Consider the following 288,358-nt stretch of genomic DNA (forward strand, 5'->3'; position numbering starts at 1 on the left):
TCCATTGATCTATATGTCTCTTTTTGTGCCAGTAGCATAGTGTTTTGATTACTGTAGCTTTGTAGTATAGTCTGAAGTCTGGGAGCCTGATTCCTCCATCTCCATTTTTCTTTCTCAAGATTGCTTTGGCTATTTTGGGTCTTTTGTGTTTCCATACAAAATTGTGAAATTTTTTGTTCTAGTTCTGTGAAAAATGCCATTGGTAGTTTGATAGGGATTACATTGAATCTGTAGATTGCTTTGGGTAGCATAGTCATTTTCACAATGTTGATTCTTCCAATCCAAGAACATGGTATATCTCTCCATCTATCTGTGTCATCTTTAATTTCTTTCATCAGTGTCTTATAGTTTTCTGCATACAGGTCTTTTGTCTCCTTAGGTAGGTTTATTCCTAGATATTTTTTTCTTTTTGTTGCAGTGGTAAATGGGAGTGTTTCCTTAATTTCTCTTTCAGATTTTTCATCATTAGTGTATAGGAATGCCAGAGATTTCTGTGTATTAATTTTGTATCCTGCTACTTTACCACATTCATTGATTAGCTCTAGTAGTTTTCTGGTAGGATCTTTAGGATTCTCTAGTACCATGTCATCTGCAAACAGTGACAGCTTTACTTCTTCTTTTCTGATTTCGATTCCTTTTATTTCTTTTTCTTCTCTGATTGCTGTGGCTAAAACTTCCAAAACTATGTTGAATAATATTCGTGAGAGTGGAACACCTTGTCTTTTTCCTGATCTTAGAGAGAATGGTTTTAGTTTTTCACCATTGAGAGTGATGTTTGCTGTGGGTTTGTCATACATGGCCTTTATTATGTTGAGGAAAGTTCCCTCTATGCCTACTTTCTGGTGGGTTATTATGATAATTGGTGTTGAATTTGGTCAAAAGCTTTTTCTGCATCTATTGAGATGATCATATGGTTTTTCCCCTTCAGTTTGTAAATGTGGTGTATCACATTGATTGATTTGTGTATACTGAAGAATCCTTGCATTCCTGGGATAAACTCCACTTGATCATGGTGTATGATTCTTTTAATGTGCTGTTGGATTCTGTTTGCTAGTATTTTGTTGAGGAGTTTTTCATCTGTGTTCATCAGTGATATTGGCCTGTAAGTTTCTTTCTTTGTGACAACTTTGTCTGGCTTTGGTTATCAGGTTGATGGTGGCCTCGTAGAATGTGTTTGGGAGTGTTTCTCCCTCTGCTACATTTTGGAAGAGTTTGTGAAGGATAGGTGTTAGCTCTTCTCTAAATGTTTGATAGAATTCGCCTGTAAAGCCATCTGCTGCTGGGCTTTTGTTTGTTGGAAGATTTTTAATCACAGTCTCAATTTCAGTGCTTGTGATTGGTCTGTTTATATTTTCTATTTCTTCCTTGTTCAGTCTCAGAAGGTTGTGCATTTCTAAGAATTTGTCCATTTCTTCCAGGTTGCCCATTTTATTGGCATATAGTTGCTTGTAGTAATCTCTCATGATCTTTTGTATTTCTGCAGTGTCAGTTTTTTTAATTGTTCTCATTAACACAACTTTTAAATATAAAAATAGTATATTTCTTCAGAGTATACTTAACATTTCTTAATATGATAATTTTGCTATATCAAATGTGAAAACCTCACCAGCATAAAATTAATATTAAGATCTAAGCTGAAATTTGTAATTGAATACACTAATTTATCTCCCAATTGTTTTAAATATTCAAATTAATTCAATAAATATTAACTGATACCTTGTATATGTTCATGATTTTAAGGATTAAAAAAATATAATACATGATCCTTCCATTCAGGGAATTAATTTTAGTAAGTTTACTTTGAGTCATCATTCATCAGTATGATCAGTAGATCATAAGGAAAAGGAAAGTTGTAGAAGTTTCCATGATGGGGAAAGAGATTGAGGTAGGACTTTAAAACACAGGGATTCAAATCGATGGCAAAAGAAGAAATACAACTCCAGAAAAAGTGAAGAGTATGAGCAAAAATTAATCAGGGAGATGTAGAGACACAGAGATATAAAGAACTTTCTTACAGCATCCTTCAATCACATCCTCCATCTCCAGTTTTTAATCAATGCTTTTCCTTTTCAAGAAAAATACCTAGGGTTAAGTGGGAGAAAAGTGAGTAGGGTCAAGAGTCAGAAAATCAGGGCTTAATTATGATTATGCTATGTACTGGATTACTATTTGCCAAACTACTAACCCCTATAAACCTCATTGTTCTTATTTGCAAAAGGGACCTTATAATAACACCTGATTTATAAGGCTGCCATTATAGAGTTTTCACCCAGTAGGAAAGTAGAAACAATGAAAAAAATGAACAAATACATATAAATCATGCTAAATGATGATAAGGCCTGCCAGACAAAGGAGAGCAAAGGTGGTTTGGCTGGACAGAGCAGTAGAAGGGGTGTGATCAGAGAGGGCCTCTGATAAAAATGGCATTTGAGCAAAGACTTGAATGAAATGATAGACCAAGCCATGCAGTTTTCTAGGGGAAGAATGTTTCAGGCAAAGGAATAGCAAATACAAAGATACTGAAGTGGGTGAACACTTGGTGTAATTGAATATTACTGTAAGGAAAGCCAGAGTAGCTGAAGTAGAAAGACCAAAGATTGAAAATAGTACCAGAAAGGAAGTTGACCTGAGGATGGGTGGGCAGATAAAGGGGGGGTCTTATCAGCTGTGGCAAGAATTTTGCATTTTACCATGAAAAATATGAAAAACCATTGGAAGGTTTTAAGAAGTGACTTAAAATGACTTATTTCTATGGAGACTAGATGGCAAGGGGTCATGAGTAGAAGTGAGGAAACCCATTTAAAGGTTATTGCTAGAGTTTAGGTGAAATACAGTACTGCTCTATAAATTGTACTTGTAAACTGTAATATAAATATTTACTATTATATTTTCCATTTCCTCCATTCCAACCCAAGAAACTCATCTTAACTCTGAATACTTCCCCCTATTTCTTGCTACATCCAAGAAGAAAAGGGGAAGTGAAGGTTGGCTGACAAAATGTAATTCACATTAAAATGAACTTTTATGATCTACTTCTCATAATTATCCAGGCTCTGGTCTGTCTTACTTGATAATGAGGCATAGTTGTCACTGCTTGTAAATAACTGAGGTGTCAGAAATCACAAGGAGGTATTTTGAAATTTGCCTTTTTCTTCACAAATGCAAAGTTTTCTTTACCGTATAGAGGCAAGTAAGAAACATAATTTCTCCTGGCCCAGATTTCTTTTATGCATGCATCTGTAATGAAAAGAACCTTGCTTAGGGAGGGCTGTTACCTCAGGAAACTAGAAAAAAAGCTGGATTAAAGAACATTTTATTACAGACTTTATGAAAACATTACCAGTTTAATAAAAATATAATATAAGCCAATAATTTTAAAGTAGCATATTAGTACTTGCACTATATGGTCTTGATAGGTTATTCTTGTCGACACAATCATAAGTACATAGTAGCCATAAGCTATTGTGCTGAGGCTGATTAATGTATTCAAATTTCAAAGTATGACAACCTTTATAAAACTTTGCTCCTTCTTCTTGACTTTAAATACTTATTTTACCGCTCAGTGTTTTGCAAAAGTGAACAATGAAAGGATTCTTTAGTTGTTTCTCTTTCTACCCTCAACATAAATCTGATTTAGTGCAAAAGCTTTGATGCAGGAGTGGCTTAAATGCCACATATACCCAAACTCAGGATCATCTAAAGTCCCTGGTTTAGAGAATGCAGCAGTGAGGAATATTATTTCAGACACAGTTGAAAAAAAAAAACTGCACATAGTTCTGTTGTGACAAAGCAAACAGTCACCTTATTTGCCCTTCATTTTAAAAGAAGCTGGTGATGACTTTAGAAGTGTTATTTTCCATAGCCACTCACCGTTCATTGGCATTCCTCCTGCCACCTCATCTTACAATATTCACCATCACCATACAGACGTCTATGTTACAGGAACCACACTTCCATAAAAATGGCCATTTCCCAAATCTCAGTAAAATGACTCAGATACTGCCTGGTTTTCTGATTTTGTTGCCAAAATACTCTCATATTTCTATAAATTCCCTTTTGAAAAAAGTTTAGAGCTGCATGTATTCCATTTCTAGCTGTATTTCTTGTCTAACAATTTTTTTTGAATAGACAATTATCACTCCAGGTGCTCCACAGTATTTACAGTAAATAAAACTATAGATTATATAAGAGTAGCTTTGGGTATGGGAGGAAGTAAGGTTATAGAAATAGGAATCAAGATAGAGATAGAGGGGCTTCCTTGGTGACGCAGTGGTTGAGAGTCCGCCTGCCGATGCAGGGGACACGGGTTTGTGCCCCAGTCCGGGAAGATCCCACATGCCGTGGAGCGGCTGGGCCCGTGAGCCATGGCCACTGAGCCTGTGTGTCCTGAGCCTGTGCTCCACAACGGGAGAGGCCACAACAGTGAGAGGCCCGCGTACCGCAAAAAAAAAAAAAAAAGAAAAAAAAAAACAGGTAGAGATAGAGATCAGTAGAAGAATCAGTATAGGTGTGCAAATTTCTATTTCTCTATTTCTTGAGAAAAATTACCCTAGAAAACTAATCTGGTTTCCAATAAACGAAGCACCCAAAACATGATGAAAAACACAACTGAAAATGCAGAATATATTTTCCATTCTTTGGAAGGCTTTATGAGTAACAAAGGCCAATGCTATGTTAAATTATCTTCATGTGTATAACTTATCCATGTCATTGGATCTATTTGCTTGTCTTAAAGATTTTTGGGTAGGAAAAAAGTATAGGAATAGAGTGCAAAGATATGAGTTTATGTTTAGTTGTATGATTTTGGTCAGTCATTTAAATTTTTATGGCTTCTTGGTTTTCTTTTATTTTTAAACATATATAAATTTAATACCATATATGTATATTATATGATATAATACATATCATACATATTGTACATTATGTATTATTATATACATGTGATATATATATGTATATATATATATATATATATATATCTCATAGCATTGATATAAGTATTAAATGGATTACAAATGTAAATGCCGTTGGAAACCAGCATTTATTATTTATTTATTTTTACCTTTTAAGAAAACTAACAAATGACCTCCAGAAAGGAAGAGCAGAATTATCAGCATTTAGGAGAACAAAAATGTTATACAAAGTCTTCTGGATTCAATTGTGTACTCTGTCTACAATTTATTTTACTTCTATCTAGCATTTTTCACTTAAAGTAAGCTTTCTTTAACTAAGGCACTTTTTAAAAAAGAGCTCTATACATTGGTTGTGGACGGAAGAGGAAGGGTAAAAGGTAAGCCTCTTGGTGAACTCTTCTTCACATTAGCTGAATCAGAAGCTGTGACATAGCTTGATATTTCCGGGTGTCATATATTATTGTTTGACCACTACTTCTTCCCCATACCCAAGACCTTTATGGGGGTAGAGGAAAGTACTTCCTTGACCCCCAGATGTTGCCCTAGCCATGGTACTTGTTTTGTCCAATAGGTAAGAGTGAGAGGGTGCAGTTCCAAACTTAGTCCTTAATAGACAACAGCGCTCCCATTGGCATTTCTGGGAGCTTCTGTTCTTCAGTATGAGAAGGATATGCCCCAGGTATTTACTGCGCCTCCTGTCTGGGCCCCAGAATGTGACATGGAAAGTACCGTACCTTCCCCAGCCTATCTGCAGATCTGTGAGCAAGACACTAAATGGCTGTTGTTTCATGTTACTGATTTTGAGGGTGTTTGTTAGGTTGTGTTATTATGATAAGAGCTAGTTGTCCTTACTACTAAGACTTACTGATAAAGCTTTTGGAGAATATGAGACCCAAATGTCTCTGCTACTCCTTCTCCCCAATCTAGTCTTTGGAAGAGCCCGCCTGAGGGAAATGCTGTTTCCAGAGCAGGACACTAGTACCCAGATCATTTATCCAGTGGGGGTGGGAGTGGGGCAAGAGGCAGAGGGAACAAAGACCAAAAGATCTCAGTTTAGAATTTAAGATAGCTGAAATCTACCAAATTGAGAAAAAAATACCAGTCAACTCAGTTTAACCTTTGTGGGGAGGAATCAAGGGGTTGAAGCAAGAGGCTATTAGGGTTTAGGGACAATCCTTTTTCCTTAACTAGAAAATTAGAGATGAAAGATACCCCCGACACACACACACACACACACACACACACACACACCGGACTTAACTGTTAAGTAGGGAAGTCAGCAGCTTATCAGGAAGTCTTGCTTCTAACGGGGCTCAGGATTGCTACCCCAACATATGGCACCTCGGCATATCGAATACTTCAAGCTGAAGAAATTTGAGAAATGGCAGGTGCAGGGAGAAGTTTTTTACTTTTTCCTGAAGCAAGTCATAAGATCCTCATGTGAGAGGTGTCCTTCCTATGACCAGAGGAAAGGAGTATCCTCATCTCTAGAGACGGAGGGATGCAGAGGGGAATTTGAAGGAACAGGACTTGCTCAGTTTTCTCATTTACTGATACCTCTTTTTGTCCTATCCCATTTTTCCACGACTCTCCAATCTTCATCAAAGCTAGCAGAAAAATTCTTAGGTTTCTTCATTTCCTTATGAAGTCCTTCCTGTTGCATAAAACTTATGTTAAATAAATTTGTATACTTTTCTCTTGCCAAGAACTTAGAAGGGTAGAGAGAAAAAATATTTCTCCTCCCTTACACATCCATCTTTATAAAGCCAACCCGCTTCAAATTAAAATGAAGACCCTCTCCAGATCCTTCTAGTAGGCAGCAGAGATTTTACCCAGGAAGACTCTGAAATGAGTCATTACTGGATATTCATTAAACTGAATCCAAGTTAATCCTGTGCTCAAAGCCAAAAGTTTATTCTTTATTTCTGTACTACTTCAAATTATGACTATCTTTTTGGTCCAATGTAGCAACAAAATTATGATATTCCAATAATGACTAAAAACATCCTAGAGAGGCTGCAAAATTTCTGTTATGAACCTGGTCAAATTACCAAATTCCCAGGGAGAAATTTTAAATCTCCTTCTAAGTCCAAAGTTAAAGTCTAAACATGAATCCAAGGCTGATATCAAATTCTCTTGTCTAATGAATAAAATGTTCGAAGAAATAAAAACCTCAGATCCATCCTCAAAAATGTCTTATTCTGCTCAGGATCAGCTGGGAAAGTTTTCCATGTTGGGTGAAATTGTGGTTCCCACAGCAGAAGCATCCTAGGACAGTCCCTTAATGGAATGGGTGATTAAGTAACTAAAGAGATACTGATATTACTCTAAAGAAGCCCAAAGATTTTCTAGCTGTGCTAATATATCCTCAAGATTTAAAAGTGAGTGAGTGTCCAGTCCCTGAAGAAGCTCTTCAGGGCAGCATTATGACACAGGAGCCCTTCTGTACTCAGCTTTGATCACAGCAATAGCAGAGTCTCAATGAGATCTGGATAAAGTGGGGGAGGGTGGATGAACAAAAATCTTGATTTTAGCCTTATTCTACACTAGTGGGCCAGAATCAATGACAGGTGAACTAAAAGTCATTTGGGAGAAATCTCCTAGAAAGTGGTTAATTTTGGCAGTTCTTGTCTCCAGGAAAATAAAAAATTTTCCTATGTGTAAAATCTTTTAATTTCCATTTTTCCTTTGAACACTGAGCTTCTGGCACCCTCATGATGAATTGAGTGTGAGTTCTATCTACACACTGTATTTGCAGTCCTTTATCATCTGGCTGTGGCTGCTGACTTTTGCCATGGACTTTCTTAGACATACGAAATTATCTCTTAGGAGGGTTTTCTCTTCATCTTTGCATTTGGTCAAATGGAGAAATCCCCTCTACAGATCTTTGAATTACAGCTGCTGTGGATGTTTTTGAAACACGTGACCCTGAGCGCTGAGAAGGGCCAATATCTCTGGCATATGCCTCACTAGATTATATAAAAATTAGGTTGGGGAAAACTAAGCTGTGGATAGAGCTTGCATAATTACAATTTGGGACCAATCAGGGGCCACATGGCAGGATTGTGACTCTGGAGCCTCTGGACCAGTCACACTAATCTAAAATTCATCCATGCACAGGGTCATGGATGTAGAATGGGATTTGGAGCAATTTTCGAATGCTACCTCTCTAGGCCTAGCACTGGCAGTAACAGCCAAAAATTCACTAGTTCACAGGGACATCAGCTGTTTTGTAATTAAAAGTAGCAAATATAATGTTGCCTACCAATGCCTCAAAACTGTTGAATCCCACATCAGCCTCCCCTGTGATGCCAGGCCAAGCTGTTGCCAGGAACCTCAGGATCAAGCTGCAGCAGCCAAGGGCCTAAGAGCCCTCCCTGCTTTTTTGGTTAAGATCACTTGCCTGCAATCCCTCTTATAAGAGAAGCTACTCATTTATGGACAAACCTGATATAACTTCCAGTGAGCCAGCAAGGTCAGAATCCTGCCTGGTTTAGCTGCTTAACGTCTCCAGCTCAGGGCTATTGGCTCAGATTGCAGCGATTAATAGCCATGGATACACTGGAAGAATATGGTGTGATATACACCAGCATCATCTGCTTGGGTCAAAACCCCACGTGGTCAGCATTGAGTCAAGCATGAGCAAAGCTTGAAGATCCCCACTCTACCTACACTAGAAGTTTAAATTTTTTAAAGCTAAATGCCAGACCCTTTTGCTCTTTCAGATTGTTGTCCGTGCATCAAAACACTGCTTATCTATGAGACCACAGGTTTTCTACCTCTAAACACCAACCCCCCCATCACCCCAAATTTGAAAGCCTCACCCCTCCAGTCACAAGGTCCAACCCAGACAACAGATGCCTGCTGGAGGGACTTAGTAATTACAAGTTTACTGCACGCTTGCTTGAGAGTAAACCAGGGACATGCTTCCTACAGACACGCCAATTCCAAGAAGAAAGGAGAGAGAAACAGGCAGAGCTAAACCCTGTTGTTCCCACCAGCCCACTACTGATGGAGAGAAGGCGCTGAGAGGCTAGAGCCTCAGGGAACATTCAGAAGGATGGAGGAGATGTATTACTCATCCTCAGAGTAAGAGTAGAAGGCTATTAACTTTTTGCCAAGCATCTTTTATTTAAAAAACCACCTTCTCCTACTGACTTGAAGTGTCATTTCTTCAATTACTAAATTTACATTTATTCATGGGCCTGCAATTATCTATTCAATCACTACTCTCCAGCTAGTTAAATTACAAAAGTGTTAAATATTGGATTTTTAAATATTTAGTAGGGTTATTCTCCTCTCTTGTTCTCTTCCCCACATTGATTTAATAGATATTAATATGTTAATTTTCCCAGATTAAAAAAATAATTTTGTGGTATTCTTTTTGAGATTACATTATAGATTTGGCATAGAATTCTAATACAATAATCAAACATTTTATACCATTTACTTATTTGTACTTTTTTCTTCAACTTCTAGATTTTGAGCTCCAATAGGACAAGGACCACTTATTTTTACTTCTGCATTTCATACAATAGTTTCTACATATGTTAAGTGATAGAAGCAAAGACATTTTCCAAATGTATTGGGTTTTTTTTACATCAATGCCTTTTTCCTTAAAAAAAATCATATCTTTTACTTAGATTCTCTTTCCCCACCTTCTCTGTCTGCCATATTCTGTTTATTCTTCCATACTCACCTTAAATGTAACCTCCTCTGGGAAGCCTGCCCATATACCTGCCCAGGTAGAGTCTTAGTCTCTCCTCTGTGCTGCTGTATTACTACCTATAGGTCTATGTCCCTCATTACATTTTACTGTATATGTATTTATCTCTGTTCCTAGAAACACCAAGTTAGGCTTCTTAACAGAGGGACTGTGATATTCTTTGCTTTTTCACCTTGTACATTTCCTGATATATAACCGGGTTTTCAACATGTGCTATAAATGAATAAATGCAATAAATGCAAATTGCTTGTGCTTAATATTTATCACAATGGAAAGTAAATAAATACTTTTTTGTGTACTTCATTACATACTCCATCTAAAAAAATTTATTGGAGTATAGGTGATTTACAATGTTAGTTTCTGCTGTACAGCAAAATGAATCAGTTATACGTATACATATATACACTTTTTAAAGATTCTTTTCCTATATAAGTCATTACAGAGTATTGAGTAGAGTTCCCTATGCTCTACAGCAGGTCCTTATTAGTTATCAATTTTATATATAGCAGTGTGTATATGTGTCTTCCCCATTAGATAGTAAGCTTCATGGTCAGAAACCATGTCAGTCTTGTTTAACATTGTCTCCTTAGGGTGTGGCACAGAATAGCTCATTAATAAGTATCTATTGAATACATTGATATTATTTCCTATTGTAAGTTAATAATATTATTATTAATATTGTGATGAGACCATAGCAAATGTTCATATTGAAGTTTTGCATACAGAAATTGCATAGAGAAATACAAAATATCAATAGACACTTCAGGAAAAGGAATAATATTGTCTTATGATGTTTTCAAGATTTAAATTCCATATTTTAAAAGTCATGAAAAGACTGTGACCACAGGAGATGTCCTTCAGCGAAGTAATATCTTTATTTTGCTCTAAGTCAAAATATGATGAGTAATCTACCCATAAAGCATTTATATGGTGCACATAAATAGGCTGTTAGCAATAGAAACAGCAGCCAACTGGTCTACCCTGTCAACAGCAACTTATTAACATGACAAATAGATAAAATAACATGTAAAATGAGCCACAATCCTGCTGCATTTTCATTTCAATGGTCACTCCAGAAGAAATTTTATTATCATTGCATTTAAATGTTTCCTTATTGAATATTTACAGTTGTTTTTAATAAAGAAGGCTCTGCAGAGTCATCAAGAATTTTTTTAAATGACAGTGGAATACATCTAGAGTGGCACCCTTTTGAAGGGAAAATAATTCTGAAAATATAGAAATTACAGGCTTTCCATGAACATGACAGAAAAGATAAAGATGCCATTACTGAATAATGGACTCACCATGAATCATTAGTAAGTCGCTGTTGTTAATATATTATGTATTCTACTTAATATACGATCATACACATTATGCTTGTGTGAATAACTGCAAGCATAGATCTTAATAGTAACCTCGCAGCAAACATTTAATTTAAAATAAATCTTTATAGATCCCATTACAAATCAATTTTAAAGCTTAATTGTATACCCTCTTTGGAAAACTTGGTTAAGATTTTTAGTTCTAATACTAGCTAATATTTATTGAGAATTCACTATGCATCAGGCACTGTTCAAAGCAATCTATACATATCACCTCATTATTTGATCTTTATAATGACCTATGAAGTAGGTACCGTTGTTATTACCATTTGATTAAAAAGGGATCTAAGGCTAACAGTGGTCAGTGACAAGGCCTATGTTAGCAAAGTCAGCAGTGACAGAGCTGGGACTTGAAATCCAGTCACAAATCCACAGTTTTGTCTGTGCAGTGGATTTTAACCACTGTGCTCTATTCTGTACAGCAAACTGGCAGTATAAAGAACAGATCTGGCTAAAATCTTGGTCAGGAGACTATTACAAATACATTTGAATTTGAATATATTTTGGCATGGCATCACTTTACAGCTCTTTGCATTTCTGCATTTCTCATTACTTTCTATTGCCTGATTACCCCTCTTGGTGCAGTTAGTTGATCTCTCAGAAGACATTCGTTTTTGTTGTTGTTGTTGTTGTTGTTTTTGTGGTACGTGGGCCTCTCACTGTTGTGGCCTCTCCCGTTGCGGAGCACAGGCTCCGGACGCACAGGCTCAGTGGCCATGGCTCACAGGCCCAGCCACTCCCCAGCATGTGGGATCTTCCCGGACCGGGGCACGAACCCATGTCCCTTGCATTGGCAGGCGGACTCTCAACCACTGCGCCACCAGGGAAGCCCGACATTCGGTTTTGAGATACTTGTTTAATCATATCAAAGACATAGAATAGAATGGTAAATATTGAAGTCTGGGGGCAAAAATGAAAGGGCGTAGGATCAATAAGAGTAGTTGAAGATCCAGCTAAAGTGTACCTCTAAGGCTCTAAATAACACCTGTGTCTGTGTCAGCATCTTTCTATCAACCTCTCCATCTGAATTGGATTTTAGTGCAGACTAAAATCATTTAGCTTTGACATCAGGTATGTAGCAATGTTTATATGCAGATACTTCAATTTGGGATTACAGAAGATGGAACTGATTTAGAGGACACAGATCTTGCCCACAGGCATTTTATTATCTAGATTAGGAGACATCTGGTAGGAAGTAACTGAATAAAAGCATTCTAATAAGAAATGTGAGTATAATTTGAGATACAGAGATTTATAATAGAAAGAGCCCAGGCTTTGGTGTCAGAATGACCTGAATAAAAATCTCAGAGTTTCTATTTAATAACTCTCACCTCTGGAAAACACATTAACCATTCTGTTTTACTTTTGGCCTATCTAGGATGAGAGTGCAGTGCATTCCTCCCTTTCTAGGAAGAGCTTTTGGAGCTCTGAAATTAGTTCATTTAACTTTTTTGTACCTTAACTTTCTGATGGGTATAAAAACCATGATATTTCTACAGTTCACAGGTCTTTTGTTTTGAATTGTCCTTTCAGCTTTTAGGAACATGAAATGACTTTCATTTTTAATATTGTATTTTTCAGTTCTAGAATTGTCATTTGTATTTTTACACTGTTAATTTTTTGCTAAAATTTCCTATCTGTTCATGTTCATTATCCACCTTTTCTGCTAAACATGTTAACATGTTTATAACAGTTATTTTAAAATTCTTGTCTGTTAATTCTAATCTCTGGAATACTTTTGGGTCTCTTTTTATTGACCATCTTTTCTTTTTCAAAAAATTTTTTTTAAAAAATATTTTTGGTCATGCCATGGTAGCATGTGTGATCTTAGTTCCCCAACCAGGGATTGAACCCACACCCCCTGCAGTGGAAGTATAGAGTCTTAATCACTGGACTACCAGGGAAGTCCCTGACCAGCCTTTCTTTTGAGGATAAGTCATGTTTTTGTGCTTCTTTGCCTGTCTTGTAATTTGTATTCTGGATATTGGTGTAAAAGAATAATGGATATTGAAGTAAATGATATTTATTCCTATTAAAGGTCATGATCCTTCCTATAATTTATAGTTGAACTGATTCTAGAAGGGGTTGAAGTTTGGTTTAATTTCAGAACACCACTGGTTCCAAATAATTTGAGAGTCCAGTTAGGACTCTACTTTAAGCAGTACTTGGGATTTAAGCACCAATAAAAATCTTGAGAAGTCTCATTGCTTTACAGTCCTGCTTTTTAGGTCACCAGAAAGCTTTCACTGCACTCCAGCCCTACTCCCAGCTTTCATAATTTCAGCGATCTCTATCTATCCTCTTTCTCTGCTCTTAGCCCTTAGTGAGCTCTGCCATGCACACACTAAAGCCTCCATGAACTTTGTGGGATTTCTTTCAGCTCTCCTGCTATTTTCCCAGCCTTTGCCCTGTGTGCTGGTGAATATCCCATAAAAGAATTGGCAGATGGGTGCAGACTTGTTCTACACCTGGAAGTCCTCAAGATTCTAATCTGCCTTATCCACCTCTGTGAGACCTTTAAAAGTTCACCTGGTTTCTCCTTACTTTGCAACCTCACGATTTATGTTGGGCATGCATTGTCTTCCACCATGTTTCCAAAGGTGAACACAGCTGGCAACATAGGAGGACATTGTAAAGCTCTGAAATTTAATTCCATTAACTTTTTTGTGTACCTCACCTCTCTGTGGGGTATTATAAACTCTAATTTTTGCAGTCTATCCACCTTTTTAGTTGGTCCACTGAGATCAATAATCTCTTGTGATTTTCTACATTCTAACGGAGTGAGAAAATCTTACCTTAACCATTCTCAGTCACTATTTTGTCATCTCTGAAAAGGTAAAATTCGATTTAGGATAAACTAAGATTTAGGATAGCATGTGAAAATTACTTAGCATGATGCCTGACATTGGTAGGTGCTTGATAAATACTAATGTATCCTTTCTCCATTAGGTTGGCTATCAAGGGATGTCCAGTAAAAAAAATAAACAGCTGTGTGAATTTTGCCAGAATAGCATTTGGAAGGGGTTAAGTTTTGAAGACAGAGCACAGATGGGCAGAAAGGAATAAGAAAAGCAAGTCTTTGTATGTCTTGTTTATTTCTTTCAACTAATATTTACAGAATGTTTACTTATTGACTGTGCTTATAGGGATTGCTCTGAAGGAGACTTCTAAATCAAAGGTCATGTGCTCACCTATTAATTTTTTTTAACCCTATTGATGTATCCACTACATTCTACAGACACAAACATGGTTATTTGCACTTAGGGATTTGTTTAAAAGGGAATGGGAGATGAAGTGGAAGTTTTGGAAACATAATGGATTCTGATAAAAGGAAAACTAAATTAAGGGGCAGAAGAAGCACAATGGGTAACAAATTAAAAGAGGAGGAAAACTCTTCCCAATCAAGGACAGCAGACAATGACTGAGAGTGTTTATGTCTCAAGGAAGGAAATTAATTTATAAACACCTCCTTGTTATATATTGGAAAAGAGCTATAGATCATTGCTAGGATTCACACCTGGAAGAATGAATTGGATTACTGGGGGGGTGGGGAAAAGATCAAAAAGGGAAGCTGCACTGTCAGTTACATTTAACCCTGCTAGAGTTTTCTCTTGATGGTTTGCATTTACTCAGACCAAAAAGAGTCTTTTTGCTCAAACTGCTTTTCCCTCACCAGGAGAACCAGATGGGTTACCCCAATAGGAAAATGAAGTAAACCTTTATGTATTAAGAGATTGTTATTGAACAGAATAATTACGTTTTGGGAGATGTGAATTTTCATATCTTCCAATTTCATCGTGAATGCATGATTCATAGAAACAGAAGAAAGACAGGAAATTAAGGCCAAAAAATCAAAGGAAAGAAAAGAGTCTCTTGCACATTTTATTTGGGTCAGTAACAGATTAAAACCTCAGTGAATTGAAATCCTGTGGGAGTGGAAGCAGGAGTGAATTTCTCCATTTGTGATCTTGACCTATCAGCTATTACATGAAGTTTCCCAGATGCTGGCAAAATCGGTCCTTGTTCTCTGGAAGCAGCAGCTGGGCTCTCATCATCCCCTCTACAGTTTCCTGCTTAATCTGGGAGAATTTGAAAAAAAAAAAAATCTAACAAACCTTAAAGTCTCTATACTGACCAGACTAAGAACTATACTGTGTCATCAGGCACAGCAGTCATTTTATATCCTTTCTCTCTTCCTTCATTTCCTCTATCTCTGTGGAGGGAAACATTCCATCAGAAGTCTCTATCTTTATGCAACTCTCTAAAATTGGGCATTAAGAGCCTCTTGATTATATGATTTTTGCTGAATATCACACCATATATATATATATATTTTATTATTACACATATTATTCTTGCCTTTCTGTTTATGACAGTCAGTAGTACTCTAGGAAACAAAAATACTTTGAGTGTTTAACTTATAAGTCACTGACCTTGCTAACTATTTCATAACTTACCCTCCTCAGTCTATTTGAAACCAAAACCACAGTACTGTGGACTCATCCTAACACTTAGCACATTATATTTTAATTAGGAGATGTGATGGTATAGTAAAGTGTACACGGACCTTGTTATCAGCATACTAGCTCTAATACTAGTTGTTTGACAGTGGGTGAGTTACTCTAAAATTCACTCCCTTTACTTGTGAAATGGGCATAATAATTAGAAGCTTTTTGTTGTACATTTTCAGCTCTTGTACATTTTCATGCAGTTAGTGCCAAGCAGAAGTAGATGGCACTAGACTGGCTACTTGACGATTTTTTTTCCTGTTTTTCTTGATTTAGATTCTTTTCCATATCAATTCATCGATTTCTAAGGCTTTGGGGTCAAACAGAGGACGATAGTTGCACTAACCTTTCAGGATTCATGTGGTGTATCCACTGTCTCTCTGATGTACACCTTTCTTATTTCTCAGATTGATTCTGGTTTAAACACTTCAAAAGTCCCAATCTCTGGAATTTAGCAGGACAAAAGAGGCAATCTCTGTGGCCTGTGAAGCTTGACTGAGAGACATCTGAGAGGACATTCTGCTTTATTTCCCAATTTAGGGTCTTTGGTGGATATTAAATAATCCCTGATGATAACTGTGACTATTAGAAACCCAGAGGGAAGAAATGGTAAAATTTATCAATTTCCAAATGAACATGTAAAGGAGAACAAAACTCTTGCTACCTAAGGAATATATAGTTTTCTTAAACAAAGTTAAGTTGAAGGGAAAACTAAATAAAATAATCACAAATTCAAAAGCCCCCAAACTCTACACCTATAGAATTTGGTCTACCATTTCAGTGAAAAGTCTCTGAAAATCTGCCCTCTTCCCAGAGAATCTCAGTCTCTCTAGTGAAAATTTATCATTCAAATATCACATCCTGTTCATGCCAATATGGTCTGTTCTATTCAGTCCATCTTTAAATAGCACTTAAAAAGGAAATGATAGGTGCTAACTAAGAGAGAAAGAGTTCTTAAAGGAAATCAGGACCCTGAAGAAACACAATTGGGCTTAAACAGCCACTACACCATACAAGTTTCAGTTTCACGGAGAGATACAGTGTTCATAGGAACGATCTTGACAAAGAAACACTTTAAAACATTCTCCTACTGTCTTAAATTTGGGCCCCTCACTCCTATGTAGTTCTAGTTTTCTAAAGAGTTAATCTTTTTGCCTTTGAGAGTGTAGATCCCCAACAAGTCAATGGTCTCCTCTGCCTTCCTTAAGTCTTGCATCCTACCACTCCAATAGCAAGGAAAAAGGAATCCAGGACACACACACCAGAGGGAAAAGAAAGAACATTGACCCCTATATCTAAGATGAGCTGTCCTAAACTGTCCTTCCCAGGCCTTCTTATACTGGGCAGCTGCAGTGACCCCAGTCCTGCATCACCTCACCAATTGTGAGTTTGAAAAACATCCTGTAAGTAAGCAATGGAAGGAAGCATAAAGAAAGAGTAATGGTTGGCTAGACTTTTTTTCAAAAAGTAGCAACACTGACCTTACTTCTATACCAGCTCCAGGGAATACCTACATCTAAAAAGGGTTTTGGGGCCTCACGTTTAATCTATTTCTCCTTTAAAAAAATCTATAATATGTAGTAGATCTCCATTTTCTATTCCACATTATCTATTTTATCTCCAATCTTTGTTATTTCTGTATTCCAGAGAAGCATATCAAAATTTCCTCTTAATCAATGAGCTGCCTTCCTGGAGCTTCAGTTCTGCAGTTTATAACCTCAACTGTGAACTTAAGTTGTTCATATTTCATCTTAAGTTTTCTAGTACTTTAAAGTTATTTCAGTTTATCTACATTTACTTAGAAATCATTAATGAAATTCTCAATTATTTTTCAGCACTGATAGTGGTCCTTGACCAATTCTAATTGTGAGACTAAATGGTTGTGGTAGGCAATTACTTAAAATTTGTTGATGACAAATTGATGTTATTCATGGAAGTTACAATATATAATTTTAAGCATTTATGTGGACAAAAAGGGATATTGTAACTTATGTATCTTGTTGCCTCAATATGATGTTTTTACAGTACAAAAATACTAAATGACATGATAAAATCTCCCAGAATGTAAAGCACAAAGACAAAAGTATAAAAAATATAAAAGAGAGTGCTGAGACATGGAAAATCAAATAAGGTCAAATATACATTAAAAAGTATTTCCAGGGAAAGATAGGAGAGACATTAGTCAAAGAAATAATATGAATTTTTACCAAAGTTAAGGAAAAAATAAGTCTTAAGATTAAGTGTCGAGCAATATAAGTGAAAAAGGCCCACACTTAGGCATACACTCCTAAAGTTTTTCAAACCAGGAATAGAGAGAAGATTCTAAAAGTTTACAAGAAGAAAAAATAATAAAATTGACTAAATACACAGAAGTGAGAAATGAAATTACACCATGTTTTTCAATAACAAAGGCTGATAAAAGGCAACAGGATATACTTCATTGAAAAAGTTTCATAATATTAGAGAAATGAAACTTACACAAGAGTGAGCATAAAATCATAACACTAACTTAGCTAAGCATCAGCTTCAGGACAATGTTTTCAACTGAGTTCCTAATGAACAATTGACTTTACTGTTAATAGGCAAGAAATAAAGTTCCGCTCATTTACTTGAGTATACCAGAGAGAATGTAGCTACACAGATAATATATGGACTGTAGCTCAGCCAGAAGATGAACACCCCCTCACCAAGAGCTCAGATCAAAAGGGAAAAGATCAAGAGTTGCTACGTCAAAAGACCTATTCTCAGTTATGTAAAAATCAGAATGTTGGAGGAAAGCAAAGCTTTTCACAGATTTTCTGTATGGAATTCATCACAAATGTGTAAGCAAAATTACAAAAGTTTTAATCGTCCCAAACCAAGGTGACATCCACCATATGATGGTTAGGGATGAGACTGATAGAGCACATAAGAAGAAGAGAAACAAGAAAGCCAGAGCACCTCCAAGTTTTGAGGATCCCAAGTAATCTGGGTAGAGTTTCCCTTAGAACTCTGAGTAATTTCATAGATGCCAAATAATTCATGCTTAAGATAATGTGTGATAAACTTATTAGTTCATAGTCTGTATGCATTGAAGAAGCCTGGAAGAATATATACCAAAATGCTAATAAGAATTATCTTTAAACTGTAAGATTATGAATTATTTTCACTTTCCTCTTTACCTGTATTTATAAAGAGAAGTAAATACTTTTATATTCAGAAAAATAAAGCAAATTTTCAACTGATAAAATAGAAATTAGAACCATTCTAATAATGGCAAAACTATGCTGTATAAATTCAGGCTGCTATGATTAGTATACTGCTTAAAATAGCTAGAAGAGCTAAGACTTGTCCAGTTTAGTTCAAAAGATAGCTGAAGTGATCAGTAACAACGTACAGTGCTTTTTGTTTATCTTTACAAAGTGACGTAGCTAAGTTTATCTTGTAGTTTCTGTTCCTATTGAGAAAAATAATGCTGTGGCAGCACGTATAAGACCACAGCTCTGAAATGTACAGTAAGACTCTCTGAGTCACTGTAAAGTGCCCATTGTATACTGCTGGACATTACCAACACTATTCCACTTTTTAGGTTGGGCTATTGAATTTATGCAAAGCCTAAAGACATGGCTAGAGTTTCCAACATGGTATTTGCTGAAAACCCAGGTTCACAGATTCTGAATTAAGTTCTGCAAAGAAAACAAACAAAAAAAACCATCCATCTATTTATTCAGACAGGGATGACTGGTCCCCCAACTTCTTCCATATGTAAATAGAACTTTCAGAAGGGCACATTTCCCAGACTCCTAGGCACCTAGGTGAGGCCTTTTTATTGTGTTCTAGTCAATAGTGAATTGATATGCACATTTCCTCTGTGGGAGAGGACACCTCCTTCTACTCCTTTCCTCCTTCCTGTTTCCTAGAAAGCAGACATAGTGAAAATGAGCCATACTGGACTATGTAGATGAGGAAAATGCCTGGATGGAAGAGCAACGTGATAGAAGGAGCCTGGATCTTCAACACCATGCAGCTGCCTTATCTGCCCCACACCATGTATGCCTGGACTATTACTTAAGTGGGAAATTAATTATTGTTTGTTTTTTTCAGCTACTGTGATTTTAGTCCTCTATTATACATTTGAAAAGTATCTTAAATAAAGCAATTTCAAAACTGATGGGGTAACAAAGGAATTGCCTATTCATAGGATGGTCAGTTTAAACACACATTCAAGGACTCACTACGAAATCAGTAGCTTTTATTTTTTTACATGCTGCTTCCTCATCTGCCAGAAAGCTGCCATATTCACTCATTATTTTAAAGTCTCACAAACCTCAATATTTAAAAGTAAAGATTAGAGCTTGACAAAGAGGAGATTTTTTTATATTCATATGTTATTTTTTCCTCTCACTCTCTTTCTTCAAGAAAATGCATATAAGCTACCAGTTAAATTACTGTGTGTTGGTGAAAAGATAACCAAATATTACCTGAAATTATACACAACCCATTATGACAGTACCCTAGGGCACACAAGGTTATTGGCGTTATGGAAGATTTTAATATCATTTTATGAAATTCTTCAGTAGAAGCTGCAATTGATAATCAATGAAGTTATTTTCTTGTAGAGGGTGAGTTCATATATATGCACTGCTTGAGAAACAAGGGGACAATTAATGTAAATCATTTAATACAGGATAAGGTATTAAAACAATATATAAATGGTAATAAAATGTAGAATCATTGTGGGGATCTCTGGCAATAATAGAACAGCATTGGTGAAACTTAATTATATTAATTTTGCTTTAAAAAAATTTGAATTTTTCTGCAGATATTTACATACTTTAAGAACACAATAATATTACAAAAGTAGCAATAATGTCCAGTCCTCTCTTAATTTTTGCACTAATGATGAGTGATGTAGCAAAGTTAAGCAAAATTTTTGATTATCTTTAAATCATTTCTAATGGAATGTGTTATGTGGTTTCAGGGATAGAAAATACAACAGATTTACCTTCCTAATTATGTTTTTCTGAGACTAATATTAACATTAATTAGCATTCCATTTGCACCCACCAGGAAAATTATTCTAGAATTTAAATTTGCTATAGTTAAGTCATATTCAAATTGAGTAGATTTTTCCATGTATATTAAAATGTTTAAATTTTCCCTGAGTGGGGAAAAATCTTCCAAAATATATTACATTTGAATAATTCTTTCAAGTTTTCAACCTCTTTTATAGCAATATAAAAAAATTTCCAAGATTATAAAGCTAGTAACAGTTCTTAAGATCCCCTCCGAAAAAGTCTAATTATCTTTTCTTATCCCAAAACTGCTACTTAGATACCAGTTAGTCCCAAATATATATAGCTAAATAATGATTGAATTTAAAGTAGCATATGAGACCCCACTCTAATACCTTGGTAGCTATTACCTAGTATATTAGCTTGCTAGAGCTGGGTGGCTCATATGACAGAAATTTATTTTCTCACACCTCTGGAGCCTAGAAGTCTGAGATTAAGGTGTTGGCAGCGATTCTTCTCCCTGTGTCTTCACATGTTCTTTCTGTGTGTGTCTGTGTCCTAATCTCCTTTTCTTATAAGGATACCAGCCATATTGGATGAGGTCCTACCCTAATGACATTATTTTAACTTAATTACCTCCTTAAAGGACCTATCTCCAAATAGTCACATTCTGAGATACTGGGAGATTAGGACTTCAATATAGGAATTTGGAGAAATACTGCTCATAACACCTAGAAAATATAGTCTCCTCTTTTTCCTATCACAAAGATCCCAATTATAGTTCCACAGACAGAGGTTACTATCCATGTGTTTGATTGGGAGGTGAGCTCTGTAGTACCAGGTCCCATATCCTGAGACTGTTTTGAGTGGACAGTACTTATTAAGTCTTCTTCATACACAATATTTCACATGATATTTCATTTGATCCTCAAAACAAACTTGTGTGGTAGGTATTATTACTACAATCATAAAATAGATGAAAAACTGAGGATCAACAGGACTAAATGGCTTGCACAATGTTACACAGTGATTGACAAATCCAGGACTCAAGCACAGTCCTCAGACCACACCACCTGCAAGGAATTAACTAACCAAATTCTTTCCCTCCCCCTTCCCTCCTTTCTCCCTTCTTGTCTTTTTTTTTTAATATAAATTTATTTATTTATTTATTTATTTATTTATTTATTTATTTATTTATTTATTTATTTATTTTAGGCTGTGTTGGGTTCTCATTTCTGCGCGAGGGCTTTCTCCAGTTGCGGCGAGCGGGGGCCACTCTTCATTGCGGTGCACCGGCCTCTCATTATCGCAGCCTCTCCCACTGCGGAGCACAGGCTCCAAACGCACAGGCTCAGTAGTTGTAGCTCACGGGCCCAGTTGCTCCGCGGCATGTGGGATCTTCCCAGATGAGGGCTTGAACCCATGTCCCCTACATTGGCAGGTGGATTCTTAACCACTGTGTCACCAGGGAAGCCCTCCCTTCTTGTCTTTTAATTTATTTCCTTGCTTTTTGTTTTGGATGCTCTATTTAATTTTTTTTCAAATGCTATAAAATCAATGAGGATTGGTTTTTAAGATACATATGTAAATTTATATATATAATATTTATATATTTTAATATTATGTATAAAACCCCAAATACATAGAAGATATATTAAACCAAAAGAAATTGCTATATTCAACGAGCTTTGACGTACAAAAGTGGCAATTTCCTATGATTCAATCAAGAAAAAACACACCATGAACTTCCAGTTTCCTATATGCATCTCCCTTGAATTATTTCCCTTGAGATTTACTCCCCCTTCCATCTCTCATTGGACCCCATCCCAAACCCAGCTGTTTGTCAGCCAGTTGTTCCCTTCATGATACCAATCTGGGAACAAAGTGGAAAGGTCAGGGCAGAAGACATGGTGATGTGTCTGTTGAAAAGTGAATAAGTGAGTGGATCATGAGCAAAAACTAAAACAAAATAACCATTTCCGAGAACAGCTTCTTATAATTCTATTCCACTGAGAAGTTAAAATGAGTTGACATTTACTGTTAGGTATTCCCTTCTCCAGGATAGATAATATTTCTTTACAAAGAAACTAACCTCCAATCCCCCCCCAAAAAAACAAACAACATACCACTCATGATCACTGTTGTTATCTAATACACACATGAATCACTGTTAATACTTGTGGTAATTATCTATTAGTGTATAAAAAATTACCCCAAAGTTTGGTGGCTCAAGACAACACACGGTTATTATGTTACATCTTTTGGGGACAGGGAATCCAGAAGTGGTTGAGTTGGGCAGCTCTGGCTCAAGATCACTCTCATTGCTGCTGTCAGCACATGGCAGGAGCTGCAGTTACATGAAGGTTTGGCTGAGGATGGAAGATCCATTTCCAAGATGCCTTACTCACATGGCTATTGGCAGAAGGCCTCAGTTCCCTACTGACTTTTGGCAGGAGGCTAATGTTCCTGCCACGTGGGCCTCTCCTCACAGTATGGAGCTAACTGGCTCCAGACCCAGCAACCTAAGAGCAAGCCAGCCAACAGGAGGACATAGTGCTTTTTATGACCAAATTTCTGAAGTCACATGTCATCACTTCTGCTCTATTCCATTCACTAGAGGCAAGTCACTAAGTCCAGGGGAGGGAAATTAAGCTCCACCTATTGCAAGGAGGAGCCTCAAAGAATTTGTGGACATGTTCTAAGCCTGCTACACTACATCTATGTCGTGTGTGCCAAGAAGCACTCAAGTTAAGAAAGAGTCCGTGGCTCTCAAACAGTAATTCGAGATCGAACAGGAAATTTTGGGCCTTAGTCTTTTACATATATAATAGAATACGTTAAGCACTTCTGAAAAATAGTTTAACATAACTGAACATACCAGCAGAAAAGTTGTCTTGGCTTATTTAAAAGATCAAAACATTGATTCTAAAGCATTGTGTTCATGTGTACAAAGGCCATTCCTTCATGGTTAGCTTACCTGTTGCTTCATATTACAGTTCTACTCAGTGTCTGACTTTATTTAAATCCCAAATAATTGATAACTTGCACAGACTTCAAATAAATTTAACCGACATGTATTAGTTTTATGATGAGTATGACAAATTAGCATATAAAAGTTATAAAAAGTTTGTCCTTACCTTTGCTCCTGGTTTCCAAGAGAGGGCATCAAGAGCTGAAGAATAACAACTTCATTTTGGAAGGAAGATTCTGGCAACTTATACCAAGATGGAAAAGGTTGAAAATGATGCTGGCAATATGCCATTGCAGAATTAATCATTATTTTCCCTCTAGTTTAATAAAGACCACATTTCCTTTTTCATCACTCAGTCACTGTACATATTAAATTTCATGAAAGGTTACATTATTTTATATTTAACATCTTTTTTTTTTTTTTTTTTGCGGTTCGTGGGCCTCTTACCGCTGTGGCCTCTCCCATTGCGGAGCACAGGCTCCGGACGCGCAGGCTCAGCGGCCATGGCTCACGGGCCAAGCCGCCCCGCGGCATGTGGGATCTTCCCGGACCGGGGCAGGAGCCCGTATCCCCTGCATCGGTAGGCGGACTCTCAACCACTGCGCCACGAGGGAAGCCCCATTATTTTATATTTAGAGAGGGAAGGGATAATGCTTGCAGCGTGCAGACATCTAAGGGCTACGTGACCCACAACTGAAGCAAGACCATGGCATCTAGCCATCCGCTTCTCTTTTCTGCATCTCTCTCTGTCTCTCTCTCTCTCTCTCATTCTCATCCTAAATTTTGGGGATCTCATATAATTCGTTTTTCATCATTGTCAATTTGGATTAGTCTTTTGTAGCAGAATTAATTCACAGACTTTTCTCCCAGGGCTTCTTTGCAGGTTCTTTGCAAGGAAGCTCAGAACCCCCTCCTCCCTCTTCCACATGCCTTCAGCTCCCCCTCAAAGGTGTCCCTCCCTGCACTGTCTTGCTGCTTGGATTTCCTAGCCTGACAAGGTGCTTTTCTTGAGTGTGGTGCTGGCAAGAAAGCCCAAAGCCCAGGTCCCTTCTCTCATGTCAGCTCCACCCATGGGAAAATGAAACATCCTTTCCCTGTCAAACAGTGGGTGTGCAGGCTACTTTTCAGTGACCCCTTGTCCCCAACCTTACCATTTCTTGCCTAGTCTGTGCTGAAGGTGTAGAGTAAAATTGAAAAACATGTGCACATAAAAAATAAATAAATAATTAGAATATATAATTGTTATCACATAGATTTCTTACCATTATCTTCAAAATTAAACTATGTAATTTATCTATCTATATAGAGAGATGGATGATAGATAGATGGAAGTAAAATAAAATATTTTAAAATAAATTATATTAATGAAATTCAATAAGATCACTGCATGTCATGAATCTCCAGTAATTTAATCCATACAATGAAAACCTTATAAGCTAATTGTAGCAGGAAACAATATTTGGTGAACAGGATGCTGCATGTAAGTAAAATTTTTGTAATTGTGAAACAATGCCTTTATTCCATGTAAGCTTCCCTATCCATAATCATCTTCTCTTAAATTGTCGCACAACTTCTTGTATTTGTTACCATCACAGCTAAGCTACTACTGACATTTTAAATGAGTGTAAGCCAGTGGGACATTAGAAAGTGGGGCAGGATTCAGGAACAATTCTTCATTATGTAGAGAACTGTCCTGGGTACTGAAGAACATGTAGCATCCCTGGTCCTTTCCTTTAAAGGTCAAGAGAGGGTCCAACTCATTATGATGACTTAATTCCCATCTACAATTTCCAAATATCTCCTGAAGTAAGGCATTCTACTGAAAACTACTGAACTATGGGGACAGAGGGGAAGAGGTTGGAATGGTTTGTCTCCTTCAATAGGAGGTAGACCCCAACTGCTAACAGCATCTGAACTTAGAATATGGGACATCACCTTTTGGGCCTGGTCATGATAGCACAACACAGGGGAAAAAGTCACACTTTATCACCACTTCAGCTTCATCTACAGATGAACATAGAAATTTAGATATTTCTTCTGTCTTTAATGAGTTGTTTACACACACATATTTTTGTATGTCATTCTCTGATAGTAATTCTAAATAAATATTTAATTTAGACTCTAAGGTTTTGACTCCATAAGATTTTGCCTCCTTGACTATCTGAAGGAACTCAAACTATTTACTTATACCTTTTCATAAGGATCATAAATAAAATACATTAGTTAATAATTCTGTATACACATTTTCACTGTTTGACTCATGTTTACCTAATCAGGTGGTTTTCACATTGAGAATATTTTATTTTGTAAATTTTCCAAGCCAAGTGGTGAGGATAATAGGGAACGTTCTTGGAATTTGAGCTCCTGATCAAAGTTCAGGACCTCTTCCTCCTTCATCATGTTCCTTGGGTCAGGGGTACCTTGTCATGTTATTGACAAGTGTTTACTGACAAGAGGTCATCTAAATAAATGTCTAATATTATGGTAGGATTGGGTAGGGGGGTATCTTTCAGGCATAGAGCTGCAGTAGGAGGTGTGGTCATGGTTCCCAGTGAACTTCAATGCACTATTTCCATAGCCATAATGCCTATCTCTGGGACAGATATAATCCAACATTAGATACCTGATTATGCCTGCATCAGGGTGGAAGTGGCAATGTTTGATGATCTCTCTCAAGCCAGAGGTAGCATTTAAAAAAGAAGGATCCCGGGCTTCCCTGGTGGCGCAGTGGTTGAGAGTCCGCCTGCCGATGCAGGGGATGCGGGTTCGTGCCCCGGTCTGGGAGGATCCCACATGCCGCAGAGAGGCTGGACCCGTGAGCCATGATTGCTTGGCCTGCGCATCCGGAGCCTGTGCTCCTTAGCGGGAGAGGCCACAGCGGTGAGAGGCCCGCGTACCACAAAAAAAAAAAAAAAAAAAAAAAGAAGGATCCCCATGGATGCTATGTGCAATACAAGTGAAAAAATACTGATGTTTCTGACATTCCAAACAATAACTCAGGATGCAAGATGTCAGTTCCTGTTAAAGACAAAGTTAGCTTTGTAATGAGAATTTATGGAGCTTCCACAGAGCATATAGCCGTGAACAAGCTGATTTCAAAATCATTTTTTCTTTCTCCTTATCCCAACAGACAAACATGTTTCCAAATCATCAAAGCCAAGAGTTTAGGAGCTACACAATTTTCCCCTGCTTCATCTTTGTAGAGGTAAGATTATTCTGAAAATTTGACCTTAGAATATGTATTAATCAAAAGAAATATGTTACCCCTTAAAAGTTACTCTATGTATCCTCCTCTGTAGACACTGAAGCTTTAACTATAGAAATCTGTAATGTCACAGGTGTATTTTCATCTGAAATGTTTCATGGTCATGGTGATTATGAACATGTGTGCCACATTTGTGTCATGTGCAAATGCCTTTCTAGATCTAGACTTATAGTTTCATTACCTCATCAATGCATTTCCTTCTCTCTACCTCCACTTTCTGATATCTACCCCTCCCTCCACAAGCTATTCCTTATCCCAGGACCTGTCAGCTTTGTTCTGTAACTCCATGTGTTGACTTCACTTAGTTGATTAATATAGCTATAGCTGACGCTAAATTAGCCAGCAAGCCTGGAGGCTAATGTCATGCAGTTCAGGATCTTCTGTCTCACTTTCTGCATCATCACCACTTACTTATTTTGGCTTCCTCCACCTCATTTTTCTTTTCTCACCTTCTTTTCCATCTCATGCTCTTCTTTCATTATATTTATCAAGGATTATAAGGAAGTTGGGCTGATGGGAAGTTAGGGTACATCTCCAAGATTTTCGCATTGCACAGCCAATAGAGTACTCCCATGAAAGAGTTCATGGAGATTTAATGTGCATATGGATGAACTATTACTCACATTGGCCTTTTTAGATTGTGCGTGCATAAAAAACATACTCATAATGCATCAACTACGATGGAAAAGAGACACCCAACTGAAACCTGTTTGGCCAGCCCAAATTACTGCTATATATTTACTTTTTTATTAAGTACATGTACAACATTAGAGATATCACAAATACATTTTACAGTGACCTCATCTTTATTATATGTATATTATTTCCATGTTATAATGAATAAAAGTAATACTTTAATTAAGCCAGAAACAATAAATGATAAGTACTCTTGCAATGATGGCTTTAATAAGATTATAGCTTAGTGTTCAGACATGATAATTGCTTCCTTGGAGTCAACATCCTATTTTTATGACTGCAATGCAGTTTTCTCTTATCCTTCTAAAACTGAGTCATGCCAATCGTATGTCTTGGGAGGCAAAGGTATAAAGATATTAGAGGAAGGAAAATGATGAAATAAACTGGCAAACGGGTTTTCAATGTTTCAAACTTTCCAATTATTTAAAAATATGCTTTAAAGCTCTAGAACTACAAGAGGTAAAGCTCCTTTAAGAAACTAGGTTTTGTAAAAAAAATCCAGTAAATACACAAAGTAAGCTGAAGTAACTATGTTTAGAATTTATGACAGAGAACTTTAGCCTTAGTGTCAGCAATATTTACATAAAGATAAATAAACTGATGAATAATGGATGAGAGACAATGCTTTCTTTACAGTTGGGTAAAAGATATACAACATGCTATTTCTACCAATTTTTCTTTCATGACCTGGAAAAGAAATAGCATGGACGGCAATAGGAAGAATTTAACTCAGTCAGACTACAAGTTAAACAAGTAGAAGTTCCTGGGTAGCCAAATAAGGCTGGCAATGGCAGGCACAGACCGTAGTTTTTCTCTATTTAAAGTTCTCCAGATTAGGTGGAGCATGAGAAATGGAGCACAGAAGGATAAATGACAACTTCTAATGTCTAATCACATTGTTCCTGAAACTGAAACAGTACTGGTGTTTGGGGAGCAATGGATGTTCTTTAGAAGGATTCTAAGAACTGAAAAAATGCTTTAGGGTGAGTTGGGGACAGTTGCTAAATTACCTGTGGAGTCAGTCCAGGAAAATAGACAGCTAATAGTTGAGACGGAAGGAGTAAGGCAGGAATGGTGACTAGGTGTTTTAAGTTAATTTTAAATACTATTTTAACTGATGTGAATATATGAACAGAGATTGTTAGTCTATCAATTTACTTTAAGTGATGTTAACTTGTGCCTCAGTTGAGTAAACTAGACATTAGATTAAAAAACGTTTGGAGGGGTTTCCCTGGTGGTGCAGTGGTTGAGAGTCCGCCTTCCGATGAAGGGGATGTGGGTTCGTGCCCTGGTCCGGGAAGATCCCACATGCCACGGAGCGGTTGGGCCCGTGAGCCATGGCCGCTGAGCCTGCGCGTCCGGAGCCTGTGCTCCACAACGGGAGAGGCCACAACAGTGAGAGGCCCGCGTACCGCAAACAACAAAAAAGAAAAAAACGTTTGGAATAGCATCCATTAGTCTACTTAACTATTCATAGCTAAGGAAGAAAAAGTCAGGCATGGTCCTCCTTCTCCACTATTTCAGCAACTCCATCCACCCAATATTTAATTGGACAGTCAGAATATAAAAAGATACTCTGATCTGGTTTCTTTACCCTCCTTTGGATAGCTCCACTCCCATGTTTTCACAGACATGGACGCAGTTTTCATGCTCCACGTGCTTTGTTTCTCCTACCTTGATGTCTCTCAAAGTAGTGAGACCAAACCACCTCTACCTGCTTGACCAACCACTTCACTCCCCTATTTTCTTCCCAGACAGCATTTAAAATTTTTCTTTAATGTAGAAATTACTTTCATTTTCTCTCTGATTTTAAATTAAGAAATATGAAGTTTTAAAAAATGGATATTATAGTAAAGTTTTAAAAATTCCATTTATTAATTTCTGTTTACTGAATGCCTTATATGAAGCAAGCATTGTTTTCAGCTCTGGGGATACAGAGGTGGTAAAAATAGATAATATGTCTTTCCTCATGGGTGTCACATTCCAATGAGCTGGGAAAACAAGTAACACATAAGTGAGTAGAATATTTAGAGAATCAGTTGCGGATAAGTGCTCTGAGGGAAAAGAAAGCAGAGAATGAGGATGGGGTCAGCTGATGCCAGGCAGCCTCAATTTTCCTTATACTGTTGCCACTCATAAATAATCCTGTTAATATTTTAGCATATAACTTACCATAAAGTTTCTTTTTTAAATTCATTTTATTTTTTATCTATAAACTATTCACATAGTTTAAAAGGTTAAAAAGCATTAAATAGTTATAACAAAAAATCGCAGTATACTAATTCTGTGTCTCCCTCTCCCGCAAAGTAACTTCTTAATCTGTTTCACCAAATAATATGTGTATACTGCTGTCTTGACTCATAAATTTTAAACATCATCTATTGACTTGCCTTTAAGGGAATGAAGACTTTATATCTTTTACATTCCCTACTCCTTTCTCTCCATTGCATTCTACTTTAAATGATGTATCAGAGTTTCTGGCACAAATCTGTACACAACATTTTCATGATGATTATGGCTTTCTAGATTGTATTCAAGTAATGGACTATTGGTTCATTTCCTTTCTTTTATAACTTCGCTTTCCTTGGAGTTAATAATGGCTTCGTTATCTTATTTGCTTAGTTTTCCTTAAATCTCTGATTACACACAATTTAATCTCTCTATTACAAATGTCTTACTACAATTTTCTGCATGATCGAAGCTATCAGATAATCTACTAGTTACTGTTCCCTCTTAATGCCTCTAGGTACCTTTCATTCTCTTGTTTGAAACTGGTCTATTTGCTCTCTAGGCCTCATCCACAACAGTTGTCTTGAGGTTTCCTTTGCCACCATCTTGGGGATTATCTTTCTTTCCATCTCCTGTGTTGTATTGCCTGTTCACTGCATCCTAGGTCTCCTGTTCTTAGTTTTTTCTCCTGTTTTAGTGGAGAAAATCTTCCAATAGATTCTCAAAAAAGTTAGTTTTCTACTGCTTCTGTAACAAATCACTACAAACGTAGTGGCTTAAAACAATACAAATGTATTACCTTGCAGTCTGTATATTAGAGTCTAACGTAGATGGTACTGGGCTAAAACCAGGTATGGTCAGGGTTGCATCCCTTTCTAGAGGTCTGAGGGTGAATCTTTGTTCTAGTTTCTAGCAGTTGCCTGCACTCCTTGGCTTGTGACCCTCTCCATTTTAAAGCCAGCAATGGTGGGTTAAGTCCTTCTCACACTGCATCACTCTGACCTCCTCTTCTGCCTCCCTCTTCTACTTTTAAGGACCTCTGTGATTACACTGGGCCCATCTGGATAATCTCCCTATTTTAAGGTTAGCTGATTAGTCAACTTTACTTCATCTGCAACCTTAGTTTCCCTTTGCTATGTAAGGTAACACATTAACAGGTTCCAGGGATTAGGACATGAACATCTTTGGGGGATCTATTGTTCTGCCTACCTCAGGATAGGTAGGAAACCCATATTAAAGTCTTTGTTGTACACGGACATCTGATGTAAAGATCGGTTGGATACAGGATTCTATGTTTAAAATGATTCCATTCATAATTTATGAAGTATTATTTCACTTTCTTGTAGCTTGCAAATTTCTCTTCAATTCAGATGACATTCTGAATCTCAAGAAGCCTTAAGGAACTTGTTATTACTGGTATTACAAAATTATATAATCATGTACCTTAGTTTGTATTTTTTATTTACTGTTTGGGCATTTGAGCAGGATCCTTCCACTTTAAAGACAAATATCCTTCAGTTCATATATTTTTTTCTAATTACTTGCATTTATTGATTTCCTCCACATCATTTTTTCTATTTTCTGTATCAGGAGCTCCTGTGGTTTGGTTATTGGACTTGAATAACATACATATATGAGATAGAAGAGGTATCATACACACATGTAGATAAAAGAAGAAAAAGTTATGTTTATATTAAATTATGTAAAAATTAAATAAAATATATATATATATATATATATATATATATATATATAGAGAGAGAGAGAGAGAGAGAGAGAGAGAGAGAGAGAGAGAGAGAGAGAGAGAGGGAGGATTCAACCAACCAGGACCATGTAGTACTGCAATACTCTTGAAAAATATTTGCATATAAGTGGACCCATGTAGTTCAAGTCCGCACTATATATACATACTGTATATATACATATATATATATATAATTTCTGTGGTTTTTTTATTCACCTTTTATCTTATTTTCTGAAAGATTTCCTTGATATTATCTTTGAACATTCTCACAGAATTTGTAAAAAAAAAAAACTATAAAATATTTAATTTATAAGAACTGAACTCTGTCTTAGTCATCCTTTTTTGTCTCATTTTCTTCATACATTATTTCTTTGTAAAGAATGATTTATTTGAAGTTGTCTTCTGCTTCCTGCATTGCCTTTGCTTGCTCTTAATTCCTTTTCTTTCTTGGTGTTTTTTTCTGGCCTCTCTCTTCCATATTCTTCTCAATAGTTAGTAATAATCAAATTTCCATTCCTTATCAGAGTAAGACATGAAGTTGATTGGAAATTTTGCATGTAGAGGTCAGCTTTATTGATAATTGTGTTAGGGCACAAGTACTACTCAAACCCTACCCAAGCCAATGTGATGAAAAATTTTGAGATGCCCAAAATATAGAAGTCACTGTATTTCTTACACATAGAAGTCTCTAGTGAGCAGGTTGTTTATAATTATAATATGATACTTTAAGTATGATCAGATACATGTGAAAATTGTGTGAAAGTGGACTGTGAGGCCTTTATGAAAAGGTCTTCCTTAAAGGTGCATAGTAACTATAGTAACTATTTTCTCTGGAAAGAGAAGAAAGATCATTCTAGCTTAACAAACAACAATCCAAGTGGTTTATTACAGCCACTATGGAGAACAGTATGGAGGTTCCTTAAAAAACTAAAAATAGAGCTACCACATGATCTTGCAATCCCACTCCTGGGTATATATCCAGAGAAAACCATAATTCAAAAAGATACATGCACCCTAATGATGTTCATAACAGCACTATTTACAATAGCCAAGACATGGAAGTAACATAAGTATCCATCAACAAATGAATGGATGGATAAAGAAGATGTGGTATACACACACACACACACACACACACACACACACACACACACACACAATGGAATATTACTCAGCCATAAAAAAGAATGAATTAATGCCATTTGCAGCAACATGGATGGACCTAGAGATTATCATACTAAGTGAAGTAAGCCAGACAGAGAAAGACAAATATCATATTTCTCTTATATGTGGAATCTAAAAAAATATGATACAAATGAACTTACATACAAAACAGAAATAGACCCATAGACATAGAAAACAAACTTATGGTTATTAAAGGGGAAAGGAGGGAGGGATAAATTAGGAATTGAGGATTAACATATACATACTACTATATATAAAATAGATAAACATCAAGGACCTACTATATAGCACAGAGAACTGTATGTATAGTGATATATATATATATATATATGCATATATCTATCATTTTGCTATATACCTGAAACTAACTATAACTGTAAATAAACTATACTTCAAAAAAAATCCTGTTAGGGAAGAGTGGATCTTAAAATTTGATAAATTATGCAACTCCAGCTTTAATGGATATTCATTTCCAGTCTGAAAGAAAACAGGAATGAATATGGATTTTTTTAATGAAAGAAACTTTATGAGTAAGTGAGTTTTAAAAAATTAAACTGGTGGTGGTTTTCCAAATGGCTTTCTTTTTAAAAAACGAAGTCTTGGAGAAGGAAAGGAGACCACACTGGAAGATATTTTATTAATCAGGCTTTTGTGGTGATAAAATTCTGAACTATTAACTGACATTGAGTATGAAGAGGAAGTGACAATCTAAGATGTTGTTTCTAAGAGAAGCATCAATATTTACTCAATGATTAAATATGAAAAGGGAAGAGAGAAGTTAAACATAACTCAAAAAGTTCAGGCCTAGGGGACAAGCTTTAAGTAATTTGTATGGTGAGAAATATTTTCAGTATAAGCCCTGAGTGTTTTCTGCTTAAAATTTTACTCATTCTCTATTTTGAGTGCTATCTCTTTATTTTCTTCATTTTTATAACCAAGCCTCTGGCTCTTTCTGGAAAAGCATCATCTTTCAAAAACAACTTTTAAATTAATTACTTAACACTTTGTACGTCCTTATGAATGAAATGCCCATGTGTTTTTTTTTTTTCCTTTTCTGGAATTTAGAATTTATCATGAGGTAGTGATCTGAATATTACTGCACAGACTAATAAGAATTGAGAAATGTATTTTTTATAAGTTTTTTACTTGATAAACATCCATCTTTTTTTCTGTTTCAACATGGATAAAGTTGATAAATAATATTAATTTTTTGAACCTGACAAAGTTTCTCTCCTTGACCAAACTCTACTCAGGTTACCTTGAGCTCTTTTTCAGCTAGGCTTGACTTTTGACTTGGTGTTCTTCTCTGCACTGTTCAGTTTTAACCAGTTTCCCCCATCCTCCATATCTGATCACCCTCGATATACAAGCAGGTTCCTCATCCTCTACTGTCTCTCAAGTGGTCTCTGATCACCCTGGTTTGCTTTCAGCAAGAATCCTATTGGATGGGTTCAGCCAGAAACTCCCATTGCAGTGATTCCTATACCTATTGTGATACAACCCCATTGAATAAAAAGTTCTCCTTACCCTCTTCAACAAGTATCATGAATAATTTTTTTCTTTAACAAGTCTTATGCCCAAGTTTCATCAGCTTCACATAATTTATATCTGTGGAATGAGCAAATGACTATAGCTAAATGTCATGGAGACTGTAGATTCATGGATGATCATCACATCCACAATCACCCAACAGCAATAGTGAACATGACCAGGACAGCTACTAATGCCTGGTACTGTGCTTGGTTCTAGGGGTACAGGCAGATATAAGACCTTTCCATGGCAAGTCAAAGATTACAATTATTTGGAAGGAAAAATATATGCCAAAATGGCAAATAACTACTTAAAGCTGCTTTAGGTCAATATTTCATTTCATGGCTTATATTAAATCCCAATCTTCTCTTTAAAATTAGCTTTAGGACTTCCCTGGTGGCGCAGTGGTTGAGAGTCCGCCTGCCGATGCAGGGGACACGGGTTCATGCCCCGGTCTGGGAGGATCCCACATGCCATGGAGTGGCTGTGCCCATGAGCCATGGCCGCTGGGCCTGCACGTCCGGAGCCTGTGCTCCACAACGGGAGAGGCCACAACAGTGAGAGGCCCGCGTACTGCAAAAAAATAAAAAATAAAAAATTAAATTAAATTAAATTAAATTAAACTTTAACTAAAAATTGTCCCCATAAGTCTACCAGGGAAACCTTTTATATCTTTAATCCTTCAAAACTGTCAGGACAGAAGAATGTGAAAGCAAAATAAACAAGGAAATGGGGCAACATTGCCAATAGACTACTTTTATGTATTTGAATTTGTCTTATATTTACACAACTTACTAGGAAACAAGAATGAATACTACCTCAAAAATTCATCATGAAAAGTAGATAATGTTTTCTATTCTAATTTACCATAGAATAACAAGATATTTATATCATTCATATTCCATCTGACGCATTTAAACTCAGTTGGCTCTCAAAAATTTTTGTAACTCCTGCTGATTCTTCACTTCTCCCTTTCATGTTTCCTTTTATCTTTTGAGAAGCACCTTTTTAAAAAGTTACTTCTAGGGCTTCCCTGGTGGTGCAGTGGATGAGTCCGCCTGCCGATGCAGGGGACATGGGTTCGTGCCCCAGTCCGGGAAGATGCCGCAGAGCGGCTGGGCCCGTGAGCCATGGCCGCTGAGCCTGTGTGTCCGGAGCCTGTGCTCTGCAACAGGAGAGGCCACAACAGTGAGAGGCCCGCGTACAGCAAAAAAAAAATTAAAAAATTAAAAATTAAAAGTTACTTCTAAAGGAATAAAGAGCAGTGTTGTTGCTGTACACACTACTCTTCTCATCAGACTATTTCAGTTGCTTTGGTAATCTGGTAATTTGCATTCACTCCCTTCAGGTCTCATTCGGACCCCACAAAACATCTTTCCCAGCAGGCTTATTGCTTTTTCATTCCTATGGAGTCTTGTGCTGAGACAACTTCAGACACAGGCCTTCCATCCAGTCACAACTCCTCACTCAGTAACACTCTGCTGTGATTCTTACATCCATCGCAAGATGGTTTGATGGTGGAGACTGCCATATTTCTACAGAAATAATAAGAAAGGTTTAGAGGAGTTGGCCTTTTAAGTCTCTATAAGAATTGGTCAATTAAAAGCAACTATAAGAAACACCTTCCAGGGCTTCCCTGGTGGTGCAGTGGTTGAGGGTCCGCCTGCCGATGCAGGGGACACGGGTTCATGCCCCCGTCCAGGAGGGTCCCACGTGCCGCAGAGCGGCTGGGCCCGTGGGCCACGGCTGCTGACCCTGCGCGTCTGGAGCCTGTGCCCCGCAGCGGGAGAGGCCACACAGTGAGAGGCCCGCGTACGGCAAAAAAAAAAAAAAAAAAGAAACACCTTCCAAACAAAAGCTTTTCTTCATACTGTGAAAGGCATTATGGTGTACCTTATAAAATCTACTTCACCAAAAAAAGGCAATCTGTCAAGCCCTGTATAAGTAGCTGTAGGTATACATTCTCATGGATGCTTCTTTTTTCTCACTTGGCTCATTTTTAAGCAGACAAAAAAATAACTGTACTTTAACTGAGGCTACTAAATACTGATAAAAATGATGATGAACCGGCAGTGTGATAGAGAGAAAGTCCACTCAGCTGAGATGCTCATGATTCCTGCGAAACCTAGGAGTACTTTGTGCAGAATGTTTTGTTTAGCAAATAATCATATTTTGGAGTCAGATCCTTGGATTCAAATTCATCTCTTAATAAAAATGAAAGTTTTGGAAGTTACTTTTTTTCTCTGAGACTCAGTTGCCACATCTGTAAAACGGAAATAATTCAAGTGGATTGTTCACAGGATCGTTGCTAGGAATAAATAAATCATTTACATAATGTATTTAGTACTATACCTAGTACATACTTGTTCTCAATAATACAAGTTGTTAATGTGTACCTATTCTACAAGGGTCTATTGTGCTGTTTATACATCCTAGTCCTTTTTGAATATCCCAAACTGAGTATTCCTGCACTCAAGGACTGTGCAATTTAATATAAGGGATAACCTCACAGTCAAGTCATTTAAACTAGCAGAACCTATAGTGACGAGCCTAGGAAGCCATACTTTCTTTCTGTAATTTCCTCTTTTGACCAGTTGATTTTTGATTCAAGGTGATTCTGTCAGTTCATGACATTGGAGATTTGGAGTTGATTTTAAGAGATACAAATTAGTCTCTGAAAATTGCCTGAATCGAGGACAAGCATATCCAGGACTTATGGAAATCGTGGTCAAGTATTTCCAAAGCAAATCACAGAAATTTGATATGCCAGGAAAGAAAGACTGAGAGTATCTTGGTCTTGCTTTCTGGTAGTTTTCCAATTTCTGATTCCATTTCTTTGTGAAAGCAAGCTGCACTTTCTGCTTATTGGTTACATTTAAAAATCTATATCTTAATAATTAATTTTCCTTTTGGCTTAAGTTTGTATGATTTGAGTTCTGTTACTTAAAACCAAAGTGCTTTACCTAAGACCTAGGATTTGATAGGAGGAAGTGAACTGATATTTAAAGATCTGGAAACAAAGTCACATCTGATGAAGGATTTGTTGTCAGTTATAACAACAAGAGGAGCAATAAAAAGAAAAGACTGAAAGCTGAATGAAAACTGAGCAGGAGTGGTGCATACCCAGGTCCAAACCTAATTGTGTTGAATGTGTTATTGCTTCCTCAGCAGACTTTTATTCTCAGCCATTCCTCTGTGAAAATCTGAGCCCAGAGTACCTTTAAGAAAGTCACTGTAGGACTTCTAACAATAGTAATTGTCAAAACCCATGGATACTATAATTTGCAAATAATATTTAGAATTACTTTGCTAATGATAGAAACACCTGCCCCAATATTGTGTGTCCTAGCAATGCCTAGAATAGCGTTCTAATGTATTTTTTGCATGAAATACAGTAGTGAATACATATTAATTACTTAATAAAACATGTACTTTGCATAATTAATAAATACTGAGTTTCAATGAAATGTTTGATTCAATATACGGTAATAGTTAATAATAATGATATACACTAATTAACCAAGTTAAAATATGTAAATTATCTTCTGGTATTCTGTAGTTGTCAGTTCACATCATGGATTTGAGACTAATTTTTGTTAATTAAAAAATAATAAACCTAAATAATCTATAGGTTATTTTCAGATTTAGCAAGGAAATTTCTTCAGTAATAAAGCCAATTTTATAGAAACATATCTTTTATTCTGACTCATGTGTTGTTTGAGTATCAGAAGTACTCACTCCTCATACTGCAACTTAATTTCTGGTAAGCACTGGCTCCAAAGGAACAGAAATCCCAGTTTAGTTCTCTAGACATGAGTTGAATGAGAACCCCCAAATTTGTACCTGGAACCTTAAAAATTAGGAAAATATGTCAAAGGCTTTACCATGTAACAATTTCTTTTCCAAAACAAGATTTTGTCCATTTAGAAGTATTTGGGGATGTATTTACTACCTTAAAAATACATATTCTATTTCTTTTAAAATGCTTGCTCAGGGTTTTGCATCAGATTAAGATGGAAGGACAAGAACTGTATTTACACTCCCACCAGAAAAAACTTAAGAAGTAGACATAATATATCAAACAACAGTTTGCAGATATTAGATATCAGGCAGTGCAGGGAACTGATCATGAGACAGGGGAACAATTAAAGTAGTCCTGTGACTGCTGGAGAGAGTTTCCAGGCCACAGATCAGGGAGGAGGAGAGGAGCCCAGGATTTTCCCTGAGTTGAGGTTATAAAGTTGGGGGTCTAGGAGCAGAGTATTGGTAAGAAAAGAGCGGAAGAGAGAGAGAGAGGGAGAGAGAAAGTGAATGATAAGCAAGTAGTTGCATATCCATATAACCTAAGTTTCCTCAGCAATAATAAACTATAAACGCAGCAACACAGATGAATCTCAGTTATGAGAAGTGGAAGAAGTTACACCTCCCCAAAAAGGCTATATTCTTTATGATTTTATTTATATATATATATATATTTCTAGAATATGAAAAATAATATATAGTGAAATAATATATAGGAGATCAGTCCTTGCCTAAGCATGGGAGAGAGAAGTGGCAAGGGGAAGAAGTGATGCATAAAGGGCATGAGAAAACTTTGAGCTCATGGATTTGTTCATTATCTTGATTATGGTGATGGTTTCATGGGTAATAAACTCACCAAATTATATATTAAAATATGTGCAGTATATGGTAGATATTTATGTATATGCAATACATTGTATATGTGCAGTCAAATTGTATCAATTTTACCTAATAAAACTGAAAAATGACTTTAAAAAGCACAAAAAGCCTTTTAAAATATGAGTATTTTAGCATTTTAAAATTTTCAAGTAAAGAAAATAAATCTAGGCCAATTTACATGAAAACACCTATACACAGTCTTGAATGTCCTTAGATGGAATGAAAATGAGTTATGTCATTAATTACATATGAATATTGTTTCAGGATAATAATTATCTCTAGGCCTAAATTATCATAATGTTCATCACTTAAATCTGTGTTCCTTGCTTCTTTACTCATTTTTCTTTTTTTTTGTTTGTTTGTTTGGTTTTTTTGCGGTACGTGGGCCTCTCACTGTTGTGGCCTCTCCCGTTGCGGAGCACAGGCTCCAGATGCGCAGGCTCAGCGGCCATGGCTCACGGGCCCAGCCACTCCATGGCATGTGGGATCTTCCCGGACCGGGGCACGAACCCGTGTCCCCTGCATTGGCAGGCGGACTCCCAACCACTGCGCCACCAGGGAAGCCCCTCATTTTTCTATAAAATACATTATTTTTAATTAAAAACTGATCCAAATAGCTGATTGGATAAAGGCAAAAATATATTTTATTAATATGCCACTTATTGATGAGATTATCCTCTTATATATTAGCTATTATAGGCAAAATCTTCCTTTGTCTTTTTTTAATCAGAAAAATTTAAATAAGTTACTTAATTTTATGAATATTGATGAATGAAGAAACAAAACATAGTCCATCTCCTTATCATTTCCCATTAAAAAACTTTTGTAGGAACTACATAGCACTCAGCTTGATACTGTGAACAGGGCCATCAACATGGGGGATAGTTCTGTTTCAGATCTTTAATTGATAAAGTGTCCTGAATCCATACAGTGGAATACTACTGAGCCATAAAAACTATTGACATATACAATAACATAGATAAGTCTCAAAGACATTGTGTTAAGTGAGTAAGTCAGTCTCAGTAGATACCATACAGTATGTTTCCATTTATATGGCATTCAAAAAAAGGCTGGGTACCAGACCTTGAGGGAGGTAGGATGAGGGAGGGTCAGACTACAAAGGGTCAGCAGGTGGGAAATCTTTGGGATGTTGGAATTGTTCTGTATCTTATTTGTGTTTTCAGAAAGCTTTCTTTTAAAGTTCTCATGTTCTCCTTTAATTTATTTTTGGGTGGCACTGTGCCAACTAAAATCTCAACTTCTTAGCCTTGGTGTCCTTGAAGCTATGGATAGCCATGTAACATAGATATGGTTAATGATGTGGAAATATGGTACCAGGTGGGAGGCGTAGAAAACTATTCTCACATAATAAAATATTAACTAGCCTAATCTTGTGTGCACTTTTTTGCCCATCACTTTTCCCCATTACTCTTGCCCTCAATGCAGATGACATGAATGAAGGTGTGGCAGCCATCTTGTGACCAAGGGTTATACACTATAAAATTAAAAAAAGAAGATAAATAAAGTTCTACTGTTATCAATCAATGAGTTTGAAAAAATGCTGACTTTTTATTGCTCAATTTATGATTTAAGATAACCATTTTTCAAGTTAATAAACTGTATTTAGTTAACAAACAACCTTGCCTTCATATTGGTAGCATGAAAATTCTAGTGATCTGTTATAAAAAGGTTCCCCCTTGAATTCCTCTGCAACTTTTCATAGTGATCATTAAATCTACTGTGACATTTTATCAACACGTTCAGAGTTTGCCTTTTGTGGATAATACAAACTTTGCACTCTATCAGTCTGTCAATGTATTTGGCTTTCGGAGCTCTTACTCAAAGAGATTCATTCCATGTTATCTTGAGGTGGTAGCAGCTTATAAATGGTTATCTGTGGGGAAAGATTTTTCTCCTAATGCTAATCTCTTACAATGAAGTAGTTATCAAAAAGATGGAGTAAAAGGAAAGCTCATAGTCGATAAATAACAAAATGTGAAATATGATGTAAACACACATACACATATAATATGTGTATAGTCTATATCTATATCTGTATCATACAGATAAATGTAGGACACTGTATAGAGGATGGAGGTATTCCCTACAGACATTAAGAATTTAAGACTTCCTGTTCTTATATTTGGGACAGTACTATGATTTCAAATAATTAATAAAAATACAATGAAGCATTTGCTAGTGTAAAAGAAAGCTCAATCTCTTCAACAAGGAGAGAAATAAATCTTGTTAAATAAAATTATCTAAAGAGTGCTACATAGCTACTTCTGCACACTGTTGAAAGCAATAAGAATCTCGATGGTAGTTATCAGCTGAGGTCACCCCAATGTATATCTATGACATCAAACCCACTTTTCTTGGGGAAAAATAAGCATTTTACTAAATAGATACTTTAACATAGAATGGAAAATGAATTTCGACCACCTCACCACCAGTCTATTGGTAGTGGCTGCCTGAAGCATTGTGGTGAGAAGAAAGCTGAAGTAAAAATTGGATTCAACATGAAAGAACAAGATTCTTGATTACCAATGTCTGCACTGGTTCGCAGGTGAATTGAAGTCTCAAGTACCATGCACATGCCAGCCCTGGACTGGATTTTAAAAGATAAAGGGATTCATATACAAATATCTGATTCCTCCTTAAGGAACTGATCAAAATCCTCAATTAAAGGAATTATTTTTAGTCTGAATTTCTTTTCTTTTAGGTTCTCTTTATGCTTTTTTTGTGTGTAACCCCTGTCACCATTTTCTTATGTAGACTTGCACTGGAATAAAATATTCTGGCATAAGATACCTTACTACTTCTGGCAGACAATTTTTGTTCCTAGCTTCTGTATTTGCTGCTTCTTATAATAGAATTTTTTTCCATATTTTTGTCTTCCTAGTATCCTATCTCCTTTCCTGTGCAGTATGAATTTCCCACTTCCTATGCTGTGTGAACTCCTTAGGCTGTGTGTACAAGTCTTGGTCTTTATGGGAGATGGAGCCTGTTTCCCATTTTAGAAGGCTAAAAGGCTAGATGCTCATTACGCCAGACTCTTGTAGCATGGGTATATATAATTGACCTAGGCTCAGACAATCAGGTACTATAGGCATTCAGACAGGAGCTAGTGACTGATAGAAGTGGATATAAAGATTGTGATAGAAGCAGATATGGAGATTGTGATAGTGGCAGCAGTAGAACTAGTATGTTTCCAAGAGCAGCTATGTCAGTAGTTCCAGTGACAGCATCCAGTGTCCACTGCAGGTCTTCAGGGCAGTGGTGGCTGTAATGCATGCTGTAGCACCTAGCGACCAGGGGCAGCAGCAGTGGTGTCTTTACTAGACCTGCTCTGTGATAGGATTCAGGCTAGGGTTCTTGCTACTGCCTAGCTTCCTTTGCTTCTGCACAAGTCTATTTCTCCAGCCTTACCAAAAATTCTGTGGAAAATCCAATATATTTTCAATAAGTACTTTTTCTGTGTAAATGAATCAGAATAGGTTTCTCTTGGTTGCAGCTAAGATCACTGACTAACAGATTTGTGAGAGCCTTTATGAGTGATAAAACTATGTAAGTTTTGCTTCTCCCCACTTTGCTCTGTAGATGCTAGCTAGCTTTGTTACTTGATAAACCTCAAAAAGGGTTTTTCTGTCTCCCTGTTGAAATTTGCTCCTTTATATAAGCTCTCTATATAGGTTATATGCTGTGGTTTCTGCTGCACTGAAGCAATGGGGCTGATAAATTTTGTACCTTTTGACAAAAGTAGTAACTTCACTTAAGTCGGAGCCAAAAGTAGAAAATTCATCTTCAGAAACATGGATACCATAAATATTTTGTCATTGTTTCTAATGATGACAACAATATATTCCAAATTCAACCAATTCTCACATCTCCACTCCAACACTGTCACCATCATTTCTCCACAGATGACTCAAGAGCTGAATAACTGGTCCATTGTTTGTCTCCTGCCCATCTTACCCATCTCCCACATGCACAGGTTATCTTCCAGATAAAACTTTTAATGGCATCTCAGTATGACTTAGGGGAAAAAATCCAAAATATTCACCATGGTTTACAAAGATCTACATTCTTTTGCTTTTGGCTACATCTCTGACTTCATTTCCTATTGCTTTCCATCTTGCCACACTGGCCTTTTTGCTCTTCCTTTACCAAGCCAGCAGTGTTCCTATTTCAGGGCCTTTGCACTTGCTGTTCTCTCTGACTTGAGGATTCCTTTCCCAGATACACAAATCATCCACTCACTTAGTTCGGATCTCTGTTACAACACCATCTCCACAGAAAGGACTTTACTCGCTATTCTTTCTAAATGACCACACTTGTCACTCTTTGACCCCTATTCTACTTTATTTTCTCCTCATAATTCTTATTACTATCTGACATTATACAATCTTGTTGTTTGTTTTTCTGTTCTACTCCCCACCCTCATTAAAGTGAGCTTCATGGGAGGCAGAGAATCTAACATACTTTTTTTCATGGCTATATGACAAGTGCCTGACACACAGTATTAAATAGAAGGATGAACCAGAACAGTTCAGAGCTGGGTGTTGGGTAAGTGTAGAAAAGTGTTGTATAGACTCTGACTTCTTTCCTACTATTGCAACAACTTGTTTCATTGGAGTTGGACTCAAGCATAAAATCTCTGAGAGAAGTGTAAGCCTAGCACCTAACAAACTCTAAAATGTCTGTGTATGAGTTTGACTACATAAATTAATTGGTGACAAAACCACTCAATAAACATAATATATTTAAATAATGATCAAATGATTAAATAAGTGAGTGATCAAATATAACTGGACAGTCAACTTGGAATCCTTGCAAACATTAGGAAATGTCTTGGGTGGCCTCATTCCTAAATTCTATATTTTTTTCCAAAAGTTTTTATTTCATATTTGTACCACTGGCTTAATACATTTTCTTGAGCCTTTATGTTAAATTGGAGCAGCATGCACAATTTAAATTATCTGTTAAGTTATAGTTATTATTTCGTTGGTATTTGTGGCTTTTACGGAAATTCAGCTAAGCAATTCTTTTGTCATCATTTATCATGAGCGTCCAGGTAAATGTTATTTACTCCATTCCGAGAATATGGTGTTATCTAGTGCTTGCTTCAAGTCAATTAAATTCAGAGCACGGTGCTAGGAAATGTGGAGATTCTCTAAAGAAAATGACATATTTCCTGCCTCCAAAGTGTCTGACAGTTCTAAAACTAGTACAAACTGGGAATCTTTCTGGGTATGACACTTGGTCTGTTTCCAGCTGAGTCAGTCTTCGTCTTAGTTTCCCCAACTGAAAAATAAAGCTATTAATATCACTGACAGGAAAAAAACTAGTGGAGAACAGCGAGGTAAAGTTTAGAGTTTGAACTTACTAGTAAGGTACAAGTTAGGTCAATACATTCTAGAATGTTTTAGTTGTGTGAAACAACAAAAAAAGAAATCAGATTCTCTTCTAATATCTATTAGCGCTAGATGACCTATTAGAGCTGGAATTCTAACAATTCTAACAAAATAACAAATCTAGTGTTTTCAAACTTTAAAAAATTGGAATTATTTTGCAATGAAATCTTAAGCTGAGCCATAAGTGCTTAAAGTTGTTAAAAGTGGAACTATATAGGTGTACACTGCTTAATTAGAATTTGACATCTCTGAGACCAACCTCCTGGGAAGCTGTCACACAGATACAACAGTCTGACAGTTTTATGGCCACCTGCACTAATTCAGATACAGTCTTCCCTTTGGCACCATTAGACAGAGATTACCTATTTCCAGGGCAGCAATATAAGCTGTCCCAGCACAAAGAGATAAGAGGAGGGAATCGAGCCGCCTTAGATATAAGAGATTGACTCTTCATCTCAGCAATATCCTCTTGATATTTTGAACTTATCACCAGCCTTCCTTAATTCATGGTGTCTCATCCCTTTATCTGGCTGCCTCCTGAAAAATTAGGAACCTAACTTTTGCCCCAGATATGATTTTCTGTCCCCACAGTGTGTGTGCATGAACACACACACACACACACACGCATGCACACACACACACAATCTGATCCCATTCAAGTTGGTTGTCACAACCCAAAGCTGACTTGCTCCTTTCTGTTCTACCAGGACAGTGTTGGCAGAGAACTTGCAGATCTTGTTCACCATTGTATCCCAAACACCTATCACAGTGCCTGTATTCATATATGCCTGCAGTTATTTATTCACCATTTAGTTAAACACTTGTATGCTTTCTCTACATCTGACACTGTCCTTAACACAGAGAAACAATGTTGAGAGAATTTGCTCCTGCCTTCCTGGATCTTGTCATCCTATGTACGGTTGGTAATCTATAAATAATTTTTCAATTAATGAAAACAGTTTCCTTCTGGCAAATAAAGAAGCAGTCATGATTGGACAATAAACAAACAAAGAAACAAACAAGTTTTTAGAGCAGGTTTAGGTTCACAGCCAAATCGAGCAGAAAGTAGGAGAGTTCCCATGTACTCCTTTCTCCTCCAACCCCACAGCTTCACCCACTAGCAACATCTGGTGCTAGAGTGGTACAGGTGTTAACAATTGATGAGTCTGCATTGCCACATAATTACCACCCCAAGTCCACAGCCTACATCAGGGTTCACTCTTAATGTTGTACATTCTATGGGTGTGGACAAATGCCTAATGACATGTATCTGCCATTTTCGTATCTTACAGCATAATTTAACTGCTCTCAGAATCTGGCTAGACTTTTAAAATTCTCTTTTAGGATTTACAGAAATTAGATTGAGTAGCATCTCCCTTCAGATTTTCTGATCAAAAGTTCTGGCTTAGATGATATTTGATTTTCTGAGGAACTAGCCCATTCTGGCTAAAACATGTTCAGATCAGGTGATCTCACAAACATGTAAAGGATCTGGCTTCTCATCCTCTCATAGCAAAGTAGTTTCTAGAGAAGTTTCCCAAATGAGGCAGTATATTGAATGACAGAAAAAAGTCTCTGCCTTTATCATCACTAGGCATGGACATCACTTTGATAGTCTTTTGTTTAACCTTTCTTTTTTTCCTTCTGGAAAAGGAGCTTCAGTTGGCTGATTTCATTTTCAGAAACCCACACCATCTAGAGGGACTTCTTTATAAATTAGGAATTGTCTGGCATGGACTGCTCTCCAGTCATGACCCAGCCATTAGGCCGAATGGGATTGCCACTCAGACTTGCCTTTGCACTTGACCACTCACAGGTGGGCTCTAGACCCAGAGCTTAGAGAGTCTCAGACGTCAGAAAACAGGATCAGTTGAGCACCACGTGGTCCCTGAGGCATCAAACACAATTTGAAAGTCAAATTTCGAATTCCCTCATTTTCAGAGAATGAAACAGAGACTCACAGGGGTGAAGTTACCTACTTGCTTCAGATCAAATAGCTGAGTAGAGGCAAAGGTTATGCTAGAACAGAGGGATGTGGAACATTTATTCCAAAATTATTTCCACTGCTCTATATTAGTGATGTATTTTCTGATGTACTGACTTTCATCAGTCAAAACCAACTAATCGTAAACCAAGATTTAATAGAATTGCATAAAGATGATATTCCTGATTTAGTAAAACATTTTGTAGTGAGATGAATCAAAATATTCCCATTGAGGAAACAGTTCTCTGAAAGCAGACATGATATTTGTGTACCTGGGAATATTTCCTTGTCTTAGAAATGCTCAAGACTTTTTTTTTTTTTTTTTTTTTTTGGGATGACACTACTCTTTCCTTTCTGAATTCCATGCATGGGGCACAAGCAGCCATTTACAGGGCCTTGGATTTCTTTAAGCTATTATTTTCCTCATCATTTAAGCTTAAGTATAAATCTGACCAACACAACTCTGCAACTACTGAAATCAGAAAGGAAGAATGTCTTAAGCAGGTGAAATCCCCAGGAATCTCAGGCAAGTCAGATAAAATTATTCCATTGGAAGCTGGCCCTGGTATGAGAATAGCCACCAACACCCCAGGGAGAATTGCATGGCATCTTTAGTGAGAAGACACGATAAAACATTAGTTTCTTCCTTCAAAAAAATTATCACATTTAACTCCTTTGAGAATAGTGCAAGAATTCACCACTACTTCCATCTGATTATAGAAGTCTAGAATTTTTTTTGAAATATACAGAAGCTGACAAATTCATTGAGCCAAGGACTATAGCATCCCTCAGGGTTTCACTTGAGTACTCATAACAGGTGGCTGTCTAGACTGTTTTTGAATACCCCAAGGACAAAATTCCAGTTTTAATTATGAAAATATTTATATAATATATTAATATGCTTGCACATGATTTTCCTACTTTACATAGCACTAGTGAGGATGAAATGAGATAATGCATGCAAAATGTTAAACACAGAGGCTGGAATATTATAGGGTTTAATACAATTTATTTTCATTTCCTTTTCTGTCACCAAATATAAACAAAATATAAATTCCATACACCTGAAACTAGCACAACATTGTAAATCAACTTTACTTCAATAAAAGTTTTTAAGCTAACAGTAATCTAACTGCAAATGCATTTTTTTTTTCTAATAGACTATAAGCCCTTAGAGCAGACGCCATCCTATTTCTGTACTCTCCCTGTCTAGTTCTGTGCATTGCTGAAGAGTAGGAAGTGAAGGAAGAAGGGTGGGGAGGAAGGAAGGAAGGAAAATAAACAGGAAGGGAGAGGGTAGGAGATAGGAATCATCAAACAGGCTTATATTTCTCCAGTAATTCCCTACCACTTTCAGGATAGAAAGACATGCAACTCCTTAGCTTGGTTTACAAGACAGTTCTGGTTTGGCCCTGGCAGCCTCTGTAACCTCTATAAATACAGTTCATGTTCAGCTCCAGTCAAGCCCAGATAGTAGCATTTCCTCAAATACACGCTACACTCACAGCCCCCAACTTTTGCATATGCTACACTTCTAACTTGAACATGTCCTCTTTTGATTTCTGTCCACTTAGAGCCTAGCTAACTTCTCCTCACCTTTTAAGCCTCAGCTAATGCATTTCATATAATCACAGTAAGTACATTTTTTTCATCCTTTTCCTTTCTATTGCCTCCCATTTCAAAAGACACTTTGTCATTTTTTCTTTTTCAAATGTTCATACATGATAGCATATTTGCTTTCTCAGAATGTACCCCAAATATTTTTTTGCTTCCCATCCTGTCCATTTTATGTGTACCAAGTCCACATACAAATTTCTTTATCTATAACATGTGCAATTCTCTTCCCCTCTAAATGTCACTGGTTCCCACTTATTCTTTCCCTGCTATGCACTCAGGAACCAGTGCTACACCTTAAGTAGATGATCTCTCTTGGACTCTGGGACTCTGGAACATTCTGTAGGAGAGTTTGGTATTTTTTTTACACCAGTCCTACTTTAAAACATTAAACTTTTTGTTTTATAGAATTGGAGGTTTATATCCAATTGTCAGAAACAGTACTGAGAGACGCCTAATACCCTTTACCTAGTTTCCTCCAAAGGTAACGTCTTTGAAAGCTCCAGTACAACATCACAACCAGGATTTTACTATCAAATATAGTCAAGATACAGAACAGTTCCATCACCACAATGATTCCCCGAGTTTCCTTTTATATTACAAGCACCTCCATTTTCCCAACACTATCTTTGACAGGTGGCAATCACTAACCTGTTCTTCATTTCTTTAATTTTGTCATTTCAAGAATGTCATAGAAATGAGATCATACAGTATGTGACTTATTAGTATTGGTTTTTTTCACCCAGCCTAATTCCCTGGAGAGTCATCCAGGTTGTTTTATGTATCAATAGTTCATTCCTTTATGTCACTGGTATTCCATGATATGGGCATACTACAGTTTGTTTATCTGGTCACCCATTGAAGGACATCTAGGGTATAGTTTTTGGAATTGTAAGTTTGGTTCATGTTTGTTCAGTACCCATTTCTTCAACAAGGACATAAGGACCATGAGGACAGAGGTTATTTCTCCATTATTTATACTGAAATGTACACTTAGCAGTATTACAGTGCTTGGCACACAGTACATACTTAATATATATTTTTGAATAAATAAGAGGCAGAATCTTGTCTTCAATTTATGATCCAATTGAGGATAGTTATACACAAAAAACTAGGTATTCTGAGTAGTTTATGATCCCCCTTTTCTACCATATAAGGTTGTATCTTGCAAATATATCAAAGATGGGAAGGCAGCAATCAAGTCACTCAGTTCCACCGTTCCTTGGGCCTGGTGAGCACAGTTGCACCATGTCTCCTCTGGGTGTCTCTGCTCTAACTGCAGCTGACAACCTCTGAGAGCTCTACCCCTTCAGCCCCATCTCCCTGAAGCCCCTCAAGGCTTTCAGTTATTTACTGAGCGCCTCCTTTGTGTCAGGCACTGTGTTTAGAGCTTGAGGAAAAGCAGTAGACAAGATGAAAAGACAGAGTCTTAGCTTTTATGGACTCCATATTTTATTAATGAAGACAGGCAATAAATATGAAAAACAGAAATTAACAACATTTCAGATAGTGATAAATACTGTGAAAAATATAAGACAAAGTGACATGGTAAAAATATGCTGGTGGACAGGGGCAGGATGGAGCTGCATTTAACCAATGGATTAGAGATGGTCTTTCCACAGAGGTAAGATTTGCATTGAGGTATGAATCCATAAAGGAACCAAGCATATGAAGGTCCAGGAAGAAAGGGCATTTCAGTCAGAGCAAATAACTAGTGAAAAGATAGGAAAAAAGTAGGTATGTTTAGGGAGCAGATGGAAGGCCATTTTGATGATAAACAATGAAGATGAGGAAGCAGGCAGAGACCAGATCATTCAAGACCATTCAGTACTTGCTGGATATTAGGAATTTATTCTGAGGATGAGGAGAAGCCACAGGAGGGCGTTGAAACAAGAGAGTGATGTAATTAGATTTTTATTTAAAAAGATCACTCTGCCCATGACGTGGAGAATAATTTAAAGGAAAGCAGGAACAGAAGGAAACCAGTTATAATGCTGTCTTCATAGTCTAGGCAAAAGGTTATGGCAACGTGGTAAAGAGGAAAGAATAGAAGAGGTTTATTATAGTTTGGAGGTCATGCTGGTGTTCCTAGACCCCCTCATTCCTCCTCCTGTCATTACCACCCTCTCTCCTATAAGGGCACCACTATGCTGACTTTTAACAGCATAGATAATTAAGTGTTTTTTGTTTTGTTTTGTAATCTACATACTCTTTTGTGTCTTTTCACTCTCATTTTTCCTATTGTTGCATACCGTTGTAGTTTAATTTTCACTGCTGCATATTATTCCATTATGTGACCCTAACAAAATTAATTATTTTCCTGTCGATGAACATGTGAGTAATTTCCCACATTTGGGAATATTACTAGTAGTGCTACTATGAGCATTCTAGTGTGTGATATTTGGAGACGTGGAGTAGAATTGCTAAGTTATGAGACATGCGTATGTTTGGTTTTAGAGGATAGTACCAGTTTTCCAAAGTAATTACACAGATTTACACTCCCATTAGCACTTAATGGCAATTCCTTTACTTGGTATTTTATGTATTTTCATTTGAACCACTTTGGTGAGAGTAAGAGGTATCAATTTCTATTTGATATATTTTTTTGTATACTCATTTTCTAAATCTCTTCTTAAATATTTGACTTGTACTCTCTTTTCATTTCTTTTACGTTCAGATACCACATTCCAAATTCGAATACCTTTCCTTTCGTTGATAATGCTGCCAAGTGGAAGAGAGCACTTGCTTTCACACTTATGCCTTCATATGCCTTCTTATCATTGAAATACAAAAATATTTAATTTTCAACAATCTCACATTGTCTGACAGTAACCATAGACCCTAATCATTATTTTGCAGATTGATGAGAGGAATTTCATCAATAGATGGTTTCAAAGTCCCCTGTAGCTTCAATTGTTATTTTATTTAAATAATTTTCATCTTCCATTCTCTTTGTGATCCTCTTTTTCCCTTGGACCAAACTTTACTTGTTTCTCCCTCAGTGGTGTTTGTTTCCCCTTTTGCCATCCATTTTCACCTAGTTTAGGATCCCAAAGCAACACTTAAGTATTTATTCCACTTTGATAAGAAGTTATATTTTATATATGAACTTAATTTCCCAGAAAATTTAAAAGTTATTTTACTTAGAAAAAGGTTATGGAAAGACATTATTTTTTCCTAGAAGCTACTTTTTAAAAATTTTATTATTTTTTTTTATTGAGGTATGGTTGATTTACAATAATATATGTTTCAGGTGTACAACATAATAATTCACAATTTTTAAAGATTATACTTTATTTATAGTTATTATAAAACATTGGCTATATTCCTTATGCTGTACAATATATTCTTGTAGCTTATTTATTTTATACATAGCAGTTTGTACCTCTTAATATCCTACCCCTTATCTGACCCCTACCCCTTGCCCTCTCCTCACTGGTAACCACTAATTTTTTCTCTATATCTGTGTTTGTTTCTTGCTTTGTTATATTCACTAGTTTGTTTTATTTTTTAGATTCCATATATAAGTGATAACATACAATATTTTTCTTTCTGTCTGGCTTATTTCAGTAAGCATAATGTCCTCTAAGTCCATGACAGTTATTTTTAAATGGTTTGAAAAAGAGAAGTCTTCAATACCCAAAGAAACTCAAGACTATTTTCATACATATGGTAGAATTATGACCAACGTTTTCCTAAAGCAACTTAAGAATTAAACCAGTCTTTATATACAGTAGCTAATCAAAGTGATTAATGTTTCTGAGACTGCTAATCATGGCACTATGTCAAAAGGCTAATTAGTTCAGCTGACAGTTATGCTTTTGGACCTGCAACTGTACTTGTGGGAATAGCCATTGACTCAGCAAATAAAGAGCAATAAGAATTTCCTAGTAAACCAATTTAACTCCCATGTATATGTGTCTATATAAAAACATGTTTCATGTGATATTGCTAGCAGTTAAAGAGGCACTGAGGAGATGTCTCCTGAGTCCCTTTAAGCTACATGACTCTATGTTCTGTTTCTATAGAATTATAAACCATGTAGCAGGAAGCTCACGTTAAGCTACTACCTTTGTACTGCCCAATGCTGGGATTCAGGCATAGTTAGATAAGTTGTAGAATAGATCTGCCAGAGTTTCTTAGTGACTGAGAAGGTTTCTGGAAAAGAATATAAACTGTGTTCATTGCTGAACTTCAAGCATATCTGATCATGCCTGATGAATTGATGAGTTGGCTTCAAAGAAGCCTAACTGTGAGTAAGAGATTAAAAACTATATATAGAGAGTTGATTCCAAAGAAGAAGAAACCAGGCAAATGGCTTAGATCCAGTAACAAAGATTTTAGTCATCAGAGGAGGAGGGACTCAGTACAAGTCTTGGTTGATGCATGATTTCATTCTAGGCTTAGCTTCAAGGACCTATAAATTAAAATAAAAAGACTTCTTTTGCTAAATGCTGTAAGACTTCGTGACACAGGCAACATTAATTTCCACCATTGTAGTAAAAATGTGCTTAAAAATATTCAGAGGGAAATAAGACTGCTCCCACATCCTTTCATGGACCACACAGACCTTTGTTGTAACTAAGGATTCAGAGTGGACACTCAGAGGTCTTGGGCACCCAGGAAAGCAGCAGGAAAGGCTCTTACAACCACTATAGCTGTGTGGTTGTCATCCGCCTCTGCATTCTTGAGAATGGCGACTTTTGTGTTAGTGGAGTATTATATAGAGCACACAGCATCAACAGAGCAGCATGGATGCTGTATGTTAGGTCTTCTTTCTGACAATTTGTAAGACACTTCCTGGGGAATCTCTGACTTATTTGTGGCCAGGTGTGTGGAGTTGGAAGTAGGGAAGGACATGGTGCAATGCTAGGAGAAGAAATTTTGCCAAGGTTGGATTTTCCTATATTGAGTAAGTCAAGGCCAGAGCGAGGATAATTTAATAATTTACAATAGCATAAAATTTTTTAAATTTTCTTTTAAATTGAGATTTTTCCCCTGCAAAACTCTAACCACCCATCCATATAGGCACCCATTTATACATTTTAAACATATTCAGTGACTGCCTTTATTTCTCCCCTCTGAAACCAGAAATGGAAAAAATTATTTGTCAGTTTTGTTGGATTTATTATAAAATTTCTGTCAGTTTTCAGTTCTTTATCTTGTCTTAATCTTAGTTTCTTTATTCTTTCTTAGTTCCCTATCTCTCTTTGATTAAGTTTTGAAAACTGTTCTTAGAGCCATGAAGTAGCTATATCAATAAAATTATATCAATAAAAATGGACATATTTTTGTTGTAAAAATTGTTGGTTATTAATTGCTCACCTTCCTTTCCTCCTGGTTCTAGCTGAGAAACAGTATTGAGGGGATAAATAAGGAACACAATTGAGTATTGATACCAATTTTATTGATAGAGTGGGATTGAGAACCCAGTCTGGATCTGAGGCCAGAATGGCACTTCCTATGGCCCTTCCTGAATGGAGTCTCCTCGGTCCCACGGAAGTATTCACTCATTCACAGGCAGAGATGCTAGGTTAGAGAGAACAGAGGGCAAGCTGGGCTCACCAGGACACTTTTCAGTTTGGTGACCACACGGGTGGGAGTGCAAGGGTGGTCAGGCCCTCAGCACTTGAGAATTGGTGGATGATTGGGATTGCGGGGTAGTGATTACTTAGCAATGCAGCAGCATTTCAACAAAGTGACACTGCCTCACAGTAAGTGCGGCTCACAGATGTTAAGCTCCCCTATATCTCACCAATCAGATATTTTACCTCTGCTCCTATGTGTGGAATATGTAGCATACCATCTTCTCTCCAAGGAGAAAAGGAGAAGGAAGTCAGGGAATGAGTTCTCTTCCCCAATACTCCCAAACTTTGTGCTTATTTAATTGTGTGTGTTTAATAACCACGCCGATGGTCGTCCAGGGTTGTGACTATTCCTCTTCAGAGGAGGAATTAGCAGAGTATTAGAGGTGCCCCATGTCCCACCACTGCCCCTCTGGGCCTCCTTCTGGGCTGATAGTGAATAGTTCAGCTTTTGCACTCAGAAAGTTCTGACAAAGCTTAGAATAAGCCATTGATTGATGTAACTCACAGGGTACAATGTACTCATGGCCAAAAACTCATTCCCTGTTCAATTTCTAAACTCAAATTATGCTCCACTACATTGTCAAATGCTTTTTATTAGAAACTATACAAAAAGTCCATATAAAAGCAAAAGTAGTGCCAATAATACAGTTTAACTTCAAACTATATCACACACTTGCACAACATGAAATTCTTCTCAGTATTGTATTCCTAGAGAGAAATGAAAGACCAGAAGCAAAATCTGATTCAAGTTAATGAAACTTCCAGGAAATCAGAAGTCCCAAATCTTGCCTATTCAATGTTTTTCTATTTTCAGCAAGAAGGATTTCAATCACATGCAATCAGGGTCCTTTTAGGAGCAGGCTGTCCTTTACCTATGGGAATAGGTGTAGCCTCTCCAACAACTTCAAAATTTAATGACTCCAATTTTAATTCACACTCACATGTGATATGTTATCAGACAAAGAATCTGGAGTCTATAGGACATGTAAGATGATTTCAGCTGCAGCCTTCACTCATACAATTTGAAAGAGACAAAATAATTTCAATCCTCCCACAGCAGTTATCCCCATACATAATATCATGTCACAGTGCAAATGTCAGCACTGAACCATAGCAGAAAAAAAAAATAGAGTAGATTTGATTTGTCTTGCCAGAATGCCTGATAGTCTAGGCCAGTTTATTTTGAGTCCTTACACCATGAACTTAAATTCAGTTATGAGAATGCTTCCATTAAGAAGTTAATGATGACACTGTTTCTCACATTTGATATATTCCTACATTTTCCAAAAATTACAAATTTGCTGTGATAGCCTCTTCAGCCTCCAGGCCTTATTTGAAGCTCTCATCTTTCACTTTATGTTCATTTCACAACTTCTCACTTCCATATCTCCCTTGAGTCGTACTCTTCCAGCATGATTCTGGCATGTGGATGCTGAGGAATGAGCATGCCGCCTGGGGATACAACCTCCCCTCCTCCTTGAGAGCTGGGTAACCTACATTTTAAAAGAGCCAACACTCCAGAGTTCATTGCATCACATTCTCCACAATGTCAATCTTCTGCTCTTTTTTTTGGATTTCTTCAACCTCAGAAATATCGAAAGGCATTTTTAGCAGCGTGTCATTTTCTGTTGCAGCCTCTTCTTTTGGAATTCCTTGGGCCTAAGAATCCTGTGTCTTAGTGGGATCTTTCCCTCATCTTCATATTTGCCTCGGCTGGAGATTTTCCTTCAGTATATTATTGACTGAAAGTTGCCATTGATTTTTCCAATGTTTGTGCCCTTTGTGGATTATTAGAGGATAAATATATCCTTCCTGTGTGCACTTTGTCCAATTCTGCATTCCCAGAGTGTTAGAGTTGGTAGAAGTTGAATCCCTTATGTTTCTTCCAAGCATCCCAAACACTGCTTCCTGCTGTTTCTTTTTCCCACAGGTTTCCATTTGCCTTCAGAGTTCTGTTTCTCTCTGTTGTTCCCCTGCTCTTTCAGTGAGGTCCAGCTGAACTTTTAAAATTTTACTCACTTCTTAAATGACTCTCTTTCCTTCTCTAAAGCAACAACCATAATATTAATTATAGCAACCTAACCTTTATTGAGTACTTATGGGGGGCCAGATCCTAAGCCAAGAGTTTAAAGGTAGGCATGTTTATTTCCTAGTTACCAATGACTATTTTAAGGATTCATGAGGTGAAGATATCTTCTGAAGTTTGCAAAATTAGGGTTAAACTAAAAGAGAGAGAGAAAGTGAGAGAGAGAGATGAATTACCTATTATCCACATTTAAATAGGACACATCTATCCATAAAAAGTTCCTCACTTCACCAGCCAGTTAAATCACTTCTCCTCCAATAGAGAAGAACAAATGAAGGGTTAGAGATAGTATCAGAAAATATGTACTGCCGTGCTGGAGAAAGACAATGTTTTCTTGTGGTCAAGGGTCCAAAGTCCCTAACTGAGTTGCTGTAGAGACTAAGTGATTTCATATAAGTTACTCTCATTAATAAAATCAGTAAGTGCTGCTCCTTTCTCAAGAGTGTTACAAAATCTTCTTCCTTCTACAGAGTTAAGGAAAAAGGGAATAACTGTGTTCTCCAGTAATGTCCAGCTCAGGACACTCAGCCAAGGATGTGATTCCTCACACAGTGGAAGGAGAACTTGTTGATTCATTCACATCATATTTCTCTCTGTCTTACAGCATGGAAGAAGAGCATGCCGATTAGTATGTAACTTGTGGTGATTATGCCCCTTGTATGGTTTATAATAATGGTGTTTGATCATTTACTCACAGTGTTATATATAAACTTTAAGGATTTTTTCCTAGAAAATAGCTTGGTTGGTTTTTTAAAAGTATAAATATAAAGCACATCATTGCAAATATTTTATACAATACTTATACAGGGAAAAGAAAATGAAGATCACTGGTTACTCCACTTCCAAGAGACATTACTGTTAACATTGTCATGGGAACCTCTCAGGGATTTTTCTATTCATGTGAACACACATACCTTAAAATTATAAAGTGGAGCATCCATTATACTAGTGCCCACTAATGTGTAAGAATGTATTTTTTCCCTCAATAATATATCATTGGTGGAGGGGGATCAAGATGGCAGAGTAGGAAGACCCTGAGCTCAACTCAGGGAACCCACAAACACATCAAAGCTACAATTACATATATGGCAACTCTCACTGAGAATTACCTGAAGACTAGCAGAACAGCTCTTCTACAACCAAGGCTATAAGGAAAGAACCACACAGAGTCTGGTAGGATGGAAGGAGGATTAATCTAGTTGGGACCCACACCCGTAAGTGATGACCCAGAAGAGAAGGGGGATTTCACAGGCTTGGGGATCCTCCTTAAGAAGTGAGAGAGATACGAGCCCCATATTAGGCATCCCAGCCATGGGGTCTGGCACTGGGAAGATGAGCCCCCTTGACTAGTTTGAAAACTAGTGGGCTTACCTGAGGGCTGTAAGAAATGGAGCCTTCACTCTTGAAGAGCACATGCATGGACTAGCTTGTTCCCAGTCCCAGTGCAGAGGCAGCAGATTGAAAGCTGCCTGATGCTCCAGCTGGCCTGCCAAAACCTCCCCAGTACACCCTCCAAAGCCACACCAGCTTCCTGCTCATCCATCTTGCTCCGACACTGCTCCCTGTTAAGGTGGAGACCACCATCGTTTGCACCAAGGAAAAGTGAAGCCAACTCAGAAGAGCTACTCCAGCACCTTGGGCCCCACACATGCCCCCAACCAAAGAGAGACTGCCATGGCTACCAGGAGAAGCTCAACTCCTTCAGGGCTCCTGCTCCAGACCCTTGGGCTCCAGCTTTACCCCCTGAGAGCAAGGCAACAGCCATTGATCCTGGGAGAAGCCCCAGAATTCACAGGGCTTTGGCTCTAGTCCCTCCAACTTGCCAGGCTTACCTCTCACCAAGGCAGCAGCCACCAGTGCATCCCAGGAGAAGACACAGCCCATGCTCACTTCAGATTCAGCTCTCCCACCAAAGCCATGGGACACAGGCAGACTGCATAGGGACACTCCCAAACAAGGACTCCTGACCGTCCTAATATGGCCAAAGTCCACCATAGCAATTGGTAACAAAGGTATGACTACTTAATTGTGCACTCAGTGTAGATATTTGCAAATGAGTCCTAAGTTTACACCCATATATGCCTTATGTCCAAAAACTGATGTAATCTTTCTTTAAAACCACCTTCCTGCCACCCTCTCCAACAATGTTGGGGAGTAGGGAAAATATAATTTAGTTTAATCCAGTAACTTACATCGATCCAATAACTTAAACTTTTTTTTACATAATAGTCTTACTCAAGCAAATTCTCCATCTTCCAGATTCTCCGTCCTTGGCCTGTTATGTCCAAGATGGTCTCAAGTTGTGAGATGTAAAGGGCTACATAACCCAGGGTGACTGAGAGGATGGGAGGGACAGGTCTGCACACAGGTCTCTGTATGCCCTGCTGGCATACTGTGCTGATGTCTGTGATTGGGGAATTTGTTGCATCTTCTTTGGTTTGATCAGGACCCAGAGATCCTCTGCTCCTGACTCAATCTTTCCTTGGCTTACAAGCGCTAAAAGGTCCTATGTGTGGCTGCAGAGTTCTGTACTTGGTTGTGCTCAACTATAGTACATTTAATCCCTGCCAGACCTCTATGGAACCTCTGGGAGGTACCATAGCTGGATGCCCAACTACTTCTACATCTCCACATCAACTTCACTCTGAGGACATGTGGTACCTTCCAGGTCTTTTTCATGGCACATAAGAGTTAAGCACCTTAGGAGATTCATCTAAGACTCTCATTCTGCCTAAAGACTCCAGAAGGAGAGCAGGAGGGATGCTCTCTGTAGTTGTGTTCTCTTCAAGGTAGACTTATTTAGACAGTTCTTGATCCAGGGCTCAGTGCCAGCTGATACATCTTTCCATCTTACTTTTAATGTTTCCTGTTTAGTGTGGCAGACACATATGTATAATATCAAGTATAATACAAACCTTATATTCCCAGCTTGTGTCAAAAATATTTTTGATAGTCATTGGTAACTTTCCATTTAAAAATTGACCTAGCTTAGTGAGGCATGTAGGATAGATGATCTTAAGTCACAGCTCATAAAGCAGATCTACCACCAACAAGTAGCTATAAAAACATTTGATTGAGGCTGATGGGGAGGTTGATACAAACAAGAGTAATAAAGACATATCCTTTGGCAGGTGTCTGGGTCAGCATTATAATGTAAATTAGTTGCAAGTACTTTTTATTTTCTCAAGTCATTTGTGATTTTAGAGATGCCCAGTTTGCACTAAGGCATAATGAACCCTATGAGATTTTAACGTTGTTGGCCCAGTTTTAAAATGTGGTTAACTGAGTGGTTAATGTAGGATGAGTTCTTAGGACTGCATTAGGCCCATCAGTCTAATTAGGTTGCATGCCCGTTGGGCATGGACTGTGAGTGCTTGACTAAGGTTTTCGTTAAGATTTAGCACATTTTTTCTCAATAAATTTCTTTTGCTCTAAACCTCAAAAAGTGGTTTGCAAATCACCACTTAAATATTATAAAAATAAAGACACATGATCTATAGAACTAATACTTTCACTCAGTTTGAAAGCTGGCCTCTGATTTTATGAAAGTACTTTAGTACTGTTACATAATGTTTTTCCCAAAACAGTAAAGGGAAAAATCTGGTGATACATGTGTACATTAGATACATGTTAGGCTACTGGACTCCTGTAGGATTCTATAATTTTATGTCAATATAAAGGAATATTAAAAAACTACTCTGTCTTATTTCCACCCAAAATTTCTAGATTGATTTATTAGTTGTTCAGTTATTTAATCAGTAGCTCAAGATATCTTAGGAGTTTCCACTTTTTCAATAGGCTGAACTGATATTAACACTGGTCTATGTAAACATGACTTTTTACTTCACTGGTAGCTAATTTTAAAGACGTTATGAGAATCAACCTTCTTCTACTGTCCACAGCTGTATGTATTATATATGTATGTACACAGAGCTAAAATATTTTCAAGAGAAACTTTCTAATCATATGCCCATATCATGGTATTTAGACTATAAGATTCATGAGGGCACATCCAAGTCTTTTTCATCTTTGTTTTACAACAGTCTGGCACACGGTAAGGACACGACCAAATATGAATAAATAAGTACCTTATTGAAACCTCCTGGCAATAAGAGACACCCAGTCGTATGTTCATGGTATACCACCCTGGGAAAGAGAAAGAACGGTGACTCTAGGGAACTCTGCTTATGAAGATTCAGGAGATTCATAAAAATTTCAGTAAGGAAGAAACTCATTCAAGATGGTAAGATCCATGTAGGCAAATATTTCCCTACAAATAACATACCTGTATCTTACTTTGGTTTCATAGAGTCCATAAGATCCATATGAGGTGCACAAAAGAGAAAATAAGTTCAACATCTTATGAACATTTTATAGTATCAAAGATTCCTAGAGTTGAGAAGAATCTTAGAGGTCATCCGTCTAAGTTTCCACCAAAAATTAGAGATTCTCTTCTCAGCCATAATAATCATCCAGCTCAAATCCTTCCACTAATAGAAAACATGTGCTTTGTAATTATATACTTACGTGCTTGTAATCCAAACTAAATAGATCTAGATCCTAAGGAAATGAGTGGGCTTGAAGAAAATAACCATACATGTAGGACAGAAGAGTCCAGATATAATGAAGAAAATTTACCTAATTAGAAATAAAGCCTATATCTAGATCAAAGGGAAACATTATACTTCAAAAGCCAGGATTAATGAAAGAGACCAAACCTATAAATATATTGGAGAAATTGTGATTTCAAGGATAAAGCATCTTTCGGGCTATACTAGAACTGCTAATTGACACCCCTGACCCAATAGCATTTCTCATCTTCTTTTGTAATATGGGTATTTTAACAGAGCTACTTAAAATAAGCATTCCTTTTCCCAGACTCCCTTGCATCTCAGTATGGCTATGTACCACATTCTGATCCAGAGGATGTGAACAGAATTTGTGTATGTAACTTCTAAGTCATGTCCTTAGTGGGAAGAGGTATATCTGACCCTATGCCCCCATTCCCTTTCCAGCTGGCTGAGATGTGAACATGGTGATGAGCCATCTTCCATGTGGATGAGAACAACTTCCTAGAAATGGCAGAACGGCAGGATGAAAGGACCTGCATGTTTGCCTTGATTGCTTATGCTTGGACTATTACAAAGGAGAGAAATAAAGTTACTTCTAACTTATCTGAGCTCCTTTTATTTTAGGTCCTTACTTAATACACATCCTTCCAGGTGGACAAATTGCAAAGTATCAGGATCTAAGTAATACAGATATAAGTGTGTTTAAGTGATATATAATACACTTAAGCATCATACAAAAGATACAATACTTTCTCTTCTGGAGCTGATGAAATATTTTCAAATATTATGTTAGGTCAACAAAAACTCATTAAACTATAAAAAGCAAAATTTGTGCAGATGATTTTCTTTGATCAAGAAAATAATAACACAAAGGGTAAGGAGATAATTATCAAAAACATTTGACTACTTAGAAATTTTTAAAATGTATCCCTTAGGTCAAAGAAGAAATTAAAGTTTCAATTATAGCTATTTAGAAAATAATGACAAGAAGTTTCTGTTAATGCTTATGAGCTATGACCTCAGAGCTGTGATTGTGGTCTCTGGATGTTATTTTCTGCCAAAAGGAACCAGAACTCACTGAAGAAAGCTGATTTCAGTTCTGGGTCAGGAAATGTACAAAAGTACAATATGAGTCCAGAATATTTTTCATAATAGAAAGTAAGAAAGTTTTCATGGTATAGTGGGTTCATGTCAAAATGACTCCAGAACAAACATGAAAAGATTTCCACTGGACAAAGGTGAGTATCTTGAAAAACAATAATATGTGCTCTGGGTTGAAATACATCAAATATGTTTAAATCTATGAGTTCATAAGGGTAAGAGCTTTCCCCACTCCACCCAAGCAAATTAAAAAAAAAAAATCCTTGGATAACTATGAAGGTACTAGGAAACAAACTCACTGTTTTGAAAAATGTAAAAAAGAAAGTAATCAATTATTTATCTTGTCCTTCACATAAGATCTACAGCTCAGAAAAAAACAAATAATTGATGAGTGAATATTTCTCCTTATGGAAAATTTGAAGCTAATAAATGTAAAAGTAATGATAAAAGTGAAAATCACTATTCTGCAACCCTAGAGCAAATCTAATGTAAACAATCCAGGCAATGATCAACAATGGCTGCTAATATGATAAAAAGACAATCAACATTATATGTTTCTTGATGGAAGTATTATACATAATTCCACCTTTGATTGAAATCAAACCTGCTCTGATAAGGACCAGTTTACAGGGAAATAAGGGACAAAAAATATGATAAATGATACCTAAGGAAAATAATCAGCAAAATCCAGTCTTGGGAAACTATAGAATAATAGAAGAAAAAGTCAGGTTTCTTTAATAAAAAGATGGAGAGAGAGAGAGAGAGAGAGAGAGAGATTTGTAGAGTATAGGATACTTAAAAGATGTATCAAGTTATATAAGAATGTTTATATTTTAGAGGTACTTATAGATGAAACGATATGATGTCTAAGATTTTCTTCAAAATAATCCAATGGTGAAAGATCTAGCTGAAGACCTATAAATGAAAGAAGACTGGTCATCAGTTGATATATTTGCAGCTGGGTAATAGACCCACATGGGAGTTTATTACACTGTCTTACTTCTGTATACATTTAAAATTTTCTAAAATTAATAAATTAAAAAATGGTGGAGAAAAGCATTTCTCAGAGAAAGTATCATTTTAGTCTTGGATCTTTTCATTATTAAAGAAGATATAAACTAGCAATTCAGTTCAAGAACTTTAAAAAGAATAACAAAGCAAACTCAAGGAATATAAAGTAAATTAAAAAATTAAAACATATTAAAAATTTCAGAAGCATAATGTCTTCTATGTCATAAATATTCTTCAGTACAGCAATTGATTCCTAATTTCCTGTGTGGGGGCATTTAAATCAAGCAGTCTTAAAATCTAGCTTAATAACAAAAAGTTCTTCTAATGGAATTCCATCAGAATAGCCTCCCTTGTCTTCATCTAACAGATGTAGAATATGTAGACTTCTTATGAGTCCTGGTGTCACAGAATCAATAAAAGTGATGGAAATGATTTCTTTTAAAACAGTATTAGAATACTGGTCTGTTTCTGGGACCTCATATGTATAATCTTAGGACTGTTGACTCTCCTTTGACTTGAACTCTTGCCAATATTCCAAGTGATAAACCCTTAAATAGTCCCAAATCACTATCAACACATCAAATTCCATAAGAAAGAGATTTCTAGTCATGCCATATATAGTTGACTATATTGTCTTCCTCCTACAGATTGCTGTCACCCTGGTGCCTCCCTTTACTACTTCTATAGAGGGCACAAATGTCTGGAAGACAAGCTTTTCATATGATAATTTCTTCTACTCAGTCAAGATAGATTCTAAAATCAAAATCATTATACAAACATCAGAGATGGTAGACTCTTCCATTTAAAAGGGATGCTGGCATTGAGCTGGTTAAGTTTCTGATGTTGAAAGTCATTTTATAACACACTCCATAAGTAAACAGTAAATATCTAGCCACAGTTTTTGATATATATTTTCAATATGTGTAATCATTTCTTTTTCTCTAAAATATTCTCCCTAAATTTGCAATAGGTCTTGTAGACATTATGAGCTGCATAATTGTCAATAGGCATAATTGTCATGTAGGCATTATTTTACCTATCTATGTAACTATTTGCTTAAGAATCTATGCAATATTGGGAAAATATTTTATTTCTCTGAGGCTGAATTTCTTCATACATAATACTGAATAGTAACACCTTATATTGATGTTGTACAAATTAAATAACAATGTAAACATTCAACATAGTGCCTGACTTATGAAATATACATTGTATAGCTTAGATTTCTCTGGACAAATACAAAAGGACAAACATTTAAGCACCAAAGTATATTCCTTATGAGTTGTATATTACTATGCTGTTACAGTGGTGACACTATGATATTTGAGCAATAATTCTTGTGTGTTTTAGTCATGACACTCTTTCCACACCATTTAGAAGAAATTTTTAGAGAAAATCATTTATAAGGAAATACAATTTACATTTTTTCTCACAACTTAATGGCAAAAAATTATGAACTACAAGCACCTAATAGAAAAAAAGTCATGCAAAGAACATTAAAATGAAGCTATTGATGGTGGCTTATTCATGAGCTATTGATTATGCTGATTTAATTACCCACGGTTATAAGATTTTAGAATGAAAAAAGAATTGAGGACATCCAGTACAATACTGGTCATCTCATCTTCTGTACTTGGGAGCATTATTCATCTTTTTAAGGGAAATATAGATCCTAATAAATTAAAACCAAATGTATTCTTTCTATGTTAAATCTTTTAGGGATATAAATTTGACAAGTTTTGAAAATTTAAGAGGGAACATTTTGCTTTCTATATCCCTTTAATTCCTTTAATGGAAAAGGGTGAGGATAGAGAGGTGGGAAAAGGAGAGATGAATAATGATATAATTTTGATTTATTATAAGGCATAAGCTAATATTATTTCTGTCCTCCACAGTATCAGATAAAGTAAAGAAATCACTTATTTTCAAAAATGAAGTAGAAGAAAAATAAACCCACTGAAATTTATTTTTGATTATATGGTTGCTAAATCAATCTTATTTTCCATTGATTTATTTTGTTTCCTTCAGAGAAATCTAAATATTAAAATCTTGCCCAAACAGATAAAGATTTTTTTTTGCCTTTGTTAATTTCAGTTTAGTTCTTAAATTTGGTGCAGGTTTTTCAATCCCATAAAAATGTTTGTGTTATAGGTGCATAAGAGGTACAACCAAAAAAGTTTCTGTCATCAAAGTTCATGATTTTTTCGTGTGTTACATAAGACAGCAGGCAAAGGTCACCAAAACCTGGTCCCTTCTGAAGGTATAGTTTTCTCCCCTTTCCCTCCTTTTCACTACCACTCATCCCTCCCCACTCCATTAAAATAGCTCTACATAATATACAGACTAATAAGACACCATTATTTGATAATCTCTGTTATTCTTTACCCACTTAAGACTTATTTTTCTATAATTTTCTTCTATTTGGAGAGACCGTTCAAACATTTTGGCTATTCAAGGCCTATATAAACTCAGGATCCACCTCAAACCCATTTCCTGCCAAGAAACCATCTTTGATTTCTCTAGTACCTGGAATTATTATCTCTCCAGTGTAATTACTTGTGAACCCCCCAACCCTGATTAAATTCAATTAACGGATTTTTATCTTGCTCCAAGCATCTGAACTTGGTCAGAAGAAAGACAGCAATGCTGATCAATATAATTTTAAATTCATCTACACTTACCTCAAGTTACAAGCAATTCTATCACATTTCCTCACTTCATTAACTTTCTTAGTCTCTTAGGTAAAGGTTTCACATTTTCTTTCTCTCTTAAAACTCCAATACCCCATCCTTCTCCCATTTGATTTCCTTGATTCTTTTGTCATTGAGAAAATATGGGCAACACATGCTCTTCTTACCAAATTTACCAATTTACTTTCACCTGTTCTCATACCACCAGTCTTTATTTCCATGACAATGGTAAACTAATGGTACCTCTATATCTGAACAAACTCTTCCTTTGTGCACAAAATTCCATTCCTCTCACTCACCCTAGGGCATTATTCCTGCAGTTGATCCTTTCTCTCCTGCATTGCCATTTTTATCCTCTTTTATTGGATAATTTTTATCAGCATAAAAGCAGTTACAATATCTTCCATGTTAAGAAAAAAAACCTTTCTTTACCCCTCTTCCCCTTCCAGCTACTACTCTAATTTTCTGTCCCTCTTTACAGCAAAAGTCCTCAAATGAGTTTTCCATCCTCACACTCTCCATTTGTCCTTTTGTTCTCTCTTGAATCCAAGAGATTCATCAGAAAATCTGTTGGCTTTACCTTCCAAAGGCATCCAAATTCCAACAACTTTTCACCACCTTCACCCTCTTCTAAAGAACCATCATTTCTCACCTGAACTAGTGCTTCAGCCTCCCAACTAGCTTTCCTGCTCCCATAAGTGTCCCCACCCATGCACTCTGAGTGATAATTTAAAACATAAGTTAGTTAGATCATGATACTCTTCTGCCCAAAACCCACTAAGGATTTTGCATCAAACTCAGAATTAAATTCAAATCTGCAGCATGGTCGGCAAAGCTCCCATGATCTTGCCCTCCACTAACTCTATGATGTCATTTTCTGCTAATTTCTCATTCTGACCTCACCTCATCTCAATTATTCTGCTCCAGCCACAGTGTCCTACTTGGAGATCCTTGAGCGCACCGAGCACACTCCTGTCTCAGACCTTGGTACTTGCTATTCCCTCGCCTGAGAAGCTTTCCTCCCCCCACATACCCACACATTTGCCTCTCACTTCCTTTAGTCTCTGCTCCAATGCCACTTCTTAACAGAGAGGCCTCACTTAAACACTCTGTATTATGTCTCTACCTTTCTCACTCTGCATTTTCGGTATAGCGTTTATCAGTACCTAAATATTACATAGGTATTTGTTGAGCAACAGCTTTTCCTGCTAGAATATAATCTATATGAGAGATTTTTTTTTCCACTTTTCTATTTCCAGCATCCTGACTGTATCTTTCAAGTAACTGCTCTCAATAAATATTTGTTGGCTAAATAGTAATATCACATGTTTTATCTTCCTTTATGTAATTTTATAACTTGTTTGCATTGTATGTAGTACATAGGTATCTTCTGGTCCATATACATAATATATCTTCTTCAGAGCAACCAATGATGCCCAACAATACATCTGTGTTTTGTGGACATTATCTGTTTTAACTCTTATAACAATTCTGAGATTAGGGTTACATTATCCTCATTTTACAGATTTGGAAATGAATCTAAAGAGATGAAAACTGTTGAACATAGTTACCATTCACAAACCTCATTCCTGACCACCCCCAAATAAAGGCTTTCCCTGTTACTTTACATTTGAATTTGCTTTTCTAACATTTAGTCCAAACTATGTTATTTGTTGGAAATTTAATTAACAGCTCAAACCTAAGCATCATTTATACACTTTTGAAACTTGGATCTATAGAAATGGCAGTTGAATTAACTACTTGACAAGCACTATTTTCCCATTTGCCTTTATTTTCCTCTATGTTCATTAATGAAAGCACACTTAAAGACCATGAAATAATGGAGTTGCCTAAATGATTGGGCATGAAAAGCTGGAAAAACACACTGTTTTGGCTCAGTGAGATATTGAAATTTTTATTTTTAGAAATATTTCTGGAGAGAGTAAAGTTTGATGAAGTATATGAAAACTTGAACTGAAATGTTTTATTTATTGATGTAAATTTTTTAAACAATCCAACCTTTAAATTTTTTTCATATTTAATTATTTTTATGCCACTAATTTTCTATGACTTTCTACTCATGCACCCATATTCCCTCCCCGAGGCCTTTATATTTCTAATTCTTACACATATAATAAAGGTTGGAACAAACTGATGAGGAAAAAAAGTAGAATTTTGCCTTACAAGATCTTTTAAATAATTTTCTAGATGTGCATCCCTTGCTTTCAAATTAGCTACAGTTCAGGAAGTGATGCTGCTAAAGCTCCAACGTGAATGCATGAAGATCCAGACATGAAAGAAGCTGGACTTTACATAGAGAATCTTTCCTCACTGGCGTCCCTCTCCCTGCCTTGTTCATCTCTGCGTGGGGTTATGCCATCCACCCAGGGGCACAATGTCTATTTCCACAATGCATGGGAATCACCCTGGGCATCTCTTTTCCCTCTCTATGCTTTCTGTCCCCATATTAAATCCATCACTGAATCTTATTGACTTTACTTCTAAATAACTCTCTAATCTATGAACTTCTCTCCCTACTTATTGTCACAACCCTGGTCTAATTCTCTGGCTTATGGCAACAGGTTTCATATGGTCTTCCAGCTTTCAAACATTTTTTGATAAACAGCCACTGTGATTTATTTTAAACAGAAATCAATTCATATCTGTGTAAAACCTTTCAATATCTTCCCATTGCATTTAGGAAAAAATTCATCTCCTTCCCATAAATTATAATGTTCTTTATGCTTTAGCCCAGCTAATACCATTCTCTCTCTCATTACCTACCATCCAGTGTTTATAACTTCACTGGAACTTTTTCTGGTGGGCATCCAACCACCTAGAATGCTCTTTTCCAGACCATGCAAGGCTGGATTCTTCTCACTTTCAGGTCTCAGTTTAAATGACTCTTCTTCAGAGAGGATCTCCCTGACCACCCAAAATAAAGTAATTGTTCTCATTGTATTCTCTGTCAAACAATTTTATTCATTTTCTCTGTAATACTTTTTGCATTCACAATGATATATTTACTTGTTGATTGTATGTGTCTCTCATTACACTGTAGACTTCATGGGAATAGAAACAACGTCTATATTGCTCTCCAGTATACACCCAGGGCCTTGCACAGTGCCCAGCATGTGGTAGCTGCTCAATAGATAACTGATGACTGACTGACTGACTGAATGAATGAATGAATTGATGAAAAACTGAATAAATTGTTTGATTAACTTGGTAAACCAAAATTATTGGGTTCAGATTCTATCACGAGATGTTCAAGCCAGATAAACTTAATTATAGATAAAATTAAAACATATGTATATATATAACTTTTGAAAATTGTAAAGCACAATAGAATTGAAAGAATCATTCAACAAAAGTATATACTCTTTGTTCAAGCTGATATTTATAATTATAGACTAAATACTGGCTCCTTAATAAAGCATAAATAAAAGCATTATTGCATAAAAATTATACAGTAGTGCTTTACATTTTTAATAGTATAGGAGTAAATTTGCCTCTGTGGAAACATCAATTTTATCAACAAAGCATTAATTAGCAATCAAACTATAAATGTTGGGCTCCTGAATTAAAAGTGAAGGTGTATCTGACTCAACACTGCGAGTGCTTTATTCTCACAATGTCGTTCAGGAAAGCATCTCCTTGTGTCTGTGCCTCGTTCCTCTCCACAGGGCTAGGATTTATTTATGTTGTAGCATTGCTCTGGGAAAAGGACACCGCACTGCCCACTTCCATTGCCTCAAACTCTGCCTCATTCAAATCAATTTATGCAAATATATGTCTGAGAGCAGCCTTCTCTGTCTCCACCAACACAGCAGGCATATGTGGATCTTTGTTTAGGTCAATGCATGCCATATATACATCCACATGGCATGAAAAATATATTTCTTAAAGGAAAATTCTTAGTATAAAAATTTAAGCTAAAAGCACAGAATATAAAATGATGTGGGAAAGAAAGCATGGTAAATTTGACTACAGGCGTGATATATGAAGTTATATTATAATCCAAGAAAATTCATTACAGCAGAGATGAGAAAACATTGCCTTATCATCTATTCACTTTCCCAGAATACTGCTGAATTCTGGGAAGAACAACTGGAAAATAATAATAGTTAAATATTCTGAAGCCTTAATTTTTCTAAGCACTTTATGTACATCAAGTAGTTCATGCCCCACAAAAATTCAGTGAGGTAGTTAGTATTATTCATTGTGTTTGACAGATAAGTAAACATGACACGTAAATATTAGGTAACTTATACAAAGTCATGCAGCTAGTCAGTGGTATGGATAAGGTTTGAGTCTAAAGCCCACATTCTTTTTTTTTTTTTCTTTTTTTTGCGGTACACGGGCCTCTCACCATTGTGGCCTCTCCCGTTGCGGAGCACAGGCTCCGGACGCACAAGCTCAGTGGCCATGGCTCACGGGCCCAGCCACTCCGTGGCATGTGGGATCTTCCCGGACCGGGGCACGAACACGTGTCCCCTGCATCGGCAGGTGGACTCTCAACTACTGCGCCACCAGGGAAGCCCTAAAGCCCACATTCTTAAATACTGTTCAATACTGCCTCTGATAAATAAGTTACATTCCAATACATTCTTAACCTACAGATCAGTAAAAGAGGAAGACATGTGCCCGAACAAAGGATTAATCCTTTTACATAATTAATATTTATAATTTCCAGAATATTTTTACTATATTATTACATTAATTCATATAGGTAAACAATTAGCATAATACTTGGCATATAGTATATGCTTGAAAAGTGTTCTTCTTCACTGGATCCTCACCTCTACTCTGTGAGGTAGCAGAGAGTAGATGTCAACATGAGGAAAGCTATTCATGATTATGAATTAACCATGAAATTCTGGTGACATATTCAGCCAGAGTTTATTTCTCTCTCACGCAAAGTGCCATGTTGATCAGCAAGGGCTCTCCTTCAAGCATGGATCAGAGGCAGTAAAATTTTTGACCACGGTTACCAGTCCTAAACCTCAACCCAACTCCCTCCACCTTAACACACGGCTACTTGGGAAGGCACAAAATGAGGTCAAATGTTGATAACTCCCTCTGTCTCAACACGTCATTTATTTTCTTTTTTGTTTTTTTATTGTGGTATAGTTGCCATACAATATTAAGCAAGTTTCAGATGTACTACATAGTGATTCACAAATTTCAAAGGCTGTACTCCGTTTATAGTTATTATAAGACATTGGCTATATTCCCTGTGCTGTACAATATATCCTTGTATTGACAACTTATTTATTTCATATGTAGTAGTTTGTACCTATTAATCCCCTACCTCTGTCTTGCCTCTACTCCTTCCCTCTCCCCACTGGTAACCAATAGTTTGTTCTCTATATCTGTGAGTCTGTTTCTTTTAGGTTATTCAATAGTTTGTTTTATTTTTTCAACACAAGTCATTTCTGCTGCTTACATTTTTCCTAATCAGAACCAGTTATATGACCTGAATGCAAATCCAAAAGAAGTTGGGAAATGTTGTTTTTCTATGGGCCCATAAAAAGAAAATCATGTAATAAACAAAAAGAATTGTATCTGCTACAAGTACTAGTATTCCTCTTTGTTAAATCAGTATAGTGAGGTACATGAAGGTATAGTGACCTACTCTTGACCATTCAGTCAGTACACATTGAAATGAAACAGGCTTTCTGCATTTTAAATTAGTGGTCATTATGCTAAGTATCATAACCAAATAGTTAAATCTTATGAAGAAAACAGTTATTTCAGTTGAGAGTTATTGAAAGCCTTCATAGAAGAAATGCCATTGAAACTGTTATTAAAGGTAGATAGGATTTGTGTACAGAGAGATGGGATAAGGGAATCCTAGGCAAAGCTACATAAGCATAGTAGAAGTAAAGTAGTAGAAAGTATATATAGAAACTAACTCAATTTGACCAAATCGGGATAATTATTTTAATGGGCATAAAATTATCCTGCTAAGTGAAAAATTTCACCTTGGTCTGATTGATACAAAAATCTAAGTGCTAAGTTGATATGAACATTAAGGCAACTTATTATTTCATGGTTTGATCACCTTTGCTCCTTTTACTGTTAACCCAGACATAGCCTTGGGTTCTAAAATGTACATATGTTACCTGAAAACTCATAATTTATTTAAAGTTTGCTAGTGGTAAAATGCTTCAAAATATTCCCCCGATTTCAAATATGGTCATTAATGACTGGTATATACTTGAAAAAACAATCTAAAAAGCCATTAATATAGAAACATTAAATTTAAACAAAACTAGCACTCATTCATTCATTTATTATTCATTTGGCATTTACCTTTCAAGATTTATGTTCTAGGCAAATTACTAGGCAATACTAGGCAAAATAGGTTAGACATGATTAAGATAGGTCACTCACATTCTTTTTATTAGTATAGACCAATGCACTTCACATAGAATTAGAATAAACAGGATTTGCAATAACAAAGATATGCTTTGTAAGTATGTGTATTTTTTTCCCTTTTTGAAACTCAAATGCAATAAAATTAAGTTGGGCACAAATACTGACATTCAAAATGGAAGAATTTTTTTAATCATGCCTGGCAGGATTTAACCTAAGTAAAGCAGAGGATCAGTTTTTTCTCTCTTTCTGTGTATATTACCCAGAACAAAGGGGAGATTCTGAAGCTTTGGCAGTGGACCTGGAAAAGAAGCATACAACAACTCCCTAGGCAAAGCCCTAACAAGATTTAAACTGTGTGCTTCTGTGAAACATGCTATATGTGATATTATTAGGCTGAAGTAGTAGAAAACAATAAAAATAATACAGCTTTTCATTTGTGTTCATCTTGAAAATTAGGCAAAGAGGATTCACTTAAGACCAGATTAGTTACATAAAACATGACACATGTACCCAGTTAGAGGGCACCTCCCTGTTTAGATTCTTTGGTCTCTGTGGTTACAGAAGGCTGGGCCAGATGAAGATGGACTTGCCTCATCTTTCTCATAAAGTGAAGGGGTGACAGGCAGATAGAGTGGCTAACAGTCTTACCACATGCTGGGGTGTCAGGAAAGAATAGATTGAGTATCAAGGATGACAAAATATCATCAAAATGTTCCATACAAAATTAAAAATAATTATTTCAGGATTTTTGGCATAAGAAGGTAATGGATGGATTTTGATACAAACTATAGTGTGTCATAATTTAAAACCAACTATATATTCTAGAAGGCACTCTAGGATTAAAGGAAGTACCCACAGCAAATAAAAATAAATAATGTAAATGTTCTCTGGGGTTACATTTTTGCAGCTTCATTATTTCGTGGAAACTTCTGATGTGGGAAACCATATTATTCACTGGAGATAGATAGTGATATATGTAATCGACACAGGATAGAATATTTCAAGTAGGGCTTCAAGGTTTAATTAGAAAAGGCAGTTTAGTGACTAATAAACCTAAGAAAGAGATTCCAGTATTTCTGTCTTAAAAAAAAAATCAACAAACATACAATCAATAGACTGTTCTTATGGAGCCTTTGTTGTAAACAATGAGGGATATATAAAAGAGCATGAGAAAACTTTATGCCTGATTTGAGAGGACAAAATACCCCACGATGAGCACTGTTATTTGTCAATTTTAAGAACCCTATGAGCAGAGGAGGACTGGAGACTAATATGCAATAATCAGAGAGTGATATAAGTTGGGATAGAATGAAGAACTAAATTGTTGGTTTTCACTAATCTTATTATAGAATTTTGGAGAAAAGGGCTATCTGCAAATACTAGGTTAGACAGAAAAATGTCCAGAGAAAAGTGAGCCTTGAGTTGAAGCTTAAGTGAAGGGAAGAAAAGATATTGAAAAGAAGAGGGTAGAGAATGCCATGACAGGGAACTGTATGAACCTAGGATTTAGAAAGATGATAAAACTTGGAAGTTGACATCAGGGCAGAGTTGGAAGTTGCTTGAGATAACTTAAGAAGGATCAGACAATGATAAAAATCATGGAATTGATATGTTCAGCAGAGAATTCATTGAAAGTCATTTTTTTTTAAAGTGTGATGTGATAATTACGCTCAGTGTCTTCTGAAGAATAGCCTGGAAAGATTAAAAAAGATGAACAGAAAGTTGAGATGTGATGTCAGGGAGACCACAGATTGTACTAATTAAGCATGAGATGATAAAGGGCCAGGAATACTCTATGTTATATAAAGAGCAACAGATGATCTTCCTTGATTACTAAAATTAACCCATCCACAGTGATACTCCCTAATCCTCTTCTTAGCTTTTTCTTAGCTTTCCTAACCATTTTATTTTTATTTATTGTCTATCTCATCTCTACAACAAGTAATCTTTTTTGTTTTGTTTTGTTTTTTCAGTGTTGTATTTCCACAGCCTAGAACAGTGCTTGACACATGATACGTGCTCAATAAATTTTTTTGATAAATCAATGAGTAAATATTGCAAAAATCCTGAAGAAAGTGATCCTTAGGAGCAGAATGAATATAAAGAATGCCTACTCCTGGGCATATATCTGGAGAAAACTATAATTTGAAAAGGTACATGCACTGCAGTGTTCACTGCAGCACTATTTACAATAGCTAAGACCCAAGTGTCCCTCAACAGATGAATGTATAAAGAAGATATGGTGTGTGTGTGTATATATATATATATATATATATATATATATATATATATATATGGCAGACAGAGAAAGACAAATATCATATGATATTGCTTATATGTGGAATCTAAAAAAATGATACAAATGAACTTATTTACAAAACAGAAATAGACCTACACATATAGAATACAAATTTATGGTTACCAAAGGGGAAAAGGGGGGAGGGATAAATTAGTTTGGATTGACCTATATTCACTACTATATATAAAATAGATAACCAACAAGGACCTAATGTACAGTACAGGGAACTGTATGCAATATTTTGCAATAACCTGCAAGGGAAAAGAATCTGAAAAAAATATATATATATATAACTGAATCACTTTTCTGTACACTTGAAACTAACAACATTGTAAATCAACTATACTTCAATTATAAATGAATAAATAAATAAATAAATAAAATAATGAGGAGTAAGAAAAAACTAAAGTAATGATTCCAGAGAATACAACCTAGAATATTTTTTAAGTGATGGGAACAATTGAAGAGTTTTTATCCAATGGGGGTAGTTTGGAATTAGTTTTAGATTGGAACCTAAATAATATTAGTAAAGTTTTATTTGATTAGTACTGTCATCCCACACTTAACACAGTACCTACAAAGTTGGTGTTCCATAAATTGGTTTTGAAAGAATACATTCTATACTGAGTTTAAGGATTAGTGAATGTGTTCTGTTTGGAGATGGAAAGGTAGGTCTGAAGAGCAGGGAAAAATAGGAAAGGTAGATATGCGAGGTTTCAGCATAGAAGCTGGACAACCTGGTGTGGCAACGGAATTTTCAGAGGTTGAAAATGCATAAGTGTTTTCATGTGTTCATGCAACTAATTTTGTGAAAGAAAGGTTACTCTCATTTGACTAAAAACGTGTTTTAGCAAATTTAGAAATTAATTTGAGAAATTTGCAACCTGGAGGCAGAGCATACAAGTGCTATACTTTGGAATTAATTTTACACATATGTGTCTTTTATTCATTAGGTAAATTTCTGAAGAATTATATGCAAATCAAATAAGGGCAAATCTAATTACATTGACTTACATTAGAAGAGCTATTTTATATGCATTTCTGATTGATTTGCAATCGGCAGTCCTTCATAACACCTTCATCCTTTCTTTGCCCTTCAAGATTCTGTCAATTAGTTGATGAACTGTCAGCATTTAAATTCTTCAGGAGTTTACTGTTTAAAGGATGCCTGTAGTGAATGCTTTAGTTGTATGAGAAAATCATACTGGGATATATTGAGTTTTATAGAGAGTAAGGAACATGTACCATGACATCTCAGAAAAGTTTTAGTATCATAAGTACACACAAAGCATGGAATGAAATAATAGTTGTTTAAAACACAACAAATGTTGATGCAAGTTAGTTTGTTGTTTGTCCCCTTTAAGGGAAGATATATAATGCTTTTTTTTTTGCGATACGCGGGCCTCTCACTGTTGTGGCCTCTCCGGTTGCGGAGCACAGGCTCCGGACGCGCCATGGCTCACGGGCCCAGCCGCTCCGCGGCATGTGGGGTCTTCCCGGACCGGGGCACGAACCCGTGTCCGCTGCATCGGCAGGCAGACTCTCAACCACTGTGCCACCAGGGAAGCCCTATAATGCTTTTAATCAGTGTGAGAATTTGACCAGCTATTAAGGTCTCTGAATCCAAATTTTCCAAGACTGGGGACTTGATATGAAAACTCGAAAATGCCATTGATTTTCTTCTATTTCATTCTCTTTTGTCTTAAGACAAGCTTAATATTTTTACTTTGGGGATATTTTAATTATGTGTGTCTGTGTGGATAAGTGTGCCTCCAGTATATAATCTGTATATACACATAAATAGTCAACTTACTTTTTTCCCCTTCTCCTTGGAACATCTATTTGTGAATAATTTGAGTCCACTTGAACCAATTAACATCTTCAAGAAAATATTTTTTACACCAATTACATGCAAATGTTGGGGAAACAAATTTGAATAAATTTTGAACCTGACTCAAAGAGCTCTGAAATCCATGATCCAAAGATCTCCCAAGGAACCCAGAGAGCAGGGGTCCTCGTCCAATGGTCCCTTTTGGACCCCATGGCACTAATGAAAGTTGTGCAGTCCGTACTTGAAAATAACGTTTCCTCTGATGTGAAGATAGTCAGATTTATTGCATTACATATTGATATAGCTACTCCTTCTCCCTATCTTCTGATAAAGATACAACAGTATGAGTAACAAGCCAGTGAGGCCTTAGGCATCAACTCTTTTCTGATGTAAACCTCTTCCAAACCAAACACACTTATCTTCTTCCTCGCCACTCTCAGCTATTCTCCTTTTCTCACCAAAATGTATGATTTTGATGCTGATGGTCTAAATTTCCTTCCTTAGGCATTCCTGCTAAAGATACAGGCAGAACCAGCATGATCATCACACTATAATACTGTTCTTAATCTTTCCAAAGATTAAATAATGACTGGGAATGAGAGTAAATTATATAGGAAAATACCATTGTGTAATTCTCATATGTGAACATACTCTGAGTATTATTGAAGATAGACTAAAATATGTTGTGGTTACCCCCCCGCCCCCCCAATAAATCCTTTAAAATCTCAGTGGCATTCAACGACAAAAGGTTTGGATTTTTTTGTTTGTTTTGTCTTCCTTATTCCTGCAACATATTCATCTCAGGTCAGTGGTGAGCTCTGTTCCTTTTTGTCTTTGTGGGGTGGGGCGTACAAGCCAATATGGTTTCATGTCGATAGCAAACAACTGTGTCTTCCAAAGACTTCCAGCTGGAAGCGGCTCGCTCAACTTACCTTCACAATGCTTTGACAAAAGCATGTCACACGTCTATGCCCAACCTCAAGGGGATGGAGAGTGCTGTCCCATCAGGTGCCTGGAAGGAGGAAAATTACAAATCACAAGTGCTCTTAAAACTAGCTCACCATGAACTGAATAAGCAATGTGTGTATACACTTTCTTTTTAAATATAAATTTTCAGTTTAAACCAGTTCAAAAGCATTTTGGAAAGAATAAAGCACTATATAAATATACGTACTATTATTATTAACATATTTTAGGCAACATATGATCATTAGAATGGAGAATTTGGTAATTATAATAAATGACTAGTTTTAAAGCGTCCTTTGCTTTTTTCCCCCCATTCATAGAGAATTTATTGTGTACCTCCGATTTTCCTGGTACTGAGCACATAGGGATAAGTGAGACATATAGCCTCCTATCAAGGAAATTACAATCCAGTAGAAAAGAGTCACTAGTAAATCAACAATAATGACAGATTACATTAAATGTGATGACAGAAACAAATAAGTGATGCAAAGAGAAATTTCATAAAGCGAGGTCAGGATGACTCTGCTTGCTCAGGTAGATTGCCAAGAGTAGGTGACTTTGAGATGAGTCTTAAATACTGAATAGAGATTATTATAGAATGGATAAGAATGGTCTGGACAAGCACAAACATGAGAGTTTATATGATGGTGAGAAATTGCAAGGACTTCCGAGGCTAGAGAATAGATTTATGAGGGCAAGGGGTCCACAAAGCAAAATATAAGTTGAGAGATGTAGGCAGATACATTTGTGTCATGCTAAAAATTTTTCAACGTTTCTGAAAGATAGTGGTGAAACATAGTAGACTTTGCCTTAGAAAGAACATTCTCTTGGTAGGTGAAGAACAGATCTTCATTACCTTGTATAATACCTAGTATATAATTGGCAGTCAACAAACAATGCTGACAGAATGAGTGAGTGAATGGTGGCATGTAGGCCTCGCTGCAATACATTAACCAGTTTTTCTGAAATTTGGAAATATACATTCAAAATGTTGGTAATGTTTATTACAAGTATTTCTGAATAAAGATTCAGAAATGCAACTATTAAATTATTCATTCAAGTATTCATTTCCAGAGTTTCTAAATTCATTCATGTAACAGATTTTGCTTCTATGCAAAACACTATATTAAGTGCTCTGAGAAGCGAAGGTACTGACATATAGATTTATTTTTTCCTGCAAGGACTATAGAGTCCAACAACAAAAAGAATAAGACCCATCCTCAAATAATTGCTTCAATGTGGTATATGGTGAAAGGAGTAAAAGAAAAACAGATTGGTGCTTACTCTAGGCCAGTGGTTGTACATGCTTTCTGGAAGAGGTTATCATTCAGGCTGGCCTTTGAAAGATTTATTTTAGACTTTTAGAGATAGTCAAGTTAGAAGTAAATAAACAGCAATGCCTATTTCGAACAATCTGATCCATTTTGGTTTTTATTGTCGTTGTTTATGTTAATCCGTCGAAATTATGAGTCAGACTAATTTTTAACTGCGCAGCTGATTCAAGTCAGTGAGATAACCCTGAATTTATCTTGCATACAAGTTAGCTCTCAATGCACCAGCTACTCATATTTAGTTACCTTCTCTGACTTGTAGAACAAATATTGACAGTTTGTTTTTGTCACCAGTATTTCCAGAAAATTAAAGTTTATCAGCCTTTTAAACCGCTTTCCAATTTTATCCTTTGGGAAAAAAGTGGTAATGGAATGATTAAGTACATATGCAGATTTTACAGGAAATATATTACATTTTATAACCTGATAAAATGCTTGTTGATAAAATGCTTTCATTATATTATTGTATTTCATAAATTTATTAACCATTAGAGTATTTGTTATGTTCCAGAAAATGTACCAAATGATTAATAATACCAGATTCATTAAGCCTGTTGATTTGCCAAGCATTCAACTACTTGCTTTGCACACCTTATTCATTTAATCCTCAAAATGATGATATAAGCATTGTTATTCTCATTTTACAAATGAGAAAATTTAAGTGTAGAGAGTAACCTGCCAAATGTACATAAACAATATGTGGGGATCCAAGATTCAAACCCAGATCTGTCTTTTCCAAATCATACTCTTAATTTCTATACAGATTGAGGAAATAGTGAAAAAAAATCTGACTCATCCTAATGTCCACCCAGGATAACTGACATATACAGAAATCACAATACTGTAACAGAAGTGCTGAAATGGGGACTGGAAGTTCTAAAAGGCAGAGTCTGTCTTTTCCCTTTTGGAATCCCAATGCCTCACCTTGTTCATTGGTGTATAGTGGTTGCTTAGGATACATTTGTTGAATGAACAAATGAATAAATAAATACAAAGAGATAAAAGGAGAAATTGGAGCATCAGGAGACTTTTTTTGCATAAGAAGAAATTGAGAGGTTAAATATCTGCCCCAAACAAAACATCTATTCTAATCAAAATTAGGCTTGAGCCCAGACCATCTAACTCTATTCTTTTCCATGGTACCACAGCTGCAGGAAGATGGCATACAGACACAGATGACACTTGTCCTTTATTAAGATGACAGTACCCTTGAACTCAGGTGTCGCTCTGTATTTACTGTAAAGCTCCAGTGTGTTATTGTATGCATGGGGTGGAGGGTTATGTAGTGATGAGAGCATGAGCTCTCAGGCAGGTATGAGCAGGTTCAAATTTAGGCTCTGCCCTTTATCTCAGGTAAGTTGCTTAACCTCACAAAACCTCAGTGTGATCATTTATAAAATGGACATGTTGTGCCTCATCCATAGAACCGTGAGGATTGAATGTGAAAATTCGTGAAAAGTGCTTAGCATAGTGTCTAATGCACAGTTCAAAAGAGCTGGCTGTTATTTCATATCATCAGATGTATTTGCTTAGTAGAACTGCTGCAGCAAAGCACCCAAAACTAGGTAACTTAAAACAATAGAAATTTATTGTCTTACAGTTTTGGAGCCTACAGCTCTGAAGTCAAGGTGTTGGTAAGGCCATGCTGTCTCTGATGGATCTAGGGGAGAATGCTTCCTTGCCTCTTCTAGCACCTGGTGTTTGATGGCAAGCCTTTGGTATTCCTTGAGGAATGTATTATTCATTATTTAGCTTGAGGATGTATTACTCCAGTTACATGGCTGTCTTCTCCTCGGGTGTCTTTACATCATCTTCCCCCTGCACATGTCTGTCTCTGTGTCCAAATTTTCCCTTTTTATAAGGATACCAGTCATACTGGATTAAAGCCCACTCTAATGACTTCACCTTAACTTGATTACCTCTGTAAAGATGCTATTTCTAAATTAGGTACTTGGGATTAGGATGTCAACATATCATTTTGGGGAGACAAAACTCTACCTTTAATACCAGGCATCTACTTTTAACACCGCTCTTTAAAGGAGCCATGTAACTTCAAATCTCCCAACCCAGAAGAGTTGTATAGAAAGCACTTTTCTGAGAATGGTCTCTTGTGCGTCCTACTTTTCTGTACCTAGCTTCTCAGCCATCTCCTGACAGCCTCAATTGAGAGTTGCCTCTTGGGTCTAGTTTAGATGTCACTCCTGGTCTAATTAGGGGAGTCTCTTGCTGACCTGCAGCCTCTGTCCCCAGTGGCCCCTGAGTTCTGTTCTTCTCACATCAGTACTGCCTTTGGTGGTAAGACTGCCTCCCTTGGAGGCCGACCTTGTCCTCATTTTACCTTCATCCATCCTCTATTGACATAGATGATAGTAGTAACTGCTCATATTTATTGAAAGCTCTAATGAGCTAGGAGTTATATCAAACCCTCGACAGGCATTGCCTCATTTAATCCCCACAACAGCCACATAAAGTTTATAGATCAGGAATCCAAGGTTCAGAGAGGAGGTTAACTTGCCCCAAATTGTACAGCTAGGAAAAGACAAAGCTAGAATGTAAGCTGAAATGTGTTTAACACAAAAGATTGGTTCTTAACTATAGTCTCTGCCCTAAAGGAGCACAGAATATAGTAGAAAAATGAGACCACAACATCAGTAACTATAGAAAGTAAAATGAATGGAATAAGAGATAAACATAAAAAAACTATGTGGACACCCATCAAGGGTCTTAATCCCCATGGCAATTATCAGGGAAGGCTGCTGAAGGATTATAATTCAGTAGGCATACATGGAAGTATGTGTCGTGGGCAGAAACAGGTAAAAGAAGAGGGACCAGGAAGGGCTTGTATAGCGTATAGAAGTCTGCAGTCTTAAAGATGGTAGAGGGATGGAGAGCATACCAAGAGGAGATGGCATTAAAGATTCTTATTTAAGCAAGGAAGTGACATGATTTGTTCACATGTTGGGAGATTCGTTCTGAAAGGAATGTGGAGAAGAGATCTGACGGGCACACATTGAGAGGTAGGGCATGTCTATTGCACGAAACAGGTAAGAAACCATGAGGCTTGAACTAAGATGGTGGCTGAGGGAATGGAAGAGAGAGAGGATTTCAGAGAGAGCAGGTCTAATCTATTGCACTTGGACCTGACTTAATGTGTGCAAGAGACAGTAAACAATGAAATAACTTCCAAGGTTCCAGTGTGATACCCGATGGGTGCAAAACATTGCTTTTCACTGGAATAGGGAATGAGAAGGGAAATCAGGTGTGAAGATGGGAGGCAGTCATGGCTTTAATTCTGAATTTGTTGAGTGTGAGGTACACGAGGTTATGTAAGTGAAGGAACTTCAGAACTGGAAAAAGAAGTACAGATATGAGACCAAAGAGGTTAAGTACAAATCTTGTATTCCTGACTTTGAATTGAAATGTCAGTATGAGCTCATGGTGTATCTTCTCTAAAAGAAAAAAAATTAGCTCTATCCATTGAAAAGACCTAGAAATGAAGACCAACCTGGTGGCAATAGACAAGCCCTTACTGATCAGATTTTGGTCTGTAAATACCATTTTCCCCTAACAGGAACCAAAGTATTTTGGAAAAATAGCTGGTTCTAGATCTGGGGCAAAACATGTACAAGTTGATTCTGGAACACCTTATCATACCAAAAGCAAGCAAACTACCTATCAAAAAAAACTCAGGAAATCATTTTGAAGACACTCTCTGGCCAAAAATAGGATAACTGGATTATACATCAGATTAACAACCTAATGGTTTGAAACACATCAAACACATTTAAATCCGTAAGTTTGTAATTTTATATATATAAACTTTTCTGAATGTTTGAAATGTTTCTTAATAATAATGCAAAAAAATTAGGCTGCTAGTACAATGTCTTGCACATAAAAGACATAAGTTGGACTTCTTATGTTTTTATTATCACAGCCTGAAAGTAGCTAGCACATTTCTATAACTCATTTTATTCATGCTTTCATGTTAAAAAGTTTATTTTCCATTGATAAAAACTTGCTGATTCAAGGGAAACTGTTGAATTATCTTATTCCTCTTAGTTCTCATTTTTAAAAAGGGAACAAATGAAAATCGATAATTAATAAACTTGTTTTTCTCAGCTTCAAGTTACCTGAAGAAAATCATTGCAACATAATGATTTTATATGTAACCAATCTTGCCATCGACCACATTGCTTTTGTCTTTAATACAAAACTGCTTTACTCCACATTTTGAAATGTTTTCATCTTTCTCATAAAAAGAGGGAGGCACATAACATATTACTGATTTTCACTGACAAGGGCTAGACCATGTGAAAAACCTCATGGGATTAATTTTCTGTTTTTTGTTTTTCCCATGTTAGGCTGATTGAATGTGTCCTATGACTTAGTTCAGCCTCAAAACATGGCACTGGATCAATCAGTAGGTTTGACACAACTTCAGCTGCTCTGATATAGGATTCATTAAAAAGGAGTCATATTCATGAGATATTTTAGCTGATAAAAGAGAAAAATAAAAGTGTTGTGTCCTTGCTACTTTTTCCCAAGGGGAAAGGGAAGAAAGGGGTGTTGGTGGGATAAAAAGAGTCAAAGGAGTGGGGGCCATGTTTCTTGGATGCAGGAATCTTAAGGTCTGCCTTTTGACTTCAAGATTAAGTTTTGTTCCCATGGTAGTATGGGTTTCCAGATTGGGACGCCCAGGTCCGTTGATATAAATATATTCTTCTAAACCTCTGCTTTTTTCAATTGGGTTACTGTGTTCTATTTTAGTACACTTCTCACTTACTCTATAATCTAAAAGAGAGACTTTGATACCAGAGCTAAATTAAAGAAGAGACCTTGCTTGTTTTTAGATAAAGTGAGAGCCATCAGCCTTCTTGAGAACATGATGTTTTGATTGATAGATTTTCTCACTGGCTCTTTTCTCTCAATTTCCCCTTGGTAGAGGACCTCATCAACTTCCCTATTCTGTTTTGTTTTCCAACCATCTCAGTGAAGGAAGATGGCTCCATGAAGGCTGACCCTATTGCCCATCTCACCTTCTCACTCTTATCTGTCTCTTTCAAAATCAAAAACATGTTCTTCCCCTCCGGCTTCCCTATTCACTCATACTTCTATTGGTTCTCAGTCATCAAATGTGTGCATTGATTGTTCCTTTCTTGGGAAAACAGAACAAAAAGTTTTTATCTTGTGACCTCCTCCAGCCACTATTCTATTCCCCTCACATTACTGATTCTTAAACTACAAGAACAAATAATCTGGACCCAATGCCTCTGTTTCCTTACTGCCTTCTGAATCCTGGCTTCCTCTTGACCATTTCATGTCGAATAAAATTGTACAGGTGACCAGGTACCTAATCACTGCATTTAGTGGCTCATACTCTGTCCTCGTGCCCCACGTCTGCGTGACAAATTTGATCTGTGTTCCTCACACATCCTTTGTGAACTCTCCCTCCAAGATCTACTTGACACTGGGAAATCCTTGATATCTTCAAACATTTTCAACCATTAATTCTCTGTTGCACTGGCTGCTCTATTTTTCTTTACTCGTATACTTTTCTTTCTAAAACTTTCCAGAATATTGGGGCTGTAGGAGGCTAATATATAGTAGCACTTGATTCTTCTGCATAATTTTGAACCAAGTGAAAAACTGAACATGGGAAATCAGCAATTGGATATTAACTGTTTCTATAGATCCATGGCCAAAAAGGGATGCTAATATTGTCTCTCCACTTATCCTAAGCTCAGAGCTTGAAGGAATCTATTCAAGGAAACAAATTGGCTTTGTAGGGCAGACATACTTACCCAGAATTGTTGCTTCCCACAAAAAAGGGGAAATGAATCTCCAGATCTTTCAGGCTTTAAATAGATAAGATTTACCCAGTGGAAAAATGTGAACCAGTGAATGTCACTGCACTCCCAGTCAGATAAATCACTGCTCCCTCTTGGAGAGAAATGATTAAGACACATCATGAGTGTTACTCTAGTGCAGGTTTTTCCATAAGGAAATACGGAACTATATATACACACAGTGTGAGGTATTCTTCATTCTTATGTTAATCATCATCTTTATGTAGATAATGCTGTCTCTGAGTTTGATGTATGCCTAACTTTACAATGTGAAACTTACTCACCTGCCTCTACCCCATGTTCTTCTCCATTATAGCCAATGGCAATACCACTCCCAGTCATCCAGACAAAAATCTTTGGCATCATCTTTAATTCATCAGTCTCCTTTCTTCCTATTGCTTTTCTTTCAAAATGTCTCTCGTACTCATCCTTTCTCTTCAATTTGTACATCTACCACTCTCTTCTATTCCTTATTTATCATCCATGCATTCAACAACTATTTATTAAGTACATACCAGGTGCTAGGAAATGTTTTAGGCAGTGGAGATATAAAAGAAAGGTAAACCATTGATTCAGCCCTCATGGGGCTGAGAAGAGCACACAAAGGTTTTTATCCATCTTCTTTTGATTCAGCTATCAGAACATACAACATCTGCTAAAGCTGAAGCCCACAGTCTTAGAAATTTTTCTTTCATTGCACTCCCAGTCTGCACATCATTAGTACAATTCAGATGGAAATCCTGTAGAGATGCGATATTGCTAACAGACTGCACTTTCCCAGAAAATTTGACCTCCCAAATTTGATTTATTTAACATATTTGCATTTTAATGGATTTTTCTGAAAGGGTAATCTCATCAAGATGGGCTGCTGTGGTTTTACTGAGTAATTCACAATTTTCAGCTCATTTATATGTATTTATTAATGTGCAGTATGAATATTTGCACAATGCACAGGCACAAATGGATTATGTCCACCAGAAATGTACATTTAAAAATTTCAAAGGCTGAGCCTTTGGTATCTTGGTTACCTTACAGATGTTCCTCCTCTAGTTTAATATACTCCATTGAGTCAGTCTCCCAGTTTTAAGGTTAATAATAAGTAACACTTCTGTGGTACCCTACAATTTATAGCACACACTTTTCTCATACATTAACTCATTTAATAACATGTCTGACATCTTGGGAAAGCTCAATAACCTCTTGAAGCTACAGAAGAACCATTTAAAGGGCCAGTTCTCCTCCAGCCTCTGTCACTAACCTTCAGTGATGCAAGTTCCTAAGTCAATCCTGACTAAGCTGTTACATTTAGGTATGGCACATGGACATGGTCAGTGGATGTGGCCAGAGAAATTCTGATATGACCAGATTAAATTCTGGCACTCTCTCCTTCCACCAGCCCCAGCCTCCTTTCAACTCCATTTTCTAGGCTCAGTTGGCACAGATGTGTTTTTTCTAATGTCTCTTTCCTAGTTCTCTAGTTCTTCATGGGAATTGGTATGCTTTTCCTTAATCATTGGGACAGGGTGCCTATTTCTGCCAGCTGCTACCATGAGAAGGAGCTCTGGCAGAAGAACCCTACCTACATTCTTCTCAGATATTAGATGGGATGTGTACATTAATACACTGAATTCTTGTCTGAAATGTTCACAATATTCCTTAGGACATATATATGTATATATATATATATATATATATATATGAATATATATTCCAAAAGACTGTTGCAGGTACATATCTGTCTTCGTTATTTCTAAACATCATATTTTATCATCTTTCAAATACAGCTAAGTCATTATTTATACCTTTCTGTATGGAATTAAAAACTCTCACAAAACATGTCACCTTTATGTGTAAGAACAAAAGTATAAAGATATCAAAAGTTTTATTAGTATGATGATGTCTTTCTTATAATTTTCCACACTTCAAATATTTCCTTTTTAATTTTTGATTGATGTTTTGTGTACAGTTCAATGAATTATAACCTATGTATATTTCAGATCATTGTCACAACAATTGGGATGCAGAAGAGCTCCATCACCCAAAGAACTCCCTTGTGCTATTTCTTTATAGTCACCCACACACCCACTCCTAGCCTGTGGCAACCACTGATCAGTACTCTATCACTGTAGATATGTCTTTTCCAGAATGACATAAAAATCGAATTGTACAGTATATAACCTTTTGAAACTGGCTTCCTTCACTCAGCATAAAGCCTCTGAGGTTCACCCAAGTTATGGAGTTTTATTCCTTTCTATTGTTGTGTAGTATTCCTTAATATGGATATACCACAGCTTGTTTATATATTCAAGTATATCCTTTAATATATTTATATTAAATATAAATGGTATTTGTAGAATTGGTACAACATATTAAAAACTGTCAATATGATGCAATAGAAATTTCTTAGGAACCAGCCAGATCTAGGTTCAAACACCAGTTCTGCTACTTATTAATCGTGGGCCAGTAGGAAAGTATCTCTGAGATTCAGATTTGGCAAAGTGGGAGGTAATGGTACTTCATATTGCAGGGTTCTAGAATTAACTACATACAATTGAAACATGTGAAGTGTCTGGCACATAGTAAATAGTCAAACGTGTCTGTATTACCTCCCATCTGCCACTAAGTTAAGGTAGCATAGTATATATTTTTAGAAATTTTTGTCTTCCTGATTTTCAGGTGTGGAAACTCATAATATTGACCTTATTGTAATGTTTTGTGAGCAGATGGGAGGTAATCTATTCTTACTATGCCTGTACAGACCTTTGCAGAGCATAAATTCTTAATAAACATGTCTCTAAACAAGCACAAACCACTAGTTTGCATGCTTTTCTAGTACAAGGTTATATTATGGAATAATTTTCTAGAGGACCGGAATCTGGTAAACTTGTTTTGAGCAGCAGCAGCAGAACTGGGGGTCCATGTAGTCTGATGAGATATATAACAGATGCATATTTTATCTGCTCCTCATCATGCAGTCATACATAGCCAGCTGGAGAGAAGGGGGCAATATTTAAATACAAAGGAGGCTTGGGTGATCCAGACAGCATTGGTAAAGCCCTCTGATGAAGCTGATTTCTAAGCACTCTTATCTCACTTGATACTGGACTCCATTACCTGTCAGTAATTGATTTGTTGCAATTCCTGGAGCGTAGCATCTGGCTTCCTTATCAATATGAGCAAGAAGCAGCAATTAAATTTATGACCCAAAGGTAAAAAAAATATGTGTGTGCTTAGCCCAAACTCCCCATATTTTATTCATTTTATACTTCTGGCTGTACAACTGAGTAAGACTGTCCTTCAGATACCAACATTTATCATCTGAAAATCATGTTGAGGAGGGTTTCAGAGCAGTTGCATTGCCAAGTAAATCGTTAAAGTTATGTACCATTGAATCAATTTTAACTCATGTTTTCTGACTTTTACAATGAGGTAATAAAAATTTACTTGGTCTCAAACTTAACTTTAAAGAGTTCAACTGGAAATTCATCAGATTGGGAGGCACAGACATCATTAAACAGTGAGTAAATATAACATTTTTTCCTAACATTACAATTTATGAAATAATCACCTAGATATTTCAGCAATCAATCTTATTTGTATTGATCTTGTATAGGTTGATCCACTTGCAGTTGCCAATTTCATACGGTTCAACCTAATGAAGCATTCTAATATATTGAATTGGGAGAGCAGTGGGATGCTCTTACAGACTGCATTATGTCCTCTCACCACTAATATATTGAAGCTCTAACCTCCAATGTGACTGTATTTGGAGATAGGGCCTCTAAAAGGGAGATAACTAAGGTTAAATAAGGTCATAAGGCTGGGACCCTAATCTGCTAGGATTGGTGTCTTTGTGAGAAGAGGAAGAGCTACCTCTCCATGCGAGGGCAGAGGAAAGGCCACATGAAGATACAGTGAGAAGGCACTGTCTACAAACCAGATGGAGAGGTTTCACAAAAAACCAACCCTGATGGCACCTTGATCTTGAACTTCCGGCCTCCAGAAATGTAAAAATAAAAATTTCTGTTGTTTAAAGCTACCCAGTCTATGGTATTTTGTTATGGCCACCCAGGCAGACTGATATAGGTGTCAATCCCCAATCCTCCCCAAATTTTCACTCCTGCTTCAGTAGCTAAGCTGTATTATCCAATATTAAAAGGATATAGGGCATCTACTCCTCAAGCCTGTGGTCTCATTTCCAGGTCCACTAAACACTAAAATGAAAACTCTGTGTCATTTCAGAGCAGCTTATGTTTTATGCTCCTGTAGAATTACAAATAGGTATCTTGATTAGTAAAAACCTGATTTACTCAAACTGGACATCACATAGACTGGGACCCTCAACTAAGTGGTAGTATTCCGCATACTACTTTTTGGAAGACTGATGTTGTCATATCTCTTCAGTAAATGGAGTGGGGGGAGTGTAGTTTTAAAAAATCAGAGATTCTTAGAACTATTTTAGCATATAGTAGTCACTCAATAAATAGTATTGTGGTTTCAAATAAATAAAAATATATTTCAGGCATTTTCTTTTGCAAAATGTCCAGAGTTTATCCTACCATTAGCACTTACAAAAATCAATCTCTTACATCTAAAATCACTACAATAATAAACAGTAAGAGCTGAGCTTCAAAATAATAACCCCTATGTCAGATCATCAAAGAAAAATGTGGTACATTCAGCACACTTTGATTACTAATTTAAGAGTTCTGACAAAAAACGTTAGAGGGTTTCTATTAATAAAAGCAGTAGTTCCCCAGGATACCCTATTTCATGAGCCTTTCTGAAGTTAATTAAGATTTTACTATTCATGTTCTTCTATTTTTATTGGAGATCTGTATGAGACAAAAGAAGTATTAAAGCAAGTCATCAGTAAGTGGAAAAAAAGGTAAAATATTTTATCCTTATCAAGTACGTTAAAGACACCATTACACATTGAAGCATTGATTATAATAACATAATTGATAAGTAATGAAATATGATTAATCATACCTGACTTAATAACAAAGGGTGATAATCACAAGAGTAACAAAACAATATGCACAGTGATGTTTCTCTTCCAAATACTTCCCCCAGTTTCCTTCAAAGTGATACAATCTATAAATACTTATACTTTATTGGTAATTTTTCTGCTACTTACTAGCTTCCAATTCAGCAATTAAGACACTATTTCTTTACTTGACCAAAAAATTACTTTCCATGCTTATAGGTGTAAACTTGTAGGTGGAAAAAGCTCAGTAATTTATGAACACATTCAAGAATGATGAAATTTAGGGCAGAAATTCATCATGCCAGAAGCCTTTGTGCTCTCACTAAAATAGCATTCCAAAAATCATCTGATTTTAAACTAATAGTACTAATAGTTGATCATGGTCCATGTATGAACATAAGGAGCCATTCTGAGTGTCTAATTTCTGTTGTATCTTTGCTTCAATCATTACCTAGTGCATTGAAGGACAACCAAACAAATGCTGATTGGCATTCACAAGCTGTATCTTTGACAAAGGACCTGCAGCTGTCATCAGCATAGTTGGCGCCACATGCTCCATATTGCTGCTAAAGAAACTGTTTCTCAAAGTGTTAGCAGGATTCGTGATTTTGTTTAGTAGGATGGTTCTCATTTATCATAGCTCACATAATGACTTTCAGGTGTCTTCAAGTAACATGAAGTTACAAAGACAGTTCAGCAGAATTTTATGTAGGCACTTTTCCAAATGGATCAATAAAAGTTTTGCTGATCCAGCAGTGGCAGGATTAATTATACCAGAAGAGTAACAATAACCGTAATGATCACTTATTGTCGTGAATGGCCAAGGTTCTATATCACATCTTGGTGAAGTAGGCAACATTATCCTCATTTTAGGACACTACAGAAATTAAAATGACTTGGGCCAAGGTCCCTCAGTTATGAATCTACAGAGTAAAGATATGAAGTCAGTTCTGTAGCATCCCCAGTCCTCAGGCTTACCCATCATACTTAACTGACACACTCTTATGTTCTTATCCTTAACAATTGCTTAAAGGTACTCTTAGGGAACTTCAATATTTTGAAACTTCCCCTGATGTTATGGATCCATAGATTTATACTTAACAAAATAATTTTTTTAATTGTTTATGGTAAACAATTCAATATTCACAGACATGGCAACAGAGCAGGAAGCAATTAATCTGAGCTTTGGGGAACTGAAACTCAGTGCTGGGGAGAAAATCCAGGACCCACTCAGATGAGGTATTCTCTCCTCCTAATTAGAATGCTTTCTAACGTAGATTTGTCCAGTGCTTTAATATTTATGAAACATTTTATAAATATAAGCCATTCGATGTCTTTGGAAAGATTCACTAACCCAGTTTTACAGATGAGCAGACTGAGATTCAGAGAGGCTAAGTGATTGTCACAGCCACACAGTTTAAGTATTAGCAGCATGTCCCAATTAACTTTCGCTAACTTAATAATTTAAATTTTTAATTTTAATATAGGATAATAACAATAATTTTAAATGACACCATGTTAGTTAAGTTTTTCTGTTCTTTTCCTGCCTTAATATTTAATAAATTTGGGTTCTTTTACCTGGTCAATCAATTTCACACCTATACCTTCAGTGAAATATAACTAGGCTTTCTAATAAAATATGTGCTTCATTTGTGATAACTGTTTTGAAAGTGAAAATTTAAAATACTGGAAATACAGAAGAATAGAATAGCTGTAATACAGTCACAGGGTAAGGCACTTTAAAGATATCTTAGTGGTTCTAGAGGAAGATAAGTACCACTTATTCAGGTCAGAAGCATCTGGCCTTTGAGATAAACATCTCATTACAGCTGGAACCTCAAAGGCAGACATACAAATGACTATTCTAGCTGTTTTTTTTTCCTGTTTTCTTGAGAAAGCAGTCACCTCCTAAATCAAGCACTGAAAATCATCCTGTGAGGATGTAGTATGCTATGACATCCAAAATAAAGAGGTCAAAGGTGTAATCCCAAACGTTCCAATCTCTCTTTAGTTTTCATATGAGGATGTTGTCTCTTTGAGTCTGTATGAATGTGTTTAAGTACAACATTTCTTTAGTTAACCAGTCCTACATCTTATTTCTTATTCAAGCTTCAGGGGTGTTCTCTATATCATATTGTTTGGAAGTTAGTAAACTAGTGCAATTGTTCATTTTCTAGATCCAGGTCAATAAAGATCTGTTGAGATATTGTCTTTTGCAGTTCAATAAGTATTAGAATGAATTATTCATTCTGAACACAGCTATCTGGCCTATAAAAGGCCTTTTTTTCCCCAAACCTATTCCCATGAGATCTTCTACCATTATATGTTAATATTTAACGTTTCTCATTAGTACAAAGTCCTGTAACTTGTCACACATGTGAACCTCCTTAAACATCTCTAGTGCAGGTTCAGCATTATGAATATGGATTTTTCTTGTTGTTTTTAAAAGAAGGACTCTATTCTTCTTTTGGAGAGCTTCCTTAGTCCATTTATGTAAAGCCTTCTGAATTCATACCTTACCATCTCATCTATGAACTGAAAGTAATGTTATTTATCTCACCATCTCAGCTATGCATTGAAAGTAATATTATTTATCTCTGTTTTTGCACATGGAATGAGAAAATTTCAGGAAAATGCCTGGGTTTACCTCTCAGTTACCTGAAACACATGGAAACCATTGTTTATAATTCCATATCTCCTTTGGTCCTTGGAAATGCTCAGGCAACTCTGCCATAAACATTCTGTCTATAAACTATTGAGGTCCAAATCCCTGAACCTGAGCAGAGGATCTCAATCTGGCTCTCGGTATTCATAGATTTGTTGTACAGAACCCAATTGGTCATAATCCTGAGGAGCCAGGTCCATCTCCCGTTCCGTTTTAGCAGGCACGTTAGGTTCTCAAACTTAAAGAAGAATACATTCAGTCATCTAGCTATCCACAAATATTCAATGCTTGGCTTCCCAAGGATTATTCAAATGGTCTTTGCACTTGCTACCAACCTAAAGGTCCCCTCTGCCTTGCCTTTTTGTACATTTGTCTTCTATCTATAGAAGAAAAGTTATCAACCATACAGACAAGGACTACATCTTTCTATGCCGGTCTAGCACCTTACAAGTTCTTACTGGAGCATGAGTATTGGGGTGGGTAGATGGGAGGTATTGGAACTGATAAATGATTCCCCCAAGATCTGTCCCAGTATTTATCATGGTTCATGTTTTATAGGTGGAGAAACATGGTGGGATGCAGTGGTTGTTAAGTCATGCACAGATAAATACAATATGAATCACTGGAAGTTGGAAAATAAAAGAGTTATAGATACCGCACTTTTGACCTACATTACTCACTTTGGTAGGAGTTGACATGCACAGAATTTGGACAGGACAGTGTTTTGTTAAGAAAGACTGACGGCTACAATACATTTGAAAGCACAATGATATGCCTAAGAATTAAATTAAATTAAGAATTTGGGCAAGATCCCAAAAGATTAAATATGAGTAGTGCTTTTTTAAATCTAGAAACAGATAGTTAAATGAAGAATTGAGGCAGGGTTCCAAAGGATTCTTTGAAGTTGAAAAACGTATTTTGGAAAAGAATTAGCTTACATGATTCACAGGAAAATAAAATGAAGAAACTCCCTAAATAAGTACCTTCTTTGGTACTTATTTGGTACAAAGCCCAGAGGTAAGAAAAATTAGTTCATTTTGTCCTCAAAGAAGCTCAGGCTCAGGAAAGTAAAGTAACAAGCCCAAAGGCTTATTGCTCATGCTCTTTCATCCACCTCACACCATTTCTATGTATAACCAAGCTGCTCAAATATTCATGGAAGTTTAATTTAACGTTGGTATCTTTATAATGTGAGTTAAGATTATTAACCTTGAATTTCAGCATTGGATGGTTAGTCAACCATGAGCCGGTCAACCACACTTTTTGACCATCTAAAATGAACAAATCATGGGGATATTGAGAATTCTGAAGGAAAATAATATCTTATTCTTGAGGTGGATACCATCTGAAAGAGAAGATAGAATGTGCACAAATCTACAGAAAAATATATACAGAAATATGGATACACCCAGAATCATTTTGTAAGCAATAAAAAGAGAAGGAAGGGACTGGTGATGGGTGTTAGAATGACCTGGGTTAAGGCAGGCTAGATACATGTATGACTAAAGGTTAAACTTTATAGACTTTAAACACAGTGTGCCAGACATAATGAAATGAGCATCAATAATCCTCATACCAACCTTGTAAAGCAGGTACGAGTATCATCCCAATTTTACCGGTGATGAAACCAAGGCAGGAAGAGGTTAAGCATTTTGCCCAGGTTCCCAGAACTGGTAAGTGGCGGGGCTGAGATTTGAACTGAGGCAGTACCAGAGTCCTTGCTCTTACATTGCCCTGTGTGCCAAATAAGTATACAGGCTAGGTTTATCTGGGGACATAAAGATTGGGATTCCCTAACCTTGGTGTAAATTTTATACGTGAAAACACTTTCCTGTTCTTAGAGGAGTAAGTTCCTTAATTCATTCAAAGATTAAATATCTACAGTATACCATACACTGCTCACGCTGGGGACAGAGCAGTGAACAGGACAGACGAGGACCCGGCTTTGTTACACGAACAGTACTAGGCACACATAACACCGGAAGAGTGCATTACAGTGCATTTTAATTTCAAAAGTAATGCACGTTTTCATCAGTTTGAATGCATTACCTACATTAGACTCTCCTTAATCCAAAGTTACCTTTTAAACCTACCCTTTTAAATTAACACCATTCTTCCAAAAATTCTATTAAGCAGGATTTAGAACCAGATTTGCAGTTTAAACACCCTTACAGTCTTAGAATGATTTTCTGAATGTAGCACTAGACCATGTATCTTTGTAGTAGTTATATTTTCATCGTATGATAAGTCTTGCTTGTCCATTTAGGAACAGTTTGCTCCCACTGCCCCAAATTGCTTATTACATAGGTTTTTCGGTGTTGTTTTCCTGGTAAGCTCTAAGTAATTAGTTATTAAATGATGTCTGTAATAACATGGAGGGTAAAATAATTCTAATTAAAGAAAGTCACTGCCATTATTATCTCATCCCTAAACCACCAATCATTTGCCAAATTTAAAAGGCCTTTTTAAGCTTAAAAGTGTTTTTTCCTGATGATAAAGGCCCACCTCTAAAAATTATCAGGCTACAACCCATTAACATAAATATTCTACAAATCTCCTAAGGTAATTCCACGTTGTAATGAGAAGGGCAGGGCTCTAGGAGTATTTTCATCCCCTCGCCTTGCATACAGGCTTCCTACCTGCTCTCCGGAGTGAAAGGTAAGCAGTGTCAGGCTCCACTAAGCTCCACCCCTCCCCAAGCCCCCTCAGTCGGCTGCCTAATCTTGTAGGCAGGGACCCACATGGCATCACGAAACGGGCTCCTTACATACATGCAGTTGCACAGATACTTACATACCCACGCACATGCGTGCCTGCCCAACGTATGGGTGTGTTTTGTATGCCTGTGGTGTGAGCCCTCTGTCTCCCTCTCCTTTCACTTGACCCCTGGGGAATCCCGGCAAGTACCTGGGAACTCAGGGAATAGCGAGGTGAGGCAAATGGCCCTTTTCCCTTCCCTAGGGGCTGCCACTGCTGGGTCCCAGGAATCTGCAGTGCCTCGTCTCACAAGCAGCTAATAAAGGGAAACTGAGAAGATGAGCCAGAGGAGACTATGTGAACGAGGAAGGGGCCGTTGTACAAGACATGATGCTTCGGGAACTCCCGAGCTATGCTTTCTGTTTTTACATACAAAGCCCTAGGAAGCTGGAGGGGGAAGCAAAAAAACTCAGAATCTAAAATCCTCTGGGATGATGTTTCTCACTGCGCCTAGAAACTCGCGCTGGGCGTGTGTCCTGCACGGGGTTAAGGAATCCAAAGAGGCGCCGGCTGAAAGTCGCTGCGCGGAATCGGCACTTGGCGCTTTACGGGGTTGCGCTCCGAAGACGCGTCCGCGCACCATTTTCCCAGGCATTGCGCGGGTTTCCTAAACCACCCAGCTGCTGCCTCAGAAGGGAGTTTCTAGAAGCTCCTTCTCTACTGCCTCCCCTCCCCCCCTTTTGGTTTTTACCCCTGTGAGGAGCTTCGCCAGCTCCACTGCGTCCGCCCTCCGAGGGGTACAGGTGCCGCTGTCCCAGCCGCCGCCGCCCGGTCCTCCCCTCCTCCGGGCGGGCCTCAGGGCTCGGCCCCGCACGGCTGCAGAGCGAACTGTGTCCCGCCTGGCCGCGGCCCGCCGCCCGGGACTCCCCGCCCTCCCGCGCGACCCCGCGCCCGGGCGGGCGGTGCGTGCGGCGGGCAGGGGGAGGGGAGGGGAGCGGGGGTTCGTCCGGGGGTAGCCGCCTCCTCCGCAGCCCTCCGGCGCCTCGAAACCCGGACCTGCCTCCGCCTCTTCCTCCGGCGGCTCCATCCTGCCTCCCGCGCCTCGTCCTCCCGCCGCCCCCGCCGCCGCGCCCCCGGTGGCTGCCTTGGCGGACCCGGGAGGGGGCCCGTCCGCCGCCCGCTCGGCTCGGCCCGGCCCGGGAGGCGTGCATGCCCCGGCTGCCCGCGGCGCTCACCAGCAGCATGCTCTATTTCCAGATGGTGATCATGGCAGGGACGGTGATGCTGGCGTACTACTTCGAATACACGGACACGTTCACTGTGAACGTGCAGGGCTTCTTCTGCCACGACAGCGCCTACCGCAAGCCCTACCCGGGCCCGGAGGACAGCAGCGCCGTGCCCCCCGTGCTCCTCTACTCGCTGGCCGCCGGGGTCCCCGTGCTCGTGGTAAGCCCGGGGGTGCCCGCCCTCGCCCCGACTGCCCTTTTCCGCCCCTCGCCTTCAGGATTGAGGCCCCGCCGAGGTCGGGGCGCGGCAGCCGTTGCCTTCTAAGTTCCTCCAAGTTGGCGGCAGCCCCTTCCCCAGAGGACATTCTTCTAGGGCGCGTCGGGGTGGGTGCGAAGGAAGCCCCCAGCTCTCCCCACCTGCCACCCCCGCACCCCCGCTACCCCCCGCGGCGGCTGCACCTTAGCGTGACACGGAGAGGGATGGGAGGGAAGGGGTCTGTAGACAGTAATGGGTGGGAGTCGCGGCTGGGGAGGAGGTGAGTTATCCGGTTGAATCTTGACTTCATCTACTCTGTGGCCTTGCTCCGCTGGCCGCCACCTCTCACATTGCGACTGGAAGACGAGCAGCAGCGGGGCCAGCGGGAGGGAGACGGCGATCAACTGCTGGGGTGTGGAAGGGACTCCTGCTTCCAGAGTCGGGGCGCAAATTCCCTTTTTACCGCCTCCTTCCCTTTCGAAAGGAAGTGCCAATTAGACTAAACTGACCAGGGAACAAATATCTAAAAAAGAATATGAGACCTCCTAAATGAAGAGGCTCCAGCAGCAGTGCTTGCTGAAAAGCAGGAGCTGTGCCTAAATTACAGGATTTATTTAAACGCTCTTCCATTCCCTGGGCGGCTTAAGTCCTTTTCTCATAGAGCTTTTCTGAGAATGCCTTTTGGATTTATGAATTGTGTGTGTGTGTCTATACGGGCACATGCACACACATATATACACAGATATACATATGTAATTATTAGAATGATAATCGTATAATAATTTATGTATGTGAATGTGGTGCAAAGTTATAGGTAGGAGAATTGGTGGTGTTTTTTCAGAAAATAATTATTATGGTTCCTTTAATACTGTCAAAGTATTGGAGGTTCCCTTCCTGTGGTACAGCTCATCTGTCTCTCTCTCTCTCTCTTTCTCTCTCTCTCTCAACAGATAACTAATAAGAAATTAAAAATGAAGAGGGAAAGGAAAGGGACTTTTTTCCCCCAGTGGTTGAATGTGTAAATTGCAATAATGAATGTTAAGAATATCTGTTTTATCTGTTAGGTTTGGATATTCATGTTTTCTTTGATTTTAGAGGAAATGAGTTAATAATTTACAAAATAATGAAAAGTTTCTAACACACGTAATGGAATTCCACAAACCAAGGAACTTCTTGATAACTTCAAAGTAACTTTATCACAGGTACTGTGATAGTTGACTTCAAATAGGGCTCCAGCATACTGTTTTGAAAAGTGTTAGACCTTGCACGAGAAAATGTTTTGGTTTTTTTTCAGTTGTAATTTGCTAAAATATATCAGAAACCCCAAATCCAGCTTCATGTTTGTGTTCTCTCTCCTCTATTTGGAAAGCTGTAAGAGAAAAAAATAAATTGGTCATTCTTGGGCCCTTTTGCTTTCTGCAGATGTTGGGTTTCCAGACACATGTTTTCTAGTAGACTGAATAGCATAGTGATTTTTCAAGGACTTTTTTTTTTTCTTTTAAGGAAAAAGCCTGTCACTTTCAGGACACTGGTTTGGGTACAGCCATAATCAGTAATGTCTGTAACTCATCCTTTGGTGATTACGATTCTGTGGCTTATTTAAATGAGATAACACTTTTCAGATCCTAACCATCCATCCATGGTGGCAGGTGCCATTTAGAGACATAACATATTTGCCCAAAGAATTTGATTATTCTCCACTTAGGGGGAACCACAGAGGGGAAAGGGAATTAATTAGTCATTATTGAGCACCTGCTTTGTGCTGGGCACTGAATAGTCATGGCCACATATACTTCTCAGAGCATCTCTTCCAGGAGATAGTCTCTCCAGTTAACATTTGAGGACCCTGAGGATCAGATAATAAACTAGAAGCACCTGAAAACAAAAATGGTGGGTGTGGTGTTTGATGCCTGTGAGACTGATGCCAAATGCCATACTGCTTGTCCTACTTCCAAAAAACATGTTCTCTGAAAGAAGATGAGAAAGGCTGCTTGGGTGGGGATCTAGAATATTCTTGAGAGATTTTAAAAGGGAGGATCCAACTTGATTTCCATGTTTCGATTTTCAGTTCGTTAGTTACAAGAGAGAGAATTTGGGAGTCAGTCTGAAGAGAAGGAGATGTTGGATATTCAGGCTAGCTGTGCTGCTGGCCTTTGTTTCTGCTTCTGCTCTTCCCAATATTACACTCTCATAATGTGAAAGTTTGGGAACAGTAATGGCAGCCCTGCTTTTCCATTCTTCGCAAGAACACTGGCTTAGCACAGTCACTTTGCCTGAAAACAATATTATTAATAATGATGTTAGTAGTACCCATCGTCTGTGGGTTATATACCCTATACCTATCTAATACTTGCATTATCTATGAAAACAGTTATTATTACTGTCACCTACCTTTTGGGAAAACTGAGGTTTAGGAAGGTTAAGTAACTTGCCCGAGGACCAAGGCTAAAAACATTACACCCAGAATTTTAACCCTACTGTGTCAAGCTCCCAAACCTGCGCCTTTCTATTACAATATGCAAATTCAGCTTACTCATAAATCATTCTTCTAAATAAATGCCTCAAATGGTCTCTTTCCCCATCTTTTACATTTCTTGGACTGTAGTGATACAGATTCTTCATTATATATATTTTTAATCTTCAAAACTCATTCTAATCCTTAAAGTTAATTTTGAAAAGTAGCTCTCCTCACTGCCACAATCTGTGGTTTTGTTTCAAATTTGCCCAATTTATTTATCTAAAAATTAAAAGCAAAATATTCTTTAAATTTTATCACTCTTATATAGTGTTGACTTGGGGCACATGTTTGGAGTCTGACAAGTTTGGATTCAGATTCAAAGTGCATCCTTCTGTTATGGTAAGAGTTGGGGATTCTGCTTGCTGTGTAACCTTGAACAACTAATGTATAGCTCCTTAATCCTTAATTTTCTAAGTCACAGGATTTTGAATATTAAGTGAGATATAATGTATAAATATCATCCTTTGCCCATAGTTGATACTCCGTAAGAGTTCACTATTTCATTAACACTATTAGTAAAATAGTAATTCAGTAAATGCCTATTGAATTCCTGTGTTGCAAGCACCATATCAGCCAGAGTAGTGGTTATAAAGGTAACTTCAGAAGTAAACCATGGTCACTAATCCTTAAGAGTTTACAAGCTAATTTGGGAAATTAGGTAATCATGCCAAAAGTCATAATGTAAATCACCATAATAAAAGTGATATATGTACATATTTACATATATATATACCGCAAAGACCTCTGGTGGTTCAAAGAGGACAAGATCATTTTTATTTGGAGAGGAGAAGAAAGGCTTCATGAAGAAAAGGGTGGCTTTGAGATGTGACTTGAAGGAGAGGCTGAAATGGAGTTTGAGTCAGGACATCACAGAAGCAGCAGTGTGAACATGAGTGACTGCTTGGTAGCAGAAAATGCAGTCCGTACTCTTGAAACAGCGATTGGTCTGTCTTGTTTCTAAGAGTGGTGTGTGGGGAATGCAGGGGTATATGGCAGAAGAGGAAGACTAGGGTCTCATTGCTGAGTCCTGGAATGCCAGGCTGAGTTTTTCTCCATTTATTGGGAATTGAGTAGGGACTTGTCTGATGGGTGGTGTTTTAGGACATTTGGGGGACAGTAGTGTAGGGCTCTTCTATTATTAAAATATCTGTGTAAGATGATTTTACACTCTTCATCCCCGAGTCTATGTTGTGTTGTGAAATAGTATTATTTTAATTGTGTTTTCAGAAAACACCTGTAATTTGGGCTCATTTACAAAGATGACATGGTTTATAAACTCTTTGAAAACAGGTACTGTTCAGTTTGATCTGTATGCATTTACCAAAGCACCACCTACAGAATTTACAGATATAAATTTAATTAGTGATCTTTGTTTTTCATTGATTAAAAGACCTGGTGATGACAATGGTTTCTGCCCCCCAAATTTGGATACAGTGGCCACTAGCCCCTATCGTTCCTTAGATCTCTGAGCAACACAGATGATTTGAAGGAGACAAAGCTAGACCATCCCTCTTCATAGAGTCAGAAGCAAGACAGAGAAGACCAGCACTGAGTGGGGCAGGTCTGAGGGCTAGGGAATCCATCACTAAATGTGGTGGAAGTAGATGGTGACAGAAAGGCATCTTATATCCAGAGCTCCATCTTGTTAAATCAAAGCCTAAAGCTCTCCCATAGACCTCTTCTTCCTTGAACCTTGCCTTGGGTGCCCACTACTATCTCCACCCATCTCCACTCCTGGAATCCTATGAGTATAAAATGAGTTGACATATTTAAGTACCAGAGTAGTGCCCAGCTGAATATGTGTTAGCTACTGTTAGTCCTCCCAAGGTTGGAATAATTAATCAAGACAACCTATTTAAGGCACCTAGCAAAATACCTTTGTTAGTGGGTTCCAGGGCTGGTAAAATATTTGAGGTGAACAGAAGCCACCTAGTTCAATCCATCACCCACAAAAACTGGGGAGTCTGAATAGCAAGAACAGTAAAACTCAATTAGAACTCTGTTCTTCCAGTCAAGTCAGTGATTTCTGCCTTCGACGACTCCTCCATTTCTTCAGCGGGCTAACACTAGCTAATATTTCCTATGTACCAGACACTGTGTAATGTACATTTAATGTGTTACTTCGTTTAATGCTCACCATGATAGTACTGTCTTTTTTTTTTTTTGCGGTACGCGGGCCTCTCACTGTTGTGGCCTCTCTGGTTGCGGAGCACAGGCTCCGGACACGCAGGTTCAGCGGCCATGGCTCACGGGCCCAGCCGCTCCGCGGCATGTGGGATATTCCCGGACTGGGGCACGAACCCGTGTCCCCTGCATCGGCAGGCGGACTCTCAACCACTGCGCCACCAGGGAAGCCCGATAGTACTGTCTTTAAACGTAGGCACTATCATTAAGCCCACTTTATAAATGAGAAATAAGATGTTTAGTGAGATTAGATGTCAGACTTGTATTAATTTTTTTCAGTCCATTAGTATAATTAATCTTCACAATAAACTTATGAAGGAGACTTGGATGTAAAAAGGTGAGATGACCAGTCCAGAGTCCCACAATGACAGTGCTAGAATCGTCAAAGCCTGTGCATTTAGTTCTTTTGTTATGTACCTTTATCCTTACACATTAAACAGATCTGTAAAGATATTTAGTCATAGGGATTCAATACTAGAAGGGTCAAATTTTTCTCAAAACTTTTATCTTCAATTTCATTTTTTTCTGGTTTGATGGGAAACTTTGTGTTCTAGTGTAGACAGTGGTTTCAATGTGTAGTGTAGGAAATTGTTTTGTTTCCTATTAAGCTTGAAGTGTTGTGGAGAGGTTGGTGGCAGCGGGAGGGATTCAGAGATATCTCTGTTGTTCTGATCTGCAGCCGCGTTTCTTATCTCTGTGGCACACATTGGCACAGTGCTTCAGGCACCTGCTTTAATGTGGAACCACCCTCTGGTTCTAGATCTGCAAACTGCAGTGCACGGAGAGCTGAGGGGACCTCTGTTTCTAACATATGTTTCTTAAAATGGGACCTAGCACTAGATTTGGGGGGGGAGCAGTGAACACACTGAAATTGTATTATAAAATACCGTATGTACATATGTATGTATGTGTGTGTGTATGTACGCATTTTTCTAGTAAGAGCCTCCATGGCTTTATCGGATTGTCAGAAATGCCCAAGATTCCTAAAAGTTAAGAACTACTCTTTGAGGATTTATGGATCTGTTTAAACTCCTCCTTAGGTCTCTTAGGCCCTTGCTTTACTTAGATATTCTCATTCATATTCATTCATTCATGTTCACCCTCCCTCTTTCCCTTCTCCTCCCTGCATTCCTTTGATGGTCTCTCTTTTTTCATTTATCCCCTCCCCTTTGCATACTGATTAGGAGATTGTGATGGAGGTAAGGGGAAGCAAAGGCCCAGGAACCTGAAAACCAGCTTGCGTTTCCTTTCCCTTTCCTTCTCCCTGCCTCTCCCCCTCCCTTCTGCCTCTTCTCCTCCCACACCCCTTCTTCCTTTTCTTCTCCCCTTCTCCCCCTCCATCCCCTGTCACTCATCATCCCTGTTGCTTCTCTGCACCAGTTACCTTATCTGAAAAATGTTGACTTATTCCTTCCTGCCTTTCCTACCTTTTGGAACTGTTCTTGAGAATCAAACGGATGTAAATGCACCTTGGAGACAATAAGTCACTTCATGCATATGAGGAAAACATAAAGTGAGCAGATTACATGGCTGTAGCTGCTTGGTCATTGGAGATGGTTAGACTGCTTTATAGCATGGCTTTGCCAGCCCAATACACTTATTCTGTGGAGTAGAAAAATGGAAAAGGTTTTTATACTTCTTTTCTTATTTTCTTGTAGAAAGAAGAGCAAAAATAAAAAGACAACAGTATGAAATGACCTAATTATTACAGACTATTACTCCAATACTCAATGCTGTTTTTCAAAATGTCTCAATAAGCTCTTACTGTCAAGATTATTATAAAGAATCATCCCATTCATTTGTGTAATTTGACAGAAATAATGTTTCCAGAGAGCAATGTTGATACCATCTGTTAAGTGTGCATTGTATCATATTCATTTTTAAATTTGTACTGTACGCAAAAGTCATTATTTGTAAAAGTTTGGAATGATGATAATGCATCTACTATGTACTAGGCACAGTGCTATTACTTGACTTGTATAATGAGGGAGGCATATTCACTGCCCTTCAAGAGTTCAGACACTATGCATGAAATTATATCTCCAAGCCTCAGCTTTCTTGTCTGTAAATTGAGATGATACTTAACATTATCTTTTAAGAATTAAACATAAACGTGCATTAAATGATAGCTGCTCTTTTAACATAAATGCCAGTAACATTTATTGGTGCTACACAGCAAAAGGACATCAGGTGTCCTTAATCATTTCTGTTGAATGGATGTGGTAAACCATTTACTCTTCACATTAACTATTCCAGGTACTATGTGTGGTAACTAACACATCTAGGGAGCTTGCGCAATTCCTCCACTGGGTAAATGCCACATCTAGGATCTGAATCTATTACTTGAAATCCAATGCTTCCTTGGCTACCTGCCATTGCCCACTAATTTGATTCATAGCCTGAATGGTGGCATTCCTAGAAGGCAGAGGAGAGTTAAAGCATATTGATTATGTATCATTGTGCTCTTTACAGCGTCCTTATGCTTGTAAATGTATAGGCTCAGTTACAACCAGACATGAAAAGGGGAATTTAAAATCTGTGTTCAATATGTATATGTATAGCTGATTCACTTTGCTGCACACCTGAAATTAACACAACACTGTAAATTAACTATGCTCCAATAAAAATTAAAAAAAAAATCTGTGTTCAAAGACAAAACTTCATTGGTTCCTAAAACCAGTGGAATAGCCAATAGAACTTGCTTCTGCCAGCTCCACATTCCCATCCATACAGTTTTAGGAGGCAAGTTCTGATGTCAGAGATCTTAACCTATAGTTAGGAAGAGCTTTTAAACGGACTTTGGAAAATCATAAGACTATCGTTTTGATGGGAGATATTGTAAAATATGTGAAATGGAGTTCTATATTCAGTACTATTTAAACTATTTCTGAGAATGCCAGTTTTCACTCAGCAGGCTGCTTACTTTTTTAGTCTTATTATCACAGATGTAGTTTGAGAACCACTGTCAGTAAAATCACCATTTTTTTTGTAAAAACAGAATCCTAGAGATTTTTTTTTCCAGATCAGGTGCATTTAAAACTTTACAGACAGTCTTGGTGGATGTTTCTCACTGAGAGAACATGTGTGAGTCGAAACGTGTTTGTGTGTGTGTATGTGTTTTTGGTATTTAATACATTTGTAATTTTTTGTATGAACTCACTTTTATCTCCCTTGCTTTTAACCTTTATAGTGCTCTCCCACCCTTCCCCTCAGGAAAAAGAATATTTCTGAAACATTCTGCTATATCCTTTCAGACCTAGCACCAACTCCTCTAAGTAGATCCTTTTTCCCAGATGAGGTAGCTGCATTCTCCTCTATGATTCCTTTGTGGCTTATGCACATTATGGCATTAAAATAATCTTTGTGCTTCGTGTTGTATTTAATTTTATTCATGTTTTATCACTAGACTTGAGCATCTCAAAGTCAGGGTTTTGTAATCTGACTCATCATGCCCAACTCTTTGGTTATTTTTGGTGGATAAATTATCCAGGGACTAATCGAAGTTTGTGATGATGAGGTTATTTATAATGACCAAATTCTGCTGAGCACACAGTTACTTAATAACCATTCATTAAAATAGGCAAAATATTCCATACAGCCTATTCTGTAAGTTTAATGAACTGGCAGCTCTCTGTCCTTTGATGCGTTTTAAGTGTATAAACCCTGTATAAAAGGTTCAGCATAGCCAAGGTGTGATTCTGTGTCCTCAGACTGACATGCCTCAAGCAGAAGCCTTCCTATCCATTGAGAACAAGTCACTGGGGTATGGGTTACAGGCCTCCCTGGAATCTTATACCCTGATCATTCAAGGGTAGGAAGTATCTCCAAACTATTTTAGTCAATCCAGTTCAATAGCTTGAATTTCACCAATTAAGAGTCCATTTTAGCACTTATCATGCTAACTAAAAGTCACTACTTTCATCAGTAAAAAATCATTTTATATCTACAATGCTAATTTAGTTGTTAATTAACATATGATAGCAAAAAGACTTACAGCAGCCTCTTTGGAGTGTGACCTTTCTGATAAAATGCTTGTGACTATAGGGACTTCCTCCCTCCCGCCCTTCCTCATTCCTTCTTTCCCTGAGCAAATATTTGTTGAGTACCTTCCATGTGTAGCATACCTTGAAAATAAGGCTTACAGAAGTTACTTGACTTGCTCCAAATCCCGAAACCAGAATTAGAGCCGATCTTCCCCTTTTCCAAACCTTTCAAAGCAGTGTCAGGAAGTAAAACACTCATGAAATCATGGGGCGGTTAAATACAAATGTAGTCCTGACATATATGCATATTACCAAAATAACTTACGGCATTTCTTCTCTAAGGATTTGTGTTGATATAACCAGCCCTGCTATGTTGAGGAAATTGTGTATTGTGTTTCTAGCATAATGATCCCTTTTTTGAAAGGGTGCTCTCAGTAGTGCCAGCAGAAACTGTACTTTTCTATCGAGATTTTTTAATCGAGATTTCAGAGTTAGCTTTTTCTCACACTGGGTTGCACAGAAGCACTCTTGACAGTGAGAAGCATCTTGTAATTCCAGAGATCTCATCAAAGCAGAATGCCATGTTCTCCCAAACAGAAAAATTGAGCAGTCTTGGATAAAGGCAGTGCACCTGGGGCCTCATCTTGTAATTTAAAATGAGCTCCTGACATTTCCAGTCAAAAAACAAAACACTATCTTTGGGTTGGTGGCAATGACCTCTTCCTTCACACGTGCCTTTCCAGTGTGGGGTTTACTCAGTTACTAAAATGAATGAAGAGACTTAGTCAAAACTACGTGACAACCCTTTTGGTCTTTCACAAAGAGACCTTTGTTTCTTCCTCTTGCTGGCTCCATCACATGGTTCCTTGGGGGGTCTCCTTTTCCTTTTTCCTGGGGCTCAGTCTAGAATACAGATAGAGGAATCCAGTAGACACTTTATTCAAGCCACACTGTCAGGCTTTTTCTGCCACTCCATTTTTGGAAAAGATTTGTGAATCCACTGTGAGAGAGATTATGCTTCTTTGTAGCTGGGACTTTTTAGTCATGAAAGAGGCCTTAGAGATCATTTGGTTTCATCTCTTAATTTCCAAATGAATGGCCAGAGAGATTAAATGACTTGCCCAAGGCCATGCAGCTAATGAGAAATTACACCAATTGCTGACATATATGGGCACTTGGTATATATCACTTCTTGTTGTACTTTACACATATTAACTAATTTAATCCTCACAGCATTAGAGGTAGGCACTATTGTTATCTCAATTTACAGATGAGAACACTGAGGCACAGAAAGATTAAGCAAGTAGCCCATGACCCCACAGCAAGGAAGTGACATACCTAGGCAGAATGTCTCCGTATGAGCTTTTAATAACACAGTACCAAATTTTTCTCCAGTACCAAATTTTTTGTCACCTCCTGGAGAAGTTAAGGCCGCCTGCAGCAAATCGTTCTGCATAGCAGTATTAGTTAGGAGATAGAGATGAAGAGTATGTGATTATTATGACAGCTTTTTCCTTACGACTTTATAGTGCTGATTGAAAACATTTTCCTGAATATTGTATTTACAATTAGCAGTTAATCTGTGATAGTGAAGACATAGTAACAGATAAGGGAAAAGAGCATTTAATTCCCAAATCACTTGGTTCTATGATGCCTTCTTTTATGTTGCTGACGTCAAATCTTTTCAGACAAAAAGTAAAACTACATTTGAAACTTGCCACAAGTGGATATAACAGAAACCTAACCATTGTTAATACGCAGACCTTTAAGTTCTTTTTTTTTAAATTTAAAACTGAGGGAATATAATTAGGGAGTTGATTACACAGGTGATGGGAAAGTTGAGAAGCTGAACAGGAAATGGTGAGGCCACCCAAAGTTTATGCAATAGCAGAAAGCCACTACTACAACTGCCAGGGCTGGAGAGACAAAGGAAGGAGATGGGGTTATCAGAGCTTGGGGCAGAAGTTGGAAGCTAAAATGATGTATTTCACAGGAGCTAAAAGTATGGGGGAGAGCTCTTGTTAGAGGTGTTGCCTGAGGAGGGAGGAAGGAAGTGGTGAAGAAATACCGATTTTGCCTTCCTCTGCCTTTCAATCTCCCATGCATACCTCCCAGACTTTAAGTTCTTTTAATGTGATTTTTACGTAACACAATAAAATTATCACACTACATATAATTAATATATAGCCTATCTACTGCATTCAAGACATAGTTATTACATTTGGCATGCTAGTTTGGCATAAGTTTGGCAACTAGTTAGAGGCATGGAAAAACTATTGGTATAAATATATTTCAGGGAAAAGGATAGACAATTATATATTTATATGTTTTGAAGTCTTCTCTTTTTTTTGAAGGAACTTAGAGACATTCTCAAAACTTGATCCAATCCTGTGGTGCCATTTCCTGCGAAACAGCAGTGACCTGAGAAAGCGCAGCTCTCTGCTTTCTGTAATTCTCTCTGCTATTTGTTTCCATCTATTAAATGATCTCTATTCTTTAATCTGGGCAACTTCAATCATACCTCTTTCATAACTCTTTCCTTGAGGGGTCTAGTCAATATTAATCTCTCTTTCCTATAAACTCCTTTTTTTATTTTTAATATAAGTCTTTCCCCTTATATACCTTCCATAAAACAGGAGTAGTTGCAGGTGTGGGATGGGGAGCTGGAAAGAAAGCAAGACAAAAGAAAAGGATCAGTAGCAATAATGTACTCTTTTATGGAAATAGTGAATGCAGAGAATTGGTAATAAATTTTGTATTCACAAGTTTCATGATAATCTGAAATTAAAATAAATAAATAAAAGGAGCAGTGACTCACTGGACTCACAGGCAGGTGACCTGAGCTGTCCTCCTTGCTCTGCTGCTTTCAACCTTTGAGACCTTGAGAAAATCAAGTAGCTTTCCCACCGCTGTATCATTAGATAATTGGTTTGAAAGGGTTTGAACCTCACCCAGGGAAGAAAACTGACTCATGGCCCCCGGAGCAGCTCTTTCTGTGCATGAAACAAGTCTGACTATTAGGATGCTCTATATTACAATGAAAGTCTGTCTCCCTGTCTTCTGCTCAGTGGTCTCTCTCACATTTGTTTTGTTTTGTTTTGTTTTTTGTTTTTTGCGGTACGCGGGCCTCTCACTCTCTCGGCCTCTCCCGTTGCGGAGCACAGGCTCTGGAGTGCAGGCTCAGCGGCCATGGCTCACGGGCCCAGCCGCTCCGCGGCATGTGGGATCTTCCCGGACTGGGGCACGAACCCGTGTGCCCTGAATCGGCAGGCGGACTCTCAACGACTACGCCACCAGGGAAACCCTCTCTCACCTTTTGAAGCCATCTGGAACCACCTAGATGGTTTCTCTCTGCATCTTCCTTTCTTGAGACTTAAAGTCTTCATCTTGACATAGCATGGATTTGAGTCCATTTTACCCTTTTGGCCTCTCACATCTGACTTTACTTCGGATGTCCTATGTTTTTAAGGTGTGGCACCAGCACTGAATGATGTGTCTCAGGTGTAATTTCACCCCTCGGAAATAGAGCAGGAATTTTGCATACAAAATTTTTTCTTAATGCATTAGCCTTGGGATCAATATCCAGTCACGTTGTGGTATAGTTATCTCATCTGTAAAGGGAGTAGCTTAAACTTTTTGTCAAGTAGGCAGAAGCACTATATGATGTACACTGTTCTGCTCCCATGGCCACAACACACATTGCTAAGAGACTGTGGCATTTTCTCACCAACTGAGACTGACCTGGGCTTTCAGTCCTTAAGACAGAACTCTGGGCAACCTCTTGTAACTGTATTTGCCCTCTTGGAATCAAATGACTATTAAAGTGATTCAGTTGTATGTAGCATGTACAATGTAGTGTACTGCATGGCTATGCATTATAGTTAATTACATTTAAATACTATGGCCGTCAAAAGATTATAAATGCTTATAGAACAGCAAATGTGTCTCGTATATCTTTGACTCTTGCTCATCATATAATGCCTAATAGAGTGCCTTTCAAATAGTAGATATAAGTAATTATTTGTGTATTTTAGAAGAGAATTAGAGAAGCATAAATTAAAGTTATTTATAATTTTACCCATTCACAGATACTTAAATCGTAAGGTCCAAATTATTTTTCCAAAACCCATCTTTAATATTTTACTTTATTAGCCAGTGATCCCTGATTTCAAATATTTTCCCCATGTACACTCACTTCATTTTTTTCATTTACTTAAAGTTATGTAGAATGTAGTTCAAAATAAATCTTATTTACTTCATATGAAGAATATTTCAAACACCTATCATTTTGTTTTAAAAATCTTTAACATCATCAAGTTATGCTTCTGTAACCCCTATTTCATTTCCCCATGTCTTTAATTGTCCGTTGCACATACTTTTGTAACTTAAATTGTCACTACTTAAGCTTTTATGTAGCACGTGCTCTTTCTTCATCAAGTGTGACATTTTCTTTATTTCAATACTTTATTTTTCTCAAAACAAATTGGTTGATTTAAAGAGCATATCATCTTCCATTCTATTTTGTAAATTAAACCACCAGTACATTTTACGTGTGAAATTTGCATGTATGGTAAATTGGAAAACTTTTTTGGTGTTCTGAAGGAGAATTTAAATGGCTGGCAGGGTTTCTAAATGAGATGAGTCACGATTTTATTGTCACTCAGGGTCTCTGAATCATACTGTATACATTTTCATTAGTAACCATAGATTAACAGTTGAAACATTTGACTCAATACATGGAACTATTTTTGAGGAGAGTTTCTTTCCTTGGAGAGTGATAAAAATTAGTGGTGCTTTAGAGAATGACATTAATGAGTGAAGAAAGATTCAGTGCTGCTGGGGCAGGCAAATCACTTACAACTTCAATTAACTTCAGGAGGAACCAGGAAAATGAAATTAGGATTTTATTGTTTATGGATACTTTTCATTGAAATTCGGGATTTCCCAATTAGAGTAAAGTATCAAACAAGTGCAAATTAGTTCCTCTCTGAATCAAATGGGTGCAAATGAAATGGTCTCCTAGCAATCACATTAAAGCACAATGACCTGGTATTCAGTAATTCATTTCTTCACGTATTCTTTAGAAAACATTTACCAGTCCTCCCGGGACAAGGCTTTGTGTGTGTAAGCGATTCTACACATTCAAATGGAAGAAAGGATTCCTGTCCTCAAGGAACTCAGTCCCATGTGTGTGAAGAGTTAAAACGTACTAATCCTGATAACTGACAGTGAGTGGGCTGGGGTGAGGGAAAGCGAAGAAGGGAGTGAAAGAGACTTCTGAGTGCAGGTGATGTTAGCTAGTCAGGGACAGGGCACAAGGGTGTTCCAAGCAAAGAACAAACACAAGGTCATTTAGGCTGGAGAAACCTTCTTGTTTGAAGAAACTCCAAGAATGTCTGGAATGGAAAGATGTCTAACACAGAGGCAATTATGTTCAGAACATAAGGATGTTTAGTAGAAAGTACTTTACAGTAATACTCAGAGTTTGAAGTCCAAATTCCCTCATCTGCTTGAAGAGGTAAACCTATGATACACAGTCTAACCTCTTAGGCTCACTTGATCTGGGACATCTAAAAATGGGACATCTAAACCTACCTGTCTTACAAAGTAAGTTTATTTCTGTGACTGATTTTACTTTAGTAAACTAAAGGAGAAACATTAGAATACTTTTTAGAGTTTTACGGCAATATTCATCACATGGGTCTTGGTTGGCAAGTGTGTTCCAGAGTACTTATATTTTCCTTGTTTTAAATAAACATACCATTGTGAAATAAACTGTTAGATAGCTACTGAGAAGTTAACCCCCCTGACACATATATTACATAATTTTAAATCAGTATTTGCAACATGGACAATCCTAAAAGATCCATATTTGTATAATTATGAAAGCTTATGTTAGTATGCACATTTAAAATTTAAATTGGTTAGGATATTTTTGTTACTATTGCTGTGTTTTGCTTCTATAATTAGGTCATTTTGACTTGCATTTTATAAATTACATAACAGGTGTGCTCACCTGTGTAGTAAATGTCTTCAGTCTTCTCATTTTAAATTGGATACTGAAGTGAAAAATATGCATCTACATGTTGCTCTAGAAATGTGAGGACATGAGCATGCAGTTCTTTTCGAAAGCACGGGTTAAAATTTATGTGTAATGGAACTGTATCATTCTTGGTAGGTGAAACTCAGATTTTCCAGTTTATGGCATTAAGGATTAAATGTGCTTGGTTTTCTTGCAAGATGCTCTATCCTTCTAAATTTAGTCATCTAATTAAGATTTCCATTCATGGGGAATGACTTTAAAGAGCACATAAGACAGGCTTTTACACAAACAAGCTTTGATTGGATTAATTGGATTTGCATAAATTTTATTATGTGAGTGTGCTAGTGTCTCAGTTTCATCTGCTTGGAAGGGAGAACTTAAAAGGATTTGTAAAGAGGAAACACATTAAAGGTTGCAAAGGAAGCATGTAAAAGCAGTCAGGTTAATGGCATGGTGAGAACAAAGCAGTGCTTTGGCAATATATAAGCTGGCCAAGTCTGGAAAAGCTGGGCATAGGACAAAAGAGACGGGAGGTTCAGAAAGACCCCAAGATTTTGGTGTGTGTTTGTGTTTTATGGTTTTTGTTTTTGTTTTTATTTTTGTTTTTGTTTCCCCAAAAGAAAAGCGATCTAGAGCAGCCCTGATGCCTGATATGGGTTTGACTACAGAGGCTGGGGGAGCTGGTGGTATATTTAGGACTGAGATAGCCAAGGCAAGGATGGCAGCTTGGATTGTAGGCAGGCAGGCTTCTTGCAGGCAGTTCTAACAGAGGGTCACTTGGTCATTAGAGACCAGTGCTGATCCAAGCTTACCGAAAAGATGGCATTCTGGAACTGGGACGCTGAGAAGTAGGACAGAGCAGAGCAGCACCAGGGAAGCAAAGAGGTGGTGAAGTGGAGCAAGGCACACGTGAGTGAGACAAGGCAGGCTGGTCAGAATAGGCAAGTCCAGAGGAGACAAGGGACAGAACAGGCTGCTGAGACAAGGTCTCAGGCACACAGCCTGGGGCACCAGGGCTTGGCAGCCCAAATTAGGATCTCCAGCAGTGGAGACCAGGAACCCTTCCCAGCAGGCAGCAGTCAGAGGCTCAGAAGTTGATTCTGAGTCGAGTCTCAACAACAGATGTGAGGTAATAGAATTCAGAAAGCCTTGATATGGAACCAACTTCAGACCTTCCAGCTGCTAGTGCACAAGTGATCTGCAGAACATTGATTCTGGCATTCACGTATTAAATAGTAACAATGAGACATCGACAATAGCAACCTCATCACCCCTTACATTTGCATAAAACTCTATCCTTCACAGAATGGCTCACAACAATCATGTGACATGGATAGTCTAATCGCTTAGAGGTGATAAAACCCAGGCTCTGAAAAATAATATTTTCTCACAGTCTTGCAGTCAAAACAGTGGCAGAGTTTAGATTAGAACCTGTCCCTGGTGTGGTTAAACCTTTGTTTTTAATGTGCTTTGCAGAAAGTAAAGAAAAGGGCAGCTGGTATGAAGATAAATGAGAAGGGCTTTCCTGACCTCGGGAAGTTCACAGTCCAGGCAAGGAACCAGGCTCATGCAGAAATAACCTTAAAGTTCCAAAAACTCATCCCTTTACTAGAAGGGCAACTGGGACTTGGGAAGCATTCAGCCACTGTGTGATGTCTGAATGAATATTGAGTGAACTGCTGTGGCAGCCCAGTGAAGAGAATAATCAGTTTGAACTCAGGCTATAAAGAAGGCTTCTCTGAGAACATGGCATTTTAGCTACTATTGACAGAATGCTTCCGTGAGGGGCATGCTTGTTTGGATTTGGATGGAAGGAAAAGAGAACTAGTATTTACTGAGGTAGATTTAGATTAGACGTACCTGGGCTTGGATCCTGGATCTACTACTAATCAGTGTAATATGGGGCCAGTAACCTGACCTCACTGACTCTCAGTTTTCTTATAGCACATGCTCATTGTACAGAAGCTAGTGCCTTGGAACATGTTAGTTTGGGGGTGGGGGGTGTAATTTAATTTTCACAAAGGTTCTATCATTTTGTATTATCACCCTTTCGCAAAAGAAGAAACTGAGACTCAAAAAATGTTAAGTAACTTGCATAAAGTTAAGCAATTTGAAATCAGAAGATCTTCCTGGCTCCAAAACCCATTCTTTTCCCACCACCCTCCAATGACATGCAAGGGATGTATTGAGGGGCTCCAGGGGGAGCTTTGAAAAGAGGGAGTGAGCTTCTTTCATTTAGTCCATTTGATTGTATTAGGGAGTTTGTAGAAGGAGAGAGTTAGAACCAAGAGAAGAGAGCAGTAATTTATGTGCAATTGAAACAATTCCAAATGCAACGATAACTATCACTGATGGAGAAAAGAGGTTTAGAGGATAAGGTAAAAATTCCATATGACCATCAGACAGCTGTAATGCCTATTGAAATTGTAGCCCTTATAAAGTAAGATGAGGAGGGTTTAAAGGTGTAAACATAGTCAATGAGTGAATCAAGACAATATTGAGTTGAACTAAACAACCAGAAGAACTTATGTCTCATGGGTATTTTGAATTAGGAGAAAACAGCTTAACTGTAAGAATATTAAATAGGATGGAGGTGAAAAAAAAAAAGAGGGGTATTAGTCTCTTCCCAGAGTATGATCTGGGATCTCTTTGTATTTAACTGTCTTTTTATATCTCCTTTTGTCAATTCTGCTTTTCCCAAATTATTCTTGATTGATGCAGGATTCCAGATAAGTAGATACAATAAAAGTGTAAATGTGAGGGCTTGTGGATTCTCATAGTACCATAAAGAAGGAAGCTGTCTTGCTACTGGATATGTGATATGAATAAAGATTTTTTAGTATGTTAAAGTATTGGCAAAGGCATAAATTCTGAGCCACACAGATTGTCTGTATGTGAATATGTGGATGGATGGGTGATGGAACATTGACACCAGGGCATGACTGTGGTGTCAGGTCCACAAGTGTCTCAGTGAGATCCTACTATTGTTATAGCTCACATCATTCATTCAGGTAGCAGGTATTCAGTTTGTGATTCAACTGAGCCAAGCTTCTTTTCATTCTTCCTATATCTCTCTTCCTTCCTCCCTCCCTTCCTCCCTTCTTCTCTTTCTTTCTTCCTTTTTTCAGCAAACATTCATATTTTGCCTTCTCTGTGCCAGGAACTGGGCAAAGTTCTGATAATAGAAAGATAAATGAAAGAGTCAGGAATCGTAGTTGAGACTCAACCATTGTAGACCTTAGAGGAATTAAAACTCATTCCTGCTTTTCTCCTTTGACTTTTGGCAGACAAAAGTTTGGAACTGTCAAAAGATTTTACAACTTTTGTCTAAAGTTACATTCATGATCTATAGCATAGCTATAACACCACAGGTAGTTTTGCATGAGCATTTTGAGAGAGTTACATTCTTACTATTCCACTGTCTCCTTTTCATCTTTGTTATCTTTGGTTACTGATTTATATAATAGGTACTTTCCAAAAGCTCTGTCTACTGTAGTATAAGTATATACTATAGACAATGTGAATGTTCTCTAAGAGCCTCCTCTATGGAAGAGGCCAGTTCCTGACCAGAGTATAAGCCATCGCTCCCTAGCAAATATCCACACGTATTAGCCACTCATAGGGAAACTGACTGGATTAAAAACATACCAGGAAAAAGGTATACTTAAATAATGCCAAGATGAGGAACTAGATAAGGGGAGGAGCTGGTTCCTTTAGAAGCATTTATTGAGTTTGCTGCATTTAACTAGATGGTATCTATAAAAATGTTACTTAAGGATCCTAGTTGATTGGCAAAAATTCATAGTCAAGAAAAACCAAGTTAGAAATTCTAGGTACATTAGCACATGTCTGTAGAAACAATAATAACATTGCTTTTAGGAAGGAAGATAGAAAAAAAAAAAAAAAAACAAGGTACAAATTTTGTGAGTTGATTCCTCTCTGATCTGTTTGTTGTTTTAGTTAGACCAATGTAGGAATAATGGATGGTGAATTGATTGTTGCAGGTTAGACCTCAGATGTGATTGACACGTCAGAGCTGCATCTAATTCAGGAACATGACAAATGTCAGGACAGTTGATTAATATAACCATCCAGTACAGTAGAGTTTCATGTGTACTTATTTAATCCATCCTCAAATGTATGCTCAGTTGTTTGGTAGAGTGTCTATCATAGAGCACTTTATATTTTGAAGGCCAAAACACTGTAATAAAGAGACATGATGAAAAGTTTCCTAAAAGCTCTCCTCATATTTAGTTTTATATTTCTACCTTAGAGAATCAATCAGATGTGCACACTAAGTAAATGCCTAAAAATCTATATCTGCGTTACACTGGCAGCTCTTCCCTGTGCTCTGGCTCCTCTGAAAACCCAGGACCTCCCGAGCCATCTGCCATTATGATGGACCAGGGGATGTAAAAATGGAATGTAGCCCCGTGATATCTAATAGAAATATAATACAAACCATATTTTACAATTTTCTAGTAGCCACGTTTGTTTGTTTTTTTTGCGGTACGCGGGCCTCTCACTGTTGTGGCCTCTCCCGTTGCGGAGCACAGGCTCCGGACGCGCAGGCTCAGCGGCCATGGCTCACGGGCCTAGCCGCTCCGCGGCACGTGGGATCTTCCCGGACCGGGGCACGAACCCGTGTCCCCTGCATCGGCAGGTGGACTCTCAACCATTGCACCACCAGGGAAGCCCTCTAGTAGCCACTTTTTTAATTAAAAAAAAATTAAAAAGAAAACAGGTGAAATTAATTTTAATAATATATGTATTACTTAACCCTGTATATCCAAAATATTATTTCACGAGGTAATCAATATAAAATTTATTAATAAGTTATTTTCCATTGCTTTTTGTACTAAGTCTTTGAAATTCAATGTGTGTTTTACACTTACAGCACATCTCAGTTTGGACCAGCCACCTTATGAGTGCTCAATAGCCAAGTAAGTGCCCAGGGCTATTGGCAACTGTATTGGACAGGACAGACATTTTTTTCTTGTTATCTTAAAGAAACTTAGTGGTTTCCTAGACTATTTTTCCTCTGATTTTAGGGGATACTTTTGAATTGATAGGTACCATTTTGAGTTGTACTTCAGACGACACGCCTGAGTAGATTTTTAAAGACGTGTTCTCAAATTAACAAAGAATTGGTTTACTGTAACTGTTTTGAATATGATTTTTAAAACAGTTTTTAAAATAAAATACTCTTCTTCATCAAGGTTAAGAAATAGAGAAAGATGTGAAAATATTAAAGCACTTCTGAATCTTAAACTTGGATCTGGACATATTACAGATTTCCCTTCCATGAATCTTGCTGTGGGAGGAAAGAATTCATTGCTGTGTGTGGATTCTCCCCCAGTCACCTCCTCCTTTTGCCAGTTCTTTGTATATGTTGAAGTATGTGGAGAAAGGTTATTCAAGGCATCATTAAGACATTCTTGCTTTTCTTTAAATAATAAAATTTTGTCTTATCATCAGCACACATGGTGGCAGCAAGTGCCCTAAAGACTGCAGTTCTGTCATATGTATCTTTTCTTTCTTTGTTTCATTCATTCATTCATTCATTGGTTCATACAACACTTAGTGCCAGACCACTTGCTGGGCATGGAGGTTAAACAATGAAAAGGCTCTCACAGTGTAGTGGGAAAATTGTGTAAAAAGAACTACAAATATTAACATATGATGTCCTTCACTACCCTCAAGAGGACATATTACTTAATCTTTGTTGGTGTGATAGCGTTTGGGCCCAGATGTCTTGGAAATGGGGAAGTGTTTCTCTTTTCCTTTACTTTTATTGAAGGTGTTAATTATGTTAATGTTTCTGGGTTCCAGCCAATCCTTTTTCCAAGCAAATACCCTTATCCAGAGAAGCTTATGTTCATGTTTGTGCTCAATTATTAGAGCCATCAAATCAGTCTGCATAGATATCAAAAGAAGTGAATACTTGACTATTTGAAATTACACATGGGTTATATTGGTACTTTTACAAGTATTGCCACCAAAATATCATTGTTGACAACTTTATTCATACTGCAAATACTGGCAAAAAATATACTGTTACAACGTTCAGTTCATGTGTGTGTGGATCAGAGCTTCTCACTGCTTCCTGTACATCTCCAAGTACATGAATCATATGCCATGATTTTTGTTAATGGAGGGACACATTGCAGAATCTGTTTTCCTCTAGTGCCAATTAACAAGTGTTCCCACTTGCCAGGATGCTCTTTGCAAAGATGAGATTGGATACAAACACCTAATACCATGTGTCAGGACAGGTGAGGCAGAGAGACATTCTGTAACCCAGTGGAAGAGCTGGACCATGGGAACAATTGAAAAATGGACACAGAAGGGTAGACTACCCCAAGGGTGCTCTGGGCATCTGGTCTTGCAGCAGAACATGAGCTATGGAAAGAGGACTTACAGAAGATAGGAATTGTAGGAAAGTCTGCATCAGGGAGGCCTATGGGGAGTAGTGGCGTGTTCTGGTATTGGGCAGAACACATCTCCCAGGAATCTAGGAGCTGGTGGGTGTGGGGAAAACCTGTTGCTAAGCTAGAGAATAGGGCTTTAGCCACCATGTAGGGTTAAGCAGAACTCCACTGCTTGGAAGACAGAGGGGGACTGAAAGTCTCATCCATAGCGGCACTGGGGTGCTAAATAGGTGACCAAGGCAGAGACTCAGGAACTGGGCTCATCCAGCAAAAATCAGGCACAAAGTAGAAATCGCATTTCAGGAACAAGGCATAAATCTCGTTATCAAATATAGGTGGGAGTGTTCAACCTGAATTAGTAGTAGAGACTTGATATTGAATCACAGAGCCTGTGCTATAGCTGTGTAGTTCTCTCCTGCCTAAAGTCTGAGTTTTCTCAGCTTAAACTTTGGGGACAAAGGGGAAAGAAATATACTCAAGTGACCCTGGTTTTGTGAAGAGGGTGGGGGAGGGGAGGTACAGAGCTAAGAATGAACTAGGATAAAACACTGTCATCCATTTCAGAGTCCCACCTTCAACTCTTCAACAAATTGATTTCGTTATTTAAATTGAACCCATTGTCAGGTCATTTACGATTAGACTGTTTGGGGAGTTGCTCTGTTGATTCAGCTAACAAGGTTTTGTGAAAGGCAAAGGCAATGTGAAAAAGTTTTCTGCTTTCATCACCGCCAAACCCTTTCTTGGAGGTCACCACCACCAACCTTCTTGTTTGGACGTTAAATTCCTCCACTTCTTTGCAACACGGAACACAGCTGATCAAGGACCCCCACGCCCCTGACATTATCTCCTCTCCTGGTTTCCTTGACGTGATCATTTTCTTCCATCTCACTGATACTCCTGCTCTGTGTCCTTTGTTGCCCCTCTCTTTGTTTCCCACTCCCCAGTCGTAGGTGATCTCAAAAGGTACCCTTAAGCTTTTCTTTCCTCTGCTCTCTTCTCCTCATTATTTGCATGTGCCCCTTTGCTTCCCCACTGCTCTAAGCCTGGCTCATTACCTGGAAGGATTACTGCAACAGCTAACTTAACCTGGCTTTTCACCCCTCTCTGTAGTCTCCTCTGCTTCCAGATTGATTTTCCTGAAGCACAGGTCTGATCACACTACTCCCCTACCCAGAAATGTTATAGCCTCCAACTGTGAACAAAATTAAGTACCAGCTTCTCACTTAGATCTCGAGGCATTTACATCATGGTCCTAAGATAATCTCCCATTAGGCCCCCATATCTAGTCTGCATTCCAGCCAGATTGGCCCACTTACTGTTTCTCAAGGATATCCTATACTTTCCCTCCTCTGAGACTTTATTTATATTCTCCTTGTGCCCTGTAACTGTGGTAACCACATGTCTTGGTTTGTCTGGATCAGTCCAGGTTTATTCCTATTGTCCCGATAATAGTGTTACTCAGCTCCCGTTTCACACTCAGAAGTGTAGTAGTTTGAATGATAGATTATATGGTCACCCTACCTATAAAGCTCTTTTTCCTGTTCTTTCTCTCTGTCTTATTCCTCAGTCTGCACTCTATTGCTTGTGGTAAACATAGCCCTATCCTTTTAAGCCATGTGCCATATTAAAAAAAAAATAATAACTTTCATGAGATTTACTTTCTCACTCTCCACCCTACCATCACCAATTTAATGTATTCCCTTCCTATTTTCAGCCCCCTACATTTACCAACATGGTATTGTAGTTGTTTGTTTTTAAATGTAGTTATTTGTATATTTTAAAGCCTTCATAGTGACTTACAAGTTCAAGACCTTATTTTTTGTATTGACTAGATTACTTTCATCTGTAAATAATAGAAAACTCTGACTTAACCATTTAACAATGAGGAAAATTTATTGTATCACATAACAGAGGGTGCCAAGTTAGGATGGCTCAAAAATAACTAATTTCGTATCTGAACAGTGGATTAAAAATCCAGGTTGCTCCTTTTATTAAATGCTTTTTCAACATCCTTGGAAATGATTGTATGTTTTAATATTTAAATTTAGTAAATTGTGTTACTAGACTATTATCACTGCATTCCTGAATATAATCAGTGTGTTTCTCGTTGTATATTGTTCATACTGCATGGATGAAATAGTTTTGGTAATGCTTATTTATGAGGCATACATTAATATTTGTAGATAAGTGGTTTTAAAAAATCACTGAATTATATAAAAAAAAAAATCCAGGTTTCTCTTCTCTTTCCATTCTGACATACTATGCGTCTACTCTGCTCTTGCTACCTCCGCTCACAATTGCCCAGTGGCCACCCTTGTTCTAGAAATCACATGCAAACGTGATGATGTCTAGAAGAAGAATATTTCTTCTGTGAGCCTCTAAGCAAGAATCCCTGTTACAGAAGCACCCATTCCCAGCAGAAGTCACCTCATCCCTCCTTGGGCAGAATTTCATTACATGCCCAGCCTAAACTAGTCACAGATGAGGCCATCAGGACTTGACAAATCATTCATCCCCTGAGGTTGATGTGGCCCTGATTCCCCTGAAGATCACGGCCATTAGGGAAGGTTGTTAACAGAGCAAAATCAAGGCTCTGTGAGGAAGAGGGATAGCTACCACTAGTTAGGCAAGCAACAGTATCTTCTTCATATAAGTTTGGGTTCAATCAATGTTTATTAAATAAGGTTTTAGTTTTATTTCAAATATGAAGAATTTTAATTCACTTGAATATTCTAATGCTGTTATGAATTATAAATACTGATCTTAAATAAACCTTTAAAATGATCAGTACTGCACATAGCAGGTTCATTTCAACACTGTTCTGCTTAAGTTCATATGGAGAGATTAGAATTAAGACTTTGAAAGAAAACTTGATTGAGATTTTAATAGCTATCTAAAACTGCTGGCCAGAACACTGTGCTCAGAATTGCTCATTAAGTAGAATTATTTCCTGTTGCTTTTTAAGGGAATGTTTTTCTGAGTATTTGAGTGCTATATTCATAGGATTCATATACTCATAAGATATCAACTCTCTGTTAACAAATTTACCTTTTGGCACTGAATTGCAGAATTCTCAAAATGCCTGCCAACTATGAAATGTAATAAACAATAGGTCAAAACATTATGGTTTTGAAATGTCCTGCAGCATCAAGAGGAGTTGAAAGAGAGGCTGCTGAATGAGAATCCTCTTCTCATACCCATGAGAGGACTCTTGTTCCTTCCACCCAGGGTCTGTTCAAGCCCAACACCTCCCAAGATCCTCTGTGGGTAAATCAGTGGTGGAAGCCAGAGAATTTGGAGCAGTTCTTGTGTTCTTTGCACAGTAGTTAGTACTGTACTCTGTAAATGGGGACTCGTTCAACCTTCTGAAGTGTTGTCACCAGTCTGCCACACAGATGGTCCCAGTGAGGAGACCCTAGGGAGCCAGTACCCTCTGGGTCAACAGGAGATAGAGCAAGCACTATTAACATGAAAATATTCCATGCAATAAAAGGGATCAGAAAGGCTCATTTTATTTCTGAATGAAACAAAGGACAGAACAGAGGAAAACTGCTTCTAAACCCTTCATTGGATGTTGCTGCTCAGAATTCTGGACCTTGGTGCCAGAGGGCTTCGAGCTGGCATTTTATGTTTTCAGAAACCCTCTTGTTAAGTGCTGAGATGTAATGACTCTAAATATTTTGACAGCCTGCAGTAGGACTCAGGAGAGAGGCAGAATCTAAGATTATGCCTGGCTTGGATATTTGAACAAGTTTTCTGAAGGGTAAAGGGTCTGGATAAGATCGAATTCCTCCCAAGTGTAAAAGTCAGGGATTCTTATCTAAGGGCAGCTTGTTTGCATGCATGTTCAAATATATGTCAAAGTTAATCTGAATCTCAGGGGGAATGGTGGTAGGAAAATGGCATAGAAACTGAGTAAGGTGTGTGTGGAAGAGATAGTGGACTTCAAAGTCAGACTTTTTTTCCCTTAATAATTTGAATGAATAGAAACATTTTTACATCAGTCCTATAGGCTTCTACTGTTCTATTAAACTCCTGCAAATAAATATATAGTCATTATTCTTTTGAGAAATAATATGAATATATAATTTTTATTCAAAGTTTTTAAAATAAACTTCCTGCTAATATTATCTGAACCTCCCACCAAACTGCGCCATCACCAGTACTTCAAATGACATTTCGGGGTAACAGGCTGATTCTAAAAATAAGATGCAGGAGGCTGGGAAGACATTGCAGAAATTAATATTCCCAGCCCCACTGCACTCTGCCTACCCATACAGACTGTACTCTTCATTTGAATGCACTTAACTGTTCGTTAGAACACCTTATCTATAAGCCTCATCTAGCTTTTAAAAAAAAAAAACAGATTCCAGTATTTGTACTTTATTCAGAAGAGCTAATTGAGGGAAATTATATTCATAAGTGCTGAAGTTCAGGTGAAAAACTTTGCTAGACTTTTCTTCCTAAAATCAAGCTAAATAATAAAAAATATTACAATGTCAAGTTTGACATTGAGTGATAAAGTAGGTTAATATGGATTTTCTAAAGTGCTTTGACTACATTCCTGCAAAAATCTTTAATGATGAATATAATATTAAAATTGGAGTTACACTGCCTAGATTTGAATCTCAGGTCTGCCATTAGCTATGAGACCTTAGGAAAATTACTAAACCTTTTTGTGCCACAGTTTCCTTATCTGTAAAAAGGGATAATAATACCTACCTCATAGGGTAGTTGTGAGGACCATGTCAAATTGATATACGTAAAGTGTTTAGAACAGTACCTGGTCCATGGAAAGTGCTATATATCGCTTTTTAAGATGACAACAAAGAAGGTGTATTTATGAATTTATATAATAAATATGTATGTATCATAAGCTTAAATTAAGGGCTTTTGGGATATACAATCAGTTTTCTACAATGCATTTCCTGTTGTATATTGGAAAACCTTACATTGGCTTGCTTAATAAATTCAATGGAGTCAGAACTGTTAGGGTTTCACATTTAAGTTATAATTGTACCTTTTCCTAATATGCTGGGAGCAATAAGCTGGAAAGTTACACGTACACCAAATACAAGTGAGACCAGACTGCAAAATTAGCCTATGTTCCAAGATTCATCTCATTCATCTATTTTTGGGTTTCAATCATGCTAGTCTTTATACATTCTCATCAGCATTTTTAGTGACTTGGTAAAGTAGAAGCATTTCCTGCGTAATCAACATTTATTTTTCCTGAGAAAGTATTTTAAAAATAAAGTCCTTCAAATGTCTAGTCTTTTTTTTTTTTTTTTTTTCAGTAAAAATGAATGGCCTTAAAAGACATTTGTCCTGGCAGTCTATTTAAAGATGAGAGAAATGAAAGCCAAGAAAACCGGAAGAAGATGGCCTCAAGGGAAAGATCTGTATGATGAATTTGAAATTGCAGAGAATACTATTTCTGCTTTCCCAGGCAGAGCTGTCACCTCAAAAGCCTATTTTCATGAAAGGAGAGTGTTACTCAGAGTATCAGAGTTTAGTCTGTTGAATGCATATTCCCTTAATGCGGGTAAGGCACTTGAAGGTGACCACTAATCATTCAGTCCTGTTGTACAATAGAAACTTGTATTTTGGTCCAGGAGAAATCTTAACCAAACAGCAGTGTAGATTCTTCAAACTAGCAAAAAAAAAATTACTGTCCACTAAAGACAGTAATGAAGGGTTACTACATTGGCTCAGGTCCTGAGATTATTCTCCCCAGATTCAGTTGCCAGCAGGCATTCCAAAGAAGTCCAGTAAGGTAACGTATAACTCATCTGTACTATAGAGAAGTAATGTCATTCTTTCTTAGCCATCGATTGAAAAGGTCAGGTAAATCCCACTATCCTTCCCTGGGTGCTTTTCTGCTACACAGATACATCTCAAAACACTACTTAAAAGCCTCTTTATTTCCCACCTGTGTCATTTTTCAGAGTAATATTTTTCTCTCTCGTGTGAATTATTACTTGGTCTCTTTTGTTTTAGACATTCTTCTCTCCTCTTCTTAATAACTAGGGAAGTGGTGAATGAGTTCATCATTGCTTTATAAAGTTAGCATTTCTCAGCTTTACTTTTTCTAAGGAGCCCTAATTCTTTTATCCAATTATCATAAATAGCTCTACTAGCTAACCCTTCCTAAATGTGAATTTTTCTCTTCTTAAAAAAAAAAAAAAAAGATTTTGCTTTTAACTCTGCCTAGTGTTTCTGGGATACAACTCTACCAGGATTGTCCCTAGAAGATAGATTGCTAAGATCAAATCAATTTTGGAAAGTTAACAGTTTTCTTTAACAGATTGTCATGCTTTGGGTTATGTAGGAAAGCTAATTGGGAGGAAATTACACTTTTAAATGCAGAAAGTTCAGGCAAGAAAGCTTTAGCTACCAGACTTTTCTTCCTAAAATAAAGCAAGACAATACAACTTTACGATGTCAAGTTGAACTCCAGAACTGGACTGCATGGAGCTGAGTGAGTCCTGACTTCCTGACTTACTACCTGAATGACCTTAGATAAGTCAGATAACCTCTCTACACCTTAGTGTCCTCATCCATAAAATGAAGACAGTAGAATAATACCATCATAGGGTAGCTGGAAATTATGAATCTTGATGTGCTAATGTGCCCTGTGGGTCTCCAGGAAGGGTTAGAGTTTGCAGCTTTCAGCTGATTTTTTTTTTTTTTTTTGATCTAGGAGTCTCCTCCCAACCTCCCTAAAAAAAACCCCAAACAAACAAGAAAACAAAAAAACATTACTTTACATCCTGTTGAACTTAGTTTTAGAAGCACTGACATAGGGACATTTCATTACTGCTTGTGCTTCAAAGGCTCATTTCTAAAAACTCTGTTATCTCCAGGTCCCAAATAATAAATTTTCTCATGTTGCTTTTTTATGGTTGATAAGAACAGGGGAAATTAATTCAAACATGTATTTTAGAAGAGCTTAAAAGCAAGCTAATAACCTGTATACTAGTTTTTATTAATTATAAGCTAGCTCTTTTGAGGAATGACAGGTACACTATAACTGTACTGGCCTACAGATTTGTGAACATGCAGAATTTGACCCTATATGTTAAAATTTTAAAAAACACTACAAATATGAAAAATGAATTTATATTACAGTGCTCTTATAATTCATTTTTCTCATAGCTTATGTTCACTACATTTATATGAATGGTTGGGCAAAGTATGGATATCATGTAAAGTTTAATTAGCAGCTATTATTTTAAATAGGAAAGAAGTTTTTTTAATGGTTTTCACAAGCATCTAGTCATTAAAAAAAAACAAACAAGAATGAGCATAGCATGTAAATCTGTGCCTTGTTAGGCAGACTGTGTTTCCTTTTTCTGCATCCTCATGCTGCTCTGCCAACCCCCCAACACAACACACGTGTGCCCCCCCAAGATTAGTGGCAGGACTTTCATACTATTCCAACTTATCAAACCATTTTATTATGCTATTTGAGGCATCCCAGATTCCCTTACCACAAACACTAACGCATCACAGATCTGAGCTGGACAGATTCTTCAAGGTCATCTAATGATAGCTAAAATGTGTAGAGTGCTTACTCTGTGCTAGCTCCTGTTCTGAGAATTTTGTAACAGTTAACTCATTTAATCTTTACCACAGCTCATGATGCATTATTTCTATCATCTTTTTTTTTTAATAGATGAAGTCACTGAGGCAAGGAGAAGTTATGTGACTTATCTAAGGTCATTCAGCTAAGAAGAGGTAAAGGCAGGACTCAATTCCAGGCAGTCAGGTTCTCGAGCCCATACTGACTGTACTGCCTTGGAGACACAGGCATGCCTTTCCTGGGCTTGGAGCAAACATTCCAGGTAGTATTTCTCCATCCTCTGCTCTCTGGTCCTCAGGCCCTAGAGAGTTAATACTGACCACACTGCTTAGACTGGATCCCTTTCTGCAAGGGTGTTTGCTCACTCGCATACTCAAGTCCTCTGTCAGCACTTACTCCTTATCTCACCCCTTCTTTGTTCATTCACTAGTATTACCTGTGTATGTGACCATAGTGGCAGGGAAGTTGGATGTTTCTCTGATGTCCTCCTGCATTTCAGCCATAGTGAGAAGTGCAGTGAGTAGACTCTGAGCCAGAGAATGAGCATGACCTGCTGGGGTGCTGAGCACTGGGTGACCTGTCAGGGTACTTCATCTCTCCAAGTCTCATGTAAAACATCTGGAAGGGGCTTCCCTGGTGGCACAGTGGTTGAGAGTCCGCCTACCGATGCAGGGGACATGGGTTCGTTCCCCGGTCCGGGAAGATCCCACATGCCACGGAGCGGCTGGGCCCGTGAGCCATGGCCACTGAGCCTGCGCGTCCGGAGCATGTGCTCCACAATGGCAGAGGCCACAGCAGTGAGAGGCCCGCGTACCACAAAAAAACAAAAAACAAAAAACAAACAAACAAACAAAATCTGGAAAGTGAGAGCATTGGATTTCTTTTTATTTTAGGATTCATTTAACTTTAACCTCTTCTACAATCCCACCCTTCACTACAATGCCTAGAATAGCTCTTTGCACAGTACAAGTACCTAATAATTATTTGTTCAAATAAATATCTAGAAACCTCTTTTATAAAATGTCCCTGACAAATTTAAAACGTGGTAATCAGGAGTTTTAGACTCCTTGAAATAGCCTGTAGAGAGCTTGAGGGCTTATTAAAACACTAACGGCTGGAACCCGTGCCCAGAGTTGCCGAGTCAGTAGGACTGGGGTGAGGCCCGAGTTGCATTTCCATCAAGTTCCCAGATGCTGCTGATGCTGCTTGTGTGGGGACCGAATCTGGGAATCACCACCCATCGAGCACTCTCAAAAAAACATATCCCTTTCCTCTGGTTTCCCAATTAAAAATGATTTAAAAAGATTGTCTCATCCATTGGGTGGCTTGACAGCTTTCATGTGTCTCTTATCCCCTGCTACCTGCATTTTAACAGGAGTCTCTTTTTAAACACTACAAACCTTAATTCACAGGAACAAATCTAGTTCTTGGCCTCCTAGCCCCCTATCTAAGCTACCTTTGACCCACTGTTGCACTAAATCTGTCCTCTCCTTAAGGTATTAGGGCCTCCTTGTTGTCGCACACCCACATCTTAACCACTACTCTTAACATGTAAAGATTGAGAGCATGGGCTCATGAGGTGGGCTGCCTTGGGTTGAGAGGTTGGTTCCTCACTCTATATCCAATCCTAGACACTTTCTCTGTGCTTCATAGTCTTCATCTGTAACTGGATTTCAATAACAGTACGTACCTCATAGGGTTGTTTTAAATATTAAATTGGTAAATATTTGCAAAGCACTAAGAATAGTCCCTAAAATGTCGTAAATGCTATGTGTTTTTGAAATCTTTTTCCCCCCACCTTTATTGAGATATAATTGAAATATAACATTGTGTAAGTTTAAGGTGTACAGTGTGTTGGTTTGATACATTTTATATTGCAAAATGATCACCACTATAGCCCTAGCTGACACCTCCAACCTCCAATCATCACGTGATTACACATTTTTGTGTATGTGGTGAGAATATTTAAGATCTACTCTTTCAGCACCCTTCAAGTATATAATACAGTAATTTTAGCGATAATCACCATGCTGTACATTAGAACCCCAGAAGATGTTAACCTTTTTTTAATATAAATTTATTTATTTATTTATTTTTGGCTCTGTTGGGTCTTAGTTTCTGTGCGAGGGCTTTCTCTAGTTGCGGTGAGCGGGGGCCACTCTTCATTGTGGTGCGCGGGCCTCTCACTGTCACGGCCTCTCTTGTTGCAGAGCACAGGCTCCAGATGCGCAGGCTCAGCAGTTGTGGCTCACGGGCCCAGTTGCTCCGCAGCATGTAGGATCTTCCCAGACCAGGGCTCGAATCCGTGTCCCCTGCATTGGCAGGCAGATTCTCAACCACTGCACCACCAGGGAAGCCCAGAAGATGTTAATCTTATAACTGGAATTTATGCCCTTTGACCAGTATCTCTCCATTTCCCCAACCTCCCAGCCCCTGATAACCAAACCACCATTCTACTCTCTGTTTCTATGAGTTTGACTTTCTTTGTTTCTTTAGATTTCACATATAAGTGATACCATGCAGTATTTGTGTTTCTCTGTCTGATTTATTTCACTTAGCGTAATGCACTCGGGGTTCATTAAAGTTGTCACAAACTAGGATTTCCTTCTTTCTCATGGTTGAACTCCATTCTGTACACACACGCACACACACACACACACACATAACACATCTTCCTTTATCAGTTCAGCTATAACTGGACACTAAGGTTGTTTCCACATCTTAGATATTGTGAATAATGCCACACTGAACCTAAGAGTGCAGGTAACTTCTATATCCTGATTTCAGTTCCTTTGGATAAATACCCCTCAGAAGTGGGATTGCTGATTATATGGTAGTTCTATTTTTAATTTTTTGAGAAACCTCCATACTGTTTTCTGTAGTAGTTTTACCACTTTGCATTTCCACCAACAGTGCACAAGGGTTCCCTTTTCTCCATACCCTCTCATATACTTGCTATCTCATATTTTTGATGATAGCCATTCTCACAAGTGTGAGGTGATATCTCATTGTGGTTTTGCTTTACATTCCCTGATAATTAGTGATATGGAGCACCTTTTCATGTACCTGTTGGCCATTTGTAAATCTTCTTTGGAAAACTGTCTATTCAGTTCCTTTGCCTACTTTTTAATTGGGTTGACTTTTTTGCTGTTGAGATGTGTGAGTTCTTTATATGTTTTGAATATTAGCCCCTTATCAGCTGCATGATTTGCATATATTTTCTCCCATTCCATAGGTTGCATTTTCATTTTGTTGATTGTTTCTTTTGCTGTGCAGAAGCTTTAAGTTAGCTTTTATTATATGTTAAATGTTTCCCAAATTTACCTCTCAGGGTATCACCTTCATGATTTCTATCATGGCTGCATATCCCCTCAACTATCATTTATTTTTTCTTTAAATCAATCTACTTTGCTAACAAGTTATTATAAAAGAAAACTTGTATTATTACTGTAAATGGAACACTGGTATCACTTGATAAATAGAGGGTAACCATAAATTAAATACAGTGAAAACCAATGTTTTTTTATTATAGCCAGTTATTTTCTGCTGAGTACTCTGAGCCTGAGACTTATTCCCTTTTTATGAAAAACAGGTAAATTAGCAAGTTCTAGCTGCTGTAACAAATAAACCGCCACACTTCACTGGCTTCATACACTAGAGTTTTTCACTCATGTAACAGTCCAGCGCAGGGCTGCTGATTCAGGGAACTTGACTCCTTCCGTCTTGTGACACCAACAATTGATGGACCCAGAAATCTCTCTGCTTCCAGTCAACAGATGCAGGGAGAGAACATGGAGAAGTCACCTGATTTTTTGCCTTTTTGGTCTGAAACTACCATAGCTAATTCATCCTTTGGTGTAAATCACCTAGAGGTGGGTGTGCAGGGAATGTTGGTCCAGCTAGGTAGCCACTTCCCACAGCTACTTTATAGTATGAAAGTGAGAATACAAGTTTTTGGTGGTCAAATTATGAAACATAAACAGGTTATAGCAAGACATAGCCATAGTTTCTGAATTGCTGGGAGGGATTGTGCAACTACTTCTTCACTAACTATATTACTATTTTAGTTCAATTAATTCTCCTCTCTCCTAACCTCAATTTCACTCAGAAACTGTTCCAAGAAGTTAACAACTGCCTTACTTAGAGAGAGTGAAATCCATATATACACAGAAGAAACCTGTTTTTCTGTATCATGACACAAAATTAATGAGATAGTACCCAGTGTAGCTTTTTACCTCTTAGTATAGCTTAGAACTTTCCTTGGCTATATGGGAAATGGGCTCTGTCTCTATATATGTCTGTATAATAACCAAGAATGCAAAATGTGGTTGATAGGAACCTACATATAAACCCAGTACCCTCCTACATTTTAAAACTTAACTGTGTGCCATTACTAAACTTTTATGATTTAAAGTTGATATTATTATTTGACATATATTTGAAATGTGTGAGACACATGTCCAGTACCACCACACTGCATGATTTCTGCTGCTGTAGTACAATCTGAAATATTTTTCCTGTGCTAATTTCAAACCAATGAAGCATGGACATGTTTGAGTGACCACCAGTTGAAGGGGAGAGGAATTTCTAATTGGGTTTTTATAAGTGAAAACATAAAGCTATTTGGAGTTTGACATTTGATGAAAGTCTACTATGATGTTATCATCCTGGAAAAAACTTACTTCTGTATTTTGTCATGAAAAAGTAGGGATAACAGAGGGTCAAGCCCTGGAAGCTGAGGTATGAAAGCAACATTATGTGCTCATAACAGAGAAATTTATACTAAGTGATTTATGATTCACACCTGTATTTTTGTAGGTTGCTTTCATCAGCCACGTGGAGCTTTCTACTCACTGACGAACATAGTAAAAGATAAGAAACAGAACTGGATACCAGATCTGTGTTCAAAGATGAGATGGAGGCATTGATGGGTCATTTAGGAAGGGGGACTGTATAGGCCCAGCTCGATAAGCAAGGTAGGGTTCAAGCAGCTTTATAATGTCAACACTGAGTTCAGTAAAGCATGATGGAGTGACTCAGAGGGTGGTGTGTCATAGGGAGCATATAGTACTTCATTTTGGTTGGTCAGTGGACGTAGGGCTTCCATTTACAGGCTGGGTGAGGCTCAGGAGCACAACTGTTTCCTCCAAGGAGGTAGACTGTCAGGGTGCAGTGGGGAGGGGACTGTGACTCAAGGAACAGCACAGTTGCTCAGACACAGCTCTGTGAAGCAGTGACAGCCCTTCAGTATCAGCTCCTGAGCCCTTGGTGGGCATCTTATCACATTCCAGATATATTGTCATGGACCATGAAGGACAGCAACCTTCCATGGAGGTTGCTTGAGGGCTTCCAATGGAACTGGGGGAACAGGGGCCTTCCCCTCTCTTAGCAGGGGAGGCGTGATGGTGGGATGAGGTTAGTGAGCCCAGATGAGGGGAGCTGGAAGTCAGATGCAAGAAATGAAGTGAGGGTTGACTACTGTGTTCTTACTGTGCCAGCCTACACCCCCTCTACCAGTAGAGTCTTTTTTTTTTCTTTTATTTCCCAGTGAATGGGGAGCTTTTGCTGAGGTGGGGGAGGAATGGCCCCAATGAACTGCTGGCCCATGGGAAGCGGGTTGATTCTCCCCACCAGAGCCACAGGTGTCCTTCCCGATGTTCTATTCCTTTCTCATTCTCTGTAGCCCACTGCAGCCTGTGGCAGGCAGGAGGGGCCATGCTTCCTCTTGGTGGGTCTCAGTTAACACTGTTCATCATCTCAACTCTCTCTGGAAACAGCTCTCATTTATAAGTTCACAGAGAAAGGGAATTTTATCAAGGAAAACTACAAAGCTTTTAGCATCTCCATCTATGGCTTCCATTCCCTTGTCCTGTCATGTTTCCCTGTCTCCCACTCCCAGGAGAGAAAGCAACCAATTATGATCTTTCCCCAAGGGCTGCTTTGGGAATCTACTGAAAATGGCAGCCAGTGACTCCAGATTAAGAACTCCTTCTTGACAATGGTGAGAAAGGACCAAAGCACCAGGTCCTCAGTTACATGTAAGAACCTAATGCATGCAGTAGAAATATGAAGAAATTTTACTGGAAAGAGAACCTCAAAATAATAATGGCAGAGTTAGAAAGGGTGGTGTGAAGCTTTTTTGGTCTTTGTGGGAAGACTGGTGTGTGTGTCAAAAGGATCAGGAAAGTCTTTTTCTATACTCAGTTCTCTTATATCTGGAGATTCCAGGAGTTATAAAAGTGCTTTGTGCCTCAGCACCTTTCCCTTAAAACTGTAGAAATGCTAGGAGTATGGTGGGACTCCAGGATGTAACCTGAGCATTGAGGAGTGTCTGTAGGGATCAGGGGGCTGACCTGGCTTAACCTGGGAAAATTAGAGGAAAAGCTTACACATTCCTAGGTAAAGGCTGTGGTCAAAATAGCTCTAAATTTGGATTCAGATTCTGGTTGTGCCAGTAACAACCATGTTTGACTTCTTTATTTCTCTCTGGGTTGGTGTCCTTATCTATTAAGGGCAGATTGAGCTCGATTTCATTCATTCATGCAGCCATTCATATTTACTGCCAATCACTGTGTTTTAATATGGAAATATAAAGATAACATTATACAATCCCTGTCTCAGAGAAGCTCTCAATTAAGTGGAGGAGACAGATGTTACTGATACTTGTAAAAGCATGTGTAAAGTACTATAATAAATTTACAAAGTGCTATTGGAACACAGAGGGAGGGAGGGATGGGTTGTACCAGGAATAGAGTTGCAGTAGAGTAGGCAGTATGTAAATCATGTCTTAAGAACAGAACTGCCTACCATTGCCTATCATAAGCGTGGACCAAGTATACAAGCCAGAATGTATGGGAATGCCTGGTATGTTGGGGAATGAAAATGTTTAGCTGTGACTAAAACATAGCATGTCTGGAGGCTTGTAAGGGAAGCTGAAAAAGATAGGTTTAGGTTCACCTGTAAACAATCTCTTACAACAATTTCTGTTACTCCATTGGCTATGAAGACACACTGGAAATTGTAAACAGGAAATTTGGATTGCACACAATTTGAGCAGGGAAAACACAAGCACAGAGGTGAGTTCTGAGAATATAAGAGCAATACAAGAATATTAAAATATAAGAGAAATAGAAGTTAGCAGTTGATAGAGAGAGGCAGAGGAGGGAAATGGTTTCAGCCTAGTGTGTAAGGGTGTGAGAGTTTTAGCCTGTGTATCCAAGTTGGACAGGTGGTTTAGGGTGGGAGACTAGAATTTCAGTTTGGTTGGGAAGGCTTTGAGGCTTCAGTATGTAGGTCTGAGCATGTTGAGATGTTGCTATTTGATAGGTGGTTGGAGACCTGCATCTGGAGCTCAGGGGAGAGAGAAATATTTAGGACTTGTTATGGTAGCAGGGGTTGGTAAAGCCTTAGGAGGACTGAAATCCTCTAGGGAGGGCTTCTGACAGGTCAAGAGAAAAAGAACCTGATAAAATCAGGGAACATAGAATTTAGGTCTACAGTTCACTGACCAGAGCCTCTACCTCCAAGGCAAACTCAGTCCACTTTAGCCTTATGTTCAGCTCAAGTTGAAAGCTACAAGGAGAAAGGCTATCTCCTTTCCTCTCCTAGTACTGTCTTCCCCATAGAGCTTCCATCCAAATCCTCTACATCTGTCTAAGAACTATACTTCCTTGAAGTGTAGTAAGAATCACCCCCTGTCTTTCTTTGATGCCATGTTAATTTGGGTTCTTCTAGAAGCAGGTACCAAATGTGATTAGATACATACCATATATTTATCAAGGGAAACACTTGTAAAAGCTAATAGTTGCAGGGTGGTAAACCAGAGAAGGCAAGGAGAACCTTCAGACTGTGATGGAAGGCTGACCCCTGTGAAGGAGAGGGGGAAGGAAGGAGGATTGGGTAGGAAGCGCCTCAGAGTACAGCACAGTTCCAAGAAAGGCCAGCATCATGGGGAGGCTTTATCCCACATCTTAGAGGAATAGACTCACTTGAATTCCCCCACCATGCCTAGCCATTGCCAGGAGGAGCCTGCAGGAAGTGTGGCCTCAGCAGGGACTCAGTATTTGATCCAGAGGTGTGACAACTGGGAACATCAGACCAAAAGCCTGCCCAGAGCAGGAGATCCTAGTGGCACATTTCATGGCCACCATAAATGCCCTCAGTGACTCAGTGACACTTCCTAAATGTTCTACTGGCACTTATTGTCCAAACCAGTCAAAACTCAGCGTTTACAGCCTTGCACCATTATTAATTACCTCACCTTGTGTCTGCCCAACTAGATTATAAACCCTTCCTTAAACATCAGTGCAGGGTCCTTAACTCAGAGGCATCTAGGTATTCATTGTAATAAGAATTGTGTTATTTTCATTACTTGAATTTATCTGAGAGGTGTAGCAATGGGAGTTTTGACTTAGGAAGTTGGGATGAGGGAAGTTAAGAAAGAATATGATTTGGATGAGGAGTTCCACAGATGTCACAGTGAGGGAGGGAGAACTGGGGCATGGGAAGCAGACATACCCACTGAAGAAAAGCAGACACTAGGGCCTAGGCACATGAATTTGATGAGATGAAGTCCAGGTAGGCAGACAGAAGCCAGCATCCAGAGAAAATGGTAGAAAGTGCTAGTCGAAGGGCAAGAACTAGCACGGAGGAGGTCCAGCAAGATATAATGGATGGGAGTTTGAAGTAGACATCACTGCAACTCTCTTTTTTTGGGAACTAACCTTTCTACCCACCAGGCAGTTTTCATACACCATATCACACCTTCTTAACCTTGGTTAATTGGACCGAAGAGACACCTGTCTCAAGCTGAACCTTCCGGGAATTTTGAATTGAGGTTCAGTAAATCTAATTAGTCGAATTTTCCTTGAACTGAGCTGACATGTTGAAGCAGGGCTCTGGGGGCCGGCTGGAGCACTTGTGTACACTAGGAAGCAGGAGAAGCAGCTGCAGAAAGACAAGAATGAGTCAGGCATTCAGAGACAAGCTGAGATGAGAGACAGCATGACTCCAGAGAAGAAGAATGAGATTGAGAGAGTAGTTGCCTGGACTCCTGAGAAATTTCCATCCCTGAACCTAATCCTGTGCCCTTTCACACTAGGTTCTGAGATAACCCACCAACCTTAGAATAAATTCCCTATTCTTCTTAATCCAGTTTGAGTGGGATTCTTTTAGTAGCAGCCAAATAATATTGACTGAGACAGTGTTTTGACAGATATGCTCAAGACAGAAACAGGAAGCTCAAAAACATGCAGTTTGCAGGGATATAGACAAGCGAGAGGTTAGCATTAGGAAAACTGGGAAGAGTATCCTGGACAAAGCAGCTTTTAGTCTGGTAAGTAAATGGGTAACCAAGTCAGAGACTAAACATACAGGATCTGCTTATAGGAACTAGGGTAGAGGGTAGAGCCTTCATCACAAGAACAAGGCAGAAAAAGGTGATTATTTAGGAGTCAGGTAAAAGGTCAGAGGCAGAGTAAGACCTTCCGATCTATTGAGGATGGGACTCATTCATGCATTCAATAAGAATTCTTGGGTATCTACTACAGTCTAGGGAGTTTAATGTGTTAACAGACTGAGTTGTGGTTTCAGTGTACTGTGGGGTGGAGCCAACCCGGGAGTGGAGACCCCATGATACCTGCGGTGGAGAAGAGAAGGCTCAGAGGGCAGAATCGGAGGGCATCAGTCAGCTCATGATGTGGAGTGGATAATAGAATGTTAGAATTTGGAACATTTTGGGGTAAAACAGACCTGGAAGAAGTTGGAACTGAGAACTCAGAAAGTAACTTCTTTCAAGGAGCAGCAGAGAGGAAGGTAGGGCATGAAAGAGTGATTCAGAATGGGAGATAAGAAGGTGTCAGACACACAGCTTGTCTATTTGTCAGTTTCTCCTAGGACCCTGGTGGCAGCTGATGAACCCATAAAAAATACCTGTTGTGCCTGTTTAGGCTGACCTGCTCGACTTTGCCAGTTAAAAATTTCAGGAGGATTTGGAAAGCTATAGCCTCTAGCCTTTCCTAATTCAATTCTACCTTACCAGATAGGCAAGACTAGATTCCTTTAAAGTAATTCAGCTCAACATCTTCTGGTTAAACTTTGAACCCTCACATACTGGGAAGAAGAAATATAGTAGAGGAAAAGGAGGTAGAAGAAAGGATAAAAATTAAGAGATGCCTCATAATCTGTTGCACATATTGGGATAAAATTAGTCTCCTGTGATCTCCTTCTCTACCTCCCACTCATAATTTTGAATATCTGGTAATCATAGGTGTATCTTTTCACAAAGACCCCAAAATCACTTCTCCAGTGGATGTCAGGGACTCCCTATATAGTGCATTATTTAACCTTGATAAGATGACCTAAAAACTAACCTAAACAATGACAAATTAGGAGACATGCTATTGGCTCCTGTTTCTTTTCTCATAATCTTATTTCTAGTGTGGTTGTTTGTGGTGTTAAATAGAGTCAGAAGATCTAGGGCTGAGTCAGAAATTTCTGCTTGGCTTCTGACTGGCCTTATGGGAAGCAAATTATTTAACCTCCTCAAGCTTTCATTTCCTCATCTGTAAAATGGTATTATGACACATGACACTTGTTCTAATACCCTGATGAGTGATTTTAAAGACCATGTATAAAAACTAATGAAATGGTACAAACACCAGTGGAAGGTAGCCAGGTCCTTTCATGAATCACATAGTTGAGTAAAGAATCTGTATCAGAACCTAATTTTTCTCCTCACTAGCTCTGTGGCCTTTGACAATTCATTTGAGTTCCAAGTCTTGTTTTTTCCCTTGTCAAAGAGGTATGATAATATTCTCTGTTTCATATAGTTTTTATGACGATTAAAATGACATATGCGGGCTTCCCTGGTGGCGCAGTGGTTGAGAGTCTGCCTGCCGATGCAGGGGACACGGGTTCATGGCCCGGTCTGGGAAGATCCCACATGCCACGGAGCGGCTGCGCCCGTGAGCCATGGCTGTTGAGCCTGCGCGTCTGGAGCCTGTGCTCCGCAACGAGAGAGGCCACAACAGTGAGAGGCCCACATACCGCAAAAAAATAAAAAATAAAAAATAAAATAAAATGACATATGCATACTAAAGTATAAAGAATATATTAGTGATTACAATTCTTAATAATGTCCCAGATAGAATAGTGACACTATTTTGATTATATTTTCTTGTTATAAAAGTATTAATATAATTTTATATTGGTATATTTATATCAGATCCTTTCAAGATTCTTTTCTTTTTTTAATAAAAACATTCTTTTTTAAAAAAAGATATTTATTTATTTATTTAGTTATTTTTTTATTTGTTTGCACCGGGTCTTCATTGCGGCATGCAGGGTCTTCGTTGCGGCATGCAAGATATTTAGTTGCGGCATGCGGGATCTTTTAGTTGCAGCCTGCAGGCTCTTAGTTGCAGCATGTGGGATCTAGTTCCTTGACCAGGGATCGAACCCGGGCCCCCTGCATTGGTAGTGTGGAGTCTTAACCACTGGACGACCAGGGAAGTCCCAAGATTATTTTCATTGAGATTTGTTCTGATATCTATGGCAGAGTCAAATTTAAATGAGACATAATCACTTAAAAATGAAACTTGAAATTCAATTACAGATAAAAAATGAGTGCATCCTTAAAGCAAAGATCTTTCATATATTTCACTTCTAATGAAGTCTTTTAGAAAGCAAAAATGTTATAGTCTTTTTATTCATAATTTATCATTTTAATACTTTTTTGAATTGAGGGAAATATGGGTTTTATATATATAGGGATTAAGGTTATAATAAAGGGTCTGGGGCTTCCCTGGTGGCACAGTGGTTGAGAGTCCGCCTGTCGATGCAGGGGACACGGGTTCGTGCCCTGGTTCGGGAGGATCCCACATGCCGCGGACCAGCTAGGCCCGTGAGCCATGGCCGCTGAGCCTGTGCGTACGGAGCCTGTGCTCCGCAACGGGAGAGGCCACAACCATGAAAGGCCCGCGTACCTCAAAAAAAAAAAAAAGGGTCAGGTTACCCAAATATGGTTCAGGTTTATATTGAGATTATTACCACTCAAAGGAAGTCCTTTTTTTTGCATTTTTTAAAAATAAAAATATTCTACATTTATACTGGTTAAATTCTAATGTTCTTTAATCTTTTATTTCCTTGGAAGATAATAGTTGGAGAAACTGCTGTGTTTTGCCTACAACTGGCCACAAGGGATTTTGAAAACCAGGAGAAAACTATTTTAACTGGAGACTGTTGCTATATAAACCCACTGGTGAGGAGAACTGTGCGATTTCTTGGTATGTGTTCATTGAATTGTTTTTATTGTTGCTGAAACAATGTTTATGTATAAGCCAATTTTTAAAATGACCAGCATATTAACTATATTCGAATATTAGATTATATTTTCTTTGAAATGTTTCAATTTGGTTTTTAAAAATAAACACTGCATACTATTTTCTCTCCTGTTTTGCAAAACTCCATTTCGTGGTGTCATTTCCATATTATTTTAAGGAAAACAAATCCCACCACACTTGGATATTTAAATTCTAAAAGAAACTAAAAATTATGTAATTAAAAGAAATGATTTACTATGTTTATTAAATTTCAGAAACAACGCTTAGGTAGAAATGATAATCTAGGTTGGTTATCGAACATCACGAAGGACAGGGAAAATAGCTGGACAAATAAAAGAAATGCTGTATTTGTTAATTATCATAAGTAGCACTCCATGAACTACTTCTGAGTTGTTTTTTGTTTTTCCAAAAAATGGTACAAAAACCATTTTTTATAGAAATGTATTGGTGATTTTATTAGGGGACAAGATTTCCTGATACTTTAAATCTCAAATTCTAGCACCAATGATATGAACATTGACAAATTACTGAAAATCATCTCAATTCAAAAGACACGTGGCCAAGACAGGTTTTTGTAACTGAAACAATAAAACTTAATATAGATTATTATTTCCTGGCTTTATCAAATAAGAAAAAGTACATCTATATATACTAAATAACATTTAAGATAAATTCTGATCAGTATTAAGATTACGGATACTGTAACCCTTTGATATATTTCTCATATTGATGGGAACAAGATGAAGACTTTGGAGATATTATTCACAGATCACCTAATCTATATATAAACCCACTAAAGACTAATCAAATGTCATCATGCCTTTAAATCTCTCTGGAGACGAAAGGACTTCATATATAAGACTGTACATGTTATTGCCATCAACTTATACATTCCCCACAGCCCTCATTTATACTGTTGAAGGGATAGCTTTTATATGAAACTTTAAAAGTTATATTTTTCACATACGTCAATACTGTGTTCTTGACCCATTTAATCTTTGCATGAGAAACATTTAATAACAAAATAAGCAATACTATACTCAGAACTAAGGTATTTCAATGAAGTTGAACCTTCCTAAATATTGTTAAATTATATTATGCCTACTTAAGTAAAATACTTTTATTCATTTATGCACATATTTCTAAAGAATATACAGGCATACCTCCAAGATACTTGAGCTCAGTTCTAGACCACTATGATAAAGCGAATATGGCAATAAAGCGAGTCACATGAAGTTTTTGGTTTCCCAGTGCATATAGAAGTTATGTTTACACTCTGTTGTAGGTTGTTAATTGTGCAATAGCATTATGTCTTAAAAAATACATACCTTAATTAAAAATACTTTTAAAAATTAAAATCACTAAAAAATGCTAATCATCACCTGAGCCTTTAATGAGTTGTAATCTTTTTGCTGGTGGAGGGTCTTGCCTCAACGTTGACGGCTGCTGACTGATCAGGGTGGTAGCATCTGAAGGTTGGTGTGGCTGTGGAAACTTCTTAAAATAGGACAACAATGAAGTTAGCCACAGTGATTGAGTCTTCCTTTTACGAACGATTTCTTTGTAGCATGCAATGCTGTTTGATAGCTTTTTACCCATGGTAGAGCCTCTTTAGAAATGGTAGTCAATCCTCTCAAACCCTGCTGCTGCTTTTTCAACTAAGTTTATGAAAGATTCTAAATCTTTTGTTGTCATTTCAATAGTCTTCATAGCACCTTCACCAGGATTAGATTCCATCTCAAGAATCCACTTTCTTTCCTCATCCGTAGAAGCAAATCCTCATCCATTCAAGTTTTATAATGAGATTGCAGTGATTCAGTCATACCTTCAAGCTCCACTTCTATTTCTAATTATTTTCTTATTTCTACCACATCTTCAGTGACCTCCTCCACTGAAGTCTTGAACCCCTCCAAGTCATCCATGAGGGTTGAATCACCTTCTTTCAAACTCCTGTTTAATGTTAATATTTTGACCTCTTCCCATGAATCATGAATGTTCTTAATGGCATCTAGAATGGTGAATCCTCTCCAGAAGGTTTTCAGTTAACTTTGCCCAGATCCAGCAGAGGAATCCCTATCTATGGCAGCTACAGACTTATGAAATGTATTTCTTAAATAATGAGACTTGAAAATCAGAATTACTCCTTATGACCTGCAGAATGAATGTTGTGTCAGCAGGCATGAAAACAACATTAATCTCATTGTACAGCTCCATCAGAGCTCTTGGGTGGCCAGGTGCATTGTCGATGAGCAGTAATATTTTGAAAGGAATTTTTTTTCTGAGCAGTAGGTCTCAACAGTGGGCTTAAAATATTCAGTAAGTCATGCTGTAAACAGATAATGCTGTCATCCAGGTTTTGTTGTTCCATTTATTGAGAAAAGGCAGAGTATATTCAGCATAACTCTTAAGGGCCCTAGGCTTTACAGAATAGTAAGTGAGCATTGGCTTCACCTTAAAATCACCGGCTGCATAAGCCCCAAAGAAGAGAGTCAGCCTGTTTTTTGAAGCTTTAAAGCCAGTCATTTTCTTCTCTCTAGATCTGAAAGTCCTTGATGGCATCTTCTTCCAATAGAAGGTTGTTTTGTCTACATTGAAAATTTGTTGTTTAGTGTAGATACCTTCAGTAATGATCTTAGCTAGATCTTCTGGATAGCTTGCTGCAGCTTCTATATCAGCAGTTGCTGCTTCACTTTGTACTTTCCTGTTATGGAGATGACTTCTTTCCTTAAACCTCATGAATCATCCTCTGCTAGCTTCAAACTTTTCTTCTGTAGCTTCCTCATCTCTCTCAACTTTTTTTTTTTTTTTTTTTTTTTTGCGGTATGCGGACCTCTTACCGTTGTGGCCTCTCCCGCTGCGGAGCACAGGCTCCGGACGCGCAGGTTCAGCGGCCATGGCTCACGGGCCCAGCCGCTCCATGGCATGTGGGATCTTCCCAGACCGGGGCACGAACCCGCATCCCCTGCATCGGCAGGCGGACTCTCAACCACTGCGCCACCAGGGAGGCCCTCTCTCAACTTTTATAGAATTGAAGAGAGTTAGGGCCTTGCTCTGGATTAGGCTTTGGTTTAAGGGAATATTATGGCTGGTTTGATCTTCTATCCAGACCACTAAAACTTGCTCCATATCAGCAGTAAGGCTCTTCCGCTTTCTTATCATCTTTCAAGAACTTTTCCTTTGCGTTTGAAACTTGGCTGACTGTTTAGCACAAGAGACCTAGTTTTCAGCCTATCTCAGCTTTTGACTAAGCTTCATCATTTCTAGCTTTTGATTAAGAGTGAGATGTGTGACTCTTCCTTTCACTCGTACACTTAGAGGCTACTGTAGGAGTTTTAATGGCCTAATTTCAATAATGTTGTGTCTTAGGGAATAGGGGGTCCTGAGGAGAGGGAGAGAAATATAGGGGAACTGCTGGTTGGTGGAGCAGTCAGAGTACACACATTTATCAGTTAAATTCACTGCATTGTATGGGTGCAGTTTGTGCTGCCCCCAAACAATTACCATAGTAATATTAAGGATCACTGATCACAGATCACCAATAACAAATATAATCATAATGAAAAACTTTGAAATACTGGGAGAATTACTGAAATGTGACATAGACACACAGAGAGAGCAAATGTTATTGGAAACATGGTGCCAATAGTGTTACTCAACACAGGGTTGCCACAAACCTTCCATTTGTAAAAAAATGCACTCTCTGCGAAGTCCAATAAAGCGAACCTCAGTAAAACGCAGTCCGCCTGAATGGCACACAGTAAAGTGTGCTTTTAAGTCTCTGCATGTTTCTTACTTCTTATATGATTTTATAAAATATTTAGGAAAGCTTGGTTTGTTTCTTGTTTCCTTGTTTATCATGATTTGGATGTTTCTAGTTTGTTATAATAAAATGGAAGCTTGTGCGCAAAGCATTACTGCATAATAAGACATCACTCTTCATAGTGACTTTATTCTGGAGGTCAGCACAGTGGATACACTCATGAGATCTCACTTTAATAAGTATCTTTGTAGTTAACTTCAATATTGGCCTTGGGCCTGATGCACTATTTTAATTCTAAAGCACATTTGGGAACTTCACAAGTATCAAGAGACATTTCCATATCCTTATCAAACATTCCTCTGTATTTTAAACAGGAAAACTTATTGTACCAGATAAAAAGAATGGTTTGGTTAAATAAAATGAGTACTTCTTAGCCTAGATTTCAAGAGAAGAGAGGTGAAGACTTGCCATTTATATTCCCATGCTAGACCATGAGATTTGGAAAGAGAGTATATACGGTAACATTTTATTGAGCTTTGTTCTTTTCCATTTCTCTGCTTCTGCCAGATTTCTGATTTTAGTAGCATTTACTTGTATGGCTCATGGAATGCTGGTAAGATGTAAAGAAAGCTTTTCATTGCTTCTTTGTAAGTTTTTTCAATAGAGAACTAAGGTCTTTGGTTCATGGTGGTTCGTATGCACATAGAATTTTGCTGTGTGCAGGTTTGGGTGCAAGAACCTTGCATAATGTTACATAATATTTTGAAAATGAAAAGGATAGTCATGTATCTAATCCTGGAAAGTTATTTGATCCTGGTGAGTTGCAACACAACTGCCAATAATTATGTAAAGGCTTAGGAAACAAACAATCCAGAAATATATGACAAAGAAAAAAAGCATCTAACTATCATAATAGAATTATATGACTTTTTAATGAACCGACTGTTTGGGAAGTATTATTTTGGTATAGTTTTAAAATGTCCTGATGGATTTTATTACCCCAAATTATAAAAGAACGGATTTCATTACATCGATACCACATCCTTGCTGATTGTATCTGTAAGTTTATTGACAATGATGCCAAAGTATTTATTTTGCCTATCCTATCTAAGTAGAAAGATAAGTTTTGGCAATAATGACCAATGACATTGAATTTAGAAAATATTTTTGGTATTTGAGTAAATTGGCATGTTCCTTACAAAAGGAGAAAAATTTATGTACTTAATTTTATACCTTCAGGTAAACAAAGTAAATAAATTTTACTACTGCGAAGATAATTTAAACATTATAATCTATTTGCTTTATTATTTACTAAATTGTCCCAAATTTGATAAGTTGAAACTCAAGCCATAAAAGATAAGGCAGGACTTAGCTGTTATGTGACTTTAAAAAATGTGTTTCTGATGGCGATATAGAGATTAATCTGAAAACATTCTGCTTTACTTAAGATTTTCCATGATATTTAAATGAAGACTGATGGCATTGGATTTTGCTGCTAATTGGCACCTCCAGCTGAGTTAATATCAGTTTGAATGAGCTTAAGAGGCATAATCAAAGGGAGATGACTGCTCTGCTTAATGTTAGTAAGATTTTAAAAAAATTCAAAAATAGGGAAAAAATAAAGATTACTAACATTAGCAGAAGGTGATAGACTGAACCCTCTCAAGGCAAACACGTCTCCATTTAAAAAAATCACATTATCCAAACACAGCATTAGAATATATTTTCTTCTTTTATCGTATGTCTTATAAACCTGCCGTGCATAAAAATGTAGCCAGTGGTAGACAGCTCAATATGTTAAATAATTTAACACTCCCACTGCTTCAGAAAGCAAAGGGAGGAGCTGGAGGGAGTGAAATGGAAGGAACCGTATGTATGTATATATATATATATATATATATATATATATATATATATATATATATATATATATATATATATATATATATATATATGTAGGAACTATTTTATAGTTTCTAAAATATTTCCATCTTGGTGTATTGTAAATTGAACCACAGCAAACCAAAAAGTTAAAATGGTGTGTTTTCTTCCTCAGGAATTTATACGTTTGGACTGTTTGCTACAGACATCTTTGTAAATGCTGGACAAGTAGTTACAGGAAATCTGGCTCCACATTTTCTCGCCCTGTGTAAACCCAACTACACGGCACTTGGGTGTCAGCAGTATACGCAGTTCATCAGTGGGGAAGAGGCCTGCACGGGCAACCCGGATCTCATCATGAGAGCAAGGAAAACATTTCCATCCAAAGAAGCGGCTCTCAGTGTCTATGCAGCTATGTATCTGACAGTAAGTAAGAATTAGAAACCATTCTTAGTTTGTCTTTCTGGTAATTCTCCCAAAGCAGACATTATTTCTCCCTGCCATAATGGAAGTCACAGTAACAGCTTTCTGCAGGACATTTAATTTATTTTTAATGATAGCTGTTTGTACTACGAATAAAATTAAGTCAGTTGACTCTCATGAGATTATGTGTGGGTATCTGGTTGTATTAAAAAATATAGCCATTAGCATTTCCATTGAGAATATGTTTGTCTTTATTATTAAATAGGGCTTATTGGAAACACATTTGTCCCATAGCAGTTGCCATAAACTTGTAATAGTGCAATTAAGAGAACTACCCAGGCCTCTTAGCCACCTACTCAAGTTCTAATGTTCTCTGGTGAAGGTGGGGAAAGAGGCACTCTTTTTCCAGAAAGTTCTTTTGTTATTGGTAACTATATCATCTTAATATCTCAGTGAGTGTTTTAATATTTTCTCATAGAACTAACCAAAATGCCCTTAAAAATCATATATATTTTCTTTATTTTTGAGTATTTGCCATCATTTTAGTGGTAGGAGCCAGGCCCTAAGTGCTGCTATCTTAGGACATTTAGGTGGAAGTAAGTGGTCAAAGCTGAATGCATTAATGACAGGCAGGAGTACGAAGAAGGGCAGCCTTGGCAGGCAGCTCTTGACCCCAGTATTTATATGCATCAGTCTTTCCCTCTATCACCAGAATGTGCCTTGCCTGCTATATAAGGTTGAACTCCCGAAAGTGTGCTTTGAAGGCTTTTTTCCATAGCTACAGTAAAAAGTGCAGAAAATTTTTCCTTTCAGAGTTCTCCTGTCCAACAGTGCCAATAACTACTTATGATTTCAGCTCATTGATGAGACCTCAGGACCAATTTGAAACCAAATTTGATAATTTCTAATTACTTGAAAAAACACAGAATTATTTTTACCTTCAACAAGCTATTTGATTATGGAAATGTTTCTAACGCTCCTGATGCAATTTGTCAGTTTATCTCTAAAAGAGAGAATATCTGCTGTGACACCTCTACTTGAGATTGGAAATAAAGGTTACTAAAGAAAGGACAATTGAAGAGAGGAACTATGGCATCATACATAACATTCACAATGGCATGGTAATTTTGGAGGTCATAAGGGTGTGTGCATTTTAACATTTTAAAAGTTTTTAATCCAAGCTAATCTACCACTCACTACCGGGACTTCTTTTTTTTTTGATTAAATTAATTTTTTTTTATATACAGCAGGTTCTTATTAGTCATCCATTTTATACACATCAGTGTATACATGTCAATCCCAATCTCCCAATTCATCCCACCACCACGCCCACCCCCTGCCGCTTTCCCCCCTTGGTGTCCATCTGTTTGTTCTCTACATCTGTGTCTCTATTTCTGCCCTGCAAACCGGTTCATCTGTACCATTTTTCTAGGTTCAACATATATGCGTTAGTATATGATATTTGTTTTTCTCTTTCTGACTTGCTTCACTCCATATGACAGTCTCTAGATCCATCCACATCTCTACAAATGACTCACTTTCACTCCTTTTTATGACTGAATAATATCCCATTGTACATATGTACCACATCGTCTTTATCCATTCGTCTGTTGATGGGCATTTAGGTTGCTTCCATGACCTGGCTATTGTAAATAGTGCTGCAGTGAACATTGGAGTGCATGTGTCTTTTTGAATTATGGTTTTCTCTGAGCATATGCCCAGTAGTGAGATTGCTGGGTCATATGATAATTGTATTTTTAGTTTTATTAAGGAACCTCCATACTGTTCTCCATAGTGGCTGTATCAATTTACATTCCCTCCAACAGTGCAAGAGGGTTCCCTTTTCTCCACACCTTCTCCAGCATTTGCTGTTCGTAGATTTTCTGATGATGCCCATTCTAACTGGTGTGAGGTGATACCTCATTGTAGTTTTGATTGGCACTTCTCTAATAATTAGTGATGTTGAGCAGCTTTTCATGTGCTTCTTGGCCATTTGTATGTCCTCTTCGGAGAAATGTCTATTTACATCTTCTGCCCAGTTTTTGATTGGGTTGTTTGTTTTTTTAATATTGAACTGCATGAACTGTTTATATATTTTGGAGATTAATCCTTTGTTGATTCATTTGCAAATATTTTCTCACATTCTGAGCATTGTCTTTTTGTCTTGTTTATGGTTTCCTTTGCTGTGCAAAAGCTTTTAAGTATCATTAGGTCCCATTTGTTTATTTTTGTTTTTATTTCCATTACTCTAGGAGGTGGATCAAAAAAGATATTGCTGTGATTTATGTCAAAGAGTGTTCTTCCTGTGTTTCCCTCCAAGAGTTTTATAGTGTCTGGTCTTACATTTAGGTCTCTAATCCATTTTGAGTTTATTTTTGTGTATGGTGTGAGGGAGTGTTCTAATTTCATTCTTTTACATGTACCTGTCTAGTTTTCCCAGCACCACTTATTGAAGAGACCGTCTTTTCTCCATTGTATATCCTTGCCTCCTTTGTCATAGATTAGTTGACCATAGGTGCGTGGGTTTATCTCTGCACTTTCTATCCGGTTCCACTGATCTATATTTCTGTTTTTGTGCCAGTACCATATTGTCTTGATTACTGTAGCTTTGTAGTATAGTCTCAAGTCAGGGAGTCTGATTCCTCCAGCTCTTTTTTTTCCCTCAGGGCTGCTTTGGCTATTTGGGGTCTTTTGTGTCTCCATATAAATTTTAATACTTTCTATTCTACTTCTGTAAAAAATGCCACTGGTAAATTCATAGGGATTGCATTGAATCTCTAGATTGCTTTGGGTAGTATAATCATTTTCACAACATTGATTCTTCCAATCCAGGAACATGGTATATCTCTCCATCTGTTGGTATCATCTTTAATTTCTTTCATCAGTGTCTTAGAGTTTTCTGCATACAGGTCTTTTGTCTCCCTAGGTAGGTTTATTCCTAGGTATTTTATTCTTTTTGTTGCAGTGGTAAATGGGAGTGTTTCCTTAATTTCTCTTTCAGATTTTTCATCATTAGTGTATAGAAAAGCAACAGATTTCTGTGCATTAATTTTGTATCCTGCAACTTTACCAAATTCACTGAATAGCTCTAGTAGTTTTCTGGTGGCATTTTTAGGGTTCTCTATGTGTAGTATCATGTCATCTGCAAACAGTGACAGTTTTACTTCTTCTTTTCCAATTTGTCTTCCTTTTATTTCTTTTTCTTTTCTGATTGCCACGGCTACGACTTCCAAAACTATGTTGAATAATAGTGGTGAGAGTGGAAAACCTTGTCTTGCTCCTGATCTTAGAGGAAATGCTTTCAGGTTTTCACCATTGAGAATTATGTTTGCTGTGGGTTTGTCATATATGGCCTTCATTATGTTGAGGTAGGTTCCCTCTATGCCCACTTTCTGGAGAGTTTTTATCGTAAATGGGTGTTGAATTTTGTCAAAAGCTTTTTCTGCATCTATTGAGATGATCATATGGTTTTTCTTCTTCAATTTGTTAATATGGTTTATCACATTGATTGATTTGTATATATTGCAGAATCCTTGCATCCCTGGGATAAATCCCACTTGATCATTGTGTATGATCCTTTTAATGTGTTGTTGGATTCTGTTTCCTAGTATTTTGTTGAGGAGCTTTGCATCTATATTCATGAGTGATATTGGTCTGTAATTTTATTTTTTTGTAGTATCTTTGTCTGGTTTTGGTATCAGGGTGATGGTAGCATCATAGAATGAGTTTGGGAGTGTTCCTTCCTCTGCAATTTTTTGGAAGAGTTTGAGAAGGTTGGGTGTTAGCTCTTCTCTAAATGTTTGATAGAATTCACCTGTGAAGCCATCTGGTCCTGGGCTTTTGCTTGTTGGAAGATTTTTAATCACTGTTTCAATTTCATTACTTATGATTGGTCTGTTCATATTTTCTATTTCTTCCTGGTTCAGTCTTGGAAGGTTATACCTTTCTAAGAATTTGTCCGTTTCTTCTAGGTTGTCCATTTTATTGGCATAGAGTTGCTTGTAGTAGTCTCAGGGTGGTTTGTATTTCTGCAGTGTGTGTTGTAACTTCTCCTTTTTCATTTCTAATTTTATTGGTTTGAGTCTTCTCCCTCTTTTTCTTGATGAGTCTGGCTAATGGTTTCTCAATTTTGTTTATCTTCTCAAAGAACCAGCTTTTAGTTTTTTTGATCTTTGCTATTGTTTCTTTGTTTCTATTTCATTTATTTCTGCTCTGATATTTATGAGTTCTTTCCTTCTGCTAACTTTGGGTTTTGTTTGTTCTTCTTTCTCTAGTTCCTTTAAGTGTATGGTTAGATTGTTTATTTGAGATTTTTCTTGTTTCTTGAGGTAGGCTTGTATTGCTATAAACTTCCCTCTTAGAACTGCTTTTGCTGCATCCCATAGGTTTTGGATCATCGTGTTTTTGTTGTAATTTGTCTCTAGGTATTTTTTGATTTCCTCTGATTTCTTCAGTGATCTCTTGGTTATTTAGTAATGTATTGTTTAAGCTCTATGTGTTTGTGTTTTTTAACATTTTTTTCCCTGTAATTGATTTCTAATCTCATTGTGTTGTGGTCAGAAAAGATACTTGATATGATTTCAATTTTCTTAAATTTAGTGCAGTTTGATTTGTGACCCAAGATGTGATCTATCCTGGAGAATGTTCCAGGAAGAAAGTGTAATCTGCTGTTTTTGGGTGGAAAGTCCTATAAATATCAATTAAATCTAGCTGGTCTATTGCATAATTTAAAGCTTGTGTTTCCTTATTAATTTTCTGTTTGGATGATCTGTCCATTGGTGTAAGTGAGGTGTTAATGTCCCCCACTATTACTGTGTTACTGTCGATTTTCTCTTTTATAGCTGTTAGCAGTTGCCTTATGTATTGGGGTGCTCCTGTGTTGGGTGCATATATATTTATAATTGTTATATCTTCTTTATGGATTGATCCCTTGATCATTAGGTAGTGTCCTTCTTTATCTCTCGTAACATTCTTTATTTTAAAGTCTATTTTATCTGATATGAGTATTGCTACTCCAGCTGTCTTTTGATTTCCATTTGAATGGAATATCTTTTTCCATCCCCTCACTTTCAGTTTGTATTTGTCCCTAGGTCTGAAGTGGGTCTCTTGTAGACAGCATATATATGGGTTTAGTTTCTGTATTCATTCAGCCAGCCTGTGTCTTTTTGTTGGAGCATTTAATCCATTCATGTTTAAGGTAATTATCACTAGGTATGTTCCTATGACCATTTTCTTTATTGTTCTGGGTTTTTTTGTAGGTCCTTTTCTGTTCTTGTGTTTCCCACTTAGAGAAGTTCCTTTAGCATTTGTTGGAGCGCTCGTTTGGTGGTGCTGAATTCTCTTAGCTTTTGCTTATTGGTAAAGCTTTTGATTTTTCTGTCGAATCTGAATGAGATCCTTGCCAGGTAGAGTAATCTTGGTTGTAGGTTTTTCCCTTTCATCACTTTAAATATGTCCTGCCACTCCCTTCTGGCTTGTAGAGTTTCTGCTGAGAAATCATCTGTTAACCTTATGGGAGTTCCCTTGTATGTTATTTGTGATTTTTCCCTTGTTGCTTTCAATAATTTTTCTTTGTTTTTAATTTTTGTCAGTTAGATTACTATGTGTCTTGGCATATTTCTCCTTGGGTTTATCCTGCCTGGGACTCTCTGCACTTCCTGGACTTGGCTAACTATTTTCTTTCCTGTGTCAAGGAAGTTTTCATCTATAATCTCTTCAAATTTTTCTTGGGTCCTTTCTCTCTGTCTTCTCCTTCTGGGACCCCTATAATGCGAATATTGTTGCATTTAATTTTGTCTCAGCGGTCTCTTAGGCTGTCTTCATTTCTTTTTATTCTTTTTTCTTTATTCTCTTCCACAGCAGTGAATTCCACCATTCTGTCTTCCAGGTCACTTATCAGTTCTTCTGCCTCAGTTATTCTGCTATTGATTCCTTCTAGTGTATTTTTCATTTCAGTTATTGTATTGTTCATCTCTGTTTGTTTGTTCTTTAATTCTTCTAGGTGTTTATTCTTTAATTCTTCTAGGTCTTTGTTAAACACTTTTTGTATCTTCTCAATATTTGCCTCCATTCTTTTTCTGAGGTCCTGGATCATCTTCACTATCATTATTCTGAATTGTTTTTCTGGAAGGTTGCCTATCTCCACTTCATTTAGTTGTTTTTCTGAGATCTTATCTTATTCCTCCATCTGGTACATCGCCCTCTGCCTTTTCATCTTGTCTATCTTTCTGTGAATGTGGTTTTTGTTCCACAGGCTGCAGGATTGTTGTTCTGTTTGCTTCTGCTCTCTGCCCTCTGGTGGATGAGGCTGTCTAAGAGGCTTGTGCAAGTTTCCTGATGGGAGGGACTGGTGGTGGGTAGAGCTGGGTGTTGCTCTGGTGGGCAGAACTAAGTAAAACTTTAATCTGCTTGTCTGTTGATGGGTGGGGCTGGCTTCCCTCCCTGTTGGTTGTTTGGCCTTAGGCGACCCAACACTGGAACTACCCGCCTCTTTGATGGGGCTAATGGCAGACTCTGGGAGGGCTAATGCCAAGGAGTACTTCCCAGAACTTCTGCTGCCAGTGTCCTTGTCCTCATGGTAAGACACAGCCACCCCCCACTTCTGCAGGATACCCTCCAACACTGGAAGGTAGGTCTGGTTCAGTCTCCCATGGGGTCTTTGCTTCTTCCCCTGGGTCCTGATGCACACACTACTTTGTGTGTGCCCTCCAAGAGTGGAGTCTCTGTTTCCCCCAGTCCTGTTGAAGTCCTGCAATCAAATCCCACTAGCCTTCAAAGTCTGATTCTCTAAGAATTCCTCCTCCCGTTTCCGGACCCCCAGGTTGGGAAACCTGACATGGGGCTCAGAACCTTCACTCCAGTGAGTGGCCTTCTGTGGTATAAGTGTTCTCCAGTTTGTGAGTCACCCACCCAGCAGTTATGGGATTTGATTTTATTGTGATTACACCTCTCCTACCATCTCATTGTGGCTTCTCCTTTGTCTTTGGATGTGGCGTATCTTTTTTGGTGAGTTCCAGTGTCTTCCTGTTGATGATTGTTCAGCAGTTAGTTGTGATTATGGTGCTCTCACAAGAGGGAGTGAGTGCACGTCCTTCTACTCCACCATCTTGAACTAATCTCCTCTTTATTACTTTTCACTACCTGGACTTTTTAAAAATCCCATCAAGAAAATTTTTATAGAGTTAAGGATCAAATCCCATCCTATCCATTTTCTCTTCTGACTTCTGTACAATTTTCCAGTTACAGTTTCCTTCTTACGCTCACTCTGCTCCCAACTGTGTTCCTCTAATTTCTCCTGATTTCCGCTACACATTTGAAGGTGCTTCTAGACTTTATATGAAATCTTCTAAGCCATGCGTATTCTTTCCTATTCACTAAATTGCTTGACTGCGTGTTCCACCTCTCCTAGAATATGGAGCATTCAGCCTTAATGTGAAGATTTAAAAGTTGAGTGAATCAGGAGCCATAAAAGACTTTTCAATCATTGTCATCACATCTAAATCTGATGTTTGTATTTGTATCTGGGTATGAATTGTAAATGTATCTGAATATACACATGTGATCAAGCCAATGACTTTAGACAAATTTTGGAATACTCTCTGACCCCAAATATTGTGACATGGTTATCTTAGCACTGATATAGATGTTAGATTTTACTGTGTAAGCAGGGTGTGCCAATGGTGGTGAATGTGTTAGTATAGTGAGATACTTGGTCTTTTTATTCTGCCAAATGGTGTGTCTGCTGGCATTTGTTTTAGCAACTTCTTACTTTTTTTTTTTTTTAGCAACTTACTTAAAGACATTTATTTAAACTGCTTCTGAATTAAAAGCCACACTGTTCTAGTCTGTAATAAACATTTGGAGATGTTTTAATAATAATAATTATTATTATTAGCAAACATTTATTGAGCATTTGCTATATGCCAGGCATGAGTGCTTTACTTTTACTAATTTATTTAATACATTATTAGTTCTTATTTATGTATTTTAAAATTTGTTCTTTATTTATCATTATTATTATTGTAATAACTGATTATTTGTATTAATTTATTGAATCCTCATAACAACTTCATGAAGTATATACTATTATTATGCACATTTTACAGATGAGGACACTCAGAAAGTGAAGTAACTTGCCCGGATCCATAGAACCACACTTTTTCCTGGCTACAATGATTCTAAATGTTCCAGAGAGGCAATCATTAAATCATATTAGCCCTAATATGTGTGTGGTTAGCTGAATTCCCTCCTGGTCCTACATAATTTCAGCATACATAAAAGTTAAAACCAAAGGTTCAGGTGGTAGATATGTTTAGAAAAAAAAATTAATAACACTCCAGCATTTGGAATTCTTCTATCGTTAAACAGCGGTTCAGACTAAAAGTCAGCATTCCTGCTTGTAATTACATTGAAGGGTACCGCTGTCCTTTTAACAATAGATTCTGTTCTCTGCTAACTGCTTTTCTCTCTTCTCCACCACCCCTTTGTGTGTGTAAGTGTGGGCGGCTGCCATGGCAACTCTGAATATAACTCCTACTGCAGATGGAGGGAGTAGTCAGGATTTGCTGTTCTGTTTGAACCTGTACATATATTTCTTCCCAGCTTCACTGGAGACACCTTGGGGAAACTTTATAAGATAAATGTTGGGGTGTTTCAAATTAATACAGTCTCATGAAACACTTGCCAGAATTTTGACATGTAGGTAAATAGGGGAAGACAGCCATATATTCAGTATTCTCTGTGGAAATAAGCTTATTGCTATATTTAGGGAGAGAGATTTGTTTAATGTGGTGAAGGTGTTATAAATGTATGTAAACACATAAATAAAAATAAATGAGCCCTATGAGGAACTATGTGAATAAGAACTGAAGAATATTTTCCTGCTGCTTCTCTTTGTGGATTAGTAAATAAAATTAAGGAACTTGAACTCTTCCTTAGCATCTGACTTTAATTAAGGCTTTGGAGATAATTTGATCACAGAGTTGTTCTCTTTTGCTTTACTGAGAACTTTCAGGAAAAAAGAAAATCCTATGCCTATTTTTGCAAATGCTGTTGGTTTCCCAGGAAAAAGTTCTAAAGATTATTTAACCCTCAACCATTAAATTTATAATTCAGTGTTAAGTTGCATTAGAATAATATTTAAATTTAGCTGTGTGGTATTTCTTTTCATATAAAATGGATAAACTTTTTTTGATTAAAGTCAAATGAACTCCAGAGTTGAGAATGAGACATAATATTTGGTGACTTTCCAGTTAACCTCATAAACCATTGAAACAAAAAGTCGTGGAATGGTCTCTTTCGGTCACTTCCAATTCTGGCCTTAGATTTTCTGAAAATCTTTTTTAAAAAAGGGAAGGGTCAGCTACATTTATTGAATATTAGTCTTTTCCCACTGTCTGTTGCCACGTAACAAACCACCCTTAACCTCAAAACAAGAATTTGTTATCCTCAGGACTCTGTAGGCTGACCTGTGGTTTTCTTGGTAGTCAATCCTCTTTGCTTCTCTCGTGGGTCGCACTCAGCTGACCAGTCAGCTGTGGGTGGACTGAGCTGGCACAGCCCCAATAGCTGGGCTCTCTCATTCTCAAGAGGCCTTTCTCACAGGTTGTTTTCCCTGACAGAATCTTAGAGCAGCCTACCAAAAGGGCAGAGGTCCAAGCTGTAAGGTATCTTGAGGCATAGGCTCCAAAACTTGTTCAACATCCCCATCTCTGTATTCTCTCGATCCAAGCACATCACAAGGCCAGCCGAGATTGATGGGGATGGAGAAACAGTCTCCACCTGGAGATGGGAGGCACAGAAAAGTCAGATTATAAAGAGCTGAATATGCTGGGAAAGGAGGAATTTGTGGACATTAAACAATTTACTACAGTCTTTTCCCAGAATATTAGTGGAAAGCTCTAAAATATCATTTTCTTCTCTTCTTCTTCCTCATTGTTGGCAGATCATTCATATCATCCTACTGTCACTTCCCACATGGCCATCTTTTATAATAAGCTCACAAGGTCCCACATGCAGCAATGACTGCTTGCAGGCTGCCAAGACCAGAGTTAAATAAACACAGCCCACTGGTGTGTCTACCCCTCCTTTTGTGATGTTTTACCTAATTCTGCACAGGGGCACGAGCAGGCCTTCATTCTGGGGTACAGGAATTTGGGGGAGCATGCTTATTACTTGCAGCAGTTGGCTCCATAAGACTGACTGGTCGGGGACTGCGTTTGGAGAAGAAGGATTGGGGTGGATAAAAAGAAAAGCTCTGGGCTGCCTTCACAAATTTGTCTTCACTGGCTGGTGAGACCTGGCTGCCCTCAGAAAGCCAATCCTCTAAATCTTCCCTGCTCAGGAGTAATTTAACACTGAAATGTATAAGGTCCCTGTGCTCTAGATTTCAAATGAGCAAATTTTAGTCTACTAGATAATATATCAAAAAGTATTTACTGGGCTTCCCTGGTGGTGCAGTGGTTGAGAGTCCACCTGCTGATGCAGAGGACATGGGTTCGTGCCCCGGTCCGGGAAGATCCCACATGCCACGGAGCGGCTAGGCCCGTGAGCCATGGTCGCTGAGCCTGCACGTCCGGAGCCTGTGCTCCGCAACAGTAGAGGCCACAACAGTGAGAGGCCTGCGTACCGCAAAAAAAAAAAAAAAAAAAAAGTATTTACTGACCACCAACTCATAATGTGGCTGCTGTGCTATTACTTGACTACCTGTGCCACAGCCACTGATATTAGCCGATTGACGGTTCTGCTGTCAGCCTTCAGCTATGCGTTATTGGTAACAGGTGGGGAAGGTACGAAAGGTATCCGCAAAGTACCCATGGGGTTCCAGTATTTTCATTACCATAGACCCCTTTTATAGTTTACCTTCCCCCCTCCACTCCTCCATGAACATGTCTTTAAATCTTCTATTTAACACATTAACATTTTCCCATCGCAACTTAGGCCCAGATATTAGACAATGGTCCATAAGAGTAAAACTATAATATGCTGCTTTGAAACTGCACAATACAGTTATTAAAATTGCACACATACAATTATTAAATAACAAGCAGTAAATGATTAAAGACACATGGATACTCTGCCTCTTCACCTTAATTTTACCTGGCTTCTGTAAGTGACACTTATACCTGGGTATTCTGTGATTGACTTGTGGCTTTGTAGTGGCATCTGGTTTTCTGGTCACATCACAAAAATTCCTGTGCGTTCCACAACATATCAGAATCACTCAGCAGCATGAGATCACCAGTGTCGCCAGCTGACTTAGTATAGTTCCAGCCAAAAGCAAAGAGTATTGACACTTTAGTTAGTGCGTGTGGGCTTATTATGGGTAAATATACCATTCTGTTAGGTTCATTGAAATATTGAAAAATATGTTGTGGCATTCCATTAATACATCTGGGGTTTCTTAGGTGTTAGCAAACTTCAGCTTGGGGATTGCTGGCAGCACTTGCACATTCTAATTAGGAAAAGAGGACTTACTATCATTGGACAATATAATATAAGATAGCCAGGGCTGCATTATGACTTTTGTAGGCCCTAGGCACTTACGTGTGCCTTCATAGGCCCCTTCTGCCATTAAAAAAAAATGACCTCATTACTATAAAAACAAATTTGTACATAATATACGTTAAACATTTTCTTTAATATTCACTTTTTCCTTCTGATTTTAAAAGATATTAAGACAGTTTCATGGGACCCTAGAAGTATCACTGTGCCTACTGGAGAAGTTTGTCCTGAGAATGGTACATAATAAAGCTCTAAATGAAATATGATTGTTAGTGTAGCAGGTAATGTCAGTGGGAGCCACGGAGTGTCCAGGAGGGAAGAGATCATTTCTGACAAGCACCATAGGGAGAGCTTCAGAAGTAAGTGGTACTTGGGATGGGTCTTGGAGATGAATATGATTTGAATAGGTAAAGAAGAGGCATTCCAGGTAAGGGGACAGGGAGAGCAAAGGCCAGGAGCAAGAAACAGCAGATACAATTAGGATGGACAAGGGGGGGAAGCTCACATTAGGAGTATATGGTGTGTGTGTGTTGAGGGGGGGGGATGACCGTGAGGTTTAAGGATTAACAAGAATAAATAAATCAGAAAGACCTTGTAAACCAGCCTGAGGCCATATGCTTGAGTTAATAAGCAATACAGAGTAAAATAACGTTACAGAAGCAGTTCTTTTGAATGATTTTATTTACTTCAATTTCATTAAATATATATTGAGTACTTAGAATGCATCCAGCCTGTACATACTGATATCAACTCCTTCTGAAGTTTAAAATGGCCTGATAGAGAGTAAAGAGGGAATTAAAAAGGAAAGAAGCTAAAAGTGTAGGGAATGTTTTAAGGTTGTCAATCCTTAGACATGAAACGATAGGGATTTAAATTCAGCTGGTTTTCTTAAGATTGAAAGCCCTAATGCTGATGAGACCAGAGTCAGATGATATGAAATGTATAGATTCAAGCAGCTGAGGGATCCCTAAGCATTTTCTCTAAGAGCACAGGAATAGGAAAGTCAGACCTAGACCTAGAGCCAATGCTCTGACGTGCACCTCAGGGTTTATACACCACCACCAACTTACTTAGATGCTATGGCTAAATGTAGTCAAGTCCCTGGGACCAATTTTTGTATTTCATACTGCTTCTGTATTCCATCCTCCTGTTCCTCAGCTTCCATTTATTAAAAAGTAACTGTCTAGCATCATACTAAGTACTGTCTATGCCTTAATCTTCACAATGGCTGGAATGAGTTTGGCTGTCTTCATTTTAAAGGTAACAAAGCTGAGGATACAAGAGGCTAATTAACGTGATCAAAGTTATTCAGCTAGTATTTGTTAGAGCTGGGACTGTGACCCAGGTCGGTGTGACTCCAAAGCCAGTATTTGGTCTCTTATATCACACTACCTCCTGAGATGTGCCCCAGTGAACAGAAGGCAGCTACATTCTGAGTTATCTTCAAAGTCCAGTACCTTACATATAGTAGGTGAAGAAAACTAGTTAGTTGATTTTAATTGAAATGTTCCACAATATGAATTAGGAAGGTTGCCAAAAAAGTATGCAGTCCATAAGTTCCTGTTTTGTGTCCTATTTTCCAGTCAGCCAGGTAGCTCAAACACTAACAGTTATACAAATGGTGATTGTTACTGGACTTTAATTGTACTTTGATTTTAAGCGAATACATATTTTATTCTTATGAACCTTAATTTTGAATATCTGTGTTCTGCACATTGTTTGAGATGTTAAAAGAACTTCAATTGCTTTTTTTTTTTTTTTTTTTTGTGGTATGCGGGCCTCTCACTGTTGTGGCCTCTCCCATTGCGAAGCAGAGGCTTCGGACACGCAGGGTCAGCGGCCATGGCTCACGGGCCCAGCCGCTCCGTGGCATGTGGGATCCTCCCGGACTGGGGCATGAACCCGTGTCCCCTGCATCGGCAGGCGGACTCTCAACCACTGCGCCACCAGGGAAGCCCTTCAATTGCTTTTAAAATGACAATTTCTAAGTTATCTTCAACTTCTTTACAATGTACCATAATTGGCGACATAATAACCTAACTACCACTGGCCATGCTTAATGCTGATTAGACCTCTGTGGTAGGCAATATTACTTTGATGTTACGGGCCAGAACTGTATTCATAAGTGTGGAATGTGTCTTCCCAAGGCTCTAGTGTGCTAACCACCTCTTGTTTATCTTGCCTGATCAGAATGATGTCTTGGATGTAAGGATCAGTATGGTGGTCTGTGAGATGTTCAGAATATCCACCTCACTTCAGACTATGATGTGGCAAAGAGTAGGAGAGTTAACATAGCACTGACATAAACTGTGATGTAAGGAGTTGCTCGTTCCATGTGAATGTGAACCGTTTCTCATCCTCTTTCTTGAATGAGATAGAAAAGAACACATTTGACAAATCAATGGTCACCACTACTTGGTTGAAGATTCAGTAGTCTACATTCATTCTCCAGGATCTGTCCAGACTGATGAATTAAATGGAGATGAGGAGGCCTACCACCTCTGCATTCTTAAGATTCTAATCAGTGGCATTAAATCTTCACCATCTTCCCTTTCCTAATGCAATATTATCTTTTATTTATTATCTTGGCAGGACTGGGAGAATATAGTTTCATAAGCTTCCAATTGAATTACCCAATACTCCAACTGCCCAGGGGAAAATGACCACTGGGTGTGCTCTCAGACCTAGTAAATCCACTGTGAGCCAGACTTTGGCCTGGACTCATTTATTTAGTCCCTATGTGACCCTACTCTACCATGAGGCCATGATGATGTTAATTCAGGTGTCCAGGTAACAATGTCCATTGGGATCCTATGTCCAATAGTCCTCAAAATATCTGGATATTCTCTTTTCCCCAGTGTAGTCACCCGAATGAATGGTCACAGGTCCTTTTGGGGCAGGACTGGGAAAATCATTACAATATATATACTTTCTGTAGTTTTGCAGGTCCTTCCCTCTGGAGACCAGCTGCCTCTTCCGTCAATGAGTTTGATTCAGGTCTGATAACTGCAGAAAGGAGTAAAACTTTTTATTTCAGCATCCACTCTCAGCTCTGCATTCTTGCTTTCTTGTGATTATATATTAAGTAGTCTGATTGGCTCCCCATCTATTTTGCCCCTAGGGAAGGCTATGAGCTATCAATCATCTCTGAAACTTTCTGCTGGTCAAGTCCACTTGGCTGTCACTCAGGCCTTCTGCATTATTACGATAATTGAGACACTCCCTCCCACCCCACCCGTCTTCTGATGGTTAAGCACTGATAATGAAAATTGGCTTCTCTTTCTTCAGGCTCCCCATCATCTGCATAGATATCAAGGAACGCAGCTCTGCGATAGGCTCTCCTACCATCAACCCTGGCCTGCACAGGAGAAGCGCCACTGAACTTCTGTATCACGCTGGTGCCCCTCTCACTTAGCACACTCCTGATGCCTCAAGGAATAGCTTGTCTCCTAGGTCCTCGTATGGTACACAATACTCTGGTGTGCCTTTGAGATCATGTTGTATGTCCATTCCAGCAACACCCACTTCTCTGAGACATTTCATTCATTCCCCCACCAACTGCCAAGGCAATTCAGGCATGTCAGCTTCATTAAGAGAAAGCAACCATTTTCTCTAGGCTTTCAGGAGCCAGCCCAGCAAGGTGCTTGTACTGTCCCCTGGGGCCTTGCAAGAGTGTTAAATCCTACATCCCCAGGGAAAGTGTCCTGGTGTCAACAAACACTCCCTTACCGTGTTTCGGTTTCATCTTGCTTGATAAAGCCCCCTCAAAATCCAGCCCCATAGGTCTGTCCTGTCTCCAGCCAGTGTGTACTGGCTAATTCATGCAGCTCTTTGGGGATGGAATCTATCTGCTTCTCATCAGGTTCATCACATTCTGGGCAACTTAGTCCTAGTTATTTGCCTGGCAGCCAGGAGGGGAGGTGGGGGCAGATCGTGAGGGGACCCCTGGTGCACTGGGGGACAGAGACTTCTCATTCCACCACAATCATGTGTCCTGGCATGGGTGGATTGGGGGAGTACCAGCACTTTGTAGGTAGAGGTGGGCCACGTCTGAAGGCTCTGAGGGTTTAGAGGAGTCTTCGTGAACCAAAGTCTTCAGGCACATCCAGCCAGATGTCCCTATCCTTTGTGTTAAGGTCTTAGATTTTCCAAACCAGGGTCCTGACCTTGGCACAATAGACTTGCCTTAGCTGAACACTCAATCATCTTTGAAGGTCCCCTGACTCTTAGCTAGTAAGTCATAAATTAGGCCTTCAGCTTTTTCTACCCTCACACTGTAGAATAAACAGCCTGTTTCTAAGTTACCAAAGAGGCTCTCTGGTCGACACACTCAGTTTTCATTTGTTTGGTTTTTTTTTTTGTTTGTTTGTTTTTTGTTTTTTGGGGTTGTTTTTTGTTTATTTGTTTGTTTTGTGGTATGCGGGCCTCTCACTGCTGTGGCCTCTCCCACTGCTGAGCACAGGCTCCGGACGCGCAGGCTCAGCGGCCATGGCTCACGGGCCTAGCCACTCCGCGGCATGTGGGATCTTCTCAGACCGGGACACGAATCCGTGTCCCCTGCATTGGCAGGTGGACTCTCAACCACTGCGCCACCAGGGAAGCCCCATTTGTTTGTTAACTACTCTCAGCTTTTCATTTTCTCTCTGTAGGGCACCAACACGACTTAATAAGAGTCAGCCAGTATTATTATCCCTTGAAGGCAGCGTTTCCCTGATTTCTCAACTGCCTGGATCATCAACCTGGTTAGCATCTTCCTCCCACCTAGTGTGACCAACTATCAGACTTCAGACTTTCAGTGGTAAAATTGGGAAAGTTTGTGTAAACCAGGATGAATTGGTTACCCTACTCCTACAGGAGCATTCTTCCAAGCCACTACTGATGGCTTTTAGCAATTGCATTGCTATCTGGCAGACTGTCTGTGCCTCACACACCACATAGAATGGGGTCCTTATTTCCGGCCAGGATATGTTCCCAAACCCTGTCTTACCGCCTGCTTTCTTAGACCAGCCCTGATACCAACTCCATTAGTTAGGATCCCCCAAGAATTGGATGAGATTTATTGGCGGCTTGGAGAGGGGGCAGTCCTTGCAAAATTTAGAGGAAAGTAGCAAGGTTGGATAGGGAGAGTCTCAGCCAGTCTTGAGCAGAGGTGGTCCATTAGAAGAGCCCCACATTGGGCATAAATGGCCAAGCCTTAGATCCCCTGCCATCCTCAGTTGCTGGTGGGGGTCTGGCCAGGAAGATTGTGGCCTTTTTTCAAACACTGTGGGGAATCCCAATGCTTTACAGGTGGAGATTCTCAGCTCACTGCTCTCCTAACAGTAGAAGAGCTTGATCTTTTCTGAGGGGAGATCAGAGCAAACTTACCTCTATGGCTGCCACACAGCTTTCATCTAGTTCTAACTCAGAGTGGATCTAATAAGATAAGGGCTTAGTAGTGTGATGTATTATCTTCTGTGATCCTCCCTGTGTCAAATATATTTGCATTTGAATTGCCTTAATGTATAGGGAAAAAATGATAACACTGTAATTTCAGTCATCAAGCTCCTCCTAAACTGACGATATAGTTTAAATCCAGATTTCCTGGCACATCCGCCACTGTATTACAAAAGACATCACCTTTTCCTATGAACACAGTCTGCTCTGAGCCTTTCGTTTGTTTATGCCATTTAAAGAAAATCTTGGAAGAACAAAGGACTTCAAATAACAAATAGAAATTCTTTTATAATAATATAGAAATTTAGAGTATAAAAATAATTATTACTGAGTTCTCACTGTGCGAAGCGTTTTACATACAGTTTATTTACTGCTTCCTTTCCTTTGTCAAACATATTAATCAGGCCTCTTTCTATATATAGGGATGTGTGCCATTAGCTTATGTACAGTGGAGGGAAATATGATTCCTTAGACATGCTAAAATTTCCACCACCAAAAAATAAAACCAGCAATCACACAGAAACCATCAATTAATTTGAACTACCATCCCATTTCTGAAAGAAGCTTCTAGAAAGACTAGTTTATACTTCCTCACCTTCTAAACTAGTTACAGTGTGGGTTTTGTCCTTCTCCACCCCCCCCACACACACTCTACCTAAACTACTCTTCAGATTTCATCCACCAGAGGTCTTATCAGAAGCCTCTTCAGATCCTTGTCTTTCTGACCATTTCAACATCACTGAGACTCCTGATCACCCCCTCCTATCTGGACTTTTTCTTTTTTTTTAAACTTTGAGAACATTATATTTTCCAAATTGGCCTTCTCTCTCATTAAGTGCTTTACTGCAATGTCAGAAAACCACCTACCAGCATTTACCAGGTTTCTGTTCTTGACCTCCTTTTCTTCCCTCTGTTATCCCTCCCAAGGGTGATCTCATTCATCGCCATTTCCATGTTTTTTTTTTTTGTTTTTTTTCTGTGGTACGCAGGCCTCTCACTGTTGTGGCCTCTCCCGTTGCGGAGCACAGGCTCTGGACACACAGGCTCAGCGGCCATGGCTCACGGGCCCAGCCACTCCGCGGCATGTGGGATCTTCCCGGACCGGGGCACGAACCCGTGTCCCCTGCATTAGCAGGCGGACTCTCAACCACTATGCCACCAGGGAAGCCCCCATTTCCATGTCTTTTGAAGTGAACCCTCAAACTCCTTCCCTGACCTTATCCTCTCTCCTGAACTCCAGAGTTTATTCCTAACTTGAACATAAATATGTTGTGTTTCATCAGCTCCTTAAACTCAGCATTTCAAAAATGAAAATCATGACCTTGCCATTGCTCCAAACTAGCTACTGCTTTTGTATCTTCTGATTTGATTATTGGCATTCCTACCCTCCCAGTTACCCAAGTGAAACCTGTGTCTTCCTCAACTCCTCCTACTTCCACACCCCCACATCCAGATGTCTGATTAATTATGTTGGTTCCACATGTGAAATAGCTCTCAAATCCAGACTCTTCTTCTCCACCCTGCCCCCCACACTTCTGCTTGAACATGGCTCCTTTAAGTACTTGCCTTGACTATTGCAGGAGCCTCCCAAAAAAGTTTCCTAAGAAAGTTCTTCACTCACCCCATCCATTTTACCCTATGCCACTAGAGTAACACTCCTAAAGCATGAGTATAAGCAAGTCTGTCTTTGCACAAAAGCTTTTCATAGTCTCCCCTCACCAACCCCTCAAGGGTCACACTCCTACACATGATATATGAGAGCCTCTTTGTCCTGTCTTCCCTTCTGCTATAGACTGAATTGTGTCCCCTGCAAAATTCATATTAATATATTGAAGCCCTGACCTCCAATTGATGGCATTTGGAAGTGGGACCTTTGGGAGATAATTAGGTTTAGATGAGGTCCTTATGATGGGATTAGTGCCCTTATAAGAAAAAACATCAGAGAGCTTGCTCTCTCTCTCAGCCATGTGAGGACACCAAAATAAGCTCTCTGTAAACCAGGAAGAATGATCTCAGCAGAACCCAACCATGCTGGTCCCTGATCTCAGACTTCCAGCTTTCAGAGCTGTGAGAAAATAAATATCTGTTGTTTAAATCATCCAGTCTATGGTATTTTATTATGGCAGCTTGAGCTAAGACACGTCCCTAAGTTTCATGAGCTCGGTTCCCAGGTCACATGAACTCAGTTCACACTAGATCATCACCACAGTTACTAACCACAGTATTTTTTTCCACTTTAATACTTTTACTTTTGCTGTTCTCTCTCAATCTACAGTATCTGCAGTACCTCCTACCTCCATATTCACCTAATCAAAATTCTAGTCACCTTTTCATGTATCAGCCAAAGTTCTCTACTACACACAATAGAAAGTGAATCTGGCTGATTTCGCCCAAATGAGGTGAAAGGACCGGCTGAAAAACTAGGTTCAGGGAATGAGCAGGAACCGATGGAACCTGAGCAGCCAGAACTCAGCCAGAATCTGACCACAGGAAGGGCTTGATGAGGATACACTGCTGTGACCGCAGGACCCGTTCACCACATTGCCACCCTCTTGCCATGCCTCTACGAGCATGGCTTCCACTGCAGCTACTGGTGGAATGAATATTCCACTTTATCAGCTTCTCTGTGTCACTTGCAGGCTTGCAGGTACATCTGATTGACTGAGTGTGGGTCACATGCCAGCAGCTGGCTTGCCAGGGCTTTGAGGAAGGCACTGTCCAGCTCTTGTTGGCTTTAGTGGTGGGATAGAGTCTGTGCTTCCCATATAGGAGGTGTACTCTAAGGAAGGGGGTTCAAACATTTTGTAGTGAAAAGAAACACGCTCTTTACCTTTATAACCTAGAGCAAGGTTCATCTCCTTTTTGAAGTTTAGTCTCATCTTTTTAATTGAAATTACTCTACCCGTCTTCAGTGGCACACCTAGCCTATTTGACACCAAAGCACATCATTCTTTAGCACCCCTTCCTTTAAATGGAAAAATTACTTTCAGTAATAGTTATATGATAACAGTAATAATCATTATTTTATTGATTCATTTTTTCAGGTTTAAGATAGACAAATAAGAATGTTTTAATTTTAAAGGCATTAAAATTTGGTAAAGTGTTTCATGTATGAACTAAAGTTTGCACTTACCCAGTAAAAACACTATACTCTGCATTTCCATTATTTTATTATTTTATTATGCTGAAGTATCTTATTATTTCATTACATCATTTCATTAAGTTAAACATAAAAACTCCAAGTAGTCACATAGATTGGCAGAATCAAAATAATTCAAGGTCTTTTTCTTCATCTTTACAGTTACTAAGCTTCATTTTTTTTCCCTCTCAAATCTACTGTTTAAATGTGAAACCATAGGGGTTTGAGACACTCCATGACCAAAGTGAGCTTGAATGGTTCCCAACCTTTACAGACTTCCTCTCCAGATGAGTATGTGTGGCTGAGTCCACATGCCAGAAGTCGAAAGTATAGCTGGGAGTTCAAATTAACTTCCATGGGGGCTCCTCCTTCTCGGCCGCCGTTGCTCTGCGCTCAGCGGCGGCAAGACGGTGGCGCAACTGCCAGACCGTGATGGTGGTTTGCAGCTGGCAGGGCCCACGGCGGAGGCCGACCCCCTGGGCCGCTTCACGTGTCCCATGTGCTTAGAGGTGTACGAGAAGCCGGTGCAGGTGCCCTGTGGACACGTCTTTTGCTCTGCATGCCTGCAGGAATGTCTGAAGCCGAAGAAGCCTGTCTGTGGGGTGTGTCGCAGCACTCTGGCACCTGGCCTCCAAGCCGTGGAGCTCGAGTGGCAGATTGAGAGCACAGAGACTTCTTGCCATGGCTGCCATAAAAATTTCTTCCTATCCAAGATCCGTGCGCATGTGGCTACCTGTTCCAAATACCAGAATTACATCATGGAAGGTGTGAAGGCCACCACCAAGGATGTGTCCCTTCAGCCAAGAAATGTCCCAAACTGTTACACTTTTCCTTGTCCTTACCGTCCCAAGAAGAATTTTGATCAAGAAGGACTTGTAGAACACTGCAAGTTGTTCCATAGCACGGACACTAAATCTGTGGTTTGTCCGATATGTGCCTCGATGCCCTGGGGAGACCCTAACTACCGCAGCGCCAACTTCATAGAGCACAGCCAGCGCCGGCACCAGTTTTCTTACGACACTTTCGTGGATTACGACGTGGATGAGGAGGACAAGATGAACTAGGTGCTGCAGCGCTCCATCATCGACCAGTGAGCAGGCTCTGCTGGGGCTCGTGTTCCAGAGCTTCCATTACGTGTTCAGCGGGAAACGTGTGACTCCTCCACCTAAATGTACAATAGACCTGGAAGTGAGCCGTGGTATTAAGACAGGGTCACTTCCGACGGGGAACAGGTCCCCAGATCAGAGCCCTCCTTTCCTTTGGGCTCTTCCCCTACTGTTTACCCTGCTTGTCACATGTCTGGTCTTGCTCCTCAGCCACGTCCTGCAGCTTCTGCCTCCTTTTTGGAAGGGAACCCAGCTTCTCCACCTGTCCTTGTTTCACATTTGAGCCTCGTGTTCGATGTTGACCTCTCAGGTCCTCTGAGCCAGCCAGGACCTTTTCTGGGTCATGAATAGCACAGATGAGACAAGCGTCTCCTCTCCTTGTCCCCGCAGTGTGTGAGCTCTGGCAATAATGCATCTGATCAGTGATGGAGCTCCTTCTGTGCTGTGCAAGTTCCTGTTAGTTGGTCCTTGGCAGCAGCTGCCAGAAGCTGGAGTTACCTCATGGGAAACATTTCACACGTCCTGTTGGCGTGAATGTTCTGGACTTAACATGGTCTGGTGCTAGAAGTTTTGCTCAGTGATATTTTCCTATCATTCCTGCACACCCTTAGGATTAACTGGTTCAGTCTTAAATGCCTGCATGGTGCCTTTTTAGGATAAAGGTATAACCACATATTTTTAGTGAAAGTAAGTGTTTCTGGCTTAGGAAAGTTAAACTCCATTTATCCATAAGTGAGGAGGAGGGTCAGCTAAGTGAGGTGGGAGGGCCATAGCTTTTTGGTTCTGATTTTCAAACTAATGAAGTATTTTCCGGTGACTTGGTTATGTTTGCTTCTCTATTGGGGAGCCTGCTTATGTTCCTGTCCTTGAAGCACAAAAAGGAGTCCTCAGATGAATAAGAAGTTTGGGGGGTCCAGTGGATACTAGTTCTTTTATTTGGTAATTTAGATTAAACTGCGTGTTGCTTTTCTATCACGAATGGTTTCCTTATAGAACTGGCTTCAACACGTAAGTTGGTGTGTGAAGACCTGCCTTCTAAAGCGGAGGGGTTGGGGAGATCTGGTATCGCCGCCGCTGTCTCTGACAAGACACGCTGCTCAGAAGGCACAGCACACTTCCTGGGAGCAGTTGGTAATGGAAGCTGTCCACTGGAAACTCGCTTTGCTAATACCCCCGGAAGCCTGAAGTTCGACTGTTTCACGAATATTAATAAATACGAGGCTAAGGGCTGTCTGATCTGTAGGAGCAGAGCTTCTGATCCACCAAAAGGCATCTGGGTTTAGGTTCATTTTTCCTTGTTAGATCTCTTGTCTGAATATGGACATTGTTTCTGGTCAGTGGCTGAGGTTTCAGATGACAAGGGGCTCTGGGCCTGTGCACTGCGCTGTGGGCCTCGCGCTACCTGCCAGCCAGAGCTGCACGTGCCCAGGGCCCAGCAAAGACGGGCCCTTTGGGGGCAAAGTAACTTTTTCTAATGTGCTGTTGCTTGGGAGGGCCCTGATGTTATGGTCAGCTTCTTCACTGTAATTTCTGGAAGAAGTTCATCTCAGTCTAAGTTTAGAGGGAAATTTGACAAAACCTTCATTTGCGGGACCTGATGATGGTGGTCTCACTGGTGATACCAAGAAACTGAGTTCCTTGTATTAAGTGCATTTCATGTATTTCTAATAAGGCGACTTTCCAGAAAGTGACATTTGTTATGTTCTGGCTTTTAAAAGGTGAAATATAAATAAATTTCATAATTTATCCAAAATAAAAAGACAAATTAACTTCCATGTACAATACAATATTTATTAGAGATTATGTAGTCAAAATGTGCTGATTTGAAGATCATATATATATATATATGTATATATATATATATATATATATATATATATATATATATATATATACATATATATATATATAAACACTCGTCAGTAACAGCATCAATTATTTCAGCTTAAACCAATCTTCCACTTACTATTGCTCCTTAACAAACCATCCCAGACTTGGAATAAAACAATTTACTGTACTCAGATTCTGTAGGTCAGATATTTAAAAAAAGATGCAGCATGGCTGTCTTGTCTCTTCTACATGATGTTTTTGGCCTCAGTTGAGAAGACTCAAAGGCTGGCTCCAAGGGCACCTTGATATCTAGGGCATGGAATCATCTGAAGGATTGTTCATTCAGATGCTGCATTAGGGCTGGGAGGACTTAAAGGCTAGGGCTACTTATATATGACTTTTCCATAGGTCTTGGCTTCCTCAGAGCATGGCTGCCCCAAATGGTCAGGTTTCCTACAAGACTCCAAGCACGAGTGTTCCAGTGAACAAAGCAGAAGTTCATTGGCTTTTATGAGTTCACAGTGTCACACCTGCTGCACTTTGTTGTTTACAAGCAAGTCATAAGACTACCCAGATTCAAAGGGAGGAGAATTTGACTTCACCACTTAATGAGGGAATGGCAAGGGAGCAAGGGGATGGCGGGACTGTTGCAGCCATCTTTGAAGGATACAATCTGCCACAACCAACAAAAGATCCTGGGGGGCAGAAGTCCCTATTCACTGACATTGTTTAGAATTGCCTGGCAATTATAGAAAGCAGTTAGACAGTTGGTTTTATTATTGTATTCCCTTTATTGCCTGCACCTGGGGCAGACTGCTGCTCCCACTCCACCCTTAGTATGCCACTGCGCATGTTCTGATCTGGGAAGGCTTGGTAAATTAGCACTTAAAAAGGGTAAAGTTTTGCCCAGTTGTTTTATTATTTATGTATTTCTCCCTCCAGTAGATTATAAATTCACTGAGGTTAGAGACCATTTCTTTATAACCACCACAGTGCTAGCAGTAGCATAAGTATAATACACACTAGAAACGTATGTTGATTGGTTCAAACAATTACACCCTATTTTAAATGCTCATTATTTGTAACTATGATGTTTAAATAGATGTTTTCCCATTGCCCCCTAATAAATCTATAATCTCTAATTATAGTGATCTAGAAAATGATACTCAGAGGTTGTTCCTATACAAAGCACTGGATTGATTCTTCTGAATAAACAGGTCTAATTCCTTTTTTTTTAAGTTTAAATTTTATTTCATTTGTTGGTACAGACTTTTTTTTTCTAACATCTTTATTGGAGTATAATTGCTTTACAATGGTGTGTTAGGTTCTGCTTTATAACAAAGTGAATCAGCTGTACATATACATATATCCCCATATCCCCTCCCTCTTGTGTCTCCCTCCCTCCCACCCTCCCTATCCCACCCCTCTAGATGGTCACAAAGCACTGAGCTGATCTCCCTGTGCTATGTGGCTGCTTCCCACTAGCTATCAGTTTTACATTTGGTAGTGTATATAAGTCCATGCCACTCTCTCACTTTGTCCCAGCTTACCCTTCCCCCTCCCCATGTTCTCAAGTCCATTCTCTATTACATCTGCATCTTTATTCCCATCCTGCCCCCAGGTTTTTCATGACCATTTTTTTTCTTTTTTTTTAGATTCCATATATATGTGTTAGCATACGGTATTTGTTCTTCTCTTTCTGACTTACTTCAGACAAGACTCTAGGTCTTGTATGATAGACTCTAGGTCCATCCACCTCACTACAAATAACTCAATTTCATTTCTTTATATGGCTGAGTAATATTCCATTGTATACATGTGCCACATCTTCTTTATCCATTCATCTGTCAATGGACACTTAGGATGCTTCCGTGTCTTGCCTATTGTAAATAGAGCTGCAGTGAACATTGTGGTACATGACTCTTTTTGAATTGTGGTTTTCTCACAGTATATGCCCAGTAGTGGGATTGCTGGGTTGTATGGTAGTTCCATTTTTAGCATTTTAAGGAACCTCCATAGTTCTCCATAGTGGCTGTATCAATTTACATTCCCACCAACAGTGCAAGAGGATTCCCTTTTCTCCACACCCTCTCCAGCATTTATTGTTTGTAGATTTTTTGATGATGGCCATTCTGACAGGTGTGAGATGATATCTCATTGTAGCTTTGATTTGCATTTCTCTAATGATTAATGATGTTGAGCATTCTTTCATGTGCTTGTGGTTAATCTGTATATCTTCTTTGGAGAAATGTCTATTTAGCTCTTCTGCCCATTTTTGGATTGGGTTGTTTGTTTTTATGATATTAAGCTGCATGAACAGCTTGTTAATTTTGGAGATTAATCTTTGTCAGTTGCTTCATTTGCAAATATTTTCTCCCATGCTGAGGGTTGTCTATTCGTCTTGTTTATGGTTTCCTTTGCTGGGCAAAAGCTTTTAAGTTTCATTATGTCCCATTTGTTTATTTTTCTTTAATTTCCATTTCTCTAGGAGGTGGGTCAAAAAGGATCTTGCTGTGATTTATGTCATAGAGTGTTCTGCCTATGTTTTCCTCTAAGAGTCTGGCCTTACATTTAGGTCTTTAATCCATTTTGAGTTTATTTTTGTGTATGCTGTTCGGGTGTGTTCTAATTTCCTTCTTTTTCATGTAGCTGTCCAGTTTTTCCAGCACCACTTATTGAAGTGGCTGTCTTTTCTCCATTGTATATTCTTGCCTCCATTATCAAAACAAAAGGTTACCATATGTGCGTGGGTTTATCTCTGGGCTTTCTATCCTGTTCCATTGATCTACAGTTCTGTTTTTGTGCCAGTACCATGCTGTCTTGATTACTGTAGCTTTGTAGTGTAGTCTGAATTCAGGGATCCTGATTCCTTGAGCTCCGTTTTTCTTTCTCAAGATTGCTTTGGCTATTCGGGGTCTTTTGTGTTTCCATACAAATTGTGAAATTTCTTGTTTTACTTCTGTGAAAAATGCCAGTGGTAGTTTGATAGGGATTGCATTGAATTTGGAGATTGCTTTGTGTAGTATAGTCATTTTCACAATGTTGATTCTTCCAATCCAAGAACATGGTATATTGCTCCATCTATTTGTATCATCTTTAATTTCTTTCATCACTGTTTTATACTTTTCTGCATACAGGTTTTTTTTCTCCTTAGGTAAGTTTATTCCTAGATATTTTATTCTTTTTGTTGCCATGGTAAATGGGAGTGTTTCCTTAATTTTACTTTCGGATTTTTTATCAGTATATAGGAATGCAGGAGATTTCTGTGCATTAATTTTGTATCCTGCTACTTTACCACATTCATTGATTAGCTCTAGTAGTTTTCTAGTAGCATCTTTAGGATTCTCTATGTAATGTATAGCATCACATCATCTGCAAACAGTGAGAGCTTTATTTCTTCTTTTCCGATTTGTATTCCTTTTTAATTTTTTTCTTCTCTGATTGCTGTGGCTAAAATTTCCAAGACTATATTGAATAATGGTGCTGAGAGTGGGAAACCTTGTCTTGTTCCTGATCTTAGTGGAAATGGTTTCAGTTTTTCACCATTGGGGACGATGTTGGCTGTGGGTTTGTCATATATGCCTTTATTATGTTGAGGTAAGTTCCCTCTATCCCTACTTTCTGGAGGGTTTTCATCATAAATGGGTGTTGAATTTTGTCAAAAGCTTTCTGTGCATCTATTGAGATGATCATATGGTTTTTATTCTTCACTTTGTTAATATGGTGTATTACATTGATTGATTTGCATATATTGAAGGATCCTTGCATTCCTGGGATAAACCCCACTTGATCATCGTGTATGATCCTTTTAATGTGCTGTTGGATTCTGTTTGCTAGTATTTTGTTGAGGATTTTTGCATCTGTGTTCATCAGTGATATTAGCCTGTAGTTTTCTTTCCTTGTGACATCTTTGTCTGGTTTTGGTATCAGGGTGATGGTGGCCTCGTAGAATGAGTTTGGGAGTGTTCCTCCCTCTGCTGTATTTTGGAAGAGTTTGAGAAGGAGAGGTGTTAGCTCTTCTCTAAATGATAGAATTTGCCTGTGAAGCCATCTGGTCCTGGGCTTTTGTTTGTTGGAAGATTTTTAATCACAGTTTCAACTTCAGTGCTTGTGATTGGTCTCTTTATATTTTCTGTTTCTTCCTGGTTCAGTCTTAGAAAGTTGTGCTTTTCTAAGAATTTGTCCATTTCTCCCAGGTTGTCCACTTTATTGGCATATAGCTGCTTATAGTCATCTCTCATGATCCTTTGTATTTCTGCAGTGTCAGTTGTTACTTCTCCTTCATTTCTAATTCTATTGATTTGAGTCTTCTCCCTTTTTTTCTTGATGAGTCTGGCTAATGGCTTATCAATTTTGTTTATCTTCTCAAAGAACCAGCTTTTAGTTTTATTGATCTTTGCTATTGTGTCCTTCATTTCTTTTTCATTTATTTCTGATCTGATCTTTATTAGTTCTTTCCTTCTGCTAACTTTGGGGTTTTTTTGTTCTCCTTTCTCTAATTGCTTTAGCTGTAAGGTTAGGTTGTTTATTTGAGATGTTTCTTGTTTGTTAAGGTAGGATTGTATTGCTATAAACTTCCATCTTAGAACTGCTTTTGCTGCATCACATAAGTTTTGGGTTGTCATGTTTTCACTGTCATTTGTTTCTAGGTATTTTTTAATTTCCTCTTTGATTTCTTCAGTGATCTCTTGGTTATTAAGTACTGTGTTGTTTAGCCTCCATGTGTTTGTATTTTTTACAGTTTTTTCCCTGTAATTGATATCTAGTCTCATAGTGTTTTGGTCAGAAAAGATACTTTATATGATTTCAATTATCTTAAATTTACCAAGGCTTCATCTGCTATGTGTTTCTCTGTCTTCTCATTTTGCTAAACTTACTGTGTTTGGGGGTCTCCTTTTCTCAGGCTGCAGGTTTGTAGTTCCTGTTTCTTTTGGTGTCTTCCCCCAGTGGCTAAGATTGGTTCAGTGGGTTGTGTAGGCTTCCTGGTGGAGGGGACTAGTGCCTGTGTTCTGGTGGATGAGGTTGGATCTTGTCTTTCTGGTGGGCAAGTCCACATCTGGTGGTGTGTTTTGGAGTGTTTGTGACCTTGTTATGATTTTAGGCAGCCTCTCTGCTAATGGCTGGGGTTGTGTTCCTGTCTTGCTAGTTGTTTGGCATAGGGTGTCCAGCACTGTAGCTTGTTGGACATTGAGTGGAGTGGGTCTTGGTGTTGAGATGGAGATCCCTAGGAGATTTTTGCCGTTTGATATTACATGGAGCTGGGACATCTCTGTTGGACAAATGTCTTGAACTCAGCTCTCTCACCTCAGAGGCACAGGCCTGATGCCTGGCCAGAGCACCAAGACCCTGTCATCCACACAGCTGAGAATAAAAGGGAGAAAAAAAGAAAGAAAGAAAGCAAAAAGTAAAATAACATAAAGTAATATAGAATAATGTTATTAAAATAAAAAATAATTATTAAAAATAAACAGAAATTCAGGCTTCCCTGGTGGCGCAGTGGTTGAGAGTCTGCCTGCCAATGCAGGGGACACAGGTTCGTGCCCCAGTCCAGGAAGATCCCACATGCCGCGGAGCGGCTGGGCCCGTGAGCCATGGCCGCTGAGCCTGCGCATCCAGAGCCTGTGCTCTGCAACGGGAGAGGCCACAATAGTGAGAGGCCCACGTGCCACAAAAAAAAAAAAAAAAAAAAAAAGAAGAGAGCAACCAAACCAAAAAACAAATCCACCAATGATAAGCACTAAAATCTGTAGTTAAAAACAAAAACAAAACAAAACAAAAAATGGACAGACAGAAACTTAGGACAAATTGTAAAAGCAAAGCTATACAGAGAAAATCACACATGGAAGCATACGCATACACACTCACAAAAAGAGAGAAAGCAAAAAAAATTATATATCATTGCTCCCAAAGTCCACTGCCTCAATTTGGGATGATTTGTTGTCTATTCAGGTATTCCACAGTTGCAGGGTACCTTAAGTTGATTGTGGAGATTTAATCCACTGCTCCTGAGGCTGCTGGGAGAGATTTCCCTTTCTCTTCTTTGTTCGCACAGCTTCTGGGGTTCAGCTTTGGATTTGGCCCCACCTCTGCATGTAGGTCACCTGAGGGCATCTGTTCTTCGCTCAGACAGTATGGGGTTAAAGTAGCAGCTGATTGGGGGGCTCTGGCTCACTCAGGCCTGAGGAAGGAGGGGTATGGAATGTGGGGCAAGCCTATGGCCGCAGAGGCCAGCATGATGTTGCACTGGGCTGAGATGCTCTGTGTGTTCCCCCAGGAAAATTGTCCCTGGATCACTGGACCCTGGCAGTGGCAGGCTGAACAGGTTCCTGGGAGTGGAGGTGTGGGTAGTGACCTGTGCTTGCACCCACACTTCTTGGTGGCTACAGCAGCAGCCTTAGCATCTCAAGCCCGTCTCTGGGGTCTGCGCTGATAGCCATGGCTCATGCCCATCTCTGGAGCTCGTTTAGGCAGTGCTTTTAATCCCCTCAACCTCATGCACTCCAAAACAAAGAGGCAAGAAAAACCTCTTGCCTCTTTGGCAGTTCCAGACCTTTTCCCGGGCTGTCTCCCAGCCAGCTATGGTGCACTAGCCCCCTTCAGGGTGTGTTTACGCAGCCAACCCCAGTCCTCGCCCTGGGATCCAACCTCCAAAGCCTGAGCCACAGCTCCCAGCCCCCACCTGTCCCGGCGGGTGAGTAGACAAGCCTCTTGGGCTGGTGAGTGCCGGTCAGCACCGATCTTCTGTGCGGGAATCTCTCCGCTTTGCCCTCCGCACCCCTGTTGCTGCACTCTCCTCCATGGCTCCGAAACTTCCCGCATCTGCCACCCACCATCTCCACCCATGAAGGACCTTCCTAGTGTGTGGAAACTTTTCCTCTTTCACAGTTCCCTCCCAGAGATGCAGGTCCCGTCCCTGTTCTTTTGTCTCTGTTTTTTCGTTTTTCTTTTGCCCTACCCAGGTGGGGGTGGGTTTCTTGCCTTTTGGGAGGTCAAGGTCTTCTGCCAGCATTCAGTAGGTGGTCTGTAGGAGCTATTCCACATGTAGATGTATTTCTGATGTATTTGTGGGGAGGAAGGTGATCTCCACGTCTTACTCTTTTGCCATCTTGAAGCTCCTCCTAATTCCTTAAATAAATTAAGCATTTGCGCTTTCTATGGCACTTTTATTAGAGCCAAGAGAGGAAATGGACATACACCTTGGCGTTTATATATTTCCCCCAAAGGCCCTCCCGTGGAGCCTCTTTGCCACTCTCATCTCAACTGGGTAAGCCTTTAATCAATCTCGTAATTGGACATGGTGCCTGCAGTGGGTCCATGCACATCCTGAGGGTGGGGAGGTCCTTTTGTACACCCTTCAGTGATCCTAGTTACTTGTCACTGCCTGTGGATGTGAAAGCAGCTGAGTTGGATTCACAGGGATGCTGGCTGGTAGGGTCCCTGTCCACAGCTGAGCTGTGATTGGTGATGACCACGGCCTCAGCATCTGGTACAGCACCCCCTTGGACCCTCCAGCGGTCAACTTTACAATACTCCTTATACACAAAAAAAAGCCCTAAAACTTAAGGCCCTTTTGACTCTTGCTTTCCCTAAAAAGGGGTCCACCATATTTGTGTGAATAGCTGAATAATAAGTGACATGCTTTTACTGTGTGCGCCAGTACTGTGCTAAGTGCTTTCCATAGATTAGCTTGTTCAGTCCTCACACTTGTAAACTATGGATATATTATAATTCCCAAATTAAAGATGAAAAAACTGAGACTCAGAGAAATTTAATAACTTGCCCAGAGTCACACAGCCAGTGTTTGCTGGAGCCAGAGTCTGAATCCAGAATGCTCCCCAAGTGTATTTTCTGAGCCACTCCCTTGCACTTCCTCCCTGGTACAGCCAGTAAACTAAGGTGCACACCTGGAGTGCTGACAGTGCAGAATTCCAGGTCCCTTACCTGGGACCCTTTGTTCTGGGTGACTAATGCCTCTGTAGTTTCCCAGGAGCATAATTTTGACTCCCTTGTGGCAATGGTACAACGCACGGTGTTCCAGCCTGGCTGGTTTCTTAGGGTGAGCCAGAAATCACAGTGCACTTGCCAAAATGCTAAAGATGGCCACTGCACGTAAATCAGGCATACTTCTTATACTTCAGTGCTCTCGATGGCCTCAGTGTGCTCATATATTCACAGTATTTAAGTTTAACTAACTTACGGTGACACCCACTAATTAACTGGGCCATTTTTAACATAGAATCACAGGGTCTTTTAAACTCATTCTGTAATTGATTTTCTTTATTCCATAAAGTTTTCTTATTGGGTATTTTCATTTCATGAAGGTCTATGGTGTTAAGATGATAGTTTTGGGGTTATTTACAAATATAATTAAAATAGGGAAAGTTAAATAGTAAAGTTGAAGAGTCATTGGAGGTATTACTTCAGCATGAAAAACTTCTCTTCATCCCACCTACAAACATGGTTTAGGCCCTCATCGTAGCATGCCTGGATTACCAATAAAATTTTCCTAATAGCCTCTCCTCCTGCCCATTGTAATCCATTTATTCTTCCAGTAGTTTTCCAAGTGACTCTCTAAAATGGAAATCATAACATGCAGGGCCAGTTTCATTGGGTGTGTAACCTGTGCTGTCACACGGGGGCCCGTGCTCAGGAGGACCCCATGGTTGGTTTTGATGCTCTGCTCTCACCGTCTTGACATTCCTAATGATTATGTGGACCAAGTCATAATCTATCATGGAGAATGTTCCATGAGCACTTGAAAGAAAGTGTATTCTGTTGTTTTTGGATGGAATGTTCTATAAATATCAATTAAATCTATCTGGTCTATTGAGTTTTTTAAAGCTTGTGTTTCCTTATTTATTTTCATTATGGATGATCTGTCCATTGGTGAAAGTGAGGTGTTAAATTGCTCTACAATGACTGTGTTAGTATTTACCTTATGTATTGAGGTGCTCCTATGTTGGGTGCATAAATATTTACAATTGTTTTATCTTCTTCTTGGATTGATCCCTTGATCATTATGTAGTGCCCTTCTTTGTCTCTTGTAATAGTCTTTGTATACATCTGTTTGTCTTAAAGTCTATTTTGTCTGATATCAGAATTGCCCCTCCAACTCTCTTTTGATTTCCATTTGCATGGAATATCTTTTTCCATCCCCTCACTTTCAGTCTGTATGTGTCCCTAGGCCTGAAGTGGGTCTCTTGTAGACAGCATATATACAGGTCTTGTTTTTATATCCATTCAGCCAGTCTATATTTTTTGGTTGAAGCATTTAATCCATTTACATTTAAGGTAGTTATCGATACGTATGTTCCTTTTAGCATTTTCTTAATTGTTTTGGGTTTTTTATTGTAGGTCTTTTCCTTCTCTTGTGTTTCCTGCCTAGATTAGTTCCTTTAGCATTTGTTGTAAAGCTGGTTTGGTGGTGCTGAATTCTCTTAGCTTTTGCTTGTCTGTAAAGCTTTTAATTTCTCTGTCGAATATGAATGAGATCCTTGCTGGGTAGAGTAATCTTGGTTGTAGGTTTTTCCCTTTCATCACTTTAAATATGTCCTGCCACTCCCTTCTGGCTTGCAGAGTTTCTGCTGAGAGATCAGCTGTTAACCTTATGGGGATTCCCTTGTTTGTTATTTGTTGCTTTCCCTTGCTGCTTTTAATACTTTTTCTTTGTATTTAATTTTTGATAGTTTAATATATGTCTTGGCATTTTTCTCCTTGGATTTATCCTGTATGGGACTCTCTGCACTTCCTGGACTTTATTAACTATTTCCTTTCCCATATTTGGGAAGTTTTCAACTGTAATCTCTTCAAATATTTTCTCAGTCTCTTTCTATTTCTCTTCTTCTTCTGGGACCCCTATAGTTCACTGTTGGTGTGTTTAATGTTGTCCCAGAAGTCTCTGAGACTTTCCTCAATTCTTTTCATTCTTTTTCTTTATTCTGCTCTGCAGTAATTATTTCCACTATTTCATCTTCTAGGTCACTATCCCTTCTTCTGCCTCAGTTATTCTGTTATTGATTCCTTCTAGAGAACTTTTAATATCGTTTATTGTGCTGTTCATCATTGTTTGTTTGCTCTTTAGTTCTTCTAGGTCCTTGTTAAAGATTTCTTGTATTTTCTCAAATCTATTTCCACGATTTTGGATCATCTTTTCTATCATTATTCTGAATTATTTGTCAGGTAGACTGCCAATATCCTCTTCATTTGTTAGGTCTGGTGGGTTTTTCCACAAGAGGTCTCGCATTTTCACTTTTTACTGGACCCTGCAAATTAAATAACCAGTCCTGGTAACATATAATCATGTAATCCTCTCATCACACTTCCTCATGAATGATCTAGAAGCCCCTCTTTGAATTTCCTAAGAATTAATGAAATATGATTTAGAAACATCTGGATTTTCTGGAAACTTCCTTATTTTGCAATTCTATAATTCTATGACTGTAAAATGCTTTACAAATATAAATACTAAGGGACATCAAAGATCTAATATTTACACAAGCACCTTCAAAACTGATCCAATGCACATAAACCTAAGATGGCAGTAGTTTTTGTTCATTTGTGTTGGTTTCCCTGCTTGCTTGCTTTATCACACTGTTGACTTGTATAGACTTCATGGTCACACAGTTCCCAAGGTTTTTCTTTAGCAGTGACCTTTGTCTTTTCCTTTAAACTCACAGGTCTAGATTCAGCTTTTCAGTAATATGCAATGCCATCAATTATCTTAGTGTCTGACAAGAAATGTCTAAAAGGGCTCAAAGTAAAATCTTGATTCACTATATTTTTACATAAATTTGCAGCACTTGTACCACATTTTAAAGAAGAAATTTAAACAATGAAACAATTATTAGTTGGTTTATTTACAAAACACTGACAATAACAATTGATTCAGTATGTATTCATTAATTTATCAAAAAATTATTGTGCACCTATGATGTTCTAAGGATTCAAAGACAAAGGCATTCAGCCCTTAATCTCATGGTGCTTAATACTTAGATGTAGCTGGGAGGGGGAGGATTCTATTAATTTGCTAAGGCTGCCATAATAAAATTGCACAGACTGGGTGGCTTAAATAATAGGAACTAATTTTATCACAGTTTGCAGGCTATAAGTCCAAGATTAAGGTGCTGCCAGGGTTGATGTCTGGCGCTGCCTCTCTCCTTGAGTTCCAGTCTAGTATTTTAACTTATTTTTTGAAACTTTACCTGATGGCAGACATGTCTTACATGGAGCTTTGGTACCTAGCTCAGCCTTCAAAAGCCTGTTTAACTCATTAATGTTATATACTTAATGTATATTACTAATAATGCTATGGGACTACCATGAAGTACAACGTTTCCATGATGAAACAGGTAGAATGTTTTGATTCCTGGTGAATGTGTGAACATAATTGTCTGTTTAGGTAGGAATATAGATTTCCTCACTGGAAACTTCTGTTGTGGCCTGGGACTAATTATGGCTTTACTCCTCATTCACCTGGGACTAATTGTGGCTTTTCTCCTCATTCACCTTACTTTCCACCCCCGCTGATCTGCACTCAGTTCACACTCATCCACATGAATGCACGTGCACACACACACACACACACACATCTAGTTAACCACCACATCTTACCAGTTCAACTCCCTAAATATTTACTTAATCTGTTCATAATTACAGCCATTACTCCAGTTCAGGATACGACGGTCCAACACCTGGAACCCCTTCAGCCAAAGTGATATTTTAAAACTCAGATCTTGTCCTATCATCTACTGATGTCCCTTTAATGGCTTTCAATTTTCCTTTTAATAAAAATCCAAACTCCTTCACCTGACACACAAAGCCTTTGTGTTTTTTTCTTGTTTATTTTTCTTTTTAAAGCCATTTTTATTTCTTTGTTGTTGTGAACGAACATATGCTATTTTTTTAATGAAGTATAGTTGATTTATAATATTTAGTTTCAGGTGTACAGCATAGTGATTCAATTTTTACAGGTTATACTCCATTAAAAGTCATTACAAGATAATGGCTGTAATTCCCTGTGCTATACAGTATATCCTTGTTGCTTATTACATAGTCATTTATATCTCTTAATCCCATATGCATATCTTGCCCCTCCCCATTTCCCTGTCCCCACTGGTAACCACTAGTTAGTTTTCCATATCTGTGAGTCTGTTTCTGTCTCACTATATACATTTGTTTGTTTTATGTTTTAGATTCCACATATAAGTGATATCATATAGTATTTGTCTTTCTCTGACTTATTTCACTAAGCATGATATCCTCTAGGTCCATCAACATACAGAGCCTTTGGAAACATGATCCCTATCCCTCCAGACTGATCTCCCACCACTCCCCTCTCTGCGGTCACCTCCCAGCACTCGCCCACATGCCACCCACCAAACCTTCAGTCTGACACACTGATTTTCAGTTCCTCCAGTTTCTCCTTTGTGCATGCTCTCACCTCCGCTTGAAGAACCCCTCAAGCCATGCCCTCCTCCAAGACAGAGGTAGAGGCTACTGCATATGGCATGGTGGTGGTCAGAACATGGACTTGGCACCTAACTGCTTGAATTTGGAGCCCTGCTTCATCACTCTTAGCCATAAGTCCACGGGCTACTTAACCTTAACCTAAGTTACTTAACCTTTCTGTGTCTTAGTTACCTCTGCTGTTAAGTACAAAAGTCATGGAATTATTTGGATTACATGATTGACACAAGTACTGCATGTAGTACAGTCCTTGACATATAGTAAGCATTCAGGTGATCTTAACTTTTATTGTGATTAATTAGTTATTGAGAGTGAGCCAAGCACCGTGTTAGCCACTGAGGTGACAAAGAGGAAAGGGTATTTCTATCCCTCATAAGCTAGCAAAGGAGGAAAAAATATATATTGTTTCAATACAAAAATGATGTCTTTTCATAATTGTTATGAACAAAATGCCGAGTAGCAAAACGAGAATGAGTTCACTCCCCACAACAGCTGGAACAGAGACTGGGAATGTGATTTGAGGTGCAGAGCAGGCATCAAGGAGAGAGGGATCTTTTAACATCTAGCTAATCATGTACCCCAAGCCTAGAGCTTCTTGAGGTGCGGGATGAAAGCTGGTGGGGAGCATGGGAGAAGAGAGGCCACCCATAGGGTTCATCCTCTCCATTTAATCCTTCTTCTTGAGGAGGAGTGAGGTGAGAGTTGGAGATCGGATGGGGGCACAATGGAAATGAATCTAGGCGGCTTTTAGTTGAATGAAAATTGAGGGGTGGGAGGAGAGAAGTTTCAAGACATGAGATGGCAGGAAAAAAAGGCACCTTCTAAGACCTGTGGGACCATAGAGGAAAACTTCTCCCCCTGTGATTTAGCCACAGATTAGGGTTAGCAATGAGGTCAGCAATATCCTAAAAGCACACTCTCAGATTTTAAGATATCCCTTGAAATCTCACACTGTTATATTTAATATTTATTATTTGTGTGAAATGGGTAAAGTACTTTGTTGCTAATTGCAAACATATATATACTGTCTTTTATTATATACTCCCAGTAACTATGAGACTCTGTGTGAGGTTGGGGGAGACCAGGGGAGCATGTCTTCTCTCACACATTTCTTTTCCTTATTACATTATTACATTTTCTTTTTAAGTCTTATGAGTCTTTTCCTATTATTGTATAATTTAAGAGGGTATCTCAAGATCTGTACTCCAGTTCTTAGTCTTTAATTTTTTATAATTCATATGATATATAGACTATTATACATAGTGCATATCATACAGAGATCGTGTATTTGGATTATCACTTATCCATTCATTATAGCTTCTTTCCTTAGCTAAAGAAAATCTGAGAAACATTGTGAGTCTTAAGATTTAACTACAAATTTAAACAGTTTTGAGGATTTGTCAGAGATATTTGAGATGTGCTTTTACCATTTTTACCACTAACTTCTTATCTCTGATATTAAACTTAAATTTCTTATTTGCATATTTTAATAGTTTAGTAGGTTCTACTTTCTTCATTTGCCTTTAAGTTAAACCAAAACTAATTCCTCAATTCATCTAACAGTCTAGTGCACGTTTTTGTTGTATTTAAAGGCCTCTAGGTTGGTCTTTTACTTATTAATTTCACTTTCTTACTTACCAGTTAGAGAATTTTAAATCTTAGAGATAATGGAGTTCTCACAATCACAGGAATCAAATTCCTTTTGCTTGCATGTAACTCCTCACATGTCACATAGCTTTCTTTTCCTTATATCCCAATCAGAAATAAGACAGAAGCCTATCTTTATCTAAATATTCTCTTACTGTTTTATCTGGTGAATGGAAACGGCTGTTAGATGATGGAAATGATTTTATAGATGGCAGAGAAAATGTCAAGTAAAGGAATTTTTGTTCTTCTGGCTGATGGACGAAGTGCCGTGTGTACAATATATTTATCATGGGGGTCATACTGGAGAGAAATGGTCTCCATGTAAAACCAGCCACGGCTGCACTACAAGGATAAAGTAAATGTGTCAGTGATGAAGGGGCTGTTATTCACAGCCAAACCATCAGTCGGCCATTGTGCTGGGGGCAGCTGAGTCACTGAGCATATTCTGATCCTAACTGTGTGTAACAGCTGTTCCTGAACACTGAGCTTGTTGTTAATTTATATCACATTTGTGACTCCCTAGCGTTACCCATTCAGGGACATCAACTACATGATAAATTTTGTGTCTGTGATTATATAATCTTTTGTTAGGGACCCATTAAGTATATTGTAAAGAAAGTGGATGGCCACCCTTGGTTTTTCAAATGCAATATGTTTAAGGACCTTTATTCCCATGCACATAAGTTAGGCAATTCAATTTATTATTTCTCCCAGCAAATGTAGTTTTAATCCAAATATATCATTTTAATCCTTTAGGTTTTTTCCTGGCACAGAGCAAACAAAAATCTTCATGGTGTCTTGTGACAGTAATAAAACTTACACTCCTTGTAACATAACTGTGCTAAATCCTACAAACTGTTATTGTCATTTTCATTTAAAAAATGATATAACTAAGATTCAGATAAGTTAAGTAATCTGTCTAAGGTCACAGAAATAATCAGTGGTAGACTGACATTTTAGCCCAGGTTACTAAACTCCTAAAGTTCAGCTTTTCCTCCTGGTTTACACTGACTAAATAAGGAATCCACCAAGTATTTAAAGGGTATCGGGAGGACCTTCAAGATGACAGAAGAGTAAGACGTGGAGATCACCTTCCTCCCCACAAATACATCAGAAATACATCTACATGTGGAACAACTCATACAGAACAACTACTGAATGCTGGCAGAAGACCTCAGACTTCCCAAAAGGCAAGAAAATCCCCACATACCTGGATAGAGCAAAAGAAGAAGAAAAAACGGAGACAAAAGAATAGGGACAGGACCTGCACCTCTGGGAGGGAGCTGTGAAGGAGGAAAAGTTTCTGCCCACTAGGAAGCCCCTCCACTGGTGGAAACGGGGCGTGGGCAGGTGGGATGCTTTGGAGCCACAGAGGAGAGTGCAGCAACAGGGGTGCAGAGGGCAAAGCGGAGAGATTCCACACAGAGGATTGGTGCCAACCAGCACTTACTAGCCTCAGAGGCTTGTCTGCTTACCCGCCGGGACAGATGGGGACTGGGAGCTGAGGCTTGGGCTTCGGAGGTCAGATCCCAGGGTTGGCTGCGTGAACACAGCCTGAAGGGAGTTACTGCGCCACAGCTAGCCGGGAGGGAGTCTGGGAAAAAGTCTGGAGCTGCCGAAGAGGTAAGAGACCATTGTTTCGGGGTGCTCGAGGAGAGGGGGTTCAGAGCACCACCTAAGTGAGTTCCAGAGACGGGCGCGAGCCACGGCTATCAGCGCAGATACCAGAAACGGGCATGAGATGCTAAGGCTGCTGCTGCAGCGACCAAGAAGCCTGTGTGCAAGCACAGGTCACTATCCACATCTCCCGGCCTGGGAGCCTGTGCAGCCTGCCACTTCCAGGGTCCCGTAACCCAGAGATAACTTCCCAGCAAACTCATGCTGGCCTCTGCCGCCGCAGGCTCGCCCCGCATACCAGTTATAACTACTGTACCCCTCATTCCCCCCGGCATGAGTGAGCCAGAGCCCCCTAATCAACCACTGTTTTAACCCCGTCCTGTCTGGATGGGGACAGAAGCCTAAGGGCAGCCTACACACAGAGGTGGGGCAAAAACCAAAGCTGAACCCCAGGAGCTGTGCGAACAAAGAAGGGAAAGAGAAATCTCTCAATGTAGACTCAGGAGCAGCGGATTAAATCCCCACAATTGGGTTTTTTTTTTTTTTTTTTTTGGCCGTACGCGGGCCTCTCACTGTTGTGGCCTCTGCCGCTGCGGAGCACAGGCTCTGGATGCACAAGCTCAGCAGCCACGGCTCATGGGCCTAGCAGCTCCACAGCCTGTGGGATCTTCCCAGACTGGGTCACAAACCCGTGTCCCCTGCATTGGCAGGTGGATTCTCAACCACTGTGCCACCAGGGGAGCCCCACAATTACTTTTTCATTTTAATAATAAAAAAATATATATATTTTAATTATTTTATTTTATTTATTTTTCTTTCTTTTTTTCTCCCTTTTCTTCTGACCCATGTGGCCGACAGCATCTTGGTGCTCCACCCTGGTGTCAGGCCTGAGCCTCTGAGGTGAGAGAGGCCAAGTTCAGGACATTGGACCACCAGAGACCTCTGGCCCCACATAATATCAATCAACGAGGGCCCTCCCAGAGATCTCCATCTCAATGCTAAGGACCACCGGCACCTAATGGCCAGCAACTCCAGTGCTGGATGGCCCATGCCAAACAAATAACAAGACAGGAACACAACCCCACCCATTAGCAGAGAGGCTGCCTAAAATCATAATAAGGTCATAGACACCCCAAAACACACCACCAGAAGGACAATATACAGCCCCACCCACAAGAACACAGGCACCAGTCCCCTCCAACAGGAAGCCTCCACAAGCCATTGAACCAACCTTACCCACTGGGGGAAGACAACAAAAACAATGGTAACTACAAACCTGTAGCCTCAGAAAAGGAGACCCCAAACACAGTAAGTTAAGAAAAATGAGAAGACAGAAAAATATGGTAGATGAAGGAGCAAGGTAAAAACCTGACAGACCAAACAAATGAAGAGGAAATAGACAGTCTACCTGAAAAATAATTCAGAGTAATGATAGTAAGAATGACACGAAATCATGGAAACAGAATGGAGAAAATAAAAGAAACATTTAACAGGGATCTAGAAGAACTAAAGAGCAAAAAAACAATGATGAACAACACAGTAAATGAAATTTAAAATTCTCTAGAAGGAATCAATAGCAGAATAACTGAGGCAGAAGAACGGATAAGTGACCTGGAAGATAAAATAGTGGAAATAACTACTGCAGAGCAGAATAAAGAAAAAAGAATGAAAAGAATTGAGGACAGTCTAGAGACCTCTGGGACAACATTAAACATACCAACATTCGAATTATAGGGGTCCCAGAAGAAAAAGAGAAAAAGAAAGGGCCTGAGAAAATATTTCAAGAGATTATAGTTGAAAACTTCCCTAACATGGGACAGAAATAGTCAATCAAGTCCAGGAAGCACAGAGAGTCCCATACAGTTAAATCCAAGGAGAAACACACCAAGACACATATTAATCAAACTATCAAAAATTAAGTACAAAGAAAAAATATTAAAAGCAGCAAGGGAAAAGCAACAAATAACATAAAAGGGAATCCCCATAAGGTTAACAGCTGATCTTTCAGCAGAAACTCTACAAGCCAGAAGGGAGTGGCAGGACATATTTAAAGTGATGAAAGGGAAAAACCTACAACCAAGATTACTCTACCCAGCAAGGATCTCATTCATATTCGATGGAGAAATTAAAACCTTTACAGACAAGCAAAAGCTAAGAGAATTCAACACCAACAAACCAGCTTTACAACAAATGCTAAAGGGACTTCTGTAGGCAGGAAACCCAAGAGAAGGAAAAGACCTACAATAACAAACCCAAAACAGTGAAAAAAATGGTAGTAGGAACATACATATCGATAATTACCTTAAATGTGAATGGATTAAATGCTCCAACCAAAAGACATAGACTAGCTGAATGGATACAAAAACAAGACCTGTATATATGCTGTCTACAAGAGACCCACTTCAGACCTAGGGACAAATACAACTGAAAGTGAGGGGATGGAAAAAGTTATTCCATGCAAATGGAAATCAAAAGAAAGCTGGAGTAGCAATTCACATATCAGACAAAATAGACTTTAAAATAAAGACTATTATAGGAGACAAAGAAGCGCACTACATATTGATCAAGGGGTCAATCCAAGAAGAAGATATAACAATTGTAAATATGTATGCATCCAACATAGGAGCACCTCAATACATAAGGCAAATGCTAACAGCCATGAAAGGGGAAATCAACAGTAACACAGTCATAGTAGGGGACTTTAACACTCCACTTTCACCTATGTACAGATCATCCAAAATGAAAATAAATAAGGAAATACAAGCTTTAAATGACACGATAGACCAGATAGATTTAAGTGATATTCATAGGACATTCCATCCCAAAACAACAGAATACACTTTCTTCTCAAGTGCTCATGGAACATTCTCCAGGATAGATCATAACTTGGGCCACAAATGAAGCCTTGGTATATTTAAGAAAATTGAAATCATATCAAGGATCTTTTCCGACCACAGTGCTATGAGACTAGATATCAATTACAGGAAAAAAAACTGTAAAAAATACAAACCTGTGGAGGCTAAACAGTACGCTACTGAATAACCAAGAGGTCACTGAAAATACCAAAGAGGATATCAAATACCTAGAAACAAATTACAGTGAAAACATGATGACCCAAAATTGATGGGATGCAACAAAAGCAGTTCTAAGATGGAAGTTTATAGCAATATAATCCTACCTCAAGAAACAAGAAAAATCTCAAATAAACAACCTAACCTTACAGCTAGAGCAATTAGAGAAAGAAGAACACAAAAACCCCAAAGTTAGCAGAAGGAAAGAAATCATAAAGAACAGATCAGAAATAAATGAAAAAGAAATGAAGGAAACAATAGTAAAGAGCAATAAAACTAAAAGCTAGTTCTTTGAGAAGATAAACAAAATTGATAAACCACTAGCCAGACTCATCAAGAAAAAAAGGAACAAGACTCAAATCAACAGAATAAGAAATGAAAAAGGAGAAGTAACAACTGACACTGCAGAAATACAAAGAATCATGAGGGATGACTACAAGCAACTATATGCCCATAAAATGGACAGCCTGGAAGAAATGGACAAGTTCTTAGAAAAGCACAACCTTCTAAGACTGAATCAGGAAGAAATAGAAAATATAAAGAGACCAATCACAAGCACTGAAGTTGAAACTGTGATTAAAAATCTTCCAACAAACAAAAGCCCAGGGCCAGGTGGCTTCACAGGCGATATCTATCAAACATTTAGAAAAGAACTAACACCTCTCCTCAAACTCTTCCAAAATATAGCAGAAGGAAGAACACTCCCAAATTCATTCTATGAGGCCATCATCACCCTGATACCAAAACCAGACAAAGATGTCCCAAAAAGAGAAAACTGCAGGCCAATATCACTGATGAACATAGATGCAAAAATTCTCAACAAAATACTAGCAAACAGAATCCAACAGCACATTTAAAGGTTCATACACGATGATCAAGTTGGGCTTATCCCAGGAATGCAAGGATTCTTCAATATATGCAAATCAATCTGTGATACACCATATTAACAAATTGAAGAATAAAAACCAGCAGATCATCTCAATAGATGCAGAAAAAGCTTTTGACAAATTTCAGCACCCATTTATGATAAAAACTCTCCAGAAAGTAGGCATAGGGGAATTAGCATAATAAAGGCCATGTATGACAAACCCACAGCCAACATTGTTCTTACTGGTGAAAAACTGAAACCATTTCCTCTGAGATAGGAACAAGACAAGGTTGCCCACTCTCACCACTGTTATTCAACATAGTTTTGGAAGTTTTAGTCACAGCAATCAGAGAAGAAAAATAAATAAAAGGAATTCAAATTGGTAAAGAAGAAGTAAAGCTGTCACTGTTTGCAGATGACATGATACTATACATAGAGAATCCTAAAGATGCCACCAGAAAACTACTAGAGCTAATCAATGCGTTTGGTAAAGTAGCAGGATACAAAATTAATGCACAGAAATCTCTTGCATTCTTATATATTAATGATGAAAACTCTGAAAGAGAAATTAAGGAAACACTTCCATTTACCATTACAACAAAAATAATAAAATACCTAGGAATAAACCTACCTAAGGAGACAAACCCCTGTATGCAGAAAACTATAAGACACTGATGAAAGAAACTAAAAATGATACAAACAGATGGAGAGATATACCATGTTGTTGGATTAGAAGAATCAATATTGGGAACATGACTATACTACACAAAGCAACCTAGAGATTCAATGCAATACCTATCAAACTACCACTGGCATTTTTCACAGAACTAGAACAAAAAATTTCACAATTTGTATGGAAACAAAAAAGACCCTGAATAGCCAAAGCAATCTTGAGAGAAAAAAACACAGCTGTAGGAGTCAGGCTTCCAGACTTCAGACTATACTACAAAGCTACAGTAACCAAGACACTATGGTACTGGCACAAAAACAGAAATATAGATCAGTAGAACAGGATAGAAAGCCCAGAGATAAACCCATGCACATATGGTCACCTTATCTTTGATAAATGAGGCAAGAATATACAATGGAGAAAAGACAGCGTCTTCAATAAATGGTTCTAGGAAAACTGTACAGCTACATGTGAAAGAATGAAATTAGAACATGCCCTAACACCATACGCAAAATAAACTCAAAATGGATTAAAGACCTAAATGTAAGGCCAGACACTATCAAACTCTTAGAGGAAAACATAGGAAGAATACTCTTTGACTTAAATCACAGCAAGAAACTTTTTGACCTACCTCCTAGAGAAATGGAAATAAAAACAAAAATAAACAAATGGGACCTAATGAAACTCAAAAGCTTTTGCACAGCAAAGGAAACCATAAACAAAGTGAAAAGATAACCCTCAGAATTGGCGAAAATATTTGCAAACGAAGCAAGTGACAAAGGATTAATCTCCAAAATATACAAGCAGCTCATGCAGCTCAATATCAAAAAAACATTCAACCCAATCCAAACATGGGCAGAAGAGCTAAACAGACATTTCTCTAAAGAAGATATACAGTATCCCAATAAAAACATGAAAGGGGGCTTCCCTGGTGGCACAGTGGTTGAGAGTCTGCCGGCCGATGCAGGGGACACGGGTTCATGCCCCGGTCTGGGAAGATCCCACATGCTGTGGAGTGGCTAGGCCCATGAGACATGGCCGCTGAGCCTGCGCGTCCAAAGCCTGTGCTCTGCAATGGGAGAGGCCACAACAGTGAGAGGCCCGTGTACCGCAAAAAAAACAAAAAAACAAACAAACAAAAAAAACCATGAAAGGATGGTCCACATCACTAATCATTAGAGAAATGCAAATCAAAACTACAAAGTATCACCTCACACCGGTCAGGATGGCCATCTTCAACAAATCTATAAGCAATAAATGCTGGAGAGGATGTGGAGAAAAAGAAACCCTCTTGCACTGTTTGGTGGGAAGGTAAATTGATACAACCATTATGGAGAACAGTATGGAGGTTCCTTAAAAATCTAAAAATAGAACTACCATACGACCCAGCAATCCCACTCCTGGGCATATACCCTGAGAAAACCATAATTCAAAAAGATACATGTACCACAATGTTCATTGCAGCACTATTTACAATAGCTAGGAAATGGAAGCAACCTATGTGTCCGACAGATGATTGGATAAAGATGTGGCAATATATACAATGGAATATTACTCAGCCATAAAAAGAAATGAAATTGAGTTATTTGTAGTGAGGTGGATGGACCTAGAGACTGTCATACAGAGTGGAATAAGTCAGAAAGAGGAAAACAAATACCGTATGCTAACACATATATATGGAATCTAAAAAAAAAAAAAAGTTCTGATGAACCTAGGGGCAAGACAGGAATAAAGATGCAGAGGTAGAGAATGGGCTTGAGGACGGGGAGGGGGAAGGGTAAGCTGGGACGAAGTGAGAAAGTAGCATTGACATACATACACTACCAAATGTAAAATAGATAGCTAGTGGGAAGCAGCTACATAGCACAGGGAGATCAGCTCAGTGCTGCTTTGTGACCACCTAGAGGGGTAGGATAGGGAGGGTGGGAGGGAGATGCAAGATGAAGGGGATATGGGGATATATGTATATGTATAGCTGATTTACTTTGTTATACAGCAGAAACTAACACAACATTGTAAAGCAACCATACGCCAATAAGATGTTAAAAAAAGGTATCAATAAAATACAAAACAATTGATTAACTTTTAGAAGCAAAATGTTTTTTAAAAAGCTGTTTTAATAATCAGAACCTAAAAAAATAGACTGTGATAGTTTAACTCTGAAAATTAAAGATAATTCCATAAAATCATTTTATTACTTTATGTGCTGCTTGAAATAGTAATACATTAATAGACATAAAAGTTAGATATAGTTAACAGATATAGCTAACTATTGTCTTATGAATACGAGTGCCCTAAAAAATGGTTTTAGGTTCAGTACACAACTCCAACCAATATAATAAATAAAAATAATAAAATAACAATAAATGCTGAAATGGGAACAATATTTTTGAATATTAACTGATATATTTTTCATTTCCCTTGAATCATATGCTCTTGTCTATGTCTGCAATATCTAGTAGAAATATAAAGTGAACCACATATATGTTTATTAATTTTCTAAGTCATATTTTTAAAAAGCAAAAACAAAGGTTCAAGTTTTAAAATATATTTTATTTAACCAAGTATGTCTAAATTTTAACTTTCAATATGTGTCAATATAAAAATTATTAATGAGATATTTTGCATTCCCTTTTTTGCAAAGTTTTCAAAATCCAGTGTCTATTTGTCTCTTGCAATTCATCTCAGTTCTGATACTACATTTTCATCTCAAGTATTTGATCTCTATTTAGGTTTCATAAAATTTACAGTGTAAAAGTAGAAGCACATACCCAGTTTGTTCCAAACATATTTAAAAGTTTTCTAATAATCAAAGCAAGTACCAGTTTTAAAAACTGAAATTAAGTAATATTAAAAATGCAGTCCCTTGGTCCCACTGTCCACGTTTCCAGTGCTCAGTAGCTCTAGCTAGTAGCTACCATATTGGGCAACGTAGCTCTAGGATTTCTCATCTATTATTCAGTGTCTCAGAGAATGACATGCCATAAGAGAAGGGCCAACAGCTATCTCCCCATTTCCCTGTCTGCTAGCTTCCGGCAGCCCCCACTTTACTCTCTGCTTGTATGGGTTTGACTATTTTAGATTGCGCATATAAGTGAGATCTTGCAGTATTTGTCTTTCCTCTCCTGGCCTATTTCACTTAGCATAATGTCCTTCAGGTTGATCCATGTTGTCTCAAATGGCAGGACTCCCTTCCTTTTTAATCCTGAATAGTATTATATCTATACATACCACACAGATATAATGTATAGCAATGTAACTACACTGTATTGTATACTTGAAATTTGCTAAGAGAGTAGGTAGATCTTAAATGTACACATACACACAAAATGGTAACTATGTGAGGTAATGGTTACATTAATTAGCTTGATTATGGTGATCAATTCACAATGTACACTTATATAAAACAACAAGTTGTATACCTTAAGTATATCGATTTTTTAAATTTGTCAATTATACCTCAGTAAAACTGGAAAAAGAAAAAGAGAGATGGGCCAGTACGAATTAGAAAAGGAAGACAATGTTTGGCTTCAATAGTCAAATCTCTCTTTGTCAAAAGAGAACAGGAATTTCTAAATTCCAAAGCTACCTTTACATACCAAAAGCAAAATTTGAAGATCTGTGTATTCTATTACAAGGTAATAATAAAGAGTACACAGGATATAGTATAAACAGGATGGTACCACCAACATATAGGAGGGGAAGGTGGCAGACTTTCTCCCTCCCTCATTCTTTTCCTCTTCAGTGCAGGATGGATGCCCATGATGAAGTTTAGGTCAGTTGGGGGAAAAAAAGTAGCTGCATGCTCTATACAATCTAGGTTTAGTACATAAAATTTATGGCTTCAGTATACCACCATTTATTGTGCTTCCCCAACACAGCCCTGAAGGGTCTGAATTATGTGTACACAAATCTGGTACAAAGTCCATGGTCTTTTTACCATTGCATTACCTCTCATCACCATTCTATTACATACCCTATCAAATACATTTACATTGCACTTTGGCAAATTTATGATCATGGGTAAGTATGGATATAATAATAAGACTTTCAGGACACTACACACCTGGCTTAATAAATGAACATTCCAAATTTTGTTCAATGTCTCTGTACCAATTTGCAAATAAATCTCCAGTGGATTGCCATGGAATTCTACCCTTGACACTGCCTTGTTATTGGTGATCTATATGGTGCTAAGAAGAAGCTGAGAGAAAGAGGACTAATTTGATAGATGTCAACCTCAAAGGTCAAAAGGGTTTTAACAAGGTGGAATGCTATTTTGAAAACAATTAAGAAATTTGATTTTTTAAAAATAATCCCAGGAATCCAAGATAAAAAGAACTTGGTGGAACATCAGTCCATGTGAGGACTACAAACAATATGACCAGTAGTAATGTTATGTGGTTATTAAAAAAACAAAAACAGGGCTTCCCTGGTGGCGCAGTGGTTGAGAGTCCGCTTGCCGATGCAGGGGACACGGGTTCGTGCCCTGGTCCGGGAGGATCCCACATGCCGTGGAGCAGCTGGGACCGTGAGCCATGGCCGCTGAGCCTGCGCGTCCAGAGCCTGTGCTCCACAACGGGAGAGGCCACAACAGTGAGAGACCCGCGTACCACACACACACACACACACACACACACACAAAAACCTATTGCTTCTTAGGATATATGAATCAAAGTAGTCAAAACGTGGAAATCAGTTTAAAGAATCCATCCTAACCTGATTATGAATTGTAGATTCATGAGTAAGACTATAGGGTGCAATCCAAATAAACCCACACATTTTGGTCAATTAATCTATGACAAAGAAGGCAAGAATATACAATGGAGGAGAGACAGTGTCTTCAATAAGTAGTGCTGGGAAAACTGGATGGCTACCATTCTCTAACACCATATACAAAAATAAACTCAAAATGGATTAAAAGACCTAAATGTAAAACTGGTTACTATAAAACTCCTAGAGGAAAACATAGGCAGAACACTCTTTGACATAAATCACAGCAATATTTTTTTGGAGCAGTCTCCTAGAGTGATGGAAATAAATACCAAAATAAACAAATGGGACCTAATTAAACTTAAAAGCTTTTGCACAGCAAAGGAAACCATAAGCAAAATGAAAAGACAGCCTAAGGAATGGGAGAAAATATTTACAAATGATGCAACAGACAAGGGATTAACTTCCAAAATATGCAAACAGCTCATACAGCTTAATATAAAAAAAAACCCCACTCATTTTATACATAAGGAGTTCAAGGCTTAGATAGGTTGAATAACTTGTTTAAGTAAGTGACAGAGCCAGGACTCAAACCCAAATCTCATTGGTTCCAGAGCAGGTAATCTAATCACTATGCCACAGTTATCCCTTATGGATCATTTTTACAAATTCCAGTCCATTCATTCATTTACGCATGAAACAGATATTGATTGATTATCATAGTTTTTGTTTTGACACCATGACAAAATACCACAAGCTTAGACACTTAAAACAACCCAAGGTTATTATCCTAGAGTTCCATAGATCTGAAGTCCAGCATGATCTCACTGGGCTAAAATCAAGGTTTCAGCCTGGCTGCATCCCTTCAAGAGGCTCTAGGGAGAATTCATTCCCTGCCTTTTCCAGCTCCCAGAGGCTATCTGAATTCCTTGGTTGGTTGCTTCCTTTCTCCATCGTCAAAGATGGCAGCATAGCATCTTCAGATCTCTTTCTGACTACAGTTAGGGAAGGTTATCCACTTTTAAAAACTCATGTGATTTGGTGACATATTCACAAGTTCCTAGGATTAGAGCTTCGGCATTGTTAGGGGGCTAATATTCTTTCTATCACAGGTGCCTACCTTGTACCAGGTTTTGATCCAGGCAATATGAGATAGACAAGGAGGAGAAAGACAGTTGTAACTAAACACATGCATATGCAAGACAATTTCTGATAGCGATGTGTATTTTCTGACAATAAGAGTTCAAAAATTCACTTTTCCCCAAGCATGCCATTCATGCATTCATTAATTTGACATTTTTGAATACCTACTACATAAAAGGAGTTCTATGCATTTCAGGTAGAATGGTGAATGGACAGAGGTTTTATTCTAATGGAATATTCTCATGGAGGCAACAGATATACATACACAGAAATGGGGAACATGATTTTAAATAATGACAAATGCTATGAAGAAAATACTCCATACTCTTTCTCTTGTGCCTTTGCATTTTTCATTTATTCGTTCTTTTATTTAGTAAGTCTAGTAAGTCTTTTGAGTGCTTACTGTGTTTCAGACAAAGTGCTAAGCTCAGGGCTTATAGTACAGACTCCAGATTTGGCTTCTGTGTCCTCACTGTAGTGAAGGGAACAACTCAAATTAGTATAAACCACACACTGTGGTAAGTGTTCTGGGAGAGGACAACGCAGGTGCTTGGGGAGTGCATAGCAGGGTTACGGATGCTCTCCCTGGGTCTAGGACACCTTTTCCCCCCATTTCCCCTTTGCCGGGAACTCGTACTCATCCTTCTGGATCTAACCTAGATGACTCCTCTTTGAATAACAGCTTCAGGTGTATAGTAAGTGCTTAACAAACACAAGCATTTGTGTTTTTATTTTTGTTTTATAATAGTATTGTTTTAAAATTGTACAGTGCTTTCTCATTTACCCAAAAGATAGATTAATATTCTCACAAGTGAGTCCATTCACTTTACTACATGGGCATTGAGATTACATTTTAGTAAAAGCAAACAAGTAAGCGAAACCCCTTTATATGTGTGTCAATTATTGTATATATTGTATAAGCAAGGAAAAAAATGTGTAGAAGAATCTACACCTCACTGTTAGCAGGTAGCAAATGACTGTTTTTAACTTTCTGCATCTTGGGGCTAATAGATATTCATGGGATTGGTGAATAACAACTGCCTAATAATGGCTAAATGGCTTGGCCTATAAAATAGTGAGCATTCACTGACCCTTGAGGACTGAGCAGATACCATCCTGCTCAGATTATACACCCTTCTGTTTGTGTTTTAGTTTAGCTACATTTTGACATCCGGTTAACCTAGATGGTTTCATAAGTGAATTAAAAACCAAGAGAGCATAAATAATCAATTCCTGTCCTGTGTCCAACTTGCTTAATAGATTCTCATGCTATAATTTCCTCTTCTGCAAATTAGGTATAATAGACCTTCTGTAAGGATAACACAATTAGACTGGTTAAAAGGCACTTACATTCATAAAGTACCAAAAAGTTCCCTAGTACATATAAGTGCAAACTCAAATTTTTCTTTTGTGACATTCATGTCAACTGATTATGGTACAGAAAATCTGTGCATTATAAAGCACTACAGTGACCCACTTTAAAGTTGAAATTATTTGAAGAAATGTCGTCCTTCTCCCATAACGCTTAAAATTCAATTTTCTTCTATTCTGGTTCTGGACATTAAGTGGGGATCTGGTGGGGGAAGAGCCAAATCCCAGGCTATTCCTAATATAGAAGCCTTTTCATGAGTTTGCATAGTGGCCAGACTGTGTCTTGGGACCCTTTATAAACAATGCTTAAGTCATAGAGCATCTTAGGAATGAACTCAAATTCAAGAGACACTTCAGAGGATTGTAGCCCAAGGTCACAGATTACTATAGGCCTACACAACTTGGATAAGTTAGGGCTGAGCTCTATCTGTGATGGCCTCTGGGGTTGAAGGAGAAGGCAAATGTTTTCCAAAGCCATACAGATTCTGTAGGAGATTTCCCACACAAACCACATATATACTACTTCCTACTTTTTCCTAATAGTAGAGTATAGATGTAGCCTCACCGCTATGTACTATGGTGGCTTTCTTTCCCCTATTTTTAATCTCATTTCTCTTGCATTCACTGATACTTAGCTTATGCCATTTTCTCTAGGCAAGAAATCAATAGAAAGAAACGAAGGTTAAAGGCACCAAAGTGCTTTACCCCTACTTCCCATTGACATTTCTCCTTCTCAAAAGTGCCACCCCCAATAGTTAAGTTGTATATTCTTCATAGTAAGCTTTGTCTTCAGTCAATTTTTTCATCTATAAAATGAAGGTAATGATGATTTCTTACTAATATGATTATTTTGAGGATTTAATAAGTAAAGTAAAATGCTTAGAACATTGCCTTGAACAGCCATCGCTCATTAAATCATAGCTGTAATAATTATTAGTGGTATTAATACTATTCAGCTATCATTTCACATTCATTTTGTTTTAATAAGGAAAGGATGTCTTTAGCGTTTTGACAGATGTGAAGAAATGCAAAGGTAAGAAGTCAGTAATCAGCTGCATAGCTGTGTTACAGAAAATCCCACAAGCAGCTCAAATTTCACTCTCTGTTTATATGCACGAGTCAAATAAGGAGTTACTCTATTAGGTGCGTCACTGGACACCTGAAGTGGTGTGATATTCTTGCCTTGTTACTCATGTGAGCAAAACTCTTTAATATATTCTCTCAGAATGGCAAAGGCACCATTTTCTCTTTCTCATCTCCTCCTATTTCCCTCTCATGTATACTTATTCTTCTTAACTGAGATTATTTAGCTCTTTCAAGCACAGGCTTAGAATACACAGACATAGCTCTGAAGGTCATAGGCCCAAAATGGAGATAATCCAGCTTTTTTTTTTTCCTAGAGTATCAGGACCAAGGATAGATTGCAAAGAGCTAGAACTTGGCTAGGCAGAAGCCTTGTATCACATGAACTGTTTAAATATTCATACAGTGTATACTGGCAGCTAACAGGGCTGCAAACTTGCCCAGAAAAAAAAAAGAGAAAAGATAATTACTGAATTTCATAGCATTCTAAAATGGCTGCCGTGAACTAAAAGCATAAGTGCTGATTTTGGTTTAATCTCTTAGGCAAATGGTTTTTTTGTTGTTTTTTGTTTGTTTGTTTGTTTTTGTGGTACGCAGGCGTCTCACTGTTGCGGCCTCTCCCGTTGCGGAGCAGAGGCTTCGGACACTCAGGCTCAGCGGCCATGGCTCACTGGCCCAGCCGCTCTGCGGCACGTGGGATCTTCCCGGACCGGGGCACGAACCCATGTCCCCTGCATCAGCAGGCGGACTCCCAACCACTGAGCCACCAGGGAAGCCCGGCAAATGCATTTTTTATTCAATTGAGGACAATAAGCAAGTGGTTATATGCATTTCTAAGTATTTTTCTGATTATATTATCAGTATCAGATCCTGACATTAATATCATAAAAACTGATTGCACTGTCAAAGCCATCTCTTTAATAATTACTTTACTAGTGACTTGAAATAATAACTGACACATTTCCTTCACAGTCAACAGATTCACTTATATAGGAACACATGGTTTAAGTTATGAGCAATTGAGCTATAGAATAAATCAGATTGGGGGAAAGACTGGGTGTTTTGAGCATGGTGGCTCACAACTTGAAGACATTTCATTCTGTGCAATCAGCTGACACTTAATTGTTCTTCATTAGCATATGTGAAGATGCCAAAAATGTAGGTGTTTACTAATTGTTTTGTTTTGGCTTTAGCTGACACATTTCCCCCATCATAGTTAATTTTTTTTTTTTGTCCTAATGCTGGTTGATAAAATTTGGTTAAAACAAAGTAATTTCAGGTAACAGCATAAAAGCAAACCTTGACACTGTATTGAACTTTAAATTCTTTTTTCAAAGTAGTATCTGTTTAGTGGAAATCCATTCCATTTTGTTTGTTATAGCTATACTCACAACTTCTAATTTTTATAAAATATGCATCCTCTCCATATGGTATACAAAAATGTAAACATTAAAAACATTCATTCATCAGTTTTCCCCTTCTAATAGTATTGACCTAAAATGCAAATTCAGATGAAACAAGAATAAGTACATTAAAAGTTAAAAAAAAGTCACTTGGAATGTCTGCACTCAGTATCTTAGATAATTACTATTACATAAGAATTGGCCATTAGTCAATATAAGGTAAGTAAAATTAACTAATCACTACTTTTAAACTCTACTTTTAAGAAACTTCTTTCAAAAAATTCATAAACTTCAGTTAATTATTTGAACTATATAGGCATATCTATGTCAATAAATAAATATATATATATATATGTACAGACACATATATGAGGTGTATATCAAGGAAATACATTCATGGAAAGTCATGTTTTTCATTTACTATTTCAGATGTACATTACCAACACAATCAAAGCCAAAGGAACAAGACTCGCTAAGCCCGTTCTATGCCTGGGCTTAATGTGTTTGGCCTTTCTTACTGGGCTCAACAGAGTAGCAGAATATCGAAATCATTGGTCTGATGTGATAGCAGGCTTTCTGGTTGGAATATCTATAGCAGTATTTCTGGTAAGTACACATTTCTTTAAATATACTTTTTTTCTTAATCAACGTGTATAACCACCTATTTTAAAATACAGGTGTGAATCACTGGGTTTAGTTGTCAAAAGGTGGTATAGCAAATAGAAATATATATGTTTTAAGTCATTCGTTTCTTCCTGCTCCCTCGTTTATTCTGCCTAAAGTCAGGTTTGGGGTTGAAGAAAATACATTGGGTTGGCCAAAATGTTTGTTCGGGTTTTTCGTAACATCTTACGGGAAACCTGAACGAACTTTTTGGCCAACCCAATATATTCTACATTTAAAGGTGAACAAAATATTTTCATGTAAAATGGAATGAGGCGGGGCTTCCCTGGTGGCGCAGTGGTTGAGAGTCCGCCTGCCGATGCAGGGGACACGGGTTCGTGCCCCAGTCCGGGAAGATCCCACATGCCGCAGAGCGGCTGGGCCTGTGAACCATGGCCGCTGAGCCTGCGCGTCCGGAGCCTGTGCTCCGCAACGGGAGAGGCCACAACAGTGAGAGGCCCGCGTACCGCAAAAGAAAAGAAAAGAAAAAAAAAAAAAAGGAACGGGGCTAAAAACACTCATGCCTCTCCAGATGGTTTTAAAAACTGGGTTATTTGAATATTTTAAAAGTTTCCTCATGGCACTTTGCATCCTGGAGTATGTAGACCATCCCAAAGTGCCCTGGTGCCTCGGCGCAGTACTCCCAGTGAGCTGCCAAGTCTCAGCACCTGATAACAGGTGAACCTCACTTGTGAGATGAACTGGTTCCCTGCAGTGACAAAAACCCAGGGATAGTTTCCAAGACAACGTAGCGCAAATCAGATTTTGCCAAGGAGTGAAGAGCATACGTAATGACTTCTGATGAAGTCATCTCTACTCTTATGATAAAATCCCCTTGGAATATTTCTATATGTTTTAGTTGTTGGAAAATATACTTCAGTCTGGCTGTAGAATTAATCAATCCATATAATAAGTATGGATATTTTACCCAGATGGAAAAATGTGTAGACTACTGTATAAATCAAAACATATTTTTGCATTGACACATTATAAGAAACACTTAATTTTAATTTTAATTACATTTAAATTGTTTCTCCAGAGTAACTTTCCTTCTTCAGCTTATTTTCACTAGTTCATAAGCAGTAAGCAAAAACTTATATGAACCTTTCTTCTACCAAATATTTGGGCACTATCTATGTGCCAGGCACTTTAGGAGGTTATTTCTTCTAGAACTTCCTGTGGTAAACTGGTGACTATCCCCTGATCCCTCTCTAGACCCTGTGCTGCTTTTCTTGCTGATGTCACTCCCTCTGATGTCCAAAGTCCTGAGAGACTTAGGCTCACCCCACTCTGTTTCCCAGAGATATCCTGTAGCCTCAGGAAAACTGGGGCCCACCACGCTTGGGCCAAAACCTTTCCCTTGCTGTCACTTATCACAATTGAAACAGGTTAACTTTTTATAAAACAAAACAAAACAAAAAGCATCTTACATAAATCCTAAGAAAATAATCATAGGCAGGGCAAAGAGCATACCAAAAGTCAAAGTTTTAAAACACTGCTGTCAGATGTAACTGTGTTTCAGCTCTACGGGTCCAGAACATCTTTGCTAGCATCTCATCAGGCTTCATCTTATCCTCCTGTGGCTGTTACCATCTTCCCTTTACTGCCAGTGAATGTCGTGACACCCTGCGTTGTGAAATCTAGAGCCCTCATGTCTTCCCTGTCGCTTCCTTATCTGAGAACCGTGTGGTGAATGATGAGTTGGATTATGGATCCCCCTTGGGCTCAAGACCCTCCTACTGCACATATTTAGAACATTCCACAGGCCCCTTCAGACATTCCCATGCACCCAGGAAAAGGACCTTATAAAAAGGTCATGTGAAAATGCTTTAACCACGTAATGACTAAACAAGCTTTTATACATTCATTCCCAACTGTTTATGAATGTGAGTGCCTACAGGTGCCAGTCAAGGTGTCAAGAACTGGGGCTGATAGACCTAGAGTCTGTCATACAGAGTGAAGTAAGTCAGAAAGAGAAAGACAAATACCGTATGCTAACACATATATATGGAGTTTAAGAAAAAAAATGTCATGAGGAACCTAGGAGTAAGACAGGAATAAAGACACAGACCTACTAGAGAATGGACTTGAGGATATGGGGAGGGGGAAGAGTAAGCTGTGACAAAGTGAGAGAGAGGCATGGACATATATACACTTCCAAACGTAAGGTAGATAGCTAGTGGGAAGCAGCCGCATAGCACAGGGAGATCAGCTCAGTGCTTTGTGACCGCCTGGAGGGGTGGGAGGGAGGGAGACGCCAGAGGGAAGAGATATGGGAACATATGTATATGTATAACTGATTCACTTTGTTATAAAGCAGGAACTAACACACCATTGTACAGCAATTATACTCCAATAAAGATGTAAATTAAATAAATAAAGAAAGAATTGCCCCAAATTTGAAGATAAAAAACCCCCCAAAAACCTGGCAGATAAACATGACCTGTCTGCTGTGGTAATCTGTTTCCGGGGTCAGGCAGGAATAGTCAGGTTATTCCCTCAAACATCCCCTCCCTCTCTTCCTTCATGAAACAAACATTTACTGAGACCCTATTCTAGTCCAGGCACTGTGCTTGGTGCTGGGAATAAATACACGAAAAAGATACAATCCAGGTACTCAAGTAGATTGCAGTCAGGTGGGACAAGATGGACACAAAGAGTTCTATAGAGGGTAAATGTAATGGTAGAGGTACATATACTCAAGAGATCTACCCTGTTGGGATTAGGGACAAATCAGAAAGAGGAGATAATTTATAAACTTGAAAAGTTTGTAAAGCAGGTAGGTCTAGCCTGGGGCATAAGGAATGAGGGGCAAAGAGCACAGAGCACAGAGGCAGTATGAAGTGATTCATAAAATAAGTATGTATGAAGCCTCTCCTATAGTCTAGGCCCAAGGCGCCATGTGCATCTGAGAGAACATGGCACCCGGAAATGGTACCAGTCATCCAGCGCGAGTGACAAGAAAGGGGAGTGGAAGAGCACACAGGGGAATACCCTGAAAGGCCTTGTATGTTATGACAATAACATAGACTTTTGTTTAAAAACATAGGTGATTTGGGAGCTTCTGTCAGGGTCCAAGCAAGTTGAAACAGAGAAAAACAGCCTGGTTGAATCTGAATCCCAGCTTCTTTATCTACTCAGTTTGTGCCGTTAAGCAACCCTCAGTTTCTTCCTCTTTAAAGGAGGCTATAAACAGCCTCTTTAAAGGGTTATTATAAGGATTTATAAAGGTTAAACAAAATGGTGTGTATATTCAGTGCATGGCCACATGGATAACTGAAATAATTTCTGTGAGAGTTTGTTTCCTGTCAGTCCTTTTACTTTCTGATAAGATTTGTGCTTTCAAGAAAATATGTTTTCTGGAAAATAAAACTCCAGGTGAAGATAGAGGAGACAAGTTATGCAGAACCAGGGAAATAAGATGGCACAAATCGGGCCTCTGAGGGCACACAGAGAGGGGAGGCTATCGGGAGGTATTTGGGAGGTGGAATGTTTTGGAGCTTGATGGAACATTGGAGAGGATGAAGATGAAGCAGGCAGCAATCTATGATGATTCTCGGATTTCTCATTTGGGCAACTAAGTAGAATATTTATTTCAAGTAGTAACTACAGCTCTGGCTTACAATATGCTGGGGTGTTTCCAGTGATCCTTCAGTGTGTACAGAGCACTAAAATGATTCCAAAATAAAATTAACACTAACCTACTCCAAGCCTCTTCGTGTCAGTTGAAGGCATTCATATCCCCCATCACCCACACCTGGTGTCTAGTGTTTGCCTTTGACCCACTTTCCTCCTTCACCCCCACACCCAGTGATTGATCTAGTTCCAGTTCATTTCCACCACAGAGCCTTTCTCCCATGTCGTATTTCTGTACTGTTCTGACCATAGCCTCTCGATTTTAGAGATCAAAACTTCTTACCTTTATTATATCAATGGGTTCCTAGCTGCCTTCTCACTTCAGACTCTCCTCCAAACACCTCACATTCTGCTTCATACACATGATACCATAATTCGTTGCCAATAACAAAGCAAAACAAACAAACAAACAAACAATCAAACAAAACCCTCTTTCCTGCTGCATTAAATCAGACACTTCCATTGAACTTCTGGGATCCTCCATAGTCTGGCTTCACTCTTCCCAGCCAAGTATATGTTTCCCTCGTTACAGTGGAACTCCTGCACTTGGAATCCAGTCAGTTTTCTTCCTCTCTTACACAGATAGGCTCTGTCCGGCCTGTGCGTTGCCTCAGCTGGAACACCCACTCCTCTGTATAGTTTAGAGAGCAAAACAGGAGTGGGAGTCAGACAAACCTAGGTTGAATCTGCTACCATGGAGCTGATAACCTTGAAAGAGAATCCCATCCACCAAAATACTATGCTAACAGATGTATAATTTCATATAGCTTGGATGAAAAGAATCACAGGTCCTTGCCAGCAAACAAACAAACAAAAACAGCCTGGGGTCAAGAAGACTAGTAAGGAAGTGGAGGGGAGATGGTGATACCACAGATGAGTAAGATATGGTGCCCAAAGACAGTGGAGATGAGTATTCCAAGCAAAAGGCAGTGAAAGGGAGCAGAAGGTGTTTGGATAACCAAGAAGGAAGGTTGAAAGGTGGGCCAGAGCTTACACTTTAAGAGAAATGAGAAGCCAAGCCACAAAGTGGTTTTAAGAAGGTTGACATGATACAATTTGCATTTTGGAAAGACCATTCTCACTTCTTTGCAGGAAAGGGTCAGAGGGAGCCAAGATTGGATTTAGGGAGACTTTAGAAAGCCATGCAGGAATTCAGGCAAGCGGTGGTGATTGCTTAGTCGATGGAGTCGGTGTCGGAGATAGAACAAAGCAGATATAAGAAATCAAAATCTTTAGGAAGGAAAATTGAGCAAATTGAGTGCCTGGCTGAGTATAGGAGGTGTCCAAGTTTTCAGCCTCGTGCAACTGCATTAGGGGAACGGGAATGTGAGGGGTATTGCCTTTCCCTGAGAGAGTCCAGAAAAAGATCAAGTTTTGGAGTGGGGCCAGGAGATGGGCACATCTTGGGTTTTATTTTGAACATTTGTTGAATTTTTCATACCTTTGCCAACCAAAGAAAAGGAGCTAACTTGCTAATCTATTGCAACCTCTTCACTTTCAAATTGAGAAGACTGAGACCTAGAGGACTGTTCAAGAACTTACAGACTCAGGATCAAAAAACCAGGTCGATTGTTTTTCTTTGAATATTTTTTTAATAGGATATCAGATTCATACTTGTGAACGTTACAAGACTTACTAAATATTTAAATATGATTCTATGGGAGATTTGGTAATTTCCTTCCTTATGATTTAAATAATAACAGTAATGAAGAGTAATCATTATGCTAATAGATGCTTTAATGAATATACACTCTGTGTTAGACATTTAAATATTTCACATGTGAATTCTTAGCTGCTTCAATGGGGTGTTGTCCTGACCCTCAATTAAGGCAAAGAGATAACTGATAACACCTTTCAAAGAGTTTTCCAAACCTAAATAGCATTAAAAGCAATTATACTAATTTTAGTAGCCCATATTAACTCTAGATGAATGTTTCTTCATCTAATGACTTCCTTTTGTCTATGTACATAGTTATTTTAGCAAATTTTAATTCAGAAGAATTTGTAGCAATGTTTTTCATCTACTGATTTTCCATTAATTTATAATATTAATGAAAAGGGAAATGTGAGTGTGTGTGTATATATGTCATGAAATGGGTATGAAACTGCTGTTTGTTATGTTGTTGTTGGCTACAATTCTTGATTATATTCTTTGTGCTCTTGGCAGTAGTCAGTTGGCAAACTACAGCCCATAGGCAAAATTTGACCTGCTGCTTATTTTTTTAAACTTTTTATTTTATATTGGAGTATAGTTGATTAACAATCTTGTGATAGTTTCAGGTGTACAGCAAAGTGATTCAGTTATACATATGCATGTATCTATTCTTTTTCAAATTCTTTTCCCAATTAGGTTGTTACAGATTATTGAGCAGAGTTCCCTGTTCTATACAGTAGATCCTTGTTGGTTATCCATTTTAAATATAGCAGTGTGATAAGTTGTATTGGGACACTGATATGCCTGTTCCTATATGAATTGCCTCTGGCTGCTTTCACGTCAAAATGGCAGAGCTGAGTACTTGCTGCAGAGATTGTATGCCTGCAAAATCAAAAATATATACTATCTGCCCATTACAGGCAAAACACTATTAGTCCTTTGCAGGGTCAACATTTGATAGAAGGATTATCAAGTACCCATCTCTAAGCCTTTGCCATCTCTTACTTTAAACATCTTGATGGCAGTGATGAAGCTGAGGTATCAAATTATCAGGCTTTGACCTATGCTTCTGATCTGTAATTATTCAAGGAAGTGGAAGGATAATAAGTATATAGCAATTTGCAAGGAAATTATTTTTCTGAGATAAAGTCTCAGAGTATGTATCATTTTGTAGATTTGAAAATTTTATTTAAAAACTGGAGAGTAACCAAGATCTAATTGGCCTTTGAAAATATTTAGTAATGAGCCCTACTAAAGGAAAGGCTTTCCAATGGAGGATTTGTGAAAAACATACAATGTAAATTTATACTTGTATATTAAGCATTTATTTTTTTAAATGAATGTTAGGTTATAAACTGCAAGTAAGTTCTATATTTTGGTTTGATAATAGAATATAAAACCCAGGAAAAGAAGCCTCAAGAATAGCTTACCCATTAGTTCAATATAAGCAAATAATAGCAAATAATTTTCCTGAATTGTTTAAATCACTATTTCTTAAAGTTTAACTCACCTGCATCAGAAGCTTCAGGAATGCCTTTTAAAAGTGGCAACTCCTAGGGCTTCCCTGGTGGTGCAGTGGTTGAGAGTCCGCCTGCCAATGCAGGGGACACGGGTTCGTGCCCTGGTCTGGGAAGATCCCACATGCTGTGGAGCGGCTAGGCCCGTGAGCCATGGCCGCTGAGCCTGCTCGTCTGGAGCCTGTGCACCACAACAGTGAGAGGCCCGCGTACCGCAAAAAAAAAAAAAAAAAAGAAAAGAAAAGTGGCAACTCCTAGGCCTTATCCTTCATCTGTGAAATCAGAATTTTTAGGGGAGGGCTTAGGAATGTGCATTTTTTAAAGTGCCAGAACTTTATTTTATGAACACTAGAATATGAGAACTTCTGCTTTAATTCAAATTCTGTCACTTATGGGATATAATCAATTGAAACAAGGGCTAGTTTTCTTTATGTAGAAGGTCTTCTATTTCAGTGGTAGCAGTAGTAAGCTATAGTCGAAATGCCAAATATTTGTGGGATACAATAATAGACAATAAATTAGGTTAATTAAAGGATGCTACTAAATTAGAAAGTGCCAATTGTAGAAGGTTTATTATGAATGTAATGATCTTAAAGCAATGGAAAATAATTAGCATTTAAATTAAGTTGTAGGTTAGCCACAATAAGGAAAGGTTAGCTTGCTATGAATTTTTATAGGGTTATGATCTTATTTTTATATTGATTTGAGCATTGACTATAACCTAATTTAATGAAAATTTTGGAATAATAAAATTGTCATTATTAACTGAGCTACATATTAATTGATGAATGTTCTTGAACATGCTTGCACTGGATTAACCATTAAAATTTACACAAGATAAATCTGGATGTAAAGTTATAGACATGTAATATTTAAGTAATTCCAATACTTTATTACTGTGATTAGATTTATCAGGCTATTCACAAGGGTCATAGTTATAAGGAGCATGGCTTTGCTTTAACTGTATTTTTTCCCAAAATTTTAGGTCGTGTGTGTGGTAAATAATTTCAAAGGAAGACAACCAGAAAATGAGCATATACACACAGATAATCTGGCACAGATGCCAATGATCAGCATTCCTCGAGTAGAAAGTCCTTTGGAAAAGGTAACATCTGTACAGGTGATTCATAATTTAAATTCTAAATGTAATTGTTAGAGCAAATGAATAATTACTCTTGAGAGTTCCTACACAGTCATTTTTGATTTACTAAAACAAGCTCAGAGTCTAATGTGGTATTTAGCAAGAATTTAGTCACTGAATACAACATCTTAGAACAATGCATGTCACACGGAAAACATCTCTGCAAATCCCTCACGCTAAAAGCTGAGTCTGTACATGGGATGCATTCTGTAAGTTGCCATAGCGTCAAGATAGTAATGTTATACACTGGTCCCACACATGGGCAAAATAATAAGATAGTTTTACTTGAGAATATAAGCATTTTTTCATAGCATATATTCCATTTCTTCCATGCCTCACTTATATGAGAAACTGCTTAGTGTAACAACTGGCACATAATCAGGACTCAGTAAATATTTGTTGAACCTCAGTGTATAAAGTTCTGGCAGCAGGGAATCAAGAGTCATGCTCTCCTGCTCAGGGGGGGAACTGGGGGTCAGGTTGGGCTGAAGGGAGCCTGACTAGGTAGCACTTTGAATGGCAGGTCAAGACCTCATTGAGCATAGCAATGAACAGAGAAGCAGGTAGATAACAATAACTTTTCTTGAGACTTTAAGTGACTGCTCAGAGGGTTACTAATGGCTTCCCCTCAGCCCTGTACACGTCCAGATTTTGATCAATATCTTAGATGAAGAGTTCAGTTACATGCTAATTGGCGGTTTAGATGGTCTGAGTCTGTGAGGGATAATTAATACATTGGATGAAAGAATAAAAATTCTTGGAAGAGTACAATAAAGATACAACTAACAATTAACTAGAAATAAAGGAAGTGTTTTGTATTTGGACTTTTTAAAAAAGTTCCTGTAGGGTAGGGTATGTCTAGGTTAAGTGCACAAATGAAAAAGGCTCAGAGAGTATAGTAGTTTACCATTCAACTTGGGTCAACAGCATGATATGGCTTCCAGAAGTTAATATGATTTTAAGTCCCACTTAGGGAAAATGATATCCTGAATGAGGGGTTTGATGGTTTGCTTTGCTCAGACCAACTTGGTGTACTGTGTACTGCCCTTGGCAACATGGTTTAAAGGTGAATATTGATAAAATAGAAAAGTTGACAATAAATATTTCTTAAGTGAGCAAATAGATGTGTCTAAGATGGTGAGTGGACTCAAAATCATGGATTATAAGAGACTGGAAGGAACAAAATGGTTAGTTTATAGGAAAAGAAAACCCAAGAAAGAAGCAATATCTTCCCATAAATATCTGAAGTACTGTTGTATGGCAGAGGGATGTGATTTGTTCTGTGGGGCCTCAGAGATCACAATTAGGATGAAAGAAATGAAAGTGTAGAAAGATAAATAATGTCTGGTAAGTAGTAACAACATTCTGAAAGTGGAATTCCCACCTTAAAAGCAATGAAATTTCTTTTTACTATAGGGATTCAAGAATAGCTAAATAATCACTTATCCATGATACTGTGGAAGGAATTCAAGCATTTAGATGAGGATAGAGACACTAGACGATGATGATGATGATGATGATGGTAATAAAACAGCAATGAATGATCATTCAGAATGTGTCAAATACTATGTTGATTGCTTCCACAAAAACACTTCTGTGCTCTACAAGTAGAATTTTGTTCTTTACAACAATTTTTAAAGCTGAGTATTATTAGTGGCAAAGACTGCTAATAGTTGACCAGTATTCCTTCTCCCCTTCTTCCTTTTAGTTACTGAAATTTCCCACTCCAATTGTAGCTACACTCACAGCTTCCCAGCTGTAGTCTTTTTCCCAGCTTCCCTCACAGTTAGGTGTGACCATGCAACCAAGTTTAGACCAATACAATATGAGCAGAAGGGTAGGTGCAACAAGCTCTGGATCATCTCTTTGAAAACTCTTGTCCTGGACATTCTGTACTCCTTGCCAATGGAAAAGGTAAATGACTGGAATAGTCTTTAATTTTTAAAGATGACCTACCCTCCTTGACACCCTAGGTTCTGGATGAGCTCATGGAGCAGTCCACATACATACCCTAGATGGTTCTGAAAAACAAATAAATTCCTTTTCTCTTCGAGTCATTGGATTGTTTTCATATTTTTTCTACAGTGGTTTAGTTGGTGGCCTTTTATAATAAATTTCCTCATTATACAGTTAAGAAAACTGAACGTCCAAGTAGTTAAGCAGTTTGCAAATGTCCATTTCACTGATAAACAGCAAAGAAAAATTATACAATGTAGTAATCCAAGACACATGCTTATGTGATAAAATATATGTTCAAGTGAATAATACATATAAAATTCAATCTTGTTTAATTTTAAATTAAGTATAGAAAACAGTAGAATTTAGGAAGAGATCTTAAACATACTTTGAAGAAAATGGTCAGGATAAAAAATAAAGTCTTTATTTTATATAGTTCTCAATATATTAACTTAAACAAAAATCACAGTCTTCTGCTTTTAACATATTTATTTGCATAACGGTTCTTTAGTGGTCTACTAGCATTGCCAGATATTCTTATATACCATTACATCATTATGTATATTAAGTTATTAAAATATTTCTGTTCTTAATTTTATGCAAATTCATTTTTATTTATAGTGACTTTTAAGATGTTAGATGATGGAAGCAAAAATATTCTATTAGAATCCATAGATTGCAAGAGATCTGTGTTTATTAACTTCTTTCTTTCATTAATATTTTTGTTTATGACAAATTCATGTGTCTTGTCTTCACTCTGGTAGTTAGGCAATAAAGATGATTGGAATCTAATTTGATTCTCCCCTTCACACACCTAACACATTTATACTCACCCGCTGAGCTCCAACTTCCCTCTCCGCTCTCTCCATCCCTGTCTGCAAGGCAGAACGCTGTCTGCACAGTTTGTGGTCTGCTGCTCTCACTCACATAGACCACAGGAAGAACATGGGTCTCAGGAGCTTCCCCCAGGAGCTCTGCGGGTAAGAGGACATGTATTTGAGCTGATCAGCAAGCAAGGGAGGAAGACCATCACTTCAGAAGCCCACAGTAGCTTTCTCTTCTTTCTGTGATAAAGAATGTTTGGAGTAAATATATTGCTTTTCATCATAGTTCACAGTGGGAAACAAGTGAATGCAAATCGCTCCCCAGTAAGTTGATCTTAATAATTGATAGTTGGAGAATGACATTAGATCCTTAAAGCTGGCCCTCTGAGGAGAGAAAGGAGGCCCAGTGTTAAAGTGTGGTCCACAGGCATGGCCTAGTGTTTTAGCATTATTATGCCAAACTATCATTTTCTGGTTGTCAGTTTTACATGGAGAAGGCAAAGGGTTTCTTTTGGAAGTTATGTACTTATATAACCTCTTATGTTCAAAGTACATGCTTGATAAATTGTACACTACAGAGTAATTACAGCATGCAAACGTTCTTGCTTATATAATGCCAGCAATTTATCCCTTAATTATAGGGAGTTTGTCATATAGTTAATTACCACAGTTTGAGGAAAAGTCATGATTTTTCTGAAGGCTAAATAAATCTGAACATTCATTACATTTGGTTTTATGAAAAGAATTAATCATCTGTGGAAAGTAGCCCATCATATCTCAATGTCCACTTATTTAAGTTACCAGTAACTTTATTACAGCCATTTGTAATATCAAATCATGAAAGATCTAAATGTATATCTGTAGTGAATTATTACATCAGTTGTGATACATTCTTACAATGGGATCCAGTACATTATAGTGTGGTACTTTTGCTTACAGTTTCTAGAGGTAGACTAGCTGGCAATTGACAGTTTTGATCTTGGGCAGCTTACCTAAATGCTCTGTGACTCAGCTTTCTCCTTCATAGAATGATTCATAGAATGATAATCATAAGAGTTCAATAAGATAATAGTCAAGCATTTTAGAGCAGTGTCTGGCACCTCTGAAGCCCTTAATCATTACGAATTATAATTATTATTACTATTCCACAGTTAAAATGGATGAGGTAAATCAAGATGTGGAAAGTTTTCTAGTATGTTGTAAAATTTTTGTAAGTTGATATATATAAAATGTGTCTGTGTATGATGAAGCCAGTTGTGCAAAACACCGCACAAGATACTTCTCTCTAGTAGGAAAGAAAAGAGCGTATAGATGAGAGAGAGAAGGGGAAAGGGTATCTACAGACACCAGTCTGAGAGAGAAACTGACATAGTTCTCTCTCTGCTGTCTCTGTCTTCCTCCCTTTCCTCCCCTCCCTCCCTCCCTCCCTTCTTTCCTTCCTTCCTTTCTTCCTTTTCTCTCTCATTTTCTCTTTATCTTCCTGTAATGAGGCTATATTCATGAAAAATTGTGTAACTAAAATAATTATAGTGTTTTAAAATTATTCAGTTTTCTTCAGCTGCTCCCTGAGGAGGTCTTGGTTATGCTTCCTCGTATTGACTGTTGATATGTTCTGATTGAGCAAAGTCCCTTGGAAAAATTTCCTTGGAATAATTTAAATTCCTGTGCCCCTTCCTTATGACTCCCACAAACCTTTTGAGAGTGTTTGGTTTATTTTTCTCTGCCAAATTGGGCACAGAGACCTTGGTTGTAGCTCACATGCCTTTATGCATCACGCCCAGGGACCAGCTCTCTTTGGCACACCTGCAGTCATCTCCATTTCAGGTCCTATCTGTCCTGGGGCCCTGACACAAGCTGTGTGTAGGTGCCTCTCATTTGCAGGAGCCACAAAATCCCACCGGCCGAAGGCCCCAGGGAGCCAAGTCGCACCACTCCTCCCTTTCAAACTTATCCCTTTCTGGCCCTGCCTTCAAGGGCCCATGCATCCCAAACTGAATCTTCAGGGGTGCTGGCTTCAGGAGGTCTCCAAAAACAAAAAGACACCATTAATTACTCTTGGGAGTCCAAAAACCAAAAGTCTGCCTCTCCTTCTAGGAAATGAAGATGGAAACATTTACATATTCATTAGCTTTACTCTCCTATATTAGCAAGAGTAAAGTAGGAGTTAATATCTTAATAGCTGTGTCACAGAGAGAAAACAAGATAGAGTAAAATTATAGGCATTTCTACTAGATATAGTATAAATAGGTCCAGTTTGATGGATGTCACCAAAGGACAAGTGAAATTTTTCTTTGCCAGTAAAGAAGTTCAATGTTGCAGAAGTGGCTAAAATCCTATATGATCCCAGTAATACCTCCAAAATTTCAAAGAGTGAGGACAAGAGATAGGAGTGACCTTTAAGAGAATGAGAAGACTTATTTAGAGCACAATTCAACACCTTGGACCAACAACATGTTGAAGCAGGGTTAGCAGGTAGGCGAGTACACACCAAAAGAAAGCCTTCAGGCAAGAACCTTTCCTCTGATCAGGCTTCTCATTAATATGGGTGCGTGCCAGATAAAAGAACCCTTTCCTGAACTGAATGGGTACCATAAAATGGGTAAAAAAATAAAAATAAATAAGCTGCCTCCAAGGACTATGCCATCTTCCTGTAGTAGAGTTTAAGCTGAACAGAATAGCAGTCCTGATATTTCAGCAACCATAGCAATAGTTTCATTATAGCTTCTATATAGTTTCATATAGAAATAAAGTGACCTTCCTGGAAATGTTCATGGCCTCAGCTTCTTCTCCCACTCCTCTCAGGCTGGTAAAGCATCAAAATCATATTATAAAACTACATTCTCCAGCTCTTCAGCTTAAGATCTGGGTGAAGGATTTCCTGACTATTCAAGAAAAGAGTTCAGGGGTCTTTGAATCTTCTCCCACTCAGTTTAGGAAGCTAAACTGAGCTAAATCTATTCTGATTCAAGTATAAATAATCAGGACAATTGCTTAAATCCTTTAAAACGATTTCATGACACAGAAGAGAGACATATTTTAAGAGATAGAATACGTTTTTGAGGAAAAAAGATTACAAGATAATTAAATTCATTGTAGGTAATATCTGCTTTCTACTGTCAAGGAAATTAAAGAAAATATGTGAAATGAGAGATGAAAGATAGCTGGCACAATGGCACAATTAGGAAACTAATGTAAGAAAAGAATGTCATGGCAAGATTAAAACTAATACTAGAAACCATAAAGAACAAAATCCACAATGGAGAAAGTGAAATCAGTTATGTTAAGGACAGGTTTCAGAATTTGTAGTAAAAGAACAAAAGAATAAAATTGATCTGAGTAAAAATAATAGATATGAAGGATATATCACAGAAATGTAACATGTGAATCACTGTAGATGCTAAAGAAGAGGACAAATGAAGCTATAACAATATTCAGATAAATACTATAAGGAAACTTTCCTTCCAAATAAATATTTGAATCTTTAGGCTCCAAGGGTTAACAGGATACAAGGGAAAATTAAAATATATACAAGAATTTAGATATTTCTCAGTGAAATTTTCAAATTTCAATACTGAAGAAAGAATTCTATAAATATTGTGGTAGATGGTATTGTTGTTCCCAGTTATTAACTACCCTCTTCTATAGGCAGAGTATCCTTCCTGCTCCAGTTATTTTGGACTTGATCAATAACATGTGAGTGAACCTGATAGATGGCCCATCAACCAGAAACTTGTAGAGCCATCATGAGCTTCTGCCCACCCTGTTGCTCTTGAGCCTTCTTCCAGGAGAAGGCTGTGTTCCAGATACGGGCTGTTCTGACAGCCTGAGTCCCAGAATGGGAAGTCATGGGAAGCAGACCAACACCCAACCTGTAGCTTGGAGCAGATCCATAGAACCTGACCACCAACATGTAGTATGAGGAGGTATATACACACATTTGTTGTTGGAAGCCAACTAGCTTTTGAGGTTATAATACAGTGTGCCTACTGAAAACTAATACACACAAAACTAATAAACCACCCAAGACTAACAACATGCTAGCCTCAGACTTCTCCCTCTATAGGATTAGATGCCAGAATAAAATGGAGTAATGTCTTCTGAGTTTCCATGAAAAACATTGTGACATACGAATTCTATTCCCACCCAAAAGGTCATTTAAGTGTTAAGATAATCATAAAGCACCACATGTGTAAAAATTCAGGAACTATATTACTCATGAAAGAAGATATTTACTTGTACCAGAAGATATTTACCAGTTAACTGAGCAAAACACCAATATCTAGAGCTCTCAAATTGAGAAAAGTCATATTATGAATGAGTTGGCAGGAAAAATGGAAACCATTTAAATATAGACTTAATTAGAATTGACTGTGGTAAATGCAGTGACAGAAACAGGGCAAAATTATAAAATTCATTTAAAGAGAAGATCTATAACAAAATAAATTAATACAGCAATGACAAAATGAGACAAATCTTAGATAATGTCAATAAAATTGTCGAAGTATGATAATTTGTAGATTTTATAAAGGAGGGACTCAATATTACTGTTTCATTCTTGCATTACTGACTAGAAAAATTTAGGTTCAAGCATTTTTAAAAATAAAATTTATCAAGAGTAGTTTAAAACAGTTTTAAAAGGCCAATGACAAAGTGTAAGATATAAACTACACACTTGCCAATGGGTTAATGTCTGTAATATATAAAACATCCTAATTGAAAACTGGGCAAAGTTCATGAATAGGCACATCATTAGAGATCGAATGCAAATGAAAAAGAAATATATGGAAAAGTACTTTCTGTCATGTTTGATGAAAATTTGTGAAGGGTCTTTTATGCAACACTGTGAAGTTGGTTCTTACCCTGTAAGCAAAGGGGAGGCATGCAGGAGTGTAAGGAAGGAAATGGCGTGTTCAGAATGGAGAATAAATTGAAGGAGAGCAACACTGCAGCAAAACAAAATCAAACAAAAACCAATCTGAGAGGCTGTTGTAAAAATCCAGATAAATGATAAAGATGACATGGACTAGACCTCAATACAGCCATGTTATGCCATGTTGACTGACCAGGCATCATTTGGCAAAGTCTCTCTTGGTCAGGTGCTGGTTCCGATCAGAGGAGTTGTATTACTCCATTCAGGCTGCTGTAACAAAATACTATAGACTGGTGGCTTATAAATAACAGAAATTTATTTCTCACCATCCTGGAGGCTAGAATGTCTAAGATCAAGACACTGACAGATTCAGTCTCTGGTGAGGGCTCACTTCCTGGTTCATAGATGGCCATCTTCTCCCTGTGTCTTCACATGGCAGCAGGTGTGAGGGAGTTCTCTAGGGTCTTTATAAGAATACTTATCCCATTCATAAAAGACTCCACCCTTATGAGCTAATCACCTCCCAAAAGCCCCATTTCCTGATATCATCATGTTGGGGATTAGGTTTCAACAAATGAATTTGGGGGCACACAAGCATTCGATCTATATGCAGGGGTTATCTAACCATACCAGTACTTTACAGTGAAAAAGAGCTAACTGCTGACCAGGGTGTCACTAAGAAAACTATCCGTCCACCCTACCCACCTCAAGAAACCTGCTGACCTTTCATCTATGGAGTTTTCCTGTCCTCTCTTCAGACATTTCTCTTGACCATAACTAACAGTAAAGGAGCACCTTGACTTCCTTCCATCCAGGGATCCTCCTGGGTCAAGTTGCATTAATCCCATAAACAAAACACTAAGTGCTTTTGTTTTTTCCCTCTTGCCCTCTGCTTGTTCTCGCTCTAAGGCAGAATGCTGCTGTTCAGATTTGCATAGGTAAACATACAAATGATGTATGCTTTTGCATTATCAATTTTAACTGGTGCCAAACAGCAAATGTAAAGAAAGGGACACTCACTATCTAGCAAGGGAACAAAAATATTTAAAAATAAATGTAAGGATAGATGGGATTTGATAGAAAATGGAATATTTCCAATAAATCTGAGAGGAGTTGATAATCTACATAGTTTTATTAAGGCAAATAGAACAGGCCACTGTAGCCACTTATGGCTGGCTCATTTGAGATCATTTTGAGAGCTCACTTAGTGGATAGGGCCAGGTATAGGAAATGCTTTTTGAGAAAAAAAATTTTTTTCCATCTAAGCCTAAGCATCATTTTTTCTTAGGTTTATGTGAGCTAATCATTTAAACCAAGGGTAATTCCCTCTTGCCAACAACAAGAAAGGGAAGGTAATGCTAGGAATAATTTACAAGATTACAGTTTTGTACATCAGGTCAGGGACTTTTCACTAACCTGTACTACCCAAGAAGCTTCGTTGTGTGAAAGCACTTCCTGATTAACAGAACCATCACCTGAGTGAAAGTGGTAACCAGTGATGACAGTTCAAAAAATCTAGAAATGGCATAAGGAGTGTGTACTAATACAGATAGAAATTACCACGTTTTGTTTAATTCCCATGGCAACTGCGAAGGAAAACTATATGGATAGGAAAATTCTAAGGGAATTCACGGTGACCCAGGAAAGCCCATGCATTGACATTTACATTGACTGTTTTGCAGGTTATAAAATCACAGAAATCAAGGTGAAGCCTGAGCTGAAATTTAGGCAGAGTGGGGGTGAGGTGGAGGTTGGAGAGACAAGCTTTTGCAGCTGGCAGTCCTGAGTCTGAAGCTTCGTTTGTCTACATTAGAACTAGGTGGGGTTAGACAAATTATTCCTCTTCTCCTTTTCCAAAAAGATTGATATAATAATGTTTTCGTTATGGAGTAATTGTTGGGATTAACAGATCCCAAATGAACTTCTTGGCACATGGTAGGTGCTTAACACAAGTTAGTTCCCTCCTGTAACAATAATGATTCCCTTAATAGGATTTTCATTTTATTGCAAGATAGGATACCCTTAAAGATATATTTCACGGATTTAAAAATTTATACAGATCGTCTATGTCATACATACCACATGTGGCAGAAAATCTTATAGTATAAAATGTTGCATACATTAGTGTCGTAGCAACAGCAAAACAATCCTGTGGTTTCTTGCCAAGACAAATATGATTATACGTTACAGTGCTCTCTATGATAAATTCTTTTGAGGTTTCAAAATGTTGTGCTTGAATAACAGTGGCAATCTATTTAAGATTCAGTTACTTTTCTATAATGCAAATCTTTGTTTAACAGAGCTGCTGAACTGTAATGTAAATGTTACATAGGACCTTGTCAAAACAACTGTATTAGTGATCAGATATTGGAATAGTTAGTGGAACAAAATATCTTTATAGTTTAGGCCTTTTTTCTCAATCTAAGCTTTGAGCACTTATGAAAAATATTTGAAGTGAATCAATGTTTACATGCTGTACTCTGTTCTCATTTGTTAAATTTAATATTGCTTAAAAAAGGCAATTGGAAAAGGAAGCTTAAAAATTCCACCCAGGCATCAACATTTTAGGTTAGAAAAATTAGCATATACTGATATTACTTTGCCATATGTCATCTTTCCTATTTGTACTTACATATATTCATTATTTATTTCTCCACACTATTTATAAATCACAATATACTATACAAAGAATAAAAGCCAGATTTTTTTGTTCAGTCGTATCTAGCAGGCCTTTTATAAAAGTGTCTTTTCAGTACATTACTTTTGAATATAAACAAGCTCTCTCATCTCATTTTATGAATAAATATAGAGTTGATGACTGCATTTTTAAATTATATGATTTGTGCAGTCATTAGTTAAGGACAGAATAAGACAATGATGGATTAAAAAAATCATTCTCAGTGCACACATCGTTAGTTACACATGGAAAACTACTTCCACCCATTTATCCCCCTCTTCTCTCAGATTGGTTCCCTTTTGGTAGACTGTCCTAGAGACACTATGGCAGCCTTCAAAATCAGTCCAGAGCACCATGACACTATGAACATTTTTGGTAGAGAAAATACAGTTTTGTTTGACTAAAACTAGGAAAATAAACAATGACCCCATTCCCAGTCTTATGAAACAACCACATTTAGTTTTTGTTGCTTGTTGTTTCTGTTAAAGGAGCAACAAGTAACTTATGTACATTATTTAAAATTTGAAAATCTGGGTAAGCAAAACAGTAATTAATAGGAAATATCCATATCCTACCACAGTAATCACTGGACATATTTTCTTAAAATAGCCTTCGAGACCCCATGAGTATGTGTCTGAGTTTGTGTGTGGTACAGGACCCCTGGATACTCCCTTCTGTAGCCAGCTTTTGCTCATGTAACAGTATATCATGAGTATGCTCACAGATCAATGAATATATAATCATATCAAACATAACTGTAAAAGCTAATCTTCAGTGAGAACCTAATATGTGTCCAGAATTATGCAAAGAACATCATACATAAAAGGCCATTTTAGTTTTTACAGAAATCATTTGAGCGTGGCTTGTTATTCCAATTTTACAGAGAAGGAGACTTAAAGAGGTTAAGTAATTTGCCCAAGGTCACATAACCTGCTTTCTGAAATTGGAATACAGAACTGTTTTTTCCATTTTTTATTTATGTTCCATGTTTATCACTGCAGAGCTCCAAATCGTAATCACTGTGCTGTACACATAGAATTACAATATAGAATTACATTGAAAAGCTTTAATCTATATAAATTAATCATTACCTTTGTTAGGCAGAGGACTACTTCCACTTCCAATTTCCTACAATTATAAACAATACTAGGGTAAACATCTCTAAAATAGATATATTTGTAAATTCAATTAATAACTTATTTAAGATATATTTATATAAGTGGAAATGCTGGAAAAAAAGAGGATGAATACTCTTAAGGTTTTTGGTTTGATTCACATCAAACCAAGAATGGAGAATATTGTTCTTAACAATCTTCACCAATCATATAGGTCAAAAATAAATGAAGTACCTCATTTTAATTTGCATCTTTTGAATACCTTCCCATACATTTATTTTGTATTTCCCTCTTTGTGACTGAAACAAATATTGAAACAATAGTTCAATAACTGACAAATCAAATTCTAGTCACCACTTGGCCCTTAGAATTAATTCATAGAGTGGCTTAATGGTACTACTTCTTTTAAATGGGGTTTATTAAAGGCATAATTTACATCCTATAAAATTCCCTTTTTAGCATATAGTTTTATAAGTTTTGACAAATGCCTACATCATGTAATCATAACCACAATCAAGTTATAGAACATTTCTATCACCCTAAAATGGTAGCCAACCCCCCCTTAGCCCCCAACCCCTGGCAACCACTATCTTTTTTCTGTTCCTATAGTTTTACCTTTTCCAGAATGTCATATAAATGGACTTATGTAGTATGTAGCCTTTTGAGTCTTCTTTCACCTTACATAATGAATTTGAGATTCATTCATGTTGTTACCTGTTTTCTTTTTTTCCTTTTTATTGCTGAGTGGTATTCTGTTGTATAAGATGTACCACCATTTTTAAAATCCATTTACCAATTGAAGGATATTTGGGCTGTTTCCAGTTTTTCCCAATTATGAATAAAGCTGATATAAAAATTCATGCACAGGTTTTTGTGTAAATGTGTATTTTTCAATCTCTTGGATAAATACCTAGGAATGGGATTGTTGGTTTGTATGGTAAATATATTCAAAATGTTTACCTTTACAAAATTTTTCTGAAGTATCTGTGTCATGCCTAATGGCCCTTATGGGTTTGAATAGTTCTGAAATTACTCTTGATGTAGCTCATCCAGATTTTTAATGACTGGTACCTCTTTCTGAAAATAAGCAAGTTTTTAAATAAGGAGTTTTAATCAGCTCTTGGTTATACAAGAACTTATCATGCACTTGATCCATTACCCACATCCTCTGATTCTTCTCTGTCAAGTAGCATTGGGCTGCTTATTTAGCAAATATAATGCATTTTAAAAAGTTAAAGAGAGGGCTTCCCTGGTGGCGCAGTGGTTGAGAGGCCACCTGCCGATGCAGGGGACACGGGTTCGTGCCCCGGTCCGGGAAGATCCCACATACCGCGGAGCGGCTAGACCCGTGAGCCATGGCCACTGAGCCTGCGCGTCCGGAGCCTGTGCTCCGCAACCAGAGAGGCCACAACAGTGAGAGGCCCGCATACCGCAAAAAAAAAAAAAAAAAAAAAAAAAAAAGTTAAAGAGAAATAAAATAAATAAGAAGCCATTAGTTAGATTAAAATACTAGTGTAACATAAGGCATGGGTACAACTTATGGGTGAGTTACCTTTTTTACCATCATTCGTTATGTATAGTAAAATTTTATTTGTTATTAGTTTGTAATATATGAAACACGTAACAAATATCAAATAAGCAGCACTATGGTACCTTTCCCAGGACTCATGAGTTTACAGGCTCATGAGTCTGTACTTTTACAGATTTTATAAATAATTTTATAAGCATATTCAGAACAGGGTGATGATAGCTATGCTAGAGGAGCATATAAACGGGGACCCTTCCAAACTTAGCGATGCTTACAACATCCTCTAAGTAGAGATCTGAAGGACTGGTGGCCATGGGAGAAGGAGAGAAAAATATTCCAGATAGAGGAACCAGCTTGCACCAAGGTTTTATCTGGCAAGTGAGGTAAGAGCACTGGGGCAAGAGACTTGAGGATGCCATTAAAGAGAGTTCAAATGGGGTCCAGAATGAATGTAATAGAAATAGAATTAAAAAGAAGCAAGGTGAGCTGGAGCAGATGAAAAATTATTCGTTGGGAAATTTCTAAAATGACCAAAGAAACTTTGTAGTATGAGGTAGGTAGGCCAGAAGGTAAACTGGGTTGATGGTTGAGAACATGCTTGTGAATATGGGCGAAAAGTATGTTGGACAGGTCATTAGAGTTAGGGAAGTTAAGAAACTTTGGATAGAGTCCAGGGATACCCACATCCACTAAGGATCATAAACACATTAGTATTAATAGACTTACTTGGAGTTTCATGTCGGTTCATTGGGAAACATTGGGTTACAGTGAAACCCAAGAGTTTATTACACATCTTCTCAATACCTTATGCCCCGTGAAGCTCTAAGCAAGGAAAGTAATGTGCAGCTGTTCCCAGAAGTATTTAAACACAGATTTTTTTTTCTTGGAAATCATTCAGGATTACTGCTTTTTTAGGCAATGCTCTTTTTACCAGAGAAATAATATTTTAAGAAAGAATTGATTGTATCTACCTGGCAGTGCTCACATTGCTAACTAATCACTTTTCTGTATCTTTTGGCAGTGGTTCTCAGACTGGTGTAAAAGGAAATTCCTGCGAAGAAACAAAACTCTGAGCTAATATAAAACTCTGAATTGAAACAGAACCACTATAAAAAAAGAAATAGCTCCCAAAAAGTCGTCTTTCCTGAGAGAACTCTGGTTCTATCACACTTATCTTTTATGTCTTCACATCCCCAACTTTTTAAGACAAGAAATTGCTTAGATGAACTTTACAATGTTTTGTAGTCTCAAGTTTGAAGTTCTCTAATAATTTCTTCTAATGTGGACCTAACATCATTTCTCTTTTCTAAAATACTCACCAACTTCACAACCTACCAGGAGGAAAACAATGTGACAAAGTAGAGTCTAAGAGCACACACTTCATATGCTACTGCTTTTCTTCCTTCTCTCTTCTCCTACCCATTTTGCCTTCATCAAGAGACACAGTGAATGAAGGAAGGAAGCAAATAGCAAAATAAAGATAGCCAATATTTGGGAGTATGACATCCATCCACCTTCCCCTGATAAAATGTAGGTTGTGTCTGTAATAATTGTTGATTATTATAGGACCATGATTCCTTATCCTAAATCATTAGTGCTAGATGTTGTTCAGGAATAAAATATTTTATATTTTAGGGAAAAATGCTGTGTATTCTGTTACACAAGCAGGATCTTGGACATCACTTTTTAATCAAAGATGGATATTTCTGCAGCATAACAGAGTACAAATTGCCTCACAGCTCTTCAGGTTTGTTTTTTACCACCAAATGAGCTTGCACCAATTTTACCAGAAACATTTCGGTTTTAAAGTTTGTTTGGATATTAGAATTGTAGACTATAGCATTGTGAAATTCCAACCAATTATAAAAATCTTCTTGACTTCATTCTCTCTCTTTTTCTTTCTTTTCTTTTACTTTTTTATCTTGTTTCTCTGGCTTTTACAGACAACTATTGATATAGTGATACGTTTGAGTAGAGACAAGGACCTTTGTGCATACCATCTCATTTAATCTTAATAAAAATCCATTCAAATATGTATTATTATTTCCATTTCACGAATGAGAAAGCTAGGTCTCTGAAAGGTTAAATTGCTTGTGAAAATTTCAGTTGGTACGGAGCTCACCTTCAAACACTTGACATTCACACTACCTGACTGCAGAGTCCACTGTGCAACACAGCTTTCTTACCAATAAAGCTGAGGACACAAATCATTGAGTTAGACATCATATGCACAGATCCCATTTTATGCTTAAGTTTAGCATAAAAGCTGATTGCTGATAACCTCCTGTTAAAAAACAAAAGCTGTTTATAATCACCCAGAAAGAAAGAAACTGGAACTACATTTAACCTCAGCATTTGGTCCAGCAATATAACAGCGTAGTACTTTAAATAGACTAGCACTTTATCCAAGTAAGTCAGTCAATATTTAAATAAACACTGAAATAATATATAAAATACATTTTGTAGGTGTCCCAAATCCAACCTATTGAGAGTGGTCAAGAAGAAAATTCACAGGGAAGGTCCTTTAAAGGCTGTCTTGCAAGGCTCTTCAGCTGGATAATGGGAATCAGCCACTGTGAACACCTTCAATTAAGGCAATAAACGTATGTGCGCTAGAGCGCACTGGTGTTGGAGTTGGTTGCAAAGCTAAGGCAAATACAGAAACCGTGTCCTTTTGTGCAGGTTTCCATTACAACAAAAAGGGATCTAGATACTAGATTGTTTGGGTTGTTATTGTTATTTTTATTCAATATAAAATTTTGAATATATTTATTCAAATATATTTTGTTTTTTCCCTGATTTTTTTCACTCATTAATGGGAAATTAGCATTCTTCAATGAAGTAGCCCTTAATAGTAGTGACTATTTTTTGTTTTCTTACCTGAGGTGCTCATTTTGCATCTCACTCTGTTTTCTCAAAGAGAAATGGCAGGCGGCAGATCTTGTCAGGTGGCAAGTCATCACCAAATTTTCATGTCATAAGTAAATGACAGTTTTGTTTTAAATAACTTTTTAAAATTCCAAAGCGTAATTTATACAACTGGGGATATAGAATAAATAGGAAAACAGAAATTTTCACATAGAACTTAAGGCTTCAAAAATTGACATGCTAGAGACTTAGAGTTTATCAAATTTAAGAATCCAAAACTACTTTTCAGAAACAAGCGCTTGTTTTTCTATGGGACCTCTGCACTCAAGGACTGGATTCAGTATTTTGCTCACTGATTTGCTGTGGACTTGAATGAACACTTTCTAATGGATGTAGCATATTCTAACCTTCAACTCTTTGGACACAAGCTTTGTTATCTCCACTCTAATCCTCTGTATGTATAATTGCACTGATGATTTATATGACCACTTGCTTCTTGTGACTCTGAATTAAGCTTCTATGCATGAGTTTTTGGTTTGCCTGTTGAGTGTTTGCACTATCATCTACTAATAAGATTTAGTATTGCATATTAAGAATTCAGCCAGATTAAAAGGGGAAAATCCTTGTCACCTAGTTTGCCTCATAGGGAGTCCATTCCTCAAGACAGGTGATCTGAAAATATTAAGTGCAATTCTGTTTTTTTAAATATTACTGAGAAAAATGCTGATGAAGTGAGCAATATCATAACTTCCTGCATAGGAATTATACCATTTGAATATTTCAAATCATGCATTTACATTCATGTAATTGTTATAATATAGAATCATAGAGTCTTATAGATGGTAGGTACTTTAAGTAATTAGTTTGTCCTTTTTCTAGATTTTTTCAGGGAAAAACTGCTCCTGTGCTAGATGAGAATTCATCTTATTTCTGAAATCATACTGAGATATAAGGTCCATCTCTTTCAGTCTGTGGTGTGGGTTTATTTGCTCTTAGTGAAATTAATAAACAGGTGGCCCCTGTGCTCTCTGTATACTCCTTTAATGTACTTGGAAACTGTTATTAAATTTCCCCTTTATTTCCTCTTCCTTTTTCATAGTCACTTTGTTATTTATTTTCATCTGTTTATCTAATGACCACCTTTAAATGATAAGCCCCAAGTAGAACCCTTCTAATTCAAGTCAAATAGGAAAAATCAACTCAGAGATTAGAACTTAATTGTGATGTGAAAGTGAAAGGGTACTAATTGGAAAAAGCAGGCGTTTCCCCGGAGCCCTGGGATCTAAAAGTGGAGTCCGTCTGGAAACAAACTGTTTACCCTTGAAGTTTAACCTGGTAATGACTTAGCATAAAGAAAGGGGTATTATCGTTCAGAATTTATGGGCAGTGAAAGGAAGAGCTAGTGGTCACCAAAACGTGCTTTTAAATGGCAAGACTGAATCCAGGATTTCCTGGTTCTCAATAGCACACTTACAGTTATCCATTCAATGTCTCATTTCTAAGGTGACCTCGCATCCCTATTTGGGACAGCCCCAGTTTAAGCCTGTCATTCCTGTGTATGATTAGCATCCCTTTTCTCCCCCAGCATGTCCAGGTTTAGATGATAATTTATATGTTCTCCTTGCAGTCAGTCATTGCACATTCTTTGTCACTCTCTCCAGCTTGTACCTATCCCTTGGTTTTTCTTACTCTGCTTGTGTTCTCCCTTTCATTGACTATCAGTGATTTGTTTCTGATACTTTCTTTGCTTTATTAAGGTCTTTTAACATTTCAGTTCTATCTTCCAAAGTGATGGTTGTCCCCTTCCCTTAGGATCATCTTCAGCAAATTTAATGAGACTTGTGGACACTTTATTATTTAAGTTAAGGGAACACTGATACCTAGGCCAGTGGCCTTTGGAACAGCATCTATTTTCTCTCCCTTGTTTTAATCTCCTTTCTTTTCTTTTTACTGTCATGTCTTCACCCTTTCCCTACCCTCCATTTGCCACTGACCAATTAATCTTCAATTTATATCTTAACATCTTTCCAGAAATTACAATGTGCTAGGTCCTGTCCAGAGGAGTGCACTCCTGTCAGTTTTATACTGAAACACTGTATATCAAATTGTATTATTTCAGTTCACAGATTTCAAGTCCCCATGGGGCCACCAGAAATAAAACTATGATGTACTGTTTCCATAGTTCTTATTGCTTTTACTCAATCATAGTGCATTATATAACTCTGACAAATATTTTTTGTCCTAGAGTCATGCTTGTGCTTTTGGAAGAAAAACTCAAGAAAACTTAGAGATGAACTGTTGAATTTGCCAACATTTTCATCATGCATTTTTTTTAAATGGGAAATTAAAATATCGAAGGTCTTGTCAGCATTTAGTAAAAGGGTCCGCATGCTCTGCTCACTACTGATTCTTACTGGTATTGTTTTTCTCTAGGCTTAAGTGGGTCACACCTAGAAAATAATGCCTTAAGCTGTGGTTAGTTATATCCTTCTAGTTGTGGTTAATATGCCTCAATTCAGTGAAAATGAATTTTAATTTATTCACATACATTCAGAAAATGATTTAGCTATTCAAAACACCTTAACTTGAAAAGAGTTACACACACATGGAAGAAATCTCATGGCATGCATTCATTACGTGAAATTCTATTTATGATGTCTTTGACTTACAAAGAGTCCAAGCTACTATGAAAAACATTCCAAACAGGTAATTTGATGGTAAAATCCTTCCATAATGCTGCTGTTATTGGTTGAGGCTGTCACTTAAGTTAGCTCTTGACATGACCTATATGTGGCATGATTAATTATGTCATGTCGATTTTCCACTGCAATATTTCAGGAGCCATGGTATGGCCTGTTGCATGTCTGAAACCATTTAAATATTAGCCATTCCGCAGGGTTCCTTTGTACACAATTCAGTTGCTTAAACAAACAACGACAACAAAAAGTTAAAAACCTCCTTAAAGAATTTTCTGGTTGAGGTAAACAACAGAGATTGCAGTCTGTAGTCTGGATTCATGCATCAAAAATGAAGTGTTTAAAGGAGATCTTTGTCAACTAGCAAATGCAATTTCAGTCTGAACATTTCACCACTCCTTCTATGCCATCTGTCTCACAGGGAGCAATTAATCTGAAACTTCAACATGCAGCATTAAAATTCCATTAATGCTGAACAGAATATTAACATGCCTGGCATTGCCATTTTTATCTCTCCAAATTTCAGTGTTAATTTTGAATAAGGCAGGTATAACATTTTACTCTATTTGGTTAATTAATAATATTGAATAAAATATATAATTAGCAGCCAAATTTATGTAACAACATGTACAACTCATTTGAATAATGCTGTATGCTTTTGCAGTTTAAACATACCTGGGCTACAGTTTTATATGAGGCTAATGATTATTTGTACAAGCACTGAATCTTTTACAAAGCCAATTTTCCCAGGGCTCTGACTTTGTAATTCCTTTTTCTTTTTGCAGAACCACATCACTGCCTTCGCAGAAGTCACATGATATTGAAGCAGATGGTCTTTCACTGCATTGGACATCGTCCCTTTTCACCATCCATTCATAACACCCAAAGTGTGTTTGATGACAAAAACGTTTATCAAGTTGTCTAATCGTTTTTATAATTTAAAAATCAGTGTCAACTTATCTGTTTCCCCCACTAGACTGTGAGCTCCTCAAGGGCAGGACTGTGTCTTTCTTCTCTGTCTCCCCAGCACCTATAACAAAGTCTCACACAGAGTAGGTAGGTGTTCAATAAAAAATGATGACCAATGAACAAAAATTAATTCTGAAATAAAACATTCACTTCAGTTTCTCACAGAATCACTGAGACCATGTGAAAAGAAACATCTACGTGAGTCATATTTGTGTAAGAAGTCCCTCTATTTTGAGTTAGTCAAGCTTTTTAATTTTTCATGTATCTTCTATTCGGCAGCATACCATGTTTCATTTGAAGTGGACTTTGAAAGTCATGGGGGTTTTTATTTCATTATTCAGCATGACTTATTTCCATTCTAACAGATTTCAGTGTGTGAAATTACTTTACTTTTAGAAAGTATGTTCTGTACTAAAATAATGTTTGCACATAATATTATGCTATATTTCATTTAAAATACCATTCATACTATAAATTCTAAGACTGGTGCTTCTGCTTTTGAAGGGGAAAATGCCAATTTTTACTGTAATAAGTAATGTATCATAATTAAAAATTATTTATTTGGATTTTTGTTCCTGACAGTTGTGGTTTAATTGTTGACTTGTAGTTTTTGAATTCAGGCAGTGTTTAGGATAGTCAAAGTGACTAAGTCCTTAGCAATGATACCTATTTATTGAGCATTTTTCCACTGATAATTGTCTCAAGAGTGGTCTAAGGCTCCATTCTTTTACTAGTCAAGTTTCCAGATAATTTAAATAGCAAAGAACCACACCCTGACAACACAGTTTAAATTATATAAAAGTAAGAAATGTAGTTAATGTATTTTACTTTGTGTATGTGTAGTACGTTATAGTTTACAAAGTACATTTTCATTTATTATTTCATTTAATCTTCACAGTAACCCTGGGTAAACATTAAGAATTTGGCTTTAGTGTTACAGAGGAGAAAAATAAAGACAACACAGGTTAAATAATGTACCCAATTCCACACAACTAGTAAGAGGCAGTTAAAGTTTAAATTTAGATTTTCTGACCCTAGTATTCTTTTTAAATATGCCACAGCTGCCATATCATTTTGGACACATCGAGGCCTTTCAGAGGTCAACAGAGTCCTGGGCAACTATCTACATTTCAAAAAATGAAGACATGCCAAAATAAAGTTATAAAAGTTATGCTGTATTTTAAACATTTGTGTTTTAAGAACGAACACTTTTCAAAGCACAACAATATACTAACCAATTTATAATCCTATTTAAAAATAACGTCAAGAGTCTAGATGTGAGGTTTTTTGTAAAGTCAAAACCTAAATCAGATGTCTCTCCTGCAACCCTCACCCCCATGCCCTAACCCCAGCCCTCAGGAGAGGCCCTGAGGGACTTCCCTTACACTGAGCATGTGGAATTAAGGATGAAAATCATAATATAAGGAAAATAAATTGGACTCTGAGAAAACCATTCAATGTACTGCTCAACAATAACTTTGTGATTTTCAAAGCTACGCAGAGTAGCTTTGTCTTATATGAGAAGTGGTTAATTGACTGAGAAGATTCTTCCCAACCTTGATAGAGCTAAAGGAAATAAACTTTTAATTTTCTCTGTGATTTTAACAGAAATCAGAAAATAAATATAACCAAAGACTTGTCCATTACTCCCAAAATAGATGTTACTTACTCTTTTTCATCACCATGGGAGTTAAAGCACTTTTAGTAGGGCCAGAAAAAAAGAAAACAACAACAGAAAATTCACATTTCTACCTTTCAGACTTCTCTAGAAAATTCAGTTCCGGTAGAAATTTAGAACACAAAAAAAGCTTGGAATGCCTTTGACCCTCATTAAAGACTTTTTAGGCAATAACAGTGATGGGGAATTCACTTACTGGCAATGAAAGTGGAGGAAATGATCATAATATCTTAGGAGGCAGGATTACAAGTAAGGCTTAAAGAGATCTGCTCTCTCGGTTCTAGCATCAGTCTTCAAGGAACCAATTAGTCACATTTTTCTTGTTGGAAGCCTTAGCTATATATTATATATAAATGTATCTTTGTACCTGGTTAAACCTGGTCTGAATGCAGGAGTTATAAATTCCTCAGAAATCTACATTTAAACCAGGATCAGAGTAAGGTCATCTGTAATATTTAAGTGTCATGGACCCAAGATTGTGCAGTGAGTGATCCTGCCATGAAGGAAATTCAGAAGAATAAAAAGATACACGTGCATAAGGCAAAAAGTCAGCAAAGAGCCCTTAACCATGATGCTGTTACTGAGAATAAGGATAAAACTCATCTAAGAAAATATTCATTTGTAAATATGTACATAGGTAGTCTAGTGAAAGCAGGCAAACATGTCTTTCTGATAAAAACATCTTTTTATTCTAGTTACTTGGGGCCCAGGTCAGTATAAATTGGTCAGCCTGAAAATTTCAGTAGTCTCTGTTTGCATGGCAGAGATTCTGCACATGTTTTATCTGATTCCTAAGATTATCTAAAAGGATCTTTTACGTTAAAAGAGAGGTGAACCTTATTTGGCAGACTTTGTCTATTCCACTTCTAACTGGGCCTCTCTTTTCTCAGGATCTATCCTAGCCAAATATCTCAGTTCCATTTACCATACAGTTTGCTTTGTGAAAGAGCAGTAGGGGAAGAAATAATTCTCTGCTGTGTATTGTATTTTTCAAATAAAATTTAAAACTTAAAAAACTTAAGTTTGATTTTTTTTCCCCAGGTATTAATTCTTTCTTGGGGGTAGAGGAATAAAGAAAGCTGGCTATCCTGATGGAAGTCAGATTGCCAGAGCAACTGGAGAATGTTTGGAAGGGGATCAAAGTGGTTCAGAATGGACCAGTTCTTTGGGTAGCTAAAAGACCCTCTGCATCCCATGGGCCATCCTGGGATCTTACCAACTTCCTTATTTACAAATCACACCCCCCTGGAGACAATATGGGATACTGAGCAGGTACACAATCTACTACATAATCTGCCTCCTATGTATGAGCAAGATGCTAAAGACTAGTAAATGACTTTGTGATGCCAAAACTCAGCTTCTCTGTACATGGGTGCCGAATCAAATCTTGGAGACAGAGTTTTGGGTGAAGTAGAAAAGAGTAGCTTTATGACTTTGCCAGGCAAAGGGGACACAGTGGGCTCCTGCCTCGAAAAACTATGTGCCCCCCCTTGGAGAAGATAGTGAGAAGTTTTATAGTAATTGTTCAAAAAGGGTGTGATCAGCTCATGGATATTCTTCTAATGGGTTCGTGGGGAGGTAAGAAGGAGTCAGCATCATCAACCTTCAGGTCCAACTGGTCTGGGGTCTACATGCTTGTGTGCAGCATACCATTCGTTAACTTCTCCCACCTGGAGGGGGTTTCAGTATCTGCAAAATAGTTCAAAGATATTGTTGTGTGTATCCTTAATGGGGAAACAGGACCTTGCCCCAAGGCTGCTCTTGACTCTTTGTTTCTCCCTGGTCTCGCATCCCCTCCCTTCCCTAATTAACAACTGCTTGGATCTGCCCACTGGAACTCAGGGAAGGTCATGGAGGCTGAATGAAGGCTGTTTCCTGTAATCAAAGAAACAGGGGACACAGAAAGATTTTGTGCCTAGGAGCCCCACGGGGCCGTGCTCAATATCACTTGTTCCTGCCTCTAGGGTACCATTTATTAAACTTTTATTTTATACTCTAAAAAGTTTCCCTGGACATATACCAAATGGTTCTATTTACACCTTACAAACATTGATCTCACATTTGGCAGGCATGGTCTTTCTAATGAGTTTTGTGAGTTATGATTCTTTTAAAATATCAATTAAGGAAATTTATTCCACATTTTAAATGAATGAGTCTCTTCCAAGGAGAAAAAATAAAAGTATTCAAATTCTTCTTTCCTGTCTCCTTCACTTTAGACCATAGTTCGTTCTTGGTCTGATAGAGCCTCAGAACATGATCAAGGTGTAGTAAAAATTAAGTTTGCTCTCACCATCCCAAGATTGTGAGCCATGGATGGATTATAGGATCTAAATTCTAAACTCACACTGCCATTTTCAAATCTGTGGACTTGCTCACAAGGACCTCCAGACAAAAAGAAATACAGATGAGTGGGCATGCAACCACCTCCAACAATCAGACAAAAACTCAAAGTTTACGTCTCAAAGATGCCAATAATAACGAGGGTGATTCTTACAGCATCCTTTGGCCTGTTGACCTTCATATTATTGCATTTATAAATTGATTTACATTTTCATTTCGCACTGAAATACTATCACTTGTAGAAAAGGGGAAAAAGTTTTTTTTTTTCTTCTCAGGAGGAAAAAAAGAGGTGCATTTTAAAATTGATATTTAAAAAAGAGGTGTATTTTAAAATTGAGGAAAAAAGGTGTATTTTAAATTTGATATTTAAAAAAGAAAAAGAAAAACCTTTCCAAAATATTGACACATTTTGAGTTTTAATCAGATTTCCCTAGAGATATTGTTCTTACTCAAAAAGGCCTTAAGGCCTTCACTCATTCAACAAATATTATAGAGAGATTCTGTATACCAGATAATCTGCTGTGTGCCGACTAAACAGTGGTTAGAAAGAGAGACATGGTCCCTACTCCTTCAGGTTGGATAGATCAGCTGCTCTGACGTTGATGGTGCCCTAAGAGGTCTGTTTAAAGTTAAGGTGGGAGAATTGTCTTGGAGTTTACCAGCTACCTACTCTTGGGACTAAGCAAAGGACATTTTTATAGATTACAACAACAACTAAAGTTAATTAAAAAACCTTTGCCTCTATAAATGACACTGTACTATTTATTGCTGAGCTTTAAAAAAAAGTCAAATGCCATAATAATAAGCAAATACTATTCTCACAAATCTATGGTTTAGCCGAGCCATTTTTCTAGTCTGAGCTGGGTTCATTCATGCATCCGTGACCAAGTTGACAGCTCTGTTGATCTTGGCTGGACATTCTCCAATGTATGGGGATCATCTGGATGTAGGCTGGTCTAGGATGGCTTCACTTGGGACAACTGAAATTTTCTCTGCATGGTCTCTCCTTCAGACTAGCTAAGCTGCTTCACATAGGGGCCAAGTTAGAGCAGACACATGAAAGGCTCTGAGCATTATCAATTTCATCTCATTCAGTTCAGATGGGCCAAGGCAAGTCCCAAGGCCAGCCATTTTCCAAGGAGTGAGGGAGGAGCTGCAAAGGCACATTGCAGAGGGGTGGACACAAAGATGGGTGGAGAACAAGGGCCATTTGTGCATTCAATCTACCATAGACTTCCTGCAGCTAGACTCCTGCAGCTAGACCTTAAAAATGTTCAAGCAGAGCCTAACTGAACTGAGTTCCTCAATGTGCTGAGCACAGATTTATTCTGATAAGCATGAGAAACTCACAAATGACAATAGAGAGCAAGCTCATTGTATCTGAGCCAGAATGCACCTCCCCAATCTCCAGCCAAACCCCCAAAATGCCTTTGAAATAAACTGATTAGAGAACTGTCCACCCAGTACTTAACTGAGAGCCATGGGGAGCTTGCTGAAGCTCTCCTAGGTTCTCCCAGAAAGCTTTCCTAGCTCCTCTCCTGTAGGCACATAAGAAAGAGAGAGAAGGAGAAAAAACATCTGAGCAAAAAGAGTAGGGAAGAGATTGAAGCAAAAGAATAAAACCTGAAAAAAAGAAAGAGACTAATTGAAATTTAAGAACATGTTCTGATACGTTAATTGTGTGCTTGCGTGTGTGCATGTGTGTGTGCGTGCACACACTTTGTGCAACTCTGATGTTTAAAATTTCAGTTACTATGGTGCTACGGACTTAATATTCATGTCCCCCTCAAATTCATACATTAAAACCTGAATCCCAAACTTGATGGTATTTGGAGAGGGAGACTTCGGGAAGTAATTAGATCACAAGGGTGGAGCCCTCTTGATGTTAGTGGCCTTATAAGAGAACTTGCTCCATCTCTTGCTTGCTCCACCATGTGAGGATACGAGAAGACAGCTGTCCACAAACCAGGAAGATGGCTCTCCTCAGATACCAGGTCTTCAGGCACCTTGATCTTGGACTTCACAGCCTCTAGGTTAGTGAGAAATAAATATTTGCTGTTACCCAATCTATGGTATTCTGTTATAGCAGCCCAAACTACATAAGACACATGGTTCAAGTAAATAACACCACTTCACCAACAACAGTGTTCAAATTTTATTTACCATGGTGTAACTGAGTATTTGCACAAAATACCATGTTTCTGCTAACTCTTCAGTTCATAAATTACTGGGTAAGTAACACATGCACCAATCATATCACTTTTTTGAAGTCTGTCAGTGTTCACTGCACGTGTGTTATTCTGTTCACACACAGACAGCAAAGCATACAGTTGTGTTGACCCCTTATCTCCCAGTGACAAATCCATGGGACATTTTAAAAAATACATAATTAAAAGAGGAAACTGGCCAATAAAGACGGAAGGGCAGCAAAGAAGAAAAGGTGATAACGCTGAAAAGGAAATTCAAATCAAACATAAATGGCATAAAAGAAGATATAGCTGACCATGGGAATGTTGAGTGCAGCCAGAGAAATTGAGTAAAAGTGTTTATTGACAAAAATAAAGAATTGAGATTGTGATGAAAATAAAGGTACCCCAGAGAAGTGATTCTGACCAAAAGCATCACATTAAAGGAACTCTTGGAGATATTTTCACAACACTGAAAGTGCAAAGGATAAATTATTGGTAAACTTAGAAAGGAGTATGACAATTAGCCAAGGCAGAGAGAAAATAATCACTCTATGCAGTAAGTTATATGACAGGAAGAAAGCAGCAAGTACTGTTCAGGCTGCTATGGATAAATTTTTTACAAAGAAATAAAACCTTTAATTCAAAATGTTTCCGTCATTTTAAATTACAGTGTACTAAATAAATATTAGTTCTGCTAATTTTTTCACTTCCTTACATATTTAAAATTGACAGTAAGGGAGCTTTTAATGTTTTGACAAAAAATAAAGGTAGCAGATTAACTGTAATATTCCCCATCGCTTATTAAGATCTTTTTGCATTGATTCAGTTTGCATGGTCATTTTGTTTTATGGTCCCACACTATTGTACAAAGTAAAGACTGCCTGTCTACATGGATATATATATAATATATATATATATATATATATATATATATATATATATATACACACACACACATATATATATACAACTGTCTATATAGAGAGACCTAAATAGAGACCTGTATATAAACACAGAGAAAGAGACATATCTAAAATCCCTAATATATATATAATACAAAGTTTTCTTTTTAAAAGAAATGTTATCTATACTTTATTAATACATAAGAACTTTGTAATCTCATAATTGTTCATTATTAGGTCTCTTTTTTAACTTTTTTACTTTTCTTATTGAAGTATAGTTGATTTACAACATAGTGTTAGTTTCAGGGATACAGCATAGCGATTCAGTTATGCATATACATATATGTATATGTATATATAAATATATATATATTCTTTTTCAGAATCTTTTCCCTTATAGGTTATTACACAATATTGAGTATAGTTCCCTGTGCTATAAGTAGGTCTTTGGTGGTTATATGTTTTATATATGGTAGTGTGTATAAATTAATATCAGTCTCCTAATTTATCCCTCCCCCACCCCCTTTCCCCTTAGATTTCTTTTTATTGTGATTATAGAGATCTAATGGGAAAGGGAGTCATTTATTTTTATATGATCAAATTAAGAAATACTGGTCACATCAGTGGATAGAAATGTATTTGTATTAGAGTGCTATCTCAGCTATTCAGACTATTCAGTAGAAGGAGTAGAAGAGAGGCCAAGAAAAGTGATTTTTTTCCAAATAACTCAAGCTTGATAATTTAGGTAATTTTTCTAAATTATATTGTGAACATTCTAGCTCACATACATAATTTAACCCACCCAGCATTCTCCCACCCAGCCTTTTGAACATGAATCATTTTTGTTGCTCTAATAAAGTAAAGCTCTTGGGAGTTATAAAGAGCTATATAGAGGACTTTGTTCCCTTAATCTAAAGAAGTTCAGAAGCTATGATTGCTGATATTTTTTTCCTATTCACCTTCTTATGGCTTTCTCTGCACCCTGCTGTTAATTCTCATTATTTCTTGTCTTGAATTTATCTCTCTTAGCAACCTTCCACCCATTTCCATTCTGCTATTGTATTGTCAACTCAGGCTGCCATAACAGAATACCACAGTCTGGGTGGCTTAAACCACAGAAAAATATATTCTCACAGTTCTGGAGCCTGGAAGTTCAAGATCAAGGTGCCAGCAAGACTGGTGTCTGGTGAGGCCTCTCGTCCTTGGTTGTAGACAGCTGCCTTCTCACTGTGTCTTCATATGGCCTTCCCTTTGTGCACACATAGGGAAAGAGGGAGATCTGATATCTCTTCCTCTTCTCACAAAGAAAGACACCAGTTCTATCAGGTTAGGGCCCACTCTTATGACCTCATTTAACCTTAATTATCTCCCCAAAGATCCTATCTCCAAATACAGTCACATTGGAGATTAGGGCTTCAACATATGAATTTTGGGCAGAACACAATTTAGGTCCTAACAGCTATCCACTACCTTAAAATTTCATCTCCTGCAGCTGTGTCCTACAGAAGAACTGAAGAATGCCAACAGAACACAGATAATCTAGTGCTGTTATATGTAAATTTAAGTCCATTAGGCTAAAGTGGACTCAACTCTCTTATGAAATTAAATGTGAGGGCTTTTTTCACTATTGTTACTCTGACTTATTTGCTGTGCCACCAATCATCAAAAGTGGGGCCATGATTATATATGTGATGTAGATAAGTACATCTTAAATTAGGGTATTTTTTTTCTCACTGCTAAAAGTGAAGAAGTATAACATGAGATTTCTGGATGTTATCCTAAGTCATAATCTGTAAGAACTCAGATGTCAGATCATTATGTTTGCTCTCTTAGAAAATTCTTTTAGCATATGGTTTAATATTAATACATTTTTATTATAAATGAAATTTCAACTTTTGAGAACATAAATTGCAATGATTGAAAGTAAAACTTCAATGCTACAAAAATTTCAAGCTCTCTTGGTTGCTTGCTTTATCTGTGATTTGGTGCTTTGTGCTAGGAAAGCAACTTGTATGTTACACCAGATAAGCCAAATGATATAGACTTAGTATTTTTTAAGTGGGAAATTCATTATACATATGGTGACAATATCTGGGATCATGTTCCTATCATTTTAGATGCCTTTATATTTATTCTGAATACTTGGTCCTAATTTTGAAATGCTAAAGATATGTGGACATAACAGCTGGTCCACTGTCAACTGGGATGCTAACACTGTTCACTTTGACAATATATATTTTACAAAGATAATATTGCAATTTCTCATCTCCCATTTTTTTTCATTATTGCTGGCTCTTTCTAATTCAACAGATTTCCAGAAACATTGTAAGGATAACAGAAGCAATAGTAAGGAAAATTTTCTTCAATCCAGGTTAATCTAGATGTAGTCATAGAATTGTTATACACTATTTATACCCTTACATAAGCTCACGGTATTTATTTTTGAATTGTGTCCCCCTAAAATTAATATATTGAAGTCCTAGCCCCAAGCATCTCAGAATGTGACTTTATTTGGAAATAGAGTAGTTGTAGATATTATTAGTTAAGATGAGGTCAAACTGAAGTAGAATGGGCCCCCAATCCAATAAGACTGGTGTCCTTATAAGAAGGGGAAATTTGGACACAGCCAAACACACATAGGGAGAATGCTATATTAAGATGAAAGCAGAGAGTTAAACCAACTATACTTCAATAAAAAGAAAAACAAGATAAAAGCAGAGACTGAGGTGATGCTTCTACTTGCCAGGGAACTCCAAAAATTGCCAGCAAACAGACAAAAGCTGGTGAGAGGCATGGAACAAATTCTTCCTCACAGCCTTCAGAAGGAACCAACTTTGCAGACAACTTGATTTCAGGTTTCTAGCCCCCAGAACTGTAAAACAATAATTTTTTATTGTTTATGCCACCCAGTTTGTAGTACACAGACGTAACAAAATAATATACCTATTTACTGTCTATAGTACTCTGGGATAGTGGAAAAGTCACAGGCAGAACCAGGTTTGAATCTTGGCCTCTCCACTGCCAGCTCTGTGATTTATACCACACTATTTATACATACTAAACTCTGCATTCGTTAGGTTACACTAGATTTTACCACAGTAACAGTCAGCCCTCAAGTATCAGCCCAAAGTAATTATTGTTTATTTCCAGTTCACACAGTATATCTACCAAGGATTACTTGGAGACTCTAATCTATTTCATAGCCCTCGTAAATTTGAGACCTAGGCTGGCAGAGAAGACACTATTTGGAACTTAGGCATTAACTCTGGCAGAGGGGAAGAAAAAACAGTGATGAGTGTACCTGGCTCTTAAACAGTCTTCCCCACTAAGACATACATCACTTCTGCTCACCTTTCATTGACTAAAGCAGATAGACCATGCCTGACCATATTTTAATGCAACAGAGTGGGGAAGTATCCAGAAAGGACAAGACAGCACCATATATCTCTAAACAGTCTTAATGGCCAGCCAATAGAGGTGACATGATTATGAACTGAGACTAATTAATTAAATCCTTCATATTTTCACTCAACAATGTTTATACAGGCTCTACTGTGTGTCAAGTACTATCCCAGATAATAACACACAAGACAAAACCCCTCTGTCCAGCGAGTTTTCATTTTATTGGAGGAATTGGTAAAATAAAGAAGAATGTAAATGTGTAATATAATTTCAAATATTTATAAGTGTTACAAAGGAAAGTGAAGCAGATGAGGGCTATTGAGAAACACTGGAGTGGGGAGACAGTGCTAGGGTCAATATTTCAGGCAATGAGTATAAATTACCTAGCATGGTGCACAGCAAGTGTAGGCACCCACAAAATGTTTCTTTCCTTTCCCCAACACCCTAGATCATTAGCATCAACAACAGAGGACAAAGTGAATTTTGTGCCTATTAAATTATACAACATAGAAAAAAGGATTAAAATGCCTAATTCTGGCAAAGATGTAATATAACTGATACAAGCATATATTTCTGCTGGCAGTGTAAATCCCTTTGGAGAGCAATTTGGCAATATGTTTCATGATCCACTAAAATGCTCATAACCCTGACTCAGTAATTTCATTCCTGTGAATCTGTCTCTAAAAGTAATATAATTTAATAATCGCAAAGATGATTGTTGCAGTATTATTTGTGATATCAAAAACAACCTGAATATATAGCAATAGGGAATGCTTAGATGGATTATGGCTTAGCAACTATACAGAATATTATGTAGTCATTAAAATGATAATTATGCACATTAGGTAAGCAACAGGAAAAATGTTTATGATATAATTTTAAGTTAAAAAGGATGCAAATTATACCCTGCAATTACTGTGATGTAAAAATCATATATGTAAATGCGTATGATTAAAGAGAACAGAGAAAAGTGAAATCTAGAATGATAAAATTTTTAGCAGTTAAAAAATATATTTCAGTCACTTTGTTACCTTTATCAAATGTTTAGCAAGCACTTTCACCGTAGTATTGTTTATGTAATGGTTACTGAGTCCAAGCTTGTACTGCTTGCTGCGTGACAGGCCAATAAATCGAGAGACGAGTTGCTGAGACAACGGAATAGAGACTTCATTTGGAAAGCCAGAAGACTGAGAAGATGGTGGACTAGTGTCCCAAAGAACCATCTTCCCTGAGTTAGAATTCAGGCTTCTATTATACTAAAAGGGGAGGGGGTAAAGTCCTGCTTCCAGTCAGACTCTGGAAGGGATGTGTTAATTTCCTCCTTACTGCAGTCATTCACAGGTGAGCCTGGTCAGGAGGCTTCCTGTGAGCTAAACAAAGGTATTTTAGCTTAACACTCATTGCATTGGAGTCAGTGTTCCCAGAGATGGACCATTATATATAATTTAAGCTTATAGGCCACATCCCTTTAGCAATTAACTTGTAGCAAAAGCAATAGAATACAAAGTGTAAAGTAATTTGTTCTTCCCTCTTATATAATGAATGCAAAATTATAATTAAAAGGGCCATGGAGAACAATGCCTCCCCACTCCATGGATCTAATCTTGATTGAAATCCTAACACGTATGTGCTCTAATCTGACCAAATGTTATCCTTTCTTAATTTATAATCCTCAAATTAGCATTTTTATTATTTCTATATTAAATTACTATTGTAAATGATGTCCTATATATTAAACAAATACAATTCTTAAATTTGGTGAATGATGCAATCAGCCAGAACTTACTTCTAATACATTACAATAAAATGTGGATTTTAAATTTTAAGATATTTGAGATCTTAATTGCTGAAGTTTGGGGGGGAAAGAAGTGTCTATTGCTTAAAAGCAGATTATTAACTAAGGCCAGTAATTCTCTGACAGGAGGTCAATTTGGTCCCCAGAGAAAGTTTGACAATGTCTAGAGAAATGGTCACAACTTGGGGGAAGGGAGTGTGCTACTGGCATCCAGGGACTAGAGACCAGGGATGTGGATAAACATTCTACTATGTACAGGACAGCTCCCACAACAAAGAATTATCTGGCCCAAAACGTCATTAGTGCCCAGGTTGAGGAACCCTGGGGTAAGCAGTGGGAAGAATACAAGCTGAACAGTACAGAAACCCAACTTTTAGTTTTATTTCCACTACTAAAAGAATGACCTTGAGCTAGCTACTTAAACTCAATCCCTCAATTTACTTATTTGTAAAAAGGAGATGAATAATATTTATCCTATCTCATGGGATGGTTCTGAGAGTAAAATGGGAGACGTAATGTGACTGTGCTCTGAGGAGCTAAAATGTACCATATAAATGTTACCATCTCATGTATTTGAAATATCTCTTAAAGTTGATTACCAAAAAAAAGAAAAAATGAAAGTAGAAACAATTATTCAATAGTTTATGAGTAATTGTTTTTGACTTTTTTTAATATAAATTTATTTATTTATTTACTTTTGGCTGTGTTGGGTCTTTGTTGTTGCATGTGGGCTTTCTGTAGCTGTGGTGAGCGGGGGCTACTCTTTGTTGCAGTGCGCGGGCTTCTCACTGTGGTGGCTTCTCTTGTTGCGGGGCACAAGCTTTAGCTGCGTGGGCTTCGGTAGTTTTGGCACATGGACTCAGTTGCTCTGTGGCATGTGGGATCTTCCCGGACCAGGGCTCGAACCCATGCCCCCTGCATTGGCAGGTGGATTCTTAACAACTGTGCCACCAGGGAAGTCCCACTTTTGACATTTTTAATCTGTTGTGTTTCCCTGGGAAATAGTGATGAAAACCATGACAAAATATTGTTACCTTACTGATATTTTCCAGATAGAATAATCTAGCTTCCTTAATCAATTGTCTGCCCTGTCCTGTGTGTTGAATTTCTTCATTCATTGTCATTGGATCCTTGCCTTTAGATACAAACATTCCCAGGATCCTTTGGATGGTCACCATCCAGGCTCCACCTCAAGCTACCACTTCCCCTCTACGATTTTTTTACTTGTTACTGAAAATTTCTCATCTCCCATTCACTCCACTGTCAACTGGCATATAACCCATGCATTTATTCATTGTAACTGCTCAAATTAACCTAAACCTCCCTCTGGCCTCACAGCAGCTAAAGAGACTGGCCTAGAAGAACCGACACCCCAATAGCAGCAAGCACACTCAGTGCCTACATCTTGGTTTTAATATCATTCTTCAGTGAGAGGAAGCAGAGCATCTCAGGAAAATGGCTGATTCTAGGACTGGGGCAGGAAAGATGAGCCTGGGACATCATCTTGTAGTTCCAGAAAGAAAGGAAATGATCACACACACACAGAGTGATGGGGGTATGTTGAAGAAAAACAGGTGTCTACTAAAAGAGCTCCCAGTGACCAAAGCTGGAACAATTTGTGCAACCAAATAAATAAAGTAGCATTGGATTATAACCCAAAGTACAAAATAAATACCAATGATCCCATGTTTATATAAATAAATGATTGAATAAGTACATAGGAGAGAATAGACAAATCTGTGCAGCCTAAGTGTTAATAATGTAGGTAGATACTTAGCCCTCAGGGAGATGGAGCATAACTCCCTACTCTTTAAGTGGGGACTGAACTTGGTGACTTCCATCCAAAGAGTCAGTATGGAAAGAGAGGAAAAGGAATGATTTTACAGTGAAGAAACCTGTCAATTACTACCTCAGCCAGGTGATCAAAATTAATATCAATAGTCATAAATCAATAGATCAAAATTAATATCAATAGTCATTCTCATCACATAAATGTGATGAGAATGGCACTTTACCTCTGTGGCCTTCCCAAAACCCATAAACCCAGTCTAACTGTGAGAAAAATATCAAACAAATCTCCACTGAGAGACATTCTACAAAATACCTGATCAGTACTCCTCAAAGTTATCAAGATCATCAAGAACAAGGTAAGTCTGAAAAATAATCACAGACAAGTGAAGTCTAAGGAGATACGACAAGTAAATACAATATGATATCCTGGATGGGATCCAGAACAGAACAAGGACATTAGGTAAAAACTAAGAAAATTAGGATAAAGTATGGACTTTAGTTAATAATGAAAGACTATTGGTTCATTAACTGTGAAAAATGTGCCATAGAAGCATAAGATGCTAATAATAGGGGAAACTGGCTGTGGGTATATAGGAATTCTCTTGTACCAACTTCACAAATTTTCTGTAAACCTAAATATTTTGAAATAAAGTTTACTTTAAAATAATGCTTATTGATAAAAACAACTGTTATCAAGATTAATCAGTGCATCTTCTTTTTGCCGAACTACCTGAAAGTCACAGTCAGAGACAGACACAGAGAAAGTCCACATTCTTTACTATCAAGACTTCAACTTCATCTATTGGCTGTTACTAGTTATTCATAAATATGCATAACATCTACTTGGCAGCCTCTTTATAAATATTGTTTATATATCAATTAAGAGCTAGAGATATTTGATGACAAAGAGGAATACTGAAGAGAAATAAGCCTCATGCTTCTTTAAAAGAGCAGAACTACTGGGTGGGTTGTAATGGGATAGATCTGATTGAAGGATGGGGCTGGGAGGTAGCAGCCATGGTGGCCACTGCTGGCCCTAAATGGAAGGCCAATCTGGTAGGTAACAATACAATACCTGAAAATAGCAGGGGAATAAAAAACAAGAGGTAATGCAGTATGTTAGTCTGTCTCAGAAGAGCCCAGAGTGGAGCAACACATATTAAAGAGCATAGAACAGTGTCCAAGATGCTAGTGCAGATCCAACAGGCAGTTGCCGTTGAATATATCTACCAGGAGGGCATTGGTTCAGAAACCACTGATCTGGGTGCGGTAGTGGGGCTGAGCCTCTGACATTCTTCTCCTCCCCCCTGCCCTGCCTCCAAAGAAAAATATGAAGGCAAACCTCAGTCCTGATGTGATCAGAGTATAAAATAGACTTGTCATCACAACAGGCATGAAAACATGAGGATCAAATAAGGATCTGATTACCAGTGGAAATAGAAGATTAAGATCAGACATTGGGATGAAGCAGAAACCTAGGTTTATTTAACAAACACTTAGAGAGCATCTATATGTCAGGCTATCCTAAAGCGCTTCAGAAGTGTTAATTCATTGGTTCCTCATAAGAGAAGACAACTTTTTATTATCATTTATCCTCTATACCTATGACAGTACATAGTTCCTAAAAGACCCTTATGAAATGTTTTTTGAAAGCAAGAAAAGAAAGAAGCAAGGGAGAGAAAGGGAGAAAAGGGGGAAAGAGGGGAAGGAGGGAGGAGTGGATCGCTACTCCTAAAAGTCTATGTTGAATCCACGTAAATATCTCTTGTCTAGATCTAGACTGGTTTTAGGGAATGGAAAGGAGCAGAGAATATAGGTGGCGGGGTTGGGGGGAGAATAAGAAGGTTAAACTCTCTTTGAGGAGGGGATGGAGAAGATAATAACCATAAAATGGCTAACATTTATTGATGTTTCACTATGTGCCAGCACTGTGCATGTACAAGCCCATGTGATCCCTGCAAATCACCTTTATCATTAATATTATTATCCCCCATTTTACATATAAGGAAAGTATAACACTTATAGTTAATAACTTACTCGAGTCAGTCGGAGCGCAGGGAGAGGACTGGGGCTGGCGGCAGGAAGAGAGCCTGAAGGGGTTAGTGCACCACGGCTAGCCCGGAGGGAGTCCGGGGAAAAAGTCTGGAGCTGCCGAAGAGGCAAGAGACTTTTTCTTCCCTTTTGTTTCCTGGTGCGCGCGGAGAGGGCATTAAGAGGGCTGCTTGGGGAAGCGCCGGAGACAGGCGCGAGCCGCGGCTAAAGGCGCGGACCCCGGAGACCGGCGTGGGACGCTGGGGCTGCTGCTGCCGCTGCCGCCGCGGGGCCTGTTTGTGAGCGCGGGTCACTGTCCGCCCCGCCTTCCGGGGGGCCTGTGCACCCCGCCACTGCCGGGGTCCCGGGACCCGGGGAAGGCTTTCCCGGGAAAGCGCACGGAGTGCCACGGTCTGGTGCAACGTCACGCCGGCCTCTGCCGCCGCAGGCCCGCCCCACACTGCGCGCCCCTCCCTCCCCTCTGCCTGACTGAGCCAGAGCCCCCGAATCAGCGGCTCCTTTAAACCCGTCCTGTCTGAGCGAAGAACGGACGCCCTCCGGCGACCTACGCGCAGAGGCGGGGCCAGGTCCAAGGCTGAGACCTGGGAGCTGTGAGAGCAGAGAAGAGACAGGGAAATCTCTCTGTGCAGCCTCGGAGGCAGCGGATTAAAGCTCCACAGTCCACTTGATGTGCCCTCAGTCTGTGGAGTGCATGAATGGACAGCGAATCATCCCAAATTGAGGAAGTGGACTTTGAGGACAAGATTTAAGACTTTCCCCCCTTTTCCTCTTTTTACAACGAATTATCCCAAATTAAGGAGGTGGACCTAGAGAGCAAGATTTCAGACTTCTCGCCCTTTTCCTCTTTTTACAACGAATTATCCCAAATTGAGGAGGTGGACTTGGAGAGCAAGATTTTCGATCTTTCCCCCTGCTCTCTTTTTGTGAATGTATATGTGTATTCTTCTGTGTAAGATTCTGTATAGCTTTGCTTCCACCATAGGTCCCAGGGTTCTATCTGTCCGTTTTTTTTCAATAATTACTTTTTAATTTTAATAACGCTACTATATTTCATACTTTATTCTATTTTACTTTACCTGCTCTTTCTTTTTTTCCTACCTTCCCTTCCTCCCTCCCTCCCTCCGCCCCTCCTTTCCTTCTTTCTCTCTTTCTTTCCTTCCTCCCTCCCTCCCACCCTTCTTCCTTTCACTTTCTTTTTCTTTCCTCCCTCCCTCCCTCCCTCCTGTCTTTCTTTCTTTCTTTCTTTCCTCCCTGCCTCCCTCCCTCCCTTCTTCCATTCACTCTTCCTTTTTCTTTCATTCCTCCCTCCCTCCCGCCTTTCTTTCTCTTTCCATCCTTCCTCCCTCCCTCCCTCCTTTCTTTCTCTCTCTCTCTCTTTCTTCTACTAATTCTTTCTTTCTACTTTTTCTCCCTTTTATTCTGAGCCGGGTAGATGAAAGGCTCTTGGTGCTGCAGCCAGGAGTCAGTGCTGTGCCTCTGAAGTGGGAGAGCCAACTTCAGGACACGGGTCCACAAGAGACCTCCCAGCTCCACATAATATCAAGCAGCGAAAATCTCCCAGAGATCTCCATCTCAACACCAGGACCCAGCTTCAGTCAACGACCAGCAAACTACAGTGCTGGTCACCCTATGCCAAGCAACTAGCAAGGCAGGAACACAACCCCACCCATTAACAGAGAGGATGCCTAAAAATATAATAAGGCCACAGGCACCCCAAAACACACCACCAGACGTGGACCTGTCCACCAGAAAGACAAGATCGAGCCTCAACCACCAGAACACAGGCACTAGTCCCCTCCACCAGGAAGCCTACACAACCTACTGAAACAACCTTAGCCACTGGGGACAGACACCCAAAACAACGGGAACTACGAATCTGTAGCCTGCAAAAAGGAGACCCCAAACACAGTAACATAAGCAAAATGAGAAGACAGAAAAACACACAGCAGGTGAAGGAGCAAGATAAAAACCTACCAGACCTAACAAATGAAGAGGTAATAGGCAGTCTACCTGAAAAACAATTCAGAATAATGATAGTAAAGATGATCCAAGATTCTATTTCCAAGATCCAAAATCTTGGAACTAGAATAGACAAAATGCAAGAAACAGTTAACAAGGACCTAGAAGAACTAAAGATGAATCAAGCATTGATTAAAAACACAATAAATGAAATGAAAAATACTCTAGATGGGATCAATAGCAGAATAACTGAGGCAGAAGAACGGATAAGTGAGGTGGAAGATAAAATAGTGGAAATAACTGCTGCAGAGCAAAATAAAGAAAAAAGAATGAAAAGAACAGAGGACAGTCTCAGAGACCTCTGGGACAACATTAAACGCACCAACATTCGAATTATAGGGGTTCCAGAAGAAGAAGAGAAAAAGAAAGGGACTGAGAAAATATTTGAAGAGATTATAGTTGAAAACTTCCCTAATATGGGAAAGGAAATAGTTAATCAAGTCCAGGAGGCACAGAGAGTCCCATACAGAATAAATCCAAGGAGAAGTACGCCAAGACACATATTAATCAAACTGTCAAAAATTAAACACAAAGAAATCATATTAAAAGCAGCAAGGGAAAAACAACAAATAACACACAAGGGAATCCCCATCAGGTTAACAGCTGATCTCTCAGCAGAAACTCTACAAGCCAGAAGGGAGTGGCAGGACATAATTAAAGTGATGAAGGAGAGAAACCTGCAACCAAGATTACTCTACCCAGCAAGGACCTCATTCAGATTTGATGGAGAAATTAAAACGTTTACAGACAAGCAAAAGCTGAGAGAGTTCAGCACCACCAAACCAGCTTTACAACAAATGCTAAAGGAACTTCTCTAGGCAAGAAACACAACAGAAGGAATATACCTACAATAATGAACCCAAAGCAATTAAGGAAATGGGAATAGGAACATACATATCAATAATTACCTTAAATGTAAATGGCTTAAATGCTCCCACCAAAAGACACAGATTGGCTGAATGGATACAAAAACAAGACCCATATATATGCTGTCTACAAGAGACCCACTTCAGACCTAGAGACACATACAGATTGGAAGTAAGGGGATGGAAAAAGATATTCCATGCAAATGGAAATCAAAAGAAAGCTGGAGTAGCAATTCTTATATCAGACAAAATAGACTTTAAAACAAAGACTATTACAAGAGACAAAGAAGGACACTACATAATGATAAAGGGATCGATCCAAGAAGAAGATATAACAATTGTAAATATTTATGCACCAAACATAGGAGCACCTCAATACATAAGGCAAATACTAACAGCCATAAAAGGGGAAATTGACAGTAACACACTCATAGTAGGGGACTTTAACACCCCACTTTCACCAATGGACAGATCATCCAAAATGAAAATAAATAAGGAAACACAAGCTTTAAATGATACATTAAACAAGATGGACTTAATTGATATTTATAGGACATTCCATCCAAAAACAACAGAATACATATTTTTCTCAAGTGCTCATGGAACATTCTCCAGGATAGATCATATCTTGGGTCACAAATCAAGCCTTGGTAAATTTAAGAAAATTGAAATTGTATCAAGTATCTTTTCCGACCACAATGCTATGAGACTAGACATCAATTACAGGAAAAGATCTGTAAAAAATACAAACACATGGAGGCTAAACAATACACTACTCAATAACGAAGTGATCCCTGAAGAAATCAAAGAGGAAATTAAAAAATACCTAGAAAAAAATGACAATGGAGACACGACGACCCAAAACCTATGGGACGCAGCAAAAGCAGTTCTAAGGGGGAAGTTTATAGCAATACAATCCCACCTTAAGAAACAGGAAACAACTCGAGTAAACAACCTGACCCTGTACCTAAAGCAATTAGAGAAAGAAGAACAAAAAAACCCCAAAGCTAGCAGAAGGAAAGAAATCATAAAGATCAGATCAGAAATAAATGAAAAAGAAATGAAGGAAACAATAGCAAAGATCAATAAACTAAAAGCTGGTTCTTTGAGAAGATAAACAACATAGACAAACCATTAGCCAGACTCATCAAGAAAAAAAGGGAGAAGACTCAAATCAATAGAATTAGAAATGAAAAAGGAGAAGTAACAAGTGACACTGCAGAAATACAAAAGATCATGAGAGATTACTACAAGCAACTCTATGCCAATAAAATGGACAACCTGGAAGAAATGGACAAATTCTTAGAAATGCACAACCTGCCAAGACTGAATCAGGAAGAAATAGAAACTATGAATAGACCAATCACAAGCACTGAAATTGAAACTGTGATTAAAAATCTTCCAACAAACAAAGCCCAGGACCAGATGGCTTCACAGGTGAATTCTATCAAACATTTAGAGAAGAGCTAACACCCATCCTTCTCAAACTCTTCCAAAATATAGCAGAGGGAGGAGCACTCCCAAACTCATACTATGACGCCACTATCACCCTGATACCAACACCAGACAAAGATGTCACAAAGAAAGAAAACTACAGGCCAATATCACTGATGAACATAGATGCAAAAATCCTCAACAAAATACTAGCAAACAGAATCCAACAGCACATTAAAAGGATCATACACCATGATCAAGTGGGGTTTATTCCAGGAATGCAAGGATTCTTCAATATACGCAAATCAATCAACGTGATACACCATATTAACAAGTTGAAGGAGAAAAAACATATGATCATCTCAATAGATGCAGAGAAAGCTTTCGACAAAATTCAACACCCATTTATGATAAAAACCCTGCAGAAAGTAGGCATAGAGGGAACTTTTCTCAACATAATAAAGACCATATATGACAAACCCACAGCCAACATTGTCCTCAATGGTGAAAAACTGAAACCATTTCCACTAAGATCAGGAACAAGACAAGGTTGCCCACTCTCACCACTCTTATTCAACACAGTTTTGGAAGTTTTAGCCACAGCAATCAGAGAAGAAAAGGAAATAAAAGGAATCCAAATTGGAAAAGAAGAAGTAAAGCTGTCACTGTTTGCAGATGACATGATACTGTACATAGAGAATCCTAAAGATGCTACCAGAAAACTACTAGAGCTAACCAATGAATTTGGTAAAGTAGCAGGATACAAAATTAATGCACAGAAATCTCTGGCATTCCTGTACACTAATGATGAAAATTCTGAAAGAGAAATTAAGGAAACACTCCCATTTACCATTGCAACAAAAAGAATAAAATATCTAGGAATAAACCTACCTAAGGAGACAAAAGACCTGTATGCAGAAAATTATAAGACACTGATGAAAGAAATGAAAGATGATACAAATATATGGAGAGATATACCATGCTCCTGGATTGGAAGAATCAATATTGTGAAAATGACTCTACTACCCAAAGCAATCTACGGATTCAATGCAATCCCTATCAAACTACCACTGGCATTTTTCACAGAACTAGAACAAAAAATTTCAAAATTTGTTTGGAAAAACAAAAGACCCCGAACAGCCAAAGCAATCTTGAGAACGAAAAATGGAGCTGGAGGAATCAGGCTCCCTGATTTCAGACTATACTACAAAGCTACAGTAATCAAGACAGTGTGGTACTGGCACAAAAACAGAAAGATAGATCAATGGAACAGGATAGAAAGCCCAGAGATAAACCCACGCACATATGGTCACCTTATCTTTGATAAAGGAGGCAGGAATGTACAGTGGAGAAAGGACAGTCTCTTCAATAAGTGGTGCTGGGAAAACTGGATAGGGACCTGTAAAAGTATGAGATTAGATCACTCCCTAACACCATACACAAAAATAAGCTCAAAATGGATTAAAGACCTAAATGTAAGGCCAGAAACTATCAAACTCTTAGAGGAAAACATAGGCAGAACACTCTGTGACATAAATCACAGCAAGATCCTTTTGGACCCACCTCCTAGAGAAATAGAAATAAAAACAAAGATAAACAAATGGGACCTAATGAAACTTGAAAGCTTTTGCACAGCAAAGGAAACCATAAACAAGACCAAAAGACAACCCTCAGAATGGGAGAAAATATTTGCAAATGAAGCAACTGACAAAGGATTAATCTCCAAAATTTATAAACAGCTCATGCAGCTCAATAGCAAAAAAACAAACAACCCAATCCAAAAATGGGCAGAAGACTTAAATAGGCATTTCTCCAAAGAAGATATACAGACTGCCAACAAACACATGAAAGAATGCTCAACGTCATTAATCATTAGAGAAATGCAAATCAAAACTACAATGAGATATCATCTCACACCAGTCAGAATGGCCATCATCAAGAAATCTAGAAACAGTAAATGCTGGAGAGGGTGTGGAGATAAGGGAACACTCTTGCACTGCTAGTGGGAATGTGAATTGGTACAGCCACTATGGAGAACAGTATGGAGGTTCCTTAAAAAACTAAAAATAGAACTACCATGTGACCCAGCAATCCCACTACTAGGCATATACCCTGAGAAAACCATAATTCAAAAAGAGACATGTACCAAAATGTTCATTGCAGCTCTATTCACAATAGCCCGGAGCTGGAAGCAACCTAAGTGTCCATCATCGGATGAATGGATAAAGAAGATGTGGCACATATATACAATGGAATATTACTCAGCCATAAAAAGAAACGAAACTGAGCTATTTGTAATGAGGTGGATAGACCTAGAGTCTGTCATACAGAGTGAAGTAAGTCAGAAAGAGAAAGACAAATACCGTATGCTAACACATATATATGGAATTTAAGAAAAAAAAAGTCATGAAAAACCTAGGGGTAAAACAGGAATAAAGACACAGACCTACTTGAGAATGGACTTGAGGATATGTGGAGGGGGAATGGTAAGCTGTGACAAAGCGAAAGAGAGGCATAGACATATATACACTACCAAACGTAAGGTAGATAGATAGTGGGAAGCAGCCGCAGAGCACAGGGAGATCAGCTCGGTGCTTTGTGACCGCCTGGAGGGATGGGATGGGGAGGGTGGGAGGGAGGGAGATGCATGGGGGAGGGGATGTGGGAACAGATGTATATGTATGACTGATTCACTTTGTTATAAAGCAGAAACTAATAAAAAAATAAAAAAATTAAAAAAAATAACTTACTCGAGGTGACACAGATAACGAGGTATAAAGCTGAAACTTAAACCCAAGTTAGATTCTCTGCTCTTAGCCACTAGGCTAAAAGCAGACAGAGCCTGACAAAAGCCGATCAAAAAGTGGGCCCCCTTTTTAAGAGATCAATGTGGTGCTTATTTTAAGCAATCAGGTCTGCCTATAAGTAAGTGTAAGAAGCACGTTCTACAGAGTCAATATAGTCAGCATTTGTGAAAACAAGTCAGAAACTGGTGTACAGGGTCAAGGGGAGGGGAGTTTTGGAGGGTGGAGAGGGTAAGATAAAAAGCTTTGGCATTTACATCGTATAAATCAATATCTGCTTTAAAATCTTGCTGATGACTGCGAAAGGCAGAGGATATTAAATAAACTGTGATGTAAGTCAGATATATGCCACAGCCTGGAAGTAAAATAGTCTAAACAAAAAGTCAATTTATATGGCAGGAATTTTGAAAACCATTCAAACACAACGCATAGTTGTACAGAAATTATTCAAATTTTCTCTCTTTTTTTTTTTTTTTTTTTTTGGTTTTCAACTAATGCCATCACCTGGAAGGGGGAAGACCTTTTTAATAGCTAAATATTAACTAATACCAAACTGACAAAATCAAAATACCACATAATATAACAAGAACCGAAACCAAAAACCAAGAACCAAAAATGTCTTCACTTTTAGGCACTTTGTTCAAAGTGCTCCGTTTTCAAGGGTCTCAGAGACACACTGAGAGCAGAGTCATGAAGCTCAGGAGATGACCTGTGTCCTGACTTCTTGTATCCTTATCTTTGAACTTCAACCTTTCCCAATCTTTGTTTTAGTCCCATAGCAGAGTGGAATTGTGCTGTCTCAGAATCTGGTCTCTGACTGGAAATGTCAAATTAGTTTCCAATCGATATTAAAAATTGCTGCCTGGGTTGCTCAGTTAAGACTGATAGTGAAGCTGCTTCCGGGCTTCCAGTGGGAAAGAATCCAGTGATCGATTAGCAATGTCTGGCACGATTGCTGAGGGGCGAATTGCGGAGAAATGTGCCGTATTTGGCACCTGTGGCCCCTTGAGGCTTCTATTTCTAGCACGCCTTAATAGGACTCTATTCATGTGATTTCCATCCACCTACACGGATAACAGTGGATGGGTTAACCAACCCTCTGCAAGCCTAGAGACTTAGGCATAGAATGGGGGATCTTCTCGAGGCTGTAGAAGGAGCCAAATTTCAACACAGCTCCTCGCAGCCCTGGGCTGCCAACTCTTACTCCCATTTGCTTCTCTCCATGTGATAAGCCCACTCCAAGATCTACCAAGAGTGTCCCTGGACATTGGCCTGGGAACTTGCCTGGCTCTTGCTGTTCTTGCCCTAAACATACAAACCAAAACATTCCTAAAGGTAGCATTATGCTAAATCACTCTTGGTCCATTTTGCCAAACCGTATCTCCCAAACTCCCATTTTTCATGGCAGGTATTGCTAATCCATCGCTGAATTTGCTCTCCCTGAGACTGTATGCAGCTTCAGAAGCAGCTTAACTCTGCAACCTAGAGTGGACATGGAAGGAGCTATCCACTCAGGGCTAGGAATCAGGGGGATCTATCTCCCCCCCACCAAAGGAACAAGAATCTGTGAGAACTATGATTTACTCTAATGATGTTGTGTCTGCTCTGGAAGGGGAAAATTTGGTTCTAGAGCCAGAGTATCAAAGCCAGTATATCCTGAATATAGACAAATATATATATACATATATTTATATGTATATTTGTATATATATTCAGTATATCCTGAATATAGCCAGGGCTGAATATAGACAAAATTCTGAAGGAGACTAAATTAAGGGGTTTTTTTTTAGTGAGGTATAGTTGATCTACAGTGTTTCAGGTGTACAAAAAAGTGATGCAGATATATATATATATATACATATATTTTTTCAGATTCTTTTCCATTATACATTACTACAAAATATTGAATATATAGTTCCATGTGTTACACAGTAGGTCCTTGCTCTTTATATATTTTATATATAGTAGTGTGTATCTGTTAATCCCGAACTCCTAATTTACCCCTTCTGACCCTTTTCCCTTTGGTAACCATAAGTTTCTTTTCTACATCTGTGAGTCTATTTCTGTTTGTAAACAAATTATTTGTATCATTTTCTTTAGATTCCATATATAAGTGATAGACTAAGTTGAGTTTTAAGCTTCCTTCCACATGTCCCTCTTTTAATTTCTTCAAAATCCAGCCTGCCTGGAGTCCCTTACCATGGTTCCCCATCCTTGCCAAAATTCTTTTTCCCCTCTAATGACTTCTTCCACCTCAAACAGTAATTCACTGACTCATTACTTCAAAACTAAGCTCTCAGCTTGAGTACATCTTAAGTATTTAAGAGATGCTGGCAGTCTGATTAGAGGGGAAAAAATGTCAAGAAAAAATGCCCATTAGATAAAAGGGGTTCTTCCCAATAGGTAATAAAATATACTGAATCTTGCGACATAGTGCATACTGTGGCTGCTTGGATGAAACTTACATGTAATGGGTATGAAATAGTTAAATAGCAAGTCCCAGCAGGTGGCACTGTGTTTTAAGTAAATAATTTTAAACCCAACTACAATAAACCTGCTGGGAAATTTGCTACACAGAAAATGGCTTCCAAATGGTAAGGGGCAATTAATTAAACTATAGGGCACCATAAAAACAAATAAAGTTTTATAGGCATAAGGTTGCCGGATTTGGCAAACTAAAATACAGATGCCCAGCTACCTTTGAGTCTGAGACAAACAATGGATAATTTTTAGTATAAGTATTCCCTACGCAATATTTGGGACACACTTATACTAAAAAATTATTCACTGTTCATCTGAGATTCTAAGTTAACTAGGCATCCTGTATTTCATCTGGCAACTCTATATGGATATTTACTATATGTCTGGCACAGTATTAAGTGTTACACACACTTTTTCCTGTCTCTTATTCTTACATTCAGATCCCCAGTCCCTGGCTATCCAACTCCCAAGTTTCTCAGTAAATCTTCAGAGTGTATTTCACACATGCTACCAGTCAGTTACTCTATTACACAGTATCACTTCTGTCTTTTTTTTCTCTGTCTCTCTGCTTTCCTCTTTTGCCAGGATAGTCTGGCTACAACATCAAGCAGTAATGCTGGATATTGCCACCACAGCATCTTCTGGGTATCATACTGCTCTTTAGGTGGCTCTGGCATCACCAGACATCTCTATCTCCCAATGGACACCTGTGCTTCTTCAGCCGATTACCACCATTCCCTCCGGGCACCACTTATTTTCCAGGCACTACAACAGTCTCTGCTAAGGAGTGCCACATCTTCCAGGAACTATCTAATCCACTCGACTTTTCGACTCTTTCCCTGGGGATTGCCCTCTCATGAGAGGTGTGTTGCCACTGAAGCTAAAGCACTAAATCCAGCTGTGTTCTCTGTAGAAATAGACAGAACTCTCAAGACGTGTTAGATTTGTACTTTCTCATGTGGACCCCCAAAAACTTTTGCTTGTGTTCCAATATCTTAAAGGGTTTTAAATGAAAGTAAATAGCACTTATAACTTTTTACTTCCAGCTCACCCTGTCCTGTCACCAAAGAGCACCTTAATTCCACATAGTCCACAGTAGTCAGACATGAATTGGATAGGGGACTGAATTTGACATGCACCTGCTCTGTGCTCAGAAACCTGTCTCTTCTATGAAGGAGACATTTGTTGCTGGATGAAGCTTGTTTACTTATTCCTTTCTCCCAGGAAGTTCCACAGTCCTTCAGAAATGACCCCAACAGATTAACATTTTATCCGTGATTATATTTAATCCTTATACAACCCAGTGAAAGAGATGTTGTTTTCCCTATTTTATAGTAAGTGATTTAGAACCACAAGGAACTTACAGACATGAGAAATGCGCCTCAGTCATAATCATCTGCCATTCTCTTCCTTGTTGGCCTTGATTCTGCCTTGAGAGCATGTTAAGAGCTTTCTTGCCTTTACATTTGCTGTGTCTACTGTCCAGAAAATGACAACTCCAGGCTGACTCCTCATAATTCGGTTTTAATTCAAATGTCACTCTTCAGAGAGTCCTTCCCTGACCTGCCTTTCTATAGCAACTTTCACAGCGATTAGTCACTTTCCATTCCAATAATGCTTTTATTCATCATAGCTCTTATCAAAATTCAAAATCATGTATTTGTTTACTATTATTATTTATCTATTATCTGTTTTCCCACTGGAATTTAAGTTCTAAGAAAGAAAGAACATTGCTTTATCCCCAAGAGCTAAATAAATATTTGCTGAAAGAATAAATGAATCTAAAACCCAAACCTTTGATAGTACCCTAGTAGTTAAAGCCAGAGATAGTTGTAAAATCCTATTCTCTTTAGCTACTGAGAATATTTTAGAAGATGTTTCATAAATATAAATATATAAACATACACACATATTTTACAGAAGATGTTATTGAAGACCAAAGAATCTGGTGATATACTCCAATGCTGAAGAGAAAGAAAAGGGCAATGGGAAAGGTGGCTTTTTTGACTCAAAATAAAATTTGGCCACTTGATAATTTTTCCTTAGATAGGTCTTCATTAGAAAATCTATTTAATCTAATACAATTGAGAGCCTCCTTCTAAGTGTCAGCCTTCATGCTGAAGACGTTTCTGCAAACATTTTATTCTATTTTTTCAAAATGAACAATCCCAACTCCTTTAGCCTTCCTTAGGGGTCTTATTGGATCCAGTTATGAAATACTTTAGCCCTTGAGTCTTCACTTGCAACTTAAATCAGGGACTGCAAACTCAAATGCCCACAAGGCCAGAGAGACAATAAAAATGAATGATCGCTGGTCTTTCTGTGAATATGCTTACATTGTATAAATGCGGGTGCATGCCCAGATACAGGGTTGGTGGCTGCAACATGCTTGCTGTTGACCCTGAGCCTCTGGATCTTCTAATATTTCAAGAGAAGCCAGAAATCTGGATTTTTATGAGAAAATTGCTCATTTTAGCTTATAAACCACTTTAGGCTACATAAGTATATCTGTGCACCCAATGAAACATGCTGGCGGTTGGTTCAAAACTCTAAGCTATTGATTCTCTCTGGGTACTCCACTTAGACACATGCAGCCTTTGGCTCTCCAAGACCTTTGACCATCTGTGTTCGGATACGTTATTCTACCAGACTGTGTGGGGCAAGCAATGTGTCATTGGGCACCCTTGATTAATAGAGATTACAGTCTTTTCTTCTAGCTCATGTAAGCACCTAAGGCAGTATTGACAGCACTGAATATTAAAATAACCTTGTCTTTCTTCTGGGTCATATATTAATTTTTTAAATTGGGGTTTTCTATGTTTATTCTTTATTATAGATCTCCTTGCTTTCTTTCTAGGTTGCTGGCATTTGATATAGCTCAGTCATATCATCAAATAATAATGATTCTCAATGGCCTAATGTGTGGAGTGTTTTTTTTTTCCTTCAGGGCTTTTCCTTAGCTAGTAATCTAATATACTGTGTTTAATTTGGTCCATTCTCTGTACTCAAACAGCATGCTATATATTCCATACCTGAACAATTGATTAGACATTAAAATTAACTCATAAATCCAGCCCTTCCTCTTCACCAAATCAATTCCTATCAGTTTAGTTTCGTTTTTTCCATTACAATAGGTTTCCAACTGTTTCCTGATCTCAAGTCTCATCCGCATGTTTCCAGTCATGTACACTGCTACCTGAATAAATATACCAAGACCATGGTTTTACCATAATTAGATAAATATTCATAGCTAGTTATCTATAAGCCTATGCATCAGAGCATTCAATATTATCAGATCCTAATATATATCTAAAATGGCATCTTTTGGTTTTCTCACAAACAATCTAACATTTAGTCCCAATTCTGCAGTGACCACTTGCTTTCAACCCCCTCTGACTTTGCCATGTTCATACTGTGTACATGGTATGGAAATGGCACATCCTTGATGATCCTATTCTGCTCTCCAGACCAATTGTACCTTTCAGACTCTGATCAAACATCAGCTCTATTTGATAATTTTCTCTACAACCCCAGGTAGTAAATCCCTGCCTTGTCTGTACTATATACCTTTAATACAGCATACAACATACATTTCTAAATTTGAGGGCTTTTTCTTACATTTTTCTGGGATCATAAGGTGGACAGGAACCATGTGTTGTTCATTTATATAGTCCACTACTCAAGAACTGACACTACAAAATTGTCGCCATTCATTAAAATATTTCAATCTAAATAAATGAATTATTGCAATACTCTTCAGCAACATAGCACAATGGCTAAAAGCTAGGATTTGGGAAATGAAAAGACTTGAGTTCAAATTCCAGATGTAACATTTATAAGCCAGGTAATTTTAAGTAAATCAAATCAACTGTTTTGCCCTGCTTGAAAGATGCCATTAAGAAAATGAAGGGACAATCCAGGGACTGAGAAAAAATACGTGAAACATACATTTGAGACAAAGGACTTACATGCAAAATGCAAAAGGACCCCTTAGAGCTCAGTATAATACAAAGACAATCAAACCAATTAAATATGGGCAAAAGATTTGAACAGGCAGTTCACACAAGAATATATATGAATTGCAAATAAGTGTGGGTAGAAAGATCTAACATCTTTAGTTGTTATTAAAATGCAAATTAAAACCACAATGAGATACCACTACACACCTATTAAAATGGCTAAAATGATAAAATAATTAAAAGTCTGATCATATCATATGCTGCTGGATATGTGGAGTAAGTAAAACTCTCATTCATCAGTGCTGAAAAGATAAAATGGCACCACGACTTCAGCACAGGTCTTGGCAGTTTTGTAAAAAAGTTAAAATGCATTCACTATACACCCCGCAATTCCATTCCTAGCTATTTACCCAAGAAAAATAAAAATGTATGTCCATTCCAGTATTTGTACATGAATATTCATAGATGTTTTGTTTGTAATAGCCAAAAATTGGATACAATCTAAACATTTATCAGCAATTAAATAATTAAACAAATTGTGGTAAAGCCATACGATGGAAAATCATTCAGGAATTTAAAAAAGGAAAGAATTATTGACAGATGCAGCAACATAAATAAATCAGAAAATCATTGTCTTCAGTGAAAGGAGCCAAGTAGAAATAGTACACTTTATTATTTCATTTATATAAACGTCTTGAAAATGCAAACTAATCTATAGTGACAGAAAGTAAATCAGTGGTTTCTTGGGGATAGGAGTTGATGAGGGATGGATTTCAAAGGGACACGAGGAAACTTTTGGGTATGATGGATACATTCACTTTATTGCGATGGTGGTTTCACAAGGGTATGCATATGTTAAAACATATCAAGTTGTACACATTCTACCTGTGTACTTGTTTTATACTTCAATTTTATGTTAATAAAGTTGTAAAAAAAAGAATAACCATCATTAGCTACTAAGTTTAAAAAATTAATGCTGATAAACTTAAAAGAATTGACAGAAGAAATTATTCTCAAATTACTTCTTTTTTTTTAGTTATTTTCCTCTCCAATTACTCAAGACAAATTGAGACAGAGATGGCTATCTGTGCCAACCAGAAAGAATTAATGACATAATATGCAAAATAGCTAATAGACTGGCACAACATCTTCCACAAGCGAAGATCTTTAACATAATACATGCATTGGATTATTCTTTTGGTCACGATGGATTTTCTACAGATCTCATGCAAAACCAACTGACTATAACTATGAGGGTCAAAATGATGTCTGTGGTCAGGCAACCAAAGAAAATAAACTAATCAGCCCTACAGAGGAAATACAGGTAGCTCTGTGTTATAAACAACTTAGCTATCCAGCCCTCTGGCCATAAACTCTGGGGAAGACCAATCCACATATTAAACTTGTGAAAAATACCACTAGACATGTGTTTGAGTGAGAGACAGAGAGAAGGGGACAGAGACAGTGACAGAAAACAGGAGAGAGAGAATACAATTTACTATCCTATAGGAAAAAAGATGGAGAAAACCAAGTCTACCACTTCATTCAAAGAATACATTCCACAGAGAGTATATGTGGAACTGATGTTTCTTTAGTCAGCATCAGACTCTTCTCCTAGTATAAGCACTAAATGTTACCTAGTGCTTAAAGATACAAGTTTTGCTTTAATATAACCAACTTCTTCACCTGGTGCTCAAAGAAGCTGACCAACTATCTGTTGAACTTTCTGAAAGGTGGTATGTAAATCTCTGTTCCAAGTGGTTTTCAGTGATAAGTTGGGGTATATGCAGTAGTTATCTTATATGTCAACTTTAGAACTTACCCTCTAAAAACACACAACGCCATCACCACCACAACCACCACCATTACTACCATTATCACACTTAAAACGTGATTTCACTATATTAATTATTCATAATATCTGCAGCACATTTTCCTAAGACTGAAAAGTGTGTGCTATTTCAATTTTTTTCCATAGGGAAAATACTCTGCTGAAAATGTTTTAAAATAACAAAATTATGGTTCAGTTCCTGACTGAGAAGTTAGTATTAGACTTACCCTTATGTAATAAAAAAAACTGTTAATACTGGAGAAAAAAAAATTGTAATTGTTTTCAAATGTTGAAAAATGGACAGTACAAGTCTATGATCCTTGACAGAAGGGAAGCTCATGAGGTTAATTTTCCATTCATGCTGATTTTCTGCCTGGGAGAGATTTCCAAATTATTTCTCAGAAGATTGAACAAGCAAAAGGAGCTATATGGCTGGATATAGGAAAAGGTAAGTGGGTAAAAGAAATGAATGTTAGACTTTGGGGATTTTAAGACATCTGGAATTGTTAGGGCAGGACCCTGGAGAGAGGAAAGGACTGAAAAGAAGTCTGAGAAATTAGCATAAATATTCACCTCAAGTTGTTGGCTAAATTCTAAGTTGTGCATGTGTGGGACATGAATATGTGAGGATAAGCCAAAAAGAGCTGCTGGGGGACTAAGAGGTAGACAGAGGTTTCCAAGTCCTCACAGTTCTGGGGAAACATTGGCATCCCCATCCAGCCACATGGAGAGACCTCGACGAATGACTAGAGCATCCAGATGAGAACTTAGAAAGCCAATGCCTTAGGAGTTAAAACTGCAGCCTAAGGTCCTTACTCTTGTAACATGGTAAAACCAAGAGCAAATGAAATCAAAGTAACCTGCCAAAAATTTAACTATTCATTGGGACAAAAACCCCTCTTTAGAGGAAAATGATGTAATCCAGAAGCTCCCCATTTATCATTCACAATGTTCAGCATATAATAAAATTACTAGATATGCAAGAAGATGAGACAAGAGACCTATCTCAACAGAAAGTTGGCTGATAGAAGACCCATAAATAATTCAAATGTTGGAATTAGCAGTGAGGGACTTAAAAGAGCTATTATCGGCATGTTAAATAATTTAGTGGAAAATATGGACAAAAGGTATGAACAGATGGAAAATTTTAGCAAAAAGTTGAAACTCTAGAAAAAGACCAAATGAAAATTTTAGGACTGAAAAGAAAATCTTTCTAAAGGAAAGAATTTATTGAGATATTTAAGCAGCCTTGAGAAAAGCAGAAAAAATTTTAGTAATCTCAAAGTCAGATCATAGGAGTTATCTAATCTGACATACAGAGAAGAAAAATGAAAGAATAAAAAATGCGGGCCAAAGTTTCCATTATTACCTGAGCTAATGTCAAACAGTTGAAGATACATGCAACTAGCATACAGGAGTGAAGAGAGAAAATGGAACAAAATACAAAATATTTGAAAAGATAGTGAGCAAACATTTTTCAAATTTGATTTAAAATATTAATCCACAGAAGAAAAAAATTCAACAAATTCCAGGAGAAGGAATAAATATAAAGACCACACTGAGGCACATAAAAGTGAAAATTGAAGCATACCAAAGACAAAGAGAAAAATCTTAAAACCAGTAAGGGGGAAAACACACATTAGGAGTAGAATAATAAAAATGATGGCTGTCTTCTCATCAGAAAGAAGTGGAAGCCAAGAGAGCATGTAATGACTTTTTTAACATTTAGAAAAGAAAATTCTTTTAATTCAGAATCATATATCCAATAAAAAATGTCTATCCAAAAATGAAAGCAAAATGAAGACATTTCTTACTTACTAAGTGTTTAGTAAGTTCAACAGTGGGAAACCCACACTACAGAAGTACAAAAGAAGTTCTCAGGTTGAAGAGAAATGTTTCCAGATAGAAGTCTGGACCTGTAGTAATGAAGAACACTGAAGGTGACAAATATGAGGGCAAATATAAAAAATTATTTTTTAAATTTCCCTTCAAAAAGTCAAAGAACATATGGGACATATGCAAAACAAAGAGCAAGACAGTAAGCTTAAACTCAATCATATCAGTAATTACAATAAACCTAAGCAGACTAAACCACTCTATTTAAAAGAAAGTGATTGCCAGACTGGAAACAAAGAAGAACCAACTAAATGCTATTTACAAGGGATCTATTTTAAATATAAGGACACATATACATTGAAAGAAAAAGGACAGGAAATTATATAGCATGCAAACACTAATTTTTAAGAGGCAGTGTGGCTATATAGATATTAGACAAAGCAGATGTGCTTTATGGTTCAAAGATAGGATTTCTAACAGAGATAAAGAGGGAGAATTCTTAATGATAAAAAGTGTCAGTTCATTAGGAAGTTATAATGACCTTAAATATATTTAACCAAATAACACATTTTCAAAGTGCTTGGAAAAATGGAGAAAAAAGGAAAAGAAAAACAATAGGTATGTCCACAAATAACACTTGGATAATTTTCACACTTTTTTTCTCAGTAATTTACAGTGGGAACTGGCACAAAATTCAGTAAACATATAGAAGATTGGTAGAACACTATTAACCAGCTTTACCTAAGGGACATTTGTAGTGTACTATGCCGAACAACTGCAGAAAATACATTGCTTTCAAGTGTACATGGAACATGGACCAAAACAGACCATATGCTTGGCAGTAAAAATGAGTCTTAATAAATTTAAAAGATAGAGCTCACACAGAGCATGTTTCTTTAACACAATGGAATTAAAAGTAGAAATCTATTTATAAAAGTGGAAAATCTTCTAATAAATCTTCTAAATCTTCTAATAAATAAAATAACCTATCTTCTAAATAACCTATGGATCAAAGAATAAATTGTAATGGAAATTAGAAAATATTTTGCGTCCCTCTGCTGTGAAGAATAGACAAGGGAGAGAGGGTAAGGGCAGAAAAAAGGAGACCAGTTTGGTGGTTATTACAGTTATCCAGGTGAGAGATGAAGGCATAGATGAGTGTGGTAATAGAGTGTGAGAATCGGTCAGATTCTGAATATGATTGAAGATACACAAAATAGGATTTGCGGATAGGTAAATATGAAGTTTGAAAAAAAAGAGAGAAGTCAAGGAGGATTGATCTGAAAATTTTGGCAAAAAGATCGAACTGCCATTAACTGAAATGAAGAAGATTAAAAGAAAAACAGGTTTTGAGGAGAAATAGTATGAACTGAGTTGTGACCACAGAGATTTATTATCTATTCAAGAGATGTCCAGTAGACTGTTGGATATGAGTCTGTTATTCACGGGAGAGATTGGAGCTAGGATATACATTTTATGTATACCTGATTATATATATTTATATGTATAATTTATACCTGAAATAAATTCAACACTCTATACTTACAGAGTGAGTAAGACTTATCCCTGAGGCTCTCCGACATTAAGTGGCCAGGGAGATGAGAAAAAAAGAGTCATCAAAGGAAACTGAGGGGTAGCAGGAAGAGCAAGATTATGATGCTCTGGAAACCAAGTGAAAGTGTTTCAAGGAGAAAAGAATGATCAAATCTATCAACCTCTATGTGTAGGTTAAGTACGATGAGAGCTGTAGATGGACCCTTTGTTCAGAACAAGCAAGTCAGCTGATGACCTGGAGAAGACTAGCTGTAGTGGAATTGTGGGAATGAAAGCCTGACTAGAGTGAATTCAGTACAGAGAGTAAACCAGTGCACAGAGACAACTATTTTCGGAAGGGCTTTTCTCAGACAAGAAAAAAAAAAATAGAATAGTGACTGAAAGGGAAGTTGGGTTAAGAGATGTATTTTTAAGAAGGAAGAAAGGATAGCGTTTTTGTATACAAATGAAGAAAATGTGATAAAGAGAAAATCACTATCAACTTGGACATAAAAGGAGAGAATTGGTTGAATGAGCAAAAGGTGATGGGATCTAGCACAAATGAGAGAGGCTGGACTTACCTCAGAGCACAAGCAATTCTATTGTAACATGAGGAAATACGGAGCATATATAAATGGCAAGAACTTGACAGATCCTTTTCTGATTGCTTTCTCAGGGAGGTGAGGAAGGTGTTAGAGATTAGAAGTGTGAAGGAAGAAGTATAAAGTAGTCATTTACGAGAAATGGAAAATGAATCGAGCAAAAACTATAGTATTACTGTTGAGAAATGTTAAAAGCCCAATTAAAGTTATTGATTGTGGGCTTAAGTGAGACCAGTCATCGTGATTACTTGCTTTTCTCCAGACATTTTCACCTGAGCAGGTACAGGGATAAGGTAGGCAGAGATTTAGATTTAACCATGATTGGGGTTTTGCCAAATAAATATAAGAAAGGTAAAGGCATCTTCAAAGAAATGATTATACTGATAGACAATGGAATTTCAGGAAGGAAGGAAGGACATAAGAATAAGTAAAAAGGTGGTAGAATCATTGGATTTTAACTCTGAAAGGGGGATTGAAACAGTAATCAGAGCAATAGTATGAGTGAGCAAAAGAGTTAAAAGAGACACAATACTTGGGTTTAAGTTACGAAGGGATTTCAGTATTGGTACTAGCAGTGGAAATGGTGTATGAGGTAGTTTAGGAGAAAAAAGTCATCACTGGAGGAGGGCAGCTAAACTGAGATTTTAGGGGTTTGGAAAACTGGCTTAAGTGAATATTGAAATCATCCACTGTTATGACAGGAGTAGTGTTGGAGAGAGTGACAGTCAGCCCGGATCTAACAGCTTCAAGGAATAAGGAGGTGTTGGTTTGGCAGATGGGTTAGTAGATGGGCTGCATTGGGTGTTTTCTGTCGGTTTAGAGAGGAAAGAGAAGGGTCCATAAGGGACAGTAGGAGCAAGCAGGATTCCTGTCTCACCTCTAGTACCTGATGTATTATGGGCACAGGAGAGAAGACAGTCCCCAAAAGAGACTCACAGGAAAGAGATTGTATTCAGAAGAGACTCTGGTTTCAAATTTGTTCTTAATGGCAGAACTATCCTGGTCTCCAGAAATAGACTAGGAGAGAGTGGCTGTCGCTAAATCTGCTTTTCTGGCTGCTGAAGTGTCTGCTCTATCTTGACACTTCCTTTGGTGCTACAAGAAAGTGTTACTGCTGCATCTCTGGCAGTCTCAACCAACCCCCAAACCGCTGACAATGTTGAAGATCTCACAGCTATTGATGATAAAATTAGTTTCCATGTGATGAGACAGAGGTTTTTCTCTCTCTCTCTCTCTCTTTCTTTTCTCTCTCTCTCTCTCCTCCTTCCTCCCCACATTCTCCTCACTTCTCCCTCTCTCTGTCTTTTGGAGGAGGAGGATAAATGAAGAGATGATGAGATAGTTTGGCTCATTTGGCTACTGTTAGAAGCAGAAGGTAGTAAAACTATACTGTCAGAAAACACTAAATATAAAAGCAAAGCATGTAATTTGTTAATACTCTGTAACACACTAAGTGGGATGTGGCAGATCCTGAAATCAACCAGAGTGTTCTGAAAGGTGAAACTTTCAAGCTGGGAAAATGTCAGAAGACTATATTAAAGAAGAAAAACTGTCGATGGCCAGATGCTCATCTCTCTCGGAATTCTACATACATTTCTTCTTTACAGATTGGTTTTTCAGCAGAGGAAAACTGTTCTTAGGAGTTAACATGCTAGACTATTAGACGACAGTCAGGAATCGATTCCTAACATTTATCTGATGAAATGAAGTGAAATAACTTGTAGTGGATCGTACAGTAAATTTTCTTTTCTAACATGGCTTGGATTAGAGATAAGATCCTTGAAATTCAAGTCACAATATTGGCATTCCAATATTGATGCTGCTATATGCCCGACCTCTTACTCATGTCTGAGAAAAAGCTCATCATTGCCTTTTCTTGATTCATCTTAGGAGACTATATATATAGCTGATTTAATAAAGAGACCTACTTCAGTCTCACAGGTGGTTAACATTTAATCACACCAAGAGAACACTCACTTGTGTACACCTATTTAGTACATAGGTACCACCTACATGGTAGCTAAGCTCTGAGAATGTCTCAAAGATCCTTCCCTCCTGGTATTTCTGCCCTTGTGTAGTCCCCTCCCACAATGATTCATGGCTGACTTGGGTGACCAATTAGACAGTGTGGAACTTACAGTGTGTGACTTCCAAAGGGAGTTCATAAAACACTGTGGGTTTTTACCTTGATCTTTCTTGGATTACTCTCCCTAGGAGAAGTCAACTGCCATGTCAGAACACTCAACAAGTTTATTTAGAAATCCATTTGGTGAAGAACTGAAGCCTCTCTCCAATAGCCAGCACCAGCTTGCCATCTGTGTCTGTGAGTGTCCTTGGGACCTTGGAAACAGCTGCTGCAGCCCAGTGAAATCTGAAGATGACTGCAGCACCAGAGGACATCTGAAACCTTAAGAAAGTACCTGAGCCAGACCACCCAGCTAAGCCACTACTGTATTCCTGACCCATAGAAACTGTGTGAGATAATACATCTTGTTGTTTTAAGTAGCAATTTTTTTTCTGTATGCAAGCAGAAGCTTTATTCATTGATCAAGGAATGGGGAAGGAAGGGCTTGTACTCTAAAAACACCTTCTCCCCGAAGGGAGGGGAATAACGAGAATTTTTTTTTTTTCTTATGTGGACCATTTTTAAAGTCTTTATTGAATTTGTTACAATATTGCTTCTGTTTTATGTTTTGGTTTTTTTGCCCATGAGGCATGTGGGATCTTAGCTTCCCGACCAAGGATCAAACCTGCACCGCCTGCATTGGAAGGTGAAGTCTTAACCACTGGATCACAAGGGAAGTCTGGGGGAATTTTTTTAGTTGAAGTATAGTTGATTTACAATGTTGTGCTAGTTTCAGGTGTACAGCAAAGTGATTCAGTTACACATATGTATATATATATTTTTCAGATTCATTTCCCTTATAGGTTATTTCAAAAGATTGTGTATAGTTCCCTACACTATACAATATGTCTTTGTTGGTTATGTTTTATATATAGTAGTGTGTTTATGTTAATCTAAGCAGCAAATTTTGAAGTTATTTGTTATACAGCAAATACAGCTATCTAATACAACCTGATCAAGATACCTAATACAAGCTACAAATTCATCACTTATAATCCCAGAAAACAGTGGCTTCAATGCTACTAAAAGCAATAGTTCAAAAAGAGAAAAGGTTTTGGATATCATGGTAAACAGAATGGCCTCTCAAAGATGTCCTTTGGGCTAAAGATGTTCAAATCTCCAGACCCTGTGAATTTGTTTCCTTAGATGACCAAAAAAGAGTACAGATGTGATTAAATTAAGAATCTTAAAATGAGGAGGGTTATCCTGGATTATCCAAGTGGGCCCAATATAATCACAAGGGACCTTATGAGGAGGAGGAGAGAGAGTCAAATGAGATGTAGGAGATATGACAGTGGAAACAAGAGGTTGGAGTGTTACAAGGAAGAGACCATGATCCAAAGAATGCAAGCAGATTCTAGAAACTGAAAAAGGAAAATGATTCCCCAGTGACACCTCCAGAAGGAACACAGCCCTGGTGACACTTTAATATTATTCTCCTGACCCTCCAGATTTGTAAGAGTATAAATTTGTGTTGTTTTAAGCCACTAAACTGGTAATAATTTGTTACAACAACAAGAGGAAACTAAAACAGTAAACTAATATTGTGCCATAGGAACGAAAAACAAAAAGAAGTCAAAACAGTGGTTGGTTTCACTACTTTATCTTACAAAAGCCTCACTGAGCCTAGGGTAAGCACACCAAGCTTCTACTCTGAACAAACGCACTCCTAAGTTTGCAATCCACAAAATGAAAGAATTCAAATGACTTATCATTTAACTAAGAAACACTTTTGATGATGCCAGTCCTCCCATATTTTCACAGAAATGCAAATGAAGTTTCCAGCACAAGTTCCATAAACGTTTGTTGACAATGATACGGAGAAAAATTTACCAAAAGCATTCTTGGCAATAAAGCAAATTTGAGGATCTTTGGGTACTTGTTCTTTCCATAAGTGAATTTTATGCAATCTGACTTATGACACTGATTTTTTTAGTAATAATAACAAACCTGATACTTTTACAAAATGCTTCACGTATATGTCTCAGGTGATCCTCACAATACCACTGGGAGGTGGATGAGACTATTTCTTTTTTATTCATGAAGGGGCTAAGTTTCAGCAAGATTGACTTCTCAAATGTCATCCAACTATAAATGACAGAGCAACAACAGAAAATCCCTTATTTAATTATGAATACTGTTTATCCACATACTTCTTCATTTTATGCTGTGCTTTTCTAGTTTAAATTAAACAATATGTTCTTAGAAAAAGACCTGGATATAATATTTATCATTCTAACTTTTTCTTTTGACAAATACATGTTGAGCATCTCTAAATTCCAGGCATCAGATCTACAGCAGAGAAAAGGATGTAATCCTTAGCCTCAGGAAGTTCACTGTGTAGTGGAAGAGACACATCAGTGGGTTGGCATTTACCCTTAAACTGGTGGTGGCTGTTATAGGGGTAAGTACTGTGTCAGAGGGGCAGAGAGCATGGGACACTAGTGTGGAATTGGGGACATCAAGGAGAACTTCTCAAAGGTGGTAACTCAAATTTTCAGCCGTAGCTGAGAAAATTAGCCTGGCAAAAGGAAGATGGGGGTAGGGGAAGATGTTCCAAAAAGAAGAACAAATGCAAGCTGGGAACCAGTTTCCAAGAATGTTCCAGTTCTGCAGAACTGCTCTGCCCCCCACATTGGGTAACACACCTGTAGCTCAGTAGATGCTATCCAGATGCCAACAGCATAGTTCTGAGTCTCACTGGTCCAGGAGACCATCTGAGTAGAAAGATGACTTTTTTTCTAATTTTTCTTTTCTCAAGAAATTGGCAGATGTTCTTGATATGGAAATGTTATTTTGTGTACTTCATATCTTAAAGGGTTGTTGCCTAATTTCTTCTAGGAGAACTCCTAAGCCACACTTATCTTTTCAGACTGTGCATTGATTCCTGTTAGCTCTTGTCCATGAGGATCTCCTTCCCTGAATCCTGCCAGTTTCCCTGCACTGGAAAGAGCAGATGTGGTAAGAACATTTTAAAAGGCCATTGGTATATCATTTTGCAAAGTCCTTAACTTCAGAAGTATAGGCCTAGAGTGTATAAAGCATTTTAATAGCTTAGAAATGCAAAATTAATACAAAGCAATGTTATGTTGAATAACAATTAATTTGCTTACAGTGTTGTATGTTATGTCATTTAATACACAGCCAGAAATAATTCACTGAAGGTCGTGCTGGGGACATTAAAAAAATAAAAAACAATAGTTTTTCTAACATCCAAATTTTATCCCCAGGTGGAATAAATTCATTTATTTAATACAGCTGAAGTGCTTACTTATTGCACAGGGTATGAAAAATGGCAGATATATGTACTCTTTTAGCTACTTAAAATATGGGATTAAAATGTTAAAATAATTTATCAAGAAAATTCATAAGGAGTCCAGAAGGAACTTTGGACTAGGCAGGTACAAGTGAGACCACATGCCATTAGAGCACGGACCTCGGACCTTATCTGTTTTGTTTATTGCTTACTCTCCCCCCAGCCCCACAAAGCAGTGCCTGGCACCCTGTAGATGTTTAGTGGTCATGGGCTCATTAAGTAAATGCATGAATATCTGTTATGGTTTGAATTGTGTCCCCCCAAGATCTGTATGTTGAATTCCTAACTCCAAGTACTTCAGAATGTGACCTATTTGGACATAGGGTCTTTAGAAAGGTAATCAAATTAAAATGAGGTCATTAGGGTGGGCTCTAATTCAATATGATTGAAGTCCTTATAAAAAGAGGAAATTAGGGGCTTCCCTGGTGGCACGGTGGTTGAGAGTCCGCCTGCCGATGCAGGGGACGCGGGTTCGTGCCCCGGTCCTGGAGGATCCCACATGACGCGGAGTGGCTGGGCCCGTGAGCCATGGCCACTGAGCCTGCGCGTCCGGAGCCTGTGCTCCACAACGGGAGAGGCCACAACAGTGAGAGGCCTGCGTACTGAAAAAAAAAAAAAAAAAAGAGGAAATTAGGAGATAGATATGCACATAGGGAGAACACCATGTGAAGATAAAGGCAAAGATTAAGGTGAGGCTTCTACAAGCCAAGGCATGTCAAAATTGCCAACCAACGACTAGAAGCTGGGTGAGAGGCATGGAACCGATTCTCTCTCACAACCCTCAGAAGGAACCAACCATGCTGACACCTTAATCTCAGATTTATAGCCTCCAGAACTGTGAGACAATACGTTTCTGATATTTAAGCCACCCAGTTGTTTAAGCCCTAGCAAAGTAATAAAATATCTTTCTAGTTAAGTCTTCCATATCCAAGTTACAGGCTTTCTTGATTTTAAAGTTCCACTATGACTTGCTTAAGTTCTTCAGTTGTGGTTATATCAGCATTTGGCTATCTAACCACTCTGTAAAATAGTAAATAAACTTACTTTCTTTGGATTTCACATACCATAAAACTGTGCACAGGGCACGTGCTTGAAAGATGCTTAAGTGCACAAAAGCTATAAAATAGTCTTACCTCTTCTGTTACCTTTCACATATGCTTGTTGGAGAATTAAATGAAATGATTCATGCAAAATACAAAAATGGCCCAGAGAAAGCCCTCAGTAAGTGAAATTTGCAAAGATTTAACAGTTTGGTATAAAAAATATGTTTGGAAATTAGATATTATGGGTTTAAAATTTTACTGTGTGACCTTGAGCAAGCTTTATGATTTCTCTGTGTCCATGGAGAGGTTACATTTTTTCATATTCCCTTGTAATGATTTTGTAATATGATGTAAAGATGATTATGATAATGAATGAAAATCTCTAGGCATAGTGATGCCCACATAGCAAGAACTCAGTAAGAGATAGTTTCATTGTTACTCCTTGAGTATGAAAACACTGTGCTAGACACTGAGTGGGAGTTGGAAATAGAAGTTTCAAAAATAAACAAGCCAGTTTTACTTCTTTGTAAATTCATAGAAGCATATAAAACTATTATAGTTAGGAAATGTTCACTGCTATAAAAAATAAATCACCAAATTTCCATGAGTAACCTCAATAGAGGTTCATTTCCTTCTCATGCAAAAGTCCAAGGTGGCTGTTCTTGTTTGGTGAATGTGACATTCCTTTATGCAGTGATTCAGAGAACCAGGTTCCTTCTGCCTGTGGTCCTGGATTCCCTTAGGTCTTCTGTGTTTTCATCTTGCAGCCAGCAGAAGGGGAAAGGGAGAGAGTGTGAGAGACATTGGAGAAGGCATAACTGCTTTTAAAAAAACCCGGGTCCAAAAGTGTCCTCCCACTTCAGTTCCCATTCCATTGATGAAAATCATTTAACCTGGTTGCAAAAAGTCTAGGAAAGGTAATCTCTAGCTCAGTAAAACTCCCAGCAACAACTCATGCTATGAAAATGGAAGATATAGCTTAGCTATATTTTATTTCATGAGTAAATTTTTTAAATTACATAATTTAACAATATAAAGTTGTTTCTTTTTAAATATCATTAACAAGTGATGAAATCACAGTGTGGCATACACTTGTTAAGGCTGAAGTGTTTTCTCATTTGTATTCTTTAAAATGTTATTTTTGTGAGTAATGATTTTAAAAAGGATGTCTAATTTTATGAGCAATATTAAGGCTAGGGGTCAAATTATACTCAAAGAACACATGAAATTTCTGTGTGGTAATGGTAGGCCTCCTTAATATATGTACGTTCTAAAGCTATCTAAATATTCCATCAAATTTCATCAAAGAAAAATATGAGCACTATAATTTAGTACAAAAAGGTAACTAGTAATACATGAGAATTAGCACATCAAAATAATTATAATGAGAAAGTTGCTTATTAGAGATAATGTTTTACAAGTTGCATCAAATGGCTAGCTCTTTTATTTGTTAGGTCAAAAGAGATAATTCCAATTTGTTTAATGCTCTTTGTCTCTGATGCAACTAAAGGCTTATGTATTTAGGAAGATACAGGTTCAGGCAATAAAGCAGGAGCTTAACTAAATGGGCCCAGACATTTAGTGAAAGGCTACCATATCCATGGCAGGGAAAAGAAGACCTTTTATCAACAGGGAAAGTCTACATGATAGTTAAATGACAAGGAGGAAAACTTAAGGTCTGAGAATGATTCCTCTGTCCAGTAATAAAAGGGGATACAAAATACACAAAAGCTATTATCACCATCATGAGAGCTTTAACCAGTAGTTTATCCCAAGAGTTCCAAATATTCAAAATATTTTGTTCCTGGGCGTTAGTAACCAAAAGTAATACAAAAAATGAGTCTAATAGTTCATGGTCATCACACTTTATAGTACTGACTTTCCAAATTGCTTTAATGTTTTATAACAGAAGAGTTCAATGGAAAAGGGACTGATTGATGATCTGGAGACATACGATGTGTGACTTCAGAAAAAACATGTATGCACTCTTGGCCTCCGTGACCTGAGAGGTAAAACAAAGGCTTTAAGTTGAATTACTCTTATCTTTCTTTCGCTCCAGGATTCTGAGCCTCTTTATTTCATTATTCTAACGCTGAGCCTTCCAGTTCAATGACATAAAGAGGAAAGTGGCACCTCATTCATGCTAGGGTTGGTCAAGCCATCTGAGGTTTTCCAGAGGCACCACACTTATGGTCCAGAAATGAAGAGAAGAAAAATCAACTGGTAGCAAAGTAATCACTAAAGCAGGGCCTTTTAAAAGCATATGGTGAGGAGCTTCAAGATGGCAGAAGAGTAAGACGCAGAGATCACCTTCCTCCCAACAGATACATCAGAAATACATCTACATGTGGAACAACTCCTACAGAACACCTACTGAATGCTGGCAGAAGACCTCAGACTTCCCAAAAGGCAAGAAACCCCCCACATACCTGGGTAGGGCAAAAGAAAAAAGCATAATGAGAGACAGAAGGATAGGGACGGGACCTGCACCAGTGGGGGGGAGCCGTGAAGGAGGAAAGGTTTCCACACATTAGAAGCCCCTTCGCGGGTGGAGACTACAGGTGGCAGAGGGGGAAAGACTCGGAGTAGCGGAGGAGAGCACAGCCACAGGGGTGCAGTGGGCAAAGCAGGGAGATTCCTGCACAGAGGATCGGTGCCGACCAGCACTCACCAGCACAAGAGGCTTGTCTGCTCACCCGCCGGGGCGGGCGGGGCTGGGAGCTGAAACTCGGGCTTCTGTCAGATCGCAGAGAGAGGACTGGCGGCGTGAACACATCCTGAAGGGGGTTAGTGTGCCACGGCTAGCCGGGAGGGAGTCTGGGAGAAGAGACAAGAGACTTTTTCTTGCCTCTTTGTTTCCTGGTGCGCGAGGAGAGGGGATTCAGATCACCGCTTAAAGGAGCTCCAGAGACGGGCGCGAGCCGCGGCTATCAGCGCGGACCCCAGAGACGGGCGTGGGACGCTAAGGCCACTGCTGCTGCCACCAAGAAGCCTGTGTGCGAGCACAGGTCACTTTCCACGCCGCCCCTCCAGGGAGCCTGTGCAGCCCGCCACTGCCAGGGGCCCGTGATCCAGGGACAACTTCCCCGGGAGAACACACGGCGCATCAGGCTGTTGTAATGTCACACTGGCCTCTGCCGCCGCAGGCTCGCCCCGCATCCGTAGCCCTCTCTCCCTCCGGCCTGAGTGAGCCAGAGCCCCCGAATCAGCTGCTCCTTTAACCCCATCCTGTCTGAGCGAAGAACAGAGGCCCTCAGGCGACTTACAGGCAGAGGCGGGTCCGAATCCAAAGCTGAACCCCGGGAGCTGTGAGAACAAAGAAGAGAAAGGGAAATCTTTCCCAGCAGCCTCAGGAGCAGTGGATTAAATCTCCACATTCAACTTGATGTACCCTGCATCTGTGGAATACTCAAATACAAAATGAATCAAGCCAAATTGAGGAGGTGGACTTTGGAAGCAAGACATATTATTTTTTCCCCTTTTTCTCTTTTTCTGAGTGTGTATGTGTATGCTTCTGTGTGTGATTTTGTCTGTATAGCTTTGCTTTCACCATTTGTCCTAGGGTTCTGTACGTCCATTTTTGTTTTTCTTTTTTTACTTTTTAAAATCGTTTTCTTAATAATTATTTTTTTATTTTAATAATGTTATTTTACTTTATTTTATTTTATCTTCTTTCTTTCTTTCTTTCTTTCTTTCTTTCTTTCTTTCTTTCTTTCTTTCTTTCTTTCTTTCTTTCTTTCTTTCTTTCTATTTTTTCTCCCTATTATTCTAAGCTGTGTGGACCAAAGGCTCTTGGTGCTCCAGCCAGGTGGCAGGGCTGTGCCTCTGAGGTGGGAGAGTCAAGTTCAGGACACTGGTCCACAAGAGACCTCCCAGCTCCACGTAATATCAAATGGCGAAAATCTGCCAGAGATCTCCATCTCAACGCCAAGACCCAGTTTCACTCAACAACCAGCAAACTACAGTGCTGAACACCATATGACAAACTAGCAAGACAAGAACACAGCCCCATCCATTAGCAGGGAGGCTGCCTAAAATCATAATAAGGCCACAGACACACCAAAACACACCACCAGACATGGACCTGCCCACGAGAAAGACCAGATCCAGCCACATCCACCAGAACACAGGCATTAGTCCCCTCCACCAGGAACCCTACAGAACCCAATGAACCAACCTTAGCCACTGGGGACAGACACCAAAAACAACAGAAACTACGAACCTGCAGCCTGCGAAAAGGTGACCCCAAACACAGTACGTTAAGTAAAATGAGAAGACAGAAAAACACACAGCAGATGAAGGAACAAGGCAAAAACCCACCAGATCTAATAAATGAAGAGGAAATAGAGAGTCTACCTGAAAAAGAATTCAGAATAATGATAGTAAAGATATCCAAAATCTTGGAAATAGAATAGAGAAAATACAAGAAACATTTAAACAAGGACCTAGAAGAACTAAAGAGCAAACAAAAAATGATGAAAAACACAATAAATGAAATTAAAAATTCTCTAGAGGGAATAACAGAATAACTGAGACAGAAGAAGGCATAAGTGACCTGGAAGATAAAAGAGTGGGAATAACTACTGCAGAGCAGAATAAAGAAAAAAGAATGAAAAGAACTGAGGACAGTCTCAGAGACCTCTGGGAAAACATTAAATGCACCAACATTCGAATTATAGGGGTCCCAGAAGAAAAAGAGAGAAAGAAGGCGACTGAGAAAATATTTGAAGAGATTAGAGTTGAAAACTTCCTTAATATGGGAAAGGAAATAATTAATCAAGTCCAGGAAGCAGAGAGAGTCCCATACAGGATAAATCCAAGGAGAAACACGCCAAGACACATATTAATCAAACTATCAGAAATTAAATACAAAGAAAATATATTAAAAGCAGCAAGGGAAAAACAGCAAATAACACACAAGGGAATCCCCATAAGGTTAACAGCTGATCTTTCAGCAGAAACTCTGCAAACCAGAAGGGAGTGGCAGGACATATTTAAAGTGATGAAGGAGAGAAACCGACAACAAAGATTACTCTACCCAGCAAGGATCTCATTCAGATTTGACATTGGAGAAATTAAAACCTTTACAGACAAGCAAAAGCTGAGAGAGCTCAACACCACCAAACCAGCTTTACAACAAATGCTAAAGGAACTTCTCTAGGCAGGAAAAACAAGAGAAGGAAAAGACTACAATAACAAACACAAAACAAGAACATTGTAATAGGAACATACATATCGATAATTAACTTAAATGTAAATAGATTAAATGCTCCCACCAAAAGACACAGACTCGTTGAATGGATACAAAAACAAGACATATATATGCTGTCTACAGAGACCCACTTCAGACCTAGGGACACATACAGACTGAAAGTTAGGGGATGGAAAAAGATATTCCATGCAAATGGAAATCAAAAGAAAGCTGGAGTAGCAATACTCATATCAGACTAAATAGACTTTAAAATAAAGACTATTACAAGAGACAAAGTAAGACACTACATAACGATCAAGGGATCGATCCAAGAAGAAGATATAACAATTGTAAATATTTATCCACCCAACATAGGAACACCTCAATACATAAGACAAATACTAACAGCCATAAAAGGGGAAATTGACAGTAACACAATCATAGTTGGGGACTTTAACACCCCACTTTCACCAATGGACAGATCATCCAAAATGAAAATAAATAAGGAAACACAAGATTTAAATGATACATTAAACACAGTACACTTAGTTGATATTTATAGGACATTCCATCCAAAACAACAGAATACAGATTCTTTGCAAGTGCTAATGGAACATTCTCCAGGATAGATCATATCTTGGGTCACAAATCAAGCCTTGGTAAATTTAAGTAAATTGAAATTGTATCAAGTATCTTTTCCAACCACAACGCTATGAGACTAGGTATCAATTACAGGAAAAGATCTGTAAAAAATACAAACACATGGAGGCTAAATAATACACTGCTTAATAACCAAGAGAACACTGAAGAAATCAAAGAGGAAATCAAAAAAATACCTAGAAACAAATGACAATGGAGACATGATGACACAAACCATATGGGATGCAGCAAAAGCAGTTCTAAGAGGGAAGTTTATAGCAATACCATCCTACCTTAAGAAACAGGCAACATCTCAAATAAACAACCTAACCTTGCAACTAAAACAATTAGAGAAAGGAGAACAAAAAACCCCAAAGTTAGCAGAAGGAAAGAAATCATAAAGATCAGATCTGAAATAAATGAAAAAGAAATGAAGGAAACAATAGCAAAGATCAATAAAACTAAAAGCTGGTTCTTTGAGAAGGTAAACAAAATTGATAAACCATTAGCCAGACTCATCAATAAAAAAAGGAAGAAGACTCAAATCAACGGAATTATAAATGAAAAAGGGGAAGTAACAACTGACAGTTCAGAAATACAAAGGATCATGAGAGATTACTACAAGCAACTCTATGCCAATAAATTGGGCAACCTGGAAGAAATGGACAAATTCTTAGAAATGCACAACCTGCCGAGACTGAACCAGGAAGAAATAGAAAATATGAACAGACCAATCACAAGCACTAAAATTGAAACTGTGATTAAAATCTTCCAACAAACAAAAGCCCAGGACCAGATGGCTTCATAGGTGAATTCTATCAAATATTTAGAGAAGAGCTAACACCTATCCTTCTCAAACTCTTCCAAAATATAGCAGAGGGAGGAACACTCCCAAACTCATTCAATGAGGCCACCATCACCCTTACACCAAACCCAGAGAAAGATGTCACAAAGAAAGAAAACTACATAGATGCAACAATCCTCCACAAAATGCTACCAAACAGAATCCAAGAGCACATTAAAAGGATCATACACCATGATCAACTGGGGTTTTTCCAGGAATTCAAGGATTCTTCAATATATGCAAATCAATCAATGTGATACACTATATTAACAAAGTGAGGGAGAAAAGCCATATGATCATCTCAATCAATGCACAGAAAGCTTTCAACAAAATTCAACACCCATTTATGATAAAAACCCCACAGAAAGTAGGCATAAAGGGAACTTTCCTCAACATAATAAAGGCATATATGACAAACCCACAGCCAACATTGTCCTCAATGGTGAAAAACTGAAATCATTTCCACTAAGATCAGGAACAAGACAAGGTTGCCCACTCTCACCAGTATTATTCAACATATTTTTGGAAGTTATAGCCACAGCAAGCAGAGAAGAAAAAGAAATAAAGGGAATCTAAATTGGAAAAGAAGAAGTAAAGCTGTCACTGTTTGCAGATGACATGATACTATACATAGAGAATCCTAAAGATGCTACCAGAAAACTACTAGAACTAATCAATGAATTTGGTAAAGTAGCAGGATACAAAATTAATGCACAGGAATCTCTGGCATTCCTATACACTAATGATGAAAAATCTGAAAGTGAAATTAAGAAAACACTCCCATTCACCACTGTAGCAAAAAGAATAAAATATTTAGGAATAAACCTACCTAAGGAGACAAAAGACCTGTATGCAGAAAATTATAAGACACTAATGAAAGAAATTAAAGATGATACAAATAGATGGAGAGATATACCATGTTCTTGGATTGGAAGAATCAACATTGTGAAAATGACTCTACTACCTAAAACAATCTACAGATTCAATGCAATCCCTATCAAAGTACCACTGACATTTTTCACAGAAGTAGAACAAAAAATTTCACAATATATATGGAAACACAAAAGACCCCCGAATAGCCAAAGCAATCTTGAGAACGAAAAATGGAGCTGGAGGAATCAGGCTCCCTGACTTCAGACTATACTACAAAGCTACAGTCATCAAGACTGTATGGTATTGGCACAAAAACAGAAATATAGATCAATGGAACAGGATAGAAAGCCCAGAGATAAACCCATGCACCTATGGTCACCTTATCTTTGATAAAGGAGGCAAGAATATACAGTGGAGAAATGACAGCCTCTTCAATAAGTGGTGCTGGGAAAACTGGACTGCTACATGTAAAAGAATGAAACTAGAACATGCCCTAACACCATACACAAAAATAAACTAAAAATGAATTGAAGACCAAAATGTAAGGCCAGACACTATCAAACTCTTAGAGGAAAACATAGGCAGAACACTCTGTGACATAAATCACACCAAGATCATCTTTGACCCACCTCCTAGAGAAATGGAAATAAAGACAAAAATAAACAAATGGGACCTAATGAAACTTAAAACCTTTTGCACAGCAAAGGAAACCATAAACAAGACGAAAATACAACCCTCAGAATGGGAGAAAATATTTGCAAGTGATGCAACTGACAAAGGATTAATCTCCAAAATTTACAAGCAGCTCATGCAGCTCAATATCAAAAAAACCAAACAACGCAATCCAAAAATGGGCAGGAGACCTAAATAGACATTTCTCCAAAGAAGATATACAGATTGCCAACAAACAAATGAAAGGATGCTCAACATCATTAATGATTAGAGAAATGCAAATCAAAACTTCAGTGAGATATCATCTTACACCAGTCAGAATGGCCATCATCAAAAAACCTACAAACAATAAATGCTGGAGAGTGTGTGGAGAAAAGGGAACACTCTTGCACTTTTGGTGGGAATGTACATTGATACAGCCACTATGGAGAACAGTATGGAGGTTCCTTAAAAATCTAAAAATAGAACTACCATACAACCCAGCAATCCCACTAATGGGCATATACCCTGAGAAAACCATAACTCAAAAAAAGTCATGTACCAAAATGTTCATTGTAGCTCTATTTACTATAGCCAGGACATGGAAACAACCTAAGTGTCCATCAACAGATGAATGGATAAAGAAGATGTGGCACATATATACAGTGGAATATTACTCCGCCATGAAAAGAAACGAAATTGAGTTATTTGTAGTGAGGTGGATGGACCTAGAGTCTGTCATACAGAGTGAAGTAAATCAGAAAGAGAAAAACAAATGCCATATACTAAGACATATATATGGAATCTAAGAAAAAAAAAAGGTCATGAAGAACCTAGGGGCAAGATGGGAATAAATGCACAGACCTACTATAGAATGGACTTGAGGATAAGGGGAGGGGGAAGGGTAAGCTGTCACAAAGTGAGAGAGTGGCATGGACATATATACACTACCAAATGTAATATAGATAGCTAGTGGGAAGCATCTGCATAGCACAGGGAGATTAGCTCGGTGCTTTGTGACCACCTAGAGGGGTGGGATAGGGAGGGTGGGGGGGAAGGAGATGCAAGAGGGAAGGGATATGGGAACATATGTATATATATAACTGATTCACTTTGGTATAAAACAGAAACTAACACACCATTGTAAAACAATTATACTCCAATAAAGATGTTAAAAAAAACAATTTGAATTCTTTGTCAGGCAATTCATAAATATCCATTTCTTCAGGGTCAGTTAGTAAAAAATTATTATTTTCCTTTAAAAAATAAAAAAAAGAAAAAGAAAAAAATAAGTAAAAGCATATGGTACCTGAAATACAACTTAAAAAGTGGGCAGAGCAGCAAGATGATATTATTGTACATAGACTCTAGTCCCGTATATCTTTCTGTGGTTTGGCTTCAAGAGAGACTTTTTAGATCAGAGCAAGTAAAATTAATCTAATGTTGTTGAGAGTAAACCATTTATTACTGAGAACAGATGATGCTTTATAGAGCTGATTGATGGGCTTATATGACGTCTCATTTACTTTTGCACACAAGCATAAAGTAACAAATTTCCTACATATTTCCAGTGTATAAGCATTAGTTTACAACTCTATCAGGAGATGTGTTTAAAAAATTATTCTGAGAATAACTGTTTGAGGTGATATCAATTTTTTTTGCATGATAGAGTAATGTGCCTTCATATTTACCCAATGTATTATGTCAGAACCAAGAGAACTGAACAAATAAATTGTTATTCTATTACAAAATTCAGCATGAATGAAGGAATCCAAATGCTCTTAAATAAGAATTTTCCCAGGCCTTATTCCAAAATCAGTGGTGAAATTGAAGATAAAGACTAAGCTTCTAGATCCCACCCCCCTTTCCCAATTCAACATGTTTTAAGAGGCTGAAACAAATACATTGAATGGAAACTACACAACTGTAGCATTCATTGTCTCTGCTGGCACTCAGCCCATGTCCAGTTATGAGATGAAATGTATTTTTGCAGAGCCAAAAAAAAAAAATTTGCTCAGCTTTTTCTCTTAAGCTTGACTGGTAGGCACTAAATGATTGGGCCCTTTGTCCAATCATAGGCATCCTTAGTGATCACCAGCCCTGCCTCAGAGCTAGATTCTTTACTGCAAAATTGCCTTGATATCCCTTTCTAGTTCATGGAACTAGAGTCTTGCCATTCCAGTTTAGGCAACTGCTTGCTCCCTAGAAAAAGGAATTAAAGGTGACTGATGAATGAATTCATCATGAGTGTATATATGAATTAATAAAAAAGAATCTCCCTCAAGTCCTCTGAACTTAAGAATGCTTAATAGTTCTATGTTTTTTACTTAATCTTGCTCCTATATAAATGAACTAACAAGTAATTTATACCTCCACACCTAAGAAGTTGTTGAATCAAAATGGTCATATTTGTATTAATTCCTTCCACATCCGGACCACACATCTCCTACTACTGAATTGATAGGGATATTGATTAGGTAAAACTATTAAGAGAGATTAAATGAATACAACAACATTGATCTCAAGTTCTACATAAAATTTAAATCTCTCAAAAGTACTGTCCACTCAGGTTAGAATGTGCTGAATCTCAATAGATCTCAACTCTTCATGTCAAAACAAAACAATAAATTTGTTTTATTAATTTATTTTCTTTTCATCTGTGGCTGTTTTTAAAAAATGAATGCAAATTCTTTGACACAGCTCCTGCGGAGGATTGTGCTCTGTGTCATCTCTCCTTGAATCTGGGTAAGATTGTGCCTCATTTATAACTAGTAGAATGCAAAAGTGACTCTGCATGACATCCAAGGCTGAATCAGAAAAGGTAACACAGCTTCTGTCATGTTCACTGGTACACTCGTGCTTGGAGATTTGAGCAGCCATATAAAAAGTCCTATTATCTTTAGACCACTATGCTGGAGAGACCACTGTAGACTCGCTGGCTGACAGCCCGGTGGGGTCCCAGCAAATAGCCAGCAATTCACTTACATATGAGTGAGCCGTATTGGACATCAAGCCCAGGCAATCCGTCAGGTGATTGCAATGCCAGGCCACATCTGACTGCAACCACATCAGACACCCCAAGCAAGAATTGCCCAGATGAGTCCTCCTCAAATTCCTGACCCACAAAATTATAACCAAAAAGAAAATGGTTGTTTTAATACAGAAAATTTTAGGATAATTTGTTATGTAGCATTTGTAACCAGAGACATCTTTTCCTGAAAAGATTTAAGGTAATTTACAAAGATATAAAGACAATAGGTGGGATATATTAACATTTTTTTCATCATGCCCTGCTTTTCTTTCTTGGATATAATCTTCATATAACTTTTAGAAATTTGAATGAAAAGATTTTGCTTGTCACTGAATATCAATAAAGTAATATATAATATATATTATACATATAATATATAACTTACCAAAATGTACTTATTGCCTAATTTGTCTGCATATTTTTTGGACAACAAATGTAAAGATATATTCTTTTAAATTATGATCTTCATATTAATCTTTTATTTTAACTGGGGTAAAATTTATATACAGTGATTTATATATAAAATTTGATGAGGATATGACAAATGAGACATCCATATAATAAGAGGCCAATGATGATATGAAATATTTCTATCTCTCCAGGAAGTTACCTTTGCCCACTTCTGGTCACAGCCTACCCACCATAGGTAAACACTATTTTGATTTCTGTTATCATATAGATTAATTTTACCTGTTCAAGAACTTCTGTAAGTGGAATCATGCCATCTGTTTTACTGTAGCTAGATAGTATGTGTTCTCAGTAGAGGTGATACCTGGGTTATTACAGTAGTGTGTGGCACTCCAGAAAAGTTTTACCTGACAAGGTTTTATCACTTAAAATTACTTATGATCTACAGTAAACTTTTTAAAGTCATACAGCCTGAGTCTTCCAAATTTGTTCTTTTTCAAGATTCTTTTGGCTACTCTAAGTCCTATTTATTTTCATATAAAATTTAGAATATCTCAAATTCTATAAAGAATAATTTGGGGATTTTGTTTGGAATTATAGTGAATCAGTGGATCAGTTGGGAGACCTTCTAAACAGTATCAAGTCTTTTATTCCATGAACACAATATCTTTCCATCTAAGTCTTTAATTTCTCACAGCAATGTTTTGTAGTTTCCAGTGTATAAAATTTGCATTACTTTCATTAAAATTATTCCTATGTATTCTTTGTTGTTAGATACTATTGCAGATGGTGTTTTTACATTTCATTTTCTAATTAATTACTGCTAGTATATAGAAATAAAATGTATTTTTGTAAATTGACCCCACTTTTTGTTCTAGTCAGTGTGTGTATCTGGGTATGTGTATGCACGTGTGCATGTGTGTGTGTCTAAAATACAGTTTAGGATTGTCTATATAATCAATCATACTGCCTGTGAATAAAGATAGCACTACTGATTCCTTTTTAATCTTTATGGTTGTATTTCTTTTTTGAGGCTTTTTGTTGGCTAAGGCCCCCCAGTATATGGAAGTGCATTTTCCTGATTTTGAGGGGAAATAATTTTATAGTTCTCCATTAAGTGTAATATTAGTTGTAGAGTTTCCATAGATGTCCTTCACCAGATTAAGAAAATTCCTTTCTATCCCTAGCTTGCAGGGAATGTTTTAAAAATCATGAATAGGTGTTGAATTTTTCAAAATTATTATTCTGTATCTATTGAAATGATTATAAGTTATTTCCCATTTGTTCTGTTAATATGGTGAAATACACTACTTAGTTTTTTAATGTAATCTAACCTTGCATTCCTGGAATAAAACTCACATTTTTGTAATGTATTACCTCTTATAAATATTGTTGGATTTAATTTCTAATATTGATAAGAAATTTTGTACATATTTCTAATGGAGAAAGTTATAGTAGTTAACCATAAATTATTTATGTTAATTCTTTAATTTCCAAATATTTAAGGGCTTTTCTAGATGCCTTGCCATTACTGATTTTAATTTAATTCCATGGAAGTCAAAAAAAGCACAGCGTGTTTAAGATTTAAATCACTTGAATTTTTTTTAACATCTTTATTGGAGTATAATTGCTTTACAATGGTGTGTTAGTTTCTGCTTTATAACAAAGTGAATCAGCTATACATATACATATATCCCCATATCTCCTCCCTCTTGCATCTCCCTCCCACCCTCCCTATCCCATCCCTCTAGGTGGTCACAAAGCACCGAGCTGATCTCCCTGTGCTATGAGGCTGCTTCCCACTAGCTATCTATTTTACATTTTGTAGTGTATATAAGTCAATGCTACTCTCACTTTGTCCCAGCTTCCCCTTCCCCTTCCCCGTGTCCTCAAGTCCCTTCTCTACGTCTGCGTCTTTATTCCTATCCTGGCCTCAGGTACATCAGAACCGTTTTTTTTTTTTTTTTTTGGTTCCATATATATGTATTAGCTTACGGTATTTGTTTTCCTCTTTCTGACTTACTTCACTCTGTATGACAGACTCTCGGTCCATCCACCTCACTACAAATAACTCAATTTCATTTCTTTTTATGGCTAATATTCCACTGTATATATGTGCCACATCTTCTTTATCCATTCATCTGTCGGACACCTAGGTTGCTTCCATGTCCTGGCTATTGTAAATAGAGCTGCAATGAACTTTGTGGTACATAACTCTTTTTTTTTTTTTTTTTTTGCAGTATGTGGGCCTCTCACCGCTGTGTCCTCTCCCATTGCAGAGCACAGGCTCCGGACGCGCAGGCTCAGCGGCCATGGCTCACGGGCCCAGCCGCTCCGCGGCATGTGGGATCCTCCCGGACCGGGGCACGAACCCGTGTCCTCTGCATCGGCAGGCAGACTCTCAACCATTGCGCCACCAGGGAAGTCCTATAACTCTTTTTGATTTATGGTTTTCTCAGGGTATATGCCCAGTAGTGGGATTGCTGGGTCATACGGTAGTTCTATTGAAACTTATTTAGACTTATTTTATGGTCTATTTTGGTGAATAGTCTATGTGCATTAGAAAAGAGTTGGTCTCCTGCAGTTGTTGCTATAATGTTCTATAAATATTAATTTGGCCCTGTTGCTCAAGTCTTCTGTATCCTCACTGATTTTTTTAGTCTACTTGCTCATCAGTTATTGTTAAGAAGTCTCCATCTGTAATTGTGGATTTGTCTATTTCTCATTTCAGTTTCATCAGATTTTGTTTCACGTGTTTTGAAGTTTTATTACATGCTCTGAAATCCCAGTCCTTCAGACCAAAAACTTGCAGTCATCCTGGGTTAATAACGTTATCTAATTCCACACATCCAAAGTGTCAATTCTGTTTGTTCTAACTTCAAAATATATCCAGAATCCAATTATTTCTCAATGCCTTCACTGTTATTTATCATTGTGGTCTAAATCACAATATCTCTCACTTGGATCACTGTAAAGCTTTCTATTGGACCTTCAATTTCTGTCTTGGTCACCTTACCATCTTTTCTATACACAGTAATCCTTTTAAAATGAAAATCAGACCTTGTCACACTCCTGCTCAAAATACTCCATTGGATTTTCATCTTTCTTATATAAAATCCAAATTCTGTACAATGACCCACAAGTCCTACATGATCTGTTCCCTCTTCCTACCTCATCTCTTATCACCTTTGCCCTCACTAAATCAGCTTTCACAGCCATCTTACTGTTCCTAGAGTACATCAGGCACACTCCTGCCTCAAAGCTTTTTCATTTGCTTTTCTTTCTCGCCAGAAAGCTATATTCAAAAATAACATCTCCCTCCCCTCTTCTCTCCTCAAACCCATCTCCTTCAGGTCTTTGATTAAATTCTATTCTATTTAAAATAGAAATATCTATCTCTTTTTCTATTCCTCTCCTTTGCTTTTGATTTTTTTTGCTTGTTTTCCATTTCATTTATCACCATCTTCAATATTCTATTTGTTTTTTATTTGTCTCTGTCACCAGAATGTAAATACAATGAGGACAGATATTTTTCTGGTATTCACTATTGCATGTTTAGCAATTAAAACAATGCTTCACACATAACAAGCATTCAATAAATATCTATCAAATAAACAAACATACTTTTTTCTTATAGCACTGTGGCTCTCAATCTGGTTCCACATAGAATCATTTGGGGACCTTTTTAATAATATTGTTTACCATCCTAAATCTGACTCTTGAGGGGTGTGGCCAGGGTATGGGTAAGATTTAAAACCTTCTCAGGTGATTCTGATATGTAGCAAGGGGTGAAACTACTTACCTAACACAATGCCTCATCCATGTTAATTAAGTGGACAAATTAAATATTAACCTGAGTCTATGCACTGGATCTCCCAGTGAACTTATTTAGAAAGAATCTGAGCCTCAATTTCTCTGTAAAATAACATCATTATATTCCATCTACCTGAAAGGGTTACATAAATTTTAAAAATGCTTTTTAAACTGTAACGCATCCCCAAAAGGCAAGTTTTTTTGATTAACTGTTATTTTATTTCTTGAATGAATTTGAACTGGGTGTCAAAGAGACCAAGATTCTACTCTTGGTTCTGTGGCTATGTGATTTTGGACAAATCATTCACTTCTCTTCACTGGAAAAAGTAAGAAGATTGGATTTGAAGACAGACCTATAAAGTCCTTCTGATTTGGATACTTTATGATTCTATAATATATCAGTTGAATATTTCAGCATTCTATTCTTACTTCTCTTAGTTTGGTTGACAAGATTTCATTGAGAATTTTCTGACACATGTCTATGAAGTCCATACTGGCTCAGAGAGCATACCACATTGAGCAAAACCAAACAACAGCAACAAGAATAAAGGTGGCTATAAAGGGGAACAAAGCCCAGTTACAAATTTTCAAGTTGGTATGCATGGTGTTACTAAAATTCTATGTAATTTTAAAATTACTAAAATCCTATGTATTTTAAAATGTCTAAGGGCTTTTCAGTATAATGTGCTTTTCTCAAGTCATGTAAAAATATACTGCTCCTGTACATAAATTACACCAATTATTTGTTTTGCCCGATGGTATTTCCTTACAAGCAGCATGAAGAAGGAGATCCAATTAGGAGCTGAGAAACACTTGCTGTCATTGATTTCCATGTCCACAAATTCAGGCAGAATTCAATTTTGATTAGCAAAGGTCAGAATTTTTGAATACTGGTTGTTGTCAACAGAACATATCCCTTGCCATGTCCTCATTCTCTGAGGGAAAATGTCAGATAGTGTCTGGCTAATACACTTCTCACCTAGAATCAGGACACATCTTTTATATACTGCCATGATTCATGATTCTCAGTTAAAAATAACACTGAATTTTTATACAGATTTTTACTTTGAAACTCACTCTCTCATTTGATCTTGGAAGATAATTTAATGATAGCTTTTTATAGCTATGGGTTTTAGTCTCCACGCTGGCAAATTCAAGGTCCCAGCTGATCATATATGTACCTTCTAAATATATTAATACACACTTGTGTTTCTTAATCCTTTGATTTAATTCTTGTCTTTTCTAGTCTTAACTCTTTCACACTCATAAACATTAGCATTTATGATATTCCAATCAAGCTTTTGCACGAGAAACAATTTTAATAAATACTCCTAAGTTTTTCAAAATATTTAACGATTTTTGGCCCATAATAAAAATAAATGCACTTATATTTTTTAAAAATTTGAGAACACAGAAGATATACAGAAAAAAGTGAACAAAAATAATATAAAACAATTCCACAGAGATTAACAGTATTATGTTGCAAATTTCAACCTTTCTTTTTCAAGTGAAATATTTCATTGTAAATAGCTCCTCATAGGTCAAACTTTTCTTTAACACAAAAACAAATGCTTATTTTTAACAAGTTCACAGTTTTGATCCCTCCTTTTTTCTTAAATTGAGGTACAAGTTACATACAATGAAATACACAATTTTAAGTCTGCAGTCTGTTGAGTTTTAATAAATGTATTATATGCTTATAATCACTATCCCCAAGCATGATGCAGAATATTTCCATCACCCTAGATAATACTTTCCTATCCCTTTTATTTATTTATTTATTTATTTATTTATGGCTGCGTTGGGTCTTCGTTTCTGTGCGAGGGCTTTCTCTAGTTGCGGCAAGTGGGGGCCACTCTTCATCGCGGTGCGCGGGCCTCTCTTGTTGCAGAGCACAGGCTCCAGACGCGCAGGCTCAGCAATTGTGGCTCACGGGGCTATTTGCTCCGCGGCATGTCGGATCTTCCCAGACCAGGGCTCGAACCCGTGTCCCTTGCATTGGCAGGCAGATTCTCAACCACTGCGCCACCAGGGAAGCCCTATTTTTATTTTTATTTTTTCTGGCCACTCTGCATGGCATGTGGGATCTGAGTTCCTTGACCAGGGATTGAATCTGTGCCCCCTGCAGTGGGAGCACAGAGTCTTAACCACTGGACCACCAGGGAAGTCCCATAATTTTTATCACCAGAGCTTAGTACTTAGTACGTGTCTAACTTTTTTTAGTTATTTAGTATGGGCTAAGTGACTTTGGCCAAGTCATCAAAACCTTTACTTTTCTAAGTGTCTTTATTCATTATAAAAAGAAGGAGGAGGAGGAAGGGGAGGGGAAGGGGGAGGAGAAGAAGAAAAAAGGACTTGAAGATAAGGTCTCTCCCAGTTTAAAGACCATGTATCTATAATACACCACTTGAATATTTCAGCATTATATTCTTACTTGCCTCCATTTGATTGGTAAGACCTCATATAGAATTTTCTGACACACACCTGTAGAATCCTTTTGTGTCTGACTTCATTCAATCAACACAATATTTTGAGATTCATTCAACCAAAATGTGGAAAATACCAGTAGTTCATTCCTTTCTATTGGTGTGCTGTATTACACGTTTTGAATATACTACAGTTTATCCATTTTTCTATAAATTGTTATTTGGATTGTTTCTAGTTTCTATAATATTATGAATAGCACTGCCATGAGTATTTGTATACTTGTCTTTTTGTAGACATGTTTTGATTTCTGTTGGAAAAATATCTAGAAATGAAATTTCTAGATCATAAGGTAGGTGTTTGTTTAATTTTATAAGAAATGGCCAAACTTTTTCTCAAGTGATTGTGTTATTTTATCTACCACCAGTGATGTGTGAGAGTTTCAGTTGTTCCACATATTTGCCAACATCTCTTATTGTCAATCATTTCTATTTTAGACATTCTAATGTGTGTGTATGGTATCTGATTTTCATTTTAATTTACTTTACCTTAGGGGTAATGATATTGAGCATGTTTTCACGTGCATATTTGTCATTCACATAAATTATTTTTGTAAAGGTTCTGTTCAAGTTTTTCATTCACTCTTTGTTGACTTCTTAGTCTTTTTATTATTGAATTATAAAAGTTCTTTATATATGCTGGACACTGACACTATGTCAGATAGAATATTTCCTCTCAATCTCAAGGCTACCTTTCATTTTCTAAATAATGACTGTATAGAGCAGAAGTCTTTAATTTTATAAAAGCAAATTAATGATTTTTGGAGCATAAAAAATCTTTGCATCAAAGTCATGAACAAATTATCTAATATACTCTTCTTGAAGTTGTATAGATTTTGATTTTATTTTATGTTTGGGTATATGATATATTCTGAATTAATTTTTGTGGATGGTGTGAAATATGGGTCAAGATCAATTTTTTCCTTATTTATATCTAGTTGTTCCAACAATAATTGTTGTAAAGACTATCCTTCCCCAATGAATTACCTTGTCGCCTTTGTAAATAACCATATATGAGCGGGTCTGTTTCTGAAATCTCTTTGCTGTCACATTCATTAATTTACTTGTTTATTTACTTATATACTTATTTGTTTTATTATATCCTTAAACTAATACTACAATGATTTTATTACTATATTTTTATGGGAAGTCTTTAAATCAAAGAGCATATGTCCTCCAACTTCATTTTTGATTTTTAGGATTGTTTTGATTTAGGGTCTTTGCATTTTCATACAAATTTTAGGGGCCCATAGTCCGTTCTTTAAAAAATCCTGCTTTGATTTTAAGTGTTTGGCACTGAATCTGTAGATCAATTTAAGAATAACTGACAACTTAACCATATTAAGTCTTCTAACCCATGGTTATGATAAATGTATTATTCCATTCATTTAAATTTTCTTTAATGTCTCTTGGCAATGTTTTGTAATTTTCATTGTAGAGATCTTGAAGATTTTTTAATTAACTTTATTCCTAATAAGTTATACTTTTTGGTAACGTTGAAAATGCATTGCTTGATTTTATTTTATAATTCACTTGTACTAAGTACAAGAATCTAACTGATTTTATACTGACCTTGTTAAATTCACTTATTTTTCTGTAAATACTTTATACAATTGGATCTTGCTTTTATATCCAGTCTAATTATCTGTGCTTATTAAGTAAAGTGTTTACTCCATTTCCATACAATGTGACTTTATATTTAGAAACTGTTGATATTTGTTTTCTATTTGTTCCCTCACTTCTCTATCTTTTTCTTCCTATTTTCCTGACTTTTTTGTTATTGTAAATAGACTTTTAAAATTTCATTTTATTCTCTTCACTCTATTGGCTTTTTAATCATACTCATTTTTTTCAGTGGTTGTTCTAAGGATTTCAGTAGATATCCTTAACATATTATAACCTAATATTGTAGCAGTTCATTTATAATGTAAGAACTTTAAGAGTATATTTTAGTGCTACTCTCACCACATATTTTACTTCTGTGTATGTTATAAACCCATAATGTATTATTATTTTTGCATTTAACTGCTTTTAAAAGATGTACAAAAATAAAGAAAATTAGTCTTTGAAATTTACCCCTTCTGGTACTCTCCACTCATTCCTGTGGCTCCAGATTTCCACCTGGTGTCATTTGCTTCAGTCTAAAGAATTTCCTTTGGCATTTGTTGTATTGTGGGTCTGCTAGTGACAAATTCTTATAGCTTTTGTTATTTTGCCTTCGTTTTTGAAATACATTTTCACTGGATATAGAATTCTAAGTTGACAGATTTGGGTTTTTTTCATTCTCATCTTTTTAATGATATTGTCTCCTTGTCTTCTAGTCTCTACTGTTTCTGATGAAAATTCAGCCTTTTCCCCTTCAGATTCCTTTTAATTTTTTCTCTTTCTTTGTTTTTTAGCAATTTGACTTTGAAGTGTTTAAATGTAGCTTTATTTTTGTATTTATCTCAGCTTCCTGATTTTTTAAGATTTTTTTTTAAATAATCAAATTTAGACATTTGTTACCTAGTATTTTCTGCTTCAACTATTTTTCTTGTTCCTTTCTTTCCGTCCATTCTTTCTGGACTACAAGTACATGATGAAGCTTGATGCTGTCCACAGGTCATTGAGGCTCCTTTCATTTTTCTGTATTTTTTCTGTCTGTCTTCACTTTAATGATTTATATTGATCTGTCTACAGGTCTACTGATAATTTGGTCTATGTTTTCTTTTATTGTGTTGTTAATTCCAGCCAATGGATTTTTAAAAAATTTTAGACATTAAATTTTTTAAATCCTGAGATTTTCTTTTACTTCTTTTTTCATAGCTCTGTCTCTTCTGATATTTTCCATTTCCTCACTAATTGTGCTTTTTTTGGTAAATTCTTTAAGACATTTATCATAGTTATTTTAAAGTCCCTGTCTGCTAATTTCAACATCTGTAGGTTTCTATTGACTGACTTTGTCTTAATTATGTGTTATGTTTTTCTGTTTTTTTTCATGTTTACATTTTTTAAAAATTTTAGATTGGACACTGTAGATGATGATACTTGTGAAGAGTGTGAGTTCTGTTATACAACTATTTGTTAAACAAATAGTTTTGAGGTTTGTCTGAGAATGCAGCTAAATTATTGCCAGATTACCTCGATCAAATGGAGGCTCATTTTATACTTTATTAGGGAGGAACTATTTTAGTTTTGCCTTTAATCCTATGATGAATCCCTTAGTTCTGGTCATGTTCTTTTCTTCTAGCCCATGGCCTCTCCAGCACTTCGCTGGAAATCCCAAGGTGTTTTACAAGAATGTCAGGAAACCAGGCACAGTTTAGCAGGTTGAATCTGGCTCAAGGTCTCTGAGGAGATAGCTGTTGTCCAGAGCTGAGGTGTTTTCTGAAGGTTCAGCTGGGTGGGTTCAAATGGGTGGGGACACCCATTTCCAAACTCACTTACATGGTATTTTCAGAGCTTCATTCCCTGTCACATGGGCCTCTTCAGAGAGCTGCTCACCACGTGGCAGCTGGCTTCCCCCAAGGTCAGGGACTCAAGTGGGGATGTGAGAGAGAGCCAAGCCCCAATACAGAAGTCCCAGTCTTTTTATTACTTGATTTTGGAAACGACATCCTATCATTTCTGTCATATTCTATCTTTACAAATTAGTCAATTAATCCAGGCCATACTTCAGGATAAGAGGGAGTAAATACCAGGAAGTGGGGATCTTTTGGGGGCATCTTAATGGTTGCTTACTACACCATTTAAGCTTTTATAATTAGTAAAATATATAGTAACATTGTGTCACTGAGTACCCATTTTTAGTTTGTTGGTCTCAGACATCCTTATCCTCACAATAATTCTATCAGGATGGCAAAACTAGTTTCAGAGAAGAGAAAAATCAAGACACAAGGAACTTAAGTGAATTGTCATTTGAAATCACAACTTTGATCTAAATTCTTTACTGTAGAATCGAAGAGTGCACATTCAGTGGTCAACTCCTGCTCCTTTTTCAGATCTCAGTTTAATTTTCTCCAGAAAGATTCCTCAGTTCTCCAAGACTAAATTTGGTACACACTTTAGGTATTATTTAGGTCTCTGTTGTTGTATTTGTACTTAGCATCCTTAGCATGTATTTGTAGTTGTACTCGTCTGTATAGTACAATACTGTACTGTAATGCAAGCTCTTTGAGGGCAGATATGGTGCCTTACTCATGGTGGCATGCCCATTTTTTTTCTAGCAATCTACTGGAAAATACCTACCTCAGGGTCAAAAATAATTGATTTCCTTTTTTTTTTTTAAGCAAAGAGCAGACTTTAATTTAAAGGGGGGAAATTGAGCAGAGACTGGAGGAGAAACGGAAGTGACTCTAGGTCCATCCCATGCTTTGCAGGTCCCACACAGAGGAGGAGGCTCCAGAAATATTGATCTATAAATGCCCCAGAGAGCATTCTATTTATTTTAAATATAAAAATAAAAGTTATATTGATGTTTTATGAGAGAGGGAAAATAAAAAACAACCAATGAGAGATATAAAAAGAAGGAAGAGAAAGGTAGGAAAAATAAAGAAGAAAGACAATTCTTTCCTTTGTAACATTCGTTACCAGATTTGTTTGCTCACTGGCCTAAGACTTATTTAGTCTTAAAATATATCTCCAAAATGAAATGGAAATAAAAATGTTAGGGACAGGTTGCACATTAGCAGGGCAGTGAATCTCTGCTCTGTGTTTTCTCCTCAGTTCCTGGGCCTTTCTGCTGGGTA

At 37.9% G+C, this 288,358-nt stretch overlaps 2 protein-coding genes across 3 annotated transcripts; both read left to right on the forward strand.

Annotated features, from left to right (window-relative positions):
- Positions 1–94,938: 94,938 nt before the first annotated feature.
- Positions 94,939–223,549, forward strand: PLPPR5 (phospholipid phosphatase related 5; the record flags this gene model as incomplete). 2 transcript variants are annotated; one of them, XM_081224345.1, is made up of 6 exons in its annotated part: positions 94,939–95,337; positions 136,269–136,401; positions 142,275–142,525; positions 196,016–196,192; positions 204,042–204,176; positions 223,517–223,549. In XM_081224345.1, the coding sequence occupies exons 1-6, from the start codon at positions 95,101–95,103 to the stop codon at positions 223,547–223,549; spliced, it is 966 nt and encodes a 321-aa protein (XP_081080471.1). In that variant the 5' UTR covers positions 94,939–95,100. The 2 variants fall into 2 exon arrangements, with proteins under 2 accessions (XP_081080471.1, XP_081080472.1); XM_081224346.1 differs by having other exon boundaries at positions 204,042–204,161.
- LOC308612094 (E3 ubiquitin-protein ligase RNF114-like) lies at positions 163,047–165,421 on the forward strand. Its single transcript, XM_081224347.1, has one exon. It carries the CDS (start codon positions 163,097–163,099, stop codon positions 163,661–163,663), a length of 567 nt encoding a protein of 188 aa, XP_081080473.1. The 5' UTR covers positions 163,047–163,096; the 3' UTR covers positions 163,664–165,421.
- Positions 223,550–288,358: the final 64,809 nt, after the last annotated feature.

The sequence above is a fragment of the Mesoplodon bidens genome, assembly GCF_964165515.1.
Source record: "Mesoplodon bidens genome assembly, chromosome: 2".
Classification (NCBI taxonomy): domain Eukaryota; kingdom Metazoa; phylum Chordata; class Mammalia; order Artiodactyla; family Ziphiidae; genus Mesoplodon; species Mesoplodon bidens.

Excerpts from the sequence above, each read along its gene's own strand:
- LOC308612094 (XM_081224347.1), top strand. The coding sequence starts at position 163,097 with ATGTGCTTAGAGGTGTACGAGAAGCCGGTGCAGGTGCCCTGTGGACAC.